The 207,612-nt window shown below is 47.1% G+C and overlaps 11 protein-coding genes and 1 pseudogene across 25 annotated transcripts; 4 read left to right on the plus strand and 8 right to left on the minus strand.

The window, feature by feature from the left end:
- Window positions 1–7,386: 7,386 nt before the first annotated feature.
- Ptk7 (protein tyrosine kinase 7 (inactive)) lies at window positions 7,387–70,300 on the minus strand. Its single transcript, XM_047559732.1, is given in 23 exon segments — window positions 7,387–8,437; window positions 8,963–9,141; window positions 10,125–10,276; window positions 15,088–15,168; window positions 16,157–16,389; window positions 17,132–17,287; window positions 18,016–18,219; window positions 19,354–19,392; window positions 19,395–19,451; window positions 19,454–19,473; window positions 19,567–19,676; window positions 19,678–19,724; window positions 19,844–19,993; window positions 22,252–22,371; window positions 22,515–22,650; window positions 22,814–22,947; window positions 26,943–27,209; window positions 27,442–27,590; window positions 28,447–28,597; window positions 28,693–28,883; window positions 29,243–29,345; window positions 29,839–30,126; window positions 70,035–70,300. Coding segments are annotated over 23 exon segments (3,207 nt in total). The 5' UTR covers window positions 70,114–70,300; the 3' UTR covers window positions 7,387–8,276.
- Window positions 70,301–71,555: 1,255 nt separating this feature from the next.
- On the minus strand, window positions 71,556–85,343 carry Klc4 (kinesin light chain 4). 3 transcript variants are annotated; one of them, XM_047558250.1, is made up of 16 exons: window positions 85,214–85,343; window positions 83,396–83,678; window positions 82,196–82,426; window positions 80,819–80,900; window positions 80,015–80,234; window positions 79,488–79,575; window positions 77,944–78,045; window positions 77,582–77,755; window positions 77,143–77,242; window positions 76,900–76,952; window positions 76,631–76,701; window positions 76,343–76,451; window positions 74,206–74,346; window positions 73,821–73,936; window positions 73,424–73,487; window positions 71,556–71,992 (listed from the first exon to the last, which is right to left on the minus strand). In XM_047558250.1, the coding sequence occupies exons 2-16, from the start codon at window positions 83,651–83,653 to the stop codon at window positions 71,942–71,944; spliced, it is 1,860 nt and encodes a 619-aa protein (XP_047414206.1). In that variant the 5' UTR covers window positions 83,654–83,678; window positions 85,214–85,343; the 3' UTR covers window positions 71,556–71,941. The 3 variants fall into 3 exon arrangements, with proteins under 3 accessions (XP_047414206.1, XP_047414205.1, XP_047414207.1); XM_047558249.1 differs by lacking the exon at window positions 85,214–85,343 and adding an exon at window positions 84,766–85,062; XM_047558251.1 differs by lacking the exon at window positions 85,214–85,343 and adding an exon at window positions 84,363–84,740.
- A 113-nt stretch (window positions 85,344–85,456) lies between these two features.
- Mrpl2 (mitochondrial ribosomal protein L2) lies at window positions 85,457–89,323 on the plus strand. The gene is made up of 7 exons (XM_047558252.1): window positions 85,457–85,623; window positions 86,996–87,164; window positions 87,873–88,014; window positions 88,131–88,246; window positions 88,320–88,430; window positions 88,690–88,763; window positions 89,077–89,323. Exons 1-7 carry the CDS (start codon window positions 85,528–85,530, stop codon window positions 89,287–89,289), a joined length of 921 nt encoding a protein of 306 aa, XP_047414208.1. The 5' UTR covers window positions 85,457–85,527; the 3' UTR covers window positions 89,290–89,323.
- Window positions 89,324–89,551: 228 nt separating this feature from the next.
- On the plus strand, window positions 89,552–104,112 carry Cul7 (cullin 7). The gene is given in 28 exon segments (XM_047558784.1): window positions 89,552–89,935; window positions 90,733–91,201; window positions 91,203–91,315; window positions 91,772–91,923; window positions 92,058–92,558; window positions 93,042–93,180; window positions 93,275–93,471; window positions 93,752–94,010; window positions 94,907–95,144; window positions 95,226–95,331; window positions 96,594–96,821; window positions 97,063–97,153; window positions 97,246–97,417; window positions 97,566–97,671; window positions 97,928–98,023; window positions 98,178–98,353; window positions 98,646–98,689; window positions 98,692–98,778; window positions 99,052–99,234; window positions 99,429–99,535; window positions 99,618–99,800; window positions 101,114–101,274; window positions 101,443–101,659; window positions 101,762–102,026; window positions 102,803–102,948; window positions 103,080–103,206; window positions 103,283–103,488; window positions 103,712–104,112. Coding segments are annotated over 27 exon segments (5,085 nt in total). The 5' UTR covers window positions 89,552–89,935; window positions 90,733–90,740; the 3' UTR covers window positions 104,036–104,112.
- A 3,877-nt stretch (window positions 104,113–107,989) lies between these two features.
- Window positions 107,990–121,054, minus strand: LOC124988757 (kelch domain-containing protein 3). Of its 4 annotated transcripts, XM_047558503.1 has the most exons (15): window positions 120,919–121,054; window positions 118,540–118,752; window positions 118,187–118,363; window positions 117,915–118,030; window positions 117,673–117,744; window positions 117,333–117,546; window positions 117,179–117,265; window positions 116,924–117,032; window positions 116,595–116,668; window positions 112,192–112,339; window positions 111,662–111,728; window positions 111,479–111,583; window positions 109,920–109,994; window positions 109,714–109,831; window positions 107,990–109,001 (listed from the first exon to the last, which is right to left on the minus strand). In XM_047558503.1, exons 2-15 carry the CDS (start codon window positions 118,691–118,693, stop codon window positions 108,862–108,864), a joined length of 1,656 nt encoding a protein of 551 aa, XP_047414459.1. In that variant the 5' UTR covers window positions 118,694–118,752; window positions 120,919–121,054; the 3' UTR covers window positions 107,990–108,861. The 4 variants fall into 4 exon arrangements, with proteins under 4 accessions (XP_047414459.1, XP_047414458.1, XP_047414455.1 ...); XM_047558499.1 differs by lacking the exons at window positions 107,990–109,001; window positions 109,714–109,831; window positions 109,920–109,994; ... (1 more) ...; window positions 111,662–111,728; window positions 112,192–112,339 and adding exons at window positions 114,553–115,165; window positions 116,400–116,478; XM_047558501.1 differs by lacking the exons at window positions 107,990–109,001; window positions 109,714–109,831; window positions 109,920–109,994; ... (2 more) ...; window positions 112,192–112,339; window positions 120,919–121,054 and adding exons at window positions 114,553–115,165; window positions 116,400–116,478; window positions 119,708–119,730.
- A 180-nt stretch (window positions 121,055–121,234) lies between these two features.
- Window positions 121,235–125,364, plus strand: Mea1 (male-enhanced antigen 1). Of its 4 annotated transcripts, none has more exons than XM_047558333.1 (4): window positions 121,235–121,347; window positions 121,862–122,142; window positions 122,230–122,332; window positions 122,946–125,364. In XM_047558333.1, the coding sequence occupies exons 1-4, from the start codon at window positions 121,284–121,286 to the stop codon at window positions 123,095–123,097; spliced, it is 600 nt and encodes a 199-aa protein (XP_047414289.1). In that variant the 5' UTR covers window positions 121,235–121,283; the 3' UTR covers window positions 123,098–125,364. The 4 variants fall into 4 exon arrangements, with proteins under 4 accessions (XP_047414289.1, XP_047414290.1, XP_047414291.1 ...); XM_047558334.1 differs by having other exon boundaries at window positions 121,281–121,376; window positions 122,946–125,363; XM_047558335.1 differs by having other exon boundaries at window positions 121,347–121,410.
- On the minus strand, window positions 123,196–145,128 carry Ppp2r5d (protein phosphatase 2 regulatory subunit B'delta). Of its 2 annotated transcripts, none has more exons than XM_047558332.1 (16): window positions 144,970–145,128; window positions 140,054–140,131; window positions 128,653–128,887; window positions 128,231–128,430; window positions 128,036–128,146; window positions 127,829–127,921; window positions 127,277–127,407; window positions 127,082–127,141; window positions 126,865–126,973; window positions 126,600–126,653; window positions 126,115–126,285; window positions 125,879–126,006; window positions 124,984–125,085; window positions 124,816–124,888; window positions 124,557–124,673; window positions 123,196–124,404 (listed from the first exon to the last, which is right to left on the minus strand). In XM_047558332.1, exons 1-16 carry the CDS (start codon window positions 144,994–144,996, stop codon window positions 124,267–124,269), a joined length of 1,827 nt encoding a protein of 608 aa, XP_047414288.1. In that variant the 5' UTR covers window positions 144,997–145,128; the 3' UTR covers window positions 123,196–124,266. The 2 variants fall into 2 exon arrangements, with proteins under 2 accessions (XP_047414288.1, XP_047414287.1); XM_047558331.1 differs by having other exon boundaries at window positions 140,054–140,134.
- Window positions 145,129–149,257: 4,129 nt separating this feature from the next.
- On the plus strand, window positions 149,258–165,358 carry Pex6 (peroxisomal biogenesis factor 6). Of its 4 annotated transcripts, none has more exons than XM_047557388.1 (18): window positions 149,258–150,225; window positions 153,704–153,867; window positions 154,311–154,394; window positions 156,988–157,090; window positions 157,171–157,304; window positions 157,938–158,049; window positions 158,872–159,080; window positions 159,490–159,685; window positions 159,868–159,944; window positions 160,086–160,218; window positions 160,300–160,505; window positions 160,632–160,693; window positions 160,890–160,998; window positions 161,488–161,604; window positions 161,725–161,802; window positions 161,949–162,088; window positions 162,280–162,455; window positions 163,724–165,358. In XM_047557388.1, exons 1-17 carry the CDS (start codon window positions 149,344–149,346, stop codon window positions 162,414–162,416), a joined length of 2,943 nt encoding a protein of 980 aa, XP_047413344.1. In that variant the 5' UTR covers window positions 149,258–149,343; the 3' UTR covers window positions 162,417–162,455; window positions 163,724–165,358. The 4 variants fall into 4 exon arrangements, with proteins under 4 accessions (XP_047413344.1, XP_047413345.1, XP_047413346.1 ...); XM_047557389.1 differs by lacking the exon at window positions 163,724–165,358 and adding an exon at window positions 162,610–163,688; XM_047557391.1 differs by lacking the exon at window positions 163,724–165,358 and having other exon boundaries at window positions 149,259–149,715; window positions 150,073–150,225; window positions 162,280–163,685.
- Window positions 161,226–166,034, minus strand: Gnmt (glycine N-methyltransferase). 3 transcript variants are annotated; one of them, XM_047557393.1, is made up of 6 exons: window positions 165,568–165,691; window positions 164,590–164,691; window positions 163,842–163,958; window positions 163,494–163,636; window positions 163,265–163,386; window positions 161,226–163,179 (listed from the first exon to the last, which is right to left on the minus strand). In XM_047557393.1, exons 1-6 carry the CDS (start codon window positions 165,674–165,676, stop codon window positions 163,008–163,010), a joined length of 765 nt encoding a protein of 254 aa, XP_047413349.1. In that variant the 5' UTR covers window positions 165,677–165,691; the 3' UTR covers window positions 161,226–163,007. The 3 variants fall into 3 exon arrangements, with proteins under 3 accessions (XP_047413349.1, XP_047413348.1, XP_047413350.1); XM_047557392.1 differs by lacking the exon at window positions 165,568–165,691 and adding an exon at window positions 165,796–166,033 and having other exon boundaries at window positions 161,229–163,179; window positions 164,590–164,783; XM_047557394.1 differs by lacking the exon at window positions 165,568–165,691 and adding an exon at window positions 165,796–166,034 and having other exon boundaries at window positions 162,827–163,179; window positions 164,590–164,717.
- A 7,513-nt stretch (window positions 166,035–173,547) lies between these two features.
- On the minus strand, window positions 173,548–183,600 carry Cnpy3 (canopy FGF signaling regulator 3). Its single transcript, XM_047559207.1, is given in 8 exon segments — window positions 173,548–174,388; window positions 174,709–174,826; window positions 175,033–175,155; window positions 176,213–176,220; window positions 176,809–176,906; window positions 177,825–177,903; window positions 177,906–177,947; window positions 183,089–183,600. Coding segments are annotated over 8 exon segments (837 nt in total). The 5' UTR covers window positions 183,234–183,600; the 3' UTR covers window positions 173,548–174,164.
- Window positions 183,601–186,362: 2,762 nt separating this feature from the next.
- Window positions 186,363–192,194, minus strand: Ptcra (pre T cell antigen receptor alpha). Its single transcript, XM_047559208.1, is given in 6 exon segments — window positions 186,363–186,871; window positions 187,487–187,531; window positions 188,534–188,836; window positions 188,839–188,853; window positions 189,281–189,340; window positions 192,137–192,194. Coding segments are annotated over 6 exon segments (627 nt in total). The 3' UTR covers window positions 186,363–186,725.
- A 7,788-nt stretch (window positions 192,195–199,982) lies between these two features.
- LOC124989300 (ERI1 exoribonuclease 3-like) lies at window positions 199,983–204,364 on the minus strand (annotated as a pseudogene).
- Between the last annotated feature and the right edge of the window lie 3,248 nt (window positions 204,365–207,612).

The following is a 207,612-nucleotide window of genomic DNA, read 5'->3' on the forward strand; positions in this document are numbered from 1 at the left end:
AGCTTGGACTTAGCTATTATAAAAATTACTCAAATCTGAAATCTGCCTCTTGCTATTCCTCTGCCTGGAAACAAGTAATTTGATCTCTCCAAACTTCATATTTGCCAATCTCAAGAGGTTTTGAATGTAGATTTAATGAGATAAAGAGTAAGGCACACAACAAATGGCCAGTGAATAATTAATAGGAGCTACCTGGAATAAGTCACCTCTTCCCAGGGTGTTTTAAAGGGAATAGGAGAGGATGATGAGTCCTACCTTAAAAATTGTTGTGAAGATTAAATAAGGCAATTGGTTGTGACTTCGTGGTATTGGTAGTGATATCAATTTAGTATACTGTAACCAGCATCTCAATGAATAAATCGATGGGTTTCAAAAAGCAAGGGAGGGCTGGGAAGATAGCTCAGCTGGTAGAGTACTTGCCTCACAAGCACAAGGCCCTGAGTTCGTTCCCCAGTACTACAAAAAAAAAAAAAAAAGGAAGTATCATTGCATAAAATTTGTGTTTGCTTTATATGTAGGCTGAACCTTATGCAGTCAACATTTTTATAGGTCAAGAGAAAGGAATATTGTCAATTTCTTATGTTTTAATGTTCATTTGTACTGGATGGCAATGTTAACTGCATTTCTTACTGTGAGTCACAGTACAAAAACTGAGAAATACTGAAATAAAGTACTACATTAGAGGAATTTGTGAGACATAGTGGGTATATACATATGCATACACATACATATGCATGTTCATGGAACCCCTAAATATGGGAAGTAAGAGCCATTTTCCTCCCCATTTTCCTATAGTGTTTATTTTTCTTTTCCTAATTTACACAATAGTTAAACTTATGGAATGTGTGAGCTCAAGAGGATGAATAAGTCAAATAAATAAATAGGTCCTATTCCCAGTTCCAGGGACCACAAATGGTGCTAGGGGGTGTGTTTTGTCTAAGCAACACAATCTTACTACCACAGCCTTAGGGTTCATTCCTGTCTGGTCTCTAAAGTCTTTCTTTTGAGACCCCTAGTCTAGATATATGCTGGATTGACTGCCCTCTGTATGGCACCCCAGAGGACAACTGCTCTCTGCCACATCCACAGGAACAGTGGCAATATTCCAGTCCTCATCTTCCCTTTGGATGAGCTGTCCTTTCTCCAATTTCATCAGCTCCTGGGTCATTGCACACCAGTGTTAGTGCCACAGCCCCTTTGACTTCTTGAGATAACTTCATTCTCACAGTCCTTAGTCACCACAGGAAGGCAGGAGATTTATACCCATACCACTCTGAATTACTATGGATTCAAGAGCCAAAATTATTGATGGAGGTAAAGTCAAAATGATAAAAAAAAAAGATAACTCATAAGTATGTTTTATTTGGGTCTTATAATGCTTAAAAATCAATTTTACATAAAAATCTGACTATCTGGCTGGGTGGTAGAGCTTTTGCCTAGCATGCTCAAGGCCCTGAGTTTGATCCCCAACATCACAGGAAATAAAAAATAAATTTTAAAAATCTGAATAGCTGACCTTTTTTAAAAAATGGGATTTTTCATCTTTTCTCCCTTGCTCAGGATGTAAGTGATTTTGCTCCACAATAATCTCCAGCCATGATATGCTGCCTCACCAACGGGCCAATTCATCATGGATGGACTGGACCTCCAAAACTACTGAGAGTTCTCAAGGACAAAATCCAAGTCCTAATCATCTTTACTTCTTCCATACAGCAATGTATGTTTTGTTTTGTGGTGCTGGGAATAAAACCCCGGACTTCATTCATCCCAGGTAAGTGCTCTACCACCAAGCCACATCCCCAGCCCTAAGAATTGTTAAATGAATGATAAAACAAATAAAAGGAAGGAACATCCTGAGTTTAGGCTGATAGATGAGTTTAGCTTTAGGGCTAAAGGTGGAACACAGATGAAAAGGTTATCAAATAATGTTTATTCATATGTTGGACCATAAAAATTTATTGGTGTTTTTGGCAACACAGGGTCTGGGTACCCACAGGACTCTAACCTAGAACTTAGGGTGCCCATAGAAGAGGCATGTGCTTTCGGCTTCACCACAGACCCCACAGGGAGCTCAGGTAAGCTCTCTTCCTGACCTCTCTGGAATGTGTTTTGTGCTTTTCCAATAACATCTAAGTCAAAGTAGTCCCTGCAATAAAGGGAACTCACATCCACTGCAAACCATGCAGGGCCTCCAGAGATGCTTCAGAATTCTAGCCAGCTCCTCTCGCCACATGGTTCCCACCTAACCTTCCTTTCTCTTAATTTTTATCACTCGAATAACATCAACAAAAATTAAGTCTGCTTTTAAAAATGACCCTTCCAGGAGCAGTGGCACATACCTGTAATCCCACAATTTGGGATGCTGAGGCAAGAGGATTACAAGTTTGAAGCCAGATTCAGCAATTCCGCAAGACCCTAAGCAATTTAGTGAGACCCTGACTCAAAATAAAAAAAAATGTAAAAAAGGGCTGGGGATATAGCTCAATGGTAAAGCACCCCTGGGTTCAATCACTGGTACCAAAATAATAATAATAATAATAATAATAATTTTAAAATAACCCTAAAACAGTTTTCATTTGGAATTAAACTTTTACCAGGGGGTTCTTCATCTGAAGCAGAGGGTTTCAATTGTGGACAGCAGATTAGAGGGAATGAAAAATAAAAGAAATCATGAGCCAGTGTGCCCAGGAAATCTGGAAAGCCATGCTACAAAACACTAGTCATTTGGGAGGTGGAGGCAGTGGGATCGAAAGTTCAAAGCCAGCCTCAGCAACTTAGTGAGACCCTGTCTCAAAATAGAGTAATGAGAAAAAAATTGGGCTGGGGACGTGGCTCAATGGTAAAGCACCCCTGGGTTCAATCCCCAGTACAACAAAACAAAACAAAACAAACAAAACAGAACAAAACAAAACAAACCACACCACCAACCAACTAACAAAAAACCACTAGTCATTCTGACCTCAAGAGATTTGGGACTGGAGGGGTATATATTTTACTGTATGTAAGTGTGTACTTTGACTTACACAATCAGTATCACTTTTATTTTAATTTATATTTTATTTATAGTTCTATGACTTTTTTATTAATTTATTTTGTAGTTGTAAATGGACTGCATGCCTTTATTTTAATGTGGTGCTGAGGATCGAACCCAGTGCCTCACACATGCTAAGCAAGTGCTACTGAGCCCCAATCCCAGCCCCAGTAGCACTTTTAATTAATTGTTTTCTCTTAAACTCAAGCACAAATAGGAATAGGGCAGAGGTAGACTAAATGGATTTTGGCAGTTGACTGCACAGGGAAGGGATGCACAGAGAAGATTTTTGATGATTGAAGATTTTGAGTCAGGCTAACTCATCTCCAAACAGTTTGGATGTGAGGTGTCCCCCAAAAGGTCTCATGTGAGACGATGCAAGAAGGTTCAGAGGAGAAATGATTGGGTTGTAAAAGTCTTAACCCAGTCAGCGGATTTAATCCCAATAGGGATTAACTGAGTGTTAACTAAAGCTGTAGGGTGTGGCTTGAGGAGGTGGGAACTAGAGCGTGGCTTTGGGTATGTACTTGTATCTGGTGAGTGGAATCTCTCTTTCTACTTTCTGATCATGGTGCTGCTTCTCTCGGCCACACTCTCCCACCATGATGTTCTGCCTCACCTCAAGCCCCAAGGAAGGGAGCCGGCCTTCTATGGACTAAAACCTCTGAAACCCTGAGCCCTCAAATAAATTTTTCCTCCTCTACAATTGTTCTGGTTGGGTCCTTTTAGTTACAGCAATGAAAAAAGCCAACCAAAACAGAGCCCTTCATGGAAATAGGGAAGTTGGATGCAGGAAGAGGTTGGGAGGGAGGTAAGTTCAGCCTAGGCCCAGGGAAACATCCAGTATGAAATGGCAGTAGGTGTTTGGAACTTGAGGGTAGAGGTGGGATCAAAGTGGTTGCCACTGCTCCCAACCCATGCTGAAGGGTGGACTCAGGATCTCACACATGCTCAGCAAGCACTCTGCCACTGAGCTACTCCCCAGCCCTAGAGGCTTTGGGGACTATCCACACTAGGGCTAGGGGTGTGGCTCTGTGGTAGGTTGCTTGCCTAGCAAGCGCAAGGTTCTAGGTTTGATCTCCAGTACCAAATAAGAAAAAGAAAAAGAAAAAAAATCACCAAAGGGTCAGTTAAAGTCTTAAGGGTTATAAAGTAGAGGAAGGCCAAGGGTAGTCTCAGAATGGACAACTCTTAAAGCAGGCAGAAGAAGCCTCAGCCAGGACTGCAAGCCGGTCAGAGAAGCTGGGACAGTGTACCTACCATTACAGAAGTTGAGACAGGAGAGTCTGAAGAGGAAAGTACGCCCAACAACAGTAGCCACAGGAGAGTGGTCAAGAACAGAGATAAGGAGGGCTTTAATGATTGATGACCTTCTAGAGTGGTACCTTTCAAATATTTCTGAGTGCAACCCACAATAAGAAATCATTTTACATTTAACTTGAGGCGATTAGATGATTGTTCCCAACCATTCACTCCCAGTGATGGAATTATACTACAGGTCCTTGGTGGCTACAGGCTCTACATCCTTAGATCCCATCCACCTCAAACTGAAAATATTCAGAAAAAAAAATTCCATCTGCACTGAACATGTACAATACTTTTTCCTTGTCATCACTCCCTAACTACAGTATAACAAATGTTTACATAGGATTTATATTGCATTAAGTATTATAGTAGTCTAGAGATGATTCAAAATATAGTCATCCCTCAGCATCAACAGGGGATTCATTCCATGACCCTCTGAGGATACCAAAACCTATGAATTCTCAAGTTCTTATATAAAATGTATGTAACTTATGTACATCCTCCTGTATACTTTAAATCATCTATTGTTTATAATACCCAATATAAACAGCTGCTATACTATATGATTAAGAATCATGATGAGAAAAATGTCTATACATGTTCAGTACATTTTTTTCAAATATTTTTGATCCACAGTTGATTGAATCCACAGATGCAGAATCTAAAGATATAGGACCAACTGTATATAGGAGGATGTGTATAGGTTGTACACAAGCACCATACCATCTTATATAACATAAAGAACTTAAGCACCTGTAGATTTGGTTTATTTTTTAGTTGTTTTTATTCTGTGATGCTGGGGATCAAACCCAAGACTTCGGATATGGTAGGCAAGCACTCTACTACTTAGCTATACACCCAGTCCAAGTATCTGCAGATTTTGGTATCTGCAGGGGGAAAGGGTGTGTCCTGGAACCAGAGATAATGAGGAATGATTGTATATCTATTTCCTATGCCGCATGGTGATGTTGTTCCACCGTATGACTTACTTTGCCCCCCAAAATGTTAACAGACCTGTAGTTTTAAATGTGCTTTTATGGCTTGACCTCTGTGCTTCTGCCACTGCATAACTGCATGCTCTAGGTGCAGGATCCAAATAGCCTAGAGGGAAGCCTAGCTGAACTTGGATCAACCAAGATCAGCCAAACCTCTCCTACCTGAAGATCCATGATTGAGAAAAATAAATGTTTGTAGTAAGCAAATGTAAGCAAATGAGATTTGGGGAATTATTCTGTAGCATAACCACCCCCAATAGCTAACATACAGCCCTAGACACTAGTCCCCCATTATCCACGTGGGCATGTGCCAAGATGCTCCTCAGATGCCTGAAACCTTGGATAGTATCAAATCTTACATTTATTTTCTCCGCATAGACATAAAATTTTATAAATTAGGCACAAGAGATTAACAATAACTAATAACAAAACAGAACAATCAGCTGGGCATGGTTGTACATACCTGTGACCACAGGGAGGCTGAGGCTGAGGTAGGATTACAAGTTTGAGGCCAGGCTGGGAAATTTAGTGAGACCCTGTCTCAAAATAAATTTTTTAAAAAAGGACAGTGGGTGGGGACTGGGGTTGTAGCTCAGTGGTAGTGCTTTCCTAGCATGTGTGAGGCACTGGGTTTGATTCTCAGCACCACATATAAATAAATTAAATAAAGGTCCATTGACAACTAAAAATTAAAAAAAAAAAAAGAGGGATTACATCATAAGCTCAGTGGTAAAGTGCCCCTGGGTTCAATCCCCAGTACTGGAGGGGTGCAGGGGAAGAACAGTCATAACAATATACTATAATAAAAGTTATTTAAAACTCTTGAATTTCTGGAAGTTTCTATTTAATATTTTCAGACTCTGATTGATTACAGATAACTGAAACCATGGAAATCAAAACTGGATAAAGAGGGACAACTATAGTTGCTGAAATTAAATGAGAATGCATATTAAATCCTCAGCAAAGTGACTAATATGGAATAAGTCTTCAAAAAATATTGGCTGTTATATTTTCATTTCTGAGAAGTTCGGTGAGGAACAGAAGGAACTAGAACAATTTCATAGATACGGACTCTTTACTTTAGGATGGGGAACCAGGAAGAAGTTACTGGAATGAGGTAAAGGATACCAGTGATATAAGGGGATGGAATCAAATCAGTGGAGGGTTGAGATCTCTGTAGGGGCAAGACCCTGGAGGTGGAGGCACTATACACCCCTCTTCTGCTCATTTTTTTGTTTTGATACTGCAGATTGAACTCAGGAGTACTTTATCACTAAGCAACATCCTCAGCCTTTTTATTTTTTATTTTTTGAGACAGGTTCTTGCTAAGTCATTGAGGTTTTCGCTAAGTTGCCCAAGCTGGCCTCAAACTTGCAATCCTCCTGCCTCAGCCTCCCAAGTTGCTGAAATTACAGGCAAGGGCCAATGCACCCACCTACCTTTCTGCTCAGTTCTGCCTGGGTTATCACTCTTCTAGAGTATTTTGTGTGTGTGTTAGCGGGAGGGTTCTGGAGATAGAACCCAGGGTCTCACATATGGTAGACATGTGCTCTACCACTAAACCACAACCCCAGTTCTTCCTGAGTTTTTTTTTTTTTTTTTTTTTTTTTTTTTTTTTTTGCGGTGCTGGGGATTGAACCCAGGGACTTGGGACTTGTGCTTGCAATGCAAGCACTTTACCGACTAAACTATCTCCCCAGCCCTCTTCCTGAGTTTTAAAGGGACTCAGAGCTTGAGTGTATCATTAACCCCTTCTTCAATCCTACTCTAATTTTGTCCTCCCTTACACTTCTACTCTACCCACCTGAGGGTGCAGGCAGGGATGCTTCTAGGATTAACAGCTGGCAGCTCCCAAGGGGTCAGTTGCATGGACAGAAGAGATCTTGTGCCTCTGAGACCACATATCAACTATCTGTGAACTGGAGGCAAGGACCAGTGTCTTCCAGTTAGTCCCATCCAAGCCCTACCAGACTCCATGGAGGCACATGGCTCCTTCTGATCAGCAAGGAGAAAGCACAGCATTCATGAGCAGAAGTAGGGAATGAGTCTCAGAAACAGGTTGTAAAAAAGGCTTCTTTATTGAGAGCAGCGAGTGTAAAAAAACAAAAACAAAAACAAAAACAAAACCACGAAACAAACAAACAACAACAACAACAATAAAAATGTGAGGCAGGGGTGGCCCACCCCACCATCTCCTCCAGGGCCCACCCTTACCTCCCATGCCCACCCACCCCACGCTGCAATTACATACAAAAGCCGCCCATGGTGCATACAAAAAGGGCGGGTTATATAATGTCAAAAGCTCCTGAACACTCCTTCATCTGCCAGGCACTTAGGATGAGGAAAGGAGAGAATGGTTGGGGGAAGACATAGGTCTGGGTTAGTGTGCACAAGCTCACAGCAGGGAAGACTCACTTGCTGTGTCCTCCACAGTCCTGGTCTAGATCCCTAGGTGGGAACCACGGGCCAAAGGCTCCATGGCCCTGTATGCCCAGAGCTAGGCCGGAACTTAAGTATATTATGGAACTCCCCCCAAACCCAGCTCACCCCCAGCCTAGCTCTCCCCAGGCAAAGTTGGCAGATGAGTGGCAGAGCTGGACTTGGTCAAAGGGAGAAGTTGCAGGCCAGAAATAGGGGTCACCTGAGGTACCCACACTGTCCCTCATGAAGGAAGGGGTGACAGAGAAAGCTGCCCAGCCCAAGGTCCTAGTCACCCAGTCTGGGTCTGAATCAGCCTCCCTAAGGGCTGAGAGTAGTGAGGAGTGAGGAGAAAGAAGAGGGAAGCCTGGGCACTGCCCAGACCTCAGCAATGCCTGCTGTGCATGGGCAGGAACCCCAGGGCCCAGGAGGACAGGGATCTTGCCCATCATGCTGCAGGCTCCCCTCAAGAGATGTCCTCTCCCCTGCTCATGCCATCCTGAGGCACAGCCCGCTGGGTTCCCTCTTCACGCCTTGCTGTCTGCAGGGCTGTCTCCCAGGGTGTTGGCGATCTCGCTGAAGGAGGGTCGGTCCTTGGGGCTGAGGGCCCAGCAGCGCTGCATCAGCCGGTAGAGCTTGGAAGGGCAGCCCTCAGGCTGAGGCAGTCTAGCCTTCCCAGCCTGCAAATCTGCAGGGAAAAAGGTAGGTGGAGTATTAGGCAAAACATTTAACAACCTGTCTAGTACTTTGTGAGGCCTACAGTTCTCACAAGCAGTCACATGAGGATGACTCTGGGAATGCTAACCAACGATGTGTGGACCTGGACTCAAGCAAGTATCCTGCAAGTGCTGTGGGAGCTTAAGTGGTTTGATGGACACCCAACAATGCAGCTGGAGCAGGAGTTGGGGACAAGAGCTATTTAAGAGCTATTTGCCAACCAGTAGAAAAGTATTTTAACCACTGGAGTAGTCCTATCTGTATATTTGCTAAATACCAATCCTAAGAGGGCAGGTGGGCTAAACCACCTGGGGCCTTACCCAAGCTCTCCAGGAGGTAGAGGGCATATGGAATCATCCCTTGCAGGGGCTGGGGAGATAGCTCAGCTGGTAGAGTGCTTGCTTTGCAAGCACAAGGCCCTGAGTTCGATCCCCAGTACCGCAAAAAAAAAAAAAAAGAATGCATGGAATCATCCCTTGGGAATACAGCTGCCTACCTGCCAGAACTTCATCATCTGCCTGACCACCATGGGGCATCTCTCCATGGGTGAACACTTCCCACATCAGCACACCAAAGGCCCAGACATCAGACTTGGTGGAGAAGTCGCCTTCCAGGATGGCCTCAGGGGACATCCAGCGCAGGGGCACCCAGGCCTGGCGGAAGTGGTAGTACTCACTGCAGGATAGGAGAAACACAAGAAGCATGGTGGGGCGGGGCCAGGACTTTGTATCCCAGCCTCATGCCATGTCTGCGACTCTTCCTTGGGCTGGCCTCCAGCATTTCCCCATCAAGGCACACAGAGAAATTGATAATACATATGCTGCCCACAGGGGTACAGTGGGTCAAATCTAGAAACATTCACATGGGGTTTGATGGTTTAAAAATTCCATTAAAATAGTATTTTGCCTAAATTTTAACAGAAAAGAAAACTAATAATCATACATACTTTCTGTAATGACTTAAAAAATGTGAAAAAGAAGAACTCATTAGGACTGGGTTGTAGCTCAGTGGTAGAGTGCTTGCCTAGCATGTACGAGGCACGGGTTTCAATTCTCAGCATCACATATAAATGAATAAAATAAAGGTCCATTGACAACTTTAAAAATACTAAAAAAAGAGAATGTCTTTAAAAAAAAAAAAAAACCATTAAACGTAAAAAGTTTTATTAATGCTAAACCAACCATGACCAAAGCAACAATCAGATGAACTGGGGTGATTTAGAACTGGGTGACTCAAGGGGAGGTTCCCGGAAGGCGCCACCTAGTACGTGTAGGCACTCCAGAGCCATCTCTGCCCACAGGCTGAGCTTTGAGTCTTAATCTTCAAAATAATAACAACTGAATTCAGGAAGTTATAGAGGATGCCATATGAATAGTTATACTACATAAAAACTGTTAAACAGTTTGCCTGGTTATAATAACAAAAAGGTTTATCATTTTTTGTCACTACAGAAAATTTATGACCACGAGGGACCACTGCAGGGAAGCCTGATGTACCTTTAGACAGAGGATGGGAAGGCTCTGTTCTTGTTCAGGCCTCCCTGCTGTGGACTGAGCAGTCGTGAAGTTCTTTCCCACACATCCTAAACTTTATCTGCCCTCTGCCCATCACCCTCAAGGAAGGAGTGTAGAGCTCCCACCCCATCTAGGCCCTTCTACCTGTTGTACACGTCCTTGCTGAGACCCAGGGCTGACACCTTCACCTGTCTTTGGGCACTGACCAAGCAGTTGCGAGCAGCCAAGTCCTTGTGCACAAAGCGGTTGTTAGACAGGTGCTCCATGCCCAGGGCCACCTGGGTGCACAGGGCCACCTGGAGAGAAAATAACGGCCTGTCAGAACAGTGCAGGTCTAGGGCTTAAGGTGACCACCCTTGACACAATCCTTGTTGGGGTCAATGCTATTGGAGTGCTGCTTAGGAAGCCCAACAGCACAATAACCTCAGCTTCCTTCTCTATGAAACAGGGATAATACAGTACCTGCTTCACTGGGTTGCTAGAAGGCTGAATTAAATGTAATGAAGTGCTTGGCATCATTCTGACACTCAGCAAGTGTGAGACTGGGTCAGTAGCACATGGTGCTAGAGCAGAGAGTAACCATTTGTTGAATGAAAAATAACTAGACAATAATACCTGCTTATATCTTTTAGGGCTTACTTCTTTCACTTTACAAGTATGTATTTTGTATTAGTTTGTGTAAAAAACTCTTGTGTGCATGCATGCCTCTGTGTGTGTGTGTGTGTGTGTGTGTGTGTGTGTGTGTGTGAATATAGACACACAAAAGACTGGGTGCCTCCAAGGAAGTAAACTATAGTCTAGGGAATAAAGAGGCAGGTAAACTTTTGGCTTATATTTTTTTAGACTGGGGTCGAGAGGAAAACAAATGAACAATGCTAGCACCCCAGAAACCCCCAAGGATTCCTTCCCAATGCCACCTTCGCCCCTACCACTAGCCAGGCATGGTGGTGCATGCGTATGATCCCAGCAACTCCGGAGGCTAAGGCAGGAGGATTGCAAGTTCAAGGCCAGTCTCAGCAACTTAGTGAGGCCCTGTCTCAAATAAAAAGACTGGAGATGTAGCTCAGTGGTTAACTGCTCAATTCTCAGTATTACCAAAAGAAAAAAGAAGTAATCTCTTTGAACTGTGGGAATTACTGAACAAGTTACTGGCCAGCTATGTGTTCTTCAGGCCTACAGATTCAGACTGAGGATCCCTAAAGGAGAAGTCACCTACTGCATAATGCAATCATGGAAGGATAAAGAACACAGCCAGTAACCAGTGTCACTGGAGATCAAGGAAATACAAACCAAGACCCAGTGACACATCACTTTACACACATCCGATTGCAAAAGTTCAAAAACCTGTCTTCAACTTATCTCAAACAGTTCCGAAATAAATACATAAAAATAATAATATGTCCATATATGCACACACACACATATATATGCATGTGTATATGTGTGTGGGGGGGGGGCGGAGAGAGAGAGAGAGAGAGTAATAAAGTAAATGGGGCAAAATGTAAACAACTGAACTTGAATATAGGTTTCTAAGACAGTCTTGAGCTGTTCTTACATTTTACATCTTTTCTGTAACACCCAATGGAAAAGCAAACATCTGTGTAAAAATAGAAGTTAGTTTACAGATTTCCTATTAGCAAATTAGATCCTTCTGTGGACCAATAATGAGATTATGTTATGGATTAACCAAGGATTATTCATGGTCAATCTAATTCTATTCTTTTGGGGTTAAAAAAGAAAAAAAAGGGATGGGGGAGATAGCTCAGTCGGTAGAGTGCTTGCCTTGTAAGCATAAGGCCCTGGGTTCGATCCCCAGCACCCAAAAAGAAAAAAGAAAAAAGAAAAAAAAAAAAAAAAAAAAAGGGAATGGGAGTGACAGGGGGCTGCTACCAAGTCACCTCAGGCAGGTGAGGGCAGCCTTTTGGTGTAAAGGAAGGTCCAGGGTGTATGAGGGTATATGTAGCTCAGTGACGGAGCATGTACTTAGCATGCTGAAGGCCTTGGGCTCCATCCCCACTGCAATAAATAAACAAGCAAATAAATATAAGGCAAGAGGAAGAACACTTGCTGAGTACATACTCTGTGTCGGGCCCTGTGCAAGGCCACCTGCCTTTGCTCATGTGTACTGTGAGGCAGGGCTCATCCTCAGCTTTGCCCAGGGTCCACAGACAGGCTTTATACACAGCCCAGAGTCAACACCACAGCTACCTCTCCTGGGTCACATCACTGGTGAGGGGCTGGCTGCCCACCATTACAGAACTTGCCCTTTGGCTTCCCTTTACCAGCCTGCCTCCCAGGCAGGCCTGCAGAGGAGCAAAGCCCATGTGCTTGGAGAGGTATCATTCCAAAGTGGCTCTTCTTAGCCTTCTTGTACACTGGCCAGTGACATCCCTGTGGGCCTCCACTGGTGGCTTACTAACTACAGTAACAGCCTGTTCATATGTTATGAAATCAATTTACTGAATCTTAACCAGCATTTAAAAAAAAAAAAAAAAAGGAATAGAAAACATCAGCACATCACCATGTGGCCATCTAAATTTAAGTTAATTCAAACTTCATAAGATTTAAAATTTAATTCCTCAGTCACTCTAAACATATTCTAGGTTCTCAGTAGCCACATGGGACTAGTGCTAACCATTTTGGCCAGGAAAGATATGGAACACTGCGTCATTGTAGGGGACTCTATTAGACAGCACTGATCTAAACCACCACCAGACTGGACCTCACTACACAGCCAATGTGTTGCCTGACGCTGCATCGACATCGAAGTGCCAAACAGATGATGCCATCAGAATTGGGGGGGGGGGGGGATCTCATTTTAATATATTTCTTAATCAAAGTGAAGACACAAAATCTCTGGACAGCTTCCAAACAGCAGAGGGTTAAAGAGAGGCCAGGTGGACAGTCTGCAGGATTACTGAGCACCTCTGGGTACAGCATGCTGCACTAGGTCTCCAGGGAAAAACAGAAGCCACATCCCCCAAATGATCCCTGGAAGACCATTCTCCGAATGTCCCAAGTGCCTCTGGTGGTATAAAGGGGCGTAATGATTGGTGGTCATCATAAACAGGGCTAACTCTGCTTCAGACATCAAAACCCCAGGGCACTGTCCTATCTGTAAGTGGCAGACAACTACTTTGGTGATGTGGCCTCCTCAGACTTGCAGTCCCCCTCAGCCTGCTCTCTCTGATTTGGCTCACAAGCTAAACAATCTGCTGCAAGTCAAGAGAAACAGAAGAGTGGACCTGGCATGGTGACTAATTTGCTGTCTCTTAGAAAGGCAGTGCTTCTGGAAATACTGGCTAAGTGAGGACAGTAAAAGAGAATTCTGTTATACCCAAGCCAATAAAGTATTTCCCTGCTGGGCAAGATGCCACCAGATGGCAACTGGATTAATGGTCAAATACTGTTATAAAGCCCTGTTCTTTGGTAAAGACCAGAGACCCACCCTTTCCTTTCCAACTTTAACACCCAGAGGGTTTGCCCAAGTCCTGGCTAACCCACTGTGACTACTGAGCTCTTCCCACAATGGATTTTCTGTTGCTGCCAAAGCTTCTACCTGGATGAAGCACAGACCTCCAGGTGTGCTAAGCTGAACCTGCTCCTCCTAGCTAGATAGTAGGTGATCCACAGAGCAAGCACAGGTCATTTCTCTGGCTGCTGTTTGTCCTCTGACCTCATCTGATCAGCTACTCTATCTAACAAGCATTACCTACAACTGTGCCAACTCCCAGGCCCACACCTTTCATTTCTATGGCTGCCCACGGCTGTCCTGAAATTCTCCTGGGGCTCCACTCAGCCCACTCACCTTCATTCCAACTCCAGCTGGCCAGGGAATAGCCAGCCCACCAGCCCACCTTCCTCTAAAACCTTGATTTTTCCTCCTTCTACTCATTCAGGCAGGCCTTAGCAATATGAAGTAAGAATGCAGCGCACTGCATTATTTTAATTTTATTTTATTTGGGGGGAGGGTATCGGGGATTGAACTCAGGGGCACTCAACCACATCCACAGCCCTATTTTGTGTTTTATTTAGAGACAGGGTCTCACTGAGTTGCTTAGTGCCTTGCTTTTGCTGAGGCTGGTTTTGAACTAGCAATCCTCCTACCTCAGCCTCCCAAGCTGCTGGGATTATAGGCATGTGCCACCATGCCTCACTGAAATCTTCATTTTTGAAAAGCAGTTCTCTTATCTGATGCAGAATACTGTCCTCAGAAAGTATGGAACTTATTGAAGCTCTCTCATCAAATTCAAAATACTAAAAGCAGGGGGGAGATGTTTAGCTAAGGTGGTGATGACTCTCAAAGAGTCCCTCAGGTCACTTGATAGAGGTAACTGATTTCCGGTCAGCCTACCTCCCTGACCCAGACACAGAAACTTACCTTGATCCCCTCCCTCCTGAAGCAATCATCCCCTTCCTGCCATTCAACTACTTCCTGTCCTTGAGAACTGGACTCAAATGGCTTTTTCTACCAGGAAACCTTCTTTGTTAATCACAGCTGCCTGTCCACCTGAAGGACTCAGTTGTCATCAACATCTCTCATTGATGCCTCCCACGCACTTCCGAGTGGTACCTCAAGTCCCTAGGTCTGTGATGCCAGACTCATTTACCTTATCTCCCCCACTAGATCCTAAGTGCCTGAGAGCAGGATGCCCAATCACAGAAGGGCCAACTATACTCAGAGCCTGGGGAAACCGACTCAGGGTCACACCCAGCCAACAGGCCCTGGGACTTGAGCTACATGTATGCTGCCTCCCTAACTCAGAGCTCACTGCAGGCAAATACGTGTCTGGTTCCAAGGAAAGCTCCTGCCTCAAAGGCAAGGGCCAGAGCTGCTTTCTATGTGACGTCAGCATGAGAATACAAGGATATTTTCAGGCTCCACAGTGGGACAAGTCTCTTAACCTTTCTAAGGCTCAGATTCTTCCTATACAAAATGGGGATAATAACATATATTTCAGAGGACAACAGTGATGATTAAGATAACATATATGAAGTACGTACTGTGGCACCTGACCCTTAGGGAGCACTGAATGAACAGCACCTCTGTTACCACTCTGCCCTTGCCCTTGGCCAACTCTTGGGACCTTTCTCCCCACCTCCTCACCTTCTGCTTGGTGCTGAGGGGCTGTGACTTCAACTTCTCATCCTTGCTCTTGGAAATCCTCAGGAACTGTTTGAGGTCTCCCTAAGGGAAGAGCCAAGCTTCTGTCAGGGCAGAGCCCAACTCCGGGCTCTAACGTAGTAAACAAAACAGGTGCCTGAAGAGTTCCTGCCTTTGGAAGTGGTGAGAAACCTTGACCCGAAGGCTCTCCCAACCTGCACCCCTCCTATGGGCAAAGTTCACTAGAAATGTGGGAATTAAAAATCACAGAGGAGATGCCTTCTAGAAGTTTTGTCAGAAAAGGACAAGAGCGTCTAACAAAGCTTCTGTCTTTAGGGAGCCAAGATGAAAACACAGGCCCTACCCTGTCCTCATAGATCCCTGAGAAGAAATCCTGTCTTACAGAAATTTATAATCTAATAGACAAAAATGAACACGGAGAACATCAGCAGCTGAAACACACACAAAGCACTGGGAAGTACTTGTTAATGGACAGGCTGAGAATGCTCCCTCCCCCACCCACTCCAGAGCTAGGAGACTTGACAAGCTGTGGTTTGAGTTCCAAGGGGATCAGGGACTAGAGCAACTGGGGAATGAAGGAAGGGGCAGCTCTGGGAAGGATGACCTGGGTGGAAAGGAGAAGGCTGATGGCAAGGCTAACACTTGTGCCATGAGAGGAACTGGGGAGGCAGAAGGGAAGAAGGGAAGGAAGGAGAAAGAAAAGGAGGGAAGGGGTGAGGGAAGGAAGGGAAGAAGGAAGAAAGGCCGGCCAGCCTGTCAGCCTGGTCTGACAAGTTTATTCTCAAGGGGTGACAAGCCCCGGGGGGCGAGGGGGGCAGGGGAATGTAACAAATCAAAGATGATCAGAATCAGGGAAATTCACCGAGAAGATATCCATGTAGAGTGCGAGGCCCCAGAACAACTCAGGACCCCAGGAAAGATGGGGTGCTGGTAAAGGAAGGGCAAGTGTCAGAGAGCTGGAGAGCAGGGAGCACAGCAAGTTGAGGTGGCAAGAGCAGGCGGGCAGAGGGTAAGACCTCCAGGTGTCCCTGCCCCTTCTCTGCTAGCATACCAGGTCCACATACTCCAGCACCATGTAGTGGGGCTCGGCCTCCCGGCACAGCCCCAGGAGCCGCACCACGTTGGCATGATTCAGCTTCCCGAACATCTCAAACTCCCTCCGGAAGTCCAGTTGCTGCTGCTCGTCCTTGCTCTGCAGACTCTTCACAAGCACCAGGGTCTCTGTCACACCCTCTTCCAAGCCCTGTGCCTTTGCCAGGAACACCTCCCCAAACTCGCTTTTCCCTGCGGGTACAGATCTGGATCAGCCAGCTGCCTACACCCAAACGGAGCAAACCACTAGCTTGGGGAGGGGCCTATGACCTCACATACAGTGGGGAGTCTTTGCTGTATCCCACTTACCCGGGTGGGCACTAGCCCTGGTTCTGTTGTAGAACCACCCCTCTCCCTGGGATTCAGTGAGTCTAAGAGTAAAATAAAATGGTTGGACTGATAGCATTTTCCTAAAGGTGGTTTGCGTAAGAATTTTTGGCGGTTTACAATAAACATGTCTTAATAGTTACATGTTTTAAAGTATGTTAGAAAAAAAAAATCAAACTAGCACAAACCCATAATTTCTCACATTTTTTTCCTATAACAAAGTTAACTAGTCTGTTTATTTTCTCAGTACTGGGGATTTTTATTTTTTTATTTTGAGATGGGGTCTCACTAAGTTGCTGAGGTTGGCCTTGATCTTGTGATCCTCATGCCTCAGCCTCCAAGTAGCTGTGATTATAGGCATGTGCCACCACATCCAAGGAGTCATTTTAATGAAGAAAAATCAAGGAAATAATACCATAGGCAGGACACAATCTGTGTGGAGGTATAACTAGTACACAGGGGACAACCTGGACAAGACCTGTGCTCTGTCACTTCTTTCATGCTAGGTTTCACAGACATCAGAGCCAGCACCAGGCCACTGCCAAGGCTCAGGATAGGACTAGTGACCTGTAGTGAAGCATGAGCAGCTGTAGCTAAGGCAACATACCCAGCGTCGTGATGGGCTGCAGGCTGGCCCGTGGGAAGTGCATCTTATCACTTGTGCTGTGACGCTTGTTGGTGGCCGCAGAGCCAGAGCCCAAGCTAGTCAAGGCCACTTCCTCCTGGATCTCTGCTGAAGTTTGCCCATTCTGCAAAGGCCCACCTGGAAACATGGGATATGGCAGAGTGTCAGAATGAGACCTGACACTCCAGCTACCATGGGGACCTCAGATCTTTCCCTGTCTCCCTTGCGTGCCAAATGGGGCCAACCACTTTGTTCCATGTGATAGCACCAATGCCACTGACAAATTGATGAGGCTGGGAGGAGAAGCAGGGACAGGTTTCCCTTAGTAAAGGACCACTTATTGATGTAGCTGATTACGATCTCTGAAATGAACACACTATGGAAGTCTGAACTACCAGTCCTTGAACCCATATGTATACCAGGGCTTTTCTGTTCATGGGATTATGGACATGACCCTAACAGGCATGGGGAAATCACAATGAGGGAAACCCAAGCCCTGCTCTGAACACCTAAGCTGACAGGAGACCCAGCAATGACCCTGGGGGAAGCAGGCAGGAAGATGGAGACAAAGAGATTGCCCTTGGGGGAATTGTCAGACATGCGGGAGAAAAGATGTCCTACAGAAACATGCATGCATCTATTAACTGTATCTGTCATTTCGTGCTGGGAGACACCTGGAAATAAGCAGTGACCTAGAGGTTCCAATGAGGAAGTCTTGAGCCTGGCTGTTCAGAAGCCAAGGCCTTGGGAACAGGCCAACACCAGGCTTCCAGGGGTGGGGCAGTCCCAGTTCCAACACCTGGACCTGGCCACCCATTTCCTGCAGGGACGGGCTCACTCCTCTGTGGCTGTGGAGGGGTCCTCACCATTCAGGCACTCCATCTCCGGCTCCTCGCCCTCAGGCTGCTTCTGTAGACGCTTGGCTTTGCAGCGCTTCTTGCAGTAGAACATGAGGCCCAGCACAGCGATGATGTAGGCCACAGCAGCACCCACTGACAGCCCAATGGTCTGGATCATCTTGTAGGGAGGAGGGCTGCCTGGGCCCTCAGAATCCTCCAGTACGGGCTTGTCTAAAGACACACAGATGGGTCTGGACAGGGGCTCCTGAGGTAAACCAAGCCCTACTTCTCTACTAAACCATCCCACCTCACATTTATGACAACTTCCAGATATTTCTTGGCCTAAACAAGGTAGAGAAGCAGGGGAAGGTTACTACCTTCACAGGCTTTGACAAGGGCCAGCAGGTCCTTGTGCCCACTGAGGTCACTGAAGCTTGGAAGGAGATGAGCCCAGTGATTCCCAAGCTGGCTGTGCATCAGAACCCAAGACAGGATGTATATGAAAACACCTCTCAGGGCACAAATCCACACTACTAACAAGCGTCCCAAGTGACTTGATATTTCAGTGAGCAAGTCTTGAAGAGGAACATTTGGAAGCTTTCAATTTAGAATCCTAGTCATGGCCTAATACACAGCAGGGGTCTCAATAAGCCTATCTGAAGAAGGGATCTGCTAGTCTAAGGGCTTTCAATGGCATATGGAGAGAGTTTCCAGGAATCATCAGCTGAACTGAAGGTGAGAGGTCAAGGGGGAGTCCATAAAGGATTCCCCAATTCTCACAGGTACCCCAACAGCTTCAACCAAGAGTCTGGCTACTTCATTTTCATCCATTTAAGCTTCCACATAATATGCTGTTTAGAAAAACAATTACTCTGTTAAACCAAGAGTTTGTGAACCTTTCATTTAAACCCCTTCTATCTTAAGGATGCAGAAACAAATTCCCAGATGGGAGCTACTTGTTCCAAGGGCATAGAGCTGGTTAGCAGGAGAAGTTTGGTCCAAGGCCTTTTTATCTGATGTATCATTCTCTGGTCCTGAAGGCCAAAGTCACCTTGTCCTATGGCATCCTGACCTGATCCCCTCCCACCCACTCGGGTAGTTGTGTGGCTGCTACAAAACCCAGGAAGAAGCATTTCAGGAAGAGGCCACTCCCCTGTCTACCCAAAATATACATCCAGCTGTGGAATGTTAAATAATGACAGTCTGCTCCTAAGCACGGAATCTAAGAATGTGCGGTGGCATGGTGGAGGGGACACAGCTTGAGTCTCCTCCCCAAAAACTGAAAGGGTGCCTCTATGTATAGGAGCTGATGAGAAAGAAGCCTGGCTGCCACCACTTCCTGTGTAGACACCCCCCAGGCAGTACCATCGACGTAGAGGTGGGCCTCTGTGTGTTTGATGTTGCGCTGTTGCCTGCAATGCAGGTGTAGCGGCCTGAGTCCTCAGGGGCCACATCATGGATCCAAGGGAGCCATTCTGGAAGCATGTGCATCTGTCGAAAGAGAACCATAGCAATGCCCAGCTGGCCAGCTTCTGAGCCAGAAGTGCAGAAGAGGCAAAGTGGGTAGGAAGGAAGGATGCCATACTGGGTCCTAGCTTGGTGGGATCCAGGATGCGGTCTTTGCCCTTCCACTGAATGAGTGGCTTGGGGTCCCCCTGGGCCTCACACCGCAGCAGGGCTGTGTGGCCCCTGGTACACAGTCGTGCGCTCTGGCTCCACCTTGAAGGTGATGAAAAATGATGGGAAGAGACAGCAAGGGATAGGAGTAGTGAGCAAAAGGGCCAATAGGGTACAGGCTGTGACCCCCACCCCGAGACCTGCCAGCCCTGACCCCAGGGCCCTGACATGGTCACACCTGCCACAGTGAGCTGAACATGTGCACGGATCTGGCCCTGTGGCCCGTTGGAGGCAATGCAAGTGTAGTTTCCAGCATCATCTCTGGTCACCCGGGCAAAGTGCAGGGTACCAGCATTGTCAGTCACCCATTCTGGGAGGCTGCTCCCATCTGCAGGGAAAAGGAAGGGACGTATAGGGAGGGGCCACAATTGCAATGCAGTGAAACCCTGTCTCTAAATAAAATATAAAAAAGGGCTGGGCATGTGGCTCAGTAGTTAAGTGCCCCAGCGTGTCAATCCCTGGTATCAAAAAAAAAAAAAAAAAAAAAAAAAAAGTCCAAACTGCTGAGCCAGGTGTTGGAAGTCCCCATAATTTCTTTTTCAATTACCAGTCTCACCTTCTCTTACTGTTTATGCAACGTTCCACTTCTGCCAAATGACTTCTAAGTGGCCTTGTTCTCATCTCACTGCCTGTCACTCCTAACTCTTAGAACCAACCCATTATTCCTGTTCTCTGCTACTATCCCACCCTCCAGCTCATCTGGAGTCCCACATTCTCTGCAGAACCTACAACCCCTACAATAAAATGTGTAAAAATGTTCCCACTGTTGGTGGGAATGTGAAAACTGGTCCAAGGTACAGGGGTGCGTGCCTATAATCTCAGTGACTTGGGAAGCGGAAGCAAGAGGATTAAAAGTACAAGACGAGCCTCAGCAAATAGAGAAGGCCCTAGCAATTTAGTGAGACCCTGTCTCAAAATACAAAATAAAAATAAGTGTTGTGGATGTGGCTCAGCGGCTAAGCACCCCTGGATTCAATCACTGGTACCAAAAAAATTAAATTGCTGGGCACAGTGGCACACACCTATGATCACAGCTATTTGGGAGGCTGAGGCAGGAGGACTGCAAGTTCGAGGTTGGTCTCAGCAACTTAGAGAGGCCTTAAGCACTTAAGCAACTTAGCAAGCTCCTGTCTCAAAATAAAATTAAAAAAGGGCTGTGGATGGGATTCAGTTGTAAGCACACCTGGATTCAATCTTCAGTTGAAAACAAAATAAAAACATGGTCCATCCCTTTAAAAACAATTTGGCAACTCACATCAACTACATTTTTACACATTTTGTAAAAATAAAATATGTAAAAATGTTCACTCCCCCTGTTTTTTTTTTTTTTTTTCTTCAGTACTGGGGATTGAACCATGGCCTTCTCCACTGAGCTACATCACCAGCTCTTTTATTTTGAGACAGGGTCTTGCTAACTTACCCAAGACAGTTTCAAACTTGTGATCCTCCTGCTTCAGCCTCCCAAGTAGCTGGGCTTACCGGTTTTCACCACCACACCCAGCTGTTCATACCCTTTTATACATAATTATTCCATTTCTGGAACTCTTTCCCAAAGGAGGCAGGAGGATCACAAGTTTGAGGATAGTCTAGGCAATTTAGTAAGACCTGGTCTCAAAATAAAAATAAAAAGAGCCATAGATATATTGACAGTGATAGACTACTTGCTTAGCATGTGCAAGGCCCTGGGTTCAATTCCTATTATCATACCCCGGCAAAAAAAAAAAAAAAAGAAAGAAAAGAAAAAGCATATAAAATGACATATAGTCAGGCACAGAGGCACATGCCTGAAATCCCAGCAGGAGGATCACAAATGTGAGGTGAGCCTGGGTAACTAAGGGAGACTCTGTCTCAACATTTTAAAAAAGGCTGGGAACATACATGTCTTAAAGCACCCCTGGGTTCAATCTCCCAGTACTATAAAAATAAGTAAATAAAATTTAAAAACTAAATAAATAAATGACATACAGTTGGGCTGGGGTATAGCTCAGTGGTTAACTGCTTGCCTAGCACACAGGGTCTTGGGTTTGATCCCCAGCACCACACAGATATTTGATTTTTTTAGAAACGAGATACAGTTACTATCTGTATCTCATTTCTAAAATAAGCCACATCTTACTCATCAAGCTTAATAAGTGAAAACTATATATATAATAAAATTGCTGTGTAAAAACAAAAAGAGGCATAGAAAAAGGACACACACCTCAAGAAAATGGATGATGGGATTACCATTTTTTTCTCTCAAAATTTTCTAAAAGGAGCCCACATTACTTATGTCAGAAAGGAAAAAAGAGAACCAGTACTGCAAAAAAAAAAAAAAAAAAAAAAAGGAAAAAAAGAGGACTTTACAGCTCTGTCTCGACTGACCCAGCCACTTGCCTTGAGGCATCTTCTACTTTGTCCATTGCTGCAATGGGGCCCTTTCTGGATCTGGTTTTTTCCTTCCTAACTGGATTATGCATCAGTGCTACATCTCTCGTCTCTCCTCACAGTTCCTGGCGTGGCGTTGGGCACTCAACTGGCTCTCACACACACATGCCTATCAGTGGACTGCCTGGCCTGACCCCGCCCCATGTACACAATACCCACCTGCCCGTACCCACTTAATTGTGGGCTTCTCTCTGCCGGTGGCTGAGCAGGGCACAGTAGCCTCCTTATCAAACTCCATGCACTGCTGTGGCTGGGGTGGTGGCGTGAACTTGAGCTTTTCTGTTTCAATAGAGGGTAGGCAGGTGGGGAAAAGAGGAGAAACAGAGGCAGCTAAAGGCCAGGGCCAGACCCCCTACTCCTTCCCCGTCACTTCCCTACCCAGACGGCCAGGCACTCTCCACACGTCACACATGCTGGCTCACCCAGCACTTGGACACGGGCCTGGGCCTCAATGCTGCCAGCCGGAGTGCTGCTCACACAGCGGTACCACGTCCCGTCATATACCTCCACGCTATTGATGCGCAAGGTCCCGTTCTTAGAGATCTCGAACCTCGAGTCCTACAACACAGTCCAGAGCATGGGAGGTACGGCCCCTGAATCCCACTAACAGCTTCCTGTAGGCAGCCTCAGGGGAAAGAGAACTCTTCGGGTGAGCAGAGACGAAAGCAGCAGAAAGGAACCCCCTCCCACCCCACATCCACCAGCAACCTTCTCATCTCACCTCAGAGATGAGCATCTGGTTCCGGTACCAGATAACCATGGGTTTGGGTGTTGCCTGGGTCAGGCAATGCAAATAGCCGGGTTTGCCCTCCTCCAGCTGGCTGTCTTGGGGCTTCTTCAGCCATGTGGGTACAGCTAGAGGGACAGGGAGGAACAGGGAAGGCTGATTAGCAGGTCTCCAGAGCAAAAGGACACACCCCCAAGAAGTTCTAATATCCCACTGGGCCCTGAGTTCAGAAGCCTGAGGCTTTCTTGGGGGATTACTGCAGCAGTCAGCTTTTAACGAAAGTTCCAGGCCCTTTCCAACATTATCTTAGGTAGTGTCACAATAAACCCACAAGGTAAATATTCTTCTATTTCATTGCTAAGAAAACAGGTTCAAAGAAGTAATGGTGGGGCTGGGGAGATAGCTCAGCTGGTAGAGTGCTTGCCTTGCAAGCACAAGGCCCTGGGTTCAATCCCCAGCACCGCAAAAAAAAAAAAAAAAAAAAAAAAAGTAATGGTGATTTGCTAATACATGATAGAGACAGGATTTAGAATGGTGGTCTATGTAACTTCAAAACCCTGGCTCTGAATGCCTCCGCAATGTGCCAAAGCTCAGTTCTCAGATACCTGTTCTAGTCTAATCATAATAGCTCCCTGAAACGATCTCATCTAATCCACGACCTTCGTACCAAACTTATACCCTGACTCCTGATCTTCCCCCATGAACTTCAGACTTATAATACAGCTGCCTACTGGCGTTTCCAAATGGATACCTCACAGGCATTCAAGCTTCATGTATATAAAAGAGAACATACACGCAGCCACATCGATGCTTACAGCAGCTCAATTCACAATAGCTAGATTGTGGAATGAACCTAGATACCCTTCAATAGACGAATGGATAAAGAAACTATATTATATATACATGATGGAATATTACTCAGCTGTAAAGAAGAATAAAATTATGGCATTTACAGGTAAATGGACGGATCATGCTAAGCAAGATAAGCCAATGCCCCAAAAACCAAAGGCCAAATGTTTTCTCTTATAAGTGGATGCTGATACATAACGGGGGCAGGGGGGTTAAGGGAAGAATGGAGGAACACTGGATTGTATAGAGGGAAATTAGGGGAGGGCAGGGGGCAGGGTAAGAAAGATGGTGAAATGACACAGACATCATTACCCTATGTTCATGATTACATGAATGGTGTGATTCTGTATTGTGTATGAGCAGAGAAATGAAAAGTTGTACTCCATTTATATACAGTGAATCAAAATGCATTCTGCTGTCATGTATAACTAAATAGAATAAAAATAAACAAATAAGTAAAGAAATAAATAAATAAAAGAGAACACATCATTCCTTCCAAAACCTGTGAGACTGTTTGCAATGATAGCTAGCTGTCCACTGTCCTTCCATCTGCTTCATCTCTTCATGATGTGATAGCAACACTGTCCCCACCAAAAGGCACCCTACTTCTTATTCCCTGGAATCTGAATCTGGGTGACCAGTGACTTGCCTTGTTCAACAGAATATAATGGAAGGGCTGCAGTTTCTACTTTTACCCTTTTGGAATCCAACTTCCACATGAGCAAGACTGGCCTAGTCAACTGGAGAAGCCTCTGTCAACTGCCAGACATGTGAACAAGGTCCTCGGGGACTAGCATGCTACCAGTTGGGCTATCAACTGACCACAAACATGTGGGAGCTCAGCTGGCAGCACGTGGAGCTGATGAGCGCCCCTAGGTGGACCCCACCCACAGAATCATAAGCCAATCAACTGGGTTTAGGAGTGGCTTGTTACCCAGCAATGGAAAACTGATACACTTCAATATAAGCTGAAGTCTTCACTAAGTCCTCACAAAGTCTCTACCTCTCTTAACTGCTCTCACAACCTTAACTTGACAACCTTAACTGCTCTCATCATCATTTATTCAACTCAAGTACCACGGGCTATGCTGTCCCTTCAACTCACAAATTCATGTCTGTCTCAGGGTCTATCATATGGCTGGTTCTCTCAAGTACCAACTCAAACGTTATCATCTACCCAAGTCTTCCCTGAAATTCCTCTCATTCCCACCCTGTCACTTACACTGTTAGTTTTTCTTTATAGCTGTACTGCCACTTAAAAATTATATATTTGTTCATTCAACTGCTCTCCTCCTTTCCTTCATCACCCCATTAGAACAAAAGCCCCACAAGGGGAGCAGTGTTTGCTTGGTTCCCGGCTGCGTTTCCATACCAGAAGAGTGCCTAGCACGGAGAAAGCACTCAACGCATCTCTGTTGGAATGAGGGCAGTCCTGGAGCTCACCCTCCCCAAACCTGACCTTCCACCAAGCAGACCTGAACCAGTCCTGCTTGTAGCAGGCACCCTTCTCAAATTCCACAGGCTCCTTTTCAGAAAGTTAGACAGAACACCCAGCATGGCTCAGTCAGTGAATGATCAAGAATCGTAGTTCCCAAACTTGAGCATGCATAAGCATGTGTTAAAGACAACTCTGCAGATGGGAAATAGGGTCCTGAAGTCTGCATTTTTTTTTTTTTTGCAGTCCTGGGGATTGCAAACAGGGTCTTGTGCTTGCAAGGCAAGTACTCTACCAACTGAGTTATATCCCCAGCCCTGCAGTCTGCATTTTTAAAAGAATTCCTAATGCAGAAATGATCCACCGACCCTGGTTAGAGAAGGGCTGACTGCAGCCTGCATCTGTTTGCATGATGCCTGTCAGTGTCCTGAGCACCTGTTACCTGCATGCTGCAGCTTCCCACCTGAACCAGGTACCTGACCATGACAGAGAGCATGTCTTCTGAGATTTCAGTATCACATTGATGGGAATAATCGCATCACAACTTTACATTTACTGAGTCCTTTTTATGTTCAAATCTTTGCAAATTTACCCACTTGGAAAGATTAGTAATGTAAAGGTGAGTGGAAGACGCGGATTGCAAAACAGTTTGCACATGTGTCTTTGGGTATATTATAGTTTGTATTATGTATCCTTTGAAATTACCACAAAGGCTTGCAATGAGGTAGGATATAAATAAATAAATAGATAGATAGATAGATAGTTAGATAGATTCTACTGAACATGGTGATGTATAACCTGACAATCCCAGCCACTTGAAAGGCTGAGGCAGGAGGATTAAAATTTGAGACCAGCCTGGGCAATTTAGTGAGACCCCATCTCAAAATAAAATTTTAAAAAGGATCAGAGATGTAGCTTAGTGGTTGGTAGAGCACTTGCCTAGCATATGTAGGGCCTAGGTTCAATCCCTGTATAACTACCAACTAAATAAATAAATTTCTGTACCTGTTGCAAGGCATATAATAGGCTTTATCATATGTGTTTTTGGTCATATATATTGCTCCCCACCCACGGCCTTTTTTTTTTTTTTTTTCTCCTGGTACTGGGGATTGAATCCAGGGGTGCTTTACCATTGAGCTACATTTCTAGTCCTTTATTTTTTATTTTGAGACAGGGTCTCTCTACATTGCTAACACTAGCCTCACACTTGTGATCCTCCTTCCTCAGCTTTCCAAGTTGCTGGGATTATAGATGTGCACCACTTGCCCCTGGCTCATAAGTAATATATTTATTAAAGAAACTTGTAAAACATAACAAATATGACAAAATAAAATGCAGTGAAAATCACCCATTATTTTGTCCACCATTAATTCCCAAAAAAGAAAAACAAAGATCATTTTATTCACTGCATTTGATCTTTCCAACATCCTTGCAGGGTAGGTAGTGGGTTACTAGACCCATTTTATGGATGAGGTGACTAGGCCTAGCAAGGCAGGTGACATGCTACCCATGGTTATTCTTTTCATTGGAAGTTGAGTGGGACCCAGGTCTCCAGACTCCCAGTCAAGTGCTCTTTCCTCTGCAGCCAAAGGCCCATTTTCTTGTGGGTGCTCTAAGTACTTCCTCTGATGTGCTGTGGCAACTTTTGTGCCTGGCTCTCCACTTTCTCCCAACATCACCTCCCAGCAGGTGACTGACTCCTAAGGGGGCAGGGCCTAGAGCTAAGAGGGCCTTAGTTGAGCACCAAAGAAGGCTTTGTCCATTACACCAGAATCCAAGCCCTCCTAGGACATGGGCTTCCCTCACCTCTCCTCAACCATCAGGGAAAAATGTACTCACTGGCCACAGTGATGTTGACGTCCTGTCGCCGCTGACCAGCCAGGTTGGCCGCATGGCAGGTGTAGACACCTGCATCGCTCTCGGCAGTGATGGCAAACACCAGTTCATGGCCCTTCTGGTAGACCCTGCCATGGGTAGGCAGGCGGACTCCTGCATGCTCCCACCACACACTGGGCTCGGGCAGACCCTGTGGGGGCACGCATGCCACACGCTCCTCACTGCCAGCTGTGAACACCCGGGGCTCAAATGGCAGCATGTCTTCAATTTCTGCAGGGATGTAAGGGGGAGGTGAACGGCCTGCTCACTGAGAATCCTGGGGTACATGATGTTTCCCCCCAGCAAGCCCAGGGCCCCTTCCAGTCACAGGGGAAGCCCTGTAGCCCTCTATCTCACCTCTTACTAGGCCCCCATTCTCTTCCTCCCTTTGCCCTCCAGACTGCTAGATGAGTGAAAAGAGAAGCCTAAATCTCTATGTGTCCCTGCAGCACCAGGGACCCACCTGCCAGGTGGAGCTTGGCCTCCAGGATGACGGGTGGACCCCTCTGTCCCTGGCCGATGCAGCGGTAGATTCCTGCATTGCGCGGCCGGACCTGGGTCAGCAGCAGGGACCCGTTGGCAAACACCGTGGCTCTGCGGAGATGCGGGGGACTGCAGAGGGGTGAGAGTGCTATTTGTTTTTTTTGTTTTGTTTTGTTGTAGTTGTAGATGGACAGCATGCCTTTACTTTATTTGTTTCATTTTTATGTGGTGCTAAGGATAGAACCCAGTGCCTCACACTTTCTAGGCAAGTGCTCTGCCGCTGAGTTACAGTCCCAGCCTGAGAGAGTGCTATTTGAAAGAAGAGGCCCATAGGCCTCCTTCTGGAAGGGCATACAATAGAATTCCATCCTGCAGAGGTCAGGAACTTCCCCAGGTCTAAAGCCAGGCCCTGAGCCTCTGAGTCCGGGGAGTCACACCCTTAAGGACCATGGTCATGCCTGACACTGTGAAGGTGCTGTCTGCTTTCCTAGAACCTGGGCAAGGAGCAGAAGTCCAACAGAGGAACTGGAAGCCCCTAGCACCCCTGGAGGTATATGCCTTCTCCAGAAAGTGTGTGGCGTGTGTGGTGTGGGGTGTGTGTGTGTGTATTGCCATCTTGGACCTTTCTATTCAGACTCTGACCACATGGTTCTCCTGTGTCCCTCCCACCCCTGGATCTCTAACTCTCTCTCTCATCCCAGAAGACCCATGGGGAAAGGCTGGAGGGGAAAGAAGAGCCATCCCCAGCTCATAGAATACCTTTGTATGAAAAGGAAAAGGCCCTTCCCAGAGACTCTTCCCTTTGTTGGACTCATTTTGTAAAAACAAAACATTCTACTGCCATCTGCTGGAAATGTGAAATAATACATGTACAAATCCATGATGTCTGCTATTTGCACTAAATCTGCATCTCCTCTGGAGAGCACACATGTGCAGTACACAACCTGTTGCATAGTACTGGAAGGCTCTCAACCAGATGTCTTACCGACTGCGGTTGGTGATGAGAGTATCATCCTCAAAGACCCACTGCAGGTTTGGGGGTGGCTGGGCTGAGAACTGACAATGGAACATGGCCTCCTCGTTCCTCGCCACTACCACATTCTGGGGTGCCAGCACCACCCTGGCAAAGCTTTCATCTGCAGTGGGGTGGAAGTGCAGCAAGGTCAGCAGGCAGGGTGGTGAGCCCCTTCCCATCTTGGCCTCACCTCCTCCATCCCCAACCCAGGCTCACCTGCAATGCTCAAGGAGAAGTTCTGGCTGCTGCAGGCCTGGCCAAAGGCATTGTGAGCACAGCAGGAGTAGAGGCCACTATGATCAGGACTGGCCGGTCGAAGGGTCAGATTCCGCTCCTTGCTGCTGACTGTGTGGTTGCTCTGACTGTCAGAGAGGGGGATCCCATCTCGGAACCATTGGTAGGTGGGCCTGTGGGGCAGAGGAGGTCAGCAGCAAGGAGGAAGGGGTACTCAGAGGAGAGAACAGAGAGACCCCTCAGTTTACAAGCGGAGAAACTGAGACCTGAGGAGGGGAAGTGCACAAAGGCACACATCAATTCAGGAACAGAGTCAGATTGAGATTCTGGATCTCTCAGTTCCCAGAATCTAGACTCACTCCACCCAGTGTTGGCCCTCCTCAGGTCCCCAGGGGTTGGCGTGGAGCGACAAAGGAGAGGTAAAGAGCACTGAGATCAGGGGAGCAAGGTCCAACTGCAGAGGCTAGGACTGGGAGGGACACCCTGCTTGTCTAGAACAACCCTCTCTCATCCACCCTCCTTGGCTCCTTACCGAGGATGCCCGTCAATGTGACAACGAAGCGTGACCTGGGTCTGTGGCTGGATCTCAGCTTCTGAGGCTGGATGCTTCAGGACCACAGGACCCGTCTCAATCCCTGTAGCAGAGGCCACAGTGGCAGTGAGGGCAGAGCAGCAGCAGAGGAGAAGCAAGACACTCAGGAAACCACTGAATTATGAGGCTCTGGAGCTACAGGCATCAGATACAGTGACCACTCAGGCCCTGTCTGGCCAAGCCTGAAATGTGGCAGAAGGCTTCACTGCCCCTCCCGCAGCAGAAGATAAACGGGCCCAGGACTTGAAGGGGAAAAAATTACTTTTGGAAAAAATGAGACTTCTCAGTAGAGTGTGTGCTTAGCATATGTGAGGCCCTGGGTTCAATCCCCAGCAACAGAGAGAGAGAGAGAGAGAGAGAGAAATAGACTGACTTCTAACTTTCTCTTATCCACATAAGCAGAAAGAACTGACCACAACTGCACTGTCTTCCCCTTTCAATGGGCAATGAGAGAAGTTCAGCAAAGGTAGTGTTCCCCAGAGCTCAAAAGTGAAGGATCTGATCAGGGTCCCAGGCACAATCCCCTAGGTTCTCACATTTGATGTTGAAGGAGGCATTGGCACTTCGGGCTTCCTCTCCAGTGATGTTATCCCGAGCCACACACTGGAAGGCGCCAGAGTCCTGCAGCCGGTCCACAGCTGCAAAGCTCAGGCTGCTTCCCTGGGCATAACGCCGTTCAGTGTCTTGGACTGGGGCCCCATTAAGCAGCCAGTACACATGCACTGGGCCCGGGGCCTCGACTTCACAGCGGAGTAGTGCTCGGCGCCCCTGCAGTGCATCCTGGGAGGATGGCTCCTTGATGAAAACAATGGCTGCTTGGATACCTGCAGATGGAAACACAGAAGAGGCAGGATCAGGAGCTGCAGCCTCTGTCTGAACACAGCCCACCTTGTATACAGGAGGAACGGGGCCGTGTACACAAGAGGTTTCCAGTAAGTACAGGGGTGAAGAATCACATTGCCACAATTGCCAAGGACCCACTGAGGAACTTAAGCTGCTGGGTGCTCTGCAGGATATAAAGATGGGGCCTTCCCTTATAACACCTGCAGGACCAGATCCTAGGAGGTCCAGAGGCCCAGGTGCCAGGTTAGAAGCAGGGCAAAACAGCAGGCAACCTGGACCCGACCCCATCCAGATCAAGACACCAAGCAAAGTTAAATCCTGGGAAGATTTAACACACCCACTGAGGGTACTGGTAGCAGTAACCAGGGGACAGAGAAGCTTTGAAGCCCACCCAAAGATGCTTAGCTCCCAATATTCCCCAGGGGCTTCCCCATCACTGGGAAAGTCAATATTCTCTAAAAACCTGGGCTATCGCCAAAGACATGGCGAGGTCCCCCTTGGGTCCTGTGTGCTATCCCCAAGAATCCAGTTTGCAGCCAGGCCAGTTTTCTTGTGAGTCAAGTGGTACCACGTTTTCTCCTGAAGTCATTCCCCCTCCAGCACCACCACTGTTCAGCTCTGGCCAGAGTTGAGGGACCAACCAGGGACAAGAGGGCCCCTGCAACCAAAGGTGGAACTGCAGCCAGTGGGAACAAAGGAAAGAGAGAGAAGCCTACACTGAGCACAGATGGGTTAAGAAGGCGGAGGGCAGGGCTGGGCAGGTGGATGGCTGGTTACAATGGCAGCAGGAATAACACCTTGGGCTTTGTTCCTGGCCCACGTGGGCGCCTTGCAGAGGCCTGAAACTGCTGGGCCTTGAACACGGAAGAGGATTCTCCCACTGCCCAGAAGAAGTAGGCTCTGCCCTTGACCAAACTAGGTCATACAAGGACAGGGAGACTCACAGGGTCTAAAACCAATGGAGACTAATCTGGGCCTACATCCCTGGAAGTGGGGTTTGGTTTTTTAAGGCATGAAAATCAGTCTTCTCACAAAGTCAGTGTCAAGACAAGACCAGGGCTGGGTCCAGATGAGGGACTGCCCTGGTGTTGGTCCATTTGCCAACCTGCCAGCCCACACCTCCCAATGCAAAACATCTGTGGAGCTGGAAGCAGCCCAGAGCACCCCTATTACTTCTGGATGGAGCACTGTGGTTCTCTGGGTGAGACAATTCACTAGGCTGGGCCATCCCACCCATGGTGCGAGTTAACAAATCTGCCTCCAGGCACTGCCGAGCACCCCTAATCACCATGCCAATCCAAATACACCCCTACACATTTCCAAATGCTGCACAGGGATATGGCCCTACTCCTGCCTTGTGTTTTGGTACAACCTCTTTATACTATGGATGGGTAAACCCAGGAGCAGAAATGCAAAAGATATGCCCAAGATCAGATGGCTCATGTATGGCAAAGCCAGGACTGCAACTCAAAGAAGCCAACTCCTAGCTCCACATTCTCCCTAGCCCCACCCTGGAAGTATCTGATCCTACAATGGAGAGTCAGTCACCTTCCCCACAGTCAGCAAGAGGTAGACGTGCCTCTCACAGACAACACCAGGCTCACAAAGGCAACCTGAGAACACTGGATGAACTGAAATAACCTGGAGGCAATGTGGGGCAAGACCTGGCATCTGGAATACTTCCTGACCACCTCTCATGACACACACAGGCAGACTCAGGCTACCAGTGAGTCTCTATAAAAATGACTCACCAAAATCTTGGGCTAAGATGCTTATCAAAAATTAGAGAGATGACCTGCTTTCAAAGTGTGGGTGAACCCCACTTACCCACTCAGTTTCTGCAGACATGGTGGGAAGCCATAAGCCTCGTTCACACAAAGGGATGGTTAAGGGTTTGGATTCAGGCAGGTTGGGCTCAAATCCTGTCACAATTAGTATGTCTGACCTTGGGCAAGTGACAGACTGTTGGTGCCTCAGCTTCCTCTGCCTCGTTCACGAGGGTGTCACAGGTTCTCAGTGCAGTAACGTGTGAAGTGCCCTGGCCAGAGTTCACCTTCAGTAAATGGTAGCTACTGTTAAAAATCCCATGATCGCCCTTCCTGCTCAAGGATTTGAATTCTAAGAGCATTAGAAAGCTCCCCTCTTGCCAAGGCCCAGGACCATGACCAGAGCCTGGAGAGGAGAGAACCACCACAGTAGAGGAGAGGTCTAAAGGAAACAACCAGGTGGTAGGTGGGATGGGGGAACAGGGCCCTGGGGGTACAAGAACCATAAAACACTTGCCACAGAAACCCAAGTTGGAAGAGGAGCCAGCGTAACTCAGAGGGACCCCAGCTCAGCTCAGCTCAGCCCTAGCCACCCCCACCTCCGCCTCCAGCATCCATCCTGGGGCCTGGGCTGGGCTGCTCCATGGCTGTGGTGAGAGATGCTGCATTCCCAGACTGCCACTCAGAGCCCCCTGCGCCCCCACGACAGCGCCTGGGAAACATCAAAGCCAGCCCCGCGGGGGCCTCTGTCCTGACGTCAGCTCACAGCAGGTCCTGGTTAGTGCTTGGCTGGGGCAGACTTAGATGTTTCAAAAGGCAGGGAGAGCAGCCTCCGGGCTTCTCCCAGTCCCTGCTGTGAGCAACTCAGCCATGAGGCCCCCCATTCAGGAGGCTGGCCTGGTGCTGTGGCACCCATCTTTGCTCAGAAGACAATCTGAATGTGCCCAGCCTGGCCATGTGCGTGGCTTACAGGAAACAGGGTCGTTGCTCTGTTGTGGGGAAATAAGGCTCAGAGGCAGCTGGAAGCCCCTGGCAACAATGGCAGACCTCAGGAAAGAAGGGCTGGAGCATAAGAAGTCTTGAGACATCTTCTTGATGCTGATGAAAGAAGGGGAGGAGAGCAAAGACAAGTTTTTGAGTGAGAGGCAATATCTGCTTCAAGGTGGCACATTCCTGCCCCTTCTTCCTAATTTGAGGATGCCCTGGGGCTGTGGCCTGGAAGCATGCTGGTTTTGGACCTCCAAAGCTGCCCCTGCTCTCATCTCTCCCAGCTGAGCCTCAGCACATCAACATCGCCCCTACCACACACGTGCCCTCAAGGAGTCCCTGGAGGCGGCCTGTTCAATGTTGAGCCCTGCCCCTGCTCCACCCTAGCAACACCACCTCATGTGACCTCCCTGTACCTTTCTCCATGCTATGAAATGCGGACACCAGGCCTACCTACCAGGCATTTCCCAGGTAGGAGCTTGCCCCACAGTGGACCCCAGAAGTCCCTTGGCAACGACAGGCAGATGTAACCATCTGTCCACACCAGCACCCACCCCAACAAGCTGGATCTGTGAATATCCAATAGCCATGTTCTTGGTTCCCTAACAGCTATTCATCTGCAGACACTTGCCCTGCTTAGGCCTTCAGCCCCAGCTCCATAAGAAAGGGCCAGTGGGCAGCAGACCAACTCCCCCAGCAAGCATCTGGTCTGGTGCCCATCCTCCTGGTTGTTTTCTGGGCTCCAGGCCCAGCAAACCCATGTATATTCAAGTATGTGCACACACATGTGTAAACAAGATTGCTATGGGGAGTAGTGAGAAGCAGGAAGTTTCTCCTAAGTGCTCTGAGTAATTTTGGCTACTTTAGTCCAAGTACCCATCTCAACTACCCAGCTCTAAAGGACTAGTCCTCCTGGCCTAAGAGAACCATCCCCAAGGACCTGTGCAGTCCCTAGAGCCACCAGACATGACTACCTCCTCTCCTTATTGAAGAAAATTCCGGCAGATGCCTCAGGACCGGGCTGAGACACAAAGATCTTGGTTAGTAAGGACCTTCAGGCTGCCAGCCCCAAAGTCCTCCAGGGGTTATGCTCCAGAAAGGCACAGGTACCTCATGTGGTGATGTGTATGTGATGGTCTGAGTGACTGTGACTGTAACACCCCTACACCCACAGCACACCAAAGACTCAGTTGCTGGCTCCAGGACCCAGGTCCCTGTGGTGTACATCCTGAATTCTAGGTGGCCCCTAGAGCCCACCAAAGTGGTTCCTGTTTGGGTACAAACAGACCCAAGGGAGAGCAGCACCAGGGTACAGGCCCTCAGGCTCCCTGATCCACGAGAAGACCATTGTCCTCACTGGACTCCACCATCTAGAAACTTCATTTTTCCATATTTTTATTGGTGTATTATAATTAATATTTAATAGTAGAACTTGTTAGATATTCTTACATGTATACTATGCATACAAACAATATAATTTGAACAATATCATTCCCTATTATTTCCCTTTTCCCTCCCCTCTGCTCTACTCCTGGTCCCTTTCTTGCCCTGCCCTCCCTTTGATTCTCAAGAGAAATTTAAGGTTCCAAGTGAGAAGCGCTAGAGCACCAGGGTGTCTCCCCAGATACTCACGGGCTGATCAACTCTCCTCCCCAAGGGGCTGCCATGCTTCTGGCTCTTAGCTGCCATGCTTCTGACTGCTCTTGAGCCACAAGGAAGGTCCATGACCCACGGACATTAGTAATTAGTAATTATAAATCTTAGTTGCTGCAGGAATAAGTCATATGGATGAATAGTAAGCTCAGTCACCACCCAGTTCACCCAGGTTAGCAGAATCACGAAATACTGCAGGGTGTTTGTGATTCTGGGGATTGGAATGTACTTCCTAACTACCACCAGTACACTGTATGCGGTTTTAGCATCAGCAACCCAGACTGTTTGATGACAAGTCCACAACGAGAACTTAAGGGTTCAGAGGTCTGCGAAGACGGTCCACAACTGACTCAGAGACCTAATGTGTGGCAGGACACAAAATTCCATCCTTCCTGTCTTCCTGGGGTCTACAAAAGACAACAAGTTCACCAACGAGAGCCCCACTGCCCCGCAAAATACATTCCAGACCTTGCTCTGAGCAGGGCAGGAGAGAGGAAAGTGAAAGACCCTACTGAGTTTCCTTTTTCTTTTGCGGGGGGTGGGGTACCAGGGATTGAATTCAGGGGCACTTGACCACTAAGCCACATCCCCAGCCCTTTTTTGTATTTTATTTAGAGACAGGGTCTCACTGAGTTGTTTAGCACCTCATTTTTGCTGAGGCTGACTTTGAACTTGCAATCCTTCTGCCTCAGCTTCCCAAGCTGCTGGGATTACAAGCATGTGCCACTGAGCCTGGCTGCTGAGTTTTCTTGTCCTAGGATTTAACTGTCAAATCTGGAGAGGTTCCCACATCCAGATTAGAGAACAGACCAAGATCACTGGGGACTGAGGCGGAAACAACTTAGCAGGCCTGTTCTTCCACCTTGGACTAAACCACAACTCAGACCTGCCTGTCCTACTCCTGAGAGGTCCTGGAATAAGGAGATCAACCTCCAATGGCAGGAGGAGGACCATCACGTGGCACTCAAGATCAGGGGTTGTAAAACACCAGTCAGAGAAATGGCTTAAGGTACTCCCCAGTCAGGAGCCACTCCACCAGTCCTGGGAACCTGCTGAGACTGGGAGGGTTGAACTTGGTACACTGTGTTTCATTCACCTTTAGTGACCCTTAAGTGGCTGTGGTGTCTCCAAGCTATGATGTTATTCTCGTGTCCAAGGAGACACCATACCAACCACAGGGACATGGTGTGATTAGGTGAAAGGACTCCAGGGAGACTGGGTTCAAGTCCTGAGAAGCCACTAACAAATACAATGACCCTGACCAATTAATACCCTCCCCTCCCAGGCAGTCTGATTATTAAAGAAAAATTAAAGAAATTAGAGCATCAGCCTGGACAGGCATCAAGACTTAACACTGCATTAGCTGCAATGATGCTGGCAGGCAGTTGCAGACCCAAAGTCATCCCCCACCCCAACCTCCAGCTGCACAGCAAGCACTTGCTTGGCAAATGTAGGGCCTGGCCTGGGAGGGATTATGAGTAACCTCCTTTATGCGGCAGGTGTACAGGGTCAGTAGGGGGCTGCAAATGGGGATCTGGCATCCTTCAGCCTCCCCACTTCCACTTTGCAGCTCAACCTCCCCAGGGGATCTTGCCTCTGCCTTCTATTGCCCCTGTGGCCTGGGCCACACTCCTGTACCCAAAGCTCACTGCCTTCAACATCCCTGCCTCTGCTGGGAATGAGGTTTTATCCCCAACACTACATTTGAAGGGAGAACAGACGTTTGTGCATAGGGTGACACGCCTGTGCCCTTTATGATACCTGGGCTATGAGCAAGTATAGGGAAATAAAGCCACTCACACATCCATCTGACCTAAAATCTTGTCCTACATCTATCTTTATCTTTTGTGGCCAACTTAATTTTGTCTTTGGGCTTTGGTTTCCTCATCAGGAAGATGGCAGGCTTGAAACAGATTTTTGTTTTATTTTTGAGATGGGGCTCATTATGTAGCCCAAGTTGACCTTGAACTACAGGCTCAAGCATTCTCCTGCCTCAGCCTCCAGGCTAGTTGAGACTTATAGGCACAGCTTGAAACAGATTTTAGAAATTCTTTTAGAGTCCACAGGTTCCTATGATATTCAAATGAAATACAGTAAGTTACTGACACACTGTAGTCTGCCTATTATTCAGGAAAGTTGAAGACCACAAGATGTTCCAGGGAACTGACACCTCTGATTAAAATGTCCTAGGACTAAAAAGATCCCTTCCAAAAGTGAATGTGAAGAGGGAGAAGGCATGGAACAGAACTGCCAGGAGAACCATGCCTGGGGACAAATCCATTCTCAGCCTCCAAAAGCTAAACAGCAGCTGGCTGTCTCCTGAAGACACCAGTGAGGGACCTGGGGAAACAGCATTAATCCATGGAAAGTGACAAGGCTGCTGAACTTGAGATTGAGAAATGAGCCATGATCTCTCAGTCCCAGGAAGACAGTGGTACTCAGCCGGTGCATTCAGGGACCCAAAGTGGACAGAGTCCTGCCCCTCAGTCACTCAGAAGATGGAAAGGGACTTCCTGCAGGCTCTGTAGTCATTCACTGAAGGCGTCCACCTGGGTAAGCCCAAGTGTAGTCTCTGACTCCCAAGTGCAGTGGGGAAGGGTCCTGGGGTGTGCAGGATCTTCAGAATCTTAGTGAGTCAGCTTTAGGCAAACTAAAAGTTAGCCCAGGGCCCACCACCTCTGAACTGGCTGGACTGGATCTTAGTTTGATTCATTTTCAAAACAGGCTAAGAAAACTCTGAGAGACTCTTTTTTTGGTGGTACTGGGGACTGAACCTAGGGCCTTATGCATGCTAGGAACTATATCCCCAGCCACTAACAGACTCCATTCTATGAGTTCTTTTTGCCCATCTCTGCCTTATGTCTGAGAGGCTCATGACCCGGCAGATCACACAGACTGACCTAGCCAGAGTGGCCACAGCAATTAACGCCAAATTTCCTGTGGCAGGGACGACATGATTTCTTGCTCTTTACTATGCCCATACCCAAAGTTGGTTGAACCCTCGAGGCTCTGCAACTCCATGGTGGCTGCAACTCCATTCAACAAGGAAAATCCTCCCTGGCTTCTAAAGAACTTAAAATATCTCTTAGAATTGCTCCATCCAATATGACAGCCACTAGCCACATGGGACTATTTAAATTTAACTTAATTAAAATTAAATCAAAAATTCATTTCCTCAGTTTTGGTTGCATTGCATTAGTCACATTTGCTCAGGAGGCACTTGTAGCTGGTTACCACCATGGTGAATTGCACAGAGAATAGCTTCTCCCTCAAACAAAGAGCTCCATTTGGTGGCACTGCCTTCGCTCCTCTATCTGCCCATCTCTTACCAGGCCCTGTGCAGGGACACATTATTTCTCATCAAAGGAAGCCTCAACATTGGCCAGCTGCATGGGAGTCAGGATATCCTGGTCAGTGGCAAGGCCCAGAGCTGCCCTTGGATCTGTCTGTCTCCTAAGTCTGCATTCTTTCCACGATGCTACTCCTGTGGGCTGCTTTTCATTTTATCCACTAATTCCCTTTCATCTGCTTTCCCTTTAACCATTCTGTTATGTTTAAGGTAAATCTTTTTGTTTGGATGTGTTCTTATAAAATGTGATAGTTGTTTCATGTGCAGGTATTTTTAACTTATACAGAAGGACTTGCTTTATATCTTCCCTACTTCATACTTCTTTTTCCATTCTTGCACTGTTTTGAGGATCCTTCCCTGTGGTCTTTGCCTACATCCCATGTTCTTCCCAGTAGATGAATGTTCTGTTGGGTTTTGGGGGGCGCAGGGAGAAGCAAATGAATGATTTTTTTAAACATGAAAGTAGTCAAACAGAGTTGTCTATAGTTTAAAATCAGACTTTTAAGTACATACCCCCCTCTCTGCATGCTGGGGAGCACCATGTCCCCCATACATCTGGGTATCCTCGAGAGCCTGAACGTGGACACACACACCAGCTTCTCCTGTTCCCCTTTCTCCTCCAAGCCCAAAAAGTTACTCAAGAGTCTGGTCCTCAGTTGGTTTCAAAGGGACAAGCGAGCCAGGCTCATACTTTTATATTTAGAAGTGTTCTGCAAACCACTTCCCGAGCAGCCAAGAGTGGGGAATGTGAGGAAATTGCTTTGCTATGTCGTGATGTGGAAAGCACGAGCCACTCAGGGCCTGCGGCAGTGGGCAGCATTTGCCACACACCCAGGGACACGCGGCAATGTCTAACACATGTGCAGGAGGCCAAGGCGCCCCTTGGCAGCTGGGCTGTCCCCCCACCCCAAGGCAGGGCCCTGGAGTCAGCTCCACACCATCCGGCAAAGGCCCCTTCCCAGCCTTCCTTTGCAGGGGGACAGAGTGTGGTTCCACCTGTCTGACAACAGCTGCTTCTGGAAACCAACCCTCCTCTCCAGGGAGGGGTCCTAGAAAGAGCTGCTCCATAGGTCCATAAGGCCAGACCACAGGCTCAACCTGGGACGCAGAGAAGAACCCAAAGGCAGGAGAATGCACAAAGGGAACCTAGATGAACCTCGATGGCTAGAGGACACCCCAGGCTCGGGGCAAGGAGCGTGGGGAGCAGGATCATGCACAGGGCCCAAGGCCCCCTTCTGATGACAGATCTGCTTCTGTTAGCCACTTCTGCTACCAGGTGGCCAGGAAAATGTCGACTCCAATATGCACAGAAGAGGAAGCGGAGCTACCTCAAGTGATTATCAACTGTAGCCAGAACTGTCACTCAAATATCACTCAGGTTGAGTCAGGCCCAGTGCCCTGGGGTAGAGGGTGGCCTAGGCTAATGAACAGAGGGGGTCATGGAAGGCAGGTCAACTGCCCAAAGAGGGTCAAATCATCAGATTTTCCTAGATATTTCTCGAACTCCTTATAAACCCCCTTTTACTTACAATATAAACTTTCTAATAAGGCAAAAACTAATTTTATGCTTTTATTTAATCCCTTAATTACATTTCTATTTATTTGTTCCTTTATCCTTAAGGAAAATAACCAAAAAAGTTCCTCAGTTACACAAACACAGCAAAAGAATCACACCTTCAAAAAAAAAAAAAAAAAAAACAACCATTTAGAAAATGTATTCTGGCTAAAGAGAGCAAAATAAGTACTTCAATCTCCAAATCAATAACAACAGATGAAAAAAATATAAACTGATGAATAAAGAACAGAAAAAGCTCCTTATAAGTTATTTTTAAAAAGACCAAAAACTTGCAACTCATCACCAGATGCATGCAGCCCAGGGACAACCTACCCTGGGGGCAAACGTTCTACAACATAAAGCACACAGAAAGCTGGAGCAGAAAGAGCTCCTCACTGGCTGATGCAATAACTGGTTTGAACAGCCAAAAAAATGACAAAGACCTAAAGTTTGTTTCACGCCTACTCTGTCAATCTTTAAGTCAAAGTCTGGAAGGCACCAAGATCTGGCTTCACTTAAGTCTGGAACTGGCTGTCCCTCCATTTCAGGAGATGCCTCTTACAGACCTGCAAGGTCATGATGGAGAGAGGGAGGGAGGCTGGGAGAGGAGATGCTAGAGGCTGGGAGAGACTGATAAAGGAAGATACGGGGAAGGAAAGAGAGAGAGAGAGAGAGAGAAGACAGATACCAAAAGAGAGACACAGACAAAGAGAGAAAGGCAGAGAGAGATGAGAGACCAACAGACAGAAAAACATGGACAAGGATAAATGGAGAGACAAAAGATGGAATAACAAACAGAGTCATAGAGATAGAGCACGCACACACACGCACACACACAGGGCTCCCTGCACCTGTAGTGCAGGCCCCCCGCTCCCCACTGACTGCCAGGGGCCTCTGGCAGTCCTGCCCTGTGTCTCCAGGAGAGGGACCCTCTCCACCCACTTCCCAGCAGCCGAGGGGGTGCCAGACTCAGTCTCTGGTCACAGGCCCAGGGGTTGCCCAGAGTAAGAGCAGACAGGGAAGGTTACCACTTATCTGTAGGTGGGAGTCTGGAGGGAGCAAGGAGAGGGGAGTGGGCTCTATATAGGGCAGATTCGGACCATGTATAATGTAGAGCCCTCGAATTAGAGGCTCCTGGTAAATAATTCACCAGGAAGAATACAGTACCTTCCCTGGGCTCATCCATTATTCACCAAGATAAATGTGCCATATTGTTACACTTCCTGACATTTAAAAATGGTCTGAGCCATTAAGCTAGGGGCCAGAGGACAGCCGGGCAATTTCCACCCAGCTTTTCTTGAACCTCTGAACCAGCAGTGGTGCTGCTTTGGGAATTTAGTTGCTGCTCCTCAAGTCAAGGCTAGCACTCAGCTTCCAGAAAGGTCAAGACCTGGGTCCAATGGTGACATCCCGAGGGCAGCCCAGGCCCAGCACCAGGAGCCTAGAGCCAGAAGTACACAACTGTGCCCAGAAAAATCCTGTGTAAAGGCCCTGTGTTCACCAGACCCCGGAGGTCTCATTTGTCTCACAGGGGAAAGGAAACTCTCATTTGAATCTAAGAACAATACTATTCCTGAAAGGTTCTACTTTGATGCCAAATGAATGCCAGTTACCAAACACAGAGTCCCACATCCCAGATCTGCTCTGTGTGAGTCAGCAAGTTCTTTAGGTCTCAACGTCCCCATATGTTATACAGGCCAGTACCACCTGCTCTCTATCCCCAGGGCTACTACCAGGACCAAAGACCTCTGGGAAGTTTAGGGAGCTATACAACTTCAAGGCACACGGTGTACAAGCAGGCTGGAGATGGGGTCAAGGACTCAGAGACTGGTTGGGCACAGTGGTGCACGCCTGTAACCCCAACTGCTCAGGAGGCTGAGTGGGAGGATTGCAAATTTGAGGCCAGTCTCCATAACTTAGCAAGATCCTGTCTCAAAATAAAATAAACACGGGCTCAGGGTGTGGCTCAGTGGTAGTAGAGGCCTCTGGGTTCAATCTCTATTATCCCCACTCCCCCCCAAAAAATTATAATACAAGTCTCATAGGCTGGTTATAAAAAGTAAACTCACCTGCTAACACAGGCACAGTGCCCACAGCACACAGTACTACTTCATGAGTTTGAGCTCTTCTTTTTTGCTAGTGGGGATTGAACCCAATGGCTTTGTACCTCTGAACTCCATCCCACCCCTTTTATTTTGAGATAGGGTCTTGTTAAATTGCCCAGGCTGGTCTCAAACTTGTGATCATCCTGCCTCAGTCTCCTGAGTCAATGCAATTACAGATATATGCCACTGTGGAGTTTGAGCTCTTAACCATTATTTGCCATTATTATGTTCAGATTTTTTTTTTTTTTTTTTTTTTTTTAAGAAAATGCATTCCATGCTGGGCGCAGGGGCACACGCCTGTAATCCCAGTGGCTTAGAAGGCTGAGACAGGAGGATCACAAGTTTGAGACCAGCCTTCCATCACAACCACCAACTTACCCTTCCCTTTGCTGGCATTCTTCCCTTTTTTTTGAGATGGAATATTGCTAAGTTACTCAGGGCAGCCCCAAACTCCTAGGCTCAAGTGATTCTCCTGCCTCAGCCTCTCAAGTAGCTGGGACTACAGGCACAGGCCACTATGCCCAGTTTGTTGGTGCTCTTTTTTTTTTTTTTTTTTTTTTTTTTGCGGTGCTGGGGATCGAACCCAGGGCCTTGTGCTTGCAGGGCAAGCACTCTACCAGCTGAGCTGTATCCCCAGCCCTCCTGGTGCTCTTTTTACGCAAACCACTTGCAGCTGCCAAGTGCCCTCCTTGAACTCCCTCACCCCGTTTGCCATCTGGGGTTAGTGGTTCCCTCAAAACAGACCCTGAGGCCTGAAGCTGTCTCCATGATGCCTAACAAAGATCTCAGAGCCACCTGGGCAGCAGATACAGGTACATGGGCAAAGAGCTGGTGAAGTTCCAAGGGGCAGTTGCTGAGACCTTTGCCTGCAGGCTGCCTGCCCTGGATGCCTCCACGCAACGTCCTGCTCACTTTCCTAATGGGGTGGAAATTAGCAGTTGCTCATGGTTTCCATTCAATCTCCTAGAAGCTGTTCAAACCAGAAACACCTTCATTATGAACAAGAATCAGGGCAAACCTGTCTGGATGAAAATAGACCCAGATCATCTTGGATTGAGACAGGGTTCTGGCATCAAAGAACCCTCTCTACAAATAGATGGAGAGAGCACAATCATGTTCACGCACCAATGCCTGCTGGAGACGACTAGCAGACTTCAGCATTCTGATCCTGCAAGGCCCTCCAAGAGACCTGGAAAGCTCTATGATGCATAAGGGAAAGCAACTGACTGCATAAGACAGCAGCTGCAAATAACTCTCAAAGGCAAATGACAAATTGGGAAAATTATTTTTAGCAAATGACGGAAGAAGGGTTGCTGGCCTTGATATATATAAAGAGTTACAAATCAATCATGAAAGCTGCTAAAATTCTAATAGAAACATGGTCAAAACAAGAGTACTCAAAACAAATATAAATAATTAATAAATGTAAGAAAATACTCCGATGTAGTAGCAATCTGAAAATGTAAATTAGAGTGAGTTAATCTGCCCATCAGTGGGGGCCAAGATTTTAAAAATAACACTCAAGACTGGTGCACATATGGAGAAAATGGTCCTCATACTTTGCTAAAAGGAGTAGGAATTATAATTCCCTCTAGAAAGTAGCTTGGTAATATTGTACCAATATCCTAAAAAATGTGTGCCCTTTCTCCTTGGAGAAGTGGCTGATTTCAGGTTAGAGGTAGGAAATGTACCAAATAGGCCTGAAGTGACCTTCTCGTAGCAAAAGGAACAAATACCAAGGCATCATCAGAAGGTTCAGGGACAGCCTGAAGAGGCTCCCCCACCAGCCAAAGACAGGACCTCTTAAGCACCTATAAGGGTAAGAGTCATGTGGACTCAACACACATCAAATTGGTTAAAATCCACGTGCTCTTCAGCATGGTAGCATGCGCTTGCAAGGCCCACCTACTCCAGAGGTTGAGGCAGGAGGACCTAAAGCTCCTGGCCAGTCTGGGTTACTTAGCAATACCCTGTCTTAAAATAAAACAAAACAAAATAAATAAAAGCAGAGCTGAGGATACAGCTCAGAGTAAGAATACTCCTGGGTTCAATCTCGGGGAGAGGTGGAGAGGTGGGAAGAGAGAGAGAGAAGAAGGAAGCTAGGTGCGATGGTGCACACCTGTAAACCCAGCAACTCAGGAGGCTGAGGCAGGAGGATTGCGAATTAAAAGCCAGCCTCAGCAAACTATCAAGAATACAACTAATAATAAATGTTGTTGAGGATGTGGGGGGAAAAGTACACTCATACACTGCTGGTGGGAATGCAAATTGGTGCAACCACTCTGGAAAGCAGTACTTTTTTTTTTCCTCAGAAAACTTGGAATGGAACCACCACTTGACCCAGCTACCCAACTCCTCAGTTTATACACGAAGGACTTAAAATCAGCATATCACAGTGACCCAGCCATATCAATGTTATGGCAGCTCAATTCACAATAGCTAGACTATGGAACCACCCGAGGTGCCCTTCAACAGATGAATGGATAAAGAAAAGGTATATATACACAAGGGAATATTACTCAGCCTTAAAGAAGAATGAAATTATGCCATTTACTGGTAAATGTACAGAGCTGAAGAATATCATGTTAAGTGAAATGAGCTAATCCCAAAGAACCAAAGGCTGAATGTTTTCTCTGATATGTGGATGCTAACTCACAATAAATAAAGGTGGGGGGCACGGTTAGGGAAGAATAGAGGTACTCTGGATTAGACAGAGGGAAGTGAAGTTGAGGGGAGGGAGTATGGAGGTACAAAGGACAGTAGACTGAATCAGACATATTACCCTAAGTGCATACACGGCTACATGACCAGTGTTAATTCTACATCATGTACAACCAGAAGAATGAGAAGTTATACTCCATTTCTGTATGATGTGTCAAAATGCATTCTACTGTCATGAATAACTAATTAGAATAAATTTAAAAAGAAAAAAAAGCCTCAGCAACTTAGTAAGGCCCTAAGCAACTCAGCAAGACCCTGTCTCTAAATAAAATACAAAAAAGGACTGGGGATGTGGCTCAGTAGTTAAGCGACCTGGGGTTCAATCTTTGGTACCAGAGAGAGAGAGAGAGAGAGAGAGAGAGAGAGAGAGAGAGAGAGAGAGAGAGAGAGAGAAAGGAAGGAAGGAAGAAAATGAAAAGAAACCACTTCATTATTTTGAAAATGGTAAAGAATTTAGCATTTATCCCCCCCCTCCCTACTTTTAAAAAATTTTTTGTGGTTGTAGATGGACAGAATGCCTTTATTTTGTTTATTTTTCTATGGTGCTAAGAATCAAATCCTGTGTTGCACACATGCTAAGTAAGGGCTCTGCCACTGAGTCACAGCCCCAGCCCTTTTTATATCTATATTTTATTTAGAGACAGGGTCTCACTGAGTTGCTTAGGGCCTCACTAAGTTGCTGAGGCTGGCTTTGAACTCAAGATCCTCCTGCCTCAGCCTCCCAAGTCATTGAGATTACAGGTATGAGCCACCATTTGGCTATTTTCCCTTTCTTGAAGAGCTATATCTCAGGACAATAAAACAGTTAATGAGGGGAGATTTATCTTTATAGAACTTTCTAGCTAATAAATAGAATATCACCATTTTACAATCCTAATGAAATAATGGATCTAGCAATGAGTATTGACGGCTGTTAATTCGACAGAGAAAAACAGATGTTAAGTGTCTACTGAGGGAAGTACCCGTGAAGAAAAAAATAACAGAATCTGAACCCAAGGAAGCCTAGATCTAATTTTCATTATTAAGAACTTTAAGAAGCTTCCTAGAATAGCTGGGCATGGTGGTATACACCTGTTACCAGTGACTTGGGAGGCTTAGACAGGAGGATCACAAATTCGAGGACAGCCAAGGCAATTTAGTGAGACCCTGTCTTAAAATAAAATTACAAAGAAAACAAAAAGGGATTGGAGGCTGGGACTGGAACTCCGGGATAGCGCGCCCCTGGGTTCAGTCCCCAATGCACACAAAGAAGCTTTCTAGAACAAATTTAGAAAAAAAAACAAGGAAGGAATTAGCTAACAATGTGCCACCAACTAAAAACAGTCACTGTGACCGCACATTCTCAGTGCTGCTGCCTGCTCCCACCCCGGCTCTTAGAACCTAATGTCGCTGTCAAACGCATCAAGTGCTCACAACCTGTCTCCCCGCCAAAGTCTAAGCTTCCTGAGGATAAGAGCTGATCTCACACCCATCTGTCTCCTCCAGGCACCTTGCTCACGGGAGGTGCTCAGGAAAAATCGGCTGATTTGTGGTGGTGTAACTGAGTCAGGTTGCCACATTATCTCTACACGATGTGGAACCAGCACAGGGTCAAAGCCCAGTATGGTTGCTCGTAGACAATTACTTTAATTATCATTATTAATTCAACAAACATTTATTTAGAGCCTATCATGTGCCAAGTACTCCATAAGACACTGCGATGGAAAGAGAAAAACACACAATTACTGCCTTTAAGTATCTCAGCTTAGTGGGGGAGTCAGACAAGTAAACATATAATTACAGTAATAGCTAATACTTACTGACCCTTACTATGTATCAGGCACTGTTCCAAGCACTCTATCCATATTATCTCTTGTTAATGCTCACACCCACTCAGTGAGGTGGGCACTATAATCCTCATTACGTAGATGAAGAAATTGAGGCACAGAGAGGTAAAGCAACTTGTTCAAGGTCACACAGCTAATAGGTGGCAAATACAAGAATCAAGTCTCAGGTCATTTGGCTCCTAAGGAAATGCCTATTGTAATCACTCATCTTGGCTGCTCGTCACATGTATGATGGGTGGGTGCAAAGGGTGCACAAGGGACGCTTCTACATTAGAGCTGGGAGAGAAGGGGGCTGGGCAAGAACCCTGGAAGAAAGGGTCTTTGACACAAGGTTTTATGAAGGAACAAGGCTTGGAAAATAGAACAATCAGAACATAGAGACCAAGCAAGGGCAGAGAACTCCAAGCGATCGGGATGCTCAGAGGATAAGAAGTACAGTGAGCTACCACTAGGTCGATGGTTTGAGGCAGGGAGATGGAAGGAGGTCAAATGCAAACACCCTGCTCAGGTTGTCCCCCAATGAACAATTCCTGCGGTGAGTCCTTGTTTCCAAGGAGGTGGTTGCCAGGGTAGGAAAATGAACTGAAGAAGTTCTCTGCTGCAGGGAGGGCGGCGGGCATAGTCAGAGGTCGTGATTCTGGGATAATGCCATACCTGTTCATGAGGCTCCTCTGCTGTAACTACGGTAACTACCAAAACTGGAGGGCTTAAAACAACAGGGATTCACCCTCTCCCGGTACTAGAGGCCAGGGGTTTGAAATCAAGGCGCTGGCAGGCAGGGAGGGTCCTTCCGATCCCCACAGGGAGTGTGTCTGTCCTGTGCCCCCTCAGCTCCTGGTGGTCGCCGCAGTCTGGACTGCCACATGGCTGTCTCCCCTCGGGGTCCGTCCATTCCAGCATCTTTTCTCTTCTTACTGGGCACCACCACTCACACGGGATTACACACCTACCTCATGACTTCACTTCAACTTGACTACATAAGCAAAGACCCTAATTCCAATTGAAGTCACATTCAGAGGTATTGGGGCTTAGGATTTCAAAATATCATTTTGGAAGACACAATTCAACCTACAACATCTGATACTAGCAGTTTGTTTTTCTTTTTGTTTGTTTGTTTTGTTCTTTGGTCATATCTTTTCTTTTTCTTTCTTTCTTTTTTTTTTTTTTTTTTTTTTTTTTTGGTACTGGAGGTTAAACACATGGGTGTTTTACCACTGAGCCATATGTTGTTTGTTTTAATTTTGAGACAGGGTCTCACTAAGTTGCTTAGGGCTTGCTAAATCGCTGAGGCTGGCCTCAAACTTGTGATCCTCCTGTCTCCTGAGTCACTGGGATTACAGGCATGTGCCTCTGAACCTGGCTTCTCTCTGTATTTGTTCACGTGGTTCTGGTTCATTCATCTCAATTACTGTATAATACTTCACTGCATAAACAGTCTAGTCAACACCTCAGCAATGATCATTCAGATGACTTTCAAAAAAAATTTTTTTGGGGGGGTGCCAGAGATGGAACCCACTGAGCCACACCCCAGCCCCAGCTTTCAACTTTTTGCCATTGTAAAGAATGCTCCCGCTGAACCTCTCTGTGCAGATGCCTAAACACACTGGTAATGAAGCGTTTGTAGGATGATTTCCCAAGAAAATAAAAACAAAACAAAATGCAATTTCAAGTTTTTGATAAATGACAAACTGCTCTTCAAAGACTATGCCAATTCATGCTTCCTTACTAAACTGATGGTTTGTATCTTCCTCAACCTGAAAGGTATAAAATAATACTTTGTTTTAGTTAGTATTTCCTGATAGTAATTTAGTTTGTCCTTAACAAGATAAAGCAGTCTCTGGTGTTTACTGGCTAGCTAAATTTCTTTGCCCATTTTCTCTTAAAACTTTGTTGCCTATTTTTCTTTGTTCATTTTTTTACTGTTACCTCTTTCTTATTCATTTGCAATCAATAAGACTAGAATACAGGATCTTTTCTGCATTCCATGTTGTACTCCCCTCCCCACCTGTGGTCATTAAGTTACTGAATGCCCACTGTGAGCCAGGCTTTGCTCTCAGTGCTGAGGATACAGCAACCAACAAGACAGCAAAGGATCCTGTTCCTGATCTTTATTTAACTTCTCTGAAGAAAATGAAGAAAAGGAACATGATTTGGGGTAGAAAATAGTTGAGTGAATTTCCACCCCTGGGTGCAGAGATGCCTAATGGAATTCATATAAAGACTGTTCTGTTTTGCTCCATTTTGAGAACCTTCTGGGGAAAATCTCCAAGTGCCCTGGAAGCATCCACCAAAGGCTTAGTGAAGGTAGAAGCAGGAAGAGCTGACAGCCTGTCCCTTCCCTGCAAGGAAGCCACACCTCCAGGTTCTGGGGAACTCAAAGGTTAAGACCCTGTTTTAGAGAGCAAAGGGAGGGTACCCCAGGAGCACCCTCCAACCTCCTTCTACAAGCCCCAGGGACAGAAAGGGCAAATCTGATTGGGCATATTTGGTTGTGACCACACAGGGGGAACGGGGGAGTCTGACTACATAGTTGGTACATACTTTTATTTACTTATTTACTGATACAGAGAATTGAACCCAGGGGTGCTTAACCACTGAACCACATCCCCAGCCTTTTTATATTTTATTTAGAGTCAGGTTCTCAATGAGTTGCTGAGGCTGGCTTTAAATTCTCGATCCTCCTGCCTCAGCTGCCCAAGCTGCAGGGATCACAGGCGTGTGCCACCATGCCAGGCTTGGCACATATTTTATTATAAGCATCCTCGTCCTTACATAGATGAATGGGATAAATTGATCCTCTTCAGATTAAAGCCTTATTGCTCAGCCTACCCTTTACCATTAATAAAAACGATACGTTGATCTCCATCTGTCTAATCCCTGAATCTGTCTGCTTTTCCTCCTCTCTCTTCCCCTCCCTCTCACCCTCTAAATTGGTTTCAAACTCAGAAGTAAAAAGGGTAATATTTACCAACCCCTCAACATAGGCTTTCCAGTATATTGGTTAATATTTGAGTACAGGTTTTTTGTTTCTGAGAATAATGGATAAATGTTTCTTTATCCCTTTTGCAACACGGAATCTGAAACCAGAGCCTTCCAATGTTAGGGAAGCACTCTCTGCCACTGAGCTACACTCCAGGTCTCCTTTGTTTTTTTGTAAAGGATTACTTGTTGATTAAGAGCAAAAATTTTTTTTGGGGGGGGCGGGTGTTTTTGGTTCTGAGACTTGACCCAGGCTTTCACACACGCTAACCATATGCTCACACTGACCTAGTCCTCAAGCCCCTAGATTTGTACTGATTTTGCTTTAGGCCAAATAACTACATTCTCTTAGTGACTGTAGTAATTTTTAATTGATAATCGGGTTTCCTAGATAAAAAACAGTATGAAGGACATTAACTTTAGCCAGGCATGGTGGCAGCACACCTGTAATTCCAACAACTTGGGAGGCTGAGGCACAAGTTCAAGGTCAGCCTTAGCAACTGGCAAAATAAAAAAGAACTGGATGTAGCTCCGCGGTAAGTACCCCTGGGTTCAATCTCCTGTACACCCTACCCCCAATTAACTTTATTTTCACTTTTTTTTCCCCTCCAAATTCCTGGTTTAATAAGGACTTGTTTGGGGGAAAAAAAAAAAGTTTCCAAACACCAGGCTGCTAACAAAAATAACCCACAGTATCAACTTTTGAAAACAAATATTAAGATGATTACAATAATTATTCTTCTAGAGGATGCATTTGACTTGCCAACTCTCACTCACAAAGCTACAGTTATATTTGTGCTGAACATCCCCACACAGGACTCTAACGCAAAGCTGCTCTCAGGTGCTACAACTAAATGAAATCACGGCTGCAGTTAGGGAAGCTACTACTGGAATCACGTACAAATGCAAGAACTGTACTCCCTGCATAACAAGAGATGATTTTGGCAACAGATGATAAAACCATACATCCTTTTTATTAAGTTGTAAAGAGATATAAAAATTAGAAGCACAAATTACAGGGTAAGACTTAACAAACTACTAGGAGCATCAAAGGAAGTGAAAATGGGACCAGGCGCAGGGCAATATGAATTAATGAACATGGGAAGCAAAAGACTGGGAGAACAGTGAGCGTGTGCTGAGACACCAGGCGAGAGGATCTGGTGAAATTTTGATCTTAGACAAGTGCCTAGGTAAAGAAATAATGGGGTAAGATTTTTAAAGCCCATTATGTGCTGAAGAGTCATCCTCTCAAAGCCGGGTGCGGTGGCACTGCCTGTAATCCCAGCAGCTCAGGAGGCTGAGGCAGGAGGAGCTTGAGTTCAAAGCCAGCCTCAGTAACTTAGTGAGGCCCTAAGCAACTCGGTGAGACCCTGTCTCTAAATGAAATATAAAAAAGGGCTGGGATGTGGCTCAGTGGTTAAGCACCCCTGGGTTCAACCCTGGCACCAAAAAAAAAAAAGAGTCATCCTCTCCTTCCTCCGCCTCTTCTTTAGCATCCCTAATCAGCTCCAGCTGGTCATCCCCCGTCTTCATTATCATCAGCAGTCAGTGGGTCCCCTCCCCAGCAGAGCCATCTGTGCCCCCCCGGGACTCCATCTTTACCTCAGTCTTGTTTTTTTCAGGAAGCTGCATTCTGCACTTGCTTGTTTGCTTTGCACCTTTTCATTTTTTCCCAGGTTTTCCAGAAGAGAATCCACTTTGTGTTTTATTTGGGTCAGCTTTTTCTTAATGGCCTGAAGGTCATCTCCTTTCAAACTTTTCAGACTTGGGAAAAGATCCCCACTGTCCACTCTTAGAATTAAGGCCCCTTTTGCCCCTTCGGGCAAGAATTTCAGCTAGAATTTCCAGAATCATGTTAAATAGAAGTGACTTCACTGTTTTAATGCATGACTTCTTTATTTTAGTGAGTACCTTATAACTTTACTTTTAAGTTTAATGTTGGATAGGCTTGAGATTTTTTTTTTAAATAGTCAAGAATAGATGCTAATTTGTAGCTAGTTTCATTTTTGCCTCTATTGAGAGAATTGTGTAACCCCTCAGACTTCTTTCTTTGATCAATTATATGAGATTAAACCATCCACACAGGGGCTGGGGAGATAGCTCAGTCGTTAGAGTGCTTGCCTTGTAAGCACAAGGCCCTGGGTTCGATCCCCAGCGCCCAAAAAAAAAAAAAAAAAAAAAAAAACCATCCACACACTTTCTGGAATACATCCTTGTTTGTGATACATTACCCTCTAATGTAGTGTTAGATTTAATTTGCCAGTATTCTATATTGGGCCTTTACATCAACACTTATAAGTTGTGTTTTTCTTTCATTTGTTTTCTTTTTCTTTTTTTCTTTTTTTTTTTTTTTGTTGTTTTATTTTGTTTTGTTTTGGCACTGGAGATTAAACCCAGGATATTTAACCTTTAAACCACATCCCCAGTCCTTTTCGAGACAGGGTCTCAATAAATTGCTGAAACTGGCCTTGAACTTGCGATCCTCCTGCCTCAGCCTCCTGAGTTGCTGGGATTACAGGCATGTGCCACCACTGCTGGTTCCAAGTATGCATATTCTTAAGTGGTAACCCTCCCCACTGAAAGGCAAGCTCCCTAGAGTCAGACCTTACCTGTTTGATGCCCTATTCTATATCCCTGTACCAGGTACTCAGTGTGTACTCAAGAAATAGTTGTGGGGACTGGTGAGTAGCTCAGTGGTAGAGTGCTTGCCTAGCACGCAGGAGGAAGGAAAAAAATAGTGATGAAGCCGTGAATGATGTTAAAGCTTCTTTTTTGTGCTTTCCTGTTTTGTCTATTGATCTTTTCCTTTTCTTTACAAGATTAGTCAAACTTTTATTTCTTCTATTTTTTTTTTGGGGGGGGGGCGTGGTACTGGGGAGTGAACGCAGGGGCACTCAACCTCTGAGCCTCATTCCCAATCCTGTTTTGTATTTTATTTAGAGTCAGGGTCTCACTGAGTTGCTTAGGGCCTTGCTAAGTTGCTGAGCCTGGTTTTGAACTCAATCCTTCTGCCTTAATCTCCCAAGTGGCTGGGATTACAGGCATGTGCCAGCACACCCAGCCTTCTTGATATTTTTAAGGGGAAAAAAAAAAACACGCTACCTTTAAAAACTTACTTTCTTGCAGGGGCAAGCTTGTAATCCTAGCAAGCCAGGAGGAAGATCACAAGTTAGAGGCCAGCCTAGGCAACTTAGCAAGACCTAGTATCAAAATCAAAAATAAAAAGGGCTAGGGATGTGGCTTAGTGTTATAGCACCCTTGGGTTCAATCCCCAGTACTACAATAATTAAATAAATAAACAAACAATTCTTTAAAATAAATAAATAAAAATTCGTTTCTTTGCTGGGCATGGTGGTGCACACCAGTAATCCCTGCAAGTCAGGAGCCTGAGGCAAGAGGGTCACAAGTTCAAGGTGAGCTTAGGCAACTTAGCAAGACCTTGTCTAAAAATAAAATAAAAAGGACTGAAGATGTGGCTCAGTAGTAGAGCACTTGCTGAGCATGTGCAAGACCCTGGGTTTGATCACCAGTGCAGGAAAAAAAAACTTTTTTTCTTTTTCTTTTTTTTTTTTTTGCAATGCTGAGGATTGAACCCAGGGCCTTGTACTTGTAAGGCAAGCACTCTACCAACTGAGCTATATCCCCAGTCCCTAAAACCTTCCTTTTTTAACAGCAGTATTCTAAAGGAGAAATGACAGGAGCTGAACCACACCCAGGACAACAGGACTCAAGGTGAAGGAACAGAGTTAAGAGCAATTGAGGAAACAGTAATAAATGGAGTAGTGGAATAAAGCTAGAGAGTCAGCCATACCTTAAGGGCTCCAAAGCAGATGTCACTGAGGAGTTAGGCGGCCCACAATAAGGATCTCTGTGGCTCTCCTCCCACAATGGCAACACCTGAATGAACACAACCCTTCAAAAACTACCTTACTCCCATCACCGGATATGAAAAGAATAGCACCATTTTCATCCCACAGATGAGAAAATAAGTTCAGCACAATTATCCCACTTCCAGGACTGGAATTCTAGTCTTCAGGATCCAAGAACTTCTTGAGCAACCACTGAGCCTCTGGGACAGGGGCAGGCTTATGGGAAAACAGAGACAAGACAAGACTTTGACCTACTCCACCAAGCTGATCATCAAGCTGGGGGCAACAAAAAAACACACCAGACAGAATAGAAAATAAGAAAGAGCAGGCAAGCCTGTAATCCAGCGGCTCAGGAGCCTGAGGCAGAAGGATTGTGAGTTCAAGGTCAGCCTCAGGAACTAAGTGAGACCCTAAACAACTCAGTCTCTAAATGAAATACAAAAGGGCTGGGGATGTGGCTCAGAGGTTAAGTGCTCCTGGGTTCAATCCCTGGTACCAAAAAATAGAAAAAAAAGAAAAGAGCAAGCAGGCAATTTGGTGCTAAATGGTGTAGAAAAGAGACTAGATCATTAGGGATCAGAGAATAAGATCCTGGGTGGGCACTGGGACACCACACTACCTCTTACCTGGAACACCCAGGCTTATGCTGGTCATCTTGGCATAATTATTAAAGATGGAGCTGGGAATGTCTGGATGATAAATCATCTGGTCACTCTAGCAATGCCTCACATTTTAACCTCGCTTCACCGTTTTCACACCATCCTGTGTGATTTTTCACAGGTCCATTGTACAACAGTGATTTGGGAACTTTTTTGGTTACAGGCCTCCTAAGAATCTGATGAAAGCTATAAATTCTCCTCCCGCCAAAAAAAATAACAAACATACAAATTCTTGCACACAATTTTGATATATCCTTTGACAGAGCAATTCCACTTCCAGGAATTTATCCTACAGATATACAAGTGCAGATTAAAGACAGGTACAAGGATATTTGTGGTGGCATTGTTTACAATAGGAAACCCTCAGAAACAACCCAGGACAACCAGTGAAATCAAGTGGAGAAGGAGGGTGGAATGTAGACAACATTTGCTCCAGAGTTAGCTTCCCCTTAAAAGGTGTAGGAGAGCCCGGCAGGTGGTACAGCCTGTAATCCCAGAGGCTGGAGAGCCTGAGACAAGAGTTCAAAGCCAGTCTCAGCAAAAGCGAGGTGCTAAGCAACTCAGTGAGATCCTGTCTCTAAATAAAATACGAAACAGGGCTGGGGATGTGGCTCAGTGGTTGAGCACCCCAAGTTCAATCTCCAGTACTCAAACAACAACAAAAAAAGGCATAGGAGCTTTCCTGCCCCCACCTCGTGCCCCCCCAACACAGCAAGTTCCCAGGGGAGGAAGAAACACGAGCAAGCTCACAGAAGGAGGCTAAATAATGAATTGTAAGTGTGTGTTTTCTTTGGCTGGGGCAAGTCTGGCCACGCTCTGGGGCTGCTGGGCAAACATTTTTCATATTTTAGTAGCTGGCCCATGCCCAAGGTAGTCAGAAGTTAAGTAAGCTTGAATGAGCTGCGCCCATCCTCTCCCCTCCTCTCCCTTAGCCCCAAGAATTCTTAATGAGGTTCGAAGGCAGCGGCCTCCAGCAAACCAGTCTTGCTGCCTTAAATATCACTCACCCTTCACTACTTTTAATGAATGCAAATGATTCAGCAACAAAACACTTAGCCTGGAGTGAAATCCGTCTTTGTGTGGCTGGTTTCACTAGCTTACAGCCCTGTGGAGCAGGGCCCTACAGGGCAGGCGGGCATCTCGGCAGAGCCTCAGGTGCCCAGGCTAGCCCAGGCAGCCTCCTGCACATCCAGGGCAGCAGAAGGCAGGACATGCACAGTACAAGGGAAGCGCCCCCCAACCCTGCTGCCCCCACTCTACCCACAAGCCCAGCCACCAGGTGCAGACCCTCAACCTCTCTCAACCTCTTTATGACTCTGGCTCCAGGGCAGAGGAAAGTGTGAGCAGGAAAAACAAAAGGTATTTCTTTGATCTAAGAAAGGGGTTGGTCCCAGGGCACCTCAAAGGCCTGTCAGGTCACCACACATCCTGCATTCAAGGGCACTTCGCAGGAGACACGCCCACTCCCACCCCACCCCCACTTCACCTGATACCAGGTACCTAAGGGCCTCAGCAACCAAGAACCTGAAAAGTCAACTTGCATCCTCACCCTCCTACACCAACTTCATGGAAGCAACAGAGACAGTGTAAATAACCCAATTTACACCCTGTTTTCAAAGTTCTATTTTGGCAGCAAAAACTGAAAGCAATTGTCATGAGTCTGAGAGCAACTTTTAACTAATTTATTTCCATCCTGGGGCTCAGGAGATTTGTTGCATGGTGGGCCTGATCAACACCTCTCTCTCTCCAGGACTGAGGAAGCAGCCTGGCCCAGAACAGGCTGCTGTTAATTCAGAGGCTGCCTCCAGGAGACCCATGGAGGTCTGTCCATACAAGTTCTCTCTGTACTTGTCCTCTGTGAGTGTAAATGGGGAGGAAGGGAGGACTAGAGCAAAACTAGGCAACTAGTTAAACCCAGGACAATGGAGGGCCCACAGCTAACTGCCTGGTACCCTTGGACATAAAGAACTTCAAAGTAAGTCAGTTTTCCATATCTATAGGTTTTGCATTCATGGATTCAACCGACCTTGGAGGAAAAATTATATATATAAATTTGCATCTGTACTGAACATGAACACTTTCTTATTACCTGAAAAATACAGTATAACAACTATTTACATAGCATTTACAATGTAATAAATAGTTTAAGTACTCTAGAGTCATTTAAAGTCTATGGGAGGATGTGCTAGGTTACATGCAATAACTATGCCATTTTACTTTTACTTTTTTTTCCTGCCTGGCTCATTTGTTTGCAGTGCTAGGGATTAAACCCAGGGCCCTGCACATGCTGGACAGGCACTCTGCCACTGAGCTACATCTGCAGCCTCCTATGCCATTTTATATAAGGGAATTGAACATTCAGATTTTTGGTATCCAAGTGCAGGGTGGGAGTCGGGGGCATCAAGGAACCAACAGCCCATGGATATCAAGGGACTGTATACTGTTGACTTGGTTTGAAAGGAACCTGGGCCCCTTATGACCCTCATAGGGCAGAGGACATGAAGATCAGCCTCTCTTCAGAAAGAAAATAATTTCACACTGTGTTTTACAGGGCCTCCCAAATAAGTCATATGCCATCAGAAATGTTCTTACCTGTATATCACAGGCTTTCAGGCAGAGTGCTGAAATTTTAACACCTTTTGACTCTTCTTCCTGATTGTTCAAGCACAACATCTATAATACCTTATTCTTCTTCAAAACACTCTTAAAGGAGGGCAAAGGAACTAAAGGGGATTCACTTCATAGAGGGGCTGGGTCTCCTGGCCATTCCTGCCATCCAGCTCATCCATTAATCAGCCCTTAATCCTACCGTCCCAGGTTTAAAATTCTGGGTGACTTCACAAAAGAATGTATTCTGAACTCTCGATAAGTTGGGTGCCTAAACTTACAGACGTGAATCTGCAAGCTCACACAGTCATACAAAAGGGGCATACCTTTCTCTTTTCACCTACCATCTAAGCCCCAACCCCACAGTCAGTTCATCCCACCACCATCAAATGAGCCAGAACTCAACTGAATTAAGAATTCCTAGGCCTCTGGATTACTTGTGTTCTAAAGGGGGAAAGGTGCCATTCAGTACCTTGGGGATCACACAAGACAGAATGAATGGCTCCAGTTGTCTCCACAAAGTTAGGATCAACCCCACACAACTATGCTGCCTGGGGAAGAAATGCTACCATCTCCTGATTGTCCCCTTCCTGTCCTCTCATGTCCCCAGCTCCTCAACTCCTGACATTTACCATGTGTCCTGTGTGCCCCTCTTTGGCCTTCTATGTACCTCTGCCTTGTTAATTAATTTCTTCCTGTTCTGTCCCAATTCACCTACCAGACAATCCATTCCTGGAATCAATCTCTAGTCTTCCAAAGGAACAGCTCAGTCTTTTAAAAGGGAGACTCTGCCATCAAAGTCATTAAAGACATCTATCTATAGCCTGTGCTGCTACATCTCTTGACTTCTGAGTTAAAGTGCCCCCCCAACACACACACACACACACACAATATTTAGCGTAATGCCTTATGCCGTAAGCATCACTTCTTATTTATGTGCCAGACTAAACAGAAAACAGCTTCTATTGAAAGTTACTAGCGGATGGGAAGCAAAAACAGGTCTGTATATTAACACCCTCATCACAGTTACAAACATCTTTTACTAAGCATTCACTAGTTCACACACTAAGTCCTTCATACACTCTAGATTTCGAAGATGCACTGATTTTAAGATGCACCACTATTTATGTGCACTTAGGAAAAACAGCACCAGGTAAACAAAGAGAATGCTATATAAGGGCTGGGGTTGTGGCCCAGTGGTAGAGCGCTTGCTCTACCACTAGCATGTGTGAGGCACTGGGTTTGATCCTCAGCACCACATAAAAATAAATAAATAAATAAATAAATAAATAAATAAAAGGTATGATGTCCATCCTCAACTAAAAAACATTTTTAAAAAAGAGAATGCTAAATAGTTAATTATAAACTATATTCCAGTTTCAAAGATTTGAAAATGTGAGAAGAGCACTTAGCTTTACAGAAATACAGAACTACCTCACTTAATTCTTAAAAGAACTCTAATGGAATTGGTATTGCTATTCCCAGGTTTAAAAAGAAGAAACTGGGGCTGGGTTTGTGGTTCAGCGGTAGAGTGCTTGCCTAGCATATTCGAGGCACTGGGTTCGATTCTCAGCACCTCATATAAATAAGAATATAAAAAGTAAAGGTCCATCAACAACTAAATAAAAATATTTGAGAAAAGAAAAGAAAAAACTGAGCCTCAGAGAAGTGAGTTAAACTGTGGTAAGAGCTCTCAGTAAGGAAGATGTGGAGCCAGAACAGAATTCTGATTTCCGAAGTTCCCTGGGAGCAATATGGGAGTAGGGAGTTGGGGGGGGGGGGGCGCCAGGCCTCCAACAGACCCTTCTTGGTTAAACAGCCCCATCAAAGGCAAACAACCCTGTGTGACCGATCTCTGAAACCAGGATCTTTCTTCAATTGCACCTTCACAGATTCTACTTCCAGAAACAACAACAAAAGGAAAACAGGTTTCCCCAGCTCCTTCCCTGCAAAACTGGCTGGAAGTGAGGGGGGACCTCTCAGCCAACTTGTTACATATAAAGCACTTTTAACGAGCTTTTCAAGTCCTGGGAGTGGGAGAAGCCAGGGTTCATTGGAAACCTGATACTTTGGCAGCCAGGCGAGAGGGACTGGGCCCTTAGCATCAGCCTCTGGGGATAAACACCATCCCAAACCCCTTGTGTGCCAGAGGAGATACTTCCTGGGAGGCAGGAGGCGGCAATCCTTTTATGACAGAGCCCACCTAACAACAACCCTCCACCGGAGACCTGGTCGGGGTCTTTGTACAACCCACCTAACCATAAACCCTCTATCTTTCCCTAAACCTGCTGGGGTTCCTCTCTCCACAAATACCTGTGACTGCCATAAATGCCCTGAAACAGCCCCCCATTTACTGCCCAGCCTGCCTGCTGCTAAATGAGGGCATTTGTTTCGAATTTGCAAATACCGAAAGCAGTGGAAACCTAAGTCCACCCCTAAAATGAAATGTTCTGCATTCCTCCTGGCCCGAAGCACAGTGCTTCAAAAGCCGGAGAGGCCCTGGCTGTTTACTCACTGGTGGGGCTATTGGGAGAGGTATTTCCCTGCTCTCTGAGGAGGCGCCTTTGATCCCAGTCTGGTGGGAAGGGGTGGAGAGGGGTGCCACCCGTGCCCAGGCGAGGTTGGGCCCACGCTCTGGGTCACCAGGAGCAGCTGTGGGGGGCCTGGAAAAGGGAGTCTCGTGGGAAGGCCCAAGTAGAGACTCGCCTCAAATTGCTGCCTGGAGACAGAGCAGGCCAGCTCAGCAGCCTCCACAAGCCCATCTTCAAGGGCCCCCGAGATGAAGGTAAAGAGGGTAAGGGAAGGCTTGGGAAGCCTAGAAGCAGCCCACAGCACTCCAACATCTTACACAGAAATAAGATGCAAATAGTGCCCAAGGTACCAAGCAAATCAGGATACTTCATTCAAAAGGGGTACAGTGTTTACAAAATAAAAGCCTTTTGTCTTAAGGAGTTTTCAAAAACCGAAGGAGGGACATATGAGAGGTAAAGGGGGAGAGAGAAAGAAAAAAGAAAGATCCTCCTCGAGGTCCCCCCTGGCCCCTGGGTGAAGGAGGAGCCCAAATCACAGGACCCAAAAAGTCTGCTGAGTTGGGCATTTTTTCAAACTGATCAGTTTAACAATTGGTTTAATCTTCTAAATTAACCAAACTGGTAAAATGATTTACTGTTTATATCAGGAGTTACAAGACCAACAGCATTTCCTTGTTTTCGCCCTAAGACTGCAAGACAAGGTTTTCTTTGTTTATGATTTATTTTGTTTTTCAAGTAGCTAAGAATGAACTTTGGATCTCAAATGTCATTCTACCCCATCACCTCTCTTAAGACTCTGTTGGTCTGAAGGAGCCTTCTCCCTCTCCTCCCCACTGGAAAACAGCTCCACTTTTGTTTCTAGTTTTATTTTTATACAAGAGGATCAGATCACCAGAGCTGTCTCTTTGCTTCCTTCCATGATGGACCTGAGAACTTCAGAAGCTGAGAGAAACCTCAGCAGAATCCCCAAGAGAGGTCATGACTCAGCCAAGAGGAAAACACCTAGCACAATAAAACCTGCATGTCCCAGAATGTCAAAGATCGTGGTCTGACTTCTCCTGAACACCTGTGAGGTTTAAAGACTTGACTCCAAAGTCATCATGCCCTACTTCGTGCCAGGGCCTGGAGCATCATAACCACTGCAGGAATGACTGTTGCCACCTACGTGGTCTCCATGTGAGCAGGGCCCAGTGTGCAACTCCCAGCAGGCAGCACTGGTTTGGAATGTGGTAGCGCACTTACAAGTTGGGGCCTGTAGCCTGTGACCTTCCACAAGCACCAGGTGGAAGAGACTAAGGACTTAGAGCTTGATGAGAAAAACTCTTAAACCATGGACATTCAGGAGGAGTGTTCTGAACCTCTAGACTACGTACAGTCTGGCCATGACTCTTACAAACTTTAAGATATGTACAGACCTTTAAATGAGTCATTTGAAATTTCTAATCTTGCTTGAACAAAAAAAGATGGAGGATGGGTAATTTGGAACACAGACCCAAAAGATCTCTCCATGTGTAAGTTATTGATTTATTCCTTGCACTAAGAGCAGGAAAGCTACTCCACCCAACATTGGCAGGACTATTCCTAAACCCACCAGAGAGTCCTCTTGTTGGCAAGATCCTCGCCCCCAGCACGTGCCCCGGTGCCAAGGTACATGTGTGATGTTTCATGCTTCAGGTGATGACTGTATACAAGGGCTGTAGTGGACAGGACAGTAGAGACTGGCACTCAAGTCTTAGCTCTGTCTATCATATACCAGCTTTGCAGAGTTGAGTAGATCATAATTTTGTGCCTCAGTTTCGTTTCAAAAACACCCTGCCCCCCCCCCCAGACACACACATACAAAAAACCACCCTTGTCCTGCCTAGTGCTGAGCCTGTTGATAGGACCCAATGTCAGCGTGGGTGGAAAGCATTTTGTAAATTATAAAGCAGGGTGCAGTTGTCGGTTATTACAGAGGAGGCTCTTCCAAAGCACACCCAGTCCTCCCCAGCTTCAAACCCCCCCACCCCCCCACCCCGCTATTCTCCCTTCTGTGTGCAAAAGAGGACTAAAGACACACGTAAGCCCTCTCTTACTCAGAGAAAATCTCTCATTTTTATTCCTAAGAATATCCCAAACCTCTCCAAACTATTCCAACCTTTCCACTCCCCTTTGCACCCAGGGAATCACACCCTAACACCCACACCACCAGTTGACTGGGTCGAAAGGCACCTGTGCCCACACACTAGAGAATAAAATGCAGCCATCAGATTACAGTCTTTCCCCAAAACCAAAGGCAAGGAGGACAACCTGTGAGGTGTGGGCAGAAACACAGCCAGAGGAGCCACACTGGGTCAGCTTCAAAGCTCACCCACAGCAAAGTCCCTCCAGGGTCTTCTTCCATCCTGGAACTGAGACCCAGAGAGGATGGGACCTGCCCATGGTTACACAAGCAGTCTGGGGCAAACGTGGAAGCAGGGTTCCTATCTCTCCACTCCTAGTCTGGTCCAGGACATCCTAGGCTTAGGAGGTGTGGACATCACCAGGATCCCTTCAAGGCATGGGACCCACGTTTGAGACTAAGGTGATACCACTCTTGCATGGTTCCTTTATATCAGGAGTGCTCACACACTTTACCTGGGGGCCTGGAGGATCCAGGGAGAGAGAACACTGGAGATAGAAAGTCTGAAGCTCCATTTTGAAATATGAAATAAACTCTGAGCATCCCCTTCCTTGAAGACTCAGCCAATCTTCTGCACCAATTATTACATGAAGCTAGCAGCCTGCATTGCCAGGCAGCAAAATCCTCTGGTGGGCAAAGCAGTCTAAAAACAGACCAAGACCTCAGCAACCTCTGATAGGCAATGTGAAGTAGGTACAGTACTGTGGCCCCAGCCTCCAGGCTTCTCCTACTGTGTTATAGGAAGCAGTACCCCACTTTAGGAGGCAGAACAGTGGCAAAGAGGGTTCATTTAAAATATAACATTAGCTGGGAACCATGGTGCACACCTGTAATCCCGTTTCTGGGAGGCTGAACAGGAAGGTCAAACCTCAGCAATTTAGTAAGCCCCTGTTTCAAAAATAAAGATAAAAAGGGTGGGTATGCAGCTAAGTGGTAAGCACCTCTGGGTTCAATCCCAGTACCAAAAACAAAATAATAACAACAACAACAACAAGCATTATTAATATAAAGGTCAACAAAAATCATCTTGGTCCACCAGCTGAGAAATAGAGGGCCACTATTGCAAGGTCCTTATTCCATGAGAGATTCATGATAACTCTATAAGCTGCACACAGCTTAAGATGCCTGGCCAAAGTGTAATACTGAAATACTGCCTGAGCTCCACTGGCCAAAGCCCTGAGCTCTGGTACAGGGTTACACCCACCTGGAGAAAGGGATACCTATTTCCTTCCTTCCCTTTGCATGTATGTATGGTTCTGGGGATTGAACCTAAGGTCTTGTACTGCTGGAGTACCTATGTCTTTCTTTGCTTTTTCTTTTCTTTCTTTCTTTTCTTTTTCCTTTTTTTTTTTTTTTTTTGTACTAGAGATTGAACTCAGGGGTGATTAACCACTAAGCTTCATCCCCAGTCCTTTTATTTATTATTTTAAGACAGGGTCTCACTAAGTTGCTTAGGATCTCAGTAAATTGCTGAGACTGGCTTTGAACTTTTGATCCTCCTGCCTCAACTTCCCAAGTTGCTGGGATTATAGGCATGCGCCACCATACCTGGCAAGGAGGACAGCTATTCCTAACATACACAAAGGTACTCTTTGAGTTGCAAACACCTTGTCAATTTCAAAAGCAGACAAATATTCTCTTCCCTGCCTCACTTCCACTCCCTACTCCTAAGAATGGAAGAAAAAAGAGCCAATTATCTCCTGGAGGAGATGTTATGCATGCTAGTCTCACTTCTAGGAAGAACCCTTCATCCCTGATCGTAAAGTACCTCAGCAGCCTCCCATGGCACTGACAGAAGTTCCCACAAGTTACACAGTCACTGACTGGGAAAATCCTCAGTCACAGGAGATGAGAGAAACCCTTCCCATGGGTCTGGTAACCATCTGGCTAGACTGCAAGAAGCATATACCAGCATGCCAGGGGAGATGGTGGCCCTAAACCAGTACTGACCCCCTTGGGAGAATTTGCTGAGTTAGAGGAAGGAAAGCCCCCCACCAGGAAATGCAAAGTGACTTTACCCACATTTCTGAGCAGCAGTTGGAATACTGAGAGCCATTAGAGAATCTGTGCTTTGGGTCTGGGGGTGTAGTTCAGTGGTAGAGTACTTGTCTAGCATGTGCATGGCCGTAGGTTCAATCCCCAGCTCTACCAAAACAAATTAAAACAAAACAAAAAAAGAATCTGTGCTTTTGAATGAGGAAATTATCTCTAAAGTTGCCCAATGAAGAGGGACTCTGTTGAGCCCTATAAACCATTTGAAAGACGGGGCTGGAAAGAAAGGCAGACACGGTAAGGGAGATAAAGGGTCACAGTAGTGTCTGGGAAGAGACACCAGGATTAGGCAGAGGGGCTGGATTAGAACAGGGGTCAACCCTGTCCACAACTGGGGATTCATCAGAACCTCATGGGGTAGGCAAGTCATGGATCAGCATCACTTATACTGTGCAAATGAAGACACAAAAAAAGGTCAACTAACCAGCTCAGCACCATGTGGTGATGCAGCAACAGAGCCAGGACCAGATACGGAAAATCAGGACTTACAGGCCCATGGACTATCTTTTCTTACTTTATCACACACAGGTGTTATGTGATACTGAAAGAAACACCCGAGTTTTCAGACTTCCTCCAATGCTTTCACATCATTCTGAGACAGTGACCACTGCCTACCTTTACTTAGCAATATCAGCTCCTCTCTGAAGCCCTCACACTCCCCATTTGCTCCTATGCCTGGGACTTACTGCCACACATTCTGGAATGTTCTTCTACTTAACACTCATCAAATGGTGTCTTTCATTAATACTTTCCTGATTCATATCTCTCCATCTTGTCCCCTTCCTGGTTCCTGACCCTCCTCACACAGCTTCACCTGCAGAAGACACTCAAACACTTTGAACGGAATCTAAGCCCCTCAATAGTAACAGCACCCTCTATCCCATGACTGCACCTCTACCTCAGACTAACAAGTCTCCTGCTCTCAAACTCAGTGTTGTTAAGAATCTTCTAAAGCCAGGCATGGTGGCGCATGCCTGTAATCCCAGGGCTCAGGAGGCTAAGGCAGGAGGATCATGAGTTCAAAGCCAGACTCAGCAACTTAGCAAGGCCCTAAGCAACTCAGAGAGCCCTGCCTCTTAAAAAAAAAAAAAATTTTTTTAAAGGGCTAGAGATATGGCTCAGTGGTTAAGTGCCCCTGGGTTTAATCCTCAGAACAACAAAAAAAAATCTTCTAGGAGGCTCTATAAATGCAATTTCCTTTTGAAATTTGAACTCTATGACTGGATTGGCTATTCAAAAAAATCCAATATGGCCAGGCACAGTGGCACATGCCTGTAATCCCAGCAGCTGAGGAGGTTGAGGCAGGAGGATCTCAAGTTCAAAGCCAACCTCAGATCAGTTCAATCCCTGGTACCCAAAAAAAAAAAAAAAAAAAAATGCACAGTACAATATAAAGTAATGTAATATAATACAGAATAATAAGATAAGAGACATTATCTTACGTGGTCCCTCCCCCAATCCTGCTAGACAGGTCTTGCAGAAAGACCCAGGAAATTAAAATTTCAACTAATATTTATAGCTACCTGCCCTCCCACTACGCTCCCCACTACACATTTTTGAGAAACACCTATGTACACCTTCCTCACCCATGACTCAGAATCCCTACCCCACAACTTAGGAGCTAGTTTTCAGAAGTTGCGTGCACATAAGTGGACACAACATATGCAAGGACATATCCTGTTGATCAGGGCCTAAGCATCCAACAGGAGCTGGGTGGGTGCTGCAGGGCTTTCAACTCGCCTGTGCATCATTCAAGGCTCTTCTCAGTTAACGTACACAGGGAGACGAGAGCTTAGCAAGAAGCGCCTGCCTGTGTCAGCCCTTCAAACAAAGTGTCCTCCCTGCCCAAATGCTGTTTGTGTAGCATCGCTGGGAGGGAAATGGCCTAAGTGCAAAGAAGAAAAGAGGATGGAAAAAGTGACATACTACAGAGGGCTTCCTCAAACCACTGATTAGCTGTGGCAGCTCCCACACCAGCTCCACCAAAGCGCCAGGGGCTCAGCTGGGCCGAATGTGCACTCCTGTGCACTTGGCAATGAACTCAGAGAACCCCAAGACAGGACACTAACCCAGCCACAATGGCAGAACCTCCACATACTCAAAAAAGAAACAAGCAGATGGGGGTCAGAGCAACCATAAAGGAGAGGGGCCGGCAGCAACTCCAGGGCAAGCAAGGGCCTGTGCCAGCAACCATGGCCAGAGCCTGTAACCCCACCACGTGGCTCTAGCCAGGGGCAGTGGCTGGGCACAGCAGTAGAGAGGCATGCTACTAAGGTTAGGGAAAGCAGAGAAAGGCTGAGGGATCACAGGCCGAGGACACCCAATCCAGCTTAATGACCCTTTCTTCTATCAGGAAAACACCAAAGATTGAATCCCCGGCTCCAAACTGCTCTTGGCTCAAATATTAGAGTCTGAACCAGCCAATCTCTATCCCAGATGAGTCTCACAGAAGCTGTGCTGGCTTAAACACAAACAGCACAAACCACCTCACTCCCAAATATGAAACATTCCAAATACAAACAACAGGACAACTGTCGAAGCTCTGTGGAGACAAGCCCCCCTTTATGAATCAGACGTGTTCCTGAAAAGTCACCCTTGGACCAAATTTCTTTCTTTTTCTTTTTTTGGTACAGTGGACCAGGGCCAGCTTACCACTGAATTAAATTCTTGGTCATTTTTATATTCATTTTTTATTTCAAGATAGGGTCTTACTAGGTTGCTGAGGATCTCACTAAATTACTGAGACTGGTCTTGAACTTGTGATCCTCCTTAGTCTCTCCAGTTGCTGAGACTACAGACACGGACCCCTCGAGGCTCCCCCAGCTAAATTTCTGCTTAACAAATCTGATTCCTTCAATGGCTTTAGTTCTAAAAGGGAGATATACGCTCTTGAGGAAAAACCATAGTTTCTGAGAGGAACCACACATCACATTTAATGTGGCAAACCTTGCAAAGTCACCACTTCTAATGGGCAAGTTTCCTGACAAAATCTAATTCAAATTCAGCTCAAAGTGAGGTAATTTTAAATGTAGACTCCACACCAATGTTCACATGTACTGTTATTTATTTATTTAGGTACTGGGGGACTGAACCCAGGGTACTTTACCACTGAGCTACATCACCAGCCCTTTTTAATTTTTTATTTAAGATAGGGTCTTGCTGAGATGCTTAGGGTCTAGCTAAATTACTGAGGCTAACCTTGAATTTACAATTCCCTGCCTTACCCTCCAGAGTAGCTGGTATTACAGGCCTGCACCACCATGCTCAGCAGGAACTAAGTTATTTACAAGGAAATCTTCAAATATCATGCAAGGTCTCAGTTCTAATTTACACCAGCTGTAAAAGGAAAGCCCCTTTCGGTGAGTTTTCTGTATAAGGAGGGATGTCTTGACCAAGATTCTTAAACATTAGAATGGAGTCATCCTTATTAAATGCAGATTGGGATCTGATTCATGCTCTCAGGAAATACTGATGCTGCTTGGCTTTGGCCCTAATTTTGAGTAGCAAAGTGATAGAAAACCTAGGCCCCAAACAATTGGTTGCAGAAGGAACCTCAGCATCAGTTTTTACAACTACAATCCGCCAAGGCAAGTCAGCTTCACACAAAGGTGGCTGCCCATGCCCAGAACTCTTGGAGAAAGGCAGAAACTCTGCCACATCAAAATTCAGAAAAGACCCACAAGAAAAGACCACACACCAACAGGGAAGAGTAAGATCTCTTGATTCGGTTATACAGGGCTGGCCACCAGACAACCCCACCCCAACGAATCTGGACAGGGCACAAAGGACTCCAAGCGCCTAAGGGAGGCTTCATTTGCCCGTGATTACTCTGCCCTGTACACAAAATGTTTATTCCCTTTTTTTAATGAACCTAGATAAGGCAGAATACTGAACCTCTACAGAGGAAGACCCTCATAAATTAAAGCTAACTGGAGCAAAATATGGAAGGCGTGGAGCTAGGGTTGTGGGCTCAGTGGTAGAGTGCTTGCCTCGCAGGCATGAGGTACTGCGTTCGATTCTCAGTAACCATATATAAATCAATAAAATAAAGGTCCATCAACAACTAAAGAAAAATTTTAAAATATATACATATGGAAGGTGTCCTAAAATAACAGTTCAGAAGTCTTATAGGCCTCCACTTTCTGGCAGGAGAGACGATAGGCTTCAGGAGGAAGTGGAGGGTGAACTGAGCAAAGGAGAGATGGAGAGACCTAACACAACACACACCAGGGACAGGTCTTGATGAAAGGAGGGAAATTTCCTTTACCAGGTATGTATCAGGAACTGGCATATAGGCCAGGCTGGCTGAATGGAGTGTCCAGTAGGGAAAACATTTATTGTGGGGATGATGATGAAGCTTGAACAGGTATTCCTGCGTACCAAGGAGCAGGAAGACTTAGAAAGTGTGTGTTATATACATCACTACATTTCATCCTCCATACAGCTTCAAGAAGTAAGCACCTTTACAGAGAGGCAAACTGGGAGCTAAGAATCAGCCTAGAAGACGGCCTTGTCAAGGACTGGAGTTGGCCTTGCCAAATATTTCATCTCCATAGCCTAAACTCTGACCATCACTCGTTGCTGTTCTGGAACTCTAGGAGTCTGACCGTATCCTCTAGAAGTGATCTGGAAAAGCACACTTGCCCTCCCATCACACTTCCCAAAACTAATAAAAGCAAGTCCCCAGCCTGAATTACAGGCTACAGAAAGCTGGGGAATCTGCAGGACAACATATCCCCAAAATGTAACAACTTCATTTCCCAAACAAGACCTGGGGATGGGAATTCAGATGGGTGGTGACCACAACTGATTATTCAAGTGGACTGGTGTTAAGAATCCCAGGTTTCAAACCTCAAGCCTCCTCCTCTCCTCCACCATATTTATCACACCAGGATCTCAGAATTTGGAAAGTAACTCAGCCATTTACAACATAATTACCCAAACTTCAAAATGGTCTAATCCACAAACTTAGTCAGCCTTGGTTCATAACTCCAGCCTTATTAACAGTTGGGGTCTCACTACAACTCTAGTAATGCTACGTTAAACAATGAGATGGAAAATCTACTGTGATCTATTAAAAAAATTGTTGCCCCCTGAAGTCATGCGTCTTGGGTGGGTAGAGTTCACTACAAGACAGAAGGCGCCTCAGCTTCGTCTGAAATTGTTTACAGCACAGGGACAGGTTCCACCACAGGCACATTTGGTGGAACTGATTTAAAGCTCTCATTAAAATGTTCCTTTGTTGAGCACAAGACATCCCCCACCCCCAGGAGGAGATTCCAGACCTCCAGTCCCAAACCCTCAGCCTGCCCTAACTCTCCCTTGCCTGCCACCTCTCCCCCTCCCCTGCTAAACACCATCACTGGATTAACATCAATTAACATCAGAGTCATCTTCTCACAGAAGGAATTTAACATTTGTTGAACAAGAGACCCGATCCTACCAGAATCTCCCCTTAACTCCAGAACTCTAAATAGTCGCGGTGAAGGGAGCCATATCAGGTAGAGTTGCACACTAAAACCCAAAGAGAAGGTCTCTGAGCTTGGACTACTCGCCCATATGGCTGGGCCCCCTGATCCTGGCTGTGCAAAGGAAAGAGAGGGGAAAAAAAAAAAAAAAAAAAAAAAAAAAAAAACCTTCCATACTTCCTCTGGGAGCAGATGTGGATTCTGCCATGAGCAATAACCACCACACATATCACAAGATGCACAAGGCAACTCCAGAAACACCTCTTGCAAATCTCCAGAGCTTGTTCTTTTCAGGGTTACATTAACCTCTCGTTTTACAACTAAGGGTGAGGGATGTTGATTCCATCAGCTCCCAAATCCCTCAACAGCTGGCAGGCCAGGAAGACGTCAGAAAAGACAATTACCAACCTCTGTCCTCCTCACTACCACTTTTCAAACAAGGGAAAAAGTGATAAGCTAGAATATGTCCCCTAGGCAGAAGAGGAAGCTGCTCTGAGGACCACAATCAAAAATTTTGTATTTAGAAAGATGAGGGGACATCTTTTCCAGTCCAGGCTGTTTGGGATGCGCTTTGGGTAGGTTTGTGATTTCCTGTAAAGCACTTCCACACTTCAGAGGTGACTCTCAGGTGTGACTGAGCCAGGAAATAAAAGCTGCGGGTGGTGGTGGTGGGGGGAATCCCGTCTGCCTTGGAGATGCGGGCCACACCCTCATCAAAAACCCAAGGCCCTCCAAGAAAAGCCAGAATTAGCTCTTTTTGCCTTTCTATCCTTAGAAAGTCAGATTTTCTTTCCTCTATGAGAACAGACAGAATGGAAATCCAGGAAGACGCAAAACAAACCCCGTCCGCACCTTGGCAGGCCGGCCATGCCCGATTTTGGCAGCGGCCTTCACACATTAGTCACCGCGACAGCCTGGGACCCTCTGCTCCCGGATTCGACTCTAGCACAGTGAGCTCAGGACTCAGGCCAGAAGCTAGAGAGGATGGGGCGGACCCTAATTCTTCCCTTCCTCCGCCTTCACCAACAGGGCATCTGGGGTCCCTGCTTTGCTGGGTAACTTGCAGGAGGGCAGCCGGGAACGTCGGGCCGGCGTAGGCAACAAAGCTTCGCGCTTTGCGCGCGGCAGGTCGGTCCGGATCCGGCCCCAGGCCGGCCTCTCTCACCTGGACTGAGCCTGCGGGTGGGGGGGGGAATCCGTCACCCCCACCGCCAACCACCTAACCGCACCCCTCACAGGGCGAGGCGGGCGCGGATTCGTTTCTCCTCCAAAAAGAAAGTCTCCACCAGGAGCCGGCAACTCCCGGCAGTTTTCGAGCAAACTCTCAGGTCGGGCCGGGAAAACTCCATGGAGGCTGGAAGCGCGTCCCCACCCACAGGATGGGAGAGGGATCCCGACAGAGTCCGCGGGGGCTTTGCCAGCCTCCAGACCCCCGGCTCCCTGAACCTTTCCGCCCGGACCTCGCAGTCCCCGCAGGACTCTCCTTCGCTTCAGGGGTACTGCGCCCGCTCCAGTCGCTCCAACCACTTCCCGGGGCCCCCTCTTGCCCGCCCGACTCCCGCGCTTCCCCAGTCCCGCTCCCACAGCTCGTTGGGACTCACCGCCCAGGAGCGGCAGCAGCAGGACGCTTAGCAGAGGCAGCCGGCAGGGGCCGGCCGCGGATCCCCGCGCAGCTCCCATCCCGACGGGCTCGGGAAAAGCGGGAGGAGGGCGCACGGCGGGAGCGCAGAGTGCGCTCCGCGGCGGGCCCAGGAGGCCGACGCACTAGAGTGCGGGCGCCGCTGCAGCAGCCGCAGCTGGAGCCGGAGCCGGAGCCCTAGGCGTCCGGAGCTGGAGCCGCGCGCGCCCGGTACCTCCGAGTCCACGCGCGCCGCCGCTGCCGCCAAGCCCCGCCTCACGACGCCCCCTCCCCGTTGGCCGTCGCACGGCGCCCCGCCCCCTCGATGCCCCTTCCCCGCGAAGGCAGGGAGGAGCTCTCAGTTGGGGGAGGGGTCTGGAGAGATGCGGGACAGAGGGAGGAAGTCTCTGGGGAGTGTGAGGCACTGGGACGAGGTAAGGCAGTGAGTGTACCTTGTGCCCACCGCCTAGTTGGCAAGGACGCTGGAGAACCAAAGTGACTCTTGTAATTCGTAGCCCCTTGGAAGGATAATCAGTTATGGGTCTACCTGGAGGCTCCGACTCAGTTTCCCCATAATTCTCCAGGTGGTAAGGAAAAAGCCACCCAAAATCTTGAGTGAGACCTAGACCAGCAGGTTGTCCTTGGTGTCCCCAAGTAGGATAACCTAGAAATACTCTGGAGCCCCAGGACAGATGTAGTGGGAGAAGCCTGGGGGAATGCATGGCTGGGGTCTGGTTTGGCACTGGACCAATCTGAACCAAAAGGTAGAAACATGCTGGGCACTGCAAGCCTGGCTGAAGGTTGTTAAACACCGATTCATCCCAAGTCCATCTCCAGGCAGTTTGGGCCATGTCAGGGCATGGCCAAGTCTCCAGCTGTGGGGAGGCCCTGCTGTGCACAGCCCTTGTTCCAGGCATCTCCCTCCTACCCTCAGCGCCACCACCCCCACATTCTTTCTTTGTTGTGAAAGCAGCAAGGGGTGTAGGAGGCGGGTCAGGAGGAGTCAAACTTTAGAAGATGGGCCCCAGCTGCTGTTCAGGCCTCCAGGATAGGCTGGGAGGGGATGGATAGTGGCTTGTCTCCCCTCTGGTTCTGGAGGGCCCCCCCAGGCCTGCTTAGACCTCCCTTCCCCCAAGCAGCTGGGAGGAGGAGGGGCAGCCACAGAGGGCCTCACAGGCAGGAGAAGTGGCGCCAGGACTCCAGGGTCCTGCCACATGGCCACCACATGTCCTGACAACCCAGTCCACAGCACCTTCTCCTTGGGTTGTAGGCCTCCTTCCCCATCCCCCAGATGCCTTCCTTCAGGCCCTGTTGGAGAGGATACAAACAAGGGAGGAAGAGAGGAGAGATTCAAGAATCAACACTCTTCCCCTTGCCCCATCCACCATTGCCCCTCACCCTTCTTGAAGGGCCCCAATATAACCCTTGTTTCCTACCCCCTTCAATCAGGAGTCAAGCAGCAGAAGGTTATGTGATTTTTTTTTTTTTTTTTTTTTTTTTTTTTAATTTAAGAAACGTGAAATACATGGACCTGAAGTGAGGCAGCAGAGGGAAGGGAACAAGAGAGGCCAGGGCAAGGTGACTGGCCAGCTCCAAACCCTCTGACAGAAAAGTCAGCAGCAGATTGCATCTCTGAGATGCATACCTGCTTTTTACCCACCTTGGAGGCCTCAGAGCCAGCTATTCTAGAGGACCCCAGGGTGGGGAGAGTGTATCCTGAGGGTCCTTCCTAAGGGGGATTCCTGAGGAGGGAGCCGAGACCCCTTACAGGCAGCAGCAATCTTCCGGTTAAACTGCTCCCCCTTCACTTCTGCTTCCCACCTTGGGGTAGAGAAGAGGCAGGAGCAATAGGGAATGCTGTGTAGGCAGATCTGGGGGGTGGGTTGAATGTCAGCTGCTTGAAGAGAGGTCCATGGTGCTGGCACTGAGGCCCCGAGAGACCTGAAAAAACAGATATCACCACCCCATCAGCCCAGGGACCTCAGCTTCCCAAAGACTGTCTCCCAGAGTTCATCCAACCCAGGGCTGCAATCTATTTCTGGACCTAGAATCAGATCTATAAGCTCCACTCCAAGTTCTAAACTTTAGTTGGCCCCTGCTAGGATCTTCCAGAAGGCCAGAATCTGGTGAAGAAACTACCAGGAGAAAGCACAAGAACATTCACATGTACTCTGAATGAGCTGACTGTAAGTGGTCATTTGCTGTTAAAATATCATTATTAGGGGCTGGGGATTTAGCTCAATTGGTAGAGCACTTACCTTGTGAGTACTAAGGCCCTGGGTTCAATCCCCAGCACCCCCCCAAAAAATAAATAAATATCATTACTGTTTTCTCAAATGGAGATATTTAATAATAATTTTGTTCTTTTTCCTTCTCATGGACTACTAAGTCCCCAAGGTGAGTAATATAGTAGCTGCAGAAGAACAATTAGTGTCTCCAATGGAGATTAGTATCTCCATTCTTGAATTATTCAAATTCTAAAGAAGCAGTTTAGAGAACAACAATTCCTTGTTTCCTCTTTCTTGTTTTTGTTTTTGTTTTTTTTTTGGCATTGGGGATTGAACCCAGGGGCTCTTAACCACCAAATTGTACATAACCTAGCCCCCTTTTATTTTTTATTTTGAGAGAAGGACTTAACAAGTTGCTTAGAGCCTTGCTAAATTGCTGAGAGTGGCTTTCAATTTGAGATCCTCCTGCCTCAGCCTCTCAAGTCACTGGGATTACAGGCATGCACCACCATGCCTGGCTCCTAGTCCCCTCTTGATTAATTTACTTGCTATTATGTCTGGTCTAAAAACTGCTCCTTGGTGGTTACTCCTCACCGCCCCGCCCCTGCACTAAGCTGTTGTCAGATTCCTCAAGGACTCCAATTTCCTGGCCCACATTTTTTTTTTTTTTTTTTTTTGTGGTGCTGGGGATTGAACCCAGGGCCTTGTGCCTGTGAGGCAAGCACTCTACCAACTGAGCTATCTGAGCTATCTCCCCAGCCCTCTAAAGTTTTTTTTATATATAAACATTTTAGTTGTAGGTAGACACAATACCTTTATTTTATTTATTTATTTATTTATTTATTTATCTATCTATTTATTTATTTTGCAGTGCTGGGGATTAAACCCTGGGCCCTGTGCTTGCAAGGCAAGTACTCTACCAACTGAGCTACATCCCCAGCCCTTATTTTATTTTATGTGGTGCTGAGGATCGAACCCAAGGTCTCATGCTGCTAGGCAAGCACTCTACCACTGAGTCACAACCCCAGCCCCTCCTGGGCCATCTTTATCACAGGTGACTTTCCATTCTTCCCTGCCTTCCACTGGGCTTGCTTGATGGTACTCCTTTTCTCACCCATCAGTGTGCTCACAGTACTGCTCTTACCTGGAGGGGTGCTGCACTGGGTTGGTTCAAATAGTTCAAAGAGGCTGCCCGCTTCATGTTGCTGCTACGATGGAAAATAAAAGAAATAGGGTCTCTTCTCTTTCTCCCAGGTGGTCCTGAAGCTGTAGGCCTCCTGGGCACTAGCACGTGAAGTCAGATCACTGCCTCCCTACCATACCCCACCTCACACCCACTCTTATCTGCATCAGGCACCAGCATTTCCTTAGGTAACTTCATCCCCCACTGAGGCACCCATCCTGCCAGAACTTTTTCTGTGGCCATCCCATTGACCTCTATGTGCCTCTCCAATACTCTTCTCCTCCAGAGATCAGGACAAGAGGAGTTGCAGGCAAGAGCTTACTTGCCTGCTTTGCCATAGCTCAATGTCATTGTGTACCTGGAAGGCCGAGGCTCAGTCCCCTGGAGCTTCCTCACCAAGAGTTCGCTGCTTCTACGAAGCACATCCCGAATCTTGCCCAGAGAGCCACTCCTCTGCAGGGTCCCACTGCCATCCTGGCATAGAGGGATGGGCAATCAGAGCTAAAGGGATCCCATGCAGACTATTTATTCTGCCTATATGCCCAACTCCCAAAGCCCAGTGATTAAAAACAAGATCACTGTCAAAAGTTGACTCCCAGAGATAGACCTGAGGGGATGGGCTAACTGGAATGGAGACACATGTCCTCATCCCCTACAAGAGCCTGGAGAAAGGCAGGCTCAGAGCCTCTCACACCACCAGCAGGAGAGGGCAGGAGAGATCAAGGAGAAATGGTCAGACTTACCCCTGACCATTCTACAGCCACAGAGGCATCTTCACCTCCCTCAAATTTAACACTGTCCCCAGGTCCCTCCTGGGAGGTCCTTCTACTGTCACCCTCCCCAAGCAGCTCTGCCACCTTGGTCTGGCTGATAGGATCGGTGCCCTAGAAGGAAAAGGAAGAAGCTTAATTTCTCAGGATGAGCTCTGAATTATTTCTCCACATCAGGACTGTAAGGAAAACATTTTTTTTTTCTTCTTGTGATATCCCAATACACAACTACTAGGGCAATACTTACCTTTTCTATTTTTAATGCACTCTTTTTTTTTTTTTTTTTTTTTTTTTTTTTTAATACTGGGGATTGAATCCAAGGGCACATAAACACTGAACCACATCCAAGGGCACATAAACACTGAACCACATCCCCAGTCCTTTTTATATTTTATTTAGAGACAGGGCCTCATTAAATTGCTTAGGATCTTGTTAAGTTGCTGAGGCTGGCTTTGAATTCACGATCCTTTTGCCTCAGCCTCCCTACTCATTGGGATTATAGGCATGCACCACTGCACCTGGCTGCAATACACTCTTATATATAGATACATTATGTATTTTACATGTATGTATATATGTGTGTGAATGAGTATATATTTATTTTTATTTACTTACATTTTTTTAGGCAGCATGCCCCGAATGAATATCTGTCTCTCTGGTATAACCAATTCATTCCTACATTCTGAGAGCCTTGCTGAGAGTGGTGGCACACACCTGTAACCCTAGCAACTCAGGAGGTTGAGGCAGGAGGATCACAAGTTCAAAGCCAGTCTCAGCAACTTAGCAGGGCCCTAAGCAATTTAGCAAAACCCTGTCTGAAAATAAAAAATAAAAATGGGCTGGGAATGTAGCTCAGTGGTTAAGTGCTCCTGAGTTTAATCCCTGGTAACAAAAAACAAAAACAAAAATAAAGTCTGAGAGCCTTTTTTATTTAAAAAGCCATCGGTTGCATATTGGTTAATCAAGGACCCTAAAACATATCTGAATTTTCTTTTTTTAATCCTAAAAAGCTATACATTCATCTGGTACCCTGAAAGTTATATAGATAGTTGTAGCACAATACCCTTAACCTCCACATGTGGTGTTTGGGGTGTAGAAGTGAGAGAAACTCTGTTCTAAGAAGGCTAAGAAGCAAGGACAATGATGCATGCCTGTAATCCCAGCTACTTGTGAGGCTGAGACAGGAGGCTCGCAATTTCAAGACCAGCTGCAGCAACTTAGTGAGACTGTCTCAAAATTGAAAAGAATATAATGGCTAGGGATGTATCTCACTGACAGAGCACCCCAGATTCAATTCCCAGTACCATGTCAGGGGCGCCGGGGGGAAACCTAAGAAAAAGAAAGACCAACTTGGCAGTGGGGAAGTCAAACTCAATTTTCCTGCTCTTTTTGACTAAAGGTAACTGGATAATGACTCCTAGCAGGCAAACAATGGCATTTGTTTAAAAAGCAATTCTTAATGGGCTTCCTTCTTTACCTTACTTTTTACATAAATCAGACTCTTTTTTTTTTAACCGTAAACCACATTGAATTGATTTTATAACCTACTGTCAAGACTCACGGTTTGAGGGGCTGGGGTTGTGGCTCAGTGGTAGAGCACTTGCCTCACATGTGCAAGGCACTGGGTTCAATTCTCAGCACCACATATAAATAAATGAATAAAATAAAGGTTTGTCAACAATTTAAAAAATATTAAAAAAAAAAAAAAAAAAGATTCATGGGACTGGGGATATAGCTCTGTTCATAGAGTGCTTGCCTATCAAACACAAGGCCTTGGGTTCAATCCCCAGCACCACACACAAAAAAAAGGATTCACAGATGGAGAAATTCAACTTTGGGTTCTCCTAAGCTCAGCCTCTTACCCATACCACTATGCTCATCCATAGGAAAGGGTTGGACTCTTGATCCTGGCATCCTCACCACAAAGGTTAGGTTGGGAGGAAGAACACACTTAGAAACAACCATAACCACAAGACTGTCTCACCTTCCTCTCCTTCCTGTCCTCCCCATTAGCCTCTCCTCTCATTCTCAGGACACTCACAAGGAGCCTTAGTGGTCCCTTGTCCCCAGGGTCATTCCTTCCTGGAGGTCCTTCCCCCCCGCCGCTGACCTGTTTCCGGGAACGCAGAGCACATTCCTCCAGGGTCTCAGCTGCCTCCAGTTTTCCCTGGCGTCTGTACAGTGCCCCTAGGTTTCTCAGAGTAGTGTTCACTGTGGGGCTATAGGAGAGAGACCCGGGATGAAGGGAGAATGAATTCAGAAGAGGAAACGGGGGAAAAGTGAGAAGAGCTAAGGCTGAGAGAACGTCAAAGGGTAGAAGGAAAAAGGGCAGGAAACTGGGATCAGGGTTTGGGAGGGTTGGAATAGGAGGCCAAACTGCTGTTCTCAGGCAGCTCACCTGCTCACTTTGCAGGCCTTGTACCAGCCTCCATACTCAGCATAGGGTGTGCCTCCCTCACGGTGCCGGCTCTGCAGCAGAGGGGAAGCCAGAGATGAGGATACAGAGATGCTAAGGGATAAGCTGGCATGGGGCTAGTGTGCAGTCTGGAGTGGGGAAGGCACCATGTATCTGGGGTTGGGGTGGGAAGTGAGTAGCTGGGCTAATGCAAGGAGCAAGACAGAGTCCCTGACAACCTTGGGGTCCCCAGCTTGGGCACCCCCACTCACTTTGCTCATTTCTTCTCGCTCCTCTGCATGCATCCAGATGGGCTTGTGGTCATCTGGGGATGATACATGGGGTAGAGTGAAGAGGTTAGAGAAGAAAGCTGTATGGTCTGGAGGAGCCAGGACCCAGAGACCAACAGGGCTGAACCAAAGGGATCTGGCTCTCCACTGTTGGCCTAATCCCCCACCTTTGGTTTGCATTTCTTTTCCTCCCTGTAGCCCAGTCCCCAGACCCTCACCACTCACCATCCACAGACCCAAACTCCTGCACGTGGGCACGAGTTAGGATCTCTTTGTATAGGGTCTCAGCTTCAGCATATTTGCCCTGCTTCAGATAACAGGAAGCCTAAAAGACAGGAGCAAAGATAGAAGAAGACAAGGTCTTAGCCAGACTCGGGGAATTCCACTATTGGTGTCTCTGAGTTTCCCCTTAGGTCCTCCTTTACACACCCTCTTCTAGCTGCACGGTTAAAAATATCCCCTCCCTACTCCCAGGAAGCTATGGAACATCTAGCCCTGGAATGAAGCAGATCCCTCACCCCCAAAGGCAGCCCTAGAGATAGGCACATCATTGATACCAAATTTGATACATAGTGTACCAAATTATGATGTTTTCTGATGCCAGGACCCAAGTGGCCTTTCCCTTCCCCTTCTTCCTCCCATCTTGTCCCCTTTTCTTCCTTACCAAGTTGTTCTTGGTCCGAGCTACATTAGGGTTGTCTGGCCCCAGCTGCCCCTCGTAAATGGCCAGTGCCCGCTGGTAATAGCGTTCCACAGCCTCGTACTTGCCCTGGTTTTGGCACAATAGGGCCAAATTGTTCAGCTGCTTTGCCACATCTGGGTGGTCAGTGCCCAGGACCTGAGAAGGAGCAAAGGAACAGATAAATAACTATGATTATGTGTGTGCACGCACATATGGGGAGAAGGAAGGGAAAAACAGAAAAGAAAATAAAGCAGAGATAAGGGGGAAGTAAGAGGGAAGGTAGATCAGGAGAGACAAGAAGGGGCTGCAGTGACAGGTGAAGGATGGAGAGAGGATGTGGGTACCTTTTCTCGAATCTCCAGTGCTCGCTGGCACAGTGGCTCTGCTTCCTTGTATTTTCCCCTTTTGCCATACAGCACAGCCAGATTATTGAGTGTGGCAGCCACCTGCAAGGGAAACCTGTTCCCATCAGACACTGGTGCTGCAAAGGATCTAGATGAATCTGAGGTTTCTCCCATGCATAACAGTGCCCAAAACAATGTTAAGGAGACTTGGACTCCACCACCCTAACCAGAGGCTGGCAAGAGGGAAAACTGCTGCCTTGGATGGTTCTGAGGCTCTCTGTGGGTGTGGTATCGCCCTCTAGGGGGATTTTTAGAAATTTCTGTGGTTGTGTATGTGTGTCTGTTACCAGGGATTTAAGTCCAGGGTGCTCTACCTCTGGGTCATGTTCATCAGCCCTGTTTTTGTTTTTTGTTTTCACTGAATTGCTGAGGGTGGCCTCAAAATTGCGATCTTCCTCCCTCAGCCCCCTAAGTTGCTGGGATTACAGAAGTGTGCCACCACACCCCATGATTTGTAGAAATTTCTGATGGTGGATTTTTGTTTTGTTTTGTTTTTGGTTGCCATAAAGACTGGGGGCACTATTACCAATGGAGAGACGAGAACACTATAGCTATTTTCCATATGCAGGACGGCTGAAAACTTTTGAATGGCCTGCCAGATATTCAGACACTGAGCATAAACTTTGATACTTGGTAGGATATCAAGATAGGAGTTATTTTCTGAGCTACATCCTCCCTGCCTATCGCATGTCATATTGCAGGGAATTATTTTCACATGGTCAGCTCATTTTTTAAAAATCTGATTTCTCACTTTTTCTACTCTGACAATCTATCATTTGGTTGTGGCATGCTACCCCTACTTAAGGTTACTTCTTTCTCTTGTGTACAAATAAATCTGGTCGGTGGTATTTATCATAACACTGCAGTTTAATTGAGTTTTCAACTATACTTCTCTTTAATTATTTAAAATTTTTTTTTAGTTGTAGATGGACACAATACCTTTATTTTATTTATTCATTTTTCTATGGTGCTGAGGATGGAACCCAGTGCCTCACACGTTCTAGGCAAGCACTCTCCCCCTGAACCACAACCCCAGCCCTCTTTCATTTTTCTAGTATGGCTTACTCGTCTTCTGAATCCAGTCATTCATCATGTATCAGTTATATATTATTATGTCTTCTAGTATAGTTGTACTCAATACAGCTATTGCTGCACTATTACCTTTTATTTATATATTATTATAAATTACTTTCCTGTTCTTCTTTATATTAGGGAATCATATTAAATTTCTTGGAAATCATATAGGTAAGTAGGACACATTACCTATGAATTAAATTTCAGGAAAATATTCTAATAAAAAGGAGATATTGCGTCTCAGAGCACTGAGAACCACTGGACTCACTGGAAAGTGCCTGGAAGAAAGAGTTCTGATGCCTCCTTCCTAATCACCCCTAGTGAGAGAACTGAGGGTAGCAGGTAGAGAAGCTAAGAGAGGGAAAGAGCAGTGGGGTGGGGGACACAGGAAGAAGACCACGAATACTGACAGCAGGGTGGTCCCGGCCCAGGGTGCTCTCCCGGATGCTGAGAGCATCATTCAGCAGATGGGCAGCTTCCTTATACTTATTCTGATCCCTAGAAAAGAACAAAGGGACAGGCATTACCCTGAATTCTGCCCCCATAGCATGTCCTTCCCTCCCTCCCTTTGAGAAGACTAAGATACATTTAGAGACTGGGACTTCCCTAGAGACAGGAAGCCTGGCATGGGCAGGGAGGGGATTTCACTGACACACCCACACGAGGCTACAGATCACTGCCAACCCAAGAGCAGGTCACAAGTCTCCGGAAGCAAGAGAGAGAGAGGCACTTTCCAGAAGAGAGACTAGAGAAGCAGAGAGACTGAGAGATGAGTGTTCTTTGAGGTTGAGGGCTTGGATGTGGAATAAATGAGAATTCGAGTACATGAGGAAGCACCCTAGTGGGTACACTGGGGAGACCAATAGGTAGGAGAGGCACCCAGTGGAGAGGAGGGGAACTGAGAGAGATTCTGTGCCATGCAGAGGGCAATACTCACCGATACACCAAGGCAAGGATGTTGAGCATGGTAGCCACATCAGGGTGGCCACGGCCAGACGTGCGCTCCAGGTCCTCTAGTGCCTGCTTGCAAAGTGGCACAGCCACCTCATAGCGACCCTGGGCTGCATACTGGATCACCAGGTTGTGCAGTGTCCGCAACCTTGCTGGGATCTCATATCCACCCTGCTGGGCTGCAGCTGCACCCTGGCCACGGGACACTAACCGTCCCAGAAAGTGAACAGGAGACTTCCTCAGAGGACTCTTCCTCTCCCCTTTGTGTGTGCCTCCCCACTCCCCATACCATGTCTCCTGTACCACCTCCCAGGCTCTCTAAGGAGACCCGTCTCCACTGCTATTCTTTTACCCACAACCTTGCACCAGTGCCCATCACAACCCCATCTGTTCACCCAGTAATTCACTCATTCAACAAACACTCAACAAGCATGAGCCAGCAGCTGTCCCAGGATTACAAAGGTAAGAAAGACCCAGTTCTTTCCCTTGAAGGGCTCATGCTCTTCCCATCCTAGGGTCCCTCTCCTACTAGACTCTGAATACCCTGCTGATGAAACCTGTATCATTTCATTTTGGTATTCTTAGTAGCCATCACTATTAAGTTTTTAATAAATCTTGATGAATAAAGGGAAGCTGAGGAAATGAAAATAGTAGCCTGGCCCCCTCCCCATCTTCAGAGGAAGTGGACAGCCTGTTTCTGGATGGTGAGCATCCTGTGCACAGGGAGTGCCCTGCTGGAACCAGCCTTCTGCTGCCCCTCTTCACCCTCCAACTCCAGAGGCCAACTCACAACCACTGCTGGGGTCCTCTTCTTCCTCATTGGGGAAGAGGTCATCCAGGGAATCCTTGGTAGCATCTCCTTCCTTGTCCTCCTGAAAAGGAAGAAGCATTACAGGCTCCAGTGGCCTCTTCATGGGTCCCTTTAAGTCATGAATCACTGACAGATGGGGCGTAGGAAAAGACCCTTATTCCTGCCTCTACCCTAAGGAAAGGCCACCATTTGGACCAGTCAAGCTCAGGCCTCTCTTCCTTCCCTTCTTTCCCATTCAGAAAGTTACCCTAACTACCTTCTCTCTCCAGCCTTCCCCTCTCTCCTGCTCAACTATTGTAATTATAGCCTGAGTGCTGATCCCTCTGTGTTTACATTGATTACATGTCTGTCTTGTCTCTCCTGAGGGAGGGAGTGTTTCTGACTTTGACACGTACCCAAAGTGTCTGGCTTAGCCTTCTGCTGATCATCTAGCACTGCTTACTCTGGACTTAGTGCCCGACCTCATGTATCACCTATTACTACACTGGAGAAATTTGCTTTTTCCTATCAGGAACAGCAGTTTTATATAAAGGCCTCCAATCCTCCTACCAACTTCACCAATGTACCCTATGAAAATTGTCTCACTTTTCCCTGGGGCACACCAGCTCTTCAGCCCTGAACTCTTACCTGTGACACCCTCTGTCCTGTCTAGCGAGTTCCTCTTTCTCTTTTGTCATCTTTCAAAATTCGTCCCAAACTAACATTCCAATAAGCATTTCAACCCTACCCTGTCTCCTCTGTGAATCCCTCTCAGATCATTCCAGTCCTCAGGGACCTATCTTCTTTGAATTCCTCCCACACTGACTGAACCACTCATCCAGAATGAGTACCTGCTGCTTTGCGTTATCACGTATATGTTCTCATGCGAAAGCCTTGTTCCCTAAAGACACATTATGAACTCCAGAAGGAACGCTCAGAGTTCTTTATTTCTCTTCTACACACATTTTCTTCATAAAGCACAGAGATACCTAATGTCTGTTCGGTAAGGTTGAATTTCATACATTTTGAAAGTAAATGTTGAGTCTTGCTCAACTGAGAAGATTCTGGATTTGAATTACCCAGCTGCTTGTCTCTCTCCTATCACAAACCTATACCCACGAGAGCAGGAACTGTCTGCCCCATTCATGAGTAGAGTGCGTAGTACCTGGCACATAGTAGGCATTTAATTAAATGTTGATTGAATGAAGATTGTTTCCCCCATTTGTTGTTACCTAGAGTTGGCGTCAGGACTAAAAGGGAAATTTTCCAGGTAGGGACAGGTGGATATCAATCCTGGCCCTTGGGGATGATGGAGCAATTGCCTCCCGATTGTGCCCAGATACCAGCTTCCCGCCAACCCTGCCTGAGCAAGCTCACCGTTGTGTGTCCATCTTCATCATACTGCCGCAGCTGTCCTAGGAACTCCAGGTGCTTCTTTTCCTCCTCCAGCTGAGCCACAGCCTGTTCACTACGCTGTAGCCGCTGCTGGGTACCCGCCAGTTCATCCCGGAGCCACTGGTTCTCCTGGCACAGCCGCCGTACCTGAGCCCGTAGCTTTTGCTTCTCTGACTCCACTGTGCTCAGATGGCTGGCAAGAGCCAGCATGACCTAGGTGGGTACAGTACATCTGGAGTGGGTAAGCTCCAGATTCTGGGTGGAAGCAATCAAGGATAGGCAGAAGGGAAGCCTACTGGGAGGTGTCAAGTCGCAGGAGCGCAGAGGAACAAGTGGGCAGCAATGGCTTACCTTGAAAGTATACCCTGAATCTAATTTTTCACCATCTCCATTGTCATTACCCTAGGTCAAGCCACCGGCTCCTACCCAGATTACAATGGCCTCCCTGTTCTGCCTTATCCCCTAGAGTATATTCTCAACCCAACAGTCAGATGATGTTAAGTTAGACTCTTCAAAACATTTCAACAGTTTTCATCTCTCTTGAATAAATGTCTACAAGTGCCATGTGATCTGTCCTCCTCTTCCCTTCCCCATTACTCCTCAGACTTAATTTTTTATTTGCTTCTCCCTCATTCACTCTACTGCAACCATACTGGCCCCCTGCTGTTCACTGAAATCATCAGGCAGTTTCCAGCTCAAGGCCTTTGTACTTACAGTTCTCTCTACGTAGGGCACTCTTTCTCTATTCCTTGTGTGACTTGTTTCCTCACCTTCAAATCTTTGCTCGACTGTCATCTTTTCAATGATTCTCTTTTGGCCATCCTATCTAAAATTGTGCTTTCTCTCCACACTTCCTAGTCCCCTCCCCTACATTATTTTTATCTTTTTATCCTTAGCAATTATCACTCTGACAACACTGAATCATTTACTTATTTGTGTACTGTTTATCTCTCCCAGATAGAATGACAGCTCCGAGATGGCAAAGCTTTTACTGCTGTGTTAAGTGATGTATGCCAGTGTCCAGAAGAGTTTCTGGCACATAGTAGGGGCTTTAATAGATATTTACCATATGATTGAATGCAACTGTCTGGAAGATGATCCCAAGTGACCCCAAACATCCTCCTATCAGACAACTGCCCCTCGTTGTACTCTGGACTACTTGCACCATCCCTGCTATCTTACCTGGGCCTCACTTAGCCCTAGCTCGATGTTTTCCATAGAGCGACGCAGTTGCCGGGCCTTCTCATGCACCAGCCCTTCCTCGTGGCCTCCCTGCTGTAGACACTCAATGGTTTGGGATAGGCTTTGCAGGACAGCCTGGTGTTCACTGTGTAGGGCCTCCAGCCCTTGGCTCACCAGCCGGGTGCTCCCCAGGATCTCCTCTTGGCTAAGACGGTGCCCTGCAGGCTCATCCCGCTGCCCCAACACCAGGCCCGACATCCTGGCAAGGGGTAGCACGTCTGGGCTAGGGAGAAACAACAGAGTTCAAGTAGGGTAAAGATAAGACAGAAGGGCTGAGGTTAAAGGGTGGTGGGGATTCAAGTAAAGGAAGGAGAGTATGGGAGATTCTGGAGTTCGGTTGGAGAGAGTGATCAGTAGGGAGGTAGCCTATACCACTAAACACAGAGCTAAGGTGAGGGAGAGGAAGTGACTTAAATGAAGAAAATGTGTGGAAGGAACAAAGGTGCCAAGAGCTAGCAGAGAGATTTGGGACTCAGGAACAAAAGCAAACTGAACAGGAATTGGAGAAAGAGTTTAAGTTAGGAAAAGGGATCAAAGGATGAGAGACAGCACTACAGGGATTAGAGAATGTATTGGGGAAAGCTTCAAGGGGAATAGGGTTAAAGTAGGCAGGAGATATGCAGCAAATAGAGCAGGGGCTTCCAAGAAAGGGAAAGAATAGGTTAAGTCAGGCAGGAGAGGGAAAAGAAGAAAGCAGGAGCCTTTCTCAAGGGTCCAGATGAAAGGGTTCCAGTAGGTTCAAGGTCTTCAGGCTACATCACCTACAGAACTAGAACCAGCATCTCCAAACCTGGTCACCCTGTCTCTTTCCCACTAATCTTCAGCCCATACTTCCCACCTACCCTAGGATTAGGCTGTCTTCCTACTTCCTCAAAAGAGTAGTTTTTCATCTCTGAAGTCCTCTTACCTGTGTACGAGCAGAGCTCTTGGCGGCAGCGCTCAGGCCTGAGCCGGAAGAAACTCTGCTCAGCAGCTAGGGATTCAGAAGGATCTGCCCTGCCCAAAGTCCAGAAGTCCGGCGGTCCCACCCCTTCTCTCACCACTTCACAGTCACCCAGAGGACCTGGCACAGAGCCCCATCCCTCCCTCTCCTTACAGGTCTTCAAAGACAACCAATGTCCCTCCTCCTTCCCCAACCAGGCCTGGGGAGTTATTTTCTCCCAAGAAGGGAGATTTGATTTAATCAGAAACCTGAGGCAAAGGGTGTGTGTCTAGGAAAGGGTGAGGACGGAGACCTGGTCACTCCTAGCCTGGTTACTTCCATAGCTTTGTCTGTCTGGATCACCTCTAACAGGCTCTGAGGGAATCACCTTATGGTGCTTCCTAAGTGTCTGATGGTGCAGGGAAGAATGAGAAGTCTGTTGAGCAGCTGCAGGGTCTCAGGGAAATGCGACGCTGAGAGTTGGTCTCCAGGACCTGGGGTTGCGGACCTGCCCTGGGGCCCAGGGTGGGGATAAAATGAGATAGGCGGGGGCCGCGGGGAAGCAGGTGTGGGTGGACGACCGAGGTCCGTGTCGCGGGCGAGGACCTGACAGCCAGGCAATCCGGAGGTCACTCAGTCGGTCGCGCAGGGGGCGGGGCAGACAGTCTGTCTGTCCGTCTGAACGCCGATGGGCGGGGAAGAATGGGGGGCGGAGTTTTTAAGTCAGAGTTTTGTGAGGTTGGTCGGAAAGGGGTTGCTCATCTGTCCGGGAATGAGGGAATAAGAGGTAGTGGTGACCTTAGTCTTCAGCCCTAGGATTACCCTGCAAGACTCACCTGCAGTCTGTTGGTCTGGCTCCGCCTTTGCCGATACTGTCCCTTTAAATCCATCATGGCTGCCGCTCGAGGCAATTGTTTTGACGGCTCTGAGGGCGGGGCCAGGTCCTCAGTCACGAGACCTTAGAGCCGCCAGAAGATTGGCTCTGGCCTCGCTGCGGGGAGGAAAGTAAGCCTATCTCCGGTTCTAGCCCGCCTCCTTTTACGTTACTGGAAAGCGACGTCGCGGAGAGCAGAACGTCATCTGGCTGCGCCTAGTAGCCTGGCTAAAGGTAAAGATAGTGTGCTGCACCCAAGGGATCGGGGCCACCCCCATGACCCTGTGTGCACTGACCCGTGCTCTGGGCTCTTTGAGTCTGGCGCCTCCGGCCATTACAGCCCCCGGCCCGAGTCTACTTCCTGCAGCGCAGGTAATCCGCCTTACCCGGGAAGGAGGCTGTTTCGGTTTGGGCCACGGGAGAGAGGGCTGCTAGGAATGAGAGGCAGGGGATGCGAACGAGTCCGGTCAAGAGTAAAGCAGGCCCGTGATCTTGGATAAGTCACTTTCAGCCTCAGCTCTCTCCTTTATAAATGTTGCTACACCATAAGGCGAGATTCTTCAGAGGAGATACTGGGGCGCATGCTCTTCTGCGGATCACCAGTTGTACAGATTTCAGTAATAACTATTGCGTGTCTATGATAAGCGAGGCTTAAGTAGTAGACGTTTCCAATAAATTCTTTTCAGCCACTCTGTAAAGTGGTCATTTCCGTTTTACAGATGAGAAAGCTGACAAGCAGTCCAAAGTCACATACCAACTATTGAAGCTAGGCAGTCTGGATTCAGAAGCTCCGTTTTTGTTTTGTTCTGTTTTGCTTTTTTGTTTTTGTGCTGAGTATTCAACCGTGGGCTATGCACATGTTAGACGTGCTACACTCTCAGCTTTATTATTATAATTGTTAATATTATTTTGGTATTGGGGATTGAACCCAGGGATGCTTTACCTCTGGTTTACATCCCCAGTTATTTTTATTTTTTGAGATAGGGTGTAAGTTGTTGCAGATGACCTCAAACTTGTAGTCGTCCTGCCTCAGCCTCCCAAGTAGGTAGGATTACAAGCATGTGCCACCACACAGGCTGAGCCTGTGCTCTTAATCATTATGATACCTACAAGAATGAGTTATTGCTGAGATTAGAGAATGCTGGGCAAGATACCAAGAATACAGCCTCAGGAGAAGGTATCCTGAGGTCCCTAGTGGGCAACTGATAAGTCACAGAAAAGGGAAATTGTCAGTTTTATACCTGTGGTGCTCTCAGGCTGAAGTTCAAAACCAAATCAGCCTACTTTGAAATACTGGGAATACAGTGAGGAACTAGAGAGAAATGATCCTTTACCTCCATTCCTATGTGGGAAACTCCCAGAAATATAAGACTGAGGGCAAAAAGCATTGGTGCTGATGGTGGTATATGGATGTGTGGAAGTTACCAGCTCTGGAGAAAGGAGTTGTTTAGGGAAGGAAAAGCTTCTTGGAGACAGAGATTTTGAGCCAGATTTGAAAGGAGATGACCAAGGGGAGAATATTCCATTGAAGAAATACTTTAGAGGTGAAAGAATCAAATGAGAGGTAATCAACACATACACACCTGGGTAAATATTCTGCACTGGTGTTTGTGCAAGCAGTAAAGGGTGGAGGTTTTGGACAGCTAGTGAAGAATGCTTCCAGGAGAAATTGAACTATGAACTAAAATCAGTCTGAGCCCTCTTCAGTTAGTTTTCAAGTGAAGAGATTTCTTTTTATCTCTAGGTGGTGAGCAATGCCTTCCTCCAACTGCCCTCCGCCTTGCTGTTGCTCCCCTGCCGCCCAATACTTACTTCTGTGGCTCTTCATGCCAAGTTTGTGTCCTGGAAGAGTTGTACAAAGTACACCATTGTACCTGTGAAGAAGAGGAAATCTGGGGGTCGAGACCACACAGGTGGGGACAAGGGCAAGGGGGCTTATGCTAGGACTCTTGACCTGTATAATAACACACTTACACCTTGTAAAGTGTAGAGGAATGTAATTCAACAGTATGTATTGAGAGGCTCCTTCAGCATGTATTGGAGCCAGAGAGTAGAACACAAAACAACAGACAACTGGCCACACACAGGAAGTGCCGTGACATTCTTCCAACATTTTTAACAGTTGAAATTATTATGAATACAATTTATATGTCTTAGTAAACTTTCTGAACTCAATGCTTTGAAGTAAATTTTCTGGAACTATTATCCAAGTTCAGTAATCATATAATTATATTTTTACCAAACTCCATATAGATGTTGCCCCAACCACCTTACCCCAGTGAGCTGTACAATTTTTTATCATTCTCTATCTTTCTTCTTTTTCTCTGCTCCCTGTCCCTGTTTTTGTGGCATTGGGGATTACCAGTGAGATACATCCCTAAACCTTTTTATTTTGAGACAGGGTCTTGCAGAGTTGCCTAGGCTAACCTTGAACTTTGAATCCTCCTGCTCAGTACCTGGGATTACAGGCACGTACCACTGTGCCCAGACTTACCATTTCCTTTTTGTGCCATAATGTTAGGAAGCACTGCTCTCTGGACCAGGACAGGCCTGTTGTTAATGCTAGGTAGAAGCTGAACTAATTTTACCTGGACCCCATTCCCAAACTGTCTTGACCACAGGCCGCATCAGAGTACATGGTATTGGTGGGGGCCACAAGCAACTTTATCGAATGATTGACTTTCTGCGGTTCCGGCCGGAGCAGGAGACTAAGCCTGAACCCTTTGAGGAGAAGGTTATCAGAGTCCGCTATGATCCTTGTAGGCAAGTTTGGGATGTGGGACAGTGATGGTGTGGTCTGAATGACTGCCGTGAAGTTTGTTATCAGATGATATCAGTCTTCCTTGATGATCTTTCTCCCTGTCCATCATCCTGAACAGGTCAGCAGACATAGCTCTGGTTGCTGGGGGCAATCGGAAACGCTGGATCATTGCCACAGAAAACATGCAGGCGGGAGATGTAATCCTGAACTCTAACCACATAGGCCGAATGGCAGGTGAGAGATGGCCACCAGATGTATGGACTGGAAGCTGCAAAGGTTCTAGAGCTGATAAAATTCTGTCTTTTAGTTGCTGCTCGGGAAGGGGATGCACATCCTCTTGGGGCCCTGCCTGTGGGGACTCTCATTAACAACGTGGAAAGTGAGCCAGGCCGAGGGGCTCAGTATATCCGAGCTGCAGGTATGGGAAAAGGAACTACCTGGGTCTCACAATTTGAAAGACCAAGGGATGTTTGTGTTGCAATTCTCTAAACCCATGGGCCCAGGTCTGGTCCATTGGCAGAAGAACATGTGCTTGTGTTTCGATATAAAACACAGCATGCATCCTTCTTTGTTTTGTCTTTTCCTAAAAGGCAAGGTAAGGGTAGCATATGGGATATGACCCTTGGGTACTCCCCCACCTTTGTGGAGGGTGGCAAAGCTGCTTCTCCCTTCCCTAGGGACATGTGGTGTGCTGCTGCGGAAGGTGAATGGAACAGCCATTATCCAGTTGCCCTCTAAGAGGCAAATGCAGGTGTGTAGGTACAGGTGGGCGGTATTAGCAAAGGAGGAATTTTTGGAATGTACCTTTTCCTGCCTGGGATTGCTCTCAGATGTTTTATGATGGTAGAAACTTCCTCCACCTGGGTCTGTCCTTTGCAGCATACCTAAGCATGCTTTGTCAGGTTGGCACCATAATGGAAGAAGAAACATTGTCTTTTCAACTATCCAGTTGCTACTACAGCTCCCTCACCTCCACCCTCCGCATTTAGGTTCCGCAGTGTTCTGCTTTCAACGTCATCAGGTTTCTTCCCCTCACAGTGATTCTCCTCCATCCGCTTTGTCAGGTACTGGAAACGTGCACAGCAACAGTAGGTCGAGTATCCAATGTTGATCATAACAAACGGGTCATCGGCAAAGCTGGTCGGAACCGCTGGCTGGGCAAGAGGCCTTCTAGTGGGCTGTGGCACCGCAAGGGGGGCTGGGCCGGCCGAAAGATTCGGCCATTGCCCCCCATGAAGAGTTACGTGAAGCTGCCCTCCGCTGCCTCCCAAAGTTGATATCCCTGGACTCTAATAAAATGACCAATTTTTATCTGTTCCTGGGTTTTCTTTTGGGAGGGGGGATACAGATTGGACATGGGTAAAAGGAGCACACAAGTATATGGGGGGAGGAGAAAGGAAAGGGCAATATGGAGGAGGGGGACACAAATGACCTCCAAGGTCTCTTCCAGTTCTCACTTTGGGAAGTGGGAAGGCACTTCCGGCGGCAGGAGTAAGGACAGAAAGGAAGAGGAAAGGGCGGAGCAAAGAAGGAGGTGCCGCGCGTTGCCGAGGTGGCACCCGCGGCTCCACCCCAGCGCTCCAAGGGCCCCCAGCTTTCCGCTAGGTCCGGCGGAAATGAGCGGTGGCTCTGGGCGGGCCGCAGAGCCCCCTGAGCTGGGTGCACGGCGCCACCAGCAGGGACCAGGCCCCGCCCTGCCACAGGAGACACCGAGGACAGTGGCACGACCCCGGGGCTCTAGGTTCCGCCGCGCCACGCCCCCTGCCCTTCTGCCTGTCCTGCGGAGGCACGCCCCCTCCTGCCCCGACCCCTTGGGGGGCCCAGGCGGGGCCATAATCTTCGCCAGTCGCCGCCATCGTCTGTGCCGCGTCCCTCACTCTGCGAAGGACAGGCCTCGCGCAAGGACCCCGGTGGACTTCTGAGGTGGCCTGAGCCCCGCCGCGGCCCCCTGCCCCTACCCTGGACTTTTTCGCGCACCGAGCCTCGCGCTCATTCCATCTCGCTCCCTGCTTTACCTTGGCACCTCAGGATTCTTTATCTAGCGTAGACCCCTCTCCCATCCTGTCGCGATATCCCGGCTTCTCATGAGGGTCTTGGTCTGATCGACCAAGCCTCACGCGCCTCACCCACCGGGTCTCCGATGCACCCTGTCTGGGGCCTCGTGGCTCCCCAGCAGCCTTTCTGGTCCTATTGCTTGGGCTGTAGTGCCTGGGCCCCCGACCCCCTCCTCCCAGCCCGTAGCGCCATGCACTCATACTCCATCACCAGTTCTCTGGGTCTCAATCCTCTGTGACTCAATCCGGTATTTCAGCCCTTAGAAATAGCACCTCTTTTAATACACACTCGCATTTCCCTCCCCACCCCCCAAACATACTTCTGGCTTCACACATACCCTTCCATAGCCTTGGGATTCCGCTTGTAACTCTGAGGCTGCCCTGCCCCACATCTCCCTCTCACTGTTGGAGATCAACTCGCTCCATGCTGCAGGCCTCTGAGGTCTTCCTTTTGGCCCCCAAATTTTGTTCTTTCAGAACAAATACCCCAGTGTTCCTCCGCCTAGTCCTGGCCCCACCCAGCCTGCAGCGGACAACTCCTGGGCCCAGCTTTACCCCACCCAGCCCAACAGCTGTTGCCACATTTGTTTCCCCAACTCTTGGGAGGCCTTGATTTCTGACCTCCCCTCTCACTTCAGCTTGCCTGTTCTTTTTCTCGTGTCCCAGGTGCCAGGATGGTGGGGGAACTCCGCTACAGGGAATTCAGGGTGCCTCTGGGGCCTGGCTTGCATGCCTATCCCGATGAGCTGATCCGCCAGCGGGTGGGCCATGATGGGCACCCTGAGTACCAGATTCGCTGGCTGATTCTCAGGCGCGGAGATGATGGCGATGGGGCCTCTAGCCAAGTGGACTGCAAAGCTGAGCACATCCTGCTATGGATGTCTGATGACGAGATCTATGCCAACTGCCACAAGATGCTGGGCGAGGATGGCCAGGTCATCGGGCCCTCCAGAGAGTCTGCAGAGGCTGGAGCCCTGGACAAAACTGTGCTAGGGGAGATGGAAACTGATGTGAAGTCCCTGATTCAGAGGGCTCTTCGACAGCTAGAGGAGTGTGTGGGCACAATCCCTCCTGCTCCTTTGCTTCACACTGTCCATGTACTCAGCGCCTATGCTAGCATTGAGCCCTCACTGGGTCTTCAAAGACCCCAGGGTCCTGGACTTGCTCATGCACATGTTGAGTAGTCCTGATTATCAGATTCGCTGGAGTGCAGGCCGGATGATACAAGCCCTATCCTCCCATGATGCTGGTGAGGGACAGTATGGGGAGGAAGGGAAAGCAGGAGAGGGGCTGGGTCGGCTCAGGGACTCACAGGACACTGTGGCAGGAGCCTCTGACCTCATCAGTACGTAAAAAGATTCTATTGCCCTTCTCGTAGAGTTTGAAGAAAAGGAGAGGGTGGGGTTGGGAGGGGCAGGGTCACCTTTGCAGAAAGAATAACTGTCCCAGTCCACAAGAACCTCATATTAATTGCCTTTCTATGCAAAGCAAGAGTCTGGATTTTAGACTATTACAGATTGTAGGTGTGGGAGGGGGTATGGGTAAGATAGTAAATTCTGGCTTTTGAAGCAAATCAACAAATCATGTCATTTCCACTGAGTAGTAGCAAAAGGACTTTTATTTATTGAGTGAGTAAAAAGTCTAGGAGAGATGCCCAGGAAGAATGAGGTTATGGAGCAGTTACTGACTCTGGTGTGGGTTACAGGGACCCGGACCCAGATCCTTCTGTCATTGAGCCAGCAAGAAGCCATTGAGAAACACCTGGATTTTGACAGCCGATGTGCTCTGCTAGCTCTGTTTGCACAGGCCACACTCTCTGAACATCCTATGTCTTTCGAGGGCATTCAGCTGCCACAGGTATCCTATGGGGGCAAGAAGTGGGGAGGCTGTGAGCAAGGGCTGAGAACTAGGCCTTTGCACCTGTCAGAGGACTGTGGAAAGAGGAACTAAAGCTGACAAGGTGGGTAAAAGCTAAATTTTATATCCCACAGGTCCCAGGAAGGCTGCTCTTCTCCCTGGTAAAGCGGTATTTGCATGTTACCTTTCTCCTGGATCAGCTAAATGACAGTGCTGGGGAACCAGGAGCCCAGAACAACTCTGCCCCTGAGGAATTGAGTGGGGAGAGGGGCCGGCTGGAACTGGAATTCAGCATGGCCATGGGCACCCTGATCTCTGAGCTGGTGCAGGCCATGCGTTGGGACTGGGCCACAAGCAGACCAGGGAGCCTGGTGCGGTCCCCTTGTTCCATCTTCCAGCCTCAGCCTGCAGATGCCAGTCCAGAGCACCTATCCACCCAGGCCCAACGCTCCTTCAGGAGATCAAGGCGGTTTCGCCCTCGATCTGAGTTTGCAAGTGGCAACACCTATGCCTTATATGTGCGGGACATGCTGCAGCCGGGCATGAGAGTGCGAATGCTGGATGATTATGAGGAGATCAGCGTTGGGGATGAAGGCGAGTTCCGGCAGAGCAACAGTGGTGTGCCCCCTGTGCAGGTGAGGGAGGCATTGTGGTAGGACACTGTTCTGAATCTATTATTGGTCAGGCTTAGTTGTGCCTTTATTTGGCCCTTAGCTTGGCAATCCAAGGGGAAAACCCTCATATCAAGATGGTAAAATGGGGTCATTTGAAGGGCTAAGACTTTCTGGGTATCAGAGACTCACACTTAGGAAGAAAGTGATATAGTTAGATTTTTCCAAAGGTCAGGATCAGGGAGATGGGGTGCTTGAAGCCAGCTGTAAGTATAGCAATATAAGCCATTAAGCGTAGACTGGGAGGACAGACAAAGCTCATCCCAGAAGAGGAATGTATCCTTTGGGTACATGAACATGTTTTTCATATGCCAGTGTGGCTATTTGGAGGTGTTTCCAAACCTGGCCAGGTGGTCATCCTGTGAGTTATGAGTCCTCATCAGTGGGACATAGCCAGTCTTGGTGAGCCTTCTTCTCCCCTTCCCTCATTTCCCCCCCATCATCCAGGTGCTGTGGGAGTCAACAGGCCGTACCTACTGGGTGCACTGGCACATGCTGGAGATCTTGGGATTTGAGGAAGACATTGAGGACATGGTTGAAGCTGATGAGTACCAGGGGGCAGTGGTCAGTGGAGCCTTGGGTGGAGGTGAGCTCAAAGAGAATGTAGGGGTCACCTCTGAGCAGAGGAATGGTGGTCTGACTGGGGCACTGACATGGCTGTCCATGGCCCATTTCCCCAGCACTGCCCTCCTGGCGTTGGAAGCCTATGACTGAGCTCTATGCTGTGCCTTATGTGCTGCCTGAGGATGAGGATGCCGAGGAGAGTGAACACCTGACCCAGGCTGAGTGGTGGGAGCTCCTCTTCTTCATCAAGAAGCTGGATGGGCCTGCCTACCAGGAGGTTCTCCAGATCCTGCAGGAGAACCTGGAAGGAGAGGTAGAGACACCAGGGGTTGGCGGGCACTGCTGCAAGGGCTGGACTGTGATGGACATTTGGAAGGCTCCAAATGACAAAAGGAAGTAGATAACTAAAGGGCCATAGGGGAGGGGTCTAGAATGTTCAGAGATGCAGACGTGGGTAAACTGGGAGAAGCCAGCTCCAAGCCATGAGAGGTTCAGGGTGGAGAGTATTTGGCAGGGGAGATCTCTGCCTCTACCAGGTTCATCTGGAGCCTCTGCCCTTAGGGCTGTCTTCAGTGAGACCTTCTCCTTGATAGCACATTCTGGATGAGGAGATCCTGGCTGAGCTGGCTGTACCTATCGAATTGGCCCAGGACATGCTGCTGTCTCTGCCCCAGCGACTTGATGACAGTGCCCTCAGGGACTTGCTCAACTGCCGGGTCTACAGGAAGTATGGTCCTGAGGCCCTGGCAGGGCAGCCAGCTTTCCCATCCTTTCTAGAAGCCCAGCAAGATGTGCTCCTGCTGAAAGCCCAGGCCCAGCCTCAGGAGTCAGAAAATGCAGCCAGAGTGGAAGGTGGGTTCCAAACAGACAGCCTAAGCAGGCTTGCCACCTAAGGCAAGAGGGCATTCTTAAGGACTGTGCTGCTTATTGTGCACTTCTGTCTGGAAGAGATGGCACTTTAACAAGAATCCAGATAAGCAACAACTGGAGAAGCAGACCCTGTACTTCCCTTAAAGAATACAGAAGGAGTGGGCTGCAGTTGTGGCTCAGTGGTAGAGTACTTGCCTAGCATGTACTCATCATCACATATAAAAAATAAAATAAAGGTATTGTGTCCATCTACAACTAAAAATATTTTGAAGAAAGAAGGAAAGCCAAGTGTGGTGGTGCATACTGATAGTCCCTGCTACTTGGGGACTGAGGTGAGAAGATCATTTGAGTCCAGGAGTTCAAGTCTGGCCTAGGCAAGATAGCCATATTTAAAAAGAAAAATGGAAGATGTAAAGTTAGAACATTGCAAGAGGTTTTTGAAGCCTAAAAAAGCCCTGATTGGTATGGTGGTACATGCCTATAATCCAGTGACTTGAGAGGCTGCGGAAGGAGGATGGCAAATTTGAGGCCAGCATGGGCAATTTAATGAGACCCTGCTTCAAAATAAAAAATACTTAAAAAGGACTGTGGTTGTAGCTCAGTGGTAGAGTGCTCCTGTTCAAAAAAGAGAGAGATTATGAAATCTCCAAAACTAATTTATAGGAAGGAAAAAAAATTTCAGGCTTGGTGTGTGGCTCAGTGGTAGAGTGTGTATTCTTGATATACACTGTGCCCTGGGTTCTATACTAGCACAAAAAGGAAAAAATCAAAATCATTTTTAGGAGACATTAGCGAAAAAGATCTGTCCTTTTCTGTCCTTTTCTGAGCTTCTGTATCACTAACAGTGACAAATTCTTGTGACACACCTCTTCTTGTAGCGAAGGAACCCCCACCTCAGAGCCCCAGTGCTGCCCTGCAGCATCTGGTGGAGGGTTTGGGCCCAGCTGGGAAACTCCTCGTGGATCTGGAACAAGCCCTGAGCTCTGAAGGACCCCGGGACAGTGAGGTCAAGCCATGCCTGCTGCAGCTCCAGCGGCAACCCCAGCCCTTCCTTGCACTGATGCAGAGCCTGGATACTCCAGCTACCAACAGGGCCCTGCATCTGACTGTGCTGAGGTGAGGGACTGGTGTGGTGCTGGCATGGGCAAGGGGGCCTCGGGCCAGCTGTACATCTCTGCCTTCCACCCCTGCTTCCAGAATCTTGAAACAGCTGGTGGACTTCCCTGAGGCACTGCTGCTCCCCTGGCACGAGGCTATGGATGCTTGCATGACCTGCCTACGGTCCCCCAACACTGATCGAGAGGTACCCCTGCCCTGCTCCAGGGAGATGCTGGGAGGGAGAGGACACAAGGCAGCCACTGGTGAGGCAAACTCTGGGCAAGGAAATGATAGAGCCTCTGTGCTCTGGTTGAAGTTTTGCTTTTAAAATCGAATTTTAGGGCTGGGGAGATAGCTCAGTTGGTAGAGTGCTTGCCTTACAAGCACAAGGTCCTGGTTTCGATCCTCAGTACCGCAAAGAAAAAAAAAATTGAATTTTAGCTGGGCACAGTGGCTCAAGCCTGCAATCCCAGCAACTCAGGAGACTGAGGTAGGAGGGTGGCAAGTTCAATGCCAGCCTCAGCAACTTAGTGAGATTGTCTCAGAATAAAACATAAAAATGGGCTGGGGGTATAGCTCAGTGATAAAGCATCCCTGGGTTGAATCCCCAGCACCTGAAGAAAAAAGTTATAAAATTTTATTTTATTTTTTTAAAATAGGTAATACATTCAAACAGTTCACAAATCAAAATGATATAACAAGGTATACATTGAGAATTCTTGCTTCCACTTGAATTTCTGTCACTCAGTGCTCCCCCCACTGTGTTAATTTTATTGATAATCACTTGTATTAATTTTATGTATCCTTCCTGTGTTTCTTACGCAAATATAAAGAAGAGCTTCACTGGTCCCTTTTTTGGCTGGTTCTATGGTGGGAAGGGGTGTAGGAGGCAGCGGGGAACATCACGTTACAGGTGTCTCCTGCAAGAGTTACAGAGAGGTCCTGGGCACAGAAGGCTTCAGAAGGGATCAGAATGGCTTTGGTGGTAGTGGGTGTCTGCCGTCCACTTTTGGCTGTTCCTTGTGTTTGGTTTCTGAGAGGGTGCCACTGAGGGAATACACACAAATCTAGTCCCTCTTGAGTCCCACTGAGCCCTCCCAAATTTTCTGAACTTTTGGGGCCTGAACATTTCAGAACACAGACCTACACAGCTGGTTCTCAGGATAGCGGGGCCTGAATGGGAGAATTCAGGATTTCTCTCTCTACCTGTTGTCAACATACTCAGTAGCCTAGAACCCCAGGCTGGCAAGATGTCCCTTGGCTCTTTCCCTTTTGGCTTGCTTTTGATTCTCTAACTCCACCTAGCTCCGTGTCTCTCCCATCCCTGTCTTTTTACTTCCTCACTCTGTCTCGTTCACTGCAGCACCCCCAGCACTCAATTACATAATGGGTTTGTACCACTATGGGTGCCCTTGTGGCTTGTGCCCCGTCTCCTGGATTTACTACCCGTCCACATCCCCATCCCAGGTGCTCCAGGAACTGATCATCTTCTTGCACCGGCTGACCTCAGCAAGCAGGGACTATGCTGTGGTGCTGAATCAGCTGGGAGCCCGGGATGCCATCTCCAAGGCCCTGGAAAAGCACCTGGGAAAGTTGGAGCTAGCTCAGGAGCTGCGGGACATGGTTTTCAAGTGTGAAAAGCATGCCCACCTCTACCGGAAGCTCACCACTAACATCCTAGGTGGCTGCATCCAGGTCAGGAGGAAGGGCAAGGCAAATCTTGTGGGTTCAGAGCTGCCTAAGAATATGGCACCAAACAATGGTTGGGAAGTGTCTGTGTTCCTGAAACTGGGAACAGCAGGTGATTCAAGTGAGCCTGGGGGCATTCGTTCCCTGCCCTCTCTTCCCACCACTGCTTAATCTTTCCTCCATCCAAGTTTCTGTGTGTCTTTCCATGTTCCTCCCATACCTCCTCTCTCTGACGTTCTGGCTGCAGATGGTGCTGGGCCAAATCGAAGACCACAGACGAACCCACCGACCCATCAACATCCCTTTCTTTGATGTGTTCCTCAGATACCTGTGCCAGGGTTCGTGCCTGTCCCCCAGTTGCTCAGCATCCCCACACCTACACCATTTCCCCTCTATACTTGCCAGACTGTGACCTCCACTTCTTCCCCAGGCTCCAGTGTGGAAGTGAAGGAGGACAAGTGCTGGGAGAAAGTGGAGGTGTCCTCCAACCCGCACCGTGCTAGCAAGCTGACAGATCGCAACCCCAAGACCTACTGGGAGTCCAATGGCAGTGCAGGCTCCCACTACATCACTTTGCACATGCGTCAAGGTGTCCTCATCAGGTAATATGCTCCCATGCATTTGCTCAACCACACACCTGTGCTTTCTTGTGACTTCCCTGTGTTGGGGGACACACCATCCTTCAAATTTGGTGAGTCCTCTGAGCATGAGAGGTTCCAATTCCCATTGGTTCTTCCTTCCCACTCCTAGGCAGCTGACTCTGCTGGTGGCTGGTGAAGACTCGAGCTACATGCCAGCCCGGCTGGTGGTGTGCGGAGGCGACAGCACCAGTTCTCTTAACACAGAACTCAACTCGGTAGGCATCCTATCCTGCCCTCAACTCCTAACTTCCTGTTTTGAGCCCCACAGAAAGCAGAGTCCTTTATCCCTGTGCCTATGTGATGGCATCAGGTCCCAAGCAGTGGGGGTGGCATTAGGGTCCCTTTTTTGAAGCCCTATATCCCAGGGCTATAGAAGAGAGGGACACAGCAAGGGAATTGGAGCTGACATGCATGCTCTCAATACTTTCATCCACATATGCAGAGGTGACAGGCCTCTCTGCCCCTTGACAGGTGAATGTGATGCCCTGTGCCAGCCGGGTGACTCTGTTGGAGAACCTGACCCGCTTCTGGCCCATCATCCAGATCCGTATAAAGCGCTGTCAGCAGGTGTGACTGGGGTGTGGGGTTCTGAGGCCCTGCACTTTGTGGATCTTGAGCCTGGTCTCAGGCAGCTCCAGGGGTGAGGATTGAGGGCATAGCCAACCCTAGCCCAACCCAAGGAGGGTATGGGCAAATGGAAACAGTTCTGCGTGTGTTATAGGGTGGCATCGACACACGCATTCGGGGGCTGGAGGTCCTGGGCCCCAAGCCTATTTTCTGGCCAGTGTTCCGGGAGCAGCTGTGTCGTCACACACGCCTCTTCTACATGGTTCGGGCACAGGCCTGGAGTCAGGATATAGCAGAGGACCGCAGGAGCCTTCTGCATCTGAGTTCTAGGTGTGTGAGAGTGTGGCTGTACCTGTCTGTGTGGAAGGTCAGATTATCCCTAAGGGCTAACAGGCTGGGTTCTAGGGAGGCCGTGAGTTAAGGCTTCAATACAGTTGGGAAGGGGAAAAAAGAATAAAGCAATTTCCCCTGTATGCTGGGGATGGGATGTACCAGCTAGCCCAGGGAACTTATAAAATACCAAGAGAGGCTCTGGCCCCGGTGCTGAGGGTGAGCTGGCTGGGCAGACACTGGGCAACTTAAGCTTTAACCCGACACCTTTCTTCTCCATCCTCCTCCCCAGACTGAATGGAGCTCTGCGCCAGGAGCAGAATTTTGCTGATCACTTCCTCCTGATGATGAGGCCGCCCAAGCACTGGGCAAGACTTGCTGGGAGGCCCTGGTCAGCCCCCTAGTGCAGAACATCACCTCGCCTGGTAACCATTCTGACACCTGGCCCTACCAATTAGCTCCTTCTTGCTTTAACCTAAAATACCTAGGATATGCTCTTGGTCTTTGGTGTGTTTGTCACCCTAGTCCTCTCCTCCCCACCAGGGTCTGCCCAAGTGCCAACCAACACTGTAAGGTCAGGAGAAGCCTGCTACCCTTCTGCCATGTGTCATTCAGTCTCATTGCTTTTTCATGACACTCTCGATTCCCCAAAGACATGCCAACATGCCATGCGTTGGCTTGTTTTTCTCACCCTCCAGATGAGGATGGCATTAGCCCCTTGGGCTGGCTGTTGAATCAGTACCTGGAGTGTCGGGAGGCTGCTCATAATCCCCAGAGCCGTGCAGCAGCGTTCTCCTCACGTGTGCGTCGCCTTACCCACCTGCTAGTGCATGTGGAGCCTTGTGAGACAGCCCCGCCGGTGGTGGCCACCTCTCGGCCCAGTGAGTACTGGGGATTCCAGTAGCAAGTCTAGTTAGGGTCATTTTCCGAGTCCCCACTCACACGCGAGACATGTCACCCCTTCCAAGGAACGTCACTTTGGAGACAGCAGCATGTCAGAAAAGACCTCAGGAATTGACCTTGGGGTCCTCAGGGGCCGCCCCCTCCTTGCCTCTGCCACTTTCTGTCTTCACAGAGGGCAGAAACAGAAGCCATGACTGGAGCTCCTTGGCCACCAGGGGCCTTCCAAGCAGCATCATGAGAAATCTGACCCGTTGTTGGCGGGCTGTGGTAGAGGAGCAGGTAGGCAGGAGCAGGCATGGGTGAGGGGACACTGAAGGTGGCACAATGGGTGCTTTTCCATGTTCCTGTTCTTTCCTTCCAGGTGAACAACTTTCTGACCTCATACTGGCGGGATGATGACTTTGTGCCACGCTATTGCGAACACTTTTATAACCTGCAGAAGTCGAGCTCTGAGCTGTTTGGGCCACGGGCAGCCTTCTTGCTGGCGCTGCAGAATGGCTGTGCGGGTGCCTTGCTCAGGCTTCCTTTTCTCAGAGCTGCCCATGTAAGCCACCCTCCCACCCCTCACCAGACCTCTCCCCTCAGACTCTCCCTTCCCTGCCTCCCCTAAGTGGCCCACCCTCCATTTCCATTCTGTGTGGAATATATATTTGTGTATAACCATGTTTGGTGGCTTTTTGGGGGGGCAGGTGTGCTAGGGATTGTATCAGGAGTCTTTACTACTGAGCTATATCCCCAGTCCTTTTTATTATTTTTATTTTACTTTTTTATTTTTATTTTTTGGTGGTGCAGGGGATTGAACCCAGGGCCTCGTGCTTGCAAGGCAAGCACTCTACCATCTGAGCTATATCCGCAGCCCTTTATTTTTTATTTTGAGACAGAGTCACACAAAATTGCCCAATCGGGCATCAACTTTTTGTTCTCCTATCACAGTCTCCCCAGTTGCTGGGATTACAGACATGAGCCACTGGGCAAGGCACATTAGAAGTTTTTTCCAGTGTTGCTGCCCGTCCTCATGTTTTGTTTGTGCGTTAATACCACCTAATGGATACATTGTTGTTTACCTCACCATTCTCATTCTATTTAAAAGCACTGGGTGTCAAACAGTGTGACGAGAGCTAAAGGTAGAATGGTGAGCAAGACAAAGGTCTTCATTTAAGGAACATGCATGGCAAATGTTAAGCAAATCGTGAACCTGACAAGCGCCCTGGGAAGCAAGGTACAGCACAGCAGGGTATTGGAGCTGTGCCTACTTACGTTGCTTCTGGTTCTGTTTTATCACCAATACTACAGTAAACCATCTTTGTCCATGTAACTGATTTCCTCATTTAAAATTACTGTTAGTTGAGCTGGGCATGGTGGCACATGAATCCCAGCTACTTGGGAGGCTGAGAGGCAGGAGGATCACAAGCTGCCTATCTTAAAACAAAGTTTTTTTAAAAAAGGACTGGGGATGTAGCTCAGTGGTAGAGTGCTCCTGTGTTCAATACCCAGTACCACAAAAATAAATAAATAAATGAAATTACTGTTATCTAATTTTTAGACATGATGTGAAGAAAAATACTTTTCAGAATTGTTAGTATTGCTTATTTACTCAGTTAATGATTTTATAAAAGTTTTATGAAAGTGCTGACCAGGCTGGTGCTGTAGCTCAGTGGTTGAGCATGTGTTTGAGCATGTGCTTAGCATGTACGAAACCCTGGGTTACATTCCCAGCAACAACAAAGAAATAGGGGATGACGAATGGATGAGGATGCCAGCCATTCATATCTCCTTTCTCAGACCTTCTCCCTGCTTCTGCTCGTCTGCTCCCCTAGCTTGCTCACTCATGGTTTTCCTTGCTTTCCCAACATCTAGGTGAGTGAGCAGTTTGCCCGGCACATTGATCAGCGGATCCAGGGCAGCAGGATTGGTGGAGCCCGGGGGATGGAGATGCTAGCACAACTGCAGCGATGCCTGGAAACTGTCCTAAATTTCTCTGGCCTTGAGATAGCTACCACCTTTGAGCATTACTACCAGTGAGTATGGACCTATGGAGTAGGAGATGGAGGGAGGAAGGATGGTGGGTCAGGGCTAGCTCACAGAACCTGGGAGTCTAGAATATTGTCAGGCTAGAACCCTGGAGTGGGAGGCTGGTCCATGCTGGCACCCCCACTGAGATCTGGCCTGGGCTATATGTGCCACAGGCAGTACATGGCGGACCGTCTACTGGGCGTGGGCTCAAGCTGGCTAGAGGGGGCCGTGCTGGAGCAGATTGGTCCCTGCTTCCCCAACCGCCTCCCTCAGCAGATGTTGCGGAGCCTGAGCACCTCAGAGGAGCTGCAGCGCCAGTTCCACGTCTACCAGCTCCAGCAGCTCGATCAGGAACTCCTAAAGCTGGAGGACACAGAGAAAAAAATACAGGTAGGTATCAGGGAAAGAATGAGCAAGTGGGAGGGTAGGAAGGGAGAACTTGGAGCAGGACACAAGAGGCCCTCATCGTTTGGAAATCCTATGCCCCTCCAGGTAGGCCATGAGGCCAGTGGCAAGGAGCACAAGAGTGGAAAGGAAGAGGATGCTGGGGAAGCGGTGACTGCAGATATGGTGGAGCGGGAGGAAGAGGAGAATGAGGACCTCTACTATGAAGGAGTAATGCCAGAAGTATCTGTGCTTGTCCTGTCCCCCCGCTGCTGGCCTGTTGCCTCCATCTGCCATATGCTGAATCCTGGAACCTGCCTGCCCTCCTACCTGAGGGGCACTTTGAACCGATACTCCAACTTCTACAGCAAGAGTGAGGAGCCAGGCAGAGGGACTGGGCACTAGAGAGAGGACAGGCTACTGGGGAAGGGCCTAGGTTTGGGGTAGAACCTGGGAGCGGGAGCCTTAGTGGGTAAAAACATGGTCTTTAGGGATAAGACTCTCTCAGGCAACAGGAGAAGGGAGGTAGATCTGCAAAGAGAGGGTAGAAGCTTCAGTTTTGTGTGGGTTAGGATGCTGTCTGATTCCAGATCCCAAGAATCTGAGGGTAGTGGGGAGGATAAGAGGAGGCGGCTCCGGAGTAAGGCCACCAGAAAGGGCTTTCCCTTGGAATAGGTATGTGACACCTTCCTGGCCAGTCACTTGTAGTCCCAAACCACTAACTTCCCATTGAGAGCTAATCCCCGGGCTGGGCAGCAACCAAGGAGGAAAAGAGACTGAGTCTGCCTCAGGGAGCGCCCAGACTAGAGGGGGAGACAAGTTCCTCTCTTGCAATATTCCAGTGTGATAAGAGCCTCAGTCTTTCCTCACTTTGTCATTTTGTCTCAAAAACAAACAAAAACAAAAAAACAACACAGAACTAGACCCAGACTGGCTCCCAGATACCCAGGACTCGCCAGAGGGGTAGACCAGAGAAGGTTGAGATCTGGAATTTCAGATGGGGACCCACTGTTATCTATAAATGCTGAGGCCACATGCTCTGCTGAGATCAGCAGAAAGAAAACTTGGCCAATAGTGCACATTTCCTGTAACTCCATTCCTTCTTTTTCCCTCCCCTTCGTGTCCCTCCCTTACCTGGCACTTCTTCAGGTCAGAGACACCCTGCCTTAGAGCGAGGCCCACAGAGGCGACTACAGTGGACATGGCTGGGCCGGGCTGAGGTGCAGTTTGGGGACCAGACCCTTCATGTGTCCACTGTGCAAATGTGGCTGCTGCTGAATCTCAACAATCTGAAGGTGGCCCAGCCCCTCTGCCCCTCTGCCCCTCTGCCTTTTCCCACTTCGTCCTTCACTTTTCTGAACTCTTCTTTCATCCTCTTTCCTCCACTCTGGGGAGGCCCTGAATGCTTTGTGCCTCTTATCTTAAGGCCGTGTCTGTGGAGAGCCTGCTGGCACCCTCGGGGCTCCCTCTGGATATGCTGAATCAGGCAATTGGGCCGCTCACTTCTTCAAGAGGCCCCTTGGACCTTCAGGAGCAGAAGGATGTACCAGGAGGTATGCACTCAGGGCCAGAGGGCCTCGGTTCTGAGTTAGCCAGGCTCCCCCATCAAGTGACCAGCATTTATTTCAGGGGTGCTCAAGATTCGAGATGACAGTGAGGAACCCAGGCCAAGGAGGGGCAATGTGTGGCTCATCCCACCTCAGACGTACCTGAAAGCTGAAGATGAAGAAGGCCGGAACTTGGAAAAGAGATGGAACCTTCTTAACTGCCTTGTTGTTCGAATCCTCAAGGCCCATGGGGACGAAGGGCTGCACATTGACCAGCTTGTTTGTCTGGTAGGCAGTGGTGGTCATAGAGGGGTGGGTTTGGGGTGAGGGCAGCCTACAGGGGTGGTAGGTCCATGTTTGAAGCAGCTTGTGCACCATGCAGGTGCAGCCTGTAGATATGTAAGGAACAAGGATGGGCTACACCTAATGTGCTCAGGACTTCCTGTCTTACCACATGACTGGTATGGAAGGTGGTATCTCTGACCTGTTTCTCTCTGGTCTCCCATACCAGGTGCTGGAGGCTTGGCAGAAGGGCCCATGTCCTCCCAGGGGTTTGGTCAGCAGCCTTGGTAGAGGGGCTGCCTGTAGCAGCACTGATGTCCTCTCCTGCATCCTGCACCTCTTGGGCAAGGGCACGCTGAGACGCCATGATGACCGGCCCCAAATGCTGTCCTATGCAGTCCCTGTGACTGTGATGGAGCCCCACACAGAGTCCCTGAACCCAGGTTCCTCAGGCCCCAACCCACCACTCACCTTCCACACCCTGCAGATTCGCTCCCGTGGTGTGCCCTATGCCTCCTGCACTGGCACCCAGAGCTTCTCTACTTTCCGGTAGCCCTACAGATGGTCCAGAATAGGTGAGGCTTTCTGGGGGCTTTCTACAGAAATAAAACATGGAGTTTGATTATGTGATCTGTTGTTTGGTGACTTCTAAAGCTGAGAGGGGGAGGGGGCTTTCCTGGATGACTGGGAGAGGGAGCCCTCTGGCACTGAGGCTATCTCCTGCCTTGCCAGAAGTCTTGTTTGTCAAGATGAGGAAGGTGGAATGGGGATCCAGGGAGAGGCAGTCAGATATGTCTTCACAGCCTGCTCCAGCCAGCGTTAAGTGGACCAGGATAGATCTCAGCTCCTTCTAAGGGTGTGTGCACAGGTTGGTGACCCAAGCCCACCTCGGCCACTAGCCAGATGCTTTGTAACTTGGATGGCTATCAAGCATGGTTTCGTTTTCCTTGTTTGTAGTACTGGACCAGTTGCTAAGGGACTGAGGAGTAACAGGTGTGGAAGCATTTGACCCAGGGAAGGATTTGCCAGTGAGTTCCTGTTTGGCTGCCACTCCCAGCAGTGAGTGCAATTCACTGATGCCTTCCCTAAGCCTGTCAGGAGAGAAAAGACTCCTGCAGCCATTACAAGCACCCAGGAACCTGTGTCTTTGATCCAGTGGTTAGAAGCAGACTTAGGAATACAGCCATTATTTCCTCTCATAAGCTCCTCCATTCCTCTTCTGGTAGAGCAGCACACACTGTCCTGGAATTCCTACCTCCAACTAACCCCCTAAGCAAGCCATGCTGCCATGGGGGAGGTTTGCTGCCCACTGATTGGCTGATCTGGTCCCACCCACATTGAGGCTGTGCAGAGCAGACTAGGGGACCCAATGCCAGGGGTGGAGTTCTGCATCTTGGCAGGGACTGTGGGGAGGAGGGAAGGAGTCCAGGGTTCTTGAAGCTCAGCAGTGACAGGGAGAGAGTTACAGAAGAAAGGAGGGGGAAGAAGGGTGAGGAAGGGTCAGGTGCTAAGGGAAGACACAGACGCTAGGCAGAAAGAACATAGCCACTTAGGACTGAGATTAGGAATAGTCTATTAAGGGAAAAAGGCAAGGGCCTGGGAAAGTCAAGGTAATCAAGAGGAAGCAATGGAACAGAGGGCAGGGCATCACCAAAGGACTGAGGGCTTGAATGCTTTGCAGTACTGGCCACAAGGAGATTTTGGTAGGTCTCATAGCAAGTGCTGGCCCGTGGCTGCCCTGGAGTGGCAGAGAACAGAGAGGCAACAAGCAACAGGCAGGGGCAGTAGTGGGCTCAAGGCATGGGGTGCTGCAGTTTGGGACTTGGGTGCCTCTCCTTTGTAGCAGAGACCATGCCTTTTATTGATCCAGCCGAGCTAGTGCTCAGGTGCCAGACCCTTCTGACCTTCTCTGAACTCTATTCCCTTGTGAAGGTTAATCTGAATTGTCAACTTGGGTTAAGAGATGCCTAAGATTAAGAGGCTTCTGGGTGTCTCAATGAGGGTGTTTCTGGGAATGATTTGCATGTGGGAGAGCAAAGTGTCACTTGCCTACCCTAAGTGTGGGCAGCAGTCCAGTAGGTTGGGGGCTTAGATGGAACAAAAGCTGGAAGAACAAGGAAGCAACAGCAGACACAGATCAATTCTTGAGAAGGTTCTTTGATTGCTATTGCAATTGCCTGAGGACATCAGACACCATTTCCTTCACTCTGCCAAAGCACATTCTAACCAAGGATTCTCCAGGGAATTTCCTTTAGTCCCAAATTGGGACTAATCACTGATCCCTATTGTTCTGAGGCTCCAGTTCTTGAACTGAGCAGGTACTGGTTCCTCTAGCTCTCCAGCCTGCAGATGACCTCTGTGGGACTATTCACCTTCTAGTCAGGTAAGCCAATTTAATAAATTCCCTTTTATAATCAAATCTACATCCATAATACACCCCTGCTGTGGGCTCTAATACCCAGGCCAGTATACACCACACATGTGGACAGTGGACTTTCTTGTATGGCCAACCCCACCCCACATCCTGCCACTGACTCCATGGTTTACTGCATTAACTGAGCTGTACATCCTGAACTCATGCACTAGCTCAATCCTTTAAGCATTCTATAGCCACCCAACCCCTCGGTATCCCAGATGTTCCTGGTTCTTCTGCAATGGACTAAGTCTCCATTCAGCAATTTTTTTAGGGGGGAGGGTGGTGCGGGAGATCAAATCCAGGGCCCTGTGCATACTAAGTGCTCTACCATTGACCTACACACCCTAGTCCTCCAAAAAATTTTTCTTTGTACTCACTTGAGTCACATTCATAGCCCTCCATCCCTTTTTTTGATACAGGGTCTCACTAAATTGCTGAGGCTGGCTTTGAACTTGCCATCCTCCTTCCTCAGCCTCTCAAGCAACTGGAATTATAGGCATGTGTCACCACACCCAGCCAGCCCTCTAAAAATTCACACCAGTTTTGGCCCCAAAACCTCTGACCTTGGTACAGCATCTGTGTTGTCCACACTCCACAGCACACAATTCACCCATCCCAACTCTGGCCTAGTTGACTTGTGGGAATCCAGGGGAGTAGGTGACTTAGGTATGACCCACCCTATTACAAGCACCAGGCCGACCTGACCTCCTCTGCCCTCAGGATCATCCATCCCATGAGAGCAGACAGTTGCCTTAATTTCTAAGGTAACTCAAGAGACAGAAGTATGTTATTCTCATGTCCACCCCTGCTCCTTTGTGAGGCTATCCTCACAGCCACATTCCCTAGGTCCCCAGAGCTAGTTAGGGGCCTTGGCACAGTGACACATGCCCTGTAACCCTAGGAACTTGGGAGGCTGAGGCAGAATACAAGTTCCAGGCCAATCTGAGCAATTTCATTCAAAATGAAAAGGGTTAGAGATGTAGCTCAAAGGTAAAGCATCCCAGGGTTCAATTTCCAGTATGGGGATGGGGGATCCTATGATGGTTACTCTTATCTGACAATCTCAAGACTTAGAAGGGGAAAACACATACACACATTTTGACTCCATCTATATAAAGTGTCCCAAATAGGCAATTCTATAGACACAGGTAACAGACGGTTACTGCCTAAGGCTGGGAGAAAGGAAGGAAATGGAAGATGACCACTAAAGGGCATAGGGTTTCTTTTTGAGGTTTCAAAAGTATTCTCACATTGTGGTAATGGTTGCACAATTTTGTTACTGTACTAAAAACTACTATTTACCTTGAAGGCATAAATTTTAAGGTGTCTGAATTACATTTCAATAAAGTTATTACCCAAAACAAAAAACCCTCAAATGAAGCAAGTTTCCCAGTGTCTCCTCTGGGTCCTTGTTGAAGGGTGAAGGAGGCAGTCTGAAGGCCTGGGGTGGCCAGTACTTACTTGGACATTTATGTGTTCTGATCACCAGCCATCTGGGAAACTCCCCACAACTCTAGACAGAAGACTCCTCCCACCATGTAAAAGACTAGATTCCGGCTTTTCCAGCCCACCTTACAGCCATGTGACCAAGGCCTGGATAATCAGAACAAAGCAGGAGAAAGTGGAGAGTACATTTCGGTGACATCAAGGCACCTTCATATCAACATTCTGGTTCTGAGACAGAGTTACAGAGTATTTTTAATTACTAGACTTTATCCTTGCCTTCTTCCCCCCAATTTGGAGCTTCTCTCCAGCATTCTTAGTAGTTCTGATAGTTGGATAAAGTTTTCTGCTTTTAATCAGTCAGAATCCATTTAAAATAGAATCCAGGGGCCGGGGAGATAGCTCAGTCGGTAGAGTGCTTGCCCAGGCCCTGGGTTCGATCCCCAGCACCCAAAAAAAAAAAAAAAAAAAAAAAAAAAAAAATCCATTGAAGATAGAACTGACACTCGATACCAGGGACCCTGTAGCACTCTCCTGGCAAGACAAATTACACTGGTAGCTATGGTCCTAGGCTTATAATCATGGGAGAAAAGCATTCCACAGCTTCCATTTCTAACATCAGGACATCTTTCTCCCACTCCAGAGACATCAAGCAATAGATACATTTTATTTTCCTTTTTGTGGTACTACAGATACTCTATAACTAAGACACATTCCCAGCCCCAGCCCCTTTTTATCTTGGGTCCTAAGAATTAAACCCAAAGGTGCTTTACCACAAAGTTAGATCCCTGGCCCTTTTTATTTTTTTAATTTTGAGACAGAATCTAACTAGGTTGTTTGGTGCTTGGCTAAATTGCTGATGTTGGCTTTGAACTTGGGATCCTCATACCACAAGCCTCCCCAGCCACTGGGATTACAGGCGTGTGCTACTGCTCCGAGTTCAGCAAAGCTTTATGTCCCTACCTCCTACTTCCTCTTACATTTAAAACCAAGTAAGTTATGTGACTGGTTCACCTTTAAATAACTAATTTTTTCAGGACCCAGATTTAAGTAGGAGAATCTGATCTGACTTCTCACTTGTAGAAATTTAGGGCTGGTTGCTTATCTCTGTAAATGGCCCACTAATAGAGCTCTAGGTATTCCACAAAACAGCAACATAATAAATAATTAACAACAGAAATGTTTATGAAATGATTCCTATATAATAAAGTTCAAGGCCTGTAGCCACAGACTTCATGACCCCTTTTCTTTAGTACCAGAATCACTGGTTTAAGTCAAGGATGGCAGAAAGGCAGAAGGACATAATGAAGCAGATCCAAATACAGTCAGTGTGGCATAGCAAAAGGCTGAGCTACTCTTCTTGTCCTGCTCTAGGGGGAGTCCAAGAGCTCTAATCTTCTGAGTTCAAGGTTGGCTGTGATCCTTGCCCTTGAACAGCAAAGAACCTGGAGGATGAGCCCATGATCCATGTCTCCACAGATCCTTGTCTCCCTAAGCAGTGGTAGACAGATGACAGTTCATTAGTACTCTCTGCTCAAAGGAAGATGTCTCTTGTCCTTGCCTGCATTTCGGTGCCTCTTTCGACTCAAGAAACTCTCCAGCTTCTTGCTGCGCTTCAGCTCCTTGAACTTCTCAGCTAGGACCAACTGACGCTGCTCAGCTAGATTACAAGAAGAAACCAAATTGGTGAGCAAAGGAGGAAGCCCCCCTTTTCCTTTTCCCTGGTCAGTAATTTCCAGCCTCATGCTGAGATATGTGAGTTGTCTGGAGCTCACTGATGTGTGTGAGCAAGCCAATATTTTCATGTGTGTGGTACCAGGGCTTGAACCCAGGGTCTAATGCATGCTAGGGAAGCACTCTACCACTGAGCTACATACCCAGCTTAAGCCAACTTTTTGTATGACCCAGTCTTACTCAACTAAACCAACTGTGAATTCCTTCTATGTGCCTTACCCAGCATGCATGTGTTGGGGGTGAATAAAAGCATCAATCGCTGTCATAATCTAATTAGGGATAAAAGAATGGTTACAAATAACTCTTCCTTACTATTCCACTTTCCTCCAAGTTATTGTGGGATCCAGCCTTCATGCATTTTTTTTTTCTTTTTTTTTAATTTGGTGATTTAACCCAGGGTCATTTAACCACTGAGCTGCATCTCTAACTCTTTAAAAAAAACTTTTTTTGAGACAGGGTCTCACTAAGTTGCTTAGGCTGGCCTCAAACTTTCGATCCTCCTGCCTCAGACTCCCAAGTCACTGGGATTATACTCCATGAATTTTTAAAGGGGCTCATGGACTCCCAACACAGTACCCTGCCACTATGGCCTCTGTACCCACCCTATAGTCAGTTGGCAAGAGTTGTGCCCCACTCACATTTCTTCAGAAAGTATGGTCGATGACCCTGCTGAGCCTGAGTCCGCCGCTCCTGCTTCAGGGCCAGGCGTAGTTCCTGTTGCCGCTTTCGTTCCTGCTGTGCCATTTCTTGCTGTTCCTGAGAACCAAAGATGAGGTGGAATAAGATGGCATGAACTACTGCCTTTAACCATGCTCACTACCCACCTGCTGTATCATCTACGCACCATTCGCTGAAGCAGCTGCTGTAGTTTCTCATGCTCCTCCCCTGAATGGTGCTTCTTCAACTGTTTTTTCACAAGCTCCACATTGGAAAATCAATCATATGGTAAGCATTCTGTAAATGTTAGCTAAAAGTCTGTGCCAAACATTTTTCTAAGAAGTTTACAAAATGACACAGGAATTTTATCTTCATTTCATGTGTGTGTGGTGCTGGGGATGGAACCCACAACTTCACATGGCTAATAAAGCCCAAGTTCTACCACAGAGCTACAGCCCCAGCCCTTATTATCCTTTTCATGATTTAAAAGCTAAAGCAATGTTAAGTGAAACAAGTCAGGCACAAAAAGACAAAAACTTCATGTTTTCTTGTTCTCACCTTTTTAAAAAGTTTTTTAAAATTTTTCTTAGTTGTAGATGGACATATCTTTGTTTTTCACATAGTGCCAAGAATTGAATCTAGTGCCTCACGCATGCTAGGTGAGTGCTCTACCATGAGCCACAATCCTAGTCCCTTGTTCTCTTATATGTGGAAGCTAAAGCTGATCTCAAAGAACAGCCTGTGAAGGGTGTAGGGTAGGGAGGGACAGAGAGAGGATGGTTAACAGGTATAGGGGTGTAGCTGGGCTGGGCAGAGTGGTGCACACCTGTAATCCCAGCTACTCAGGAGGCTGAGGCAGGAGGATCACAAGTTTGAAGTCACTCCAGGCAATTTTGCAAGACCCTGTCTCAAAATAAAGATTTTAAAGAGGACTGCAGTTGTAGCTCAATGGTAGGGCCCCCCAGGATTCAATCCCAAGTACCACAGAGCGGGAAAAAAAAGGTGGGGAGGGTGTAGATGGAAGATGACTTCCAAGGCTCTATAGCATAGCAGGATAACTACCGTTGACAACAATGAACTGAAAGTTTCAAACTAGACCATAGAGGGCTGGAGTTGTGGCTCAGTGATAGAGCGCTTGCCTGGCATGTGTGAGGCCCTGGGTTCAATCCTCAGCACCACATATAAATAAATAAAATAAAAAGATCCACTGACGACCAAAAAATATTAAAAAAAAAAAAAAAAAAAAAGAATCCATAGAATTTTTAATGTTCCCAAGAACAACAACAAAAAAAAAATGTTGCAGGTGAAAAATATGCCAATTATTGATCTGACCATTATACATTGAATATGTGTACTGAAATGCCACACTATATCCCATAAACATGTATAATTACTATGTCAATTTTAAAAGGTTTTAATTTTAAAAAAGTAAAGCTTCCTGCTAAACGACACAGTAGTGCATGACTGTAATCCCAGCAGCTCAGAAGGCTGAGGCAGGAGATCACAAGTTCAAAGCCAGCCTCAGCAAAAGCTAGGCCCTAAGCAACTCAGTGAGGCCCTGTGTCTAAATAAAATACAAAATAGGGCTAAGGATGTGGCTCAGTAGTCAAGTACCCCTGAGTTCAACCCCTGGTACCACCCCCTTCTAAAAAGTAAATCTTCCTGTTCTCCTCTGCCTCCTCTCTAACCTCTGTCCTGGTTTCCCACACCTCAAAAATACTCAAGAACTGATGTCAAGCTGCATACCTCTTTCTCTTTCGCTCTGATGTCATTTAAGAATTGATATGTTTTGTCAAATACCTCAGGATTATATTCTCCTGACAGATCATCAAAGCGGGGGTCCCGGGCCACCTTTGAAAAGAGCACAGAGACTATAAAACACTGCTCAGTTTCCTCTCACTGAGAAACTGCTTCCTGCCTCTTCCTTACCTTCTTACTGACTGGGACAACCTGACGTAAAAATGGCACTCGAACCTTGGCTGACATTTCCAGAGGCCTATGAAGAAAATTATAAGGACGGGTCAAGGAGACTCCACTCTTGGTCAAAGGCTTCCCATCTGCCACCCAAGAAAACAGGCACCTAGCTGGGCACAGCAGCACATGCCAGTAATCTCAGCTACTTGGGATGCTGAGGCAGGAGGATTGCAAGTTCAAGGCCAGCCTGGACAACTTAGTGAGACCCTGTCTCAAAATTTAAAAAGGGGACTGGGGATATAGCTCAGTTGGTAGAGTGCCTGCCTTGCATGCACAAAGCCCTGGGTTCAATCCCCAGCACTGCAAAAAAATAAAATAAAATAAAATAAAAAGGGCTGGGGATGCAGCTCAGTAGTAATGCATCCCTGAGTTCAATCACCAGTACCACGTTAAAAAAAAAAAAAAAAGAGGGAAAGCAAGCAGACCCCTATTCCCCTATTCAAGGTCCTGGGTATCCAACTCCTAGGACAGGTCTTACTCCTTACCTGTGCTTATCTGCAACACATGCATTTTGGATAGGTGGTCTAGAACCTTGCTTCTTAGTGATGTTTCCAGCTACCAATTGTTTGTATGTCTTAGTTCCCACCTGGTTCTGCAATTTCAACAGTTCCTCAAATGACATGTCAGCTATACCTGCAAAAGTGGGGATGATTACACAACTCAGCTTAGTATCTCCCTATGCAGTAAAGACATCTCATTCCCATTCCTCAGATCCACTCCAACTTTGCCATCAGAACAATCATTATTATAAGTCCTAGATAGCACAGGTGTAATGATGATGTTTCAATAATACTTAACTCTTCAAATATTTCAGCTACATGGAGCCTCATCTTACTAACAAAGATATAGGGCTGCTGGGTGAGGTAATTCCAGTGAATCAGGAGGCTGAGGCAGAAGGATCATAAGTTTGAAGCCAGGGTCAGCAACTTAAGAGAGACCCTAAACAATTTAGCAAGACCTGGTCTCAAAATAAAAAAGGCTGGGCTGGGGAGATAGCTCAGTCAGTAGAGTGCTTGCCTTGCAAGCATAAGGCCCTGGATTCCATCCCCAGCACCGCAAAACAAACAAACAAACAAAATAATAAAAAAGGCTGGGAATATGGCTCAGTAGTTAAGCACAGGAAGGAAGGAAGGAAGGGGAGGGAGAGTGAGGGAGGGGGAGGGGGGAGAGAGGGGGAGAGAGGGGGAGAGAGGGGGAGAGAGGGGGAGAGAGGGGGAGAGAGGGGGAGAGAGGGGGAGAGAGGGGGAGAGATCAACTTAGCCACACCCTCAGCAACCTAGGAAGATTCTGTCTCAAAATAAAAAGTACTAGGGACATAGCTCAGTAGTAAAGTGCCCTTGAGTTCAGTCCTCAGTACTAGGAAAAAACAAAGGTGTAGCACCAGCGATCAACCAAACCATAGGACAGTCCCTCCCCACCCCTTTCTCCTCTTTTAAATTATTCCTTCATGGGTTACCCCACAAGAGTAACCTCACTTGGTTACCACTGCCATACTCTCACCATCTTAACTGGTCTCCCAACCACCAATCTTATTCTTCTCAGAGCTATCTTTCCCACTTCAGCCTGAGAGATCAAAACAAAAATGACCTTATCACTTCTGCACATAAACTTCACATCATGTCACTTCTGAACTCAAAGCTCCCCAATCCTACTCAGAGTAAAAGTCATTTCTTATGAAGGTCTGAAAGCACCCTGTAATGTCTCTCCTAATAATGTTTCACTCCTCTTCAGTCAATCGGCCTCCAACAGTTCCTGAGCACTAAAGCATGGTCTCACCCAGGTTCTGTGCACTTGACGTTGCCTCTGCTTGGTACACTTCTCCCAGATGTATTACTTGCTCCCTCACCTCCTTCAAGCCTTTTCTGAATTACCACCTTCCCAGGGAGGCTTTCTCTGACTACCTTACTAAAAGTTGCAACCCCTCACCTGATTTCTCTTCAAAGCCTTTAATGCTTTCAAAATTGACATATAATCCGGATACCCAAAAATTCACCGTTTCAGAGTATAAGTTCAGGGTTTTAATGTAAAATTTGTTAGCCTTTTCTTCCTACTGTCCTTTCAGAAAAGTAGCTGCATGAGAAGCGTTTGCTGACTTCATTACCGTATTCCCCTGCAGCCCTAACTCAGCTTGCACACTGATGTTTACTAAACTCGCAATTTGATTAAGACTTCCCCAGAAAATCGAGGCCTGTCCTGGCTTCATGTTATTGAACGTGCGTTTTCTCCTTGCGGGAAACCCCTCATCCGGCTTTTAAGAAACCGCTCATAATGTTCTAAGCCCAGAAGCACCCAACCTCCGATTTTCCACCGCATGGCGAGCGCTCACTGAAACTTCCAAGTTTACCCCCGCCAGGCCGCAGCAGCACTCCCTTTCACCGCCGACCCCGCGCCCTCACCGCTCGACAGGTCGCGGGCCGCGGCCCGAAGCTCCACGCCCTCGCCCTCCGGAGACCCAAGCGGACGCCTGACTGCAACGCCAGCGCGCGGACGGGTCCCCAGCATCACTCCGCTGCGTTCCGAGGACAAATGGCGCTGCTTCCGCTCACGGCGGCTCTCACCCCACCTCTTCCGGTGACCAGGAGGCTGGGTATCGACGCGAGGATAAGAGCAGAAAACGAGCAGCGCCGCCGACGGTCTGGAGCAGGGCCCAAAGGAGCCCGACCCGCAGAGAACGTCGCAACTTTCCGTCTGAGACGCTCGGGCCAGGCTTTGGTGGCATTTGATTTTCTGATACTCTTGGCTCAGAAGGCAGAACCTCAGGGATCCCCTCCTTCAGCACCCTGTCCCACTGCTAACAATTACCATCGCCACGGTAGTTCATAAAAACACGCCACACGTTGGGAGGTTTTAATTCATTTTTATAAAATCTGAGCTGGCTGACATTCAGGGTACAGCAACAGCTCAGGGAAGAGTGGGATTATCTGCTGGTCCCCGTCTCCCCACATCGGGGAGAAGGAGGTTTCAAGCCAACAGCTGCAACTCCTCTCAGTTCCCAGTCAATGCTCAAGGCTCAAGCATGAAGGGGTTGGACATGGAGGGAGAGGGGAGCTCCTGAGGCTCAGACACTGCTTGCTTCTCCTCCCCATTCCCTTCTCTTCCCAGCAGAGCCTAGCTACCTGGCTGGCCTGGGGCAGGGCAGAGGCCCAGGAGCAGTCGGGAGGTGGACAGGAACAGAGCACCAAGGGGAAGGGGCCCTTGGCCCAAGGCAGGGAGGGACCTGGCCCTCCCCCCTACAGCTCCCCACTGAATTCACAGCACAAAACACCTCTAGTCCAACAACTCCACATGGAGGTATACTGAGTCCAGGGTCCAAAGGGGCAGGCAGGTGAGAGATGGGCAGGGGCAGTGAAGTCAACAGCAGGCTCAGGAGGGGAGGCGGCAGAAACTTCCTCCTACCCATGGGAGGAGACGATGGGGCGACTGATATTGCTGTTGGTGGTCATGGCATTCAGCTCCCACCTGGAAAGCCAACAATGGCAGGTAGAAATGGCAGAAGAGAGAGCCCCCGCTCAGAATTCCTTACCCAAAGCTATGAACATACCAGTCTAATAAAGCTCAACTCCCTACAGTCACCTCTTCCTTACAACCCTGCCAGGTTTAAGGATCAGACCCCACCTACTCCACCTCCAAGCTCATGTGGATTTCCTGTTTATGTTTAGATAAACATATTTACATATGTATATATTTTCATTCCTGAGTCCAAACACCTGGTATCTGTGTGCTCACCTCAATAAACATCCCAACCTACTTTTCTGCCCTGCTCAGATCTAACCAGGCAGTCCATCCTCCTCAACCCCACCAGAACACCTATTTTTGTTGTCAACTTCCATCCTTGTAAGGCCCTGACTAGGGTCTCCTATCCTTCCTGAGGCCTTCTTCATCCATCCCACCATATTAAAATTAAATTACTACAATTTTTTCATTTTACAAAGATTTACCAAGTATCTCCTTATGCCAAGACAACAGTCTACTTGGTGTCATGTACATGTGTCAATCTTTGGCCAACTTGGGATCCATCAGTTCAGACTATATACTCTGTGTCACCAAATTCTCAACACAAAGACCCTCAAGAAAGAATTAAAGTGAACTGACACAAAGAAAGGATAGTGGCTCAGAATAACCCAGAAGGGCAAAATGATACACAAAGTAACTTTTGGTTCTTAATCTGATCCTAAGAATGGAATTCAAAGGCAAGAAGCCAGGAGTTTCCTTAATTCTGGAACTAGTGATCCAGAGGTTTATAAAGTTGCCTTTACTTTGCACATAGGGTCTATGACTTAATCAGTTGTTCTCAGCATGTTAACAAAAACTATGTAAGCTCAGGTCTCAGGAAGCAAACTGAGTGGTGGTTCAAAAAACTAAGTTGTAGGCGGGGGCAGAACTGGGAATTGAACCCAGGGCCTCCTGCCCAGGCTGATCTCAAATTTGGCAATTCTCTTGCTTTAGCCCCTGAGTACTTAATGGTATGTGCCACTCACTACACCCAGCTGCATTTTTTTTCCCCATATAATTGACCCAGCTGACAGGTGACTGACTATACCTTTGCCTCTTTCCACCTATTCCTCATAAGAACATTAAGTCTCCAGCACAACCAAAACATCTGTCTCTTCCATACTCAAACACACTAATCAGGTCACACCTGTGCTGCTCACTCACCCTCAACCAATCCCTCCTTTGCAACCACTTGCTGTACCTGATGTCATGGGGCAAACAGGACTGGTCCAGGTTATACTGAATCACCGCCAGTTTGCACAGAGTCTTCAGACTAGGGCCTTTAAAGGAGGAGTTGGGATAGGGAAATAGTCAAAGTTGAGGAAAAGTTCAGTCCTGGAAATTATCACCCAAAGACGGAGACCCTGATGGCAGGAGCAGTTCAGAAATAACTTACTAAAGTCCAAAATGTGTAAATCAGAGTGATCTATGAGGTCAAATTCATCTCCCAGGCCTTCCTCAGGAGACGGGCTGTAGGAATCAAGAGAAATGAAGGTGGGGGGTTGGGGATATAGCCCAGTTGATAGAGTGCTTGCCTTGCAAGCACAAGGCCCTGGTTCAAATCCCCAGCCCCACCCAAAAAAAAAAAAAAAAAAAAAAAAAAAAAAAAAAAGAGAGATGAAGGTAAGAGGAAACACAACCCACAAGATCCTCTTGGTCAAATACCTCCCACTGTTAGTCACAGACTTAGGTCCATTCCTAAGCCCTCCCCCATCTCCTCCTAACCTGGTACCCCCGAAGAGGACAATCTTGTCACCAACAATACAGCAGCACTGGCGCCGGCGGGGACATGGCCCCTTCCCCTTCGGTTCAATCTTTTTCCAGGTAAAAGATACTAAAGAGAAGTTAATGTATATAAGTTCAGTATCTGTTCTGTCCAAATATCTTCATCCCTCCAGCCCCTCACCTACTCAGGATTATTTTTCTTTTCCTCCCACCTCAATTACTCCTTGTTCCTCCCTTAAAGGCAGTGCTTTTTACCAGGGTTAAACTTCCAGAGGTCATGGAAGTGCCGGTTCAACCTTGCATTATAGCCACCAAAGATGTACAGCTCTCCATTGTAGCCAACTGGAAGAACAGTGAAATGTTAGAGTGTGAGGCAGTACAGGGGACTCCACAAGCAAATAACACTCACATGCCGAGTGGCTCCGGCGTCCCTCAGGCAGCACTGGAGTGGGTGGGCAATCCAGCCAGGCCTCAGTTCTGGTGTCAAAGACGCGAATGCGGTTGCAATAAATCTCATTGTTGGAATGGAATGGCCCAAAGCGGTCAGCACGGCCCCCGAAGACATACATGTGACTGCCCAGCATTGTGGCTGAGTGGAAGTCCCTCCAGCGTGCAGGATTGCCCTGAGCAGGTGCAGAGGGGGGGGAGAACTTCAGCATGTTCAGCATGGACACTGGGAAAGGATCTGTTCTATTTGAGTTTTCTAATTTCTATGAAGGGTGGGGATCCGGGAAAAAGAAAGGGCTGACCTTTGTACAAACAAGGGTCCAGGTCATGGTGCTGGTATCCAGCTTATGAATGTCATTGGAAAAGCAGTCCGCCTGAGGGGGAAGAGAAAGGAAAGGACAGAGAGGGCCAGTGGTCACTCTTTGACTTTCCACTGCTCCCCTCAAAACTTGCTAGCAAGACAAAGCCTCCCATTCCACCATGCTAAATTCCCCTTCCTCCGTCTTTTTTCCACACTAAACCTCTAGCTTCTTCCCAGACTTACCAGCTGTTCGTAGCCCCCAAAAATATACATGATCTTGCCCAGAACACAAGCTGAATGTCCATCCCGGGCACCAGGAACCGTTCCTGACACTCGAGGTGTGGACCATTTGTGAGTATCTGAAGGAGGTGAGAGAATGACAAAGGTCAGCAACCTCTGACACTCCCTCCTAACCTTTGGGGTACCCTATTACCCAGTACCTCCAACCATACCTTTCCCAGGTCCCTAGGGCACCATTTGGTAGAACACAGCCTCTCTTTGAGACCCATACTCACTGACATCAAAGGCATAGAGCACGTTGCAGGCCCCTTCGGTGTCATTTCGCCCACCCCAAAGGAAGACTGTGTCATCGATGAGGACGGTTGAGTGTCCATACCGCATGTAAGGTACCACAGGAGCCTGCCCACGGATGGCAGACCTCACTGGAGGCAGCTTTGTCCAACGCAAGGACACTGTGGGTATAGCTCTGCTCAGTCCTGGTTGTCCCTCCCTCCAAGATGTCCAGTTTTTCCCAAACCAGACATTTATCCCCAGTCCCTTTGGCCACAGAGACCGCCACCAAATCTCAACCAGTCATCTTTCCCCTCCCTGTTGTGGGCACGTAGGGACAGTGCTGGCTTTGGCTTACCTGCATTGAAAATGTGCACATCTATCTGACGCAGCGTCTCGTAGTCTTCACCAGAGCAGTAACCCCCGAAGGAGTACACCCGATGCCCAACAGCCACTGCAGCATGGTTCACCCTGCGGGGCCCGCCCTCCAGATGCACTGTCCACCGTAACATCCCCTGGGTCACTGGTTACAGCAACATGCCCCCCCGGCACGGCCTGCTGCCTCTGCTACCTGCACACAAGTCAGGGCCACAGGCTCCTCAGGCAAGGTTTCTGCCTGGATCTTCGTGACTGCCCAGGTCCAGTCCTTGCCTCCAAGTGTCACCCTGGTAGCCCTCCCACACCACCCCTCTGTAGGAACACTAGTCACAGCTCAGGTGGCTGGCCTTGTTCCAGGATGGCTGCTGAGGTCAAGGAGCTAGCCCTGGCCCTGTGTTCTCCCACAGCAAAGGGTGGGGCCACTTTAGACTGATGCCAGCTCAGAATCTGGTGATCATGGTTGCCCCTATTCATACAGATTCAACCTGTCCTTGGCTTGGCACAAGCTCTAAGCCCCCTTCCCAGGCTTGGTGTGTTCTTCTGACTCTGGCTCTGCTTACTGCCACCTCTCGAAGAATCTCTATGCTCTTAAAGGTGGAGAAAGGGATCTCAAAATACTCATAGCTATTAATAGCCCAGCCAGCTACAGACAGTCCATTGAAACTGGCATGGGTGCTTTAAAGCAAAAAAGCTTTTAGGCTTTTAGAGTGGAACAGGGGCCCAACCCAGATAGGGAACTCCATGTTACCATGTAGATTATCCCCTTATAGCAAGTTCTCATCAAGCTGAGCCACTGTCACTGGGGTCACCCAGGGCCCCGACAGGCACGAGGAGTTCCTTTGACAGTTGTGCCTGGTATGCTGCCAAGACTAGAAACTTAAGCCAGAAAGGTATGTGTGTGCTAGTGTTTGGGGGTAGGGAAGAGGGGTTTTCTCTTCCTGCCACTTCCCCAGCCCTACTACTGCAGTAGAGAACAAAACCATTTCCAGCAGCTCTTCCTCTACTTGGGTCCCTAAAAGGGGTATAGTGATGGCAGTGTGCACTGGGGAGGGAAGCAAAAATGCCCTAATGCAGAACAAGAGAAAGACTCAGGTATGAGAGGTCATGGTTTCTTAAAGACAACCTGCCAACCTAGTGATAATAGGTACATTTGAGGGCTCTTTCAGGGAAATCCTCTTGAAACTGGCAATGCGTTTGCTTGTAGGCACCTGCTGGGTTTGGGTGGATCATGGGCTCCTTGTTCAAAAAGCCTTGGCAGAGAGAACCAGGCAAAACCTCAGGCGCACACACAGAAAACAAAAAACCAAAAGAAAAAACAAACAAACAAACAACAACAACAAAATAACCTCAAGTAAGGGAGGCCCCCTTTGCAGGAAAGACATAGCTTTCAGTTGGCTTACCAGTCCCACCCACCCAACCTCCCCCAACCCCACATCCCATGCTTTAAATAGCCATCCTGCAAAACCTGAAATAGCCACAGCCAGAAGCTACTCTCACTTCCTTACTCCAGCTCACAATCCAAAATATCTTGGATCTGGGTTTGTGGCGTTAGGAGGATGAATGGCTTAGGAATGCAAGTCCTTCATTTCCCTCATAGTCTCTACTCTCCCTTCAAATATGTCCAGGTAAAGTTTTAAAATGCACATAGAACAAACAAGCAATTCCAACAAAAGGGTGGAAAGAGAATCTTAGCTTCTCCTCTACAAAGGCAACTCAAAGCAAGACCACGCCAGGACTGAGAGGTTCCTCTTATCTTTAGGTCTCCCCAATCCCCCATCACTACAGCATTTTCAAGATCCTTCCATTCCCTTAATGTATATCGATCTCTTTCCCTGGTTTCTTGCAATCCCCACGCCCCATTTGTGGCCCTTCTGGATCTCCTGGGAGCTTTGCAGCTTTTTTCATTTTTTTCTCCTCCTACCTCTCCAAGGTCCACCCAAGAGCCCTCCACCATTTTTCTACCTCCATGAAAGGAAGAAAAACTAACATTGATCGACTCCTTTGGCCACAGATATTCCTCTCTGAATGACTGTTTTCTTCCACCCTATTCAGACTCCCCTCCCCCACAACGCCAGGCACCCCCTCCTTTCAGTATGCTCAACTTCCTCGTTCTCCTCTTAACTTGTCTTCCTTCCACTTTCCTTCAGTGTCTCCTTCAGCCACCAGATCTTTCCCACCCGTCTAACCACTATCCTCCCCCAGTCCTTTCCCCATTAACACTCTCCTTTCCCATCATTCCCCTAGTTCCCTCCCCACCCCCACCTCATCATTCAGGCCCCTCCCCCATGACTCCAGCTCTCAGCAGAGGCGTCGCCGGCCCCCCCAATTCTTCCTTGCCCCTCAACCCATCCCAGACTACCTGCCAGGCCGGGCCGGGGCGGGGCCGCGGGTCCTCGCGCTGCCTGCAGCCTAGAACCCGTTGCGCGCCAACCGACGCCTAAGTCCCCAACGAGATAAACACAGCCAGGCTCCGTCCTTCCGGCGGGCAGCGGGGCGCGCACGTGCAGTCCGAGCTACGTCCCGACGCCTTCCGGGACTTGTAGTCCACGGGTTTCCTGAGGGCCGTAAGGGCGGGTGGGCAAGAGCAGACGGAGAGATTCTGCGCATGTGCAGATATGTGCCAAGACCGTGGGGTTCACTGGGTAATGTAGTCCTTTGTTGTCTGGGCAGGGGATGGCGGAGGCGGGGCAAGGGGCGGACTCCTCGTCCTCGCTCGCGTCAGTCATGAGCACGGGGCGGGGCTGGAGGACTGGGAGCCCCAGCACGTCCTGCCCCACCGGAAGTGAAGGTGCGGGTCCGACTGTGGGCTCTGAGAGGGTGAGGCGCGCGGAAACACCGGCGCGGAGAATCGGTGGGGCGGGTGGGGACGCCGCAGCCCGGACCATTTGAGGGGCGCCCTGGGAGCCTGAAGGGCTTTTGTCAGGCGGTATAGAGGGGGAACCCTTAGGAGAAAGGAGGAGGGGGCGGATACGCCCTGACCTGGGGAGTCCTGCGACCTGGGTTTTTTTAGTCCAGGAGGGGCGTGGTGAGGGGGACCGGGGTTCTGGAAAGCTGGTAGGGCCTCCAGTTGGGCTGTTTATTTAGAAACTGGGAGTGTGAGGCGGGTGGGGCCTGGTCCGAGAAAAGAGCCTGGTCTTAAAAGGGGGAGAAACGAGAGACTGATGGGGTAGGGGAGAAGGATGCAGGAACCTTGGGGAGTGAAGCTGGTTTTGTGGAAACGAAACTACAGAGAGCTGAACGATACGACGAAGGTGCTCCTAGTTTCATCCAATCCCTATCCTCCTGCCTCCCTGTTCTTGCAGCCCCTGCCCGGATGGCCGCAGTAGTTCTAGGGGGAGACACCATGGGCCCTGAGCGTATCTTCCCCAATCAGACTGAAGAACTGGGACCACATCAGTGCCCTACAGAAGGCACGGGGGACTGGAGCAGTGAAGAACCTGAAGAAGAGCAGGAAGAAACAGGGGCAGGCCCGGCTGGCTACTCCTACCAGCCCCTAAATCAAGATCCTGAACAAGAGGAGGTGGAGCTTGCACCAGTGGGGGATGGAGAAGATGTAGTTGCTGACATCCAGGATCGGATCCAGGTATGGTAGACGGAATTGTTACTGAGCAAATAAAGCTGAGCTCCTGCAAATGAAGGCAGGACCTGAACTGTCTCTTTGGTTCCATAGGCCCTGGGGCTTCATTTGCCAGACCCACCATTAGAGAGTGAGGATGAAGATGAGGAGGGAGCTACTGCATTGAGCAGCCACAGCTCTATTCCCATGGACCCAGGTAAAAAGGATCATTCTTTCATTAGGGAATAATTAGACTGGCTTGAGCCAGGAAAGGGAAGTTACAGAGAAACAATTTATTCCTAGTTTGTAAGCTAAGATTTTGCTGACTTCAGAATCCAGGTGAAATGCTATTCTGCTAAACTTGGGACGGTCAGGGTTGCTTAGAAATAAGATGGTCTGGCGCTGGGATTGTGGCTCAGTGGTAGAGCACTTGCCTGGCATGTGTAAGGGTTCAATTCTTAGCACTACATATAAATAAATAAAAATAAAGGTCCATTGACAACTAAAAAATGTTTAAAAAAAAAAATAGAAGAAGAAGAAGGAAAAAAAGAAAAAGATGATTCAGTGACCCCACCAGTTAAGGGCTCTGGGTTGATTCAAGGAATGGGGAGAGGAGCTGGGCCCATTGTTTCTTTCTTTTTTTTTTTAATATAATTTTTTTTTAGTTGCAGATGGACCCAATACCTTTATTTTATTTATATTTTTTTTAATGTGGTGTTGAGGATCGAACCCAGTATCTCACATGTGCTAGGCAAGTGCTCTACCACGGAGTCACATCCCCAGCCCCGCATTGTTTCTATCCCCTAACTGGCCTCTGACTGTGATTTCAGAACATGTAGAGCTGGTGAAAAGAACAATGGCTGGAGTAAGCCTGCCTGCACCAGGAGTTCCTGCCTGGGCTCGGGAGATATCAGATGCCCAGTGGGAAGATGTGGTACAGAAAGCCCTACAAGCCCGGCAGGCGTCTCCTGCTTGGAAGTGACCACACCGAGAGCTGCCTCATCTCTCTACATTCCAGGCCAGAACCAGCACAGGACTGAACACATCTCTGGTTGTAACATCTTACCCATCACCCTTTCACATCAAGGCAAATCAGACTTCTGCTCAGAGACCCACTTTATTCAGTTCTGTACATATGGGGACATTGGCCCAAGCCCAACCCACCTTAACATGTATCATTCTGTGGAGAATAAAGCACCCTATGTACACAGCCAAAAGCCACGCTGCCTGTACCCCTGGAACCTGGGTCCAGCCCTCCCTAGCCCCTTGCCTCTCCAAGGTGCCCAAGAGGGACAGGTGAGGGCTGGCCCAGCATCAGCACAAACAAGGAAATAAATATGTATTGGGGGGAGCTATGCTTGGGGCACTGCTCCCTGCCTTCTTTCTTCTAGTTTTGGGAACCAACAGCACAGGAAAGCAGTCAGCCACAGGGTGGTCCCTTCCATGTTAGTGATCCCAGGGCTGCTGCTCACCAGAGAAGGGGTATAGGGTAGGGTGATTGTTTATACCCTCCCCCGCTTGGTCCATCTGGGCCCTATATTCATCCTTTGTTGTCCACAGTCAGTGCTTTTCTCCTTTAGGACCTCCATGTTATCTTAGGCAGGGGATAAAAGGAAATAATAAAACTCTGTCAGCCTGCATACTGCTGGGGCTCAGGGCTTATTTGTGCTGCTGGAGGTTGGCTCCCCTCCAGCTACTCACTCCAGGGGCAAGTGGGGCTTGACATAACTTTGGTGAGAATAATTTGCTGCTCCCTATATGCCTCTGCAGGGGAGAGAGGAAGAGAGACACCTAGAGTTCAGGTGAGGATGAAGGGGAGAGGAGAGGAGCATATGTATTCCTGTGTGTGTATTTCTCAGCAACCTCAGATAGCTGTGGGGTTAGGAGCAGAAGGGGGACAGGCATCCCCAGGTTGTCTGTGCACTCAGCATCTTAATGCTCAGCCTGTCTGTACTAGCCACAGGGAGGCATGAACACGCTTTGGGGAGAAGAGGGACCACTTGGTGTTCCCTACTTCAAGCGCCTCCATCCTCTAGAGTAGCTAGAGAGGTGCTGCCTTGCCCCAAGTCAGCCAGTAGGGAGCAGAGGGTGGAGGGCTGGGGCAGCGTCCCAGGGCTGAGTGGGCTGTGACCCTGTGGGAAGATGAGGGGGTCAGAGAGCCTCCTGGCTGGCAGTTAAGAACTCTTCTGCCCGCTTATGAGCCTCCAGTGCCTTGATGGTGTAGACGTCCTGGGGCAACTCTGACTTCCTCCGGAGCAGCACTTTTTCCTTTTTGATGTCCTTTAGCATCTGTGTGTGGATAGGGAGAAGATAAGGAATGGTGATCAATTCCCAAGGAATTCTGTTATTTCATTCTCTTATTCTTTGGTTCTACTGCTTTCCCTTCCAGATCTGTTATTTCTGCACCACCCCCGCAATCCTTACCCCTGGTGCCCTCCCACCTGCACAGCCTCTGTCTCCACTGTCCTCTTCAGAAGCTGGATGTCCTCTGCTGTAGGTGTTTCAGTCTCCATGGAGTACACAGGGGGCAGAGGTGGAGGAGCACGGAACATGGGATACTGAAGGAGGAGATGTGGACAAGAGATGAGAGCCACTTGAGAGGTCTGTGGGCCTGTATGTCTCATATTCTTCCACCAAAAATCCCTAAACCCTAGTTCCAGATGGGTGCCTGAGTTCAGGGCAGTGGCAGAAAAATCTCACCTGGGGATTAAGTCGGGCCAGCTCCTCAATCTTTTGCCACATCTCTTCTCTTTCCTTCATTCGGAACCGGCCCCTGAGGGAGCAAAAGTAAGATTGGAACCAGGAGTGATAGAAGAAGAGTGAACTGGAGATAGAAGATTAAAGTCTCCCAGGGAGAGAAATACTCACTTCTGTTTCTCTGCCTTGTACTGTTGTGTGCAGTCATCAAAGAGCTTCTGATTCATTTCCATAAACAGCTTCAGGGCATTATAGATCAGTCCATGAATTGTCCTGCCACTCAGAAGAAAGATCACATACAGGCCAGAGCCTACCCTTAATGTCGGGGCCCCATGTTTGCTTGTTTATAGGAGGTATCTCTGCCAACAGCTTTCTTGTTTATACCCCAATTTCACAAACCTTCACAGAAGCAGATAGTTCTAGCCAAATCACGTGACTTAAGACTAGCATCTGGGTTGGGGTTGTGGCTCAGTGGTAGAGCACTTGCCTAGCATGTAAGGTACTGGGTTTGATCCTCAGCAACACATATAAATAAACAAAAAATAAAGGTCCATCGACAACTAAAAAAAAAAAAAAAAGACTATTTTTATGGTCTTTGCAAATACTGGTCCACCTGTCTATACTTCTCCACCCCATACTCCAAAGTCTTCCTTCTTCACACAACTTCCCACCATATCCACAATAATGGCCTCCCAGCAACACAATGAACTATCTGTACCACACTATGCTTGCTTTCAGCAAGAAGCCTTTTTAGAATTCAGGTTATCTACACATTCTCTATAAACAGATCACATCAGCTTTTCCCAGCATAGAATTATGTCTTCAAAGCTGTAACATACCTGTGGAATAGCTGACCCCAAAGAGCAATGTAACACAGGCCACTGCTCTGCTATTTGGTATCCCAGAGATCTCTCATACAGGCATCTTTTCTCTCTAGTCAGTCCCTCAAGGATCTACCAATAAACAGTGGGCATCAGCCCCACTTGCTGAGTGACCAAGTGAGATCCATACCTTCAAAGGTTCCAAAACCAGATTCCCACCACCCAGCCCCACACCAGCCCCATACTTGTTCCAGTGGCTCTTGGAGTTCCTGTAGAGTGCGGGAAACATGATGGGGAGAACTCTGGCAGCATTGTCACTTATCAGGCTCATGATGTATTCGTTATTCCAGTAATAGAGGGCACGCTCTGCCACCTGGTGGGGAGAGGTGGGACTCAGTGGAGGCACTATCTGCCTTACTCCATCCAGATCTGCTAAATTCCTGGGAGGCAGAGCCTGGGATATGCTGAGTTTGGGCTTCACCTGGAAATGGGGGCTGGAGACACACTTGGCAAGCTGGCGGAAGAGTGGTTCCATCACTTTGCTAAACTCTGAGGGTTCGATTACATCCAGAATCTCCTCTAGTTCATTCAGGAACATCACCTCCTTGGGGCTGTGAGTCTTGGGCCAAAACTTGAGAAGTCCTACAATCACCTGTTGTGAGAAAAAGACATGAGGATAAAATTCTTAATACTGTCTGGTTCTCTGGGAATTCTTCCTGCTTCTCTTCCCCTCCCTTACCCTAGTGGTGGGCAGAGTTTGGGTAACTTCAGCTAACTGCTCATGTTTCTCTGGCTTGGATCTGCTTCCTAAGTGTATATAGATTTCACTTCTTCAGGGAGGAAACCATGTCACTTGTCAGGTCACAGCCTTCCTGAGCACCTGCTTACAGCGCTGCTCAGGTACATATTGGTAAGCAATGCTGATGACAGTAAGAGGTGGACTCGGGGGCTCAGAAGGGGAATTACCGGCTCAGTCAGACTGCTCTCTTTCTCCAGGAATTGTACCACACAGTAAGCCAACTGCAAAAGGTTGAGGTAGAAAGGAGGTGAAATTAGGTGCCAGAAGGTCTCACAAGTCAAGGACAGAAACAAGATCCCAAAATGGAAGGAGAAATATAAAGGATTTATCCCACCCATTCCCTGTGCCATGACTATCCCAGCAGAAATACCTTCCCTCCCCCGCCTTGTCTCTGCTGCCCAAGTTGGGGATCATAGGAGGAAGGCACCTCACCTGAGGGTGGTATACACTCAGGGACTTGACCTTGTGAAGGGGAAGTAGAACACGGATGAGAAACATCTTATGCTCTTCCTTAAGGGGTAGGGCAAAGCCATTGATGATACTAGGATTTAACAGAGGTTTTTTAGGACCAAAGAGCCAGATCCAAGTTCAATGCACCAGTCCTCCCAACCTTTTTTAGGTATCTGTGTTCCTCTACCCAACTTCTCACCTGCCCAGGATCTCCAGGAGCTCAGCAATCCCATTGTGATGCTCCGTCTCATAGATGAACCTGAGGGGGAAGAAAAGGGACTCTTGACACCATCCCTGATGTTCCTCCAGCATTCTACAGTCTCCCCCTCATTGTTGCTCCTCTACCCCCCAGCAAAGGCTTACTTTGATCCTAAGCATAGGCTCATGAACTCACCTATAGAAGATGTGGTTGATCTGCCTACGGATATAAGCCCGGAGCCCCAAAAACTTGCCATAGATACGATGCAAAATGGTCTTGAGAAAGTCCCGCTCTCGGGGATCCTCACTGTCAAATAGGTCTAGGAGCTGGGAGCAGAAGGGAGATAAGGCAGCAAGTGAGGCAGCAGTCAGGGAAGGCTAGGGCTAGGTGACATAGGGTCCTAGCCAGGGGAAGCTTCCAGATTTTCTGGAGAAAGCAGAGTAAGGTCAAGTCTCTAGAAACAGACTGATTCTATTATACTGTTCTACTCCATGTGGTATCTGGGCATGCATGTTTATATATCCCATTGAGAAGTACTATGTTACTTTTTTTTTTCCATTTTGCTAGAAGCTTCTTGAGGGCACTGACCTTTTTAACCTCCCATGGTCCCCTTAAACCAGACCCAGCTGAAATTCCAGTATAATCAGCATAATGGGAAAGAGCAGCTGGGATAGAGGTGAGAGGAGGCATGGAGCTATAGTTTATGGAATGGATAGAGGCGGAAGGACAGGAACCTCAAGGACTCACAGCAAGGACAAACTTCTGGTCAATATACTTCTTAGCTATGTTCGGCTGGAAATCAGGAGACTCGAGGAAACGTAAGAAAAACTCATATACAAGCTGTGGAGGAAAAGAACATCCACTGAGGTGTTCCCCAAGTACTGGAATATACCCTGTTGCTGCAAGTCTGAGTATTCCTGTTCCCTGCAGCCAGAAGTACCCTTCCCCTGGTACCTGAAGATGAGGCCAGGCAGCTTCCAAGGTGGGCTCATCTTCCTCTGGATCAAACTCAGCCCCTGTGGGATTCGATGAAGGTGGCAGTGTCCGGAAGAGGTTCACTGAAAACTGAGGGGTAGGCCCAGCTTAGAGCACCGTGCAGGCTTCTCCAGGGCCCCCACCCCTAGCCTTTGTGTTTTTCCCCATGCCCACCATGGTGACAGCCTCAGGGTAGATGGCCTCGGTGACAACATCACGGCTATGGGTGATGTACTCCACCATCTCATTGAGTCCTGCCCGCTTCACCTCCTTGAACTTGAGGTCACTGAGTGGGTCCGAAACAAAGTCAAAGAGGACGCAGCACTGGCGTAGCTTCTGGATAAATAGCTCCTCCCGCTCCTGGGTTGGCGAGTCTGCAGGAGAGGTCTCAGCAGTTAGCTTCTCCTCCCCCATCCCTCGTGCCAACTTGCTGACCTTACAGAGCTTTCCCCTTTCCCCACAGCTATCCTGTGGCACCCCACCCCAATAAAAGCCCCCCTCACATTCTCATAGAATTCTCTTCCACCCAAGATACCCCAAAACTTCCATTCTGCCAATGCCAGTGAGTGATAACCACTCTGACAAGCTGCAAATACCTTTCAGGGCAGGAAGCTTCTGTAGCTCCCGATTCTTGCTGAGGTTGAAGCGGGAGGAGCTTTGCCTTCGCTCCTTCTTGACAATCTGAGGCCCCCCTGAGTACTTGATTTTGCTGAGCTGTGTAGGGGGTGGTGTGCTGTTGCTGGGACGCTTGTTGGATGATGGTGGCTGAGACTGAGGTTGGGGCTGAGGCTGAGGCTGAGACTGTGGCTGTGGCTGTGGCTGTGGCTGTGCCTGGTCAAACAAGTAATCTGTTGAAGTCCACTCCCCAAGAGGTACCTCCCACACCAGGCCATCCTCCACCCCCTAGTCTGTCTATGTCTATACAGGCCTAGGCAGTAAGCAGCTGCTCCTACTCTAAAGAAGGTAGACCAGAGGCAGAGATGACTAAGGACTCTTGCCCTGAAGAGAGCAGTCAGGATGTCATGTCTCACCAGGCACAGTGGTGCACACCTATAATCCCAGCAACTCAGGAGGCTGAGCCAGGAGGATCCCAAGTTCAAAGCCAGTCTCAGCAATTTAGCAAGGCCTTATATAACTTAGTGAGGCCCTGTCTCGAAATTTAAAAAATAAAATAAAAAACGACTGGGGATGTGGCTCAGTGGTTAAGTGTCCCTGGGTTCAATCCCTGGTACCAAACAAACAAAAAGTCATGTCTTCCAAAATGATGCTCAGGCAGTGGGAAAAAGCCTTCAAAATGTTCATTCCCATCAGTTGTGGTGGCATGACCTGTAATCCTGCTCTTTAGGAGGCTGAAGCAGGAAGATCACTTGAGCCCAGAAATTTGAGATTTGAGACAAGCCTGGACAACATAGTGAGACCCTGCTAAAACAAAACAAAACAAAAACCAAAAAACAAAAAACTCATCCTAATTCATGAACAGGCAAAATAAATTGATGGGTCGATAACAACACAAGCCAGAAAGTGGTTATCTTGCCAGGATAGGGGTGGCGGAGTAAGGGGAGTGGTAGTACAGGTATTGCTGAGAAGAGACATGAGGAATACTGGGGGTTTTTTTGTTGTTGCTGTTTTCTGTTTTTGAACCCAGAGGTACTCAATCCCTGAACGACATCCCCAACTCTTTGTATTTTTTATATTGAGACAGGGTCTCACCATGTTGCTTAGAGCCTCACCAAGCTGTTGAGATGGCTTTGAACTTGCAATGGTTCTGCCTCAGCCTCCCAAGTCGCGGGGATTACAGATGTGCCCTACTACACCTGGCTGTTGTTTTTTGTGGTACTTAGGATTGATCCCAGGGTTTTACACATGCTAGTAGCTAAGTGTTCCACCATTGAGCTACATCCCCAGTCCCATTAATAAAAAATTTTCTTAGTGTTGGAGACATTCTACATTTTTATTGGATCTGGCAAGTGGCGCAGAGCATGTATACATACCTAAAAGTTCAGCAGTACATCTAAGATTACTAAGCATGTGACATTCTTCAATTAAAGGGTAAAATAATTCTTCTTGGTAGTTTTACTACTAGAAATTAAGCTTAATAAAGATCCTAAATTTAAGAAAAGCTTTTCAGGGTGGGGAGGTAGCTGAGTGGTAGAGCACTTGACTAGCACAAGTAAGGCCCTGGATTTGATCCCCAGCACTGCAAAAATTCAAATAAATAACTAAATAAAGGAAGAAAGAAAAAGAAAAAAGTTTTGTCTGGGGCTGGGGTGTAGCTCAGCAGTAGAATACTTGCTTTATCATGTACAAGGACCTAGGTTCCATCCCAGAAGTGCAAAAACAATAACAAAGTTTTTCTGCAAACACTTAAGAGCATCATAACAAAATAAATAAATGGAATATAATGGAGTTAAAATTATGTTTATGAAAACCATGTGATAAATGTAACTATACATGGTTCAGCTATGAAAAATATTTACATACTACTAGTAATTTCACCAAAATTGATAAGTATTTTGGGAAGAAGGGAAATGTCAGCACAGAGGCACAGGAATGATAAGGGCTTAAATTTTCCACAGTAGAAAGTTAACAGATTATCTAAGTCTGTCTCAAAATAAAAAAAAATAAATTAAAAAAAAAAAAAAAGGGCAGTAAAAGACTCAGTTTGGTAGCTGGATGTGGTAGCACACACCTGTAATCTCATCTATTCAGAAGGTTGAGGCAAGAGGATTCAAGTTCAAGGCAAGTCTGGACAATTTAGCAAAGACCCTATTTCAAAACAAAAAAGGGGGGCTGGGGTAGAGTTCTTGCCTAAAATTTACAAAGCTGTGGGTTCAAACCCCAGTACCACACACACACACACACACACACACACACACACAAAAAAAAAAAAAAAAAAAAAAAGGTCTGGGCACACCTATAATCCCAGTGGCTCCAGAGGCTAAGGCAGGAGGATCACAAGTTCCAAGCCAGCCTCAGCAACCTAGCAAGATCCTATTTAAAAAAAAAAAAAAGAGCTGGGGTTGTGGCTCAGTGGTAGTAGACTCACCTAGCATTCATGATGTCCTGCATTCAATCCTCAGCACCACATAAAAAGAAAGGTACTGTGTCTACCTATAACTAACAACTAAAAAATTTATATTAAAAAAAAAATGGACTGGGAATGTGGCTTAGTGGTTAAGTGCCCCTGGATTCAACAACAACAACAAAAAAAGGTTGGGTAAAGATTAATGCTTGGGTCAGGTGCTGTGGCGCACACCTGTGATCCCAGTGGCTGAGGAGGCTGAGGCAGGAGGATCCCAAGTTCAAAGCCAGCCTCAGCAACAATGAAGCACTAAGCAACTCTATGAGACCCTGTCTCTAAATAAAATACAAAATAGGGCTGGGGATGTGGTTCAGTGGTCAAGTGCCCAAGTTCAACCCCAGTACCCGCCGAAAAAGACTAATGCTTAGAGTCATGAAGCCAAGCTAATTTGGAAATACAAATATCGATCTGTGAGGAAAGAGCTCAGAGTGATCGCACAAAGCAACAATGCAGGCGCTGCTCTTTTCATCACAAGCCAACAGTATTATTTAACTTTCTGAATGACCATGTTGAAAAATATTAAAACCAAAAGCCAAAAACTAATGAAAAGAAACTACTTCCAACATGAAGTTAAATAAAGACAAATCTGTACATGCAAAATGAATTTACACACATTAAAGCACATGCAAAGGACCAAAACTGAGGTGCTGAAAAGGAAAGAACAAGTCTGAGGAGTCCTCCACTGGGTTAGTAACTAAGTCCTGCAGTGGTAACATTATAGATGACTTTTTCTTTCCTTTTTCCTATTTTTTTTTTGTTTGTTTTTTGGTTTATTTCTTTAAATTTTTTTATTTGTCAATGGACCTTTATTTTATTTATTTATATGTGGTGCTGAGAATCAAACATAGGGCCTCACACATGCCAGGCAAGCGCTCTATCACTGAGCCACAACCCAGTCCATATTTCTTTGTTTTTATTTTGTTGTTTTTGGTACTAGGGGTTAACTCAAGGGAGCTCTACCACTGAGCCACATCTCCAACCCTTTTTAAATTTTTTTGTTTTGAGACAGGATCTCACTAAGTTGCCCAGGCTGGCCTCAAATTTGTGATCCTCCTGCCTTAGCCTACCAAGTGTGGGCCACCACGCCAGGCATAGACACATTTTCTTCATTTCCAGATTTTCTGCAAGCTGACAGTGCTTTTGTATTGGGAGAAAGATGGCTAATTTTTAAAAACTGTCCGTTGAAAAGGGACAGCTCCCAGATATGGTGAATCACCCATAAAGCCCATTTTCAGAAGCCTAAACAGTTGTGCAGCAATTTCCTAAATGTCCTGGTAACACGCTAGTGGGAAAGGAAGGTCCTGGTCCCCAAGTAGAGGCTGCAGGAGTAAGGTCATGTCCAGCTGGGTACCCACACCACGGAAGGAAAAGTTGACCTCCTACCCTTAACCACATCATTCCCCTCTTTATCAGCTCCTTACTCCTTACCATAAGAATGGGAGAATTTTAAATCCTCTGGGTTGGAGGAGGAGAGGAAGACACAATTGTCTTCCTTTTCATATTCTGAGGGTTTTTTTTTTTTTTTTTTTTTTGTAAAAAACAATTCTGTCAAGTTTGTAACCTATGGTGGGCGGGGGATGAAAGAACTAGAGAGGAGCACTGGGTGTAGCCCAGGCAGGCCTGTGGGTCCAACGTGGTTCATTACCACTTTAGGCCACCTCACTCTCTCCTTCACTACAAAGGACAGTCCCAGACACCAGTTTCACTAGAGGAATGCAAGGAAGTGGGGCAGGAGCAGCTATCACACTCTGCTCTATCATGATAACACTCAGCCAGTGTGATCTTAGTTAGACAATGCAAGGAGCCCTGGAGTTGGAGGTCTCCTTTTCTATATATGGCAGATGAAATTTTGGGGATGGGCTGAGAAAGGTAAAAGGCTGGGGGTCCAGCACTTAGTGTGCATCCAGCATCCAGGCCCCAAGAAAAGGTATTCTCTACTCCTTTTTTTTTGGTACTGGGGTGGCACCAAGGGTGCTTAGCCACTGAGCTGCATCCCCAGACCACCCAACACCAGCTTTTTTTTTTTTTTTTTTTTTTTTTTTAAGACAGGATCTCACTAAGTTGCTGAGGCTGCCCTCCAACTTGCGATGCACCTGGCTCAGCCTCCCAAGTTGCTGGGACTACAGATGCTTTTAGGAATGCATCCTGGAAATTCCTTCCTATGCTAGCATACCTCAAATGTTCGAGTCCATTTTTCTCCTTGTTTGAAAATGGGTGACCCAGAAAAATCACTGTATCTCTCAGGACCCAGTTTAAGTTCCACCTTCTTCCAAAAAGCCTTCAGATCATTCCAGTCCTTGGGTACTGCTCCACCCCCCAGCCTCCTAACATTGCTTGTCTGTTCCATCGATTCTGTGATCATTTACCCCTAATGATACCTCTTGCTTTGTCTCTTTATGTGTCATCTTCTCAAGATGGCAAGCCCCTTGAAGGCTCAGACTCTGGTTTGTATGTACCCTCTAGGTGACCTTACCACCAACACCTAACAAGCATTAAATGAATGTCTGGCTGGTTGACTAGAAACAGGCTTTTCTCCAGGGCCCTTCCTCTCCTGTCCCAGACAAGGAACCCTCAACATAGAACAATGTATAGCATCAGGAACAAAGAAAACTTAGTGATACTAGAGCAAGAGGCTCAGTGCTAGCCTGAGGAACAAGACTCATTGAGGGAGAGGCAGACACCCTGCACCTCCATGAGCCACATACCAGGCGACGTACAGAGAAAGGCTTTCTTTCCAGAATGGGAAAAACAGCCTCAATTTTCTCTGCTAAAAAGGAGAAGTTTGGACTAGATCAGTGGTTTCCCAACCACTCTCCAACTAAGGTCTCAAGAAAGCAGAGGGTTGCATAGCTACAAAAATAATGTTCAAGCCAGGCATGGTGGTGTATACCTGTAATCCGAGCCAACTCAAGAGGCTGAGGTAAGAGGATCGTGAGTTCAAAGCCTGCCTCAGAACTTAGCAAGGCCCTAAGCAACTCAGCAAAACCCTGTTCTCTAAATAAAACACAAAACAGGGCTGGGGATGTGGCTCAGTGGTTAAGTACCCCTGGGTTTAATCTCTGGTACCAAATAAAAATTAAAATAACAATAACAATAACAATAATAATAATAATAATAATAATAATAATGATGATGATATTCAAAAAGTCACCCAAGTAGATGCCTAAGGTTCCTTCCATGCTAGGATTGTGTTACTGAAGGCTGGTATAGCCAGAGAGGAGCCAAGTGAGCTAAGTCTACTTTCCACCCGACTGGGTCATGCCAGTTTTATGAGGACCACTGCCTCCCATGCAGTAGACCTAGTATCTGAGAGACAGTTGTTCCAGCCAGCAAAGCCCCAGTTACCAAGACCTGATGAGGCATCCCCTGTCTGTTCACACTTCACTAGGAAGCATGCTTGTCAGAAGGGAAATATGGGGACATGTCAGCCATTTGCTTCATATTCAACCATTTCTCCTAAAAGATCCAGCCTCTGACTTCTTCACTCAACCTGAGTGGGAGGCAAGGAATGGAGAAACTTCTATAACCACCACGTAAGGTTGGCTGACCAAAGGCAATCCAGGCAGTCTGCCCTTTACTCCCTACTTTGTCCTGCCCAATCCTTCTGAGACTCTATCAAGTTCTGAAGTATCTTCTTCACTTCCGTTCTTGCAACAGGATCCACACCCTAAGAAGCCTTTCTGCATTCAGGTTTCCAGTAATCAAATAGCACCCTGAATTTATGCACCATGCTCAAACTCAGGTAATTTCAACTAAACATGCCCAGTCCAAACCAATCCTGGTCCAACCTAATCCTAACATGGCTATGAGATACTGAAATATAATATATATTTATATATATATATATTTATATATAATAAAATATATATAAATTATATATAATTTATATATAAATTATATATTTATATATAAATATAATATATATAATATATATAATATATATATACATACATTATTTAAGCACTATGAAAAGTATTATAAGAGAAAGATTAAGCATAAAATTAACAAAAATGCAAAGATTAAATATTATATCTTTGCATACTGAATTAACTGGCTTAATAAGGTTTAAACCCTGAAAACTACAGAGGCATTCTGTTCATATGAGTAACATCCAGAACTGACTCTGTGCTTAATTCTTTCCTTCATAATTTCACTAAGCTTTATGGTAAGCATTAAAGGTTAAAAGGTGACTAGGGGGCTGTGGTTATAGTTCAGTGGTACAGTGCTTGCCTAGCATGTGTGAGTCACTGGATTTGATCCTCAGCACCACATAAAAATAAATAAATAAAATAAAGATATTGTGTCCATCTATACCTAAAAAAAAAAAAAAAAAAAAAAAAAGTGACTAGGACATGGCACTTGCCTTCAAAGAGTTCACAGTCCAGTAGGCAGGACAGACACAAAAGCAGCTAATGGTTCAAGAACCATTAGAAGAACAAGAGGGCCACGAAGGCTATGGGAACACAGAAGGCTGAGTTATAAACTCTGCCTGTAAGAATTAGGGAAAACATCACTGAAAAGGGAACATTTGATTTAGCTCTTCAGGATATACCTGAATTTAGTTAGGCCCAAAAAGAAAAGAGGGAACTAAAGCAGTCCAGGCCAAAAGCAACCATATCTATCAGGGTCTGAGTCATAAAAAGGCTTGTATCAAAAGATGAGTATCCAGGCACAGTGGCACACACCTGTAATCCCAGTGGCTTGGGAGGCTGAGACAGACAGGAGGATTGCAAGTTCAAAGCCAGCCTCAGCAAAAGCAAGGCCCTAAGCAAGTCAGTGAGACCCTGTCTCTAAATAAAATACAAAATAGAGCTAGGGATGTAGCTCAGTGGTTGAGTACCTCTGAGTTCAATCCCCAGTACACACCCCCATAAAAATCAAAAAAATAAAAAAGATGAGCCACTCAGTGGAACAAGAAAACAGGATAGGTACTAAAAGAATGAGGCGAAGCCAGATCAGAAAGGCTATGGAGTTTGGATTTTAACTTATAAGCAATGAGATGCCAAAATTGTATTTTAAGTAGAGATTTGGCTGGAAGTGTAGCTCAGTGATGGACCATGCACTTATCATGAGTGAAGCTCTGGGTTCAATCCCCAGCACACACACACACACACAAAAGTAGAAGACTGATAATCCCAAAAAGGGTTTTGTTTTTGTTTTTGGTACCAAGGATTGAACCCAAAGGCGCTTAACCACTGAGCAACATCCCCAGCCCTTTTTAAATATTTTATTTAGAGACAGGCTCTTGCTGAGTTGCTCTAGGCCTCACTACGTTCCTGAGGCTGGCTTTGAACTTGTGATCTTTCTGCCTCATCCTCCCAAACTGCTGGACACCATCATACCAACCCAAAAAGGTTTCTAGGAGTAAAAGGCTGTGGCCTTAGGCAAGACAGGCTTAAGTGGAGGAGATTGAGATCATTTCTTCCTCCCTCTGTATCTGTTTTTAGAACTCAGGACAGCACAGCACACTGTTGTGTTCATATATGGTATTGAATTTTTTTCTCCAAAGACAGAACAAGACCCTTACCTGCAAAAGCGGGTCACAGTGAGTCTCACCTGATATCCCAAGGCACCATTCCATTCTAGGTTTCTCTACTTAGAGCCAGCATGTAACTTCATTAAACCCACAAGAGACCTGGTTCCTGAGCCACAGACCTGGGTTGAATTCTAGCCCTGCTGTACTTGCTGAGTAAAAGCTATTTAACATCTCTAAGCCTCAAGTTCATCTGTAAAATGGGAATAATAATAACAGAACAACCCAGGGGAGTTCTGTGATGGTTAAATGGAAAAATACATACAAACTACTTAGTACAGTGCCTGGTACATAGGGTACTAGGTTGTACAATGTCCCCCAAAATTCACATTCACCCAGAATCTATGAACATGACCTTATTAGAAACAGGGTCTTTAAAAAAAAACCTTAGTCAGGTGCAGTGACGCATGTCTGTAATCCCAGTTGCTCGGGAGGCTGAGGTAGGAAGATCTTAAGTACAAAGCCAGCCTCAGCAATTTAGCAAGGTCCAAAGCAACTCAGAGAGACCCTGTCTCTAAATAAGATACAAAAGAGTTGGGGATGTGGCTCAGTGGTTAAGTGCCCCTGAGTACAATCCCCAGTACAAAAAACAAACAAACAAAAAAAAACCTTAGAGGAAGAGAATAAAAAATTAATAATAAAGAAGAAACAGGGTCTTTGCAAATGTAATCAAGTTAAATTGAAGTCATACTAGATTAGGGTGTTCTTAATGACTGGTGTCCTTATAAGAGGGAAATCTGGATAAACACAGACACACAGGGGAGAATGCCATGTGACAGCAGAGACAGAGGTTGGAATGATACTTCTACAAGCCAATGGATGCCAAGGACTGTCAAAGGCCATCAGAAACTAGGAGAGAGGAACAGAACAAATTCTTACTAGAACCTTGGAAGGACATGGCTCTGCCAACACCTTGATTTCCGAATTCTGGCCTCAGAACTTTGAGAGACTAAGTTTTTATTATTTTAAGTCACCCAGTTTGTGGTAATTTGTTACAAAACTGTAAGAAACTAATACAAAGTAATTACTCAATAAAATAGATGTTAGCTACCATAATTATTAGGATCAATTGGAAAGGCTTGTCAAAGGTTAACATGAATTTGGCCAGAAGAGCTCAAAATTTGAGACTAGAAAAAGGGCAAGGGAAGAACTGTAACAAACTGAGATTGAAGACCATGGTCTCACAGCCTGGCTTTTAAAGCATCTCTCTGCCATCCATGCATGGGTGGAAAATCATGGAGAATTCCTGCAGCTGCCTCACACAGGTGAGCCCTGAGCAGCTCTTCACAAAAAAGCCCAAGGTGAACTTGACACCTCCTTTTCCAGAGACTTGAAGCAAACCTAACCCCCTGGGCAGATTTGTCCAGAAGCAGTGGGGAAATCACAGCAGCTGGTCTCAGCATTTCTTAACCTGCTCAAACCTTCATTTTCCCATTTATGAAATGAGACAATTAGATCCTAGGATTCCCTCTAGCACCAATCTGAAGTCGGTCTGTCCATTCACTAGTTCACTCATTTGCTAATGAATTCAAGTGCCTGGTGCCCCTGCTGCACCAGGCCCTTCAGTGGTGAGCGAGAGCCTCCTGGAGCTCCCCTGCTAATGCAAGAAACAGCTTATAGACAGTGAGTTCACGAGGAATTATTCAAGGAGAGTTGTGGTTAGGCGCTATTGTGGGCCTGGGTGTGAAAAGAGCAACTAACTGGAACCCTGACCATGTCCTGGAGATGAAGGTGGGTAGTCATGGAAGGCTGCTTTAAGGAAATGGATATCCAATAGATATATCTAATAACTTGAGGAAGAGGAGTTAGGCAAAAGATGAAAGCAAACTTCTACATATTCTACTCTTTCCCTTTAAACTGAGATTTTAAGTCTCCTTTGACTTTGAATATCAGCCACCAGCTCCCAACTGTCTTCCCTGTGGGTCCCACCAATGTCAACATTCCTGAAGGAGAGACTGAGCCCACAGGATATGTTGCCAGAAGAATTTATTATAAACCAAGTGAGCACACAGGTGTGAGGAAGAAGCAAGGCAGAGTAAAGTCCAGCTTCTCCTCTCAGTTCACAGACCGGTAAAAGAGACACAAATGGAAACAAATGGTTACAACACCAAATGATAAGAACTAGTCTAGAAACATGTAAAGGCAACTATGTAAGTGCAGAGAAATGAGTAATTTCTCTTCTGTGGTCCCAGATTTCCACATCTGTAAAATGGGCAAAACCTAGCATGCTTTTTTTTTTTTTAAATTTTTAAATTTATTTGTATTGTAAACAAATGGATACATCTTGTTTCTTGTACATGAAGTAGAGGCATATCATTTGTGTAATCATACATTTACCTAGGATAATAGTTTTTGATTCATTCTGTTATTTTTTTTTCCTTCCCCCCCACCCCCAGCATGCTTCTTATGTTTACTTAAGTGAGGCCTAAAACAATGGTTACAGGCGTGAAAAGTGTTTTGATCTCTTTAGAGGTGACAGGCACCAGTAGTAGCTGGGAAAGTCTGATTCCATAGTTAACCCAAACACTTGTTAATCAATCTCTTCTCCCAAAACACCACAGGACCCACCCATAACTAAGAGCTCTGGTGCTCTCCATTCTTCTGAATGTCAAGCAGGAGGGAAGAAGCACAGCACTGGTCAGCAGCTTCCACATAGTATGGCTTTTTACTCCACATGTTCACAGGATCTTCTGCCATTCAAAGCATTGCACTGAGCACACCCGCATGTGTTCATGGACATACCCTGTACCTCCTTAAGTCCCTCCACTCTCTGATCTTTCTCATGCTGTTTATTGCTTTACAACCCTAGACTGCTGAGCTGTACTGACCTCTGTTCATGACTGTCCCATTGTCCTCTTATTAGACTAAGACCAAGGGCAGTGGGCCCAGCCCTGAAGGGACACCAGACACTCCCAACCCACTGCCCCACCCAGAGCCATGCCAAAGTCACCTGTCACCCCATAAGCACTTGTGGACTCTCCCCTTCTCCCCAGGACCCTCGACCTCCCAGCTTTTCATCCTAAGAAAAAGGAACTTGTTTGTTTTTTGGTGCTGGGGACCAAACCCAGAGCTTTGTACATGCTTGGCATTGAACTATACCCGGGGCCCCTGAAAAAGGAATTTTCAACAGTCTAAAGTTAGCAGAAAGAAAAAATGACTTTCAAAGCAATCTAAGGAGTTTGAAAAAAATCAGTCACACCAGCCAAACGGATCTCTTGTCTGAGGATAGTCCAAATGAGTTGTCCAGGTCCCTCCCGAGTTGTGTTAGCCTCCTTCCCGTCTGCCTGGGTAACGCTGCCCCCCAGGATTCCTCATCCCCCAGGCATCATGAAACTGGAGCTGGCACTTGCATCACAACTAGGGTTGTGCCTATATTCGTTACCTCCTCAGCGTTGTCACCTCCACCATCCTTGCCTGAGCTGCTGGGCTTGGCTGTGCCTTTGGCAAGCTTGGGGGGCTCCTGCTGAGAGAAGATGAAGGAGTTAGGGTTAGTAGAAGCCAAGGGAAGGGAGAAGCCTTCTCTGGATCCCTTATCAACTATGGTCTGTCCAACTGAATCAATCAATCAGAACCTACCTTGTACCTAGCTTCAGGTGAGGGATACACATAAAAGGAGATTCCGGTCCCTCCAAGAAGTTTAGAATCTGGTTAAGAAGTTATCCTTAACACAAATGCTTCTTTCATCTGGAGCCTCACCAGGTTGGTACATGGGTTAGGCCTGGCAGGGCCCTCAGTCAGGTAAGAACCAGGGCAAGGAGGTTTAAAGGAAAAGCATTAGAGAACAAGATGCTCAGACTGGCTTCTGGCCAAAGGGGTCAAAGCAATACCAGAGGTTTCCATGCTAGAAGGGTAGGAGTCTCCCTTTCTCCTCAGGGCCATCCGGAGAGACCAGGAGGCATTTTTTGGATGTCACAAATAGCACCCAGACAAGAAAGTGCTCCTGTTATTTTTTTTCAGTAGGGCTCAGGGATGCTAAACTGATAGAGAAAGTATCCCCCCAAAATACCAAGAAAGTCTGGGCTGGTAAGTACTGGGACAGGGATGAGGGTAAAGCCCTGAATTGTTACCAAGAGTGAGCACTAGACTGAAGTTTCCCTTGGGAACCTGGCAGCTGGCTCAGAGCCCTGGACTGCCCAGCATCTCTTCCTATGCTTTGGGCCAAAAAAAAAAAAAAAAAAAAAAAAAAAAAAAAAAAAGCAACCACACAGGAACAGGATGGGGAGAATGTGAAAAAGACTTGGGGATTTAGGTCTGACTTGCAGCTCAACACAAATCATCCATGTGCCCTGGCTGCCAGCTTACATGACCTTCTACCTAGTTAACAGACCTGTGCAGAGTGCTTAGCACTGACAGGGTCAGCCTAGAGCCTCTGGTTCAGTCATGAGCATCACACTTCAGGAGGGGCAATGAGAAATTCATGTTTTTCTTAGGGGAAATGTGACCCATACTGGGAGTACATTCAAAAGCACAGCCCAAGAGCAACAGCTGCAGGAACTGGGATAGTTAACAATGGAAGGGAGGAGTCCTGGGGGATGGGGAAGCAAGATGGATCTCAACCAGCAAATGAAGAGGGGCCAGGTGGACTAAAGATGCAACTTGTCCATGTGGACCCAGGGGCACAAGAGCAATGGGATGAAGTTGCAAGGGGATAGGCGAAGGCTTGAAAGAAGGACGAATTTTCTCACGGAGCAGTTGCATGGAAACTGGCTGCCTAGTGAAGCTGAAAGCTCCCCAGCCCTGAGAGCATTCAAACAGAGGCTGGGTGACCTCCTCTAAGGCATGTTGCAAAAGGGATTCAAGCCTTCAATGAGAACTGGATTGGAGGATCTTGGAAATCACTTCTAGTTCTGAAAGTCTGCAATTCAATGGCAGCCAAGCCCCTTCAGCAAGAAGTGTTAAATCAAATGATTGTGACTATGGGGGTAAAAGGATTAGAGGGAGAAGAGAGCTCTGTGTGGGCTGGAGTAGGGGGAAGGCTTCTTGGGGGTGGGAGGAAAAAAGCCATTCTTGGGTGTGGAGCAGCTGGATGCAGTAGCATAAAGGGGAAGGTGTTCCCTTTTAGGCTGAGCATTCCTGATGCCTACTGTCCAGGTTGGCCATACTGACCTGTCAGTGGCTCACATGTATAGGGTGGGGAGAGAGGCTGGGAGGGATACAGGCAGGACACACAACTGAGATAACTGTCTTGACAACCCCAATCAAAAGTCCTTCAGACAACGGTAACCCATCTTCATACAAATCTGATCTACTTTATCTACTTCTAATTTTTATTTTTATATTTTGCAGTGCTAGGGATCGAACCCAGGGTCTCACACGTGCCAGGCAAGCACTTTACCACTGAGCCATATCCCCAGTCCTGATCTCTCTCTACTTGATCATAAGCTGCTTATTCTTTTTTGGACCCCCTCCACCCACCCGATGACACTCAGCATGATGCCTGAGACACATCTCTCAGGGAATGTGCTTAAGAGAGATCCAGCTGCCTTGGTGTGTGGGTGTGAGTGGGCGAAGGGGAACGGCACCCACCAGCCTTGCTCCCTGGCTCCTGCAGAACAGGTGAAGTGCACACACTGCAGGCCAGCCCAGCTGTTGAGTGCTGCATGACACTGAGGTTTAAAAGAATGGTTTGGAGCTAGCCCTGTATTTGGGGGCTCAACTCTCATTACCTATATAATCATGCACAAGTTAACTGGCCTCTCTGAGTCTTGTTTTCTTCATCTATTAAATGACAATCCTAGTAACCACTTCCCTTAGCACAGTAGCCAGCACATGAAAATCCTAATGTTGGTCACTGTTGTAATTATTACTATTATGAACAAGAATAAAGTGAGAGGGAGCAGAGACACCTCACACAGGAACAAAAGACATAAATCCCAGATCAGAACAAGAGAGAAGGGACAGGATGCAAATCTTCCCAAAAGATTGTCTCAGTACCTGTCTACTAAGCACCTACTGGGTGCAAGTGAGATGCAAAACCAACATGCATCTTAGGTGTGATCTCAAGGGAGAAGACAAGACTTGTCTATAATTCTAATCCAAGGCTGAACACAAAAGGGCCATGAGTGGCCTACCAAACGTTCTGCAAATGCAGGGAAGGAGGGAGAGATCACTCTGGCTGAAAGCGCAGGAAAAGCTTCAGGGAGGAGACAGTGAAAGACAGGATTGGGACCAGGAGAGATGAATGAGAAAGGGGACAGGTGATGGATGAGCAATAATGAGCCTCCACCCACCCACACTGCTCTGTGCCCATCCAGGCAAACTTCAGTCACATTGTCACCTCTCTCCCCCTCAGAACTTAACAACCATTGAAGGAGGACAAATGCAGCCAAAAATCAAATGCAGGAAGTTAAATCACACAGTGGATCGGAGTTAGGCCTGGTTCAATGCATCCCCATTCTTCTAACACCATTTCTCAACCAAATACACTTGTGGTCCTTGCAAGTTTAAGAATTTCTCCTCTTCTTCTCCATCTAGTAGGCAAAGATGTTCTACAATGGGACAGTATCTGGTCCATCAAGCCAAAAACTACAGATGAATGGGGACCTCAACACATCCCCTGGTATGGCTGACTTGTGTATATACTGTCTACAGCTAAACTGCCCAAACCACACTGGCATGCCCACTTCCCAAGGACAGGGCCTGGGTGAGGCATACAACCCTGTCTTGCTCTCCACCTCAGGAGGTTCAGTGGATAGTATGCCATCACCAACCCTGAATCTCAGGCCCTGAAAGGTTATGGGGACAACCTAGAATCAGAGCTGCCTGACAAATACCCGGGAGCTCCAAGATAAAGACTTTGATAAGGTCAAAGATGCACTTCAACAACTCAGTCAATCAGATGGCAAATGAAAGCTGCCAATACACCTTTGGAGTCATCATAAGGGTAGCCACAACACCAGACCAGAAATATACCCCAACATGAGGGGCCAGTCCCAAGAGAAGCTGGGGGAGGCTGAACTGGTATCCTAGCATCCTCTGTGTGAAATCTGTACCTTAAATGAACCACACCTCTGAATCAGATCTCAGCAACAGCAGGAAACAAAGGGTAGAAACAGGCAGAGATGAAGAATAGGTGAAGGGAGTATGGAGGTAGAATAGAAAGTTGAAAGAAGGCAACATCAAGAAATGGCAAAAAAAAAAAAAAGAAGAAATGGCCTGTGGGAATGGGAGTATAGCTCAGTGGTAGAACACATGTGCATGTGCACATGGCCTTAGCATGTGCAAGGCCATGGGTTGGATCCTCAGCACCACTAAAAATGATAATAAAGAAATGGCTTGTGTCAGGACATCATTCAGACATCATCTCAAAAGTATGAATGTTCAGAGGTGGCCTTCATGCTAATCTGAAAGGGTAGAAAAACTAATCTGAAGGGGTAGATTCCTAAATCGAGGATCCTGTAGCCAAAAAGGAGAAAATGCAAAGGTTATTTTAGGATTCGGAATAAAGTGAGGAGCTGAATCAGATTAGGAAAGTGTCTGGTCTAGAATGAACCTAGGAGCCAACTGATGTTGGTTAGGCGGGCTTTGGTACAGAAAAGCCCTTTAAGTCAGGACACCTGATATTGCAGCTGGGCCTTCAGCAGATTGTGTGACCTTGGACAAGTCCCTTCCCTTGCTGGGGCCTCAGTCTCCTCATCTGTACCAGTAGGGATTGCACTACATGTGCTCAGAGCTTCCTTTCCAGCACTGACGTTCTGAGGTTCCATCAACAGAAGGAAGAGCTCAGTTCTGGCTTACAAGTTTGTGTGTGAAGGAAGAACTAAAGAAGGGGCCTAGCCAGATTTGGGTGAAGGAGAAAGAAAGCAGCGCTGTTCTAGGTCAGGGGGCTTGGCGTGCAGGAAGAAGGGGCTGTAGGGAACTGTGGAGAGGCCGTCCTAGGCCGGTAAGAAGAAGAGGGAAGGGGCTGCGCAGGGCGGGGGAAGAGGGTAGTTCTGGAGGGAGGTGCAGAAACCGGTGGGGGATCGGGGACGGTGGGACACGGAGAGAAAAAGCAGGGGAGTGACCTAGGAGTGGGGCAGATCTGGAGGGAGGAGGTTACCGGGGCCGCGGGTAGGAGGAGGGAGGAAAAAAGGGAGGTGTATGTGGGGGAAATCCGTCTCGGGCAAGGTGGGGAGCTGTCCTAGATGCGGCACGGGTTGGAGGTGCTGCCAGCCAAGGGGGCTAAGGGCTGCTCCCGGGAGTCCTGCAGGGGGCCGGACGGGAGGGTCAGTCTAGGGCTGTCCCGGGCCTGGTTCGGGCCCCTCCCAGAGATCCGCGCAGGCCCCAAGGCGGAGGCGCGAGGGAAAGGGCCACGCTCACCTTCTCCTTCTTCAGTTTATAGGGCATCTCGGCCCCTCCGGACCCGGCCCGGCTCCTGCGGCCCCGCTCCGGCTCCGGCTTTGCTCGGCCGCACTCGGCCCGCTCGGCGTCTCTTCGCCACCGCCTGCGCGCTGCGCCCGGGTCGAGCGGTGTCTGCGCCTCTAATTGGCTCGAACTCTTACAAACCTGCCTGACAACCAGGCGCCGCCTCCTCGGATTGGTCATTGGAGCCAAGCTGCTTCCTTTTTTTCTCATTGGAAAGAAAGAGTACAAACCGCCAGGGTTCGGCTCCCAGAATTGGCTGAGGTGGGAAATCCCGCCCCAAAATGGGTCGGGCTTAGTGAAGGAGGCGGGGGTAAGGGGAAACCCAAGCCTGGCTAGGACTGCTGCACTCCAGTGTCTGGTGTGCCTCGGCCTCGGCCATTCTTCGTAGCCCTTGGAGCTGTGCTCCTTCTTTTTTGAAGTGGCTCTCACACTTTACCCACTCTGCTAGCCCGCCCAGTCCGAACTGAAGAAAAGAAGCAATAAAACGAAGGGTAAAGTAGGACCGATTGCAGATGCAAAATTAGCGAAGTCTCCCAAGGGCCCTCCAGGGCATTCACCCCCTAGACCTGAGTTGGAGAGGAGCAAAGGGGAAGCCTGTCAGGGGCGGGACCCGGGTGAACCCAGATGAAGATTCCTGGTTTGTTAAAACCTAGAAAATGGGTCCCCATACCTACTGCAAGTATCCTGGGATTGGAGAGCCAGCTAGATTTGAGCAGTTAAGAACGAAGTGGAAAAGGAATCTCATTGATTATGGTCTCTGGAAATACACCCCTTACACACTACCCCACCCAAACCAATGCTCTAATGGGTGAGACTCAGTTCCTGCCCTCAAGGAGTTCGTAGTCTGGTGAAATTCAAACTTGTGTAAACCGATGGTTAAGATACAATGTGATAAATCTGGGACAGTGGTGCAAGCCTGTAATCCCAGTGATTCCGGAAGCTGAGGCAGAAGGATGGCAAACTGGAGGCCAGTGATTGGCAATTTAAGAAAACCCAGTCTCAAATTTATAAAAAGGCAGTAGAATGAGACAGACCTTATTACCCTATAGACATGTATGATTAAATGACTGGTGTCACTCTGCACCATGTATAGCCAGAAAAACGAGAAGTTATGTTCCATTTGTGTACAATGTGTCAAAATGCATTCTACTGTCAAGTACAACTAATTAGAACAAATTAAAAATAAATTTAAAATTTTTAAAAAGAAATAAAAAGGGCTAGGAATGTAACTCTGTGTTAAAGCACCCCCTGGGTTCAATCCCTAGTACCACTAATAATAATAATAAATTGCACAAACCTTGAAGTGGCAAGAAGGAATACTTTAGAGAGGCTACTATGGTAACTGACGACTATATTAAGAACTAGTCCCTGGGGGCTGGGGATATAGCTCGGTTGATAAAGTGTTTGCCTTGCATGCACAAGGCCCTGGGTTCAATCCCCAGCACCCCCCCCCCCAAAAAAAAAAAAGAAACTAGTCCTGGGCTGAGGATGTAGCTCATCGATAGCACCTGTCTGACATGTGTAATGTCATGGGTTCCATCCCCAGCACAGCAAAAGAAAAAAATAAAAATAAATGGGTCCTGTAATCACAGCTACTAGGGAAGCTTAGGCAGGGGGATGGCAAGTTTGAGGCCAACTGGGACAATATATTGAGAGCCTACCTCAAGATAAAACATAGTGGTACACACCTGTAATGGAAGCTGCTCAGAAGGCTGAGGCAGGAGGATCGGATGGCAAGTTCAAAGCCAGCCTCACAACTTAGGGAAATCCTGTCTCTAAATAAAATATAAGAAAGGGCTGGGGATGTGGCTCAGTGGTTTAGTGCCCCTGGGTTCAATCCCAGGTACCAAGAAAAAACAACAACAATAAGTAAACCAAAAAAAGGGTTGGGAGGGCTGGGATGTAGTTTCATGATAGAGTAAAGCCCTTGGTTTGATCCTCAGTACCACACATACATACAAAAATAAAATAAAAATAAAATAAAATAATACCACCCTGAAGAAGGCTTGTCAAGAATAACCTATGGAGAATAAACCTCTGGAGCTAGAGGTTCAGTGGTAGTTGCTTGCTCAGCATGGAGGAGGCCCTGGTTTCCCCCAGAACTGCAAAATAAATAAATAAAACTTGCCCAGGGAGAGCAACATTTAAAGAGAGTGGCCATGGGGATGGAGAAGAGAGGTTTGGATCAGAAAATATGTAGACTCAACAGGATTTAGTGATTCACTGGATTGTGGGGAGACAGTATCAGAAAGGGAGGAGCTGAGGATAACTTCCAGAAGTGATCAAGGATGTAGGAGGAAAATGGTGTCATAATGGCAAAGAAAGTAAGAGAGGATTGGTCAGAGGAAGACTAAGTAAGATAAAGATTGAACAGCAATGACTTGATCCTGCAGTTAGGAGGTTACTGGAGATCTTTGCCCAGGAAGTTTTAGAGGAATAGAAATAAGTTTATAACGGGTTGAAGAGTGAACAAGAGTTAAAGAAGTGAAGACAATGAATGTAGCCTGGCTAGCTTATAGAAATAGTATTTGATGGGCTGGGGAGATAGCTCAGCTGGTAGAGTGCTTGCCTTGCAAGCACAAGGCCCTGAGTTCGATCCCCAGTACCGCAAAAAAAAAAAAAAAAAAGAAAAGAAATAGTATTTGACTTTAATAACTAATAATATTTCAAGGTAACACAGTTTCCATTGCATGTCAATCATTTGCTGGGGAAAAGCCTGGGTGAGAAGATGTTTATTAACAGATGAGCAGTTGTGTCTGTATGAGTGCTGATCTAGACAGGACACCAGATGTATTTGTCCATGCCCAAAGCCTCAAGGAGCACCATAGTCCTGAGACCTTGAGCTTGCCAGCTACTGTACATAACAGACATGTCTTCTATAGGCTCACCCCATTACCCAATCATTGATCCCTCTGGGAGGCAGGGAACAGAGTCACAGATAGTGGGATTAGGACTACCAAATGGGAACTTTTATCTCTGTGAATCCAGGTCCTAGCACCTTCTGGTATGCTGTTTTAAAATGTAGGAATTGTGGGTCATGGAGGCACATGTCCGTAATCCCAGTGACTCTGGAGGCTGAAGCAGGGGGATCACAAGTTCAAGGCCAGCCTGGGCAATTTAGCAAGACCCCCATCTGAAAATAAAAAATAAAAAGGGGATGTAGCTCAGTGGCAAATTGCTCCTGGATTCAAACCTGAAAGAAAAAAAAATAGGAATGGACAATTTCAAGTATTTGACTTTTAGGTTTTCAGAAATGTATACTTTTAGGTTTCAGAAATGAGAGACTACCTCAAGATGTCCAGCTATGAAGGAAAGGAGAAAGTTGGGCACTAGCTGAAAGAGAACACAAGGTTCAGAAAGAAGAGATTGCCACCATCCAAGCCACTGATTATAAATGAAAATACAGTAATGGATATTGGAAATGTGGCCTACCACTGTGCAAACGAGGACAAGGATGGACTCTAACAGCACAAATAGAGGGCAGGGTATTGGCTCAGTACTTGTGACAGAAGCCTCAAACCCCTCCCTTCTTCCTGTTCTGCTGCCTGCCCTCCTCCAGGATAGAAATAGCGAAGGGTCTCCAAAAATTGATCGGGGAGAGTAACTGGGTTTGAGGGAAGAAGGAAGCTGCTTTGTCTTCAAGTTGGGTGAGAATCAAGGACAGGACAATGAACAGGACAATAAGTGCTGGGATGTGGGTTTTGTGTAGGATGTGTTAGAACAGGTGTGGTAGCACCAAGCACTCCAGGGATAGATGAATCACATATAGTAATCCAGCCAGCAGCCACTGCATACCCATAAGCCTGTCTGAGACAGTTTTATAATCCTACCACTCCCTCCAACAACGTTCTCTACAACCCTCAAACTTCGATGATGCCTACAGCTGCATAGGGCAAAGTGTAAGAGTTCCGCAAAGGAGTGGATCCCTTCCGAAACATTCCATCTACAACTTCCAGCACTGGTCCGAGTCAGTCGCAGGCCGCTCATCGATCAGTTAAAAAACTTTAGAATATGCTAAGCGGTACAGTAGTTGAGAGGACGTTACTCCCCTCGGAGGCAAAGGCAAACCCTTGTAAACACTGGTTCAAAGGGCGCAAGCGTTCTGGCTACCCCACGGCCGTGATTATGGTTACTGCAAACGAGGGACCGTCCTGATTTTCCAAGGCACAGTGCAACCTTTCGGAGCATGCTCCGGGCATCTGACGCCCCACCCATTTTCCTCACGCAGCCTCGGACCCAAGCGGAAGCAGCACTCCGGTCGCCGAGTCTTCCGGTTCGCTGGCTCCGGAAGCCGCACTACTTCGTTCTCCTGGTTGGTCTCTAATCACCATGGCGCTGGCCGTCTTGCGCGTGCTGGAACCCTTCCCGACCGAGACATCCCCTTTGGTAGTGCTGCTGCCGCCCGGAGGTCCATGGCCTGCGGCGGGACTAGGCCTGGTTCTGGCCCTGCGGCCTGCAGGAGAGAGTCCGGCAGGGCCAGCGCTGCTGGTGGCTGCCCTGGAACGACCAGGTGCTGAGACTGAGGAGCAGGGTCCTGGGCCCCCGCAGCTGCTGGTTAGCCGCGCACTGCTGCGGCTTCTAGCCCTGGGCCCCGGGGCGCAGGTGCGGGCGCGGCCCGTGCGACGGCCCCCGACACTGGGCTGGGCGCTGCTTGGCACCTCACCGGGGCCGGGGCTCGGACCGCGAGTCGGACCACTGCTGGTGAGGCGCGGAGAGACCCTGCCAGTGCCGGGGCCGCGGGTGCTGGAGACGCGGCCGGCGTTGCAAGGGCTCCTGGGCCCGGGGACGCGGCTGGCTGTAACTGAGCTCCGCGGGCGGGCCAGACTGTGCCCGGGGACTGGGGATAATAGCCGACCACCGCCCCCGCCGGTGGTGTCCACCTTCGCTGTCTCCGGCACAGTCAGGCAACTCCAAGGAGTTCTGGGAGGGACCGGAGATTCACTGGGTGTGAGCCGGAGCTGTCTCCGTGGTCTCGGCCTCTTCCAGGGCGAATGGGTGTGGGTAATCCGGGCCGGAGAGTTGTCCAATACTTCTCAGCCGCACTTGGCTACGGTGCAGGTCCTGCAGCCTCGCTGGGACCTTTCTCAGAGACTGGGACCCGTCTCTGGGCGGCTGGGAGACCCGCTAGCTGACCGAATGGCCCTCGTGCCTGCCACTCTGGCTTTTAATCTCGGCTGTGACCCCATGGACGTGGGAGAGCTCAGAATTCAGGTGAGGAATGCTCCCTCTTCCTTATGCCTTTATTTCTTAACTCAAGACTAGAGCTGTAGAATTGACGTCCTCGTCCTTTACCATCTTGAACTTTTTAATGTCTCTTAGCCTTGTTTATCCATTCTCTTCAGGCAAAATATCCTAGGCCTCCATAGCGTAGTGGTTCATGGAAAGGGTTTTCAACACGACGACTGGGGTTCTGTTTGGAAACGCGGGGAAAAGTCTCGGTGCTGTATAGGTACTAGGAATGGACACCCAGAAGGACGTTCAACCCCCAGAGCAGCAGCTATTGATAATATATCTGTGGAGAATGTCACACAGAAAATGAAATAAAACCCAGGGATCCAATCAGATGCAGATAATGTGGATACAGAATAACGTGCAAGAAAACCAAAAAAGTGGTAGGTTTTCTTTTTTTTTCTTTTCTTTTTTTTTTTTTTTTTGCAGTGCTGGGGATCGAACTCAGGGCCTTGTGCTTGAGAGGCGAGCACTCTACCGACTGAGCTATCTCCCCAGCCCAAGAGTGGTAGTTTTTGATGCGCAAAGAAATATGGGAATTCAAAGAAGTGTCTTCCTTTGTACTTGGATTTGACCCTTTAATGTTTCTCATTATTGTATAGCTTTTCATTTAGCACACTTTTATTTTTTTAAAAAAATTGTAAATGTAGATGGACAGCATGCCTTTATTTTATTTATTTTTTTTAATGTGGTGCTAAGAATTGAACCCAGTACCTAGGCAAGCACTCTGCCACTGAGCCACAACCCCAGCCTAGCACACTTATATGAATACAGCTATATACATATTATTTCATTTTCCAAACCAAATTGTATTTAGATATCAATAATTTGTATAAAGATTTTTTGTTTAATTAAATGATAATTTTATTGTATTATGTGATCTGACACAAAATGAAGGTTAAAATTGCTTCCCCAAATCACACTTTTAATCAAAGGCTTGTTAGAAATGCAGGTTTCTAGAGTCCTGTAAAATTCTAATTTAAAAAGTTCCTTGGAAACCACACACACACACAAAAGGAATTTTCAGCTGTTCAGGTGAAAAATGAAGTTCACAATCATACTATCAGGTGTATATATTCTCAATCTAATCAGCTGCTTATTGGATTGCTGCAATGTATTCAGTATTGTACTGGATGGTGTTTTAGTGCTTTTGCTTATGCTTATCCTTGACTTCAAATTCTTTTCTATTTTAGCTTTATCTGTTAAAATCCTGCCATCCCTATATCTTTTAGACCTACCTAACAATGCCACCTTCTTCATAAAGACTCATAATCTCACTACCACAAATTTAACATTGTTTCTTTCTCTGATAGTATTTTGTACATTTATATATATATATATATATATATATATATATATATATATTAGTTATAGATGTACACAATACCTTTTAATTTTTAATTTTTATGTGGTGCTGAGGATCAAACCCAGTGCCTCACACTTGCTGGGACCTCTACCACTGAGCTACAACCGCAGTCCCAATTTTGTACCTTTTTTAAGGGCATTTATCTTATTCTACCTTGGAAATTACATAATCTATTATATATTATTATATATTATTGTAAATTCCTTGAAGGAAAGGGCTCTTTTTTTATCTTCGGTGCCTAGTGTTTGATTTAATTAAATCATTTATTTTGGTACCAGGGATTGAACCCAGAGGCACTACAACTGAGCTACATCCTCAGACCTTTTATTTTTAAGTTGCTTAGAGCCTCACTAAATTGCTGAGGCTAGTTTTAAACTTGCAATCCTCCTGCCTCAGCCTCCCAAATCACGGGGATCACAATCATGCTCTACTGCTCCTAGTCTGGTCAATTTTAATATATAATTAAATACATCTAAAAGAAAATTATAAAGTTTTTGGCTTCTGCCTTTATTTCAAGAAAGTTGTACTTAGAAAAATAATCTAATGTTTTTTAAAAAATTTTTTTAGCTGTAGATGGACACCATATCTTTATTTCATTTATTTATTTATGTGATGCTGAGGTTCAAACTCAGTTCCTCACACGTGCCAGGCAAGTACTGTACCACTGAGCTACAACTCCACTCCAGTCTAATTTTTTATTTTTGTATTTAGAAATATATTGGTAACAGGAATGTTTTCATAATTTTCAGAGATTATGAATTTTTCATGAATACTTTTGTATTGCTGCTTGCAAATATGTATTTCCAAACCTGAAATATAAGTGTGAACAGTGTATACCAGTTTAAAGCTTTCACTTCATTTGTGTTTTTTAATTAAGGATTTAGATGTTCCCCCAATTACAAACTCATTTTAAATATTGGGGGAAAAAGGAGTGTAGCTTTTCCCCCACATCCTCACTAGCACTTATTATTATTTGTGTTCTTTTTTTTTTTTTTTTTTTTTTTTTTTACTAGTCGTTGATGAACCTTTATTCATTTATTTATTTGTACGTGGTGCTGAGAATCGAACCCAGTGCCTAACACATGCTAGGCAAGCGCTGTACCACTGAACCACAACCCCAGCCCCTATTTGTGATAATTGCCATTCTGACTGGAGTGAGACGAAATCTTAGTGTAGTTTTGATTTGCATTTTCCTGATTGCTAGAGATGTTGTACATCAGTCTAATGTTTAATTAAGCATCTGCACATATGTTTTAAGCTGGTGCTGTCCAATATGAAAGCCACTAGCCACTTTGTGGTTCTTTAAACTTAAAACTAAATGAAGTGAAAAATTCAGTTCTTCATTTGCTTTAGCCATATTTCAGGTGCTCAGTTGCCACATGGAGATTTCAAGTATTTCCATCATTGTAGAAAGTTCTGTTGGGCAATGCTAGAGTGGCCAATTAATACTATGGGATGGGCTGAGGGTATGTGGCTCAGTGGTAGGGCATTTGCCCAGCATGTGTGAGGCCCTGGATTCAATCCTTAGCATTGCAAAAATACAAAAACAAAAACTATGAGATGTTAGGGCAAGAAGATGCACATGAATGGGAGATGTGGATTGCCTTTTCAATGGAGGAAAATCTACTAGAGTATTCACAGTGGAGCTCATTCCTCTGAACCAATTCTTTCAGCTTCATTAAGATCATGTCTTTTTTCCCACAGCCTGAATTCCAAGCATCCTCCCTAATGTCCACTTAATCCCACTGGCTGCCTAGTATTATTCAAAGGACTTGTGGGAATAATTGTCTTTGCCATTTCACTGGATGTGGGCCAAGTTAAAGGTATCACAGAAAGATTGTCTTTGCTGGGGAACTTTTTGGATGCAGAGTCAGGAAAAAAAGGTAATATTGCTTCCTGGTGCTGATTAGAGAATAGGCTTCTATCTTCTAGGGAAGATATAGGTGTTCATTTCTGTGACCTCAGGCCCACCTTCTACAAGCTCTGTGGTTATGGAAAGGATAGAGGATGGAAGTAGATACTGGCTGCTAAGAGGCAGGACAGAGCCTGACTCTTTGGGAGAAGGTTATAAAGTGGTGATTATTTCTCTAATAGAGGTACTTGGAAGGCTCTATCACCCGTGAAGACAAAGGAAGCTGCTCATTGCTGCCTGGGCCTCCATTTGCAAGAGAGTTATACATCGAAATTGTGTCCTCTCCCCACTACTGCTCTAATGGAAGTTATGACCATGTTCTTTACCAGCACTTTCAGACACCCAGGTTAGCTGCCTACCCCTTTAAGGAAGATAGCATCTCACCCTCATCACTTTCCTCCTCTACCCATCCAGGTAACCCCTCTGGTTAAAAGAAGCCATATTTTAGGCATATTGTATTCTCATTGTGTCAGGCAGACAATAGAAGAGAAATCTATGAGGTGAATTTGGACATTGCAGTCTGAGAAAGAAACCTGTTTGATCAAAGAGCACTCCAAAAGAACAAGCAGCCTGCTGTGTTCTGACTGCTCTCTGATCCCCCTTTCTAGTCTCACCTCCATTTTCCCAGCTCAGTCTAGGTCTGCTTGTTCTCTGGTAAATTTGGTAATCTCTGGTGAGCAATGGAACCCTAAGAAGTAGTTTGTATGTTGCAGGTGGGCATGGGGAGATGTGGCGTGCACATTCTCATGACTCCATTGTTAGCTGACCAAGGCCACGACTGTGTTTCAGGGTGGTACAGGAAGGGGATGTTCTGTGTGTGCCAACATTCGGGCAAGTCGAGATCCTGGAAGGAAGTCCAGAGAAGCTGCCCAGGTATGCAGCTGCTGCCTCCTATTTTATAGTTGGGATTTGTAACTTAGATGCAATTCTATAATCCCTCTCCACAAATCGTATGTAAGAATTTGTGCCTAAGAATATTTTGTTGTGTACATTTTTCTGTAGAGGAAAAAAATTGTTTGGGTTCCCGAACAGGTGTATGAGTACAGAAAGGTTAAGAACCACAGCCTAGAGCTGGTGGAGCACTTGCTCAGGCAAGGCCCTGAGTTCAGTTCACAATACTGGGGGAAAAAAAGTTTAATGGCCTTGACCAAGGTGGGATTCCTTCCTTTTCCTTTTTAACAGTATTGTTTGGGCCAGGACTCAAGTCATATTGCTCATATTTCTTTTTCTTCTTTCTTTTCTTTTTTTTTTTTTTGCGGTGCTGGGGATTGAACCCAGGGCCTTGTGCTTGTGAGGCAGGCACTCTACAACTGAGCCATATCCCCAGAGCTCCTTTTTTTTTTTTTTTTTTTTTTTTTTAGGGGGGGCAGGGAAGGGTTACCTGGATAGTTCTATTGAACTCAGGGACACTCAACCACTAAGCCACATCCCCAGCCCTATTTTGTATTTTATTTAGAGACAGGGTCTAACCGAGTTGCTTAGCACCTCACCATTGCCGAGGCTGGCTTTGAACTCATGATTCTCCTGTCTCCTGAGCTGCTGGGATTACAGACATGCGCCACCAGGCTATTTTGCTCATTTTTCAACATAAGGATGCATAGACATTGATTTTTGCCCTAACCCATCGAGTGTGCACATGCTACTTCACAATCTTATCTCTGAAAACAGGAGAGAGAAGGATTGCTGCTGAGCTAAAGAGGCCTACTCTCGGAGAATGAAAGGTTGAACATAATTTAGCCAAGAGCCCAAGTTAAGCATCCAGTTTTTCTGTTCCTCCTATTGATTCTGACCACAGAAGTCCCATGTAAAAATGGGGAGGTAAAAAAATTGAGAGGGGGCAGTGGTGTAGCTCAGTGAAGGAGTACATGTTTAGCATGCACAAGGCTCTAGGTTCAATTCCCAGCACCAAACAAAAGACTGCTTCTGCCTTAGGTGAAGGGAGGAGGAGGTTAGCTCTGTACCCCGGGTAGGCAGTCCCTCTATTCTGGACCCATTTTCTGTAGAGATTTACTAGAAGAAAAACACAATTGATAGGTATACTAACCCAACTCTGAGAGCCATCACATGGAAGGTCTCTGGCCCAGCCAGCCTGTCCTCTGTCCAGAGTGACACCTTGTCTGGAGTACCTGGTTCATCTTTGGTCAATATCTAAGCTTGGTTCTGACTGGTGTTCAGTGCCCTCAGTCTCAGGATGGTGGTGCCCAGATGAAGGACCTGGAAATGCCCTGTGTAACTTCATTTAGGCTCCATGGCACCACTTTGGAGTTTTCCCGGATTAAATCCACAGTTGGAGTGGGGTCTGGCAGGAAATGCCAACTGGCATTTAGTCCCTTTCCACCTGTATCTCTCCTCTTAAATATAGCAAATGCCTATAAGCTCGCTTTCTACAGGAAAACTACAGAATGCCCACCTTTTGTACTTTTAAAGGAAAACAGGCACTGAAACTTTCTATGATAGACCAGCAAGCCATATCTGTTCCTGAACTTTTGGCTTCCTCCTAGAAGTTGAGTGTGGAATTCTTGCCCCTGAGCAGGCACTAAGGAAAGCAGGATTATGGAAAGTGGCCTAAGGACAAATAGAGATGAGCACTTTAGGCCATGCTGGGCTTTTCAGGGGAACCCCCGAGAAGGCCTGGGCCTCCTGCCTGGCAAGGGATTCCACTGTTGGAATTTAACTAGTTACAGTAAGATAATTTTTGTACTGGGGATGCTTAGTGGTAGAGCTCTTTCCTAGCATGCTGGAAGGCCTGCGTTCTATCCCCAGCATGTAGTTTTCCTTATGTTCTGGTTTTTACCACAAATGCTGCCAACCATAATACTTATGAGAATTTTGTATATGAACCTGCACTGCTACTCCCTTCTACCATGAGGTACTCCAACCCCTTTGCTTCCAAGCTTGGCATCCATGGAATAGTGTGAGAAAGAAATTTGCACTCTGATTGGACCTTCAAGAAGCCCAGGTTAGCCTGGTGCAGTGGCTTATGCCTATAATCCCATTGGCTCAGGAGGTTGAGACAGGAGGATAGGAGGATTTCAAGTTCAAAGCCAGCCTCAGCAACTTGGTGAGTCCCTAAGCAACTCAGCAAGACGCTGTATCTAAAGAAAACATAAAAAGGGACTGGGAATGTAGCTCAGTAGTTAAGTGCCATTGGATTCAATCTCCAGTACCAAAAAAAGAAAAGAAGTCCAGGTTATAGTCTGGCTCTTGTCATTTCCTTACTGTGCAGTGATTAAAAAAAAGTAATCTGGGCCAGGCACTGTGGCACACGCCTGTAATCTCAGCAACTTGGGAGGCTGAGGCAGGAGAACCACAAGTTCTTCCTTTCCCCCTACTCCCTGCTTCATCTCAGGGCACTTATCTATGTTGCTCTTAAGTTTGTCCTCTATGATTAAGAAAGCTGCCTATCCTTGGATAAAGGAGTACATGGGCTCTGGGTCTTGGGGTTCATTGGACCTTTTTCCTACAGGTGGCGGGAAATGTTTTTTAAAGTGAAGAAAACAGTTGGGGATGCTCCGAATGAACCAACTAGTGCCTACTTGGCAGACACCACTCATACCTCCTTATATATGGTGAGGCCTAGGGGTAGGAGTAGACCTGGTAGAGGTAGAAGGGATGTTTAGAACCTAACCCTTCCTCCTGTCTTTCACAGGTGGGTTCTACTTTGAGCCCTGTCCCAATGCTTTCTTCAGGAGAATCCACTCTCTGGAGCAGCTTGTCTCCTCCCGGTCTGGAGGCCTTGGTGACTGACCTTTGCACTGCCCTAAAGCCACGCCTTCAGCCAGGGTGAGTGAGGTCACAGCCACAGGATGTGAGAAAAACCCACTTAGAACATTCCTGCAGGGGCAGCAGCCAGACAGACAACTTCTAATGCTCTGACTAGAGTGGAAGTCTTCAATCCAGTATACCCAGTCCAGGCCACCAGCCTTCTCCCCTTCTATAAGCAGATGCCCAGTGTCCTTCCCTAAAATAATCTCCATTTTCCAAGGTCTTCTGTGCAGGAAGAATCTCCAGCCGGGGCAGTTGTCTCTGAGGCTGCCCTTCTTCTTGGGGAGCCCAGTGGTCATCCTGGTCTTCACCACCCTGGCCCTGAGGGACACAGCTCCTTTACAAGTGGCTTGAGTACAGACCCAGATCCCTTTCTGGTGCTTCTCAGACCAGACATAAAGTCAGGCTTTATTGAAGTCACAGCTGACCAAAGGGAATTAGTCAGTGCTACTAGATAAGTTCCATGCCCCTGCCAGAACACCACAGACGGTGTGGGAGATACCGCCTCACCACGGGGATGGAGATGGAGGTAGGGGCTTAAGAAGAGACAAACAGGGTGTCTGCTTCTGAGATCCAAGGATCCCTGTGTTACTGGGGCTTCTAACATTTGGACAGAATGTAAGGAAATGAGTGTCTTCTCTGGTTGTGTAGGGGATCCCTGCTGACAGGAACTGGCTGTGTCCTTCTACGGGGCCCCCCGGGCAGTGGGAAGACCACAGCAGTTGCCGCTGCCTGCAGTCGCCTTGGGCTTCACTTTCTGAAGGTAAACCCCAACTTCTTCCCCACCACAGCCCAGATTCTGTCTCCCTCTTCCTCTCTTCTTCTTCTGTTGACCAATGGCTCTAACACCTTTGCCTAGTGGCCACAGCATATTCCCACAGTATTCATCTGCTGAGAGTCCTTTAAAGAAGGAAGTGTTTAGGCTGGGGTTGTGACTTAGTGGTAGAGCACTTGCCTAGCATGTGTGAAACACTGAGTTCGATCCTCAGAACCACATAAAAATGAATAAATAAAGGTATTGAGTCCATCTACAACTAAAGAAATATTAAAGAAAAAAAAAGTGTTTTCAAGATAATAGTGAACAGTACAAGGAATGGCTTGGGTTAAGAAATAGAATTTGAATTAGGGATGTAGTACAATGATAGAGTGCTTTTCCAGTATGCCCGAGATCATGGGTTCAACCTTTAACTCCCTAAAAGGGAGAAAAAGCAAGATTTTAATCTAGTATAGCAATACAAAGAAACGTTTGCCATGCTGGGTTGGGTGTCACACAGCTGTAATCCTAGCTGTTTGGGAGGCTGAGGCAGTAGGATCACAAGTTCTAAAGCCAGACTCAACAACTTAGCAAGACCCTGTTTCCAAATAAAAAGGGCTGGGAATGTAGCTCAGTGGTAGAGTACCCCTGGGTTCAATGCCTAGTACCAAAATGGGAGAAAAAAGAGAAGTAGTAGAATTTGGACTCTATTTTGCCATCCCTGCCCTCCCAAGTAAAGATGGCCTGTGTTTTCTGGTTCCTCCTTTCCCCACCTCCCTGTCCTGGTCACAGCTGCCCCTTGCTCACAGACCCTTTGATACCCCTTCCTAGGTGCCCTGCTCCAGCCTCTGTGCAGACAGCAGTGGGGCTGTGGAGGCAAAACTTCAAGCCACCTTCTCCCGGGCACGCCGCTGCCGGCCTGTGGTACTGTTGCTCACAGCAGTGGATCTTCTGGGCCGGGACCGCGATGGGCTGGGTGAGGATGCACGTGTGGTGGCCACATTGCGTCACCTCCTCCTCAATGAGGACCCCCCAAGCAGGTATTTATGCATAGCAGGGCCTCTTGTAGAGCTGAGGTCCCTTCCTTGATTTTCTTTAGTCTTTCAGTCTTTTCCTCATATTCCTGTGACTTCTCAGCCCATTTGGCTACCCTGAGCTGAGGGTCTTTGGGGTGTTGAGGGGAAGATGTGGTTTAGTATTGGAGGAGGACACTAGGCTAAAACAAAAACATAGCCTTTGCCCTCTGTAAGCTCCCCATGTGAGGGAGAAACATCCTCCTCAGGCTGTTCCGTGGACCCCCATCCAGGAACTTCTGGGTGGTACCCATCTCCATACCCCATCCCAGCACCTACCCTATTTCCCCTGGACTTCTGCACTAGTCTTAGGACAAGGCAGTACCCAGGACCTGCCAGGCACATTGTCACCCTCAGTGCCCACTCCCATCTGCAGCCGCCCTCCCCTGATGGTTGTAGCCACCACAAGCCGGGTCCAGGACCTGCCTGCTGATGTGCAGACAGCATTTCCTCATGAGCTAGAGGTGCCTGTGCTCTCAGAGGGGCAACGGCTCAGCATCCTGCAGGCGCTCACCACTCACCTGCCCTTGGGCCAAGAGGTGAACCTGGCCCAGCTAGCTCGGCGGTGTGCAGTGAGTATCAACATAGATTACATGGGGGAGGTAACAGGAGCTTTGTCACGGGAACTGGGCCTCGCAGCTGCCCTGTGCCTAAGGGTAGGAACACCAAGGCCTTGGCCCCAGGTGGGGGACCAGCCCCGCAAGGGTTCCTGCCTACTTGCCCTGCTCATGTGTCCTTCCCTGTGATTTCTCAGGGTTTTGTGGTAGGAGATCTCTATGCCCTTCTGACCCACAGCAGCCGAGCAGCCTGCACCAGGATCAAGAATTCAGGGTAAGGAGAGGAGCACAGAGGGAGAAGACAGGAAGAGAAAATTTGTGGGGAGGGGCTGGTGAGAAAAGAAGGGCATGGGAACTGACAGGGATGAAGCCTTAAGTGAGGCCCTTCAGAGGCCTCCCGTGTGTCTCTTTGCAGTGTGTCAGGTAGCTTGAGCGAGGAAGATGAAGGGGAACTGTGTGCTGCTGGCTTCCCCCTTCTGGCTGAGGACTTTGGGCAGGCACTGGAGCAACTGCAGACAGCTCACTCCCAGGCTGTGGGAGCACCCAAGGTGGAGACTCCAGCTCCTCAGAGGTGGGGCACATGCTTCCTCCACCTGCACATCCCCAACCACCCGCTTTATCTCTCTTAGATTCCCTCAGTGTCCTGGCATGATGTAGGCGGGCTGCAGGAGGTGAAGAAGGAGATTCTGGAGACCATCCAGCTCCCTCTGGAGCACCCTGAGCTCCTGAGCCTGGGCCTGAGACGCTCAGGCCTCCTGCTGCACGGGCCCCCTGGCACAGGCAAGACCCTCCTAGCCAAGGCAGTAGCCACTGAGTGCAGCCTTACCTTCCTCAGGTGGGCAAGGGGCCTGGAAGGGATGGCAGGAGGGTGAGGTGCTGCAGTGGGATAGGAAGCTGGAGAGGATACCTAAGAGGTCAACAGCACATGACCTGTTTTGCCTTCTCACATCCTCTGGTTCAGCGTGAAGGGGCCAGAACTCATCAACATGTATGTGGGCCAAAGTGAGGAGAATGTACGAGAAGGTGAGCAAGAAGAGAGGCAGGGCTTCTGGTCCTTCCTAAATCCTTGTGGCTCTCGTGCCATCCCCCTCCTCAGACTAATCATTTCCTTTCCACAAATCGGGTTCCTTCAGGGCCAGTGCTGAATTATCAGACCCTAGTTCCCTCCCATCTTCCCTGATCAAGTCCTCCTGAGATCCACACCCCACTCCCTTCTCAGTGTTTTCCAGGGCCAGGGCTGCTGCTCCATGTATCATTTTCTTTGATGAACTGGATTCCTTGGCCCCAAGCCGGGGGCGAAGTGGAGACTCTGGAGGAGTGATGGACAGGTGGAGACCCAGAGTAGGAGGGATGTGAGATAGATTGTAGCAGTCTTCAGAGCCCCAAGACAGAAGTTCCTACCCTTTGATTTTTTTTTTTTTTTTTTCTTCTTTGTACACGGGATTTAACCCAGGGGTGCTTGACCACTGAACTACATTGCCAACCCTTTTTATTTTGAGATGGAGTCTTGCTAAGTTGATGAGACTGGTCTTGAACTTGTGATCCTCCTGCCTCAGACTCACAAGTTGCTGGAATTACAGGCATGTGCCACCGTGTCTGGCCTGCCTTTTCAGTTCTAAGATAATATGATGAGAGCTAAAAACAGCCATGGAATTGGGTTTGGAACATTGAAGAGAATGAGGGCTTGCATGGAAGGACACATAGGACAGAGCTGAGCAGAGGGCCCTGTTGAGGCAGCCTACAAGGAGAAGCACCACAGGCAAGGACAGAGTCTGATCTGGACCAAGGACTCTCTGCCTTTGCTTCCTCCTCTATAGGGTGGTGTCTCAGCTACTGGCTGAGCTGGATGGACTTCATAGCACTCGGGATGTGTTTGTGATTGGTGCCACCAACCGACCAGACCTCTTGGATCCTGCCCTTCTGCGGCCTGGCAGGTGGGCACACTTGAGAACCTTCACCAGGCCCATTGGGATTGTCCTTCCATCCAATTCTGTACTTCCTTCACCCCTGCTGGCTGACCTCCCTGACACTTTTACCTACCTGTCTCCCTAAAGATTTGACAAGCTGGTGTTCGTAGGGGCAAATGAGGATCGTGCCTCCCAGCTGCGTGTTCTAAATGCCATCACACGCAAGTACGTACTATTTGAGGAAGACTTCCAAAGGGCTTGGGCACTGGGACACTTGGGGGATACATGTAATGCACAAGATAAGCTGGTTAGCAGTGGCTTTCAAGGAAGGAAGTGGTGCCATTTGTAATGTTTCTGTTATACCCATACAGGTTCAAGCTAGAGCCCTCTGTGAGCCTGGTGAATGTGCTGGATTGCTGCCCTCCCCAACTGACAGGCGCAGACCTCTATTCTCTCTGCTCTGATGCCATGACAACTGCCCTCAAACGCAGGGTTCATGACCTGGAGGAAGGTGAGCCGTGTGCCAGCCCGAGAAGTCAACCAGAACGCTAGTGGAGACAAGTCATTCTAGATTTTAGAGAAGGGACATCTGGGGGACTTTGAGCAGGAACGTGCCTCCCACAGGGCTCTCTCTGCTGAGATATAGAGCACAGCCTCTGTTTCCTAGTGGGAAACTGCCTTACTTCCTCTGTCACCCCTTAGGGCTGGACTTGGCAAGCTCAGCACTGCTGCTTACCATGGAGGACCTGCTGCAGGCCGCCACCCGCCTGCAGCCCTCAGTCAGTGAGCAGGAGCTACTCCGGTACAAGCGCATCCAGCGCAAGTTTGCTGCCTGCTAGGAGCTGCCTGCAGTCTGGGACTGCCCACAATGGCAAAAGGTACCTAGGTGGCCCCTCAGAGAGACCTAAGACGAAAGGGTTCCTCCTCAGGCTGTGCTGACCCACCTGAAGGCTGCCTCCCCCAGGAGATACCCTGAGTGCGGTGTGACCTTACAAGCCCCAACATCTCCTGCCTCCATGCCCCTCCTGCCAGGCCAGCTCTAAGATGGGCCCATCTGCTGAGGAGGGCCAGGGCCTGTCAGTCTGGGGATTGGTCCTGAAGCCATGTATGTGGCAGAAAATAAAGTACATCCTGACCGCTGCTGGTGCTGTGAAAGGTTGGAGTGGGGAAAAGCAAGGTTGGGGTAGGAGTGAGCCCTGGGGAAGGGCAGGGCCGGCACTATGGGAGCATGTTCCTTCGGACAAACACACAGTGTGGGGAATTAAAAGGCAAAGATTATATTGTTTACTCTTTCCTTTATCTGAACCCACATCCCTGAACCTCAACTGCAGTGTCTGCACTAGGGTTGGGCTTCGTGTGAGGCCATGGATCCCTACCACCCCAGAGCCTAGCAGCGCCTAAGCAAGGGGCTGTGGGAGGCAAGGCCACCTTCATTCTGTCTTCTTGAGCACGTGGATGAAGTAGCAGGGAATGTAGGCCTGGCCTGGCTTGTAAGGCTTGAAGTCGCCCAGGATGCTATGTTGGCACTTGCCCCCGAAGGCTGCTTGGAGCAACTCCGTGAAGGACGCCAGACAGTGCGGGTAGTAAGAGAGCCGGAATTTACTGCAACAGGGCCCCCACCAACCATGAGGACCAGTGGCCTCAGCTTTCCCCACTGCTACCTCACCCCTGCCAGGCTAAGCAGTACCTGAAGCTAGGAGAACCATCCTGGCCAGCATCCGCCACCTGCACTGTGTAGTCCAGGGTCACCATGTGGGCTTTGTTATTCACTGTTAGCACTGATGTCGTGATGTCCTTGGTAGAATCACTCTGTAGGCAGTGGTCATAGGCTGCGTTAACCTCTAACCCACTATGGGGCCAGAAGACCCCAGGCTCACACCTTCCACTTGAGGTCTGCCCTTCCCTGGTGGACACACCTTATAGTAGATGTTCTTCCCTGGGGGTGCACAACCTGTGCTGAGGATGTGGTCATAGTTGCGATGATCAATGACTAGCAGGCCCCCTGACCGCACCATGCTCGCAATGTTCTTTAGTGCCTGCCGATGCTCACTCTGGTCACCTGGGCTCAACAAGGACAGAGAGGCTCCATCTGAATATGACCTCCAACACCATTCTCTCTCCTATTTCTCCCCTCCCCAAATGCCAGTACCAAGGAAGAGGGGCCAAAAAGCAAAGTCATCTTTATCGGGGAGCAGCCACCCAGGAAGAGTCTGGAAATGGGTAGAGCTCAAGGAAAGTGACATCCCCAAGGTCACACCTCTCACCTTTGCAGTCTGGCAAATGGGCAAAACTGTTTCCAAGACAGATGACTGCATCAAAGCCACCTCCTGCTGGTTGGGGCACATCTTTATCCAGCGTCATCCAGTTGGCTTCTTCAATGACTGGGGGCCAGGAAGGAGAAGAGGAATTATAGTGGCCTCATGGTACCAGTACCATCCACCTTCGCCAAGTGCAATCCCGCCTTAGTTTCTTCTTCAATACACACATACACACACAATCTCCATCCAGTTAGAGAGAATTGTGATGGACATTTGGATAGTGAGAAGGGAGGAGAGGGCCATTTGCGGGGAGAAGGACTCTCTGCTTATGGGTTTTTATCTGGGAGGAGGGACAGGATGCTATAAACAGTTAAAACTAGCCTTTCAGAACTGGGTGTGGTGGTGCACACCTCTAGTCCCATCTACTCAGGAGGCTGAGGCAAGGAGGACCAGCCCAGGCAACATAGATTCCATCTCTAAAAGGGTAGGGGTACTGGAAGTATAGTGTTTTGATAGAACTCATGCATAGCATGCCCAAGGCCCTGGGTTCAATCCCCAGCACCAAAAACAAACTAGCCCTTGACAACCAGTAGCTCATTCTGATGCTTAAGCCTCCCTTTCAGGAAAATGACAGTAATTGTTATCTCCTGAGGAAAACAAAACACCCAGACTACCCCATGCAAAGGAGCCCAGGGAGGAGAGAAGAGTGTTCCAGGAAGTGGTTGGTCAGGAAGGCCCGGCTAGACTTACATACCCCACTTGTCGAAGGCAGGCTCCTGCCGCCGGTTCCAGCGCTCTTTAAGTGCATACTTCAACATTTTGTCACTGGCATCCACACTCGTCACACTGAAACCCTCTTCCACCAGCATGATGGAGTCCACCCTGGGCAGGGCCAGGGATGAGAGGCCAAGAAAGGCAGTCAGGACAGCCTGGAATGCCAAGGAGGCCCTGCACAAGACACCTCCTTCTAAACTCTTGAGTTTCTTCCCCTGCTGCTTCTCCCAGACCCTCCCCACTGACCTCAAATGACCTCAGAAATCTGTACTGGGAATTGTACTCAGGGGTTCTCTACTACTGAGCTATATCCCCAGCCTTTTTTTATTTTTTGAGACAGGGTATTGCTAAGTTGACCCAGTTGGCCTCAGACTTGTGATCCTCCTGCCTCAGGCACTAAAATAGCTGGGATTTCAGAAACGTGCCACCAAATCTGGCATAAATCTGTTTCTTATCACTGGATGGTAACCTTTATTTCATAGCACTGTGTCAGAGCCAGGCACTCTACAAATGTGCGTTCACCCTTTGGGCAATCCTGTGAGGTAGATGGTATTCTCATTTGTGAGACTGGCACACTGTGGCTCCTGTAAAAAACTAGTTCACTAGAGGCAATATATGTAGCATGCTGGTTTGGAGCATAGACCAGATCCTAAACCCCCTCTGGGCCTGTATCTTCACTACTTGGGAAACTTTGTTACTTCTATGGGGCCTACTACTGGGGAGTAATAAATTGAGGATTATCATAATTACCTCATGGGGTTTTGTAAGGGTTTGAAAAACTGAAATATCAAAATCTGGCACTGCACTTGGCACGTGCAAATATTGAACAAATGTTAACTGTTAACACTGCCCAAGGCCATCACAGGAGAAACACTGCTGGAGCCAGGATCCGGCCTGGCCCCAAAGCCCAGTTCTTGCTCTGTGCCGTGAACCCTCACTGCTCTGCGTGAACCCTCACCTCTCTTGTCCTGAGTCTCCTCCACACCTTCTTGCCCCTTGGCCTGCTCGGTGCGCTTGAGGTGCCCATTCTGCCTGGGCAGGCAAGTATCCGCAGCCCTGGCATCCATCCTGCCCCTGCCCAAGTCCGACAGGACCACCCTGACGTGCCCAGTCTTGGTCCCGCGGTCCACCTGTCTGGGTGGAGCCAGTCCCTCGTACCCACTCCCCAGCCCCAGCTGGGGCTCACCCAGTGCCGCAGGCCACGTCGAGCACCCGCTGGCAGCCATGCTGGCGCAGCAGCCCGAGCAACCACGCCTTGTACTCGGCGGTGCGGCTGCGGGTGTCCCCGATGTAGAGCTGCCACACGCGCGCCGCCTCCCCGTCCGCATACTGGTCGGGTATCCCTTCGGCTGCCACCCCCAGAGAACGGGTTCGGTACACGCTGTCCACCATCCTTCGCCAAGCCTGGCTCGGCAGCCACCGGCTCCGCAGCCACCGGCTCCGCATTTATAGTTAGGCTGTGGTCGGCGGCCTCACCTGGCCAATGGCAGGTGAGCATGGGGACACGCCCCCTGCTGGGCTCTACGCCCCGCTGTCCCTACAGCCGGGAGGGTTCTACACCGCAATCCTGAACCCCGCCCTTCTTACCCTCTGTGCAATCCCACCATGAGGCGAAGCTCTGGGCTATATCCCTACCCCGGCGGGCGGGGTAGGGGATTGAGGCAGCCAGGAGAGGAAGAAGCAGTGCGATTACTCGCTCCACCACTACCTAAATCGGAACGGGTAGAAAACTTGAAAATTCACACAAAACTGAACATCCATAGGGCAGGACTGGGCGGTGCCCAGGGAGGGAAGAAATTAGCATATCTAAGGAAGGAATATCCCTCTGAAGGGGCTAGCAAGTCAGGGCAGGGAAGACGTTTGGAGTCTGGGATAATGCGGTCTGTCCATGAAAGTCCGCTGCCAAAGCCCCGTCCCTAAGATCATCCTCACCCACCTGGAAGAACGTGTACCTCTAACATCAGCTTTTATTTCCCCTGAGCCTCCTAAGGTCCTTCCTTCCAATTTCTGGCCTACTGAGCACTTTTCTAAAAATCATCTGCTAGCCAGGCGCAGCGTCAAATGCCTGTAATCCCAGTTATTTGGAAGGTTACAAGGCAAAAGGATCAAGGCCAGCCTGGGCAAGTTAGCCAGATACTGTCTCAAAATAAAACTTTAAGTTTTAAAGATTGCAGCTCAGTGGTAAAGCACTTGTCTAGCCTGCTGTGAAGCCCTGTGTTCAATCCCCCGTACCACCCCTCACCCCCGACCCCCGCCAAAAAATAAAGCTGTGTGTGATGGCACATGCGTTTGGTTCCATCTATTCAGGAGGCTGAGGCAGGAGGATCCCTTGAGCTCAGGAGTTCAAGGCCAGTTGAGCAACATAGTGAAATCCTGTCTCTCTCTCTCTCTCTCTCTCTCTCTCTCTCTCTCTCTCTCTCTCTCTCTCTCACACACACACACACACACACACACACACACAAATAAAAAAATTTTAAAAAATTTAAAAATTGCATTCTAAAGACCACCTGCTTTCCACAGGACAAAAGTCAGGACAGAAGTGGTAGTGCTTGGTGCCTTTGCTACTTATTATACTACTTATTGTCACTTTATAATTTGGTTATTTGGTTTGGTTAATCTACATTCCCATTTCCTCCCCAGAACAGGTTTCCCAGATTTCTCCCCAAGGGTAAGACCCCAGACTTAGGTAGATTCCAGGAAATGTTACTGAGTAAAACCCTTGTAAGAAGTGGAGAAAAATCAAATCCATCTGCATTGGTTGTTCCAGCTTCAGGAAAAGTGAGTTAGGGATGAGAAAAAAGGAGTCTCCCCTCCCTTATCTTTTTACTGTCAGAACTGCAGAACTGGAGGAACCCCCAAGATTGTGTAAGCATTCTTAACTTTCAAATTCTGGCATAGAAACAGTACCAAGTGGATCTGCCCAGGCCCAAACAAAGGAGCCTTGGGCTCTTACTCACCTTACAAAGTCTCTGAGAACAGGCATTGAAAGACATTGTATTGGGTAATTTCAAGTAAACCCACAGTCATTCTTTTATCAGAATATTCTAGGGAAAATACACTCCACCACCCCTTGACATTTTTTTCAAGTCTCATCCTAAAATAATTATCCTCCCCAGGCACCATGTTGTGTACCTGTAGTCCCAGCTACTTCTCAAGCTGAAGCTGGAGGACCATTTGAACCTAGGAGTTGAAGGCCAGCATGGATGACTATTGAGATGCTCATCTCAATAAAAAACATGTGATCCTAGTGGCTCAGGAGGGTAGCAAGTTCAAGGCCAGCCTCAGCAATTTAGCAAGGCCCTACGCAACTGAGACAATGTTTCAAAATAAAAAAGGGCTGGAGATGTGGCTCAGTGGTTAAGCACCCCTGGGTTCAATCCCTGGTACCGGAAAAGAAAAAAAGAAAAATGAGAGAAAGAAAAGACAAAGTTAAAAAAGAAGAAAAACGGAATTATCCTCTCTTGGTTGTGGGCAGCATCACAGCATAATATACAACCACCTTACTCTATGGGGTTGGCTGTGTGTTTGGGGTGCGGGGTGCAGTGCTGGGGAAGAAATCCAGGGCCTCTTATATGCTAGGCAAGCACTCTACCACTGATCTATGCCCACAGGTCAGAAGATACATTTTTAAAAAAATGTTTTTAGTTATCAATGGACCTTTATATGCGGTGCTAAGAACAGAACCCAGTGCCTCACACATGCTGGGGAAGCTCTATACAACTGAGCCACAACCCCAAGATACATACATTTTTTTTTTTTTTTTCCTGCAGTGCTGGGACTTGAACTGAGGGCTTTGATGCTTGCAAGGCAAGCATTCTACCAACTGAGCTGTCCCCATCCCCCAAGATGCATCCTTTATGTAAATTTTATATGTATTTTACACCCAAAGTCAAAAGGAAGGTAATTATTTGGCTCGAAATTGACAAGCTAAAAATTTTTTTTGGTGGGGGGCCGAAGATTGAACTCAGGAGCACTCAACCACTGAGTCACATACCCAACCCTATTTTGCATTTTTTTAATTTAGAGACAGCATCTCATTGAGTTGCTTAGCACCTGGCCATTGCTGAGGCTGGCTTTTAACTTGCAATCCTCTAGTCTCAGCCTCCCAAACTGCTGGAATTATAGGCATATGCCACTGCAACCAGTTTGACAAGCTAAATTTGACTATAAATTGACAACCTAAAACTTAAAAGAAAATTTGATTATAAGAAGTGAGATTTGGGGCTGGGATTGTAGCTCAGTGGGTAGAGCGCTTGCCTGGCATGTGTGAGGCCCTGGGTTCAATCCTCAGCACCAGAAAGAAAGGAAGGAAGGAAGGAAGAAAAAGAAAGGTCCATTAGTAACAACTAAAAAAAAAAGTGAAATTTTAAGGAAAAATCAACCTATTACTATTAATTTTATCATACTAGTTTTTAAAATGAATTTTAAATTATTTATCTACTGCAAGACGAGGAATTGAACATGGGGGTGCTCTACCACTGAGCTACACCCCCAGCCCATTTTACATTTTGAGATAGGGTCTCCCTAAATTGTCCAAGCAAGCCTCAAATTTGCCATTCTCCTGCTTCTGTCTACCAAGTTGCGGGGATTACAGGCTAGCATGTGCCACTGTGCCCCTGGTTTATGGAATTCTTTGATGGAAACTAGCTAAAACACACACACACACATACATATATGCATATATATATATATATTTTTTTTTTAAACCATATGTATATATGGTATTTAGAGGTCAAAGGCCTGGTGTGGTGGTGCTTACCCATAATCCCAGCAATTTGGGAGACTGAAGCAGGAGATCTACAAGTTTGAGACCAATCTCAGCAACCTAGTGAGACCCAGTCTCAAATAAAAACGGCTGGGTATGTGGCTCAGTGGTAAAGCACTCCTGGGTTAAATTCCCAGTAGCACCCCCTTCAAAATAAATAGAGGTGAAAAGCCACACTGATACTGATGAAGAAAAATTTTTTTCTCTTGGTACTGGGGATTAAATTTTGGGGTGTTTTATGGGCCATGGTAAAACAAACAAAATAAAGGTATTTTGTTCATCTATAACTAGAAATTTTTAATTTTTTTTTTTTTTTAAAGAAACAAATGCAAGCTGGGGTGTAACTCAATGGTGGAGCATTTGCTAGCTTGCATGAGGACCTGGGTTCAATTCCCTGCTCCTCAGAATAACTAAATAACCCCTTTCCTCATGGAAATTACAGCCTCCTTCAAACACTATAAAAATGAGTTAATCATAAAATAATAGCACTGTTATTTGCCACATAGTAATCACTCAAAACAATGGTGCCTATTACTGTTATTATTCCAGTGAAACTCCTTATTAGAACAAGCCAAACCCTCAGGGGATGTTGAAGAAGAGTTTCCTGTAGTTCTGTCCCCAGAATTAGTATACAGAATCCTTCCATAAACCAGGTGGGCATGGACCATGCATCCATCAAAGAAAATGGGCTTTCTTTCAATATCACACACACAAAAAAGGGCCAGACATGTTAGATGTAGTAGTACATGTTAGTAAACCCAGCCACGCTGGAGTTTGAAGCAGGAAAACTGCAAATTCGAATCCAGCCTGGGCAATTTAGCTAGCCCTGGCTCAACAAATAAAAAGGCCTAGAAGGGGAGGGAAAGGCCGGGTTTTGTAGCTTAGCGGTAGAGCACTTACCTAGCATGTGCAAAGCCTTGGGTTTAATCCCCACTACTGGGGCAGGGGTGGGTGGAGATGCTCTGACCGTTTCAGGACCCCTGAAACCTCCTTATCCAGTTCTGTGACTCTTATTAGTTTATTTCGTGGTGTTAGAGAATCTAACCTAAGGCAAGTACTCTACTCCTGAGCAATGCTCCTCACACCACCTGTGGTTCTTTAGTCATTTAACTGGAATTGGCCTTGTTTTGTCCATCAGTCTTTGTAGTTCTGGTTGATGGGGTCATTCTGTCAAGTGATCCTCTCTGGGGTCTGACAAGTCAAGTTTCTGAAGACGAAACCATGATCCAATGTGACTTTACTGGAGTCCTGCCTCCTCTTAGGACAGGTGAAGTGGGTTCTAGCCAGTCTCATCTTAAGAACTACAAGGGATGTTTGTTAAGGTTTAAGATTGCTAGGTCCCAGGCTGGAGTGTGGCTCAGTGGTAATATGCCCACCTAGCATGTGTGAGGCACTGGTTTTGATCCTCAGCACCACATAAAAATAAATAAATAAAATAAAGGCATTGTGTCCACCTACAACTAAAAAATATATTTTTAAAAATTGCTAGGAAACAACCTAGCACTGTGATGGGCCCACCTAAATAAGTGTTCCAAGTGATGCACACGTCCACGTTGTGCATTTAGGAAATCCTGTTCTCATAGGGTTTTTTTGTTGTTTTTGTTTTTGGTACTGGACATTGAATCCAGGAGTGCTTTACCACTGAGATACAACCCCAGTCCATTTTTCAATTTTGAGACAGGGTCTCACTAAGTTGCTGAGGCTGGTCTCAAGTTTGCAATCCTCCTGCCTCAGTTGCTGGGACTCCAGGTGTGTGACATCTAACAGAGTTTGATATGAGCACTGAAATCAGGTTAATTTGAGCTCAAGTTAACTGATGGGATGGGAAGGGATGTGAGAAAGTGGGAGGCAATATCCAAATTCAAAGACTTCTGTGGTAGGGAGAGGAAAAGAAACACCTGATAAACCAGATCCTGTCTTCTGCCTCTTCTAGGTTGGGTTGGCTGGTACAGGCTGGGGGGACAGCTAGTGACTGTGCAACAACCTGGCCCGTGAGAGGCAGTGAGGGGCTGTCCTGGAGTAGACATAGGTCAAAGAACAGAGAAATCCCAGTGCTACCTGCCCTCAGGCCTTGGCTTGGATTGGGTCCCTGGGTCAACACCCCAGAAAGAATCACTGACATTCTGGGGACAGATGTAAGCCAGGAACTAAAGTGCTATGGGTTAGTGGCAGAATGAAATTAGAGATTGGTTACCAACACACAGAGAGGGGACTGCAAATAGATTCCTGGCCCAGCATCCCAGCCCCCTACCCTACTCCCAACCATCTCCTATGCTCAGAACAAAATCCAGGGCAGGACATGGTCTTAGCCTGGAATCTCACAGTCCACAATCACTTTAACACAAGGAACATCAGTCCTGGAGACAGAGGTGGAGGCTAGACCACAAAAGTACCATCCTCCAAGGGCCTGTTCCAAGCCTCAACAGGCAGAAGAGGAAAAGTTTCTTTTTCCACTCTTCACAGCCTTGGGACCCTAACCTGGGAGAGGGGACCCACACTCTCAGGAGCCTTCAGCAGTATATCCCCTCCTACTGCCTGGCCTAGTCCAGGAGTGTGGCGTGTTGATAGGGATGCTCACCTGCTGAGGGCACTCTGCCAAGCCATTCCCCATTCTTTCCTTCTAAACAGCAATAGCTGTTTCCTATTTTCCTTTTTGGTGATGCTGGGATGGTGAATCCAGGGCTTTGTGCACACTTAACATATAATCTATCACTGAGCTACATGCCCAGCCCTTATTTTTTGAGACAGGATCTCCCTACATTGCCTAGGCTGATATCAAACTTCCTATCCTCCTGCCTCAGCCTCCCCAGTCTCTGGGATCCTAGAAGTGCACCACAATGCCCAGCTCTTTGTTTCCTTTTACAAGAGTCTTGGTGGTGGTGGTGGTGGGTCTAGATCAAAAACAAAAACCAGTTCCATATGAAGTACACTACCAGTGCCAGGTATTGAGTGAAGGGGCCCTGACAACGAGGACTGTGGAAAGACAAAGAGCTGAAAATCTGAAAACCAGTCTGAGTCTCAGCTATACTGACAGTAGGACCTTTGGCATATCACTTGACCTGAGTCCACTTTCTCTTCTTTATATAAAATGCGGCTACCATAAGTCACCGCACAAGTGTGATGTAAGTGTTAAAACTAAAGCAGTAGGGCTGGGGAGATAGCTCAGTCGGTAGAGTGCTTGCCTTGCAAGCACAAAGCTCTGGGTTCGATCCCCAGCACCGAATTAAAAAAAAAAAAAAGCTAAAGCAGTAGACAATTACCATTACTACTGCTACCGCCTGCCTGAATCCCTGCCCAGCAGACAACTGGGGGATATACCTACACCTCTCTCTCCTCTTCTCTAGAGGCCGGCCTTCCTGTTCCTCCTCAGTCCTGGAGGACGTGGTGTAATAAGGTGTTGTTCAGAGACTAGAGTGTCCTCTTGTCTAGATTCCAGATGCAACAGTTAGGAAGAGCAAAGTGACAGGTTGGGTGCAGAGGCGCACACCTGTAAGTCCAGTGGCTCAGGAAGCTGAGGCAGGAGGACCACAAGTTCAAGGCCAGCTTCAACAACTTAGCAAGGCCCTAAGCAACTTAGTAAGACCCTCTTTCAGATTCAAAATAAAAAGGGCTAGGGGGGCTGGGGAGATAGCTCACTTGGTAGAGTGCTTGCCTTGCAAGCACAAGGCCCTGGGTTTGATCCCCAGCACCCAAAAAAAATAAATAAATAAATAAATAAAAAGGGCTAGGGATGGTTAAGCACCCCTGGGTTCAATCTCTGGAACCAAAAAAAAAAAAAAAATGGAGCCAAGTGACCAACTGGTCATCAGGGAACAAGGTTCAAGAACAGGCAGGGCCAGATGGAGGTGGGAGGGAGTGTGGGAGCTGGTAAGGTAACTAGCAAACACTTTACACAACAAGTGGAAAGGTCAGGGGCAGGGAGACAGGAGAGAGGGAGGGAATGAGGGCAGCCAGGTGCCCAGGACACACAAGCACAGCTTGAGGTGGGATGGAGTTGGGGGCTGGGAGCTCAGGGAGAACAAAGGCAGCTGCCACTGTTCCATGAGTCAGCTGAAGGACTGCAGGCTGACCCTCACCCCCGTGCCCCCACCTACTCCTCAACTCAAAGTAGCCCTGGGTGCTCTCTGCACTTGCTATTCCCAACAGTTGTCAGGTTCAGCTTTAATAATCAGGGTCGGGGTAGCCACGCTCCCCTCAGTCCCCAAGGCTGGAAGGTGAGGGGCAGGATAGAGCACAAGGGTCCCCAGGGCACCTTTGAGGGCTGAGGAGGACTCAGGAATCAGAAGCAAAAGGCCAAAAGGTTTTTACTCTGTGAGCCTCTTCTGTGGAAGGAGAGCTGGGCAGAGTACAAGGTGTCCATAGGAGGTGGGGCGAGGAGGGCGGGGAGCTGTAGGGGTTGCAGATTTATTTCCTGTAGGGGCAGAAATGAGAGGAGCAGAGGTGGCTGCACCCTCCTCACAGGCTCTGGAGGGGCACTAGTCCTGGTGCCCAGTTCTGACACCTGCCCCTCCTGAGTTCACACTGGAGTCCTCGAAGTCCTCAAACCACATGGCCTGCCTGAAGCCCAGGTCAGGAGAGGAATTCTTGGCAGAGGGAAAAAGCTGGCACGGGCCAACCAAGGCTGCTTGGAGTTCTTCCTGGGGCTTGTTGTCTTTCCTTGGCAGGAAGAGGGCACAGCTGAGGCAGGAAGACCTGAAGCCAGTAGGAGAGTCATTTTGCCTGCTGGAGTTGTGCCCCAGACTCTTCAGCTTTGAGGTTCGGGGTTTCAGTACAGGAATACAGGGTGAAGCTCAAAGCTCATCAGGGGGGCTGTGCGGGAGGGGAGATGCTTTCTGGATGCCCTCTTCTTCCTCGGGGCTGGGGTCTCCCTCAAGGCCCCCCAACTCCTTCCTCTGCTTGCTGCTGCTGCTCCTGCTGCCTGAAGCCTTGGCCCTGCTGCTCTTCTTCTTGGACTTTTTCCCTCCCAGGGCAGCTGTGTCCCCCTTCTTGCCAGACCACCGTTCTGCCAGGCAACCTAGGCAGGGAGAAAAGAGACCTCAACAGAGCTACATCAGGACCAGCTTGCTGGGGAGCCACTGGGAAGAGCAACCACATCCATGCCTGACACCAACACCCCTGAGACCTGCCTCTCTGCTCCCTGGGCCCCTCCGCGGGTGCCTCAGTTATCTGTTATCCTGCACTTCACTTCAGCGCCTCTCACTTCGTCACATCTCATCAAGATCCCTGAGGGCAAAGATCACCCATGCTCTCTTCCGCTCTCTCCTGCCCTCCTCCCCAAGAGGGAGCAAAGGATACAATCAGCCCCGCGCTGCCTTCACCTCCCCTCCGACTCACTGGTGTCCTTTCCCTTCAGCACATGGTTGGCGCAGAGGAATTCAGTCAGGTCCTCCTCCTGGTGGTTCCTGTACCAATCTTCGATCACCTCCTCAAACTCCTCCACCAGTACATCACACTGTGAATCACAACACTGGCATTGGCAAAGCTCCATCCATACCTGACTCACTCCTGGGGTACTGGGCTAAGTCCACCATCCATCAGGAGATAAGCAGGTGACTGTGATCTGCCCAAGGAATCTGAAGCACATGCTCTTGGTGGCCTTCCTCAGTGCACTCAATCCCCACCTGCCCCACTGGGCACAGCAGGCAGAAGGGCCCGTACCTGCTTCTTGAGGTCAGCGACCTCGGCAGAAGTCTCATTCCACAGCTCATAGGGGATGTCCATCACCACCTTGACCCCTTTGTGTACCAGGTTGTGCAGTGTCTCAAAAGTCTCCGACATGCCCTGGAAGAGGCCACCAGACATGGGAAGTAGAGGCATCTTTGCTACCTCCCACCCTCCTCTCCCTGGTGTCTGAGGGCCTGACTCTGAGAGGTCAAGAGCCTCTAAGGCTTCTAGTCCTCAGTGGCATCTTCCTCTCCACTCTCTCAGGCCACCTTTCCACCATCCCTGCACACACACACCCTGACCTACCTCCCCATACCTCATCCTTTCAAAGGACTTAGAGTCCTTTTCAGGAAATAAGTTTGCCTTGGCTCTTTCCCTTCAGTGAGCTGGGCCCATTTTCTCCCTATACCCAGACCCACTCTCTGCTCCAGGTTCTTCCTGGCCTGTGTCTTTACTTTGTGGGAAAAGGGCACAGCAGAAGCAGGAAGGACACTTTATTCTGTAAAAGCTATCTCTGCCAGCTACCCTGGCCTTATCCCAAGACAACAAACTACCCAGTTCCTCCATCTTCCTAGATACAATTTATACAAATACAACATACAGGAGCTGGGGAGGTAGCTCAGTAGTATATCAATTGCTCAGCATATGTGAGGCCCTGGGTTTAATCCTGATCACCAAAAACAAAACAAAACAAAAAAGTATACAAATATATCCTTTCCTTCATTCCTGCTTCTCACACAAGTAGTAGTATATCATATACAATTTTGCGCCTTGCTTTTTTTTCCACTTAATAATATACCTTGAAGATCAGTTTAATTCAATTCATAAATAGTTGCCTCATTCTTTGTCTTACAGCTGCCTCACAGTCCACTGAATGACCAACACAATGCATGTAACCCGTTCCCTACTATAGACAGATTGTTTCTAATTGTTTGCTATAGAAAATAATTTTAAACATTTTATTAAATCAAACATGGATTTATTAGTTAAACTCACATAAATTTTATTTTTATGTCATTTTTTTGTAGTGCTGGGGATAAAACCCAGGGGCCTCATGCATGCTGGCAAACACTCACCTACTGAACCACATCCCCAGCCCTTATATAAATTTTAAATACAAAACCTAAGACAAATGCTGCTTGAGACCATACCCTTAGGTGTCCCAGGGGTTTACCTCCTTTACTAGAAGGAAATTTAGGGGGCAAATGTGGGCAGTAACGATCTTCCCACATGCCAAGAACTGAAGATGTAGAGAAAAGAAATAAGGGCCTTGTTTTAAGCAGTGTCTTTCCCAGAGGCAGAAGCATGATGCACAGCAAGTGAATTAAATGTAACACAGGCACACTGGAAGGAGTCTAGAGAGGTCTACCATGGGGGTACAGATGAAGGACTGGGCAATCACTGTCCCCAAGTGTCTTCTAACATCTTCACTACTAACCACTTGTGCACACCCTAGACCTTGCTTAGTCCTCTTTGCTCAAGTGTTTTAGACCTCCATAGGAGTTGTCAGCCTGGTGCATTTCTGCCTATGTCCATGACTGAGGCAGGACCCTGATGCACAGGTCTAGGTCATCATGATGTGTCTAATGCCACAGAAAAGTCAGGCCACTCAGGAGAGGAGTGCAAATGGCAATCCAAGAGTAGGAACAGGCAACAAGGGAGGGCCTCTCCCAAGATATGATCTGCAAATCACCCTCACACTAGTGGACCGTACTTAGATACAACACAGGCCTGGACCCAGAGGGGATGAAGGACAAGCACAAAGCCAACCTTGGCAAAACCGGTTACTGCCGGTCCTCTCCTTGTGCAGGCTGTAGTCCAGAAGCCTCTTGCAAATGGTCTCAGTGACTTCAATTAACCGTAAGTCCCTGCCAGACAGCAGTACCAGAGGAACTAAGTTCTCCTCCCAGCCCCAGTGGTTAGTGGTCCGTCCCTCCAGCCCAGTTGCCCAACACCTGAGCATCTCACCAAAGGGAAGTCAGAGCTGGAAAGAAGATAGTTCATCTGGTATGGGGGTTCTGAAATGCTGGAACACAGACCAGAGAGACAACATTTTAACAGCTCTAAGGACTTTCTTTCTTTCTTTCCATTCTTTTTTTCACTTTTTTGCAGTACTGGGAATCTAACCCAGGGCCTCGCACATGCTAGGCAAGTGTTTCTACCACTTCAATTTTTTTTTTTAAATAAAGCCAAATTTATCAAATTTTGATGGTAAAATACCATTTCATTTTGAAAGAATGATCGTACTAACAGAAATTATTTTTCTTATTTAATATTTATACCTGGCAAGATAAAAAGCTGGTAACTCTATGTTACCACTTCTTTCTTATTCATTCATCTATCTTTTTGTGTGGTGCTGGGGATTGAACCCAGGGCCTTGCACATGCTAGGCAAGTACTCTACCACTAAACTGCATCCCCGGCCCTATTTTTTTTTTTTTTTTTTTTTTTTTGAGACAAGTCCCAAATCTCTGGGATTACAAGGCATGTACCACCACACCAGCTTCAACTTTTTTAATAAAATACACTGGTCCATGAAATCCTGGTCTCTGGGAATCACTAATATAGTACCATCAGTCTTGCTTTTATAGATGAGGAATCTGAGTCCCAGAGAAGAAATTTATAAAGGTCACTTAATTAGTTGGAAATAGAATCAGTGGGCAAACTTGGGTCTCAGAGCTGACTCCCTTGTGGTGGGTTTGCCTAGCTGGAAGGGAAAAGGGAATGCCAAGCCCTCAACCCCCCAGGAACAAAGCAGGCAAGGCCACTGAGTCCCCATGCACTTACGACTTGGTATATTTGACTCCAGAGGCCTTCCGGTCCAGAATGCCATAGCCCGTGTCAATGACCTCCTTGGTCTTGCCGTTTCCTCAAAGGCTGACTTCAACTCCACAGCAACATATTTACACACTGGGGGAGGGAGATGCATCACAGTCCACTGAGTGCACAGGAGCCTCCAACCAGAGGCAACTTCCAGCAAGCTCCCAACAAAACAAGTTAAGGTGGGTGTCCCTTCCTAGCATGAGCTAAGTCAATACTCAGGGCAAGAAAGGAGTTAGTACCAGACACCAAATGGGGTTCACTATGTGAAAATGGCTCCAAGATCTACTGTCCCATGTTCACTCTTGGTCTGAATTCTCCTGACAACATTTCTATCATGCCCTTCACACTATCCTCAGCCTATCCTTCACTTTCAAAAATGTTACACATAAACTAGTACAGTGCCACATGCCCATATCTCAGCTACTCAGGAGGCTGAGGCAGAAGGATCTCAAGTTCAAGGACAACCTGGGCCACTTAGCAACACCCTGTCTCCAAATAAGAAATAAAAAGAACTGGGAAAGTGATTCATTGGAAGAGTGTCCCTGGGTTAAATCACCAATACAGCAAAATAAATAAATAAGAGCCAAGCACGTGGATTGGGGATATAGCTCAGTTGGTAGAGTGCTTGCCTCGCATGTATAAGGCCCTGGGTTCAATCCTCAGCATCGAAAAAAAAAAAAAAAATTGCCAAGCATAGTGGCACACAACTGTAATCCCAGATATTATGGAGGGGGGGGGGCAAGAGAACCCAAGAAGCTGGGTTCAAGCCCAGCTCCATTAATTTAGCAAGACCCTGTCTCAAAATAAAATAAAAAGGGCTGCAGATATAGATCAGCAGTAAAGCACTCCTGGGCTCAATCCCCACAACCAAAAACAAGAACCAAAACATACATACAGAAAAGCTGAAAGAGTGCAATGAATAACAATATCCTTCTACTTGTATTCAAGTGATTTGTCATAATCCCTCTCCAATATCTAATATATATCCTTTTTTTTAATCAATGGACCTTTACTTTATTTATTTAGAGGTTGTGCTAAGAATCAAACCCAGTGCCTCACACATGTAGGCAAGTGCTCTAGCACTGAGCTACAACCTCAGCCCCTAATATATACATTGATGCTGGGCATGTTGGCACACGACTGTAGTCCCAGCGGTTCAAGAGGCTGAGACAGGAGGATCGAAAGTTCAAAGTTAGCCTCAGCAATTTAGTGAGGCCCTAAGCAACTCAACAAGACTCTGTCTCTAAATAAATATTAAAGTGAAGTGATAGGCTGAGGATAGTGTGAAGACTCAGTGGTTGAGTGCCCGAGTTCAATCCCCAGTACCACCCCACAGGTTTTGCTAATCCAATTTGAAAGTAAACTGCCAGTATGAACTTTCGCCCCTAAATATGTTATCATATACCTCCCAAGAACAAGGACTTTCTATGTAACCATGAAACAATTATGATACTTGGAAAATAAACAATAATTCCGACATCATTTAGCAGTCCATATTGAAATTTTCCTAACTGTCCCTAAAATATCTTTCGTGGTTGTTTTATTACTTGATTTCATATGTGTTCCAACAACAGCTTTCTATTCCTGCCAAGTTAATTTGTTTCATCTCCTCCAGAACAGACTTATTCCTACTGTTTTCATACACTTATTTTCTCATTTCCTCTCATTCTTCCTCAGTTATTAAGTAATTCCTATTGTCAGGTACTACTTGAGAAACATTGATGAAAACAAGGTCCCTCCTTTCCTCCAGATACTCAGTGTAAAGGAGCAAAGGTATAAATAATTACCACTGTGTAAGGAGTGCTACCCATAGGGTGAAGTGCCTGAGGTCCTAGAAAAATGTCCATTTTGTGTCCATTCTCGTACATCACATTAAAACCTCCACCCAGGAAAACTTCTGGACTAATACCTTTTTTTGGGGGGAGGGGTGGTGCAGGTGGTGGGATTGAACCCTGAGTCTCACACTTGCTAGGCAAATGCTACAATGAGCTACATCCCAGCACCCCATCTGTTATGGTTTGAATATGTGGTGTCCCCCAAAAGCGCATCGGTGAGACAATACAAGACTGTTCAGCAGGGCACACTGGCACATGCCTGTAATCCCAGCAGCTCCAAAGACTGAGGCAGGAGGATTATGACTTCAAAGCCAGCCTCAGCAATTTAGTGAGGTCCTAAGCAACTCTAAATAAAATATAAAAAAGGGTTGGGCATGTGGCTTAGTGGTAAAGTGCTCCTGGTTCAATCCCTAATACAAAAAAAAAAAAAAAATGTTCAAAGGGGAAATGATTAGGTTAGCCAATCAATGGCTTAATCCATTGATGACATGGATTAACTGGATGGTAACTGCAGGCAGGTAGGGTGTAGCTGGAGGTAGGTCACTGGGGGTGTGCCTTTGAGGTCCTGGTGAACACAGTTCTTTTTTTTTTTTTTTTTTTTTTTGCGGTGCTGGGGATCGAACCCAGGGCTTTGTGCTTGCAAGGCAAGCACTCTACCGACTGAGCTATCTCCCCAGCCCCACAGTTCTTTTTCTGCTTCCTGACTGCCATGTTCTCAGCTGCTTTCTTCCTCCCCACCCTTCCACTATGATGGTTTGCCTCACGTTGGGCCCAGAGTTGGCTGTCTTTGGACTGTGAGACCTCTGAATGATGAGCCACAAATAAACGTTTCCTCCTCTGCACTGTTATTGTCAGGTCTTCTGGTCACAGCAACAAAAGTGTTGACTAAAACACCATCTGCTCTTGGTTTCATTCTGGGCCTTTGCAGAATTCATGCTCTCCCTAAAGGACTCAGTCATCTCAAGAGTCTCTCCAGCTAGACTACAAGAGTCTCTAAAGTGGGCATCATGTATTGGGATTTTTTTTTTTTTTTTGGTATTGCTTTAGTCTGAGCCTTTGTGCATGTTGGATACTTGATTAAATATTGCTAATAGAGCCAGTGTGTGTGGCCTAGCAGTTTCTGATGCCTCTGAATGGAATAATCTGCAGGCTAACTGCATTATGCACTGTTTTAACACTGATTACAGAGTTTGGTTGAAAACCAATTTACCACAAAGTAAATACATCCCCTGAAGGCTTGCTTGATGAAATTTTATAACAAATACATTAATTGATGACTTGGAGAACTTGGAACACACAAAAGTTCCAAATTATAAGCTGGTGATCTCAGAGTCTACAATACACTGAAGTTGTCTCACCCCATTGGCTTTCCATCCAGAACCACCAGCTCCTTCCCCTCTTCTGTCCTATTCAAGCTCATCATTTTTCTGGCTCCTCTGCCCTCTTCTCCCATGCCCTCAACATGTAGTATTCCAGGTGAGGAAATATGGGAGGTTTGGAACATCCTTTCTCTCTTATACCCACCAACCACAACCTTGCTCCCCAACTCTTCCAAACATTACCTCTTCAATACCACCTCTGAGATCCCTCCCAGAATCAGACCTGGAGGAAACTCATGGCACAGACTGCAGACCCTCACAGACATCCACCCACTCTTTTTCTGGGCAGATTCTCTTTTCCTCTGTGCTGGGGCCTGTTCCACTCAGGTTACTAAGCCTGAAGGCAAGCTTTATGGGCCAGACACAATCAGCAGTTAATAACAAAGATGCAATAATAATAAATATAAATAAATACAATATTAAAAGGAACCTAAGGATTGGAGTTTGCCAAGCCATTCTGTGACTGAATAGTCCTTGTAAATTAATCTTCATCAGTTACAAAATGAGGTTAGGATACTCAGAATGATCTCTAAGATCCTTGCCAGCTCTATGCTTCAAGTCTGTGAATGCCTGCTAGGGAAAAGATATGTGAGCTTCTCAGGCTATGAGAATTATAAAAGAAAACAGTAAGAGTTCTTTGGTATCAGAATAAGATTGAAAACAAAGAAAAAAGGAAGTGAAACATCCAAAGGATATCAGTTAGAACTAGAGGAAGAGTGGAAGGAAAGCATCTTGGCACGGGCTAGATCCATACTGTGTGCCCTACCCATGAGGTGAGGTCAATCATCTCTGGGGCATATCTATCTTTTTATTTTATTTTATTTTATTTTGGTGGTACTGGGGATTGAACCCAAGATCACTTTACCACAGAGCTACACCTCCAGCTCTCTTTTAATATCGAGAGAGGATCTTGCTATGCTACCCAGGCTAGCATCAAACTCACTATCCTTCTGCCTTATCCTCTCAGGTAGCTGGGATTATAGGCTTGCCGGCAGCATGCCTGGCTTTTAGTATCTCATTTTCAATCCCTCAAATGGAAGGATTATGTGTCCCAAATCACCCACCCCCACTTTCCAGTACTTAGAAAACATCTGGCCTAGAGCAAGCTTTGAATTTAGAGGAAATGTATAGCCAACTTTCTGGGGGGCCTGTGACTAGGGTGTGGGAAGACAGAGTGACTATTAAGTTCAAAAAAGGGAGGAATAAAAGATAGGCCCTTCATAGTTTTGCAACCCTGCACAGCTCTCTCTCTCTCAAGTTCCTGCCTCCACCACTGTCTTGGGTCTCACTTCATATTTGTAAAATCTTTCTCCCTCACTAAATTCCCCCAAGCTCTATGCTTGCCCTAAAGTGACCTCTTATGCCTCAGATCCTCCTTCCTGCACATGCACTCATAACCCTTTCATTTAATCATATGTATCCCAAAAACAATTTATTGGGTACTTAGTACCCATCTGTATGAATAAACATTTGAGACAAGGGACAGGGACTGCTAGTGCAACAGACGACTACAGAGATTAGGTTGCAGGGTCGGTCCGCACAAAGTGGAGCGTATCATATTCTTCTTCACCCAAGATGAGTCATATGGACCTTTTCAGTTCCTCAAACTCGTCCTTTGCTTCCCCAGTCTGCAGGCCTCTGCATCTGCGGTTTCCTCTAAGTGGGCCCCTTTCCTTTCACTTCTCTTCACCTAGCCAAATCCTAATTACTCTGCAGACTTCCTATAAGACTTCCCCGACCCCTCTATATACAGCCTTCCCTACACCCCCACACCTTCAGGCTAGATTAACTGCTCCTCGCCGGCCCCCAAAACCCAGTACTTTCCCATCACGGAACCTCTAGTCCACCCCGACGTCCCAGTGACCAACACAGTGTCAAGCACACGGAAGATTCAACGAATGCTGAGACCTCGCTCTAGAGCCCGGGACCTTGCAACCACCTACCTGACTCTGAAAGCCCCGCCCCTAAGCCCGCCCCTCCGGCAGGATACACCCCGCGGGCCCCGCCCCCTCACCTTCGCATTTGCTGGGCAGTCGAACCCAGTCGGTCTCTTCGGCGCTGGCCTGCCTCGGGCCCAGTTCCGGGGCGGGTAGTTGCAGCAGCAGCAACAAGGGGAGAAGCAGAAGACAGCGGGGCGCGGGTTCAGGCAACGACTCCATGTCCCAGCCGGACCCGACCCGAGCGGACCCGGCGGCGCTTCCTCTAACGGCGCGCGCTCAGCACCTTCCCTGAGCCGCTTCCGGGACTGCACACGTGCCTCAGCGTAACCACGGCAACTGCGAGCCCCCGACCGCCCCCTCCTCTCGCGGCTTCAGCCTGCCTTCTAAGCGGACGAAGGCCCGCGGACAACCCAGCCAATGGGCTTTCTCGGTGTTTGCCTTTTAACGAATAGGAAGACTTTCTTTTTTGGCCTCCGCCAATAAGAGATAGGATGGTGGCCTCGGCGACCTATGGCGACATCTTTTCCCACCCGCCAACAGAAGCTCGGGGAGAGGCTGGAGGTCTTGGACCCTGGGAGTAGAACCCCTGGTCTGACCCTGAGTGGGCTAGGTTCGGACTCTTTGGTCCTGGGAGATGTGAGGAGGACTTTTTTCCTGGTTTTCTCCGCCTCTTTAAACGTCACTTCCCTCCTGGGGTCATAAAGCTGCAAACCCTTACTGAGCACCTGCTTTTTTTTGTTTTGTTTTGTTTTGTTTTTGTTAGTGCATTATAGTTATACATACTATTGGGGTTCATCTGACATAATAATACACGAATAGTATATAACCTGCTCCACTTCGGTCCCCAGTACTTCTCCGCTACCCCAGCACCTGCATTCAAATTTCGTTAGTGTAGTAGGTCATCCTAGTAGGCACATAGGGTGAGAGCAGGACGACACATTCTCCAGTCCATAACCCTGTATTTGTCCTAGTGAAAACTATAATAAATAACTTCCTCTCTGAACTGCAGTTTCTATTTGTATGATGACCGAGTGATCCACCTGCTGTGTGAGATTTGCCTATTTTGGGAAAGCTCAAATCATTTAATGGAATTAAAACTTATGTAGCAGATGGCAAACGTTCAGGAATTTTTTTTTTTTCAGTATGTAATCTCAGTTCCTTTTACTGTCCTATTATTTATTTCTTTAGGTTTGAGCTCCCAGAGGCAGAAAGTTGATGAGCAAACGCATGTCCCTCCTACCTTCCCCAGCAACAACAGGGCACCTGGCACAAGGAGATACTCGGTCAGACCCCCTCTCTGCCCTGTCATTAAGAAGAGGACTTGTCGGGCAGCTCAGTGGCATAAGCCTGTAATCTCAGCAACTCGGGAAGCTGAGGCAGGAGAATCACGAGTTCAAAGCCAGCCCCAGGAACTTAGCAAGGCCCTAAGCAACTCAGTGAGACTGTATCTAAACCAAATATAAAAAAGGACTGGGGATGTGGTTCAGTGGTTAAGCACTCCTGGGTCAATCCCCGGTACCAAAAAAAAAAAAAAAAAAAAAAAAAGAAGAAAAAAAGGACTCTTTGGGTCCTTGGGGTTGCTTCAGTGTCCTGTGAATACACAGACCAATCCTGTTTCTCTGGGAAGTTGTCTGCAAGTTGCATTTAAAAAAAAATTTTTTTTTTAGTTGTCAATGGACCTTTATTTTATTTTATTTATATGTGGTGCTGAGAATCGAACCCAGTGCCTCACACATGCTAGGCAAGTGCTCTACCACTGAGGTACAACCCTAGCCCCTGCAAGTTGTATTTTTGCCCATTAAATCCTTTCCCCCAGTACCTTATGTTTCTTTCCTAGCAGTTGGATATTTTTGCTACTTTATGAAGATTTCAAAGGACTGAGGCCCAAGCCCTTGACTTGTCATTTTCTGGCCTTAGCTTCTTGCTTAAAACAACTGTGTTGGTGACAAGGCATTTTGAATAGGTGGGGCTGTGGCATGTGGAATTCCAGAGTACAAGGATCAGGACATCCTCCTAAAATTCTCCATCTTCTCTCGACTTGATAAGACTTTGAGAGGTTCAGAGGCCAGCCATGGGCTTTGGTTTTCTTAGGCCCAGAAACCCTCCTGGGAGATAGTAAGCCAGCCACAGTGGGAATTGACAGGCTGGGCAGGGCAGGACTGGGAATTGGGTAAGATGGAAAGCCCTCCTTCTACAATGGATAAAGGGCATCTGAGAGGAAGCCTAGGCTCAGCATCTGGCCTGAGAACTGGGAGGGGACAATGGCTAGAGAAAGTCTGAGGCTTCAGCTGAAACTTTCCTTGGATAAGCCCACTCTTCCCTTCTGTGTGTCAGGGAAGGAGTAGGCCCTGTGGGGTTGGTGGATAGCTTCATCCCCAGAAGCCGTGGGACCCCTCTCCCCTGCTCCCTGAAGAATCCAAAACAGAGAGGGAGAATCTCCTTACAGGTTGCCAATAGATGAGGAGTGGAGGAGACAGTGAGGATCTCCATTGAACAGCAGCTAAGAGTGCACAGAGGCTCTGGCAATTGGGGTGTCATTGACACCGTCTGTGAGGGGTATTGAGGTTTGTAGGGGGTATTGGGGTATTGTAGGTTTCCCACTCTACACCTTGGGGGAAGGAAGACTGATGGAGTGTCATTGATCTCATTGACTCTGGTACCCAGGCAACATCTGAATTCTCTTGAGAGCACTTAGGCTTTTGGTGTGATTATTGGAGAAGAACCTTCAGGAATGGTTGGATTCCCTGTCACTGCTGGGAAAACCAGGGACACACAGGTCATACTCCACTGTAGAAACTTCACATTCTATAAGAATTACTCTTTAGGAAACAAAGCAAAACCAAAAAAAAAAAATGTATTTAGCATCTGGCTCCTAGTTGATGCTCAATGAATATTTGTCAAATGAATAATGAATGCCCCTAACTGATTGGTAACATGTAAATCTGGAATTACCATCTGATACTCCTAGCATCTACATGATCCTGTTCCCCAGGAATCCTGGCCCTGTTCACTTTTGTCGAGTCTGTACAAGACTTTTAAGAACAGCATTCATTTCCCTGGTTCCTGGGCTCCCTGCCCTATCCATTTACAGAGGTTGGACCAGGGTAAGGAGACAGAGAGGGAACCTTGCCCAAGCCTGACTGTGGGAGGAGACAAAGATGGGACAGCTTTCCCCATGCCCCAAACCCATTCTACAATTCCCAGGCTCTCACTCTAAGGAAGCCCTCTTCCTCAAGGGAGCCTTTTCAGATTCCTCTTCCTCTAACTCTGCCACCCCGCCCCCAACACATGAATTAAAATATTTTTCATTTGCTGTATCATTTAAGTTCTTTAATTTTTGTGCTCAGTTATCTGCACCCGAAATGCTCCAGAGACTGGGCAGAGCCCCACCCTCAGGGGCTCTGTCTGATGGAGTCACAGCCTTTTTCCTTGGAAAGCCCTCAATCTGAGGGTGGAGAGGAATGCTCCAGTCTACAGGAGGTGGCGGGTCACATACAAAAAAGGAAAAGAAAACAAAAAAAATTCCAAGACTTGAGGAAGGAACACCAAGGGCTCACATGGTGAGTGCCAGGCCCAGCTGGGTTCCTAGAGAAGATCCCCTCCTGGCAGACTGAGCTCCTGTGCTCCGGACCCACAAGGCAGGTCCTGGGGCTCAGTGTGGGCTGGGCAGGCTGGGTGTGCTTACAACCCGAAGTCCCTCCACCACTGAGGTCAAGTGCAGCAGGTGGCAGTTGGGGGCTTGAGTGCCTGCGGCTGAGTTAGGAAGATGCAGCTGCAGGTCAGGAGCACATCAAACAGCAGCAACTTGAAGAGCAGCAGCCGAAGAGCCCCCAGCCTCAGGGCCTGGCCAAGCGTCCCTGCGTGGGGAGGAGTGGGTGAGGAACCTGGAGACATCCCCTGGTTTCCCCAGAGGACAGAAAGTGGCCTGTCCCCTCCTCTAGGGAAAGTCCTTCCTAGTGTCTAATCTCAGTTCTTATTGGTAATAACAAATACCTTCCTGGCCCTCATTTTATTTTCTTCCCCAAGAAAGTGGGGGGTGGGGCTGACAGGAATTAACAATTTGATGTAGAGACTAACTAGCTCAAAGTTTTTTATCTGGACCAGAAACAGACTTGAAGACTCTCAGTTGACCACTCCAGCCAGTTTCCCATCTACACAGGCTCTCCCTGAGACCATGCACAGGGCTGCCCAAGGAGCCACCATGGACCCCTCTATTGGCTCGCACCTGTGCTTCTCAACTGATATCTAGGAATTAGGCTGGGGCCAGATGATCCGCCCCCATCTTATCCTAGGGTAGAGTGAGGCTAGCTAGTGCCCCAACCCAGCAAGACAGCCACTTTATAAGACACCAGCTACCCACCACGCTCCCCCAGGAACCTATCAGGTCAGAACTGAGTACTCTGCCCTCCAGGCTGAAGGTCCTGGTCCCCATCATTTATTCCCAGCCTACCACCCTGTGCCCAAGTACTCACCCGTGCGAGGATCCTGGAAGCAATTCCTGGCTGTGGAAGTCTCTCCTGCCATCCAAGGAGAGGGCAGTGAGTCCTTTGGAGATGACCCGTGCACTCTGGAGCACTGCTCAGGTGCTGTACACCCCGTTCCCAGTGCTATGCCTCTGGCCCTGGCACACAGCTGGTGGCTTTCAGGGCACATAAACAAATGCACCAGCAGCAGAAGCTGCTACTCTGAGGGTCCCAGATCCCCCTCACCCCACCATTCCTTTTCTGTGTGGGGAGAGGTCAAGGTGTGAGCATCTTCACAGTGGCTTTCTTTGGAAGGCAGGGCATTTATTCAACAAACAGTCCCATTTAGGAGATACCAAAACTGAGATCATCCAGAAAAATGGAGTCAGTTATCTGGTCAGTTATAATAAAAGCCTAGCAAGGCCATGTGACTTAACCTCCCTGTGTCTGTGAAATTGGGGCAATAATATGATTTCATAAATGTGAAGCATTTGGAACGGTACCTGGCACAGAGTAAACAATAAGTAATACAGAGCAGGGCGTGGTGGCACTTGCCCATAATTCCAGTGACTTGGGAGGCTGAGGCAGGAGTCACAAGTTTTAGGCCAGCCTGGGCAACATAGCAAGACCCTGTCTCAAAATTAAAAATGAAAAGGGCTGGGGATGTGGCTCAGTGGTAGAGCAACCCAGGGTTCAATCCCCAGAACTGCAAAAAAAAAAAAAGGTGATAGGAATTTATCATTTAATCATTATTTGTGGGTGTGCTTACACACACACACACACATAACACTAGGAGGGAGAAGGCATTGTTGTCTATTATTATCTCTTGACAGTCATGCAGCAGAACCTGCATTTGAAGTATCACAGTTGCCAACCCCAGGATTCATGGCTATGAGGTCAGTCTGCCCTAAGCCTAGGCATCACTTCGCTTGGATGGTTCCCACTTAAAAACCCTTTATGCCTCCGTGACTTGGAGCTGGCCTTCCCTCCCACCTGGTTCCAGGATCTGTGAAAAGAGACAAGGAGCATCTAGAGGAACCCAGACTCCATCCCCACCTGACAGCTGTAGGGGCTGTGTGCTCTGGCTCTGGCCTCCTGGTCCAGGCCCAGTGTGGCAGACCAAGGGTTCCCAGGCTGCCAACTCCTCAGAGGGTAGAGACAGCTGGGCCAAACTAGTCCAGGTGCCATCTGCTGCTGGGGAAGGACCGTAGGTGAAGGCATCCAGTGCACTGCCATTGCCTCCTGAGAACCAAACAGGGCTGTCAAGACCAGGCGGTGCGACATCAAGGACCAGGCAGACAATCAGAGTCTGCTGCTTCCCATCCACCAGCAGTGTGATTGGTGGGGCCAGAGAAGGAAGGGCGTGCCAGACACACCTGCAAGAGAGCATAAAACTTATGGAGGCTGGTATCTCATTGCAGGCTAGGGTTCTAGGATTCTATCTTTCCATCTGTCCTCCCACCATCACCATCCACTCACCTATCCTTCTACACACCTATACATCCCTCCCTCTTTGCCGTTGCCTATCTAACCTTCCTTCCATCCATCTATAAAGTCTGTCATTCTCACAACTATTCACCCCTCCTTTCTTCTACCATTCATCCATCCTCCATCCATTCTTTGTCCTCCCTCTAGATGTCTGCTCATCCATTCATCCTTCTGTCTACCCATTTATCATATCTGAGCCCCTTTCTATGCCTGGTACTGAGGATATAATATTGGATAAGACATTGTCCCTGCCCTCAAGAAACTCAGCTCCATGGGAAAGATAGCAGATACATAAACAAACATTTATAATAATACCATGTTGTGCCAGCCTCAGGAGAGTGGTTACCTCCGGGGAGGAAGGGAAGGAACTAGGACCTGGAAGAAGATCAGAGATCTGATTAAAATGTGCAAAATGTTAACCATTTGTTAATCTGGGTGGAATGTGCATGGGTGGTTTGTTTTTATTTGTTTGTTTGGTTTTTGGTATTATTCCCTGTTGTTTCCTCTACATCTGAAACTCCATTTTTTTCCTTTTTTTTGGGCTGTGGGGGTACTGGAGATTGAACCCAGGGATGCTCTACCTCTAAGCTACAACCCCAACTCTTTTTTATTTATTTATTTTTTAATTTAGAGACAGGGTCTCACTCAGTTGTTGACACTGACCTTTTAGAGACAGGGTTTCACTCAGTTGCTGACACTGACCTTGAATTCACCACCCTCCCGAGGGCTTCCATGTACCCATAAGCCCAGAGCCCCAGGTACCCTGGGCAAGCATTCTGCCACTGAGCCACATCCTCAGCCCTGTTTTGTGTAGTGCTGGGGGTCAAACCCAGGGCTCTGTGCATGCTAGACAAGCATTCTGTCACTGAGCTGCATTCCCACCCTGCCCCCCCTTTTTGTTTTTGGTACTGTGGATTGAACTCAGGGACACTTTGTCACTGAGCTTCATCCCCAGATCTTTCTTTTTATTTTTTATTTGGAGACAGGGTCTCACTAAGTTGTTTTGTGCTCTGCTAAATTGGTGAGGCTGGCCATGAACTTAAGATCCTCCTGCTTCAGTCTCTAGAGTTACTGGCATTACAGGCATGAGCCACCCCTCCCAGCTAACTTTTTTTTTTTTTTTTGGTACTGGGGATTGAACCTAGAGGTACCACTTTCCCACTGAACCATACCCCCAGCTCTTGTTATTTTTTTTTATTTTGAAACAGGGTCTCACTAAGTTGTTTAAGGCCTCATTAAGTTGTTGAAGCTAGTCTTGAATTTGTGATCCTCCTGCCTCAGTCTCTGGAGTTGTTGGGATTACAGGCATGAGCCACCACACTCAGCTCTCTCAATCCCTTTGTTTATATATAAGCCACACATCGTATGTACACTTTACTCATTTAAAGTCTAGGTTTGTTATTTCAAAATTTTAAAAAATAAGTCATGTGGGTACTGCAAACATCTATCCTATATTTTCCAAAAGAGTTGATTTTCTGCAATCTCATTCTTTTCAGTAAAGATGACTCATTTAAGATATAACAAAATGTTACTTTTTTGAGTAGATTCTTTCATATAAATAAAAGCTCAAATGTGACACCTATAAACAAATTTACACCATGAGGTAAGTGTATCCAGGATAAAGAAATGCCTCAGAGATGGGTACGGTGGCCAACGTCTATAATCCCAAGGACTTGGGAGTCTGAGGCAGGAGGACCAGAAATTCAAGGCAAGACTCATCAATTTAGTGAGGCTTTACGCAACCTGTTTCAAATAAAAATAAAAAGGAGCCATGCCTGTAATCCCAGTGGTTTGAGAAGCTAAGGCAGGAGGATCGTGAGTTCAAAGCCAGCCTCAGCAGCCTATGAGGCCCTAAGTACTCGGTGAGATCCTGTCTCAAAATAAAAACAAAAATGAAAAGGACTGGGGCCAAAGCTCAATGGTAAAGTGCCCCTGGGTCTAATTGCCAGTGAAAGAAAGAATAGGATTAATAGTACCACCCTATGGCTGGGTTTGTGGCTCAGTGGTAGAGCGCTTGCTTAGCACGCATGAGGCACTCACTGGGTTCCATCCCCAGCACTACGTAAAAAACAAATAAAACGAAATAAAGGTATTGAGTCCATTTACAACAACAACAACAACAACAAAAAAATAAATGATAATAATAATAATAATACCACCCCAGTAAAATGTTGTGAAGACCAAAGATCATAAATGTAAAAGGCTCTAGAAGATAAATTTTGGTATTAGTATTTATATTAAAATTACTAGGGCATTGCAAACAAAGGGAATAGAGACGGTTGGGAATAAGCCCCAGGACCCTCAACTTCCTGAACCTTCTTAGCTGTTCAGATAAAGACTTTCCCAAATTGAGTTCAGCTTCCATCTCCTCCATGAAACCTCCCGGGATTGTTCCTCCTCACCCCAGCTGCTTCCTTCCCACAGCTCAGGCCTCCTGCCACGGACTCTCCCTGTTCCACATGGTGTTGTTTATGTCCCCGTGGAGGGAACACCTGTAACACACTGGAATTTAGCTGTAGATGGGGCAGACTCTCTGACTCAAAGGTCAAGGACCTTTCCCTAACACACTCATGTAAACATGCACAGGATTTCAGATGAAGCTGGAATTCTTCCCTAAACAGAAGCCTTTTGGCTCCAGCCTTGATCTTTGAAGAGCTGAGGATAAATACTCTGAAAAGTCACTGAAGCCTTGGAACCTCTCCTGAGACCACTGGCCAGCGGGGACTTGGAAGGGAACCTGAGGCACCCTGAGTCCTTTGGAATGGGACACCGTGAGGGCAGAAAGGACAGCATAAAACCTCACACTGTTGCTTATGTCCCATTATCATCACTTCTTATCAGATAACACAGTCCTGGCTCCACTAACCCCCAACTTCCAGGGATACCCATCCAGTTTGCTTTTATTTCTCCATCCCTCCAAAAGGGACTGCCTTCCTTACCAACAATCCTCCAGGGCAGGACTTGGGGGGCCCCTGGGCCAGGTGGCTGGGAGACAGAGTACAATGGGAAAAGGATAATGCCTTCTGGTGAGACCCTGGGTTTGGGGGCACTAAAGAGCTTTTGTCTATCTCCCTGTATCCCATCCATACCCAGGGAGGCCCAGAGCTAGCACTGGGCTTGGACAGATGAACAGGGGACAGAGAGGGATGCAAAGTGGACTGGGGAGCTCACCTGTGGGTAGGGCTGGACACTCAAAAGCCAGGAAAAGCAGCAGCCATGGCCCAGCCATGGCCCCCTGGAGGAGATAGGACCCAGCTGCAGACCTGAGTGTGGGCTGGGGAGAAGAACCTGAAGATTGCCTCCCAGGCCACAGGCCCAGCTGCACGTCAGCTGCTCCACCGCGAGCTAAGCCGTTTCCCCACCCTGAAGCCCAATCCTCTCTTAGCCAGGGAACTCGGGGTGCCATTCCCACATAAGGCTAATGCCCACCTTCTTCCACCCTCTCTCCTGTCGGAAGAGCACTTCACAGTCTGCAAAGCCTTTTCCCAGTTACTGACCTCACTAGAGGGCCACTACCACCCACAGGTCACACAGCATCAGGAGGGATGTCAGGGGCTCATCATATAGCAGTTCATTTGATCTATCACTTTGAGTTCCATTTCACAGGTGAGGCAACTGAGTTTCTGAAAGATTGAGTGACCTGGCCCAGGTCACACAGCTGGCAGTTAACAGAGCCAGGGCTCAAATTGTTTCCAGATGGCTGGCCTCATAGGCAAAAAAAAAAAAAAAAAAAAAAAAAAAAAAAAAAAAAAAAAAAAAAAAAAAAAAAACCAGGAAACTTCTTGCTATGTGGTTAAAAACCTCCTTTTCTTTTCCTTCCTTCCTTCCTTTCCCTCTCCTCTCCTCCCCTTCCCTTTCCTTTCCTCTCCTCTTTCCTTTTTCCTCTTTCCTTTCTTACCTGGGTTGAACTCAGGGGCACTTGACCACTGAGCCACATCTCCAGTCCAATTTTGTATTTTATATAGAGATAGGGTCTCACTGAGTTGCTCAGCACCTTGCTTTTGCTGAGCTGGCTTTGAATTTTCAATCCTGCTACAGCTGACTGAGAAGCTGGGATTACAGGTATGTGCCACCAGGACCGGTTATTTATTTTTCTTCTTCTTTTTCTAATGGTTCTGAGGATTAAAACCAGGACTTCATACATGCTAGACATTCTACTACTAGGATACATCCATAGCCCCCACTTTTTTTTTTTTTTTTTGGTAGTGGGGATTGAACCCAGGGGTGCTTTACCACTGAATTACATCTCCAGTTCTTTTTATTTTGGAATAGAAACTCACTAAATTCCTGAGTATCTCACTAAATTGTTTAGGTTGGTCTTGAACTTGTTATCCTCTTGCCTCAGGTTCCCCAGTTGCTGAGATTACAGGTTTGTACTACTGTGCCCATCTCACTTTTTATTTTATTTATTTATTTTGTTGTAGTGCTGGAGTTCAAACCCAGAGCCTCACTCATGCCAGATAAGTGCTCTACCACTGAGCCTCATCCTCAGCCCCCGCTTTTTTAAAAATTTATTTAATTTTTGGTACTGGGGATTGAATCCAGGGATTCGTTACCACTGAGCAACATCCCCCAGTCCATTTTTCTATTTTATTTAGAGTCAGGAGCTCGCTAAATTGCTTAGGGCCTCACTATGTTGCCGTGGCTGACCTTGAACTCTTGATTCTCCTGCCTCAGCCTCCCAAGTCACTGGAATTACAGGCATACTTCACCATGCCCAGCTCAAACCCCCTTTTTAAAAACAAACTCTTTATAAATGTCGTTCTAAGTGATTCCATTAGATTTTATCAAAAGCTGTCATTTGATCCTAAAATTTCCCATCTAGGCATATACTCTAACGAGAGGATAAGCTATTCAGCCAGTTTAGGACAAAGATGTTCTTTTCTATTTAAAAAATTATTATGTCTATAATAATTATAGATATAGCTCAGAGTGTGTGTTTTACATGTACAAGATCCTGGATTTGATCCCCAGTACCACCAAAAAAAAAAAAAAAAAAAGAAAAGAAAAAGAAAAACAGGTTGAACGCATGAAGGTTTGAAGCTGGATGCACAGTGCCTTACACCTATAATCCCAGTGACGCAAGAAGTTGAGGCAGTAGGATCACAAGTTTCAGGCCAGCCTCAGCAACTTAGTGAGGTCCTCAGCCACTTAGCAAGACTGTCTCAAAATAAAAAATAGAAAGGGATGGATGTTAGGTCGGCTTTAAGCGGCTGCAGGGGAGGGAGCAGGACAACTAGCGACCCGCCGCAAGCGCGGCAAGGAGGGCAGCGGGCAGCGCGCCAGAGCGACCAGTCAAACGCGGACAGATAAACCCCACTGACCCTTACGTCCACTATCACTCAGCAGGACCCCCGCCTATTCCGGTCTATAAAGACCCTGGGCATCCGGGGCCACGTGGAATTTTCTCTGGCTCTCCATCCTGACCTGAACCCCGGAGGGCGGGGAATTTCACCGGGAGCCAAAATTCAATAAAGCTTGCTTCCGGCCACTTTTGTCCCAAGTGTTTGGACACTGGCCCTGGAGCTTACAATGGGGATGTAGCTTAGTGGTAAAGCACCCCTGAATTCAATCCCTGGTTTAAAAAAAAAAAAAAAAAAAAAAAAAAAAAAAAAAAAATTCTAGTGTGAATATGAGTTGCCATTTATCTCTGAGACTTTGCATTCAATTCCAGGCATAAACCCCAAAGTGGAATTAACAGCTGGGTCATATGGCAATTTTATTTTTATTATTTTTTTAACTTTATTTTATTTATTTATTTATTATGTGGTGCTAAAGATAGAACCCAGTGCTTTACACATGCTAGGCAAGCACTCTACCATGGAGCCACAACCCCAGCCCCTATTTTTAATTCTTTGAGAACAGCTAGACCCTTTACTATAGTAACTGCAGCATTTTACTGTTCCTACTGTCAGTGCACAAAGCTTCCAATTTCTCTACATTCTTGCCCATATTTGTGATTTTGTTTCATTTGGGTGTTTTTGGTGGAGCTGGGGATGGAACTCAGAGGTGCTATATCACTGAGCTACATCCCCAGGTCTTTTAATTTTGAGACAGGGTCTCACTGCATTGCTAAGACTGACCTCCAACTTGGAATCCTCCTGCCCCAGCTTCCCAAGTAGTTAGGATTACATGCCTAGCTGATCTTCTGGTCCTTTTGATACTGGTTATCTTCATAGGGTAAAGTGGTATCTAATTGTAGTTTTGATATGCACTTCCTTGACAATTAGTGAGGCAGAGCATCTAAAGCCTCAGTAAGGTATTTTAAGTCTCTCTGTTACACATCTGTTATACTACATTCCACAGCAATGATTGATTCACTCGTCCCCATCAGGATTTCCCTTTCCTTAAAAGAAAAAAAAATCTTGAGAGTAGCTAAGAGGTACATCCTTTGTCTAGCATGCAGAAAGCCCTAGATTACCCCCAGGATCTCCTCCCACCCCCACCCTCAACCTAATTTAATCATTTAAAAATAAAAATAGTACCTCATTTGCCTGATGACAACCTTTTCCCATTTAGTTGTTTCCTGCACTGCATTATCTTTTGTAGACTTAGTGTCTTATTAATTTTGTTATAATTTTTACTTATAGAATAAAATTTTCAACATACAGTACAACTTTAAACAATATTTGTCTTTGTATATTACTTCTACTGGAGCCGTTTCCAAATTCATTAACTACTTCCACTTTTTCCAAACCTACAATTTTTTTTTTTTTTATTTTGTATGAACCAACAATCCACTTAAGGATTTACTCATCCCTTTTAAGTTTAGAAATCCTTCCTCCCTTTATAGAATTAATGCATTCTTATTGCTATTGTCTTTTTGTGCATGTTTGCTTAATCACACCCTCCCCCACTTTAACTATACCAGGAATTAATTTTGGTGGATGGTAGAAGCTGTGCATCTAAAGCACATATTTATTCCAAAGAGCTAATCAATTATCCTGGGATTATTTGTTGATTAATCCTTCCTGATCCCATTATTTTTGAATTGTTTCTTTTTACAAGTTAATGTCTTTTATACAGAGAGGTTTATTTCTTCCTGGATCTTTTATTTGTTTATTTATTTATTTCAAAAAAAAAAATTAGGGCTGGGGAGATAGCTCAGCTGGTAGAGTGCTTGCCTTGCAAGCACAAGGCCCTGAGTTCAACCCCCAGTACCGAAAAAAAAAAAAAAAAAATTACACCCTTATTTTATTTATTTATTTTTATGTGGTGCTGAGGATGGAACGCAGTGCCTCACACGTAGTCAAGTGCTCTACCACGGAGCCACAACCGCAGCCCCTCTTCTTGGATCTTTGACTCCTTTATTCTGGTGCCAGCCTCACCCCATTTCGTCCGGATGGTTATTTTAATGACCATGTTGATTGCACTCTCCTGATTGTCCCTAGGGAACCTGGGGCACCCGCGCTGCACTCCACCCTTCCTCCCCACAGCTGCCTGGGGGCCGCGGGTTCCACGTGTTCCCAGGCCCAGCCAGCGCCCAGGTGTGCTGTGGTGGTGGGTTCCCGCCGGGAGGGGGAAGCGAGGAGGCAGGTGTCCCTAACGACTCTCCAGTCCTCCAGACTGGGGTGGTGCCACCGGCCCCGTTACCACATTACAGATGGGGAAAAAGCCCTCAGGACTCCTTCAAGTTTCAGGACCTTCCCAGGGACAGGAAGGCGACGACTCCCTGCGCAGTAGTCTCCCTCCCGCGCTGCCCGCTTGGCTGCCTCCTTCTGCCAGAGCTACCCTTCATTTTACACACTCCCTGTTGCTCATGCAGCTCAGGTGTCACAGGCCAAGGGTCAGTTTGGAAGCTTTCTGCCTGCTGCCCACCGGTTCCCGCCTTCCAAGACTCTGGGAATCTTTCTCTGCCCGCACAGTCTTGTGGCTCCTGAAGAACCTTCCTGGGGTGGGTAAGCGAGCCCACACCACACCCTACGCATACACGCACAGCGGCCTTTGAGCTCCACTCCTGGGACTGAGCCTACAACTGAAGCCAGAATTAAGGACAGGTAGTTAGTGTAGAAATAGGGGATTGACCCGGTCAAATCGAGGAAATGAAGGCATGAAGCCATTTGCCTCTGGAAGTTGGAGATTGTTCCTGGAAGAATGGAATGTCAAGGATGTTCAGAGCCCATTGATTACCAAATTTACCTGCCTTTATCAAGGATTGCAAACATTAATTTATGTTTAATTAATTTATGTTTAATTAATGCCCCCTGGGCCCTTGCCTGCCTGAATCACCTAGGCCCTCCCCCTGCCCATGGTTTCTCACTTTATGCAAAACCAGGCCTAGTCATGTAGGCAGGAAGGAGAGATAAGCCAGGAGAGAACTGGAGAACAAAAGACCTTAACCTATAAAAGATGTAGGGTGCGCTCACTTCTTGGGACTTTAGAACATCAGCCATGGCCCCCTTCTTCCTGCCGGGAGAAGTCTGTATTATTACCTTTAAATAAAACCTGCTTAATATGCTTGCCTTGGCGTGCTTCTCTAGTGTTCAATCTTCAACATTAGAAGGAGCAGAACTCGTCACCGTTAAACAGCGGTATCACAACTCGTGGAACCACTACCAAGTTACAACACTGAAGATGGAGTTCCAGCAGGCAGTGATGGAGCCCTGAATTCACTATGGCAATATGTCTGCAGATGGCTCTCCTTAAAGCTCCCAAAGGTCGTTGGGAGAGTTAAATCAAAGTACACAAGCCAAAGTGTGGTGGCACAGGCCTATAATCCCAGCTACTCAGGAGACTGAGAAAAGAAGATTCCAAATCTAAAAGCGGTTTGGGCAATCTAGCAAGACCCTGTCTTAAAATAAAAGGGCTGGACATGTAGCTCAAGGGTAAAACACTTGCCTAGCAAGGAGACCCTGGCTGCTCCCCAGTATGTGGCTGAATGAGAACAGGACAAGAGTATTCATTCGAGTGCTTGGCACCTGATGGGTGCTCACTCTATCATTCCTTCCCTTCCCTCTTCCATATGCACAGGTAGAAAACCAAGGACCCTTGTTAAACTGATATGAGACGCATGGGATGTAAAAAGGAAAATTAGGGAAAAGTAAGAGAGTGTGTTAGAAGATTGCCAATTTTAGGGCTGGAGTTATAGCTCAATGGTAGAGCACTTGCCTGGCATGTTTGAGGTACTGGGTTCAATTCTCAGCACCACATATAAATAAATAAAATAAAGGTCCATCAACAACTTAAAAAGTATTAGAAAAAAAAGATTGCCAATTTTACCAAATAATTATGGATTGCAAATCTGATATATCCAAAAGGATGAATAGGAGCCAGCATATGTATGTACTGAAATGTCAAATAGAAGTTTCTTGGCCAGGCATAGTGAAGCACGCCTGTAATCCCAGCGGCTCAGGAGACTGAAAGTTCAAAGACAGCTAAGCAAAATCAAGGTGCTAAGCAACTCAGTAAGATCTTGCTTCTAAATAAAATATAAAATAGGGCTGAGGACGTGGCTCAGTAGTTGAGTATCCCTGAGTTCAATCCCTGGTACCCTCCCCCGCCACAAAAAAAAGTTTCTTCCAGGAATTCTGACAGGGATGCCTATTCCATTTATCAAGTGAAAATCCTGCAGCATTAATTAAGGCTGGGGATGTAGCTCAGCGGTATAGTGCTTGTCTAGCATGTGCCAGGTCTTGGGTTCAGTCCCCAGCACTGGAAAAAGGAAACCCTACATCATTACTTAAAATAAAAAAAAAAAAATCATTTACATGTTCAAGTATAAGAAAATGGTTAAATAAACTATGGTGCATCTACATAAGGGAATATTATGCAGTCCTTAAATATGCAATATTTTTCATTCTAAATCATTTATTGGTTTCTGTTTTATGCCAGGAATTGGGGTTGGAGATAATAAGACAAGGGCTACTCTTGGCAGTCAGTGGAGGGAAGACAGGAAGGAAGAGGACTCAGAGTAACTAAGCAAAAGTGTGTGCATCTGAGTGTGTGTGTGTGTACAGTCAGAGTGTGTACCTGGGGGTACAGATTGTGAAAAGTGCTTTGGAAAATGATCCTTGAGCCACACCTTGATTCTTTCTGATGAGTACATAATGACCTGGAAAAAATGTCTGTGTTATGATGTGAATTTTAAGAAGTTAAAAAATATAGTCACATGCCACATAACAACCTGGCAGTCAATGACCAGCTGCATATACAGCAGTGGTCCCATAAGATTATAATGGAACTGAAAAATTTCCCCCACCTAGTGACATTGTAGCCATGTAAGATCACAATGGTGAGGCTGGTATAAACGACCTACTGGGCTGCCAGTGGTATGAAAATATAGCACACACAATTACATGCAACAGTAAATACTTAATAAGGATACTTTTAAATGACTAGTCAGTGGTTTACATATTTACTCCTGTGTGTGTGTGTGTGTGTGTGTGTGTGTGTGTGTGTGTTGCTGGGGGTGGATTCCAAGGCCTCCAGTATGTTAGTCAATCACTCTACCATGGAGCTACATCCCCTACCCTTTTAAAATTTTAATTTTGAGGCAGGGTATCTCTAAATTGTACAGGCTGGTCTTAAATTTGTGATCCTCCTGCTCAGTCTCCCAAGTAGCTGGAATATAGGCATGTGTCACCACACCTGGTTTGTACTATACTCCCCATTTTCCCAACTTTATTCAGTGGCATGTTCACAGTGGGGATGGGGTAGACACAGGTAGGGCCTTATCTGTCCTGGAGTCCTAGGGGTACCACACACTATGAATAGGAGGGGTGAGGAGAGTTTGGTGGCTTCTGTACCATGGAGGAGACAGTGGGTGCCAGGGTTCCTCCAGCCCAGGACCACATGGGAGGGGATAACACTGAGCTGAGATTGAGGGGTAAGGGTGGTGGGTACAAAATATCTGCTCCTGGGGGGCCAAGTGGCCAAGTACTTTCCTGGGACACAAGTCCACAGGGCATCTGAGGGACACTCTGGGTACAAGGCTATGCCACTCTCCCTTTTTCATCTGGTGAGGGAGAGGAGCATTCTGGGCTGAGCTACCCTCTTGCCCCAGCCCATCCTCAGCCAATCAGAAAAACTTCAATGTCTGCTTGAAGATGAAGCCTCAATATCTGAATGCCTTCATGACATTCACAATGTTCTTGTAGTCAAGAAGCTGCCAGGAACATTTGTAGAGGGGCTGACCAATACTGCTGTGGGACCAGTCTATATTTTGGAGGCTGAGGCCCTTATTCATGTCTAGAAGTCCATTCTTGGGCCAGCAGCCCATGGTGAAGCCATTTTCAGATTAATCCACTGCTTGAAATAATAATCCTCTGATAATCTCAAGCACTGGCTTAGGAACATGGCTTTTAAATCCCAGTCTCCATGAATGTCAAAAATTGACTTGATGTTTGGATCTAAGAGGTCTTCCTGTGCCATCCACTCATTGACCCTCTCTACTACTTGCTGCAGGCTTGGCTGACCATCCACCTTGATTTGAATAATCCTGGTGAGCCAGACAGGGTGGTGCATGCCTGTAATCCTAGTGACTTGGGAGACAGAGGCAGGAGGATCACAAGTATGAGGACAGCCTGAGCAGCTTTGTGAGACCTTATCCCAAAATAAGAATAAAACACTGGAGATGGCTCACTCTGCCTGGATTCAATCCCCAGCACCATAAATAAATAAATAAATAAATAAGTAAATAAATAATTAAAATAAAATAGAAAAAATTATCCTGGTGAGGTGAGCACTGTACAGAGTAGGGTATGCTGTGAATGGACTATAGGCTGAACATACATGTGAAAAGTAGACTCAATTTCCACGATCTGGCCATGTAGCTTCAGGATGGGGAACTCAATGATTTCCTTCACATACTCTGATTTCTTATACTATACTTGTTTTTAAGAGGAGGAAAAGTTTATTTGGGGCTCACGGTTTCAGAGTCTCAGTCTTAGATGGTCAACTCCATTGCTCTGGGCCCAAGGTGAGGCAGTGCATCATGGCATAAGTGTGTAGTGCGGAAAGCAGCTCAGGACATGGTCATCAGGAAGCAGAGAGAATTCCATTCACCAGGGACAAAATAGAAACCCCAAAGTCATACCTCCAGTGATCTACCTTCTCCAGCCACACCCTACCTACTTACCTACAGTTACCAACCAAATAGTCCCTCAGTACATTAATGCAAAGATTAGCTTAAGCCTATCATAACCCAATCATTTCACCTCTAAACTTTCTTGCATTGTCTCACACATGAGCTTTTGGGGACACCTCATATCTAAACCATACTGTTCCACCTGTCTCGCAGAAGCTTATGCCTATCTCATAATACAAAATATATCTGATCCATTTTCAAGAATTCCCATAATCTTTTGGGGTGGCAGGGGGTAGTTATGAAGATTTAACCCAGGGGTGATTTATCACTGAGCCACATCCCTAGCCCTTTTTATTTTTAATTTTAAGACAGAGTCTCACCAGGTTGTTAGGACCTTGCTAAGTTGCTGAGGCTGGCCTTAAACTTGTGACCATCCTGCCGAGCCTCTGAGTTGCCAGGATTACAGGTTTATGTCACTGTGCTTGGCAGAGTCCCCATAGTCTTAACAGTTTTAGCATTGTTCAAAAATCCAATTCCTGGGCTGGGGCTGTAGCTCAGTGGCACAGTGCTTGCCTAGAGTGTGTGAGGCACTGGGTTCAATCCTTAGTACCACATAAAAATAAACAAACAAAGGCATTCTGTCCATCTACAACTACAAAAAAAATACTGTTTTTAAATCCCAAAATCCAATTCCAAAGTCTCCTCTGAAACTCAAGGCAAACTCTCACTGTGAGCCCCTGTAAAAATCAAAAGCAATATATATCCAATATATAAAGGCATGGAGTAAACATTTCCACGTGGAGAAATAGGAGCATATAAAGAAGGGATGGGACCAAAGCAAATCTGAAACAAGTCCTGTAGCTCCATGTCCAGCATGTGGGGTACTTGACATTGTGATGTTCTCTCCAAATGGCTTGTGTAACTCTGTCCCTATGACCTTGCTTGGTTGAAGTCCACATAGTCTCTCTCTTGGCTTATTTCTGCTCTATTCCTGTAGTTTTCCTCTGCATACATCCCAAGCATGGTGAGGCAACTTCTCAGGACCCCTGTGTAAGCAGGATACCCCAACTGGTCTCTTCTCAACGGAATTTTTACTTTTATACCCTTGATCCTGACCTGGGTATGGTCTTGCCAATTCCTGAAATGTCTTCAAGTCATCTTTACTATTGTCTGTAGGTAACAACATATTTAGCATTTCTTTAGTGGCTGTAGTCTTTAACAACCAGAACTTCCTTACCCCAGTTTTACTCTTGTTTTTCTGGTCAAACTTCAAGATTTTTCAAATCTTTCTGCTCTGCTATCTGCTCCTAATTATCACAGTAAACTTGGCTAAAAACTGTGAGCAATACCCAAGTCACCACTTGAATGCTGTGAAGCCTTGAAATTTCCTCTGTAAGATTAACTAGTATATTACCCTTACATTCAACCTCACAAAAAATCTCTGGACATGGGCAAAATGTAGACAATTTATTAGGCAGAACATAACACAAATGACCTCTTCCAATTTCCAATAGAATCCTCATCTTCTTAAACCTCATGAGCCCTGTTTTTACTGTCCACAATCCTATTGGCATTCTGGTCTTTTGGAGTCCTACCAGAATTGCTTGTTAAGCTCCACTTACAACAATTTAAAAAACCTTTCCAGTTTGTATCTCTAAACTCTTCAAAATTCCTCCCACTAATTCCAAAAAGCTCCAAAAGCTTCTGAACCACATGGTCAGTTTGTCACAGCAATGGCCCCACTCCTAGTACCAATTTCTGTTTTAGTCAGTTATTTCACTCCTGTGACCAAAAGACCTGACCAAAGTGATTTTGGAGGATTAAATGTTTATTTGGAGCTCATGGTTTCAGAGATCTCAGCTCTAGACAGCCAACTCCATTGCTCTGGGTCCAAGGTGAGGCAGAACATCATGGTGGAAGCATGTGGGGAGGAAAGCAGATCCAGACATGGTCATCAAGAAGCAGTTACTTTTTATAATTATTTTAGAGTTCATTTCTTGTACTTATAAAAAGAAAGATCATTGAGAAACAATGTGCTGCCATTGAGTTGTGGTGGTATATGTCTGTGATCCCATTTACTGGAGAGGCTGAGGTAGAAAGATCACTTGAGCCCATGAGTTTGAGATTAGCCTGGCAAGGTCTAACAAAAAATAAAAACAAAAGACTTTTTTAAAAAAGCACCAAACACCAAACCTAGAAAACACTATGTCCTGTTACTCTGGCAGCAGTATCTAATTACATCATTTTCTCTTGTGTTTGAACTAATCTCATGTTGTTTTGTTCAACATGGCCCCTAAGTGTGCAAACTCCACTTCTAATGTTGCCAATAAGAGGACACATTGATTACTTGACCTGGAAATAAAAAGTGAATAAGGACTATGATGGTGGAAAATCAGTGGTTATTGCTCCCCACTCAGGCGTATCCACTTACACCACTGTTACTCTCTTCAAGAGCAATAACAAAGTGACAAAAGCTGTTAAAGGATCTACTTCATCAAAAGCTACAAGACTAATACAAATTTGAGAAGGACCTCTATTGGATTTGGGTAAACTTCTAATGACCCTGATTGAAGACCAGACAAAAAAGTGTGTCCTTCCTAGCACCACAATGATCACAGCCAAAGCAGAAAGCTTGCTTGTGATGTTGAAAGAAAAAGCTGGACCTAACTATGCTGTTGAATTTACTGCTATCTCTGGGTGGTTTAAATGATTCAAACAGTTATTCATCATTACATCATGTGAAAGTGAGTGGTAAGTCTGTGAGTGCTGATGTGAAGGCAGCTGAAGAATTTTTGGAAACCCTACCTAAGCTGATCGTGGAGGAAAATTACTTGCCAGTGCAAATCCAGCAAGAGCAATCTAGCAGAGCAAATCAGAGCCATGTGGCACAGCAATACGCCATGCCATATAGCCGAGGCTAGACCATCTATATTTCTGTATGTGTGCACTCTGATGTTTGCTAAACATTAGAACATGGAATCACCTAACCACACATTTCTCACATTGTGAGAGAATTGTCCTCACCTTTATACACGACAGTGTATGCAATGTGATATAATGTTCATGGTGTCAGTGCACCAGGCTCAGGATACTTAATACCTAACAAATTATATGAGAAAGACATAAATTTTTACCTTTTGTAAGCCACCGTTATTTTGAGTTTTCACTTGCTCATTGCCAAAACTAACCTAACTAAAATCCATACTGTTCCAGGGTCCTGGAAGGGAAAACAGATAGGTTTTTTTTGTTGTTGTTGTTTTGTTTTGTTTTTTGGTACCAGGGATTGAACTCAGGGACACTGAACCACTGAGCCACATCCCCAGCCCTATTTTGTATTTTATTTAGAGACAGGGTCTCACCAAGTTGCTTAGCATCTCGCTTTTTTGCTGAGCCTGAATTTGAATCAATCCTCCTGCCTCAGCCTCCCGAGCCACTGGGATTACAGGTATGTGCCACCGCGCCTGACTCAGGTGATTTGAACAGAATTTAATAAAGGGACTGCATATAAAGATAAAGAGAAAACAAGGGCTGCTAACAATGGAGTGTCAGCACTGAGGTCTGAAGAGGGGAAGGAGGGAGCAAACCCAGAGCCAAAGAGAACTGTGGAAGAGAGCCTGACATTGCTGTAGGGGTGATTCTGCAGAGAGGAATGCAGAGTAAATTCCCTAACCTCACCATCCTCTCATATTTTGATCCTAGTTGGGGACCCCATGGTCTGAATTTGAGAGAAGTGTGTGGTAGGACCTGTAAGTGTTGGGTGGGGAGGCTGAATATGGAGGGCCACAGGATAGGGTTCTTTACCTGGTGGGTGACTTAAATATTTATTCCTGTAGGGTCTGAGTCTTTGGTGGTCCTGACTTTGTTGAAACCTTTCTTTCTTTTTTTTTTTTTTTTTTTTTTTTTTTTGGTATTGGAGACCAAATCCCATGCTAGAAAAGTGCTCTGCCACCAAGTTATATCCCTGACCCCTTGAAATTTTCTGCTGACAAGGCAACTGGATAAAGGATTATTTTTTAAATATATTGCTTTAGTGTAGATGGACATAAGACCTTTATTTTATTTACTTATTGTGGTGCTGAGGATCAAACCTGGTGCCTCACACATGCTAGGCGAAAACTCTACCACTGAACTACACCCCTGGCCCTGAATAAAAGATTATTAAGAAGATCTTAGTTACTCCCCTGAGTTCCAGATCTCATCTCTACCTCCCTTATAGAGAAGCAACTAAATTTCCTCTGGTAATTGGTATCCACCAACCCAGACATGACAGTGACAACTTTTTTCACCTACTGGTTCAATAGCATGAGAAAGGAAAATGGCTGGAGGTTAGTTCAGCTTCTAAGTCATGGGTACTATGATTGCTCATGGTGGAAATGCTTACCCCTGGAATACTGGGCTCTCCAAACCCCCTGAGGCCAAGGTTATGGAAATGGATGGCAAAAATTCTTCTAGTGGGTCATAGATTTCTATAGTGTAATAGCAAGGAGGCCATTGCCACCCCTACCTCTTGAGGTTACATATAATTCTGGTTATGACTTATAAAATACTCTACAGCCTGCAGGATAGCATTCCAACTTGTAGGAATTAGTTTCCCAGTTTTCCTAGTGAGGTTGGTCCACCCTTCTATCCAGTCAGCTGCTTCTGGGTCATAGGGCAGTGGTAAGGCCAGTGAATTCTATGGGCATGAGCTCATTGGTACATTTCCTTGGCTGCAGCAGGTGTGACCTGAATGGAAGTTATTTTATGTGGAATGTCATGGTAATGGGTATGGCATTCTGAAAGCTCATAAGCAGTGCTGACAGAAGGAAAAGAAAGCATATTCATATCTGAACTATGTGCCTAGTCTTGCAAGGATGAGGTACAGTCCCTTCATGATGGTATGGCAATCTATAACTAGGTGAGATTGGTGCCCAGTCAGGGTCTAGCACTGGGCTGTAAAAACGTTGGACATTTAGCATTGGCCACACCACATCAGTGGTGACTGAGCCAAAGCAGGACTTCCATGCCTTACATTCCATGCTTACCATTTATACATAGTCCATTGAATAAGCCCTAGAGAAGGGGTACTGGGGAAAGAGCTATCATCCACAGGGCTGTCACTTTATTTATCTGATGATCACTTTGTCCTTTTGCTTTACTGTGGAACATTGTATCCATCTTGCTTATTTATTTATTTATAGTGGTGCTAGGGCTCAAACCCAGGTTCTCATACATTTTAGGCAAGTACTACACACCTAGCCCCAACTTTTTTTTTTTTTTTTTTTTTTTTTCCTGGTACAGGGGATTGAAGCCAGAGAAGCTTTACCACTGAGTATAACCCCATCTTTTTTATTTTTTATTTTGAGACAGGGTCTTTCTAAATTGCCCAGGCTGGCCTTGAACTTCCAATCCTCTTGCTCCAGCCTCCTGAGTATGTGGAATTACAGGTGTGCCACTCTTGCCTTTGATTTTTTTTTTTTAGTTGTAGGTGGGCACAATTCCTTAATTTTTTTTTTTTTAATGTGGTGCTGCAGATCGAACCCAGGGCCTCATGTATGCTAGGCGAGCTCGCTATCACTGAGCCACAACCCCAGCCAGCCTTTGACTCTTAAGCATCACTGTCCTCTATACCACCAGGATGCCATTATTCTCACTGAAATCAGAGAATTTAGTTCCACTGATTGATCTCAACTCTAATTTTCAGAGCAAGGCAAGGATGCTGGTGGCCCTCCCCACTGCATTCTTAATGGTTTAGTAAAGCGAGTGTGGCTGGGGTGGCTAAGAAGGCTGCACATAATAAACCCAATCCAGCATGCTCATCTCCCTGAACTCCTGATTCATTCTATAGCATGCCAGCAACATTCTGGCATTTCATGCCCATTAACTGTAGGCTACCACTAAATCCAGGCCTTAATTAACCAACCCAGCAGACTATTACTGCCCTTCCCAGGTGCTTGAACCAACACATTAAATACCAAGGCTTGGATGAGCAATCACAATGAGTTTGGCTTAGCTGAACCTTACATTCCACCCTCCTTGGTGCAGTTCCCTTAGAACCCACTCCCATACCTGCCCCCGCAGCGTCTGCCCTGCAGCAGACTGGCAAGGCTTGTACCTCCTTCAGCCTGGGCAGCCTCCGCTCAGCATGGGCTTGTGCTTGTCCATTCAGCCTCTGAAGGGATCTAACTCATAAAGGGCCTGAAGCCAGGAGGGATAGGGGCAGGGTTGACATTCTGAGGTTCTGGAAGGAGGGAGTGATACAGCAGGCAGTTATCTTTATGGACTAGAGAATTTGAGAACTCAAAGTTCTTGGCTTTGTTCATGGTTGCTCAAGTGTCTGTCCCATTTTAGGGTTCCTGCCCTCACAGACCATTACTTAAGCAAACGAAACATGGAGAGTTGAGCATTTAATCAGAACTGAAACTAGGGGAACCTTATGATGCCCTCCCCGGCCAGTTCTAAGCTGCGTTATGCCCTATGTGTGTAAAAGGGGACTTCTCTAGGCCACCATCGAGATACTCTGGTGCCCACTCACATCTCTGTAAGACAAGATAACTTTTGGTTCTCCTTTCCCCTATGCATGTTCCTTGTGGTCATCAGAAGAACCCAATGACTAACCCCACAACTATAAAGAACTTCAGCT

The sequence above is a fragment of the Sciurus carolinensis genome, chromosome 7 (genome assembly GCF_902686445.1).
Source record: "Sciurus carolinensis chromosome 7, mSciCar1.2, whole genome shotgun sequence".
Taxonomy (NCBI): domain Eukaryota; kingdom Metazoa; phylum Chordata; class Mammalia; order Rodentia; family Sciuridae; genus Sciurus; species Sciurus carolinensis.

Bases quoted from the DNA above. Each gene is read 5' to 3' on its own strand.
- Klc4 (XM_047558250.1), bottom strand. From the start codon at position 83,653: ATGTCGGGCCTGGTGTTGGGGCAGCGGGATGAGCCTGCAGGGCACCGT. The intron at 76,702-76,899 runs GTGAGTGGGGGT...CCTCTGCTGCAG, and splicing joins AGCGAGAAGAAATGAGCAAA to AGCCGGCACCGTGAGGGAGG. The intron at 74,347-76,342 runs GTCAGCGGCGGG...TTTTCCTTCTAG, and splicing joins CTCTGCGTTCCCGGAAACAG to GGCACCGATCCTATCAGCCA.
- Mrpl2 (XM_047558252.1), top strand. From the start codon at position 85,528: ATGACCCTGTGTGCACTGACCCGTGCTCTGGGCTCTTTGAGTCTGGCG. The intron at 87,165-87,872 runs GTGGGGACAAGG...TCTTGACCACAG, and splicing joins TGGGGGTCGAGACCACACAG to GCCGCATCAGAGTACATGGT. The intron at 88,015-88,130 runs GCAAGTTTGGGA...CATCCTGAACAG, and splicing joins GTCCGCTATGATCCTTGTAG to GTCAGCAGACATAGCTCTGG.
- LOC124988757 (XM_047558503.1), bottom strand. From the start codon at position 118,693: ATGTTACGGTGGACAGTGCATCTGGAGGGCGGGCCCCGCAGGGTGAAC. The intron at 118,031-118,186 runs GTGAGTATGGGT...CACCTCCTTCAG, and splicing joins GCTCTATGCCTTTGATGTCA to ATACTCACAAATGGTCCACA. The intron at 111,584-111,661 runs GTAAGGAAGAGG...CTCTTTTCAAAG, and splicing joins TTGTCCCAGTCAGTAAGAAG to GTGGCCCGGGACCCCCGCTT.
- Mea1 (XM_047558333.1), top strand. From the start codon at position 121,284: ATGAGCACGGGGCGGGGCTGGAGGACTGGGAGCCCCAGCACGTCCTGC. The intron at 121,348-121,861 runs GTGCGGGTCCGA...CTGTTCTTGCAG, and splicing joins CTGCCCCACCGGAAGTGAAG to CCCCTGCCCGGATGGCCGCA. The intron at 122,333-122,945 runs GTAAAAAGGATC...CTGTGATTTCAG, and splicing joins CTCTATTCCCATGGACCCAG to AACATGTAGAGCTGGTGAAA.
- Ppp2r5d (XM_047558331.1), bottom strand. From the start codon at position 144,996: ATGCCCTATAAACTGAAGAAGGAGAAG. The intron at 127,408-127,828 runs GTGAGTCCTTGA...TTCTGCTCCCAG, and splicing joins ACCAGAAGTTTGTCCTTGCT to CTCCTAGACCTATTTGACAG. The intron at 126,974-127,081 runs GTGAGAAGTTGG...GTTAAATCCTAG, and splicing joins CTCCTGGAGATCCTGGGCAG to TATCATCAATGGCTTTGCCC.
- Pex6 (XM_047557388.1), top strand. From the start codon at position 149,344: ATGGCGCTGGCCGTCTTGCGCGTGCTGGAACCCTTCCCGACCGAGACA. The intron at 158,050-158,871 runs GTAAACCCCAAC...ACCCCTTCCTAG, and splicing joins TTGGGCTTCACTTTCTGAAG to GTGCCCTGCTCCAGCCTCTG. The intron at 162,089-162,279 runs GTGAGCCGTGTG...GTCACCCCTTAG, and splicing joins GGTTCATGACCTGGAGGAAG to GGCTGGACTTGGCAAGCTCA.
- Gnmt (XM_047557392.1), bottom strand. From the start codon at position 166,001: ATGGTGGACAGCGTGTACCGAACCCGTTCTCTGGGGGTGGCAGCCGAA. The intron at 164,784-165,795 runs GTGAGCCCCAGC...TGTCTTGTGCAG, and splicing joins GACGTGGCCTGCGGCACTGG to GGCCTCCTTGGCATTCCAGG. The intron at 163,637-163,841 runs GTGAGAGGTGTG...TGTTGAGCCCAG, and splicing joins CCATTTGCCAGACTGCAAAG to GTGACCAGAGTGAGCATCGG.